The sequence below is a fragment of the Lutjanus erythropterus genome, chromosome 20 (genome assembly GCF_056507025.1).
Source record: "Lutjanus erythropterus isolate fLutEry1 chromosome 20, fLutEry1.hap2, whole genome shotgun sequence".
NCBI lineage: Eukaryota > Metazoa > Chordata > Actinopteri > Lutjaniformes > Lutjanidae > Lutjanus > Lutjanus erythropterus.
In genome coordinates, this window is record NC_139336.1 from 15,090,089 (window position 1) to 15,355,105 (window position 265,017).

Below are 265,017 nucleotides of genomic sequence, written 5' to 3' on the forward strand. Positions count from 1 at the left end.
AGAAATTTCAATGTGGGACACTGCAGATGTAACGTTGTCAGAGTGAGTATTTCAAGCTTTTCAAATGTTTCCTTGATCTGTGATGACATACTGTGGTCATTTAATGATTTATTTCAGTAAATAAATAGCAGATTTCGCATTTATACAACTGTTTTTTACAAGAGCAGTGGACAACATGTCTTGACCAAGACTGTCTACAGCCATAATAGTGGCTCTGTGAGGCTACACTTAGGTGCAGTAATGACAGCAGTGGTGCTAAATGCTAATGTCAAACACACTCACATTGACAATGCTCATATGCTAATGTCAAGCTGGTATGTTTACCAGGGCTGTCCCCTAATAGTCGACCACACCATTAGTCAAGGAGTAGAGTCTTAGTCGAACAAGTTTTCATTCATCCTTCAGTCGAGGAAAAACCAAAAAAACCCCATGACTTCTCAGTAGTCATTCCTACATTATTTCTATGTGTCATGACTGCATCTTGCATGAATGTAATGCTCTCACGTTAACAAAAACTGTCCACACACACAGGCCAACAGACAGAATGGAGCACCACAGTGATTTACAGCAGCTCTGAGCAGGACTCTGACCCTGGGAATGATGAAGATCCAGTGGGTTCAGGAACAGCAGAGGCATGAAGTGAGAGAGGAGCAAGTTTATAGTGAGTTAATTAGGAAGTATACATCATCCATCGTGTTAATAAGTCCACAAGTATTTGTTTCATGAAGCTGGATATTATTTATTCCTGTGTTTTGAACAACACTTGTGTGAGGTTATACTGTTAACATTACCATTAACAGACAGCTTGCTTCGTGCCCCTTGAGGGCCCCTCTGAGGATAATGAATGTCTGTACACAATTGCATTGCCATGCATCCGGTAATAGTGAGGTTTAGAGATATTTCAGTCTGTTGTTGGACCAACAGTTCAGCTGACAAGGCCACTACAGTAACATGGCTACAAATGGCACACTAGTCAGTGGAGAAAAGTGAGGTAACTTCCATTGTGATTTGGCACTATAATAAAAAAAGTGAAAAGGGCCTGACCACAGATGCATATTGTCGAAGTGAAATATTTACAAGGCTGCATGTGAACAAGACCATTTGTTGCAGGATATAACAATACAGATATGGTGAATTATTTCAATTAAAATAATAATAATAATTTTTAAAAATGCCAATAAGATACAAGACAAAAACTAATTACATTTAATCTGCTTTGTACCACTGTCATTTAATGTTCTATTAAGAATATACTATCACATTTCATAATGTCAAATTTAGCACATAAGCAGATAAATCCATAGTACACAGAGTGAAACAACTGAAAAAAAGGCAGTGAGAAGTAAAGTGTTGCCAGTGAAGGTAATTGCACGGGATGCTGAATAAACTGTCTGATTAAATCTTGCTCTTGTGTTCGTGTCAGTCTAAAGCAGGAAACCTGTTTCATCTTCCTCCCCCAAGAGCCTCTATTTACTATTCAGCAGGATGCTCCTCGTAATGAATGAGACTCTTAATTGCCCCGAGTCCTCCAGAGCCAAATGAATCATAAAATACATCCATATGTGATTGTGTCACCACTGTGCTGACTAAACAATAGGCTGGGTTGGCTGCTTTTATGTCAGGGTGACATGGTGAGTGGTTGCATAGTAACTTGTTAGCTAATGAGCTGACGATAGCTCCTCAGTACAGAGATGCTGGATATTTCTGGTGGGTGTTTATCCTGGTTGAAGTGGAAACAGGACATTTAAGCTAAGTATCAGCTGATATTTAGGTTACAAAAGCTTTGATCCATGAGCTCATATGTGCTAAGCGTTAGTTTCTTTTACTCTGAAAATAAAATACTTCAATAGATAATAATTTCTTTACTAATTAACCTGATATTAAAGGGATGTGCATAAGTCATTACATTACAGTCATGACCATGTCATGACACCTGGTATGAACTGTTTATTATGAATGTTGTCATTTATTGTCATTCAGTCATTTATGTAATTTTTAATGCAAAGCCGATATGTTTGAGATGTCTTTGTCATGAAAATGTCACACAATCAGACATTTAAAAAAGTTTAGCTTTATGTTATAACATTACATTAATGTTTCATATGTGGCTGGTTTTGACACTGGTCATCATATGACCATTATAAGTGTGTCATGAATATTTCCTTGACGTCAAATTAAGTGGTACATTTTGGACTTGTCATAAAGGTGTCATTAAGTTTTATTACACTGTCGAATGTAATAGCGTTATGAATAATTTCCTGGACTTAAACTAAAGTGGTACCATTGTCATTAAATGTTATAAGGCCTGCCTAATGACAGAGTACATTAGCAAGGTGATTTAGCATACAGAGGAACCCTAATATTGCTCTCATGATGGCCAGTGTCAAAACCACTCACATATGACAGTGTAATGTAACATTATAACATGAAGCTAGACCACTTCTTTACATTTGATAATGTCAAGTTGTCACAACAAATACACCTCAAACGATGTCAACTTTGCATTAAAAAATGTCTGAAAAGTGAATGACAGTTATTCATTAAGTCTTTAATATTCAGGACAGTTGTCATGATATGTTTATGACAGTCTAATTACAGTTTTATGCACCACCTTTCAAATAAAATGAAACCAAATCAGCTTAAATATAATATGAGCCTTTATCACTTAAATCTCCAATGAGGTAGGCTACTTCTTATTCTCAACTGTGACAAAACTAGCCTCCAAAAGCAACAGCCAATGCATATTTTTTGCAGATCAAGCATGACTGTATCAAAGTAATTTACACTGGTATCGGAGGAGATGAAAAACACACTTAAAATCTATTATTGCAATATCAAATCCCTGTTCACCCTCTTTTTCTTCATGCCAGAAGAAAAGAGATATATACTGTTTATGAAGGTAAACCTCGATGATTGTACATGGTCATTCGCTGAAGGATAGTGCACTCCTGGCGAATGTGATTAGCCTGGGGCTTTATTACCCTCTGTAAAACATTCCAGACTTTAATGTGCAATAGAGCTCTTCTTTCTTTATGCTGCTGCAGTGAGCCCTGTTCTTTTCTCATTACAAACATGCTGCTCCTGCAGTTGAACACCTCTCCAGCCTCTTCTTCGGTGCCCCCACCGCCTCCTTGAGTTTAAGCACTTTCATATGTCACTATGACATATACGGGGACTGGAGGGTAAACACTTTGGCAGGCCATTGCTTCCACCGTTAGACATTTCATCTGATGCTGTTTGATGTCGTGATTAGTGTGGTGGACGGCACGCCTTGAATCAACCTGTCTAGACAAACTGACAGAAACATGGCAACACTATTTTGCCCAATAACACGTCCTTTTGAGAGTATTTGTGGTGTCAGGACACCTTTTGTGTCTCAATGGGGGATGTGGCAGCACTGTTGCTGCAGCTGCATACTGACCTATCATTGAGGTTTGGAAGCTTACTTTAAAAATGTTTTCTGATGCAAATACTACCCTGCTAAAAAATGTAGTCAGTAACCAAATCCAAGTTGTAACTAGATAACATGTTTGTCTGGCATATGCTTGATTGCACACTTTGAATAACAGCTGCAATTATGTGCATTTAAATGTATTTTGTTAAAGGTATACTTAGGATTAATTGAAGTGCGGTTGTTTGAGGCGCCTGTTGATAGTCACTGTATTACTTACAGTAGATGAAGATCCACACACCTCCAGTTAGGAGAGGTGGAGAGTGGCACCAGCACAGAAGCTAAGAAATGTACTGCTCTGAACAGGGTCAGAAACAAAAGGTATTTTAGCCACTTAAAAAAGGTTCACCCTAAAAAAAATCTATATCAGTTTTAGTGTTAGCTAGAAGATTTTCACCACTTTACTTTGCTGTTAGACAGCTTTTTCTGATGAGAAACTGTCATTGTATAACCCAAATATAACTCTCTCTAAACGAACCAAACTCCACTGGTGAAGAAGTAGGTTTAGTTTGTAGAGTTGCTGGTTTACTGCTGCCTCCATCAATTAGTTTGTTTGTGTTATTGTGTGACTTTAGTGAATCCACACAAAAGTCACACAATGCCACAAACTAACAGCAGTAGACCAGCAACTCCTGTGTTCTGTGAGGTGAAATGACTGATTTTGCCTATTTAATTGTTTGGAGAGAGTGATATTTGGTTTATATAAGTGGGGCTTCCCATCAGAGAAGGCTGCCTGACAGCAAGGTAAAATAGTGAAAAAATTCTAAATATAGCACAAACTGATATTGTTTCTTTTTTTCCCCAGGTGAACCTTTTTTTAACATGGCTAAAATTAATTTTGATGCTGAGCTTGTCCAAAGCAGCGCATTTCTTAGCTTCCATCTACTGTAATACACTGACTGTCTGTAAGAGCCACATACAACCCCACATCAAATCCTCTCAAATATCTGTTTAAGTATGCTATTCACATTTCAAACTCAAACTAATGAAGTAGAAAACAGTTACCTTTTTTGTATCCTAATTAAGTAACTGTGTTACATGTAATCCATTATACCCCAAGCATGCCTGTGATAAATATGCAGACCTGGTTGTTCCCATGTTCCCAAGCATCTGTTATGAGAGTAAAAGTGATTTTATAGACCATTAGCATGCATCTCAGGTGACTGGAATGAAATCAGCATGTGACCACGTAATATAAACAGAGAATTTAAGTGCACACAAGACACAGATTGCAATCTGACTGCACAAACTACCAGATGGTCAGGAACACACTGAGACAACATTGATCATAAGTGTACGTGGAAGTTCACAAGCAGCAGCAACAAAAACACTTCACTGACCTTCTGCTCTGTTGCCTTCAGCATTTCATTTGACTCTGAGGGCCTCAGAGGGCTTCTAAACTAAGACAAAACTCGAATGCCCATTCACGGGGTTAATCAAAATCTAATGAAAGTTAGTCAGTTGTTTTGTAATGTCAGTAAAATTTGATCAAACTACACCCACACAGCTCCAGAGAAGTATATTATCTCAGTTCTGGTGTTAAACTTTTAATACTGCCTAAAGATGTAGCTTTTAAAACTTGACTGTTTATTTAGATGTGAATGTTATAGAGAAGTACTCAATATTTGTAGCCGAGTTTTCAGGGGCTTTAAGGGGATCAAATGACCTCACATCAATCTGATGTCTCTTACTTTTACTTATTACTCCTTTAAAAAGGATAACTAATGTTACCTTAAGCATTACTTGGTATCAAAAGTTATAAGTTGCATTATTTGTTGTTTAACTGTTAACACTCAGAAAGCTTTTGTTGTTAACTGTCCAAATGTTGGCTGTGGGGGAAAACAAAGTCTACATCTCTGAGTGTAGCCTTAGATTCCATCACCTCAAATTGTCCCTCAAGGAGGCAAACAAGTTCATTATAATGACAGGACTTTCACCTGTAGAAAGTCTGCCTTTCTCCCTCACCCTCATCCTCCCTCCTTCATTTAGCTTTGTGGCTAGCAGACCTGTTCTGACCTGCCACACATACACGTCACCAAAAGACAGCGTATCTAGGTCAAAAAGTAACTCAGAGTTACTCTCAGTAGTAACTGTAACATAATTATTATTTTGGAAATTGTACAGTACTCGTACAACAACAATATTGCAGTGATATATTTCTGAGTAATTACTGAGTAATAAAAGAGGCCCTATAATTCAAACTATGATGCTCCAAGATGATGATGATCCAAGGATGATCCAAGTAGTCCAGGTGGAGTTTCAAAATAAAGGCATGAAAACTACTTGGGTAAGTTCAAGGTATCAAAACTATTCCCGTAGGTTTAAAACAAAACTACTTGAATAGGTTTAGGAAAAGATCAAGCTTTGGGTGCAATGTAACATGTTACATATGTAAGTAGCCTATGTAAAGTATTATAATCATCACTTGAACATTCATAATGTTCATCCAAGTGAAGTTGATAGATAGTTTACAAACTAATTATTAACTATTAATACCATGTTACACCATATGCCTCCCCATGTAAAGGTTTCTTAAGGTTTGCAAATAATTTGGTAATCATCACATGCTTAATATTGTTTGTCAGCAGTGAAATAACTATTAACTAAAGTTTAATCAACTATCAAGTTACCATTTATTAGTGATCATTATTATAAAGTATTAATGATCATCTCTTCACGGAGGTAGGGCCCTGAGGAAACAGAAACACATCTAATTGTCCTCCCGAATTAATATATTTAGCCCTCCATGGATGCATACATTTTAATTCATGTCTGGCTCAGGAATCAAAGCGCCCCTCATGATATCATTGATAAGGATGACCAATTACCACTGGAGCTGAGAAGTAATTGAAAAGGTAACTGATTCAGTTTTTGGAAATGCATTCCTGATTTGCACTGGAGGTTACAGGCAAAGTGTGCTGCTGTTAGCCTTCTAAATAGCTGTGAGTGGATCACAAAGGCCTTTAGTACTGCAGGTAAATGGGCTGCAAGGCAATCTGTTGCTGTCTCTCCCACTTAGCCAGGGACTGCAATGGGGAGCTGATGTTTGGAGGTGCTGCAAAGGGTGGGATTACAGAGACACTAAAGGCGCTTTAGCCACCTGGGTGAGAACAGTGATATTCTCCATGCCATGAGGCTGTAACAGGAAATCTCTTGGCTGTGGGAGAAGTATCTCACCAGGTCTCTTGTTGATCTATTAACAGATATCTCAGCAGGTTTTTCTCCCATTTTCACATGCTGTGTGATCAGAAAACAATCAGATTTCCTTCCTGTGCAGAGAAAAGCACTTCCATGATACTGTCAGGTTGCTGAAATGTTATTAACACACATTCCAGGTAGCTGTCCAGCCCTTGCAGCTGCAGCAACATTGTCGGTATGCCTTGCATACAAATCAAACACAGATTATTATCTCCTCCTGTCTGACGTTATAAAATGTTAAGTTTCCTTTTATGACTCTGTGAATGACCTCATGACAATGATTCATCAAGCACTTTTTAATTGAAGCCGACTGTTAGTCTCCGTCTCAAGGTGTGTGGAATCAGTCTGGAGACGTAATTTAATGGCTGGACGATTATACATTCATTCAAAGGTGATGGGTACTTTGTGCCTAAAAATGATACCCTTGCTAGTCTGGTTAATTAATGCAGTTTTTCTTTAATTTCTTTAGACAAAGCTAGGTGCACCTCAGGTGAATATATATTAATTAAACTCAAATGTGGAGATTTTATTGCATAAGCCAAAAGCTTAGAAGTTGCTCTTTGTTATCGCTTCCCTGTATATTAGAGTTCTGCATGCATTTGTGAAAAGAAAACAGTTGTAATAGGTATCACACTTCTGTCAGATCTCACTCACTGTTATTACTGAAAAATAACCATTAATTTGCAATAATCAATCAAAAATAATAGGTAGGACTTTTAATAATCCTTTAATTCAGATATGCAGTGGTTTATGCAGTGCAAGAAGCGTCTAAATATTATGTTTAATGATTCATTCAGGCTCGACCAGCAGCTTCTTTCTATTTCTGTTGTGCTAATCAATGTGACAAAGAGTGTTGAACTGACCTTTTGATGCTCATTAACCAACAACAGAAATCAGATGTCTGCACCTTCTCTACAATTCTGTAAATAAGCATTCAGCCTCATGAAAAAAGCTGTTAAACCCAGTGGAAACTCAAATCCACAATAGCCTCCTGACTATGTAATTTAGGGTCTTATGTACTTATCAGTAAGCATCTAAAAGTTTTAGGAAGTTTTAATACAAATTTGAAATATTGTGAGTGTTTTTGTACACTTTCCTGATATTGGGTTAGAATTGGACTTGCTTAGAAATTTATTACATAAATTACGCAATTGATTCCGCAAACCAATCATAAAAATACACATCAGTTGTCCCATGAATCCAACATGCAGTATTATTAGCAAAGATAAAAAGGCCTCTTCGTAAAGAAAACATACAAAAACATCCACCTGTTCTCATCCCAAATGGTCAAATATCGGGTGTCTCTCACCGCCCCCCAGCATCTCTTACAGGCACACAGGGCCGTCCATTTACTCCAACATTAAAACCCATTTACAGTGTTATTAGGTGTTAGGAGCATTCAACACATTCTACTCCCAGCTTGTATTTACTGATGCTGCTTTGTCACGAACCCTGTGACATTGATTATTTTTTAACTTCACAAGCAAGAGACTGTGACATACCCTCCATATCAGAAACCACCGGCCATAGTACAGAGGTTGAGCCTAACGCAACTAACATTAGCCATGATACAACTGCTGCTGACTTAGCAGCTATGGTTAAGCTCAAAAAGACAGAAGACCCCAAAATATTCAATGCAGTATACATAGTAGCGGGTCTCTCTCCATGGCCTGAAAAATATGGAATAACCCTGGTCCAAACAGCAAGGTTTTCTAATAGTTATAAATATTTATTTTCACTGGATGCTTAATGAGACACTTGATATCATATATGATTTTTTACTATTTCAAGCCAAATTTCCAGAGGTCTCAACAACTGCAATTCTTCATGAACCTTATACCAGGAAGTGCAGCCTGAAGATTGCACCATCTTGCACAGTCGCATCAGAGTCATTGGGATTCCATGTGCAAAATTGTAACATAATTGGTTCTTGCCAATATGCATGGACAATCAGAGGAGGGAGTCCTGCATTGTCTCTGTGGTACTTTATATCTGATTGTGTAACAAGCAGTGCCATGCCACTGGACTCGTCATTACAAACTCATATCTTCCAGCCAAACATTGTTGAGACCCACAGCACTTTATCTGAAATCCTGATGTATATCCCAAAGTTACCAAACATACCCATGATGTCAGGCTGACTTTCTGGAGGAAAGGCGAAAAAATGCAGCACACATCTAGAATATTTCTGTTTCATGGTAAGGTACAGCTATTAAATCTTACATATTAAAAATTCATGCAGTATAAATATTTTGACATACTAAGATCAGCTTCAATTAAGAGCTGAAATTGAACTGCTTAGGGTGCTGTCAGACAGTGTGGTACAAGCTGATTTCAACAACCTTTAAGATGCTGAAATTGATTTTTTGAATATGCTTCTATGAGTGATGGGATCCAACATGAACACACAGTTTTCTGGCAGAGCTGAAAAATTGCTGGTTATTTCCCATGAGATATCTGTAGCGTATGTATTTTTGTGGGCAGGGCTTGGCTAGAAAAAGGCAATGTCATGTACCAACACACACCAACCATGCACCAACCAGGATTTAGCATTTAGGATTTTATATTTGAATAAAAAAAAAACTTGTGGCAAACAACGTAACATAAGAAATCAACCACTATTTGCATATCTTTCCAACCCACAGTCACTCAAATCTGATCAAACACCAGCCAAGCTGCCCCAATGAAGCAGATTAAAGTTTTTGACTGTTAAACTATTAATAAATAACAACTTTTTTTTTCTCAAATTCAACTTTATTACTTGATGAATATTTTATGTTATAGAGAAGAACTTCAACCACTTTTTCAGGGTCTTAAAAAGCTACTGTAATACTTTTGAAGTAGCCAAACATTGCACAGAAGATGTAAGCCTGCATTATTGATTTAATTATTTATCATGATTCCTGACTGTACACAAGTGGCTTTGCTTTATGTTTAGGAGACAAAAAGACTGGAATGGAATGTATCACCATTCCTGGAACAAAGGCAAATAATATTATACAACCTCTAACTGCAGTATGAGTTCTTCTCATATACTGCATGCTTTTATTTTACTCAAACACTTTATTTTAAAGGGTGTACATAAGACTGTCATTAAACTGTTATAACCAGGTCATGACTGTTGCAATTAGTGTCACTTGGTTAATAATGCTATTTTTAATGCAAAGTTGGCTTTCTCTGAGATGTCTTTGTTGTGACAACTTGACATTATCAAACCTAAAGAAACTGTTAAGGCTTTATGTTTTAACTTGACATTTAACTGTCATATGTGGTTGGTTTTGACACTGGGCGTCATAAGACCATCATAAGTGTGTCATGGAAAATTTCTTTGATTTCAAGTAAAGTGGTACCATTTGGAATTATCATAAAGTTGTCATTGTGGTAATGGTTATGATAGTGTAATGATAGTCTTATGTATACCCCTTCAAATAATGTGTTGCCCCAAAACCAACACATTCTCATACATATGACAGAATAGGTCAATGCCAGTTACGACATAGAGGGTATTGGCAGTGATAGGCTTACCAGACCTTAACATGTGGTTTACACTGTAAAACAGTTGCAACTTGGGTAGGTTTAGACATAAGATGATTTGGGTAGGATTAGAAAAAGAGATGTAAAGTGACACTCACACACTCACACAACTGACGTGACATTAAGAAAGTCCCATCCCTAACAAAATGTAAGTACTTTAAAACTTTATATAACTCCATGTTCACTTTTTATTTCACACAGGACTCAAGCCTCCTGGGTGAAATGTCCTGTGTTTGTTTGAGCCATCCTTCCACACACCTCCTCCACATGTGGACTTTTTTGCTCTTTATATTTCTCCTGTCGTACTTACTACACCCACTAGAGGTCGCAGCCTAACAATAAACAGACATATCAGTAGGAATAAGCTGCTCACTCATGCAACCAACATGCATGTTTTTCTGGTGAGGTCCAGCTGCCCAAAATACAGCTATACTACACATAATGAGCATGAGAGTATATAGTTCATTATAATCCTGAAATCCATTAGCTACACTGATGGACTGAACCACGCCGATAAAGTAAGGTTTTTACTTTTTATTCATGATGATAATGATCAGTCAATACTTTTCTCTTTCTGTTTTTTACAAGATACCATTACTTACGCGGGTGCACATTACATCTAATGGCTGTATCGCTGGTCATGAACTTTGCAAGTCGAGCCCGCCATATCAAATTGGCCGGTCACTCAGTATTACCATGCTCTACAGCGTATAATGGCAGCTGATGACAGCTCGGCCTTGATCCGAGCGCTCTCCCTGACTGCCTGTTGTTGGTAATGGCTGAGGGAGCGGAGCGGTGGGCAAGTAAAGACCATGGCAGGTTACACATCATTCTCCCCTTGTGGAGGAAAGGTCTCTCTTGGAGACTGATAAATGTTAATTACTCTACCTTGACATCAGCTGGAGAACGCGGCGGGTGCTACAAGAAGAGGGCCTCGTGATGGAGAAGGTATATTACTGGTGAGTATTCGCTCGTTTTTGCACTTGTGAATTTAGTTTGTATATTAATGTATATGTTTATGATTGTATTTCTTAGAACTGCTGGACTAGTGGATTAAATATTTTGCTTGTGTCTGGTCATCAGTCTGTTTTAGTGCTGACAGTTCTGGTATGGTTTTCTTTCTGTCAGTTTCCCCCTGTATTTTTTCTCTAAGTTGTGGTTTGTCATCCGTAATGTGTCCAATTAAAGGACTGATAATAAAACCCAGAAGACGGAGAAGGAAGAAGAAGAAGTGTCTGTGTCAAAGAGATATTCACTGCAAACCCTCAAACCTCAAAAGCTTTAAATATTAATTGAGGAAATGTGAACGACACAACAGGAGAAGTATTTATTTGGTGTAACAGCATATCCTCCATACATTTGTCCTCATTAATCAATATAGATCAGCTAACAGTCTCGCTCCCAGTCTGCCCAATGGCAGCGGCAAGGATGTAATACAGCAAATCAATACTTCAGTGATTTTGCCTGGAAGAGAACACATGCTCTGTGTGTGAACCAGCTGACGGATCCTGAAGAAATACTAATAAGAGAAGCGCTGGAATCACAAGAGGAGAGAGCTTCTCCTCAGAAGATCTCACAATCTGCATGTGTGTGTGAAGCAGAAAGAAACAATTAAAGGCAAACAAACAGACAGAGAGACAAAAAACATGAGACATCTTTGGATTGTTTATGAAAAAATCATGCTGGCTAATTGATGACAGCAATATTATGATTGATTGGTCTTGTCTTGTGATCCATTTCCATAAACTCTTCTAAACTAACCATGAAAGTGTCCTGAGTGGTGTAGGTGGAAAAATACAACAAAGCAAAATAGGTTTCTCTATGAACTCAGTTATTGATCAGTTTGTAGTCAATTCAACCTATGCTTATGTCAGTCACACAACATAACTCATAACATGGCACTCAGCAGAGGTACTGTTGCTATGGTTTCCTGTATGGTTTCCAACTTAATTTAAAATGAAAGTAAAGTAAAGTAAAGGTGACATTTTAAGTCACACAAAGAATGGTAAATCAATGCTCTGTTGGTGAAAGGATGTGTTATTTATTTGTTCAGAACTCAAAACTCAAAGTTTAGGACTTTAGACTTGATTCAGGACTTGTCAGTCTTGATTTGGGACTTACAAAATGATGATTTGATCCTACCTCTGGAATTATCAGTGCAAAAGTTAGAAATGTCTTGTTCTTTGATGAAAAAGTCAAAAACTGGTGTATGTAAAAACATAAACGTCAATGTCTCCCAAGCAACATTTTAGAGGGAAACATCAAATTATTTAAATTACTTAAAATTACTTACAATTATGATTTGTGAGACACGAATGCCAAACAAAAGCTAAGGGCTACACTTTGTATAAACCTGATGAGACTTTCCGTAGTTGAAATCACTCTAAATCAGTTCTGAGTCAGTTATGGATAAATTTGGCAACTGTGGTGTGGTGTTTTGTCCACAATTGCAATGAAGAAGAACTGTGACTTTGCTACAGCTCTAATTCCATGTCTGGCTGGTTTCTTCTCTGTAGTAATGGCAGGTGTGAAACGATTATTGTTGTGGTATTCAGAGCCATCCACCAAACCAAACTGACAGAAAACACGTCTCAAAAACATGCATGAAAAGGCTAAAATTACATAGTTATAGCATAAACCTTGTACACCAAATCCCTGTGTTTCTATAAAATCAGACAATGATACGTTTTATGCTTCATTCAATTTAACTTCTGTATTTATCTGTGACATAAATGGCTCATTCTAAGGTAACAAAAATACAATTATTCTTATTTACATGTGATTATACACTAATGAAAACATATGTATGGATATTCTATTCAATTTCTGCCATATTTTGCACATGAATGTCACTAAATCTTACACACTGGACTTTTTTAAAGAATTCAACTGGCAAAACATTAGGGTGGTAGTTTTAAATATTACACTGTGTAATGGAACAAGAAGGAATAGCAACGGTGAGCTGTTTGATGAAGAGCTGCAGGCGACAGGCTGCACACCCCCAGCTCCTTAGCGAGGTAACCAACTCTTTTTGCTGTTCCTGCTGTTGTGTGTAAAACTACTCATGCCATGCTCAATGTGAAATCAGGTTACGGTTGCTCATGGCGTGATGGAAAAAAGCCAGTTTTTTAAACCACAGAAGTTTGTTTGGCCTTGTTGCAAATGGATACACCAGTTGCTCTTCTGTTGTGTTTTCCAACAGTATATACACTGATCAGCACAACTCAAACCATACATCAAGGGGTGAGATATAATCGAAAGCAAGTGTACAGTCAGTTCTTCAAATTGATGTGTTGGATGCTGGGAAAGGGGTGGCTTAAGAATCTGAGCAAATTTAACAATGCAATGTTTTTTTGTTTTTTGGTTTTTTTTTTGCAATTTAAGGGTTCCATTAAGAACCATTTTCATCCCAAGAACCCTTTTAGAAGAAAGAGTTCCTCATGGATTGTTGTTCTTGGACTTGCTTGAGTGTGTTCTAGATAAAACCCTTGGAATATAAAAAGGTTCTCAGCAGAACCCCCTGGATGGGTTCTTGTTGACACTCTTGTTCTTGTTGACACAGAAGATTGAAATGTTCTGGACAGAACCTTCACAGAGGTTTCTGGGTAGAACTGTTACACCTTAGATGAGTTCTCTGTAGAACCTCTCATAGGGTGTTGTGGGTGGAACCTTTTACAGATGGTTCTAGGTATAACCCCTTATACTGGATCCTAGGTAGAACTCTCTGAAAGGGTTTCAGATAGAAGCTTCAGGAACCAAAAATGGTTGTTCTATGGGGAGAAGTGAAACAACCCTTTATGGTTTTAGTTATCACCTTTACTTCTAAGAATGTGGCACAAATTGATGAAAAAGTTAATGTTCCATGCAGCAATGGAAGACAGTGGAACACGTTCGATTGATGGAGGCCCCACCCTGCAACTTACAGGACTTAAACTCTTAGTGCCAGATACCACAGGACACGTTCAGGGGTCTTGTGGAGTCCATGCTTCGACAGGTCAGACATGTTTTGGCAGCTTAAGGGGGACCTGCACAATATTACAATATTAGGCAGGTGGCTTTAATATTTTACGACTGGACTGTTTGCTACCACACAATTCTGGAACCAACTGGAGAGTGCAAATCAACCTGAACTGACATCTTCAAGGATATTATTAAAAGAAAACTATGAAATGGAGAAAAATACATCTAAAGCAATGTCACCCACTTCACAACTCTATATCAATTGGTTTGTATTCACTTAGGTGTACTGCTCCACCATATGGTGCCCAGCCCATATGGGCTTACAAGATACGAAGCCAAAAACATCCAGGATGGTCACATGACAAATCAATAACAACAATTCCACGATTTAAAAAAAGGGAAGGTTTCAGAACATTCGATTTCCATGACAGAAACATATTATTACGTCGGATGCAATGTTCTCTGTCTTAATTGTCATGTACTTTCTATAAGTCTTGGAAAAACAAAAGTCTCCTCATTAAAGAGCCAAGGCAACATATCGCCATCAGACAACCAAAATAAATTAGGATTTTTTCAACCGTTCTTTTTCAAACAGATGGTTCCTCAAATCACTGTACTCAGGACAGTAGAGCAGAAAATGAAATTCATCCTCAAAAACACCAAGATCAGAACACATATATGTTGCTCTTCAGAGATGCCTTTATATCTGCCTACCTGAACTGCCAGTGGTAGGGTACCAGTTCTTAACTGGGCACATAGGGACCTCTGCCCTTTCTTTAAAGTAATAGTTATGTAAAGTTCTGTGAAGAAATCTTCTTTGATTTCAATGTAGTTTCTGAGCTTTGGTTTAGACCAAATCTCTTCTTTTCCCTTGCTCTTTATGGATCTTTAGTAGTTTTGGTTGTCTATATTTAGATTACACTGTAAATCGTTGCTGAAAATAAAATTTAAATCAGAAACAGAAAATATTACAGAAACCTCTTTTTCCCGAAGATGATTGCGAGCTCTATCCCAGCTAAAGATCGTTTTGTTCAGCCTTTCCCTCTGGCAATTGAACAAGGCAAAGCCAAACTATTTCACATCTCTGTTTCACAAGATATGACTCCCATCCCACGTCCCCTTCAACAGCCCCCTCAGCGGTACATTTGTAAACCCCAAGAAAGCATCTCATGGCTCAAATCTGAATAATATCACTGTCAAGGCTATCTATAACTTGTGAACTGACACAGAAAGGTTGTTAAATTGTTGTCCAGATCCATGTTTGAGATGTCATGTTGTGTTACATAATAATAGAAACCTTCCAGCCAGTCAGGAAAGGCCATTCTCTATGGAGGCAGTTGTTCTGGGGGGTTGCAAGTTGAAAAGGTTGAGAACCACTGCTGTAGGCTACCAGTGGAAAACTTTGTGAAAAGATAAATTTGCGCACTTGACAACATGTTTACTTCACTAATGCTTCTCTCCAACTGATCCCATTTCTCAGTGATTTTCAGCGACACTCTTGTCTCTGACCTCTTTGGTCCTTCATGCGCTTTGAGGAATATCTAAAAGGTACATCACATTGTCAAGGAAGATGTGTTTCACAGCAGCATCTGATCTTTTATTCATGACACATCGCTGTCATTGTGCATCTGCCTTTCTACTCTCATTCATCAGCACATTATGATATTGTTTTGTTTGTGTTGCTCCTGCTGTGAGAAGGGCATAAAACAATTTTCTTTTTAAATCTCTAATCAGGTCAGCCTCTGGTAATGACCCGTAATTAACATGTGTGCGTGTCTGTATGAGTGAGAGAGGAGAAGAAAAGATTTATTAATATGAGTGGTTCAACTACTGACTCATTCCTCTGCTGTCTCTTCTGCTCTTTATGTAGCTGAGTTCAATACATACTGCATTATGTAGAAAACTTTTAAACTGCAATTTTTTTGTTGTAAAAACTTAAAGGTGCAGCTGGGCCTACACCTGCAAAATTTAACATTTATAGAAAAAGACCAATGTGATTATCACTTCACTCTGCACTTTAATATTCGTTCCTGGACTCAAGGATGGGTTGGGTGCCCCCATAATTGGAAAAACACAAAAGTGCCCTTGTGGATTTGCTATGGTAGATAAAACATGATAAATGCCTTCTAGACTGGTCCAATGTCCGAGACAATATGATAAAGTGTCCTCTAGGGTGCCCTTCTTGGGGACAAAACATAATAAAATACCCTCTAGGGTGTTCTTCTAGTAGAGAAAATGTGACAAAATGTCCTCTGGGTGCCCCTCTCATAGACAAAATGTGACAAAGTGCCCTTTAGTGTCCTTCCAGGTGGCAAAAATGTGGTGAAGTGCCCTCTAGGATGCTTTCCTAGGGGACAAAATTTGATAAAATATCCTCTAGGGTGCCCTTTTAGTGGACAAAACATGATAAAAGTGTCCTCTAGGATGCCCTTCCAGTGGAGAAAATGGAGTAAAATGCCCTTTAAAGTGCCCTTCCAGTGGCAAAAGCGAAGTGAAGTGCCCTCTAGAGTGCTCTTCTTGCAAACAAAACATGATAAAGTGCCCTTGAGAGTCGCCCAGTGTCCGAGGCAACATTATAAAGTGTCCTTCAGGGTTCCCTTTCAGTGGACAAAAAAAGGTGCCCTTTTTATTTTTTTGCCGCTGACCCTCAAAGAATCTGAATCACTGGTGGAGATGATGCTTCTCCCACAGCTGCATAAGTGACCAGACAAGGTGAACTGACAAACCACTTACTGAACCTCAACCAAGGAAACATCACATTGTCTATTTACCAGTAGATCTCTGTGCACAAACTATTCAGTTGTAATGCCTGCAGTATGACAGCAAACAGATCGAAAATAGTGTGCGATCCAAGGCTGTCAAATACAGAGCTGCAAGCAAATGCTCATATTCTCCCTGCAACTTGAGGCTTGTTTGTTTAAGGGTGTCCATACCAGATGGAAGAGCTTGTAAAGCAGAGATGGAAGCAGACTGGAGGGTCACAGTTACCAGAACAAGCAAAATCCAAACCAGGAAGACAAATTATAAAAACTGTAGTCTATCATGTGATGTTTGAGTCTGGCTGCAGGTGATGGTATCTTGGGTGCTGAGCAGAGCTGAGCAAAGATTTAAACAAGTTTGACAGGCCAGTCTGTGCACACTGCTGATTAAAGCCCACTTTCTTTTGGTCTCAAACGTGTGAGAACTTGCCAAATTTGATTCTATTTGCACTTTCCTGGTCTTAGACAGTAATGAGGGAGAAAAAGGGGCAACACCAGGCAAAGCGCCCAGAGACTATCTGACCGTTTGATGACGTGATTTTTAGACTTTATCCACTGAAAACAGCTGCCAGCTTCAGTCAAAAACAATGACAAGAGAGCAGTAAATTGAACCAAGACAGAAAAATTGTGGGTCAGACCACCAAAACTATGACTTAGAAGGGGTGAAAGTCTTGGTAGAGCTGAGAGGAACAGCAGGGTCAGGTGATAATTCTCTGTTGGTTCGTCAAGACAAGCAAACCTCTTTCACGTTACACACAGACAGTTTTAGTTAGTGTAGTTTTAAATGCTTAGCATAGACTTAGACATCTCATTAAACCAGAGGTTCTTAAATTTTTCATGACTAAGTGTGTCACAGTTCAAGAATTACAGGTTTGGACCCAAATGCAGACAATGGAGACAGACGGGAGCTGTTCAGTGACATTTAATGAATAAAAACAAAACCATGGGGCGGCCATTTCACTCAGTTGGTAGAGCGTCCACCCCATGTATGGAGGCTGTCAGTCCTCTGCAGCAGCCACTGTTTCGAGTCCTGCCTGCGGCCCTTTGCTGCGTGTCATCCCCTTTCTCTTCACCCCCCTTTTCTGGCAGGCAAAGACAGGAAGTAAAACCAGCAAGGACACACAAGGGAAGACATGCCAAAATAAAAAACACGAATGCACTATGAAATCCCCAAACTGTTACAGAGAAGACAGCATATGATTGAGGGCTGCACAGAACAACCCATGAACTTGTCGTAGGATTTGTGCTTGGTCTCATAATGGTGTTATTAAATTTCTTAAGCACCAAATTCATTTGCAGATAAGACAGATCACTTAATCTGTTCCCCAAGGTCTAATAAATGCGAGTTGATCCATTTTTCCCGAAACCTCTTTTTCTTCTCAACCACACAGCATTTTTCCATGGTGGCTTTTCCATCTTACTTACACGTTAAACTTCAGAGTTGTCCATCAAAATACAGTACTAGCATTGATGACAGAACATAATTCCTGCAACACTTCCAAGGTGCCACTAGTTGCCATGCAACCCGTAGCTCTCTGCAAGTAGTCATTCTCACCTGACAGACACTTCTTTAGGGGGTGTAGTTTGATGTAACAGCAGATAAGTGTGTTAAATGTAAGTTATTGAAAGTCAAAGTACATAAACATACATACACAAACGTAATGCATACAAGTCCCTTTAGGGACTGCACAAAATATTTCTGACGGCCACCATTGGTTGGCATGCTGCATTGACAACCTTTGAGTCAAATGTAGAAATGGCAGTAGAAGTGGCTCAGTGAAGGGGCCTTATGAAAATATGATGTGCTGTGTTGTATAGGTTTCCTGCATAGATGAGAGTAGCCCATCTGGCTACTTTGTCATGCCCTCGTCTCTTTTTGGGTGAAAGCAGCCCCTCTGATTTGACTGACATTAAGTGCAAATTCTCAGGTCTTTGCCAATTTAATAGCACAAAATAAGAATACTGAATGGCTTTTTAGCTATAATTCCAAACCCTACGGCAGAGAAATAGCGGTTGATGAGTGTCCTTTCAGTTTACCTCTCTCCAAGTGGATGAATCTGACATATAAAAATACATTATTAAATCTCACTGTAATGTATCTGACTTTTTCTCATTAAAACATTTTATTTTGCTGTTTTAGTAATCTGTCCTTACTATAAACTAATTACATCTGAACTTCTGTCTCTGTTTAAATTGCCATTTGTGCTTAATAGAGTGATTTTTACTACAAGCCAAGAGAAGTAGAAAATATGTTGGTTTCAGCTCCACTTCTTACTATAATTTATGCTGTTTGCAAAGATCATTATTAGAAGGTAGGTCAATTCAATTTAACTGAATTAGTAATGTTAAAATACCCTCTGCTCATGGGGGTCTTTCAAAAGGACAGACTGTCAAAGCAAAGTTTATTATAAAAGGACGGGTTTTATGGTAGGGACAATTTTTCAACAATTAAAACTTTAGTTACACCATTGCTAAGACTCTGATTCACTTTGATCTACAGGCACAATCAGTACATGTCATATACTCAGTAACATCATTAACCAACCTGTTATGAAGTCTTTGCTACAGACATACACTGACAGCCTGGGTCCCATACTTTACCATTTTCATTCTCTCTATAGATAGCTTGACAATACGGATCTCTTCTTTTACCGTCATTCGCTCTGTAGGGAAGTAAAGAAAAGCATAAACTGGGCAGCAGCTTTTAGGCATTGTGCCATAGTTTTCTTCCAATTTGGCACTGGCACTTTAACAGGGCTTGTTTTCACCCAAAGATGGGTGTGGTTGCTCTCAAGACAGGGACATGATGTATGTCTGCTCTGATGTATGTCCATTTCAAATCCAAAACTGCAGTATACGAAAGAGAAAGAAGAAAACACAGGACTGTGACTGTACTGTACATAACGGTTTTGTCTCATTGCCACAATTACACATGTACGTAACTCTTGACTTGACCCTGGTCTCCACATGACTCTACTGTTGGGAAGTCAATTATGATGTTTCGTGGGCAATTTCTCTGTCCGTGACAAAAGCTCTTGCCTCTTGCGTGACACTGAACATCACAATCTAAAGGTCTGCACCTTATGTAATTCAGTGAAATGGAAGAATGAGAGATTTCTACAAAGTCAGCTCATTCTATAAACTTCTCACTATATTTTGCAAGCCGAGCGCCGGCTGCCAAGAAGCATGCAGCTGTAACAACCTGTCCCAGAGCGAAGGCAGGAGACGCTCAGAGCCAACAAGCGACATCCCTTGAGACTGTGCTCACCAGGAGGTAGACGCCAGTTAAGATTTCACAGCCGGGATGTGTGTCGGTGCGGGGTCACACCGAGCCTTTCCATTCCTCTGATACTGCCATCAGATAATCTGTTTTAAGTCTATTTTTGCCTCTTACATCAGTAGCTTATTAAACACTCACTGTGGGAACTATTAGGTAAAAAAAAAGGCTAAAGAATGACTTAATTCCTGTGAAATACACGGCTGCTTCTGTGTGTGTATAATACAGTTGTGTTTTACTGCGATACTATGTTATGTTTGATTCGGACAAACATTGTCTCAGAAATTATTTACATAGGTTAAAAAAAGGAAAAAAACACTGAGTAAAAGACACACTGTTACTCAAGACAGACCATTAAAAGGATAGTTAGGATTGTTTTATGTGGGGCTGTATGAGGTACTTATTGATGTTCAGTTTATTAATTACAGTAGATATTGGTTGGCACGTCCCACCAGCACAGAAATGAACTGCGGTAAACAGGGTCAGCAACAAAAGGTATTTTAGCCACTTAAAAAATAATATCAGTTTAAGTGCAAATTATATTTAGGATATTTTCTTTGCATTACTTTGCCATCAGGCAGCCTTTTCTGACTTGAATCCACCGTTACTTAGGTCAAAAATCGCTTTCTCCCAACCAACAAAACTCCATAGGCAAAATCAGTAATTTTACCTTGCAGAACACAGGAGTCGCAGGACTAACACTGTGAAACAATGAGTTCACAGGACTGACAAGTGAAGAGTTGAACACAATCAGACCAACAAGTCAATGCTTCAGTATGGCTGGTTTATTCATGCATCAAGGACAAAAGCATGGTACAGAAGACACAAGCTACCAACTTTCACGTTCATGGAGACACCTAGCCATCAGTCTGACTGGTGTCACCATCCTAAAAAAGTAACCTACAAAGGAATTGAACCATTGACCATATACTCAAAATGCTGAACCATGTGTTATTGTGTGACTTTGGTGAATCTGAACTATCCTTTTAAAACATTGAACACACATTTACACAAAGAAGCTACCATCAATGGTATGAGTTTGGTTGGTTTGGAAAGAGCATTATTTGTCTATTTCCCAACAGAAAAGGTTGTCTGACAGCAAGGTTGAGTGATGAAAATATTCTAAATATAGCATACACCTAAAATGATACTGATTTTTTTGGGGGGTGCACCTTTTCTAGTGGCTAAAATACGTTTTGTCACAACAGTTCATTTCTTACCTTCCATGCCAGTGCCCCTCTGCTTTGCCAGTACACTAATACACTGACTATGGATAAGTACCTCAGACAACCTCACATCAAAAATTCTGAACTATCCCTTTAACATTTTGTATTTTATGCATGCAGCTAATGCTCTCCCATCAGTGGAACTTATACTGAGTGCAATAAACTTAAGTTCTTAGATCACCAACATTACAAGGAGCCGGAGTGGATTGTAAAGGTCAGAGGCGCGGTGTCCTCAGAATATTTCTGCAACTGTGAAATGAACAAGTAAAAGAGCAGCTTTGTGAACAGAAAAATAAGTACAACTAAAAGGAGGAGAGGGGATTTTAAACTAATTAAAGTGGGCAGAGGCGGAGGTGATATCCTGATGAGAGGCTGATGTAAGAAACCATTTTAAAAAATGTGTTTTGAAGCTGATGACACTGTTTTGATTGTTGCTGTTTTAACATGAATATTGATAATCATCTTCTGTCACTAATAGCTCTGCAAAGCATTCACAGCATTATTTAGACATCATTTTTTAACATTAATAACATGTTGCAAGACACATACTGGGTTCCATAAATAACACGCAAGACACATAATAATTATATGCTTGGATTTTCAGCTTGATCCAGACGTGACAGGCCAAGATCCGGAAAGCAGCTGAAGTCTGAACTGTATATAAAACAGCAACATTAAAATGCACAATCCATATTTTATGTCAATTCCACGAGTGGGTTGTGTGTTATGGGAAGCCTCCTCGAGAGCCGTCATTTGAGACGGAAATTCAAAAAATGTTGTTTCTCCTTTGATATCTCATTCTGCTGGAATGGCACTGCTAGTGGAGCAGAGAGCAGGAAGAAGAGGAGACGATGAAGGAGGGAGCTCCTCTCTTCCAAACCTACAGGGTACCTCCACTTCTCTGCTGATGGCCTGTAATTGGTGTTTAGCACTGTTGTGGAAAGGCCTCAGCTGCAGGGTGGCTCCTCTGGCTGCCTTTCAACGTGTCGCTGGTTTGTGTGTCCCATTATGGCTTGTTCACTCTTCTCTTGAGGAATAGAGAGCATCTACACTGGCAGCTTGGGATCTTTTACCCAGCGGAGCGCAGAGGAGAGAAAACCACAGCAGCTTTGCTCCATCGTTCTTTAAATGCAGGAGGGATGGATGGATGGATGAAGCAACAGGGTTGTATTAATATGTTGATCATTTTCTCAGTTAATCATTTAGTTGTTTGGTCTATAAAATGTCAGAAAATGTTGATCACTCTTTCCCAAAGTCTGAGATGATACCCTCAAATGTCTTGTTTTGTCCACAACCCAAAAGTATTCTGATATAAGATACACTGCCATAGAGGACTAGCTTTAAGAAGCTGAAACTGGACAATCCGGACATTTTTTCCTAAAAACTGACTCAAAATGATAAGTCGATTATCAAAATAGTTGCACGTTAATTTAATAGTTTACACCTAATCACTTAATCATCAAATCTTTGTTTCCTAAACCTCATCAAGTAGTTTTACTGCACAACATAACCTAGGAGTTTTACTTCCTAAATGAGGGGTTCCAACAACTTTTCATGCCAAGGACTCCACCAATAGATGCATATCACATCACAGACCCCTAATTTGAGCTGATTTTGTCTTAAGAAATCCTCACTGGGTAACTTTTAAATTAGGTTTGACATCTTCATGGTCAATCAATGATCAAATTAGGATCACTATAAATTACACTAAATCAAAACACCCCAAACTTATTTCTTCCCTTGTTATTGCAACTTCTGAAAAAATAGCTAAAAGTTAAAATATTTTATTTAACTTTTTTTTTTTTTTCAATGACCCCTGTTGGTCCCTGGACCCAATTTGAAAACCACTGGCGTAAATCTAACCAAGTAGTTTAATGGTCTGAACATAACTAAGTAGTTTTGGAAGCTTAACCTAGCCAAGTAGTTATGTTGTCTCAACATAACCAAGTAGTTCTGTTGCCTAAGCTTAGCCATGTAGTTTGGCTACCTAAACATAATCAAGAAGTTATGTTGCTGAGGGTGATCAAGTAATTTTGGTGCCTAAACCTAACCACATAGTTTTGGTGCCTTGCCCTAACCAAGTACTTCTGTTGCCTGAACCTAATCAAGTAATATTGGTTCCTAAACCCAACCAAGTACTTTCATTGCTTAAACTTAACCTACCTAAAAGTAGTATTGTTACCAAAACCTAACCAAACTGCAAACTGTCAACAAGCTTCACATGGGAATCACACTCGTGATCACACCCATTCATCCACTACAGCCTACTCCTAGAGAGGACCTCAGATAAAGTAGTATAAAGAGGACTTTTTTGCTCTCCTGACTCCTAAAGCCTCTCTGTCAAACAGCTTTCCGGGCTTTCTGACAGCAATCTTTCTGCCAGAAAGACCTGAAGGCTTACTTCTCTAATGTGCCTCTCCCACCTTTATGTGAGTACCATGCCTTGCTCTTCTTGAGATTTTTTGGGTGGAATTTCTCCTAATTTTTGAGGATCATTTGAACTATATAAAGAAACTTGACAGAGACACTGTGACCTACTTTGTATTTACTTCACGTTTGAGATGTTCACTTTATTTAGTCTACCTCAGTATAATATACAGTAAATACAGAGTGTGGGCTGCAGCTCTGCAAACACTATTATTTTTATTGTGTCTTGATGCTACTTAAGAACCGACTGCTGCTTTATGCATATCATCGCGTTCAGCCTGCAGTTGTGCTGAGGAAAATATTTATGCAGCACCTCCTCATGTCTGAGTCATGAGTCACGGAGCTCGCTGAGGGCAGCAGCTTGCAGTCAGAGGTGCCCCGTTAGGGGGCACTGTTGGTTCTCATGAACGACCCATGGCACAACAGGTTGCACTGCTCGAGTCCTCTCCTCTCCTCTCCTCTCCTTACTGACTGGACACTAATGATCCATCCTGGTTATAGGAGTGGTGAAATAAAAAACCTATTGCGTGCTGTTTTGTGCCATTGTTAACCACTTTAACCCGAGTTTGGAGACATTTTCTCAAGAAAATCTGCGTTTCGTTTAGATTTCTGTTTTGTGTGATGCGGATTGCACTGGTATAGCCAAGATTCTCCTTGTGTTTATTTAATATATTAAAAATTATGCTGCTCCAATTCGTAGAGTAAATAATAATTTGCAGTGTTCGCTTTCTTCTGTTTAGATCGTGATTATCATCTGCCTGCAGAGTCCCAGTCTTCTCATTTCCACCATCCAACCGCAAAAAATCTAATTAAACATATTCATTCGTGAGGTGTGGAGCCCCTTTCTAATTTACCGTCAACTTTCTTGTTTTTTTCCACCGGTATGGGGACACACAAAAAGCGCAATCCCCATGTGATATGGGCCGGGAATTGGATGGCACAATACTTGCTGACGTGACGCCCGCAAACCCCTTTAATTTGCCAATCCAGCCCGGAGTGCGCGTCCTATTCCCCCCCTCAGTTTGTGCACCACCACCAGCAGCAGCAACACTCCTTTCTCCGGTCCACAGCCACAGGGTGCAGAGCAGAGCTCGTGATCCACTCCACTACAACCACCGCCGCTGAATCTGTCAAAGTTGGAGGACTATTTTGCTTCATATCGCATGTACTTGCACATGACTCGCTGCGTCCAGGTGCTTTGGAGCGCTGTGAACGCAGCACTCTATGAAAAAGAAGAAGAAGAACATAAAAAACTGCGTGTGTCATGAGATCTTTTTGGAAAACAGAGATTGTTGAGGACTTTTCTCGCTCTTGTCGTTGATGCAAATATTGCAGTCTGGTGCATTTTAATGTCACATGTTGGATGAGACCGCGGCGCCGTATCTTGTGCAATAAGAGAAATGGTAAGAAGCAAAGAAACAAACCAACACTGCACCATTTTCACACTTTTATTTCTATTTGACGCTGCTTGAAATGTTGCTTTTTGTAGCCGAAGTGTTTTACAAGTGTTTATTTTTCAAAGCCAAGCGTAAACAAGACGAATAGACTAATAAATAATTGATTCAGCACAAATTTGTAAAATATTGCGCTAAACACTCTGGGTTTTGTGTAGCCTGGTTGGTGACAGACGGTTTGTTTTCACACCTGTTTTAAATCCTCACAAATGAACAGCTAAATCAACATGTACCGCGAAGAAACGGCAACAAATTGGCAAGCAGGAAGTTAATTCATCACAGGTGTTTTATAAAATCACATTTTTGGGGTTTGAAAACGACAAATGCGGACTTCTTTTCCACCTTTTTAGGACCAAAATCTAGCTTCTAAGTGTTTGTGGGGGATGACACTGACCGTGCTTTCATGTCTGTGCTGGCAGGTGGTGTCGCACGGAATACAACTGTTCTGCTTTAAATGGAGAACCGCTCAGAGAGGATAAATTGCGTGCAAAGTTGCTTTCCTGCCTGCTAAAGGAGTTTAACCCCCTCCGAATAAACATGAGTCGACCACAGCGAGACGTGCGGCCGCAGCTCCGGTGCGTGGGACTCACCGTGCTGCTCCTGTGCACAGGTAAGAAATCTGACCAAATGTCAATGGGCACTTCTGTTCATATGCAGCCCCGAAGAAGAGGAATTATGGAAATGAAAGGTAACGGTCACATAAATGCATCAGCCTTTATAGAGTGTTTTTATTCTGCGTGGAACGCCTAATGAAATGCTAATTATTTCCTTTCAGCCTAGAGGACATATATGATTTATGAGACATATAATTAGCTGTAAGCTGCTGTGGCAGAATACAAAATGACTTGTAACATTAACATGAATGAACTGTGACAGTTGCCTAGAGAGTGTGTGGGTTTGGGTGTTGTAGCAGCAACTTAAATGGGATGCAGCCAGTGTGTGAGCATGGCACTGCAGAGCATCAGGAATAACACCAGGCTGCAGACACAGTCCTCCCCCCAAAAAAGAGAATGGCACGAAGTTTTGGGCAGTTTTGCATTTGGAAAAACTTGTGTGTTTTTTTTAATGGTGTGTGTGTGTGTGTGGTTATGTTTGGGGTGCCCAAGTATATTTGTATTTATGTTTGCATGTGAGAGTGTGGAGGATTTTTGGGTGTTGGGCGTGTTTTTGCAAGTTGTGTGGGCTGGTGCTGATCTGTGATTTCTTGAAAAAACTTAATTGTGTTTTTTGGCTTGCCAATCAAAAGCGTATGTCAAACACCCTTTCTCACTTGGCTGTGGCCCTTAGAAGACTGATATTTTCATGATGAGCATGATGTAGAAATAGTCCACCGTGTGTATTTATAGGAAATCGCATATTGTATTTCTTTACTTTTACCCATCTTTCTATTTGGTTATGACAGCAGGAACAAAACTTTTTTTTGTACTTCCCTATTTGCACAAAGGTGCATTTATTTATTGTAATGATATTTGATTATGAACAACATACACATGTTTGCTACCAAAACCATTCTTTTAAATTTTGGATAAATAAGTTGGACACAGTCAGACTGGAAACTGAATGTGAATTCTTACTTTTGGTCCTCTCTGTTGGGACAAAAGTAACAGTTGAACAAATTGACCACCAGTATTGAATATTTCTGGCATAAAATATTCATTAATACTTAACACTAATAATACATCTTAGTAGAAAATCAGACTGTCCATCACAGAAAACAGTTTGACAAGCTCTACCACACACATCTGGACTGATGAGTCCTCTGTTGGTTTTCCTCACCCTGTCCCTGGGCATTTCCCGAAAATGTAATGAGCAGAGAAATTTATCTGTAGTAATAGCAGGACAAAGGTACCATGCTGCTTTCGTACCTTCCCGTCTCCTTGAAACATAACCTGGCTACCACCAAAGATAGCTTTGCATGATAAATGAAACCTTCAATGATACTTTGCCTCTGGATAGGTTTAACAGATGATATACATTTATTATCTGCAACAAATAAACATTACCTTATAAACAGAAATCACTTCCATTTTGTATTTTTTACTTTACAAATGAATATTAGTTTTTTTTTTAGAGGAACTCTGGCAAACCTAATTGGATTGAGCAGATTTTTGTGCTGTGGCCTTGATGATGGAGTCGGCATCCTTTGGACCACAGGACATGTTCTGTGTTACAACCTTCCTCCCTATACTTTATTTCCTGCTCTCCTCTAACACACAAAACTGGGGTAGGTGATTCTGGAGAAAGATAGCTGATTGTTGAGTCAGATTCCCAGGCGGTCAGATACAGATGTTTTTGGATAGGAAGCTGGCTCTAATTGGTTGTTTTTGTTCAGGTGTGGTGGATTTGGTGGAGGTGGTTCATAATACCATACCCCACCAAGTATTTAAAAAAAAAAATCAATCAATAGAGTAGCCTATAATTCATTTCCCCTTTCCTCTAAAGTGGCCAGTTGATCCTCTTATTTTCTATAGTCCTGTTTTTTCCTCCGTACCTACATTTAAGTAGCAGAAGGAACTGTTAAGTATCTTTTTGATACCCAATTCATACAGCAAAATTACACTGTAACTCCCAGGCTGTATTATCAAGAGTTACCCATTTCATTTAAAAATGTCACCGCTGAGCTCTGGGAATGTTGCAGCTTTGAGTCCATTAGCAACAAGACCAGTCAGACTGTTTGACAGATTGAAAACAAATGGCCGGTTAAGCCATATTATCTAAAGCACTTATTTGAAGAGGTGGTGAGAGTAGCCAAAAACTGTGCTCAAGTAAAAGTACTATTTTTAAATTTCCAGTGTGTAAGATTTACAAGGATCTATTGGCAGAATATGGCAGAAATTGAATATAATGTTCATGAGTATGTTTTCATTCATGTACAGTCATCTAGGAATAAGAATTGTTGTGTTTTGTTAGCTTAGAATGAGCTGTTCTATATCTGTAGAGGACACAGTTCCTCTTCCACAGAGTCTGCCAACAATGGTCAAACTTTTCTGCTAGCCACTCTAGCTAGTTGCTGTAACTTCCTGGAAAACGTGCACTACATTGAATATGTCAGAGAGTGAGGAAGGAGGTTGGAGTGAATAAAACAAAAACGGATGCCATGATCCCAGGCTACTTCACAATGTCATTTGACTGTCTTTTGTTATCGTTTTAATATGAGAGAAACCCCTAGCAGCAGAATTAACATATTGTGTTTAAACTGTGGATTTTTTGTTAACAAATTGTCTCACTCCTCATTTTACATGGTCTAGTGTTATATCTCTAGTAAATTTCAGCAATTCAGAGGATGTGTAAATGCTATTATAACCAAATGGAAAAGTAGAGGGGAACATTAGGGAAAAAAAACTTGAATGTTCAGAATGTTTCTTGAAAATTGTAGTGAAAATATAAAAAATTGAGGCCAGTGGCTCTTTCAGCCAAGTGAAAGCCTCTCCACAAATATACAGGCAGGCCAAAGATTGATCTACATCTCACTGGATGTGGCCAGCCTCTTAATCTTTGCAGGTGAAAGTGGAGAGGAGCAAAAAAAAAAAGACAGATTCCATCCTGTCAGTCAACCCCCCTGGTGTGCAGCATCTCAGAGGATATTATAACTCTCCAGCCATCTGATTGCTTTCACCGAGAGGTTCGAGGTTGTCTCTATGAGACACATGCGCTGACAGGCACATACTGTACAGGATACCTACACACACTCACACACTGTCAGACTGGCCATCAGGACATTTTGGAAATACTCCATATAGCCTGGCTTGCTATAGGATGCGATAGAAGCAGTTTTTAAAAAAAAAAAAAAAGACAGATTGGAAGATTGTCGTGTCTTAGTCAGACAGAAAAAAGTTTCAGGGGTGAAAATTACCACTTCACAGTAAAACAAACTTCTAAAGTTACAGACGTTCTTACTTTATGACTGCATTAATACGGCTCCAGCCAAAGGGTTCCTTTGCTAAATTAAGTCCTGTTCAGTGGTAGGTAAATTCAAAAAGACATATATCTCTCTGTATATCTATATTTGTCCTTACTGCATACTGTATAATTTTCATCACTTGTTAAAAAAAGTACTTCAATGCCTGGTATAAAGGACACTGTGCTAAACAAGAGTGGGTGGATTCCCACTCGGAGTTTGCCTGCTCTTTTGTATCTGTGTGGGCCCGGCCAGAGTGGATTGGGATGAAAAGTTTAAAAGTTACAAAACTGAAACACATTTAGCCTTAATTTAATAATAGCTCTCTTGGTGTCTCTTTTTCTCTCTCTCACACACACCCAAACACACACAAGGCCATAACCAAAATCACAGTCGCCAGAGGCATTCAGGCTAACTGAGGGAGAACAAAATGGTTTTGTATGCAAGATAAAAGATAAATAAGATGAATATGATGTCAAAGAGACAAGTTTTAATTCCCCTACTCCAGTATGTTCCCCCATGCCTATTTCTTAAGGCTAAAGTTGATTTTAGAACCATGGAGCTAAAGAAAGATTGGATGGAAAGTGAATTAGGACACTGATCAAAATAAGCAATCATTTTTATTAGAGATGTACCGATTGGTCGGCATGACCCGGCCTTGACCGGTGACCAGCCGGTCAGCGTCATGATGGTCATGTGATGCATGCAGCGACACAAACAGTAATGTCACAACAACAACAGCAGTGGTCACAGCCACTCACGCATGCTTGCATGAAGTCAGCATTAGCGATAGATTTCAAGAAGAGGATAAAGGCAAGACAGACAGTCTACAACAAGATGGAGCAGCTGAGCAGCTGCCGGTGTTGTCGAACAATGGCAAACTTTCTAGCTCTTCAGGCTAATTAGCCAGCAGCAGACTGCTGTTCACAGGCTGACAGTTAAAATCTCATCTCTTGTTTGATGCATCAACTTGTTTTCTGTTGTTTTCTTGTTTCTAAAACATTTTCTCATTTAGACTTGTTTACCTTCTTCTGTTTTTCTCACTGCAAAACTTTATTGCAGCAAACTGCTGCACCGCATCCATCTCCATTTTGTTTACATCTGCTACCATGAGATCATGTGAAATCATGTTTCATATGAGATGTTGTGAGATCGTGCTCACCTCTGGTACATAATTTTAATATAATAATAGGTCTGGCTGTGATCAGGAGCTGAAGGATTTATTGATGGCTCAAAAGTTCAAATGATCCTATAGGGGAAATAGAATTACAGATAAATTATCAGTCTATACAGCTGAGATGATGGCAGCGGTTGTTGTGGGTAGAAGAAGTGATTGTGAGAAGAGGTTGGAGAAGCGAATGGGGATGTTGAAATGACCCTCTTGTACTGATGCAGGCATAATGGTTGACCTGCAGGTCGGGTGGGCCGGGTCATAAAAATCAACATTCTGATTAATAGTAGATGTGCTGCAGGTGGGTGAAATAGGCTGAAGTGTCTCCCTTTTGGGCACAACAGCATGACTGCAGTGACAATACTGCACGAAAATATTACTACATTAATGACTGAAAGCGGCCTCTCTAGTCATTAAAGTAAACATTAAAGAAAACACTCATACATCAATGCTAACACACAGTAAAGAAATCACAGGGAAAGCTTGCACTGGTTGACATGATTTATCATTTAATGATTAAAGAAGCTACTTTAAGTCATTTCAAACATTTCCATGCATGCAGTAATGTCACTGCAGCAAATATTGTTAATATTTAAGCAGCAAATCTAAAAGTTGTTAAAACCGTTTCACTGTATAAACCTCGACTTTTGTCTGTGTAGAAGAACACAGGACATTAATTACTGTCAGATCCTGACTGATCCTGTAGGATTAAGACAATCAGTGACGTTTCTCTGCCTTGTGCACAAATGTGCACAGTCAGTCTTCTTATTTCGCCCACCTGCAATCATCTGTTATCAACAAGAATGTTTTTTTTTTTTTTGTGGATTAATTGGAGTGCCCCTGAAGCACAGTGTGTGTGTGTCATGAACCAGCCTGTGTAAGTGACTCACACTATATGAATGTGTCCTTTAAATAACAAGAAAATACTGTGCCATTGACTTTAAAACAGGTTTTTGTTGGTCAATGCACCAACAATGTGCCTAACTACACCTCGACTAAGACACCCATGGGTGCATATATGGACACAAGTTCATTTGCTGTCTACACAACCTACACACTGGCCAATAACAAAATGACAAATGTGTGGGTCATAAGATGGCAATGAAAGCTGTACTGTGCTGTGCTTTGCTGTGCTGTGTGCCACTTTGCTCCGGGCGGAACATGGAGCCTCTCATGTTTGAAAATTTGTAATGTTTACGTAGAATTCGGCGGTTGGGAATAGACGCAGAATTTCGTGAGACACTTTCACATGTGGGATTAAAGCGCAATGAAATTGCAGACCAGAAAACTAAAAGATCACTAAATATGAGGCATATAATGGACATTCCACTTGGAAAATGGGAAGATAAAGCACTAATCAAAAAGAAGATCTAAGAATTTTAGCAGACAAAGTGGGAGTAGGACAGTAAAGGCACAACATAATATAAAGCACAGAAGACAGTTAGAGCACAGTTAAATGAAATCTCTACATAAAAGACACTCTACTGCCTGCATTACAACTGAATCTTAGCAAATCATCTAACATGAACGTAATTCCTAGGATACTGCGTTATTTCATGTTCGTCAAAGAAGAAACAGGCAGAGAAACTGGAGCAACATTACACTCCTGAATAGGCAGACTTCAATAATAACACATAAAATATGAAGAAAAGCAGAGAGAGAAGAGAATGTACTGTTTTACTAATGCACCTAGCAAATAGTACTTTCATTTTTATCTGTTAGGTTGTTTGGCCACGGGATTGTACCCCTGTAAGATCACCTGCCGAGAAAGGCAAAAAAACTGAATGCTATTCACTAGTATTATAAACAGTTGGAAGCTCAAATTTGGTGGGTGATTCTTGAATTAAAAAGACTTAATGAGCTCCATTAGCAAGTTCCACATGAGCCCCCAGAGGATCAGCCCCGCAATACTGTAGCTCAGTAAGCTTTGAAGCCATTTCCACAGTACCGTCCATCAAGATATTTACTCAATTCAGCTCAATTATCAGCTATCGTGATAGTGCTGTTAGAGGTTGCTATTTCAGTCCTGGCCCCTTTGCCCCTGACGCTAACAAACCAAGTAAATGAGTTGTTGCTGTTAACCTTTTCAGCTGCACTGTTTGTTATTTTGATGAACTTTCTTTCACCTGCCAGGCCAGGCTTTCACAGTGTTCACACCAACTTGTAAAGACCTCTCCTCTCCTGATTCAGTGTTTTCCATACGAGCTTCTCTTCATTTTTAAAAATTGCAACTAATAGACTCACACTGAAGTGAACTAAAAGCCCCAGACATGAAAAGGTTACCAATATTATGCTGCAACCAGCATTTCCACCCTTTCATGGCGCCTACAGGCCACACTGTGAGACATGGATCTAACAAACTAGGGTCCGACATAAGGTTTGATGTGCATAGACTGTATGATGGTCACACCTACTGGATCATAGGCTACGATGCAAGTCAGCATGCAAGAAAACATCATCAATCTGTGCCGCTTTAATTGTATACAATGAAGCTAAGCAAGAGTTGAGCCCTGTGATAGTGTTATATTGTGTTTCTAAACTTTCTAAAATCCAAAGGAGGAGAATGTGGACCTGCTCATGGTAAGGAAAAGGTGGCCAACTTGGAATGTCAGCTTTGCAGACAGAGCTTGAACTAGTGTTAAGGATTTTTTTTTTTGATAATATAGCATACAAAATACAAAATTGTATGCTGTACTGTGTGTAATGCGTGGTAGTGTCTACTGATATGATCTGTCTTTGTCCACCGACACACACTACATTCTTACTGGTTGGTTGGTTAGTTAGATGTAGGTCATAGTAGCAGTCACATTGTCAGATGGTTATCGTAAATTTTCTGACACTGGAAAAACAGGCTATCTTTGGTCGCAAGACTGTGAGAACAGCCATCTCTGAACCTCCCTCGCAGTGCGATGTAAAACCATAGAGCCACAGCCATAGGTGTTTCTTTGACGCTGGTCATCTTTTGTCTGGAACAGCCCCAAATCACATCATGTATACCCAGCTACAATGCACAAAAGTACATTTATGTATGTTCTTATGTATGCTATTTTAGCATGCTTAACATACTAAAATAGTTAACGGTACCTGAAGATCTCTTTGCGAAATTGGAATTCTTTTCCCTAGCGATTACTGGTTCCACATTCTCCTCCTCCCTTTTCTTTGGACTTTTTTTCATACACATTAATACCACTTTTGCAAGGGCTCGATACTTGCTTAGCTTGATTGTTTACCTCTGCATCTGGGCAGATGGATTACGTGCACTGATGAGGCATAATGAAGTTTTCTTGTATATTGACTACCGTCATAGCCTATGATTCAGCGAGTGTGATCATCGTACAGACTCCATACATCAAACTTTATGTCGTACACAAGTTGGACACAGCTTTCGCACAGTGGCTTGCAGTAAACTTAAGCTTGCTCAAGTCTCTCAGTCTGTAGGTGCCATTAGAGGCTGCAGTAGATTTCACAGGACTGAAGTCATTCTGTGGACTGTTATGGTTCAGTCGCCACAATGAGTGTTTAACAATTCTACTGCCAAAACAGGCGAAAACTGGAGACTTAAAACAGATTACCCCATGCCAATGTTAGGAGAGACGAAGAGCCCTGAGTGACCCTGCACACACATTAAGGCTGTGAAATTTAAACTGGCGTCTGCCTCCTGGAGAGCAAAGTCTCATGGGATATTACTTGTTGGCTCTGAGCATATTTTGGTTTAATGCTGGGAGGAGGTTGGCAGGCCTGTGTGCTTCTGGGTATAGTGATTTTGCTGAAAGAAAAAGAAGAAGCCGACAGAATAAGCTGACTTTGTAGAAAACTCTTACATTCCACTTTCCTCCTTTTTTCACTCTTGTTTTCTCCTTAAATGTTTTAAAAGGCATTTCTGTGAGCTGTAATGTTCATTAACATAAAACAAGCACTAGGATACTTGTTACTGGAGGCCTCGACCAAAACATTGAAGAACAAAGTGTTTGAGTTCCCAAAGGCAAAGTCAAAGTTTATCACCCTGAAAAAAACACAACATTTAGTCTGTAAAGCAGTAGCCCTCTAGACAAACACATTTAATAATAATTTGCCAAATGCAGTGCAAAAATGTGCTAAATTAAATGCTGCATGATAAGGTGATATATGACAGCTGGTTTGCCCTCCGTGACACTGTGTTATATACAAGGCTCCAGAGAGCAGCAGAAGGAAACGCTGCACCAGGGAGCCATATGTCACATTATATAGATCATAACACAGAGACACGTCATGAAGTGGACAGTCATATGTTGAGTAAAATCCAAAGTAAATGCAGTGCTCAAAACGCCAAAAGCTACTGCACTATTTACTGTCCTCTGGAATAAAGTAAACCTGAATTAGATTTAATTAAAAACTGAACTGAGCCACTAGTTATGCTAACAGATGCATATGAAAGTTTTGTTAACATGAACAAAGCTTGTACTGGCTGGTTTAATAATAGATTTGTAGTAAACTGTTGTACTTTGTTTTGTTGATGTATTACACTCAATCTAGTCAGTCAATCTATTTGACAATTTGACAAATAACAGTGTTGAGACTCCTGTAAAAAAAATCCCTGTGGCGACTCAATGAAGCATGATCTCAACACTGGTTAGCCAATTTTACTTGCATAAAGGAACAAGCTGTAAAAACAAAACTGAGACTTTGCAAACTTGTTATAAAGCTGTTTAATGGGCGTGTGAGCAAACAATTGCCTAACTACAGCAGATACAGAGCAACAATTTTGAGAGCAAATTTTGTCTTTTGTTTTTAACCAAAATGCTCTTTAGTTTTAGTTACATTTATAGTCAGTATTTTAGTTTTAGTCTAGTTTTAGTTTGCTAAATATCATCAGATTCTATTTTAGCCAGAGGCTGAACTAAACACAGACACACACCCTCGGGGCATTGGAGATTGGATCTCTTGCTCGTTCATTACCCCCTTACATTTTCATCTTTAATCGTTTACAAAAAAGTGTCAATAGATTTCATCATAGTTTTTGTCATCATAAATTACTCTATATTTAGTTATTGCCTCGTTTTCTCCAGCGACAGAATGTAGTTGATGAAAACTACGGCGGAAATTTTAGTCAGTGAAATTAACATTGCCTTTAGCTCTGTTTTGGCCTCCACCAGCCCTTGAGGGAAATATCTGTGCATATGACCTGCTAAATGTTCACTAGCTAGTTTTTTCAGAGCTTTTTTTGTCTCTTTTAAATAAAAACAGCTGCCTGCCATTGCTGCAGAATTTGAGATTTATGAGCACAAACATTGTGGACCAGAAGACCATAAAACTGAATGGTACTGCAGATTTGTGTGATAATTGTTTTCCACTGTGAGTGATACTTGTCACATGATATATGGTTACTTGATCCATTGTTAATATAAAGTGAAAAACTGAAAATAGAGACATGGAAGATTTTTATTAAGGAAGATGATGAAAATATACTAAGAGGAGAGAAATCCCAAGACATAGCTACTGATCAACAGCTACTATAATTAAACAATATCATTTTCCACTACCAGCTGTGATACAGCTATTAACCCACTGAACTTCTGTTTTTTTGAGACTTTCAGAATGGATTATTTTTTTTCTTGAGGACCACAAGTCTAGACTACTTGCACTGTGGCTTGTTGTCCCTGCAGCTGTTTTGGAGTCTTCAGACCATTAACCACCACAAGTTAGTGCTGCTGAATAAATACAACAGGATGCAGCAGATGGACCTGATGGTGAGAGATGATTGGTTACAGTAATGAGACAGCAGCAGCAGTCATTCTCGCCTTAGTTAAAATTGAGTTTTTGTGCATTTGTGTAGCACCAGTATCTACAGTAATTGTCTGCACTTCAGTTTTGTGTAATCTTTCACTTGATTCTCCTCAGTACTTGACTTTTGTATTTATTTTTTCTAATAGATGGTATGGTTGAACAATCTTGTCCCCAAGAAATTCTGTTTATGTAGCATTAATTTGTTTTGTCAAGTGCATTTTTTTAGGAAATGTAACTGTTTCCTGAATTATGTTTCACTGGCAACATTTTTTTCCAGTACAGGAAGTGATACATAGGCTATTTGTGCAAGTCACAGTGCCAGTGGTTGAATAAGGTACACACCGGCAGCGTTACCCCTTAATTGGCCAGGTCTGGCAGGCTGCCATGTTAACAGACACTCACACACTCTTTTTAAATGCCAAAAATGATCCCAAATATCAGTTCATTCAGAAATCAGTGCAGTGTTTCCCCTACAACTCCCCTCTGTGTTTCAGCAAAGGTGGGGCGCACAAAGTAGAGCAGAGGTGACGCAGATGACGTTACCTTGCTGAACTGATGTAGTCCCACACGGACAGCAATGCTGTTGCGCCCCTGCTACTGCCAGCCCTAACTTTCTACACTGAGCTCACAGAAGAGGTGTGAAGAGAGGAAAACCAGGAAGCAGTGTGATTTTTAACCCTTTTCCCAGAAAAAGAGAGCGCACCAGAAAAATACTGCCGTTTTTTTCATGTCTGTGACATATTCTGCAGATATAGACATTGAAACTGTAGTGAAACTTGTCATGTTGTTAAGATGTCAAGGGCTGTAAAAAGCTTACGATGGCAACTGTTGAACAACCGTTTTGCAGCTGATGAGGGAGAAAAAACTATTTAGTCTAATATGAGGAATATTCTCTGAGTTGTTTATTGCATCATCCTTTAATCTTTATGTTGGGGCAGACCTAAAGTAAAATATTAATAAGTTAAAGTCTGACACAGGCATATAGTGTATGAGTTATGCCTGGATGACCCAGATACGCAGCTCTTCTTGACACTAAACACCGTTTTGGCAATGAACAATTTTTAATTGATTCAGTGGATTTGAGGCAATTCTTGCCCCCTGCTGATAAACTCTTTACATCCACCTGGTGCACCTTATGTTTTTTGGAAGAAACGCTCTAAGCATCAGAAGTTCAAATAGAAGCAGGAACACGACTCACACCTCCGAGGCTTGTTCTTTTCCATCTAATTTGATACAAACAGAAGTGGGCCTCCTCTGCATTGTGTCTGTGGTAAAGACAGAGCATTTCCAGAAAGGTGGCTGTTTTATCAGCAGAGAATGTCATAAGCAGCATCAGACGAGGATAGATGTAACTGAAATAGATGGTGTTTTTTTTCCCCTTAGTTAGATAATGGCATTAGCTAATGGCATTAGCTGTGCAAGCCAAGTGACTGACAGGAACTGACTGTGATGTTGCACAGTTATTGTACTGCACAAGGATGGTTCAGCTCTTCTTTGTGCAGGAAATTCAAGCTATAGGAATAGTGCACCTTTGATTGCTCAGTCATTTGTCTTTTTTAATAACTTATACAGGATTCAGTGTTTGATGCTTTGTTTTTACTTGGGTCCATCTCCTTACCCAAATTCAATTTTCACTTTCGCTTGTACAAATAGTCTTTGTTGTTATGTGATTACCACCAGTAAACAAAACAATCCCAGTTTCTTGTTTTGTTAATCCAAAACCCCAAGATATTCAGTTTAATATGACAATAAATAGAGAATTACGTGAAATTTCTATAATACTTTTGAGGCTGATAATGGCATTTTCTGCCAGTTTTGCCTGACAAATTATTGTAATGATTAAAGATTATTAGAATAATTTAAAGGAGCCATATGTAACAACTGCGTGTCCAAAAATGAGTACTACAAATGTAAATTGTTGTGGGAAAATTATATGCAGAACTTTTTACTTTCTTCCTCATAGTTACTTCTCATGTTCTGTCAGGCACAGCTGTCCCTTGGGAATAACAATTTCTGATAACACAAGCACATCGTGACCCTCCTGATAAGCACTTCAGATCCATCCTGTCCCAAACTCTGTTTCTTTACCTTATAAAACAGGTGTACACTCTTGACTCATTATCAGTTCCTTTTACACTTTCTGGTGTGACTGTGTGCCAATTCTTTGCAAAACTCTGTGAAAATACCACAAAGACAATCTTGGTCTTGGTGTCTGTGTTTATTTTCAGATTTTCCACCACAAAGACTAAGCCCATTATCTTGGAAACAAAAGCACACTGCTCTGAAAATACACACTCTGGAGTTGGAGCTCAGTGACTGCCTGTCTCATTGCCTGCCAGACTCCTTAACATATTGTTCAGTTTAACTGTTATAAACACCTACTCCTTGCAAAAGATTTTTAATGACATCTTATGACTCATAAACAGACACTTACTCATCCTGTGAACATTAATCCGAACTCTCATTAACATAAAACAGGCACACAAAAATGGTCATTCAGGACTGGAATAGACATTTCAAGGATGACACTGTATCGTTGTCAGAGTAGCAAATATTTCAACTTAACATGTTTCCTTAATTTCTCATTTTATGAGTTATTACAGTAAAAATATTACAGTTTTCTCCTTTCAATAGTTCAGTTCTTCTTATCACTTGGCAACGTGGCATTTTACTTGCCCCGGGCAAGTGGGCAATCCTTATTGCTGTTATATAATAGCAATTATTGATGACAACTGAAAAAAGCCAAGCAGTTCTGGGGCTGCTCAACTCAAATGAAAATACTGAGGCATTCATTGAGTTAAACCTGAGAATTCAGAAAGGCGTAGGCTTTAGACAGCATGACAAATTAGGGGATTTTACTCCTTTAACTATTTCTTCAGTCATAGGACATGGTCATTTGCTTTCCCAGAAATCCATAGGATGTAATCCCACTGGGGGAAAAGAAATGCAAAAAGTGTCTTTCTTTTCCCACAGGTTTTGCTTTACTTTTTGCTTTAATAGGATCAAAGACGGAAAGGATGAAAAGGAGAATAATCAATATATGACGGCATTAAGATGAAACATTGCCCCGCTTTCCTTCTTCACTGCGAGTGTTTGGAGGATTGGGAATACAGCGTGCCTAACCGTGGCTGGCGCATGAAGATCCGTGCTGATGCACCCCGACACACATAATCACACACAAACGCACGTGCGCAGCATCACTAAAGCTTTTGTGACACATTGTGGCTGTGCACTGTAAACACACACACACACGGAGGCACACACGGACTCATCTGCTTGGGCAAACAACTTCACAGCCACCCAACTGGGAAGGGATCACACTCTGCGGGAGGTCTGGAGACAATTAGCATAACTAACAGAACACTCAGCGCACACCCAGCAAATCAGACGGCAATGAAAATAAACCTATGCAATCAGAGCAGAGGAGGAATGTTAACAGCATTTTTGTCACATCCTGTATGGAAGATTGACAGAGAGAGACCACACATTTCTCACGCATCACCAGCTTTGGTCCCGCAAGACAGTGGAGGTACAGTACATGTTCTCCTCCGTTGCTCGGGGCTTCAACCCCCTGCTAAGGTGGCTTCGCACCACATCGCTTTATGGAAGAGCAGAGCAGAGAAGTTTTCAGAGAGCCAATAACAGTTTTCTTTTCTTGTGTTTCTGAAGGGAGTTGTATCATTTTGTGTCAGTTTTTGTGCGAGAACGCTGCAGGTACTGAGGTAGAGATGATGACAGTGGTGATGGGAGCGCTTTCTGCTATTGCTGTTATCTGGTCAGGTCAGAGCAGGATGGTATTGCCTTTTTTTTTTTTTTTTTTTTTTTTGCTTTTTTTGTCCATACATGACTGATAACAGTGGAAACGGCCCCAACGGGCGGCACTGTCGGGAAGTCCTTTTCTGTTTATGTGGGTGTCCACAGCCACGGTCTCTCTGTCTCATTATTGTGAGGTTCATCGGGCTGCCTGACTCCGGTTTAGAGCCATTCCTCATTAGCTTAATGTACACCTTTTGCTGAATTTACAAGAAGGGCCAAATAATTGAGAATTTGTCATAGACAGTGTTTCACAAAGTATGTAAAGTTTCTCCTTACTCAACAACTCACAAAATGATGCATTTTGTAAGGGAGTCTGGGGATATTGCAGTTACAAGTGTGCTCATTTTGCATCACAGTAAAGCAAATGATGTACTTAGAGGATCAGATCATCCAGGAAGTCTGAACAAGGCTATACTGAAGTGAACTAAAAATACCAGACATGAACAGATCACCAAAAATATTTCATATTTCCTTTTTTTTTGTCCACATGATTTGATAACTGTAGAAACTGTCCTGATTGTGACGTCTTTGTCTGTCTCTGTGGGTGTCCACAGCCACAGTTTTTCTCTCGTTCTGTCTGTCTCTATCTGTTTTGTGATTGGCCTGTTCATCCAAGTGTCTGACTATCATTAAGAGACGTTCCTCACTGATTCATTAACAGCCTGGTTCAGATGTTATTGAGAAATTTGTCCCGAGTGTTCAAGTCAGTACTGCAGTCCAAATAGTGAATTGGAGCCACAAACAGAATAATAAATGGGTTGAATTCCCTTTAATACACAATATATGGTTGAAGAGGTTGTTTCCCCCTGACCCTTACTCCTTCTAAAAGATTACTGATAATTTCTTACGACTCATGAACAGACACTGTCTGCACACTTTTTGCATTAATTTTAACTCTATAAACGTGAAATGGGCAAACGGACCAGAATAGAAATTTCAAAGGACATACTGGTTGTAGTGTTGTAAGCCGGTATTTCAACTTGGTATCAGTCTTTACCATCTGATAATATATCACTGTGATTTTTTCATTTAGTATACTAAATATATGTCATATTTTTCGTTTAAGTGATGAGAAAATAGACACTCAGAAAAAATCAGCCTAGCACAACAACAGCAAAAGGGAAAAAAAACCCTCCACACACAGACAGGTGAATTTTAATTTCAAACTTGATAGGCACTTTGGAATTGAAAACTGGGGGAAACTATTCCACACCTTTAGGAATGTGGTTCCCAAACCAAGACTCAATTCCCTTACCAATTTTCAGCAACACTGCCTCAAGAGAGGTAAACATTGCTGAGAGCTCGAGCCAATAAAAAAAAAAAAGTATTAGCAATAGGACTTCCATCTTCGGAAACCTATATCCGTATAGGTGTTAATACTTTCATGCAGTAAGCCAAGTGAGGCTCAAAACACTTCAACCATACTGATAAATAGATTAGAATAGCTGCAGGACTTTTAAAAAAATAATTGTTTGGTTTAGATGGTCAGAAATGTGCAGCTGTGCATGTAACTGCTGACAGGTGATGCCAAATAAAGTGCTGACAGTTTGTATTCTATATGTTAATGTGCTAACTGTTGCTTAAAACAGTATATAACTTTGTGTAGGACCAGGCTATAGGGCCAGAGTGTGGATTGCTTTTCAGTGGCTGTATGTATGTATGGTTTACTTGACTGGGTGATACACTGGCCAGGAGAATGAGACACAGATATTGATCGATCTGTGGGCTTCAGGCCAGACCTGGGCCCAAAATTGTGAGCAGCCTTAATAAAATGTTATTGGTCAATTTCTAGTTAACGTTAAATGTGCTGATGACCAGTTGGTGGGCCCTATTAGGTCAGAAAATTGTAATCTGTGCAGCGGTGGAACAGATGTCATCACGGAATGAGAAAAATCTATTTTTGAGCATCAACAGTTGAGCGTGTGTGTGTGTGTGTGTGTGTGTGTGTGTGTGTGTGTGTGTGTGTGTGTGTGTGTGTGTTTATGTGGGGATTTGCGTGTGTGTATTAGCAGTTGTGACATACAAAATATCAGCTTCTCAATTTTGGCGTGGCCTGCCAAAAAAATGAATCCGATTCACCGTAATCAGAAATGTGAATCCTGACATATGGTCTTTGTCATCCTCTCTTGTTCTCCCCCTCTCATCCTCTTCATCTTTCCCCCTGCTTCTTCCATCTCTCCCCACCTACCATCCTCCCCCTCACCTTCACATCTTCATCATCTTTCTTGTCCGCCTCATATCTCCAAGGAAGGAGTCCCTCTTCATTCACAGTTTTGTCCCTTTTCCTCACATGTTCCAGTTTCGTCCATCAAAGAGAAAAACTGAATATACAAATGGAAAAATATCATGAGGAAAATTTAAGAGAGAAATTATTCGCAAGTTTTTCCTCAAAACAGAATAATATTCAGGAAGGCTGAAATATTACAAATGAAAAAGCTAAAACAAAACCTTAAAAAATATGATTCCCCACTCTCTACCCCCCTTTCATGTCCTCACTTCAGATTTCCTATCAATAAAGGTATAAAATCCCAAAAATAAATAAATAAATAAATTATTGGTTAAGATAAATGCACAAAATTTGCAACTCTTGTCCCTATGGTAAATATAAAGCAACCACCATCAGCGTTTAGCTTAGCTTAGTACAAGACTAGAAACAGGAGAAAACAGCAAGCCTGGCTTTGTCCAGTTGTAAAGAAATAGGACTAGCATGTGGAGCATATAGAGTGATGTCATCCACACAAGGTTGCGAGGTAACTAGCAGAGATGTGAGGGATGATTACATAAAAGACGTAGTAATTGATTCTGCAGACAGATGGTTGATTGTTGAATCAGAGTCAACAATCTATTATCTTTCCAACCTGACTGGCCAGAGTCTCCTGTCACAGGCTGGATTTTCTCAAGCTTGAAAACAGAGTCAAGACGAGGAGCAGAAGTCTACTTTTCTCTCAGACAGTAATTACACAACTTTTGTCTAGTGACACAAAAAATAAACTGCCCACCCCAGCTTTAATTAATAAGATAGTCAGTCAGATTTCTTTACCATCAGACAGAGACAGGCAACAGCCAACAGTTTCCCTGCTTCCAGTCTAGTTTATGCTAAGCTAAGCTAACAGACTGCTGGTTGAAACTCCATAATTAGCATGCAGGAATGAGAGTGGTATCTGTTGTTGTATCTATCGTCTCATCCAGCTATCAAACTATATATGTTATTTAAATACACTTAATGATCATTTGTTTAACTACTACCCGTGTATCTTGTGTTTGTTCTATGATTTACAGAGATATATTTTTAATAACTTAATAATTTTACATAATATCACTAGAAAATGCTAGCTGTGCAACACTGAAAAGCATCCATCCACTTGTAACTAATTGGTTTGAATTAACTGTAAAAGTTCCATCTATCAGCAGCCCTCTGCCTGCGCTGCAGTGACCAAATGTTTCATGCTCTTTTCCCATTACTGTTATAATTTGTCCAAACTATGCTGTAAATAGTTTCATATATTTTATCACCCACCAGTGCAGTTCAGTTCACTTGGCCTCTTTGAGCAGAATCTGCTGACCCGTACATCATGCTTTATGTCTGTAATCTATGGTGAGATCTTTTATCCACATTTCCAATTTGTACATTGCATCCACGGCTCTGTCTCCATGCACTCATTAGTTTTACTCTTCCGCCATCTGTGGCCTTTGCTTCTCTTTAGAATTTAATTACAGCACCACGAGTAACCACACCGACCAGCATACATTCTCACCAGAATCAATCTAGATAGAAGAGGAATGGCCAATCTGCTGCCTGCTCGGCCTGGCTGAACTGATTCAACCAGCAGACAAAGAGAAGAAAGCAAAGCTTGCTGCGCTGAGCTCTGATTTTTTCCATTTTTTTCCCCATGTGTGCTTTCAGTGAAGGGCTATGCATGTAAACACATAGCTCTCCGTATATACGTATATTCTACACTTTTAGAAATAATGGTTTCAAAATGGTTCTTCCTGAAGTGCTGAAGTTCTACCCAGAACCATTTGCTTCTGAAGAACCTTTTTTAGAAGACAGTTCTTCAAGGATTGTTGAATTAACTTGCTCAAGGGTTCTTTGTACTGTAATATAAAAGGGTTCTTGATTGAACCACCTGTGTGGGTTCTAGATAAAACCCTTGGAATATAAAAGGGTTCTCAGTATAATGCCCTGGGTGCCTTCTAGATGAAACACATTTATCAAAACATTCACAGTAGAACCCCCCATGGGTGGGTTCTGAATAAACACTTGGAATATAAAAAGGTTCTTGATGGGATCCCTGGGTGGGTTCTTGTTAGCACCCTTAGAAGATGAAGAAATTCTAGGTAGAACCCCCAGAGAGGGTTCTGAGTGGAAGTATCGCACCATAGAGGCGTTCTTCTTAAGAACCTCTCATCAGAGGTTCTGGGGGAAATCTTTCACAAATGGTTATAGGTATAACCCTTTATGTTGTGTTCTATGTGTAACTCTGAAAGATTTCCAGGTGGAATGTTTATAGAAGGTTCTACCAGGAACCAAAAAGGGTCCTCTTATGGAGACGAGCTAAAGAACCGTTAAAGGTTCTAGTTAACACCTTTACGTCAACAATCTAAGATATCTGCCTCAGTTTTTGAGGCTTTTCACTCATTTGGATGCTGTTCCAACATTTGTTGACACGCAGGAGATTTGAAGGCTTTGGGAAGCGGGTTGATCAGATTACCCTAAATATCTGATCATTTATAGGCCATAATGTGTATTTTCAGTGCTTTAATCTATGCTTGCCATGTGGCTGCACCCCATCCAAGGCAATAACAGTGACTTTACGATGTCTCTTATTTAGTCATCCTGTCCCTGTTTCCCACATGAGCAATATACCGTGCTGCTCTGAGCATGCCCAGGGCCAGATCTGGGCCCAGTGCCTCAGTAATAGAGGATAAATCAGTTCTTAAAAGGTCCATATAGGGGGGAGCCGAAATGTATCCAAAGCCAAAGGATTTAAACAGAGACATGAAATCCCCTTTGTTTCGCTGTGGGCATGAAGCTGAGTGAGTGAGCCTTGTGTGGGCTCTTGGTACCGGTCTGGGGCCTCATGGGTGCCAGCATTTTCCAGCGGGTAATTGGGCCTTTCTGAGCCAGTGTGTGTATGTGTGTGTATGCATGTGCGTGTGTGTAATCTCCATGAATACAGTGAGGATATAGGCCCCTCACTTTCCCAAGTGGGCGTGGAAGGACACATGTCACTTTTATTTAAGGTAACTGATGAGGTGGACAGCTGGACTGATGTGGTCCGCTCATGTCCTAACACTCACAGCCTGAGGTGCGATTTCTATCAGCACTTTCATTTTCTCATGGCTTCTCAGGCCTCCGCTTTGGTACCCATGCAGGTTCGCTTGATGGATTCCCAGGAGATTCAAGGACTGCTGTTGATTTTTGCTTTAAATAATTTCATGTAAGAGTAAGGTTGGAGATATATCATCATCTCTGCAGTCTCTGTGGAGCTACCTGCATGTTTGATAGAGGAGAATACAAAGCTCAAATTCACTTGACAACATGCCATCTCTCTAATTGCTCAGGGTGAGAGACTCTTCAGACCAACAGAATAGCCTCAGGAGCCAGAAAATATTGAGAAATACTGATGTGCAATAAACAAGAGCCGACAGCGCAGTATGCTACAAGTTTGTCCTTGTATTGCCTTACAATCTTTGTTCTACATCTCGCATGCAGGGTGCAGGATCAGATAGCTTTTCTCTATGCAGTGACTGCCTGTCCTACACAGTTATCTGCAGCAGCAGATGTGCTTTTGTTTAAGCCACAACAGAAGAGACAGATATCGCTGACTCAATGTCTGATACTAGGCTATACATACAGCACAGGGCGCATTGTAGAGGTTGTTAAAAGTGGCAGGGTTATTAGATGAAGTAGGTCTGTAGTGATTATTTTCATAACTGACTGATTTACAATGATCCAGACAGAAAAGTACAGCAAAAGCTATAAAATGTGATCTGAAAATGACATGAAGTCATCTAATGTTTGGTGTTTTGTGCTTCATAAATGACTTGTTTTCTGACTAGCTTTGTTCGGACTACAGGCAAATCAGATTTGTTTCTCAAATGAGATCTTTAAGACAAATTGTCCATGCTGCTTTTTGCAATTATCAGATTGGATTTGTATGTTCACACGTCACCAATCTGCATGGGTTGCTGTGGTAATCACGTTGGCGTCAGTATCTTCATACTCTGGTGAAACCTTCACACACAGTCAAGTTGGTACAGTCAGCGAGACATCACCACAACCCACTCGAAGGCTGATCTGGCGCACTTTTGCCACACTCCTGAGATAGCCCATCTGGGGCGCGACTTGGCACAACTTGGCACATTAACACTGGTCATGGAAATGCAAATCAGCATGACATGGTTTGACTTGGTGCAACCAAAAGTGCGATGGAAAAGCCCCATAGGTTTGATACTGTCATTGTGTTGTAACCACTTTGAAAGCTGATTTGAGTAGTTGGACTGCGACTTATATGTAGAAATCTGATCTGAAGTGACTTTTATCCAGTGATCAGAGGGTCAAGATTTTCACATCCAGCAAATACTCTTCACATCTACAAAATTTTGTGCAGATATTCATGGTTCCCAGATGATATATTGTAATCACGTTGGTGATCCCCGAATATTGACATTAGCATTATGTTCACAGCACCACTGCCTCACAGCCTCGCAGAGCTGCTATCATGATGGTAGACTTGTAGTCTACATATATTGATTTCCTGACTTATTAAATTTTCTGCTGATCGTGCTTGATGAATAGATCAAGCATTAATTTAAAGGGCATTTTTAAAAGCTCAGTATGTGTAAGTATGTGTGTAATGTACTTGCATTATGAATCACTGGTATAAAGTGTTTAAAAATCCAGCAGTACATTGAGGAAACATTTGCAAATCTTTGAAAGGTGAAGTCTGGATTGAAACTGGGGAACTGGGATGATTAGCTGTCATCTTACTGAAGAAACCTGCCATTCAAATAGTGTAACCTGGTACCTTAAAGCTTTTGTATCAAACATTTCATTTCTCTGTATAGTATCGTTTGTCTTCCCATCTTCAAAACCTGTTTGCCCTGTTCAATTTGTCCACAGCGTGCACACGTACACACTGCAAATATTCATCTTGCCATTCTTAGGTTGGATTTCCTCATAAACCGGGGATATACCTCCAATCTGTAAAGCTAATTACTACCACTTCCATCCCAGTGTTGTACAGCGCAGGGATTCTTTCATATGTAGATTTGATTAAATTATGGCATGGTGAGCTCATTAGATTGGATTTACATTTAGAGATGTTTTTGTGCTCCATCCCCCGTGAACCCCCTCTCAACGCGAGTACTGCAATCACAGGATTCTGATGACCTGACATTTCCTGGCCAGCTTTCCACCGCCGCAGCACTGCTCGCTCACAAAGTCGTGTCTGCTCATCAAAGCTAGGAAATGGCACCATGCTGCTTTTAAATTCAGGGTTCACTTTGCTATATTAAACACTCTCATGGTTTTGTAATGGGTCTAGCTGGTTAATTAAGTGGGTCAGAAAGCAGATCAAAGGCCTCTGGTAGATCCAGTCAGTAATTTGGACCACATCGGATGTGTGGTGTTACAGCACCAAATTTGTGTCAGTCAGTCAGGGATTGGACATGTTTTTTATTGACGAGTAACCAATGAATACATCTGTGATTCTGGTTTCTGTATCCTGAGGGATACAGTCATTTGACAGACTGTGGGAGGTAAACATGAGAACCACTGTAGGGCAGATGGGTCAAGTACGCAGGACTCAGGTCATGTATGGCAGCATATGTCAATGGCCATGATGTAATTGTTGATCTTTTGTTATGTTTAATATATATTTTTGGTTTGATTTTTGTTTACAGAATGTTTTGAAGGTTGATTTTATATGTTCTTTTTAATCCCTGAATAAATAATAAATCAGAAAATAAGCTTTTGTTTATGGTGGAGTGCTGATGATAAATTGAGGATACAGCAGTGGATACTTTTGTACCTCTTGTCAGATGGCAGCAGGGTTAGGGCTGCTGCTGGGTGGGTATTGTCTTTTTGTGTCCTCCTAGTTTAAACACTCTCACAGTTTTATTAAAGGTCTAGCTCAGGGACTCAAGCCAATTTGAGCTTGAGGCCACAGATGGTAGCGTCATCTCATTCGAGGGCCCCTTCAATGTTTAAGTACTACAAGAAAGTGCAAAATTACAGACCATTAGCTTTTCTTATTTCTCTCTTTATCTCCATTCCAAAACGACTAGCTGAGCATTTTCTGCATTTTTTGTCAAGGTCAGAACTGTTTTTTTTTTTCTTTTCAACTGTATTTTAGTTAAAACAAAATAGTATTCCGTGATGATTTCTATTATATTTTTGGCATCATTTTGCAGGCTGGAGAGGGGAGAAGCAGAGGCTGGAAATGGCTCCCAGGCTGGCAGTTTCATATGCTTTCTGACCTACTTAATTAACTAGCTAGATCAGGCATCCCAAAGGACTCTAGTAGATACAGTCAGTATTCTGGACCACGTCGGACATGTGGTGTCAAGACGCCAAATTAATCGGTCAGTCAGGAAAGTGACGCTTCACTCATCAGATTTTTCTCACTGATGAAAAATCAATTAATAAATCTGATTCTAAAATGTCGACATCAATGAGAAATCTTTACTTTTTCTCTTTTTTATATCACTGCACTATAATGTATATTTAAGTTGTTTGTCACTTTAGGGTTTGAGCCAGGCCTGTCTATGGATAAATGTGCAGGATGACTGACTGTTTTAGGTTAGCGTGTTTAAAGAAAGCAGTGAATCTAATCGTAAGGAAAAAAAAATTAGAGAGGTAGCCATCAATCATAAACCCCCGTTTTTCCTGCTGTCAAATTACCTCTGCGCCATCACACCGCCCCCGACTGCAATTTTATAGAAAAAGAACACTTTATCTTTCCAGCTGTCAGAGGAATGATCGGCTAGTTGATTATGACGTTAGCATTGCGGCATTGCCGGTTGAGTTCCACTGTTCAACATTTAGGGATGACTAAGCTGCTGCACACCCTGCAGTGCATACAGCATGCAAAACATGCAGGATAAGGTATGTGTATGAATATTAACAACCTAAATTGTTGCTGTATTTCCATTTGCTTGCAGCTTTTCTTTCATAATGATTTTTTTTCTATTTTTTTGCTGATGTGATATTACACAGGAGAATAATGGTGGTAGAATAAAAAGGGAGGATTGAGGGCTTATCTGGCTCTGCAGGTGTGGTATTACAGGCCTCTCAATGGGAATCAGACTTGTGGTGTGAAGTATAAGCTCCCGCACTGCGCAGAGCATTCTGCACATAATCCCAGTCCACTTTCCCATAACTGGGGAGCTGGGACACAGTGAAGGGCACACAGTCTGTTTGGCAGCGTGACACTGACAAGCGGCCACTGAGACGGGGGCACGAGTGCTTGTCGTGCTTTGTGCGGTTTTGCGATGCTGCTCTGGCTCAGCCCTGCCAGAGAGAAATATCCTCCAACCCAATGAAAAGGCGGTTTCTTTTTCTTCCTTTGCAGTGTTCAATAATACAAACAAAGGAGAAAGAATCACAAATGATGGTTTGATAATGTTATTAGAGGAGAAAAGGCTTAAGAAGGCCCATTTTACTGTACTGAGAAATGAGTTCAATGTGGACGAAACTATTATCCCACTGAATATAATGAAATTACCTCCAAACTAGCTCATTATATATTATTAGTGATGTAATACATTTAGATAGCACATCCTTCAAAGCAGTGCATCTATTTTCATTATGTATACTAATCTATTTTTGTCCTCCACAGCTAATCAAAAATCAGTCCCAAACTCGCATTATGTACTCATCTATTTTCATTCCACATTATGGTACAATGAGACAGTGGAGATCTGGACCACTGAATATTCAGCGAGTCTTTGTAGACTAATTATAATGTGTGTCTTCATAAACTTGGGGACTGCATGCGGTGACTGAATAAGGCAGAGCAGAAAATAAATTGATTTCTTGCTTTGATGCAGCTGTGTTGGGTGTGCGCAAGTGTCTGATGAGGGCCTGCGTGAAATAAAGAAATCTTTATTTCTTTTGTATGATAATTTAGGCCAGCCCCAGTACACATCGTGTTGTGCCGAATCCCTGCCTCAGCACAAGGATCGCAAGGAAAATCTATTCTGGGCGTTGTGATGAAATTAATGGCACATTTTATTGGTGCAGGTCATGTTTGTGGTGTTGCAGCATTGTAATGAAGAAGAATGTTGAGGAATGTGGAGGAGGTGGAACATTAAAATGCCCTCCGGCAGGTTCTGCTTGCTATTGAATGGGAAATAAGTCCATCACGGGGGAAAGCGGACTCAAAACAAGTAATGATTAATGTGAGTTTGGATGTATTTGCTCACATGTTTGCTGATTGAGTGTGTGCAGCATGTGCATGCAGACATCAGGGTATATGCATACAAATACACTCATATGAACATATGCACCATCTTATATAGTTATTCAAGCATTCAGGCACCTCGCCCACATTTATGCACACACACTTACACAAAGAGATAAAGGCCAGTCACAATAATAAGCACCAAGATGGTACACTTTGCATGGAAAAATGAGTCTGTGCACACTTTGCTCCTATGTATTGAATTGGTATGTTAAATACCTCACTTGTTTAAATTGAACTTTATTTCTGCTCACGCTCAAGACAACAAGCATTCTAATGGGTAGAGAGATACTAGAAACTGCCCGTGTGTCCATCGACATCAGTGGGTGCGAATTGAAACTTTAAATAGAGCTCAAAACTTTAAAACTGCTGCATTTAGCAATTTCACATCAGTAAAGCATTCACACATTCACTTTGAGACATCAGTGTAATTAATGCAAACAAATGAGACCATTAGATCTCAGCCACCATTCGCTTCTGTTTTGCATTTTAAAATGTGAGTGAAAAACACTGAAGAGGCCGGTTGAATTTTGTGCTATAGCAGATGGCAGAACAAATGAAACTTACTTACATAAAAATAAATCTCAAGCTGGGAGGATCAGCAAGCTGGAGGCTAGCGAGCAAAGTAGGGCAAAGTGAAATGATCAGCTGTAATTGGATCATATGAATAAACACCTGATGAAAACAGGATCCTGGGATAAAACGCACGCAATGGCAACAAATAACACTGAACCTTCTGCTATCATGTGTTGCTTTCTCTGCAGCAAAACAGAGTCAGAGAATCAGTGATACAGCCAGCTGCATTCAAGCATCTATTCCTTAGTGAGCCCTGACGCTGTTTTAGTCACAGTGCCTGCACAAAGTAACCACACTGTCTGTGCCGCCAAACACATTGCTCCAGAAATACTCTGTGATGAGACTTCTGGGAAAACTGATGCAAAGTTGAAGTTACAGGACCACTCACACACAGCTACTCCGTACATGTGTGACAAGGCCTAGGATGTGTTGTTTCAACTTGTAAAGCAAGGACTGTTTCTAGGTTTTATTTAGCCCTCCTGTCTTCCTACAGAGGATATGCACAGACACCACACACACACACACACACACACACACACACACACACACACACACACACACACACACACACCGCTCTCTCTGCTTTTCTTTGTGGCAAACAGGAATTTTTTGATCAAGAGAGCACACAGTGTATGGAAACATTATTGCTGCTGAAATGTTTGTTGAAGACGCCATAATTACAAAGAAAATATAAAATAGTCTAAACAGTGGTATGACTTGCACTTAAGGTCTGAGTTTACTGAAACACAGAGATTTGAAGTTGAGTCGTGTGACTTGCACTCAAGTCAGTCTTGAGTCGAGAGAAAGAGGAGAAGCAGACAGAGCTGGCAGCTGTGGGTTCACAAGCTGGGTGGAGGGCATTCACCTAGCCAGTGCAAATCAGCTGCAGAGACAACAATGAAACATCCACCGCTGCTCCACCACCTCGAGATGTTCAGGGATTAAAGGAGTGAAATACATCAGTGAGAGGTTGCTCCAGCTGGCGCAATGCCAGCATTGGAGGTGCATCAGGCAAAAACACCCAGCAGGTAAACCCCCCTGTGCTTACATCTAGACTAGAGCCCTTTAACTTAAATTAATGCCTTCCCCTAAGCCAAAAGATCAAAATATTTAAAAAAGTGTGCCATGAATCCATCAATTTGCCTTCTTTTCCTGAATCAACAGATGTTAATGGTATTCATTCTCAGCAAGTTGACACTTAATTCCCCAGATCCACTTTCTTTGGACCAATCCAAAAGCATCCAATCATGTGCCAGTTGCCATCAAGCTGAAAGAACCATTAAGAACTTCTGTTGAGTTACTGAACTCCAGTTGGACGACATGATACCAAAGTAATTTTGTTTGCATACAAAGATTATGCGATCATCAACAAAAAGGAATTGCAGTATGGAAAAAGTGCAGGATGAAAATTACAGACAGGTGCAGCAAAGAGTTGCACAAAGAACTAGGGATGTCATAATTCTCCAAATACATATATTTGACTTTCAATTTTAAGGTTAAGATTCAGGCCAAATTAAACATAAAAAAAGCACTGATGGCTGTTGTTATTGAGTCAATTTGCAAAGATCAACAGATCATTGGTTCCATGACAACCATAATTTTTATTTTCAAATTCAAATCTTCATTAAAAAGAAAGGGTCTATATGGTATCAGCTGGGATATAATGGCCAGCAGGCTACACTGTGTCACTTTTGAAGTATTTGTTTTCCTCCTGACACCCGATGGACATCATAGGCTGCCTCTGGTTTAACTTATAGAAACTGAAAGCTCATTTTGATGGATATTCAATTTTAATATTGCAATTATGTCAGACCTACAAAGAACTTTAAGTTGAGGTTCTGTTGTTAAAATGGAATAACATTTGGTGAAGAGCCCATTATGACTTGAGTGCAAAGACTTGAGATGTACTTGTGACTTGCAAAACAACGATTTGGTCCCACCTCTGCTGAAAAGTATGTTGAGGACACTGAAGTATTCAATTTCTGTCTCAAATTCAAAGAAAACTGAATCATTCTAACATCATAAAAGAAAACAGAACTATATTTTCAGTATTTCACAGTGTTGTTTTCTTTGTGAGCTCCTGAGTCAAAGGTTACGATCCTGGCCAGAGTTGGAGAAAAGTCATCATTGATTTCAAATCTTGCCAGTGAAGTTTGCAGGCATCTCTTGGACCTCTGCCCTGTCTTTACTACTCAGCTATAGTACATCAGCAAGAGCAAAAAGCCACAAAGAACACATTTCAAAGTGCTACATATAGCACATTTACTTAAAGTCTGTGGAGAGAAATCTACTCATCAGCTATTTCATTATGTGAAGAAACAATAATTTTGTTACATCACTATTTTAAGGATTTAACTGCCTTTATCTGTAGAGTAGAGTAACTGAAGGCAGAGTGATGGGGCATCACAGTGCTCTGCTGTTGCTGAGTCAGGTCAGTCTGGATCGCCAGAGGGCATCCAGTCAGGATATGGAGGATGTTCTTGCCTTAATGAAGGGATTGTCCACCACATCTTGTTAGAGCGCTTTGAGTTTCCATCAATGCCAGCATAATCCAACTTCAACTCAGCACAATACAACTGCTGTAACTTGAACTACTCTAACAGTTGCTTTATACAGTATTTGAGGGTGAAATGACTGTGTTTTCAAGGATTTGCTTCTAACTCTGTGACTTACACCAGGGCTAAACTGGGTAAGTGTACCTGTGTGTGACGGCTAATCTGTTGAACTGCTATGCCTGTGGTGACCACACAGACAGTGTTGTTGCTGCAGTAATGCTGCTGCCAGCAGTGTGATTTTTTTTTTCTTCTTGTTAAGGGAGACAATGAGAAAGAGAGAGAACAATGGAGTGTACTGTAAAAACTGCCCTTCGCTCACTTTTTTCATGTCTGTGATATATCCTACGGATATAGACATTGAAATTATAGTGACTGGCATCATGTTGCTGGTATAATGTTGATATGACAATTAACAGATCATTTTCATTGTCTATTTTTGCTGAGAACCACATGTCAATACTGAGCTGTATTGTAGCTGAACAACCCTTTTTCCAACACCAATTTTATCAAATCAATTTTAACAAAATGAAAATTACATTGCACATTGCAGTTTTATTTTTCAGCTCCTGTTTACACACCCAAAGCAGTTTCATACTGGTCAAAATTATGTTTCAGCACCACAACTTGTGGATCTATTCCTAAGGTACTGAAATTTGGTATCAATACCCGATAGTATTAACGCAATCGGGTCAGTGCCATAAAAGCACTGAAGTTCAGCCCTACACACTGCTATGCAAACTGTGTGGCTGCTCTAACCTGTAAATATGTACAACAAAATGAAAAGCCAGAGGTTCTGGTGCACATGTAGCCATTGTGGCCTGTGTGTTATACAGTACATGTAGGTGAGAAACGAGCCTCCTTAGGGTTGCTAAGGAGTTAAGACATAATTTAGGCTGATGCACGTGGTGGCACGGTCACAAACCATTTGGATGAGCAAATGCATCCATGATCTTGTGACATTTGATGAGCTTAATATATATATCTGTTCATGGTTAGTGTTTAGTACTTAGGGTTGGACATCAAGTACCGATTCCAAATCGATTGCTTATCAATTCCTACAAAAATTTTACACCATTCTAGTTTCAAATCAAACTGCACTGCAAACACTCATTTATATCAGCCTGGCTCTCCACCTGTGCTTATAGATATGCAAGATGAATGCATACACATCTTCCTGTCTTCTAATATATTTGTCATATCAATCAGACACTGCTGAGTTGACTAGTAGGTGAACAGCAATAGTGGCTTGTAACAATGACCTTAATTAAACAAATGCTATGGTACAAAACACTTTACAAGGACAGCATATTCCTCTATCGTGACAGTAAAGTAGCCTCAGTTAATCCCAAAATACTGAAGAAACCAGAAAGGAGACCATTGTTGTTGTTATGTTTAATTAGCCCACTTTAGCTTAGCTCAATTACTTATCCATGATAATTAACTCTGCTCTGAAGAATCAAGATTGAGAATTATTAAGAACTGAAAAGGATAAGCGGAATCAGAAACAGAATTGTTAAAATCCACATGGTAATTAGTAGTGTAAGCAGCCAGTTCAGTACTGTCAGGGAAAATCCAGGCAGTGTACTTGGACAAATGCAGCAAACGGTTTAGAGCTGGGCATTACAGAGTGCAATTGGCAGCAAGTTATGGACAGTTTAAGGATACTAAGAGAAGGAATGATAGCCTTTTTTATGCCGCTGGCAATTGTGAACTTTAGAGTGATGGTTTGAATTTGACAGGTGGTGTGAGTTACAGACCAGTATTGATGCATGGACAAAATCCGAGGCCAACATCACCCTTGGCTTGCCAGACAAAAACAAACAGCAGTAAACAAGGCTGCGCTAACAGAAACATTTCAATCCACAATGCAACACACACAGAAAAAAATAAAATTGAAACCATCCACAACAGACACAAGACGCCTTTTGTGTTCTCCCAACAATTGATTCTGCTCTCAAACCTCACTGTAGGCTGTCTGGGAGGATGGAGCGGAGCCTATCTATTTCACACACTACTATTCATGTAGTAACTTATACGCTAGGAGCTAATGCTGCTGCCTACTAATCACTTTTATCACAGGTCACTGCTGTCACCAGCTGGGGAGTAAATAAGTAGCACTTGGCTGCTCGTTTTGCTCATTCAGTATGAAAATTAACATCCTAACCCACGGTGTAAGACAACAAAAACAAGAGCTGACCCTGCATGCTCTCACACACACACACACTAAAATTCATAATGGAGCATCCTCTTGCTGACTGATCGTGTGACGGGGTGGTCCCAGCTGCTGATAATTGAGAGGATGCGTAAATACCATCTGCGTGTCAGGTGAGAAAATTTCACCTTTACAGGAGGAGTGTGTGTTGCAGGTATAAAAGACCAGCATGCTTCTAACAGACAACAGACTAATGCCCAGGAGCTGCTCAGTGACCCACGAAAACATATAACAGTGTCATAACAGCCATCTGGTCTGCTTCTATTGGTTCTATTAATAAATCTCCTGACTAAGCAGAGGAGGAGACGAGCAGGGCATGCAGAATAGTTGCATGTCAAGAGCTCCTCTCTCCTTTTACTTTTTCTCCCTCTGTCCTCACACTTGCTCCTCCGCCAGCTGTCATGTGTGCATTCTGAGGCGATACGAAAATTGTCCACAGAGGCACTGATGACTCAGGGCCCCTAGCTGAGGATGGCTTCCCCAAAATAAAATGCCTTCTGTGTTCTTTTGCTGAATATTTCAAACTTTTGTCTTGCACCACTTTGATTTTGAGGACTTGTTTAAGTGCAAAGAAGCAAAACTTTCCTAAAACTTTTAGAAAAAAAGACATGAGGCTGTTGTTATTTGAGATGTGATGAAACAAGTGGGACAAACTTGAGCAGAGTTCCTCCTCTCTTCCTACTTTGTCAATATAGACTTTTTCTATTCATTAATAAATTGGTCACAAATGTATGCTATATTTCAAAATTTCTTACTGCTTTACCTTAGTGTCAAAGAGCCTTTTCCAGTGGGACACCACCATTATGTAAGCCAGTAAAGACAGATTCCTTTGGCAAAAACACTAATTTTACCTCGCAGAACTCAGGAGTTGCTGGTCTACTGCTCCCTGCATCTTTTGTTCTGTGTCATTGTGTGACTGGTGAATCCAAACTAACCTTTAAGAACACCCAAGTCACCCAATACCACAAAAAAACTAACCAATCAAGGCAGCGGTAGAACAACAATTCCCATGATTTGGAGCGTAGTTGAGCATGAGAGAGCAATGTTTGGCTTATACACTATAAAAAAAAGTTGAGTAAACTCATAATTTCAAATTTTCAACTGCCTTCACTAGATTTTAGAGTTTTGGATCAAACCCAAACTCTTGAAAAAAAAGAAGCATAGTTGTGCCAACCTACAATCTTTTGTTGAGATTTTTTTTCTTTAGCCTTGATAAATATGATGGGTTTTTTTTTATATATAAGCCTAAATATTGTATTTCAGAAATAGTTCACAGTGAGCTGTGAACCAGATTTGCCATTATTTAGGTCTAATTATTATTATTATTCATGCTTTCACTTGAAATACAAGTTTTGCAAAGTTCCTAAAACTCAGATTCAAGTTTTTCTATAGAAAAAAAGTAAATTATCACAACACATCAATTTTTGGTAAAACTTTTTCAGAACTTAGGAGTTTGAGTTGGGCTAAAAACTCAACAATCTGTAAATTGCCTAATTTTCCACAGGAAAAGTTTGTCTGACAACTGGGTAAAGTGGTGAAACATTCTAAATATAGAATATATTTAAATTGGTACTGATTTTTTTTTTTAGATGCGCATTTTTTTAAGTGTCTAAAATACATTTTGCTGTGGACCCTGTATATAACAGCGCATTGCTTAGGTCACCTGCTGGTGCCACACTCTGGTTCAAACTGAAGGTGTGTTGACCAACATCTATTGTAGGTAATACATGTATTATGGATAAGTACCTCTTACAACTGCACTTCAAATAATCCAAACTAACTTTCGAAATTGTGGTTGAGGAGAGAAAGGAGGGAAATGTTGGGAGTCACCTTAGGAGAGTCAGGTACAGTTCCAGGGTTCTGTACTCAACCTAATGCAAACAGACATCCAATAGCTTCATTATTTTGCTTACAGTCAAACTTTTATCTTCATCCATTTGCTCATGGGCCTGTCACTGGAGATTGATTTCAGCGAGAAAAAACAGGAGGGAGTGAAAAGGGGATTGTAACAGGAACCAAAACAGAACTGTGTTTTTTGGCACACCATAATTATATTTCAATCATGCAAATGAGCTTGGTTTTGGTAGTTAGAGGGCTGTTGGAGTGTGTAATTGAAAATGCAAAAGATTGTCTCGCATCAAAATGTCGAGGAATGCTCTGGCTGGCTGCTAATCAGAATGGCCCCCACGTGCCGCGCACACTGAATCGCTGCCTCGATCTCTCTAGAATTGAATCGTTTTATCTTAATTAACTGTGCAGAATCCATCCAGGTTTGTGAGAGTGCCAATTTCTTTCACCAACCCTTTTTCCTTTTTTTTTTTTCCAGTGTGCACATAGCAAAAAAAAAACCTCTTTTCCCCCCACTCTAATAAATATTTCTGGGGCTGACTGTGATATCGACTAGGAGCAGTGATCGAAGGATGGGATGCTGTCAGTTTACTGTAGCTGCACACAGACTGTATCTTAAACAGATTGCCTGCTCGCTGCTGTCAGTGGAGCCGCAGTAATTTTGCTTGGTAGCGTGTGGCGCCACACCTCCTCTCCGTTCATCTTTTCCTTCGCTCACATGTGTGTTTGTGAGTGTATTTATGTTCTCCACTGGAAATACCCAATATTTCACATGGGGTGATGAAAATTCTAGCCTTGAAGCTGAAAAAACACAAAAGAATACTTTCCCTGAATTACATCAATGGGAGATTTTTTACAACATGGAAGCATCATTAATTTCTGGCTGTCCATTTTATGAGTACACTTTGTGTTCTCCTAATTTTCTTTTTCACTAACAACAGCTTTCCATTCACATCACCCCCATCAGTGTGATTTTCTAGCTGTGGGAGTGTGTGAGATTTGTGTTTTCATTAGTGTGGTCACATCTCTTCGTGAGCGCCAATCTCCTGCTGCGGACTTGAGGAACTTTTACACCAAGGCAGGCAATTAGAATAAAATCATATCAGAGGAAAAATAAGGGGAATCTAACATAAATTTAAAAAAAACAAAAAAGTTGGTTTGCTCTACGATTCTTTCCTTTTTGCACATCTTTACTGATTGAGAATCCCAAGATGCTGCAAATAATCTTGTCAATAATGAGCAATTAAATTAAATCATGTTCCCAGTCTGATTCCATTGCTGATCCCAACACATGTAATTTTGCAGCTTTAATTGCTCGCAGCAATTAAGTAGCCAGTGCTAATTGCTCCATTATGGCCACATTGAACATGAATAACGAGGACTTTATTTTAATTCTGGTTTTGCCTTGCCCATAAGATAAATTCAGAGTGTTCATACTGTTAGACCAAATTGGTCCTAAAGGCAAGCTGGCCCCCCTTCAAGTTCGCCCGTCTCTCACCTTAATTAGAAAAATCTGAATTTGAGATGTAAAAGTAAAAACATTTGGGCTTTGGAATGGATAAAGAGAGATAAGAGAGAAAAGACCTGGAAAAAACTGGAGAAGGAGACTTCACTGCAGCCGCTGCAATCGCAGCATGATTATTACACAGCAGCACCCTCCCATTTGTGCTCAGAGTCAAGGTCACATCAGACGATTTTAACAGTAATTCTACACCTGACTTGACCAAACCCGGCATCCTGGGCAGATCATCCCGTGGTGTGAACAGGCTCAGGACTGCAGAGTGCGGCTCTGCGGGCTGACAAGATGCTTTCAAACATGTCTGATTTTATCTGGTTCACGTAGTGTGAAGTGGTACAAGACTCAGAGACGCTGAAATCTGAGAGCAGCGTCGACAACAGATAATCAGAATTTAGACACAGGGACAGGAGAGGAAAAAAAGAATGAACTCGAGGTTTAACAACAGCAGCGCTCACTCAAGCAGATAATTTATAGCACCAAGACGCCGAACTCTACGTTTTAGACATGAGAAGCGGCACATTTGTCGAAAACAACACCCTACAATCTTTGTTTGCCCCTTATTTTCAATCTTTAAATATATAAAATGAAATAAAAATAAATAAATGATTAAATAAGGCTTAAAATAAACTTGGTGGTGGGGTGCAGAGGCCACAGCTTCAGGATAGAAGCTGCTCTGTAGTCCGATGATAGGGCAGCAGATACTTATGTGCCTCTTGCCAGATGGCACTAGGGTGAATGCGCTATGGACGTGGTGTCTTTTAGTATCGTCCTGCTTCCTCCTTTTTTCAAGGCTGAGGCAGCTTCACTTCATTTTTATTGCTACTGTCTTCCTGAATCTTTTCCACATCATTTCAGTAAGATCATGGAATTCTCAAAGTTAGTGGGGAGGCCTGAGCCACTCATTAATTAAGCCTTCTGATGCCATTTTAGCATATGGATTTTACAGAGAATTAATGTAAGTAGCAAAAAGTAAAAAACAAAAAAAAAACTTTCTTAATGGTATGTTTATGAGGCATTTTTATGGGGCCTTTGGTAGCTTGGGGCCAGAGGCCCACACTGAAAATGGTGAAGAGACTCTAAGAACCCACACAGAAATAAAGGGAAATTACAACATCAACATTAATGCAAAATCTGCAATAATGTCACATTCAGACAGACTTTTAATGAAAATCTAAGCCATAGTTTCTGTGCACAATACACAACAGTGGCAGGTTTGGAAGTCCAGATCAGAACTGATGTCATTATTCTTTTTTCCAATGATTCATACATTTTTTTCAGCTACAGTTGAAGCAATTGTAGCAATTTACAGTCTTTCTCAAACACACTTTGACATGCGGACAGAGGGAGACAAAGATCAAACCACGACCTTGCAATTAATGGATAATGAACAGTAACTCTTTAGATGCAGCTGACACAAAATTCATAAATTTCAAAAAGATTATATCAATGATTTAGTATGCCGTTGTCCACTGAAGACAGTGTATACTTCATTAATACTGCTAACAGCTTTTCATGAGTTTGTCTTAAGTTTTTAGATGAATTTCTTCACTTAGGCAGTAGAATTAGTGGATGGAGCCACCATGACATCACCCATTGGTTTGTGAACTACAGTTTTGAAGCCTTGAGTTTGGCGTTATTGAGCTTGCCGTCTTGTGTTTTTTTTGCAACTAGCACATGCGCAGTACAGATGAGAGCATGAAGCTGGTGGGTGACGTCCTGCAGCTTTGGCAGTGCAGTAAATTGGACCATAATTTCCAAAATGAACATCATGCTATATTGAAGAAAACTTGAAACTAGAGACTGAGACCAAACACTCCATAAGAAACTGTTTGCTGAGGTTATAAATTAAGTGAGAAATAGGGTCCCTTTATTATAAAACTTCATGAAATCTGACTTCTTTCTGCAGTCAGTGGAGTTGCCCCCTGCTGGCCATTAGAAAGAATGCAGATTTAAGGCACTTTCGTATTGGCTTCACTTTTCAGACCCGGAAGCTCCAGCCACGGTTTTTACTGTCCGCCCCCATGTGTTGATTCAACCCGTTCTCATCCCAAACACAGGTTTAGGTACAAAAACTACTTGGTTAGATTGAGGAAAAGATCGTGATCATCATGATCATGATCCCCTCTGATGGGTCTGGCGGTGGTCCACTGCTACAACTTCACACCATGCCTACATCCTATGCCCCAATTTATTTTTCTCTCTCACGCACGCTTCCAAAAATAACAACCCCCCAAAGAAATGTCAAAATCCACTGATCATTATACTTCCAGGCTGGACCCAGCCTTCCTGCCCCCTGCTGTCACACCCGACCCTGCACCATGGTCCCCACTGCCACCCTCTCACGACATGCTGGCCAGGGGCCTTATGTGGTCAATTTACAACCGCACAATAATCGACCCCTCCTCCACTCTGATCATCATCATCAGAATTTGTCATCACACATCATTTATTATTCTCTCTCCCTCTTTTCTTTGTCATTATTCATTCGCCATCTCGCTACAAATATACCTCACCTAATCTTACATATGTTGTCACAAGCACTAGCCAAACTCAACAACCCAGTTCAAGTACACTGCCACTAAAGTGTACCTCACATGTCTTTGAGTTACAGAGGGGCCTGACAAAACGTTGGTATTTGACAATTTAGGAATGAGAATGAGGATTAGACTTTATGCGGGGGGCACTCAAGTAGATTTGGTGACCTACTTAGCATTTTTATTTTTTTTATCCACTGAGAGAAAAACGCCATCCACAACTGAGTAACTTGGTCTAGTAAACGATCTCTGCATGTTCTGCCGCGCTCTCCCCCTCCCTCACCTGTTGGCTCTGCTGCTGCAGTGTGTGTGACAGTCACACTCTGCTCTGAACAATAACAAACACACACATGGGGAGTCTCCTGCTTAATGTATATGTCTACTCACACTATGTTGGTTTCGATTGTTTTAATAGGCTCCATCATTGACAACAAGCCTCCTCCATGCAGCTCAGCCTCTGCTGTAACAAAAAAAAAGAAAAGAGAATTGCTGGTGAAAAAAAATAGAGAGAGGGAGGCGGGCAGGACGAGCCCCAGCATATGCATGTACAGTAAGAGCAACCAGGGGTGAAGGTGTATGAGTACGGAGAAGAGTAAAGAAAAGGAGAAAACATCCACATTTACTTGAAAACCCTTTTCAAACAAAGTTCTGGTTCTTGATCCAGTTCCATTCAAGAGTCTTGGAACCTTAATGCTCTCTAGTTCCGGTTTCCACCAGTTTTTAGTGGACCCATTGGAATTAAAGATGCATCATCAATGGAGGGTGTTGCACAGTGCACAATGACCTGCAGAATATGACACGCCCAGGTTATCACCACGGGTAATGCACCAATTAAGTGCACAAACCAGAACGGAGCTGGTTTCAATGTTGGTGAAAAAGGCAGATGTATGGTCCTGTCTTCCCACTAGTATCAACCATTATAGTAATAATCTAATAAACCCTATGCAAGCCCATCACCAAACGACAAACAAGGTCAGCAATCACATCCAGGAATTAAGAAGTCAAGCAGCTGAAGAGCAAGATATTTTTCTCAGGAACTGGTGGCAACCAAAAGAGACCTAAAAGTAGAGTAAACTATTGAACTTAGTTTTATTAAATGACTGTGGATGCTGCTTTGTGATGGATGTGTAAGTAGGTCATTGTTTGCTAACATGTTCGCTTTACCAGTTACATACTATATGTTTGTATGCTTTTAGTTGTTATGCCTCCAAGTGGCTAAAAAAATCCAATCAGTTTTGGTTTTCAGAGGTAAATCTTGACACCTTTAGTTTTCATCAAACGTACCCTTGAATGATTACTTGGAAAAAAGTGTTTGAATCTGATATCTCTGGCTTGAACTTGACTTGAAAGTAGACTGTTAAAAAACCTCACTAAGCTGTTAATTTGCCAGAACACAAACAATGATCACACCAGTACATTGTGGCAAGGATAATGTGGATTTTAAAGCTTAATTGTACTATTAAAACAGAAATTTAAACATCTTAACAAACTGAAAAAACAACAGACTGAGAACCCCTGTACCAACTTTTCTTCACAGCTTCAGATCTGAAGGAAAAAAAAAAAGAAAAAGCACAACAGTTTTATTTGTTTTTGGCACAAGCCTTGACTGAAACCAAAAATGAAGGATGCTGCTTGCTTCCGTTTGATGCCTTTCCCACACTTCAAGCTTGGCTAAATGAAAGACAAATGTGTCTAATTAGCCAGGCAGCAGGTGCAGTAAAATGGTTGGTTTTGGCGGCGGGGCGCATCTCCTCTGGCGGGCTGTAAATATTGACTGTTGTAGATTGGATGTAGTGAGCAGAGCGCTGCAGGAAAGGCAGCTGACCGTGACAGTAGCTGTGACAGTCGCTGTACACTTCCTCTCGGCTTGCTATACAGAGACAGTGTCGCCTGTGTTCAGGGACGGATCCACTGTTCCTCAGTGTTTGTACATGCATGAGTGTGTGTTTGCCTTCATCTGTCTCTGTTTGTGGTTGTGTGTGTGTATATATAAAAGGTTTCATGATCACGCCTGTGGTGTTTCCTTTTAAGTGCAGGTTTGTATAAATTTGCCCCATGCACTTTATTTTTGTTTCCACTATACATGCAATACATATATGTACATAAATGAGTCTACATGTTATTTTTTGTGTCTTTGCGTGTGTGACTGACAGGATGTCAGGCTGTACTTTAGAGGGGTGTCACTGCAAAGTCTCTGTGATGTGGTTCTGACGGGGACCTGAGGGAGTTGAGTTTCTGTTTCTCCAGGGTTTAGCTGCAGGCTGAGGTGGAGAGAAGAAGAAGAGGAAGGAGGAGAAGAAGTAGACAGATGGAGGAGGAAAGGTTGAAAAATATAAATTGAATTCATAGGGAGGGAGGAAAGGAAGACAGAAGAGACACATAAAACAAGAAAAAGCTGTTTTGATCAAAAGTGCTCCTATTTACTCTGCATGAACTCCCCAAATGAACTTCATTTCAAGATGACTTAAAGATAATGCACTTTGTGAAATGAATTGAAATGGATTTAATTATGTGTCAGCTGTAAAACCAGCAGAGTGCAAAGATTTATACATTTGTTTAAAAGAGCAATGCTGCTCTGGTCCATTCCCTGCTGTAAATATAGGAGGCCTATCTAAATCTGTCTGCAAAATTGAATATTTTTTCATACAAAACACCCATATTCAAGTTGTCCATGTCTTATTTATATATCCAAACTCCATTCGAATATTAGCTCTTTCAATTCATTCAGGCACCTGAAAGGCAGAGGGAAAATGTGTGTGTGTGACTCACTAGCTGTCATTCACTTTCAGCTGCCAGTGCACTGCCATAATCAATCATACTAAAGACTTGAATAGGCTAAATCTGATCTCCTGTTATATCTCCATTAAGCCTTTGCATTTGATGCTGAATAGTGAAGGCTCTCTTCAATCTCTCCTCAATGTCAGCAAACACCGTAGTTCTGAATGTTTGCAATCAAGTATTACCATCAATCAAAAAAGTTTGTTAGGATTTTATCGATACCACTGCTTATCGATCAGGGACTTTAATGGTACTCTTATCCGTACTTTTTCATAACTAAGAACTTGCATTTTATATTATATATTACTAAAAGACATTTAATACATATTTATATTTTATATCTCAATGAAAACAAATTTAAAATTGTTTGTAACAAATAAAATACATCATATTAAGAAAAGAAGATGGTTGTTCTGTGTACTCATAAAAATAAATAATATTATTGACATCAAAATACTGAGTGAAGTTTATAAGGCATGAAGAACACTGACTCAGTGGGTATCTTCAACCTGTCCTCTCCTCCCCCACTGCCTGCTACTGTAAGTTTACAACAGTCTGACAATCTTTAAGATTCATGGCAAACTACACAACATACAGCCAGCTTTTGTTTTAGCTTGTCTGTAACAGTTTGCTATTAGAGCTATCGTGCTGTGCTTGTGTAAAACAGCAGATGGATGAGAGACAGCGCATTCACAAATTTGGTCACAATCTAATTTAGTACTGAAGAGTCACGGCCTGTTGTGCATCAGCCCCGCCTTATAAAGTTTGCTAACCAATTACAGACAAACTGCAACAAATGTGAAAAATCAAACTAATAAGTTTAGAGAAAAAAGAAAATAGTGAAGAGAGCTAGGTTTGTGTGATTGCTGCAGCATTTTTGGAGTTTTATCAAATCAACATTGCACCAGAAAGGCTGGGGTCATCAGGGTTCCTTCTATTGTTTTCTACACATGCACTAGTTGGAAAAAAAAATCCTGAGCAGAAGGCAGTAAATGATGTATGAAAGGAATAGAAATGAAATTTGAAGTTGAACTAGAGAGAAAGTGAATAATAGAGGAGGGGAGAGAGGTTTGGGCATCTTTTGGGTGATATCCTGCGATCCCTACGTGGAGACTGCATGTGCGAGTGAGCGTGGAAACCCCAGAGATGCCCACTGTTAATTTCGTCTCACCAGTATGATCAAGAGAGGCACTGTGGCCACTGGGACAGTGTGTGTGCGTGTGTGTGTGTGTGTGTGTGTGTCAGACCCCCCTTGAGCTGCCCGATATTCTTTTTTATATCCAAGCCACTGAACACTGTGTGCTGTCAGCTCAGCAGCAGTGTGTACTGGTAGGAACAGGCACTCCTCTACATGCCCCACTGATCTCTACAGGGGGCTGAGCACAGATCTGGAACATACACACACTGACGCGACACTGCTCGCACACACGCACACACACACACACAGAAATATTATAAACCTGGCCTATCTTATGTTTTGAGGTATTCATTATGCCCACATTTACACTAACTGCACTACAAAGATGTAACCTGTGTATATTTCCACACATACATATAGAGGCCCACACACACACACAATCTCCATTCCCGAGCGCAGCAGACCCCTCATACAGAAAACAGTGTGACCTTTGAAGCCATCTCATCTCTGACTGAATGAGGAGCGTGAAACATCCTGTGTGGCTGAGAAATGAGTTCACAGTGATGCCAAGTTGAGAATGAGAGCCCTGGAGAGCTTGCCCAGCTATGAACAGCGTCCTTGTGGAGATTCTGAGGCCAAGAGTTCTGTAGCCCCTGACGGGCTGTAATATGTTGTCATAGATGGGTCGTTCGGAAGATATGCACGGTTTATAACCACTGCCATTGTTGTTCAAAATCTAAAAATCTTGTATTGTCCCTTTATTTAATAGTTTTGCATTTTTTTGTCATAAATTAATTTGCTGAATTAATTGTTCAATTAGTTGACAATAAACAAACCACATTTTTTATAAAACATTATTCATTTATCAAGGAAAAATACCAAACAGTTGCTGGTTGTAGCTTCTTAAATGTGGGAATTAGATGTTTTCACACTGTTTTATGTCACTGTAAATTAGAGATGTTTTAACACCATTATTTCCTTCCCGATACCAATTCTGATACCTCAACATTGCATATTGCAGCAGAAGGTATAATTTTGGCTTAGTGGTAAAAGTACTGTAAGGTTTCCTAAAAGTAATAATGTTTTAGTATGCATCTACAGCATAAATATTTAATTTTTCCCTTCAGTGGTCATTCAAATTGTTTATGCATTGTAGTTTATCATATCTCATTAAGAGACACCATAAAATGCCTAATCATCCCATTAACAGGCTGACTCCTACATTTTATTTGCCTGAATCTGTGTCACTGAATTTGAGTCCTGCTAAGGGACTAGTTTCGTCTCCAGTGCTAGATCAGTACATCTAGCTGTTAAAATTTCATGACTGTTGTCTCTATGTGACAAAGAGCAACTGTGCTTTTATCTTTGATGGCTCTTGCTGCTGAAGTGAGAATATAAAAACAACAAGAGCTTGCTGGTGGCCAGGGGGAGCTACGCCAAGCTGCCAAGAGTTGCAAGGCATGATGCCCAATATGATGCTCATGAAGCGCTCAGCTGGGTTGTTAAAACACAACTAGCCATTGAATGTGAGCCTTAAGTAAAGACACTGCTGCTAAATCAGCTGCGGTTACTGATGAAAAAATAATACCTGCTTTGTTTTTTTTTTCCTCAGTGGACCTCCTGTCTTGCTTGGCTGGCCATCCGCTCTAGTTTATATTTCATCCTGGGAGCTGTGATCAAAGTCAGGCGGAGTCTTTGTTTTAACAGGGCCTGTGTGAATACAATGAATTTGTCCAGGATCACACACACTCGGTGTCAGATCAATGCAAACTAACATAAACAAGCGAGTTCTCCTGTGCTGGTGTTTAGGAAAGGTCATTAACTTTGAATGGAGATTCATTTTGGGTTCTCGGTTTGGTCGGAGATGATAATAGGTGGCTTAGATATTGATCTGCTCTCATCAACGGAGTGCTTTTCTCTAAGAGCCCGATCTGCTTTCTGGACAACCAAATATGTGATATGAATATCAATGCACGTAAGCACAAATGCGCTCATGCACATGCTAATAGAGAAAATCAAGAGCAGTTGTAAGTGCTCTCATTAGAGTTCTTACTGAACCACACAGGAACCACAGGCCATTATACCTATCTGATGCTCTCCTTACTGCACTTTCTGCTAATTTTCAAACCAGCCATGTTCTTAACAAAAGAGGTAACCTCTTTGACCCATCTAATAAATGGCTTAATGCTAATACTGGGAACTGAGGAGAGGCCAAGTGATCTCCAGATTGTGAGCGCGATGGCATCTGGATGATCAAGAGAAGAAGCCAAAAGGGAACAGAAAAGGTAGTTTCTAAGTGCTTTGACTGATTTCCAAGGACCCAGCTTGATGAGGAAGTGCCTGACCGTGACATAAATGTTATTATGGCTACATGTTGCTATATGTTGTGAAAGCATATACACAAAGCAGAGGAAGCGGAGGCAGTGGAGAGCATGAATGTATGGCAGCAGAGCTCAAAATAGAGGTGAGAGAAAAGCAGACAAACGCTTTTAAAGGTTATGCCCCCTATACCAACGGCAGCCACTCGTCTGTATGTTCAGACCCCAACAACAACACTGCATATCAGTAACTCAAATTAATGAGCACATTGGAGGTTTCTAGCTAGGATTATGACTCAAGCAAATACACTCCAAAACATTCCACCAAGACATAATAAGAAATAAGAAATTATCCATTGAAGCTATGTATGAAAAAAGAGAAACTAAAGCCTCATTCACAGTAGTGGTATTACCTGGGGACATCGGTCTGTATTTTAGTCGCTTTTACTGAAATTATCCTCCGGATATGATGTCAAGGCTCTGTTGTCTGATGTCATGCCTGTTGAAAGATAGAAAAATGTACCTTACATCGCCCACGTTCTGCCATGCCTGTCATCATCCCATCATCTTTCAAGACTTGATGGATTTGAACTCGCTCTTCCTGTGAATGGATCTGTGCTGTGTAGTGACATGACCCTTCTGAACTTACACCCAAAATACTGTTAAATCTTTTATAATTTCCGTCCCAGCTTCCGTTGGTCACGACTAATGAAACTAAACTCTTTTTTTTTATTATTTTCTTGTTCTTGACTTGGAAAGAGGCAGAAAAAAAGATGCAGAGAAAACAAAAAAAATCTTGCGAAACCACCTTCCACCTCCCCACCCCCCAAAAGTGACCCCAAATCACTAATTTGCACAGGAGTAATATATTAACACATGACTTTTTTTTTGTTTGGTGAAATATGATAGGTAATTTGTGGTGGAATTTTATGTTATGATAATAATATACTTGTATCTCAATTTTAACAACTGTATGATGTGTGATCAAAAGAATTCTAAAAAGTCTAATAATTTTGCCATTTCAGTTAACTCTGTACTAAAACCTTGTTTGTGACCTCAGAGCAACTAGTCACATGAGCACCATTGCTCACACAATCACGTCACACTGATCAAGCAGCTGGTAAAGCAGTGCGTAGATCAGGGGCTTTTGTTTTGAAGGGTAAGAACAAAAAGAGTGATTGTGTAATGTGCCATAATTGACTGCATGTGTAGCAATACACAGTTGCCATCCTGTTCAGACAATGGAGCCTCCATATAACATGGTGCACATGGCATAGTTAAACTGGTCTGCAGCCATGCTATTGGTTCTATGAGGCTACAGTGGCGCTTTGAGCCAACTGCAAATATCCACAAAATTACATGTTCATAATGACAATGTTAACATTCTGATGTTTGGCAAGTATAATGCTTACTATGCTCACCGTTAGGTTAAAAAAGTCAAATCAAAAAAGTCAAATAAGCCACAATAGACAAACTAAAACTTTGACCTGATGATTGTACTAAATGAAAAGTTAATACAATCCATCTTGAAGGGGACATCTGTACCAAATTTCACAACAGTCCATCTAATAAATGTTAAAAGTCATAAGGATACATCATCTGCCAACCATGAATGCTTGGTGAAAAATAATGTACCAAACCATTCAGAAGATATAGAGATAGTTCACTGCTGCTGGTGACGCTAGATTAAAATCAAAGTTGATTGGATTCACCCTCTGGGGATCAGGAATGTCTGTATCAAATCAATCAATGCAATCAATCCGATAGCTGTTGTGATATTTCAGTCTGGCTCACAGCGGCGGACCGACTGAGCGACTGTCATTTGCCAACCCTGGACCCACGGCACTTGTGCGGCAAAAAGAAATTGGCATCTTTTGAACAGAGTTGGAGACATTCAAGATCAGCAGCTATTTGTTGTGCTTCTTGCTTGAAGCACTTTCAAATTGGATTCAGCCTTCAGCCGTGATGGCCGCACTGACCTTTACAAGGTGGTCTTGTTGGTGTCATATCGTGTCACTGCAGTGTAGTTCAAATACTGGATATGTGCTTTGGTCCCACTCTCATCAAGAGAGAAAAAAGTTACAACTTCACCTTAAACGAAAGTCTTACTTTGTAAATATTGTCAGTGCTTAGCAGGTATCTGTTAATGAGTTCATGACCATTTTGGATACAGCAGGTGATACAAAATGTTTTTGTCTTTGCTAAAGTAAAATGTCATTGCAAAAGTTTGCCAGAATAATAGCATGGATATTACCTGGATGGGGTCTATCATTACAGCTCAATTTTGGTCATCCACAGGGATATTTGCAGTGCTGTTTAACCGCATCTTATATTGCTTTGTTCTGGTAACATTTATGTGGGTGATTAATTTAGCCTGCAGTTCAGGTTTGATGTCAAAGTGATTTCAAAGATACCTTTTATACTGAAAATACTAACCCTGCTCTCTTTATTTTTCAAAGCCAGTATGATCTAATGTGAGAAATGAGCGAAGTTTTCTGAAAGACATTTCCTTTCCTTAATGAATGAAAGTCAAAATGTTATTATAGATTCTCTTTTCAGTACGTCTTAGCAGTGCAGCAAAATTGTCAGTTTTATTGCAATCCTGAATCAACACACACAGACGCACATACACATACGCACACACACAGACACACATCAGTTTTAGATTTAAACAACCTCCATTAAACAATATCGCCTCCATTAGAGGGAAAAACAACTCTCCAGTCGATACTTGTAAACTCCACTGAAAAAAGACCACAAGAAACAACCCTGTAAAGCTTGTTATGTTGTTAACACCTTAAAGATGGTCTTAAAAAGTATATGTTTGTTATATCTGGCTCTCAAAGCTGCAGTGATTGTTTAAGATCTAGGTAGTTTAGTGCTTTAATATCCCGAGGCTGTCATGCATGATCATGTGACCTTGTTTCATGGCAGCCAGTCTATGTATACCATCCAAGCAGCTGGTTATCAAAGCTCATTTAGCACCTTTAGCACCCGAGTTTTTATTTTTCAATCTCAAAATAGCATCCTCATGTGAGGAAATGCTTTCTTTTCTAATCCCTTTTCATCCCTAATTTGACTGCTTGAGCTGTATGTCTTCATGTATTGGTAGGAAATCATTTATCAACAACAAACTAATGACTAATGTCCATTTTGGGTTTTGAATGCTCGGAAAAGATGAAGACATTAAACACATGTAACACACTGCATCAGTAATGATAACCATAATCTGTGTAAGCAGTATCCCGGCTGCTCCTCTCACAGTTTTTAGCCTAATTATTCATTAAGCAACCAATTTTATCGACTTACTTGGTAAAAAAAAATATTTTGGTAACACTATTTTTAATTTGTGCATAAGACTGAAGGATGAATGTCTCTGACCTTTGTCATTAAGTGTCATTTGATCAATTGTTTAATTATGAATGTAAAGCTGATGTTATTTGAGATGTCTTTGTTATCACAACTTGACATTAATCAAGCCAATAACGTCTTTGTTATGACAACTTGACATTAACCAAGACAAAAATGGGGCACCTCTGTAGCTCATTTTGTAGAGCGTGGTGTGCCCCATGTACTAAGGCTGTTAGTCCTCTGCAGCAGCCGCTGGTTCAACTCCCGCCTGCAGCCCATTTGCTGCATGTCATTCCCTCTCTCTCTCTCTCTCTCTCTCTCGCTACCCCCTTTCCTGTCCTATCTCCAGCTGTCACTATCAAATAAAGGCAAAAGTGCCCAAAAAATAATCTTAAAAAAGTCAAAAATGTCTTTATGACAACTTGACAAGATCAAACTTAAAGAAACTGTTTAGCTTTATGTTTTTTTAACATTACATTATACTGACGTGGTTAGTTTTGTCACTGGTCTTCATGAGACATTATAAGTGTGTCATGAATATTTTTCTTGATCTCAAGTAAAGCGGCACCATTTGAACATGTCATAAAGATGCTATTAAATGTTATAAGGTTTGACAACCAAGGTGATTTAGCTCATAGAGTTAGCTGATGGACAGATAGGAACTAGCTAGTGTATGTGTGCTGTCTTCTTTTATCTATAGCCTGCATTAGTTGCTAGCTGATTAACAGTGGAGCTGGCCACCTAATTAGCTAACTCCGCCTCGGGTTTCCAGGAGCCAAACCCAACAAGAAAACCACTTCGGTACTTTATTCTCTGTCAAAATGGCCACTGTTGTAGCAAAGACATTTTCGTCTTGGTTAATATCACAATGTCAACTTTGCATTAAAAATGACAACAATCAAAGACTCCATCATGTTCGTGACATGTGTCCTAACATGTTATGATAGTGTAATGAGAGTCTTATGCACATCCTTTCAAACAAAGTGTTACCAAATGTTAGAAAAGCAGTAAGGCATTTGGATTGATTTTTTCTTTGCAATTGTTAAAATGAGTTTTTCTTCTTTGCAGGGAACGTCTCAGCATCCATTGGTTAGACATACAGTAGTGTACAAGTGTCCATTCCCTTTTGTTAGACACCATCATTGAAAAAGCCTGAGAAAATGGGGTTAAAAGGTATCTTAAAAGTTTTTTTTTTTTTTTTTAACTCAGTCAGGAGTCTTTGTTTGTGGAGTTATGGGTGTAATGATAGTCTAAATGTCTCAAATCTGTCATTTCTTGAGGTGAGATTTAAGAAGAGTTTTGGAACCTTATTTCAGATCAAGAATTCAACTCTCACGCACATTCTCACATTCATTCATTTACTCAGTCAGAGGACACAGTGAGAGCGCAGCCACTCATCTTCTCTGCACACCACTGCTGCTGCACTACAGGGTGCTCCACACTTCTACATCCTTATTCTACAAGGTAATTTACTTTTGTCAGCCTCACTGTACCATCAGACTTCTCATCCTTGTTCAAGGAAATTCAGACTCAGCTCAAGAGTGTTTCTCTACCTGAAGATTTTCTTGCCTTAACAGCCTTTTCTCTCCTATGATTTCCACAACCTGTTATTACGGAGGGCCCGTAGAGTCGTCCTTTTTGTGTGTGTGAAACGGGGACAAGGGGGGGAAGAGAGATGACTCTCTCCTAAGTTGTAACATCTAGAAAAAGATGAAATAACAGATTGTCAATCTCTTACTTAGATTTATTCACGATTTATTCTACTTGCCTACGGGATGGGTAACCTTGGGCCCTCTGTATCACACATATTTCAGCCATGACTGATGTACCAAAGAGAGACAGCTTTCCACAGTGATGTAAAGACACTTTATGACGCGCGGCATCTTATTTTATGACCGGCCATAAAAAATGAAGAAACTCTCTGAAAAGCTTTTTCTCAGCAAAAACCCAAGGCGATCGGGAGGTAATTATCTGACTAAACCTTTCACAGCTTCTGTTAGTCACAAAATCTGGCAAGAGAAAGATGAGGCTGACAAATAAAACTAGGTCTGAGCATTGAGTGAAAATGATAGACAGCCTTTCTCTTGGCATCTTTATTTCCATTTCCCGCATATTCCCCTAACCACTAAGCTCACTCAAAGACTCAAAATTCTCTGTGGCACTTTTGGGGGAGGATATGGATAAAGAAATGCATGCCATGAGCGTTGCTTGCTGCAGGGAGAGACCTCTGAGTTCATCTCATTTCAGAGTTTCTGAGCAGCAGCGAAATGACTGTCTGTTCTCTCCCTCTGCTCCTGCTGGAGCGTGCAGTGGACTTCCTCAGGGCCACGGAGACCAGGCTCCTCTCTTCCATGCTGTTTACCACCTCGCTGCTGTCAGACGCGCGCAACTTTCCTCCAGTGCTACCGATCAACACAGGCCACTGTATCTGTGCCAGAGGCGTCTCGCTATACACAAAAAAAAATGCATTAGGGCTATTCTTACAGATATTACAGTTAGACTTTTAGAGGCTAAACTTTTGATCATCGGTGGTTTGACCAGTGGAGTGTTGGATGGCTCAAAATCAGAATTTCTATTGATGGAGTTTGCCCGAGGCTGCCTGACAGTCGTCTCCGAGGAGTTCCAAGTGTGTTCGTGCTCAGACAGTCGCACACATGCATAAATGTGCACTCAGACACACAACAATGCATAATAAAGCAGCAAAGATCCCACATCCACATACATTTTCAGCAGAGGCATGCACATTATCCTATGTGTCGACAAACAGTCACACACGACCCACACACACACGCAGTATGATCCATATCTCCTCTCTCCTGGACTCCTTTTTACGTTGCATGTCTGTATGGTACGGTGTGATCACTGGATTTTCTTCTCCCAACCACATAAACCTCAACACGTATGCTGTCACACATACAGCACAGCATTCATTATACTGTAGCACACAACCCCTAACACCACCCGGACTCCTGTTTAAATCCCCCCTCCACCAGGGAGCAGATACAGATCCTTGAGCTGCAAAAAATGACTTCTGCAGGAGCTTTGTGCAATTACAGACATCTGCAGACCGCGTCGCTAACATCTCAGATGACTTTTACTACGACTGTGTTGTGAAATGTCATTGTTTTCCATTACCGTTCCCCAGGATTGCCACGCAGTTCTGTGTTCTGAGTTTTGTTTTTTCACCCTCACTGCACAGTCCGTCATTCTTCTCATCCTTACGCACAGACATTTAAACTCAAGAGCGTGTCTCTAACTGAAGACGCATCCACTTACCTTGACGGCCTCCTTTTACTCTGATTTATACAACCTGTAATTATGGAGGGCTCAACAGAGCCGTCCCTCTGTCTGTGCGATATGAGGACAAGAAAAAAAAATATCACTTTTATCAAGGAAGAAGAAATAACAGGCTGTCATTCTCTACTATTCTACCTGTCTATAAGCCAAATAAACACAGGCTTCAGTAGTTTTTACAGTACTGTGGTGTCCTTCTGTTATCTTTGTATCTTACATTTGATCGCCTGTGGTTTTATTTGTCAATCTCACAATAATATCTTTGATTGAGGAAATGCTGTGTGAACATTTATCTGGCACAGCTCTCCTACAGTCTCTTTTCTAATCCTTTTTTATCCCTTATTTGACTGCTTATGCAGCATGTCTTCAGTTGTTGGTAGGAAATCATTTATCCATAACAAACTAATGACTAATGTCCTTTACAACGATTTATCATTCGTGAATTTTTAGGTGCTTGTTTGGTAACACTTTATTTGACGAGGTGTGCGATTTGAGACTTTCATTACAGTCTTTATGACTGTTTATGACTGTTATCATTAAGTGTCATTAGGTCAGTTATGTTATTTTTAATGGAAAGTTGACATTGTTGGAGATTTCTTTGTTATGACAACTTCCAAGACGACAAACTGTCAAGATTGTGCCACTTCATTAGTCATTATTCAAATTCATTATTATTCAAAACACTGTCACAAAAACATTTGACAATCTAAAAAAAAATGTAATGACATCTTTGCAAGTCCAGACTGTACCACTTTTTTATGTTTGACAAGTTGTCATAACAAAGACATCTGAAACAATGTCAGCATTGCATTAAAAATGACATAATTAATCAAATGACACTTTTTAACATCAGTCAATGACAGGGGTCATGACATGGTTATGACAATGTAATGATGGTCTTATGCACACCCCTTCAAATAAAGTTTTAACAAATGTTTAACTAATAAGAAATGAGATTTTGTGAGAGATATGTACAACTTGTGAAACAAAGCTCATTATTTCTCCATATTTCTCCACGTTTGTATGTAAAGACAGTAAGCGATTGCATTGAATTCCTGCCCACCCCTTCCTCTGAGCATAATTAATATTGTGGTTTGCATTATTTGACTTCCTGGAGCAGCTGCAGTGCCTGATGTCCAAGGCCCATTGACTCTCTTACAATGTAACCTTGCTGGAAATGCCAGAACATTAGTCACCCTGTTCCTTTTTGCCAACTCACTGCATTATTCTTACCCACTTAACCGCATCTGATTTCATATATTTGCACAAAAAAATACCCAACCCCAATGTATATTATTCGGTATACCTGAAATGGATTCACTTGGATATGATTACCATGTGCCCAGAGTCGTTGTTATTTATGACACAGGTCTCTCTCCGTCTGAGTACACCGCTGCTTCATCTGTCACTGTCACTACTTTTATTTGACTCACTTTCAAAGTGCGTTTACTTCACTGAGCGAGAGCGAGAGCTGGTCACATTCATAATCTCACCGAGGCAATCTGTGGTCTTAAATGACAACAGCAGAGCCCACATAGTTAAAGTTGAAGCCTTCGATTACCCCTGTGGGCGCCCTCGTAGGAAGGCTAACTGCTGCTCTGCTCCGCTCAGCACATTTGGCCCCGTTCCTTCAAGAGCACTCGTCTCCTAGTTCATCTCGTCTAAACAACCACCGGCTCCTTAGCGGCTCCCTGCACCGCCATTCACCTCCTCCCTTCCTGACACTGTACAATGCACAACACTGGGCCCACGGGCAATGGACAGAATTGAAGTGTCATAAAAAGCCCATTCATGTCCCAAATGTGTCTTCAAGGCAGAAAGCTTTGAGGTTGTTTTCCTCTCTGCACAACTGGCGAATTGCTGTTCATTGCTGTTGCTCGCTCCCCCCACCAGGGAGACGTGACGCTTTGCAGACTGAGCCGGGAAAAAAATGTTTTTTATGCACACAAAGAAATGCCTGGAAACCGCTGGAAGTTTTCCCAAGTCGGGCATAACTAATGCCCAAACGGGAGGTTTATCTTTTTTATTTCCATTAGTGTTTCTTTAAGATTCCTGTAACACTGAAATACATTATTTCCGCGCGATCAGATATGGAGGATGGATTTCAAATGTCAGTCTTAGCAGCAGTTACCTTTTGGATCTAATTGAGGTAGCTTGTGGTGCAACACTCTGACTATTTAAGGAATGGCAGCTTACAAACAGCTCATTTTCAACATTGTTTAGACCATGTAATATGTAATTACTCTGCATCTCCATTTCGGCAGAGACAAGGAGGGCATTTTAGCTTTCTTTTTGCTGTGTCCTTGATGATAATGTTTAACTTTTCGATTTGCTGTATCATAGAGCACAATGACAGTTTTCAAACTTTGAGGCGGCATTCATCTTGACAGCAAATGTTTTAGTTTCGGTCGTAGTCTTCTGATCAAAACACCATTTAGTTTTAGTCATATTTTAGTCATCTGAATTGCTTCAGTTTTATTCTGGTTTTAAAAGAATAAATCTACAGTAGATTAAGTTGACTAAAATCTAAAGGGATATATTATTTAAATGTTTAAATGTTTGTCTAGAATCTAGAATTGAAACTCACATTTGACATCTATTAACCTATTATTAAAGGAGAAATATGTAATTTATTTACCGTGAGATGTCATAGAGATTGAGGAAGCATGGTAAACTGAAAAACTGTTCCAGCTGTTTTTGGTTTTTTATATGCCTTTTTCATGTCTATTACAGTTAAAATGAACGCTGAATGTTTGCCAAATAAGTGTCTGTTTATGAGTCATAATAAATCAGAAATAATCTTTTCTAAGAAGTGGATTTTTACAGCGATTAAATTGAGTAACATGTAAAGGAGTCTGGCAGGCAGTCATGAACTCCAAATCCAGAGTATATTTTGGGAGCAGTGTTTTCGGTATGACAGGCCTAGTTTTATAATGACAGACAACTGACAGCTCGAAACAGCTGATCAACTTACAGTGTAGGACTTGTCGTTGCACGTCAGCGTCAAAATATAATGCTGTGCTTGCCTTGCTGTCCTGTTCAGCATCCCTGCAGCCTGTAGGCACCATGCCTGAGTGTCAAGTCTTGGGAAGGGGGGCCGAGAGAAACAACTCACTTTAACCAAAGATGGTGTATTAAATAGCGATTCAACCAGTTTAATATACCATCTATGGCTCCATCTCACTATTTGAACAGCAGTACACTAAAACATTTCTCCTTCAACATTAACATTAAGTATATTACATATCTGCTCCTCTCTTTCATAATAAAATTACACTTAGGCCAACTACACAATTAATAAAAGGTCCTGTTTTCCTTGACATCAAAAGTGAAATTTATCCATGTCTGTTCTTCGCCTCTTTTTCTCCTAAACATTGACATTTCTTTATAGTTTATGAGACATGCAGTAAGTGTATGCTAGTTCACTTCCTGGGTAGATCAGTAGTGTCCAATTGTGGATTGGATCTCTTCCCAACTCCTCTGTCTTTAACATTTTCATCTTAAGGTTAGATTATTAGTTGATCAAAATGATTTTGTCATAGTTTTAATCATAAAGTACTCTTTATTTAGTTATTGTCTCATTTTCATCAGTGAAAAAAATGTCTTTGAGGGGAACTGTAATGAAAATTATGAATGCAATTATCACTGCTTTGAGGTCCATGACTTACAATGGTCACCTATTCTAGACCCACTATATAGCAAAAGGACAAAGAAGCAGCCATATAATCTGAAATTGTTTTAATTCTCTTTTCTGGCCTATTCATTTATTTGACTTAATTAGCTATTAAAGGATGGCCTAGGCGGCACATGTTAATTATTTCAAATATATTAACATATTTGCCATAAAGAGGGATTCATCACAAAGGCTTCATTTGTCTTTGTGCCTTGGCAGTATTTAACATTACCCCTACTGAACCCATAATCTCAGGACATGCTAAAACATCTATTTTTAATATGCAAATGAATAATTGAACATTTCTGATGATTCTCTCGTCATTGTTAAGTGATGTGCATTTGCTTCCAATGGCTTCATTTATAAGATTATGGCTGCCCATATGAGAGTGAGGAATGTCTTTCTTTCTCCTCATGCAGACCGTCAGTCCCACAGGATTATGTGGCACTTGCTAATATATCTGTATTGATGTGATTGTATGTGTGTGCGTTGCGTGCTGGAAGGTGAGATGAGAGGCAGGTGCTCGAGAGAGACAGATGATTACTTATCTTTAGTCTAAGGGAATTTATTTACAGAAATGACCCAAAGGCCATTTTGGAGCTAAAGAGGCTATGGGATTTGTCAGAGATGAAAACAACTGAAGTTTTGAAGAAACATGAGGCTCAGACTTATTGCTGATATATAAGGCACGGAGCGTGGCCCCATCCATCTTGGTTGGGTCACAATACTTCATTTTCCCTCATTTCTCTGAAAGGGGAAAATATGATTCCACCTATCGATTGCTGCATAAATGTGTTGCCTAGTGATGAAAGATGAGGTGTGCTTTGCTTTTATGTGATCTGATTAACCTCCAGCTGGGAGTGGGCTCTCTGCTCTGCCCTGGTTCTCCTGCAGTGTCAGAGTGCAGGTGATGGGCACTTAGAGCGATTAGAGTTCCTCTGTGTTTTGTTTGTGTTGAGATACCACCCAGGACACTTCACTAACCAGGAGATTATATTGCTAGCCAGCGAAGACGGTTTTACATCTAGTAGGCTGCACTGAACTTAAAGGGGTGGTTCAGTTTTTTTAAGTAGGTTCAGCCTTTACTTTAGCTTTACTTACAAGCCAAATATCTCTCTCCAAAGTAACCGGACTACTTTGACAAAACAGTAATTTTACCTTGAAGAACACAGGAGTTGCTGGTCTACTGCTGCCTGATTGGTGACTTTGGTGTTTTAAAAGGTTAGTAAGGATTCACTTAATAACACAAACAACTAACTGATCAAAGCAGTGACAACCAGCAACTCCTGTGTTCTGCAAGGTGAAATTTACCAACCAGTGGCATGAAGTAATTACGACGGGCCCTAGTGCACCTTAGTCACTAGTTATGAAGCAGCTTGCTATCCTAATGTTACCTGCTGCATGGCTGTTGACACACAACAGATGGCAGCGTCGATACTAGTGCTAGCCGAACTGCTGTGTTGCTGCCATGAAGGGGGTTGTCTGTGTGCTCAGCTTGTCCATCTTGACAGATTTTGCACCTAAACTATCTAAAGTTTATGTATCAGGACTTGACAGTGGACAACATCAACATGCATATAACCCAGCAACCATCTTTACATATCCGTATATGACAAAAATACCAAAGACAATAAGAAATTCTTCCACATAAACTATAAAATGTATAAAAGCTATTCAGTGAAATTAATAAGCATGCTGTTATAGATTGCTGATGACCATCTTACCACGAAGGCATATATAGCAAATAGCACCATTTGTAATTTAATGTGAGTTCTTCTTGTGAATCATTCGCAAGGGCCATTTCTCTTTCCCACACATTGTTTGAAGGCCCACTCTCACACCATGGGCCCCAGTGCATCACACTGCCTGCACTGTCTATACTTACGCCCCTGTTACCGACTTGAGAGAGAGAGATATGTGTCTTACATAATGGTGGTTTCCTGTTGGAAAAGGTTGTTTGACAGGAAGGTAGAGTGATGAACATATTTTAAATATAATGTACACTTTAACTGATGTTGATTTCTTTTTGGGTGGCCCTAAAGTGGCTAAAATACCTTGTGCTGCTAACCCCATTAGCTTAGCTTCCATGCTTGTACTCCACTCTGCTTCCACACTAGAAGAGTGACTGTCATCTCCTGTAGGTAATACACTAACTCATACAACCTGACCTCATATGATTCAAACTATCCCCGTAAGAAGGCTCTAAGTGTCCATTTGAGATTGTAAATGGATGAGCCTAAGGATAATGCATATTTGTGAATTGGACTTCTTATAAATTAGGCATTTGTTTTGTTTTGTATGCCCTCCGGCCTCTCAGTATTCCGCTACTATAATGCTTGATTAAATTTCTTCAAGCCAGTCCTCAGTCAATACAGCAATTTAAATAGTTTGGGGGGTTTTCAATAGCTTTGCTAATTGTCGTGCTGCTCGGTGTCTTTGGACATACTCAGCCTCCTCTCCCCCTTGTGTGCACACAAGTCTTTATCAGAAATAGTCTTTGATAAGGTTTTTAAACTTCTTGACTTTGCCAATGGCATTTTCTCCACCTGAGCAGCAGCTGACATTTATATCTGGCCTTCCAAGAGCCCAAAATACCCTTTTCATCCCATTGTTCTGCATCTGAAAACGACAAAGTTACCTCTCATACTGACCGACAGCAGGTCCATTGATGGTGACTTTGAGGTCCCCTAAGCAGCTCCTCTACAGAACAAGCTCCCACATAGAGCAAATGTTTAACAAAAGGAAATGCCACGTTAAAGATCACGTCTTAATGTTTTACCTTGTGGACTTATGAAAATTTGGAATTTCAAAAGCTTTTTAAATGTCAGTATTAGAAGACGCAAAACAAGATGTGCCTTCCTCTTTAAAACACATAATCAGTAAAGTAAAAAGCTGAGGCGCTTCCAGACATGAAAGTGGGAGCAGAGTAGAACAAATAACAGCAACAAAGAGCATGAAAATGGCATGTAATGGGTAGTTTAACACGTGTATTGAGGTAATTTTTCTAAATAAGGATCCTCCATTTTATTTTTTACAATAACTGTATATAGTTGATTAGGCCTGTCTGTTCTTTTGTTGAGACCTAGAGACGATTGAAAAGATGACGAAAAGATGATTCATCCAACTGTTTTGTTTGAAAGTTGAAAAAAGGTTGAAGGAGTCACTGAGGCAAGAACAAACAGTAGACAACTTTTCACAAAGTCAACCTTAAAATTGTGTAAACTTAAAAAACAAATCCAAGCCTAGCCAACAGGTTCATAAAATATAAAGTAGGGATGCACGACAAATATAGAGGCTGATAATTATTAGCTGATAATGGGAACTTTATATTGCTCTTCATCACTGCAATAATGAAATTAAATAACATTGGCTATAATAAGATCTCATTTAAAGCTTTTGTCAAGGCATTTAATTTGGAACACAAAAAGTATTTAAAGTAACTTTAAAGCTATTTGATGTACTTTAATAGAAAAAAAAAATGAAATTTGAAGAGTCAGAACTGGTCTTGGTTTTGTTGTAATAATGATTTCAGTAAATTTTGGTTTGGTGAGAGCTATGCAATATTAAGTCCTTCATCTTTGTTCACTACATCTTAGTCTTCCTTACCCTCAGGTGTGTGTAAGATACAGATTATATGAACATTAAAATACAAAAATGTGAAACTATTGGTAATCTCATCAGTATTGGCCATAAGACACAAATAGCCTAATTATCAATTATCATATTGGCTGAAAAAAAAATGCCATCCATCCCCAACATTAAAAAAATTAGCTACAATCATTTAAGGCCTATTTAGATTTGTAGCATGAGTCTACAACCAGGCTTTCCACGATAAAAGGCTTTATGTAGGTACAGTGGTGCTTTGAGTTAAATGCTCATGGCTTGCATGGTCAAATGCCCAGGCAGTTATTGCTAACATCTGATGTTTAGCAGTTTTAATATTCATCATGTTCACCGTCTCAGTTTAGTATATCAGTGTGCTAACACTTGCCAATTAGCATTAAATAAAGTACAGCTGAGGCTAATGCAGATGTCAGCATTTTTGCAAGAATATGGTCATAAACAAGTGTTAACTTCTGGGAGTGAAAAATGAAGCCAACACAGCCATACGAGAGTCAATCCCTGAAGACCTAAATATTAAAACGCCCAACTTTACAGCAGAAATAAACATGTTTACAGCTTAGAACAAACAAAAACGGTTTTGTTCTCTGTAGCTAATTTCCTTAATATAGCTCACTTGTCTAAATTACCTGATGGAAAAAAAAACAAAACAGAACAATGATCCCTGTGTCCTAGTGTTTTTCCTGCAGTCAGTCATCAGCATTAGATCTTGGTCCAAACATGCTGCATGATGCTGGTGAGATTTCCTCCTTAGGTATTGAAATCGGGTATCGAATGACACCAGCTTTTTTGATGCTCTCTAGTATTGAAGATATTTTGACAGTGACATTAGTTTGGTACGTAGCTCTACTTATTATACAGTCCATGGTCATAAACCAAACTGACCTGATGATTGTACTAGGTGAAAATCACCAAGGTTATATGGTAAAATTCATCCTTCATAAATGTCTGAACCTAATTTCATGACAAATAAACTAGCTGTTCACTTCAAACAACAAATCTTGGTACAAATCACTGATGTGTGAAAGGTAAAGGAGTTTGCTAAAAGCATGTAGCAAATGTTACTCAAACAGATATAGTGCATTTATTGAGGACTATTTTCAGCTATGGATTAATCTCATTTGGGCAGGACTGTCTGTGGGAGGCTAAATAAACTACAGTGCCTGTGTTGGTGGTAATGAGGTAACATGTCACCCTGTGCAACTGTGTGGCTCATTGATGTGTTTTTAATAGTTTTTCGACAAAAATTGAGCTCTGTGGCACAGAGGAAAAACAGGCTTTGCTTGTTAGCAAGACAAATTCATCGCTGGTTTTGGTGTTTTCATAGGATTTCTTGACAGTAAGAAACATGTAGTATATATTGCCTTTTTGACACCTTCTTTGAGGCTTTCATGGACCAAAACAGAACTGCATAGGGTAAATAATGGATGGACAGACAGATGGACCGGATTTAGATTCAAATACCAGCCTTGTCAATAACCACTTGTGGCTGTTTTTTTTTTTTTTTCAGTGATAGACGAGACGGCAAGAGTTGCATCAGCAGGTTGGAAAACGGTGAACCCCTGTACAGGTGCTTCTAAAGCAGCGATGTTCCGCCGTCTTTCGTGATGGCTGTACAAGAAAAGCAAGTCTAATTTTAAACTGAATCACACAATGAAGGAGGCATGTGGGCCATGCACATCATCTCTCGCTGTGCTGTAATCTTTGACTTCTCCTGAACACTCACAAGAAGACAATCATCACCACCTCCCACTCCCTCGCCCCTCCTCTCGCTGCTTTTCTTCCCACCTCTTACCTCGATGACTTCTCTCTATAGATTTCATATAAGGAAATCTGTTTGATTAATGAATTACTGAAGTCAGGCCAACTTAATATGTTTGATGAGGGAGTGGTTGCAAGATGCACACATGGTGGAGGATAAAGATAGGATGAGAGGAGGAGGAGGAGTAGGAGGAGGGAGGCAAGATGAAGGGATTATATTTCTTGGGTGAAGTTCTACTTAGGTCGCCAGGGATCTGAGAACAGGTGATTATAAGAAACGGTTTGATTTGAAGCCACACATGGCTGTCTCAGGGACATGAAAGCTTTAATGCCATTTTGAGAGTTTATTTTAGAAGTTGGTTGCTGCGTGTTTTAGGAATTCCACGTTAGGTGCATTTTAATTCAGAGTCCCATGCTCCTGTGGGCCTCCTGGCTGCATGAATATAACATCAAGACATTTAATCCTGAATTGAACATGTGTCGAATGATGAGGCCAGTCCGGTTCAGCTGCGCGTTTGATATGTGATCAGACTCCTCAGCCCGTGTCCTGAGGGCTCGGCGGTGCCCAGAAATCCTCCGCAAGAGTTTACAGCCAGGATTTACCACAGGGGTTAAGTTATCTGCACAAATCATTCCCTTTTTCATTTGCAGAAACAACCCTGCAGACATGATTTACAAGTACAGTAGCCGCAGACATGAAATCCAAGGGCAGCTCAGGGCTACAAATCACGCCGGCTTTGCCTCTCTGTTTACGACGACCTATCGGTGTCATAGAACGGGACATATTCTAAATCCAAAGTTACAAATTACAACGTTTTTCGGCCGTAATGAGTTATTTAGTTTTGTCTGTGTCATGGTAGGTGGAAACTAGGACAGTGTGTCACGTCCCCCAGAGAAACGGAGAGAGACAGAAGAATCCTCTCTCTGTGCTGAAGGCATGATCCAGCACCAACCAAGCACCTGCTCCCCTCTTGACACGGCTCTGTTTTGTCATTTTTCCGGGTAAACATCAGTCCCTCAGTCAAACTGTGCAGCAGTAGTCGATCGTGGTAAACTGTCTCAGTGGAGGCCTTTACATGCTTTAGTGTTTCCTTCCCATCAGGGAGGCAGCGGTGTATAAAAATGCAGTTTAACTCAGGAGTCCGAGCAGTTTGAAGGAGCGCAACATGAATACCAACAAAAAAGCAGCTGCTTACAGAATAGTGCAACTAATTTATATTTATGATTCGTTTTTATTATTTCCATGGCTTTTCTGTTACCCGTATCAGTGTCAGACTTTCTGCTATTAATGCATATGATTATACAGAATAGAGGTCTTTAATTAGGTTCAGCTGTGTGGCTGTTTTTCATTTGGACAGCCAACACAATTTTCATAGCTGTGATACAGACAAAGGCCAGATTTTAAACATTTTCGTATTTATAAGGGGATGAAATGGATGCCATGTAGAGGATCTTTGATTTCCTGTCATTGAAGTTTCAATCCATGATCAGACCTGTTGTATCATACAAAAATAGACCATTTTTACACCAAAATTATTGTGTAAATGCATTTTTTTAACACAACTAAACCCAAAATAGGTGATTAATCCTTTTGACTTTGCCAGTGGATGTTTTTTTATTTGCTGATCTGCACCAGAAAGCTAAGACTCAGCTCACACAGGATGCAGTGTCTGTGTTAAACTCTCACTACATTTGTAGCTTCTAATTGAATCTGTGTGGTTGGAAGTTTCTAGTTTTTCTCCTGGCTGTTTCCTGTATGTTTCAGGTATCTGCTTTATTTTACTGTTTGCTGTTAGCTTTCAGTTGGATAGTTGCTAACTTTCTGCTGATTAAAACCCAACATTTCCAGATTTTTTTTGCTTCATAATAAAACTTTTAAATAACAAAATAAAGGGGGTGACATGTTTCCATCGCTGCCAGTCGGAGCTGGAGCCAATAAATACCTGTGACTGTTGCAGTCATTTGACCTGGGAGTGAATACTGATTGTACCCTTTCCCACTGAAGACAAAAGACAATTGTTAGTGTGTTACGGTTTTCCAGTGTAAAAGGGGCTATAGATGTAGCTGCTCCAGTTTACCTTATAGCAGTATAAGTTATAACAGAAGAAGAAGGATTGGTTATTGACTCTCTGATTGATTCATTAGATTTCCCATTAGGCTGGGTTGCAGCCAAAGACAGCACCTTTTGATAAAAGACATCTCTGAAAGACATACAAATGAAAGGTAGATAATGAAAATGTCAGTTCAGCACCTGTAGCTGTCCATATTGAGATCTATGACTGTAAATAGCTCAATGCATGGCATGCACCGGACACGAGAGACCCTTTTCATGACTCTTTTTGATAGGTATTGATTGTTAAGTGGATATATAAGGTCATTTTCATCAGGGTACATGAGCCTTAGGTATATATATTGTTAAATGTACAGTAAGCTTTTGTTAGGCTATGTTATGTCCTTATAACCAAGTGAACTTTGTGTCCTTAACATTAAGTGTAACAGGGTTTTGTTTTCTCCTCTGTGTCAGAGCTGGGATGGCCCTCTCTGAAGTGCTGCTCTTGTGCCTGATGCCGGTTCTGTCCAACTGGCCAGCCGGTCATCGTTCTGTTGCCACGAATTTTCACAAATCACTGCCACGCCACGTCTCCAACAGCACAGAGGGATCGAGACAGAAAATCAATGGGCTCTCATGGGCAACTCCATCAGTCCAAATATTGGAGCTTGATGGCGAAGAGAAACGGGGTGGGGAGGATTTGCAGGATGGAGAGAGGGAGGGATGGAAACAGATTTTAGGGCCATGTAAGGTCTGGAAGGAAAGAAAGACAGAGGGAGGCTCAGAGATCAGTGCCAATATGATAGCGGAGAACAGATATATTTTTCAATACTTTAGCAAAGAGCCACTGTCAGGCAGAGCTCCCAAGGTGGGCACAGGGGAGTTGCAGGAGAGGCTGGGAGAGATGTGAGGCAAAGATAGTGCATGAGGTGCAATGGTGGATTCAGTATGTCTGACGGGCAAAGGTGAAAAAAGTAAGAAGGGCTCAGGTGCATGTGGGGAGGAACCGTCATGCAGAAAGTCATGTTGCATTTATGATGAAACGCATCCAGACCCTGGTTAAGATTTAAATAGTTTCATTATGTGACTCAGTGATTTGTGTCAAAAATTATACTCGTTTTCAGTCCTGACTCAGTCTAAATCTAAACATACAGACATGATACACATATCGTGTGTCTGGATTAAGTGTGACGCACAACATTATGATCCCCCTAGAATTTTAAGGCCTTGTGGTATGCACTGCTGGTTTTGGTCAGATATCACAGCTGAAGGTCTGTAATTTATATTTGCGTTCAAACTTTTGTTCACTCTGTATATTCAATACTTTGAACAAAGTGAGTATGGCTTAATAAGCTGCATTCATAGCATAGAAATGCACTGTGTAACCTATGAAAGCTGCAAAACATTAGCAGATCATGAACCCAGTGTGAATGAAAGAGATCAAATACACATCATTGCTTTCCGAATGAAAGGATATTTGGCAGTATTTAATAAAAATAACGCCATGGTGGGGGTTCCATGGTCTGGTGGCCCACAAGGCGTGTATGTAAATGCAGAGAAGTGTTCATTCCCTGCCAAGGCAAACAACTTCGCCATTGGGTGAAGCTGTGACTTTGCCCCCTTAAAGTTCACTCAAGGCAAAGAAAGAATGCAAATACGTGGCCACCTCCCTTATTTCGCGCATGTATCACTGCGGCCTTAGACGGGAAAAACTGTCATTACTGTATGTCCACTGCAAATAAACGTTAATTGGTCTGCTTAAAAATTAGTGAAAAAACACACTCCTTGTAGCTTCAGAACTTGCCTGAGAATTATCTATTATCTTTTTAAGTTTAATTCAGGATCAGAGCAATCCAGTGATAGTTGTCTGTACATCCATGAGTGCATTTCAAAGAAGTACTGCTAACTTAGCTAAATAGCTAACTCGGCATACTTTTAATGGTGTAAATTTGCAAATGGAAACAAGTAGGTTAAAAACAGGCCCACAAGCTAACTAAACAACTCCAGGGCAATGTTAGATGGGTGTGACAGTTGTCTCAGTTTTGAAAGGGCTGCAAACACTGTCAGACCTTTAAAACCCCTGCCTGAGCATGAGGAATATAAACAGGTTTTTCTGAAAACAACTTTTTGTTTTTGTTAAAACAAAACATCAAGTGCTCACGCTATCTTAAATGTGTGTGTAAATCAGCAAACATAACCTGATTTAGATCAAGAAATATGTGCTCAAAAGTTCAGTGAAGAAAAATACTTTTCCCCCAACTCTACACTTTGTACTAATATTCTTAGCATACCACTTTTGCAGCAGTAACATTTTCTACTAACAGGAAATTATGCATTACTTGCACACAGCAGACATCAGTCAAGATGCAGAGATGAAATGCCACTGCCAATTAAACTTCACCAAGAAGAACCAAGATGTTTTATCAAAGATCTAATATTGTTTTTTTTTCCAAAATATTTCTTGAGCTGTCTCACCAGCATCCACAATTTGTTTGAATGTTTTACAGCTGTGAAGAGCTCCTCCTTCTTTAATGTATTGCACTGTGGGACAATAGTGCACATCAACAGCACACTGGAATATCTTTGTACACTAATAAGACTCTTTTGAGTATGTAATTCTGTCAGTTTTCCAGCACCATACTCATTACTTGCTCAGAATTACTAATGCAGTATGGGATTGGGACACATCTTAAGAATCTGATGCCAACTTTCCTTACTTGACAGTAGTAAAGCATAGGAGGAAGTTGGACTGACAGAGGGAAGGATGCAGGAAGGAGACAGATGATCAAGTCGGATGAGAAAAAAATGAAAAAGAATTGGAGGAGAGAGAAAAACAGATCGAGTTAGTGCATCATAATGAAAGGATCGAGAGCAGGAGGGAACGTGGACAAGCCTGATAAGCGAGCAACTCAGGAAGACGCGAGTGTTTTGAATTGAGTCTAACAAATCCTTTTAAATAAGAGCAGTGGCTCATGAAAGCGATATCATATGGAAATGTCTCCAACAAACCATTAAACATTCACCACTAGAACTGACTGGAGATATGATTGCCTCTGGTTGGAGGCAATGCATGCAAATGTTATGTTAAATGTGTGTCGTGAGTTATTTCCTCCAATATTTCTCATTCTGCTCCTTGATTTCACACCTGGCTCAGGTTTTGTTGATAGGGTTTAGACAATAAATCTTCCTCACACAGCTGCAAGTACCATGATGCATGACCAGAAGTAGTTTTTAGCTTGTCTGGTGAATTTAAGGTGAACATGTAGATAACTTCTTTGGTGGGAAGTAACTAAGTTGAGTTTTCAGGTATCTGTACTTTACTTGAGTATTTTTTTTCTGACAGTATTTTTACTTTTACTCCTTCCATTTTTACGCAAATATCTGTACTTTCTATTCTTCTACCATTTTCAAAACAGACTTGTTACTTTAATTCAAATAGATTTAAGGGGAATCATTGGTTATTTTTGTTTTGCATCATTGCACACCACTTTCCCAACATCAGGAGTGATTTCAGCTTAAATGGATGGGACATTAACACAAAGAAAAGAGAATTCCTTGATGCATCCATCAGTGCATATCATACACGACAGACATAAGAAGAAAATGACACAGAAGAGATAACATGATGATGACAGAAGACAAACAGTGTATTAAGACATGACAAACATGATGTAAACAACAACAAGAAGTAACAAGACAAAAACAATGTAGAATAAGTAACAAGATGTAATAAGACTAAAATGGTCTTAAAGAGGGGCGCCCCTATAGCTCAGATGGTAGGGCATGTGCACCATGTGTTGAGGCTATCAGCCCTCTGCAGCGGCTGCCAGTTTGATTCTCACCTGTGGCACATTTGCTGCGTGTCATCCCTTCTCTCTCGCCCCCTTTCCTGTCATATCTTCAGCTGTCCTATCTGAATAAAGGCAAAAAAAAGCCCAAAAAATAACCTTAAAAAACCATGGTCTAAAAGAGACAAAAACTATGTAAAAGACAAAAACGGCATAAAAGACATGACAAGATGAAAATGATGTAAAAGACATAAGACAAAAACTGTAAAGGATGCAACACGGTGAAAACTATATTAAAGACTTAAGACAGAAACGAGGTAAAAAGTGTAACAAAATGAAAACGGGGTAAAAGATGTAACAACACAAAAAATACAGACAGGGAGACTCGACCATGGAGGTGAGCTTCATGTAGCTTTGCACAGAAACACTGTAGAAATGTTCCTCTGGAGGCAACTTTATATTTTAATACTTTCAGTACGATCAGAGTCTGTACTTTTTCACTTTTACTTATTTAAAGATGTTGAACCAGTACAGTTTTTTACACGAGTGTATATACTTCTACTTGAGCAAACAGTGTGTGTACTTTTGCTACTTCTGGATAACATCTCCTTCTTTGTCTTTTTCTGTCTTTGTTTCAGTGGTGGACTGCAAGGTGATCCTGGAGGGCCTGCAGAGATACGGCCCTACACCAATCTATCTGCCAGTCAGCTACCGGATCCTCAACGCTGAGTCAGCATTCTTCCTACAAGAGGCCAATCAGGACTTAATGAGGAACTCCAGCCTGCAGGCTCGCACCGAGTCCTTCTTCATCCACCAGGCCCGGCAGATGCCCTTCATCAACGCCAGCTACGGGCCACTGTCCGTCCAGCAGCCTGTCCCTCTAGAGCTACTGCAGACTCTGCCCGGGCCATTTAACACACCCTCCTTCACCTCATCATCAGCCCCAACATCGGCTTCTTCGTCGCCTCTCTTCACATTCAACTGGAAGGTTCACACCTACATCATCAGCGAGAGGATTCACCCCAGCTGGCCAAAGGTTCAAGTGTTGTTCTACATTGCAGGGAGGGACTGGGATGATTACAGCGCCATCCACAAGCTGCCCTGCGTCAGGATGTTTGCCTTCCATGAGACTCAAGAGGTGCGTGGGACATGCAGGCTAAAAGGTGAGCTGGGGATATGTGTTGCCGAGCTGGAGCCCCTGGCCAGCTGGTTCAGCCCGCCCACTGTCAGGCCGGGCAGGCAGAGGGTCTCTGAGCAGGCCCAGGGCACTCCTGTGGAGCTCTACTACATGGTCCAAACTACAGACAGCGGAGACTGCAGCTCCGAGGATTCAAGAAAGGGCAGCTCCGTCCGCACAGACCAGCAGAGGCCGATGGGCTATTTTGCAGGGCATACACCTATGCAGCGCATTGGGAGCGTCAGGCTGTTTCAGCCGTTGTCTGAGCTGAAGTTGGACAATAACTTTGTGGTGATGGCGCCCTCCAAACCCATCCGGCAGAGAGAAACAGTCTCTACTTTTCTGGCTCTGTCCACACTTTCTTCAGTACAAATTTTCACCCTCAGGTGAGTCACCCTCAGTTTGCCCTGCTGCTCTGCTTAATGTCTGTCATTTTCTAGACTTATTAAAACAGACATCATTGGATGTATACTCAACAGAAATATAAACTTTTGTTTTTGTTCTCAAGACTTTTTCTGTGCACACAAGAAGTTCTCACAAATCTTTGTTCACAATATTGTAAAAATTTGCCAAGATAATCCATTCACCTGAGAAATGTGGCATATTGATATGCTAATTTAACAGCTTTATTATTGTACAGGTGTACCTTGGACTGGTCACAGTAACAGGCCTCTCTAAAATGTGCAGTTTGATCTCGAAAAAGACTTTTATTAGGTACTGAACTATGGATATTTCACATAGGGCTAGGCTATGCTGTTTTTCCCAGAAGTGCAAATTCATGACCTGCCCTACTCTGTCTCTGACTGGCTAGTACTCGTAGCTTTTGTTGGTTGGGTTGTATATAGTGTATATATAGTATAGTATATAGTAACTGTTAACAGTTTAAAGTACGCCTAAATGTATAAATTACATTTTCAGAGCAAACTCGCATAATAAATAAAACTTAACGCAACCATTTTTCCCTGGAGGGCAAAGTCAGATATTCTTACCCTAAAACTAACCAATCACTTCTCATGCCTAAACTTATCCAACCCAGCCAATTAGGCAATGAGTTCTAGCCAGTCAGAAGCAGAGTAGGGTCATGACTTTTCCCTCCTGAGGAAAAAAAATCAATTGTTGTCTGTAACCTTATTTGTAATAGCTAGGGGTGTAACGATTCAGTCATGCGCCCAATGCATCTGACTTGAATGTGTAAGATACGAGTGAATCGGTTCGGACGGCCCTGCATCGGTAAAAAGCTGCACATGAATCGGAAACAAATCGATGCAGCACTAGCGTATTGATACATCTCATTGGGATGCACATACGTTTAATTTTGGCATCAGGGAGCTACCACTGTTAACTTTCCTCCGTCTTCTCTCTCCTGCTGTCTCTGCCTAAACCGCTCTCGCTGGACGCCCGTTGCCACGTTCACAAAACAAGCGCTCCCTCCTCCCTCTCCTGTGTCTCCTCTTCATTTTCTCATAACAGACGGCACTGAAAACAGTGACAGAAATGACATTGTACCATGTCGCACCATCAAACTTTCATACGCTTAAGTGTAGGCTAAGTTTGGGTTTCATAAGAAAGACGAGAAACGCTGCTGCAGGTCATTTATGCAAAACGTGTCGGACAGCAGAGTACAGAGACACGAGTCTGACCCACAGAGACGTCATGTCACTGTGAGAGCATCACTGTTCCTCCACACTAATCCAAACCACAGCACTCTTCATATGAAACAGAGCAGCAGATCATCTTATTGCAGAAATACTGATATTTTAAATAGTTTGAAATTTTCTCATTTTTCTTATCTCATTTACACATGAGACTCATAATAAGATGTTAACATCACTGTAATGTTTCCTTCTCTCTGTCTCTACTGTTACTATATTTAGTAAAATTATCAGGATTTTTTGGCAACTAACAGCACTCTACAAATGTAGCATTACTTGAATCAAAATGTAAAGACTGACACATTGTATCGTATCGTGACAGAGCTGAATCGTATTGAACCGAATCGTTGGCCACTTAAAGATTTATAAGATGTATCATATCGTTGAACATGTATCGAGATATGTATCGAATCATCTCAGTCAGTGAGATACACACCCCTAGTAATAGCCATATGAGAAGTGCTCACTAGCATGGATGTTAACAAAAATCTAAACAAAATTTAAGAGAAGTACACCTTTTGTGTGAATGGGAGAAGTGTCTGATTTTTTGCACCTCAACTTGTGAAAAATGGGAGCAAAAAGAAAAGTGTGGTGCTTGTAAAAGAAGTTAAAAAGACGGCATTTGTAGACTTTTAGAGAAAGCAGCAGATACAAAACACACTCCACAACCACATATCTGACGATACGCAGCAACATTTACAGTGTACCCATCTGTCACTTAGCGTCTCACTTTAGTCACTGACTACAGTTGTGCTGTGGCGTATAGCAGGAAGAGATTTCTCAAGCAATCCTTAGTCATTGTTTGTCTGAGTCATATACTGAAATGAATCATGCAGGGGATAACTAATCTAGAACAATGCCTCTTTGTTTCTGAAACACTGTACTGCATGCAGCGGTGTTATGCAAACGTGTCAGATCTGCCTTCTTGTTCACAGTTTGTAGGCAACACAGTTATAATACAGTCCGACAGTGTACTGTACTGTATTTACTATAGGCCTACTATACTGTGGGGGTTTGCACACATTACTTATAACAGCTTGTTTAATCAAAATAATCTGCAGTTGGCAATATCAGGGATTATTCTCTGGCATTGGAGATTAGAAAATGTGTGTATGATAAGCTTTTGATCTGCCACACCATACTGCAGCCCACAGACAACGTTGCCATGACACTGCTAGTCTACTGCCCAGCATCAGTTAGGTTATTTAGCTTCTCTATTTAGGTCATTTTGTCTACTAATCAGGAAAACATAATAGCACAAATGAAAAGAATTGTAAACAATATGGTTGTATCCAAGAGCGACCTCATTGCACTCAATTACCTGGTCTTATTATATAAAACAACACAGACCAAATAACACTCTCAAATCCCTTCCTGCTTTGTTTTAGCAGAGCAAATGTTCATTTCATCTGGCAGACATTCTTGTGAAATAACATTTTTTCATTGACAAACACAGAGCTTGCCACACAGCAAATCTTGGCCCTGGACCAAACTCGAAACCTCTTGATACTTGTTTCAAAGTTGTCTTTAAGTGGAAGCACGAGCTACTTCAGAGATGCTCAACTTGCGAAAAAATTAGAAAAATCTGAAAATTGAGAGCACAGTTTGAAGGTTCAATTGTGGCCTTGTTTATGGTTTGTTATCTCATTTACAGAATATACACTGTTCTGAATATACACTATGCACACAAAAGGTTTATTTCTCTCAAATTTTGTTTGTAACTTTGTTAAAATCCGTTTTAGTAATCAATTCTCCTTTGAAAAGATAATCCATTCACCTGGTCACAATAAAAGGTCACTCTAAAATGTGCAGTTTGATCTTGAAGAAGGACATTTATTAGGCGCTCTGATTGGCTAGTACTTGTTGCCTTCGTTGGTTGAGTTAGGCATGAATGTGGGCAAAGCTAATCGCATAGCAGCACAAGTCCCACAGCTGGGGAACACACAGGAGCTCCACTTTGGTCTTGAGTAGATGTAGCCTTTATTTACTTAGAAAGTCAAACCTAAACTGTAAAGTCACAGCACCGTCACTGGCATATTCTGCCAAAATGACGATTTCACTGCTCACCTTTCCCTCTGCTCAGCATGCATTCACCATCACTCTGTCACTGTAGGCAATAATTAGTCTCACAATGAAACACTACTCTGACCAGACAGCAGCTTGTTTATTCTCTTACCTACATCATCTCTACTGAATTCAAACTAATCTGAACGGAGGAAGAGACATTTTCCTGTCCTGTAACTTTATCCCCAAGACACCATGTTTTTTCTTCTTATGAAAGCTTTGTCTGTTCAGCTGTGCTGCCGCGCAGAGACTGACCCCTGGTGGTATAAGATGCACATTACAATACAGCATCTCCCCATCAGTTTAATAGAAAGAGGAGCATATGTATTTATGACAGTAAAGAAAATCACACTGGATTTCTTAATACTCTGAACGAGGATAATGATGCCTTTATACTGCCCAAGCCTAGACGCAACAGTGTGCCTCTCTTTAAGCTCCACAAACTTGGTTTATCACAGCAGTACAAAAGTTGTGCGTGAGAGTTTGACGTGAAAACTGTCAAGTGCTGTGTCAAGACAGTAGGAGCAGCAGCAGCGAGACAGCACTGTCCCTGTTTAGTGTTCATCAGCACCCAAGCATCATATACAAGGATTATCAACACATGAAAGATGTTGCTATAAGTAATCACTTGTTTCTTTATCAGCTTCATGTTAAATATAATGTCTGCACTGTCGCTTTTTACATTTCGTAATGCGTCACCTAACAGCCATTTGTACTTTCTGTTTACTTTAACGGCCACGTGTGAGTGAGAAAATTGCTTCAACTAATGTTACAGACTGTTGTTGCTCTCTGCGACTGTTGCTACAGTCTGAAAATAATTTCAGTTATTTTTTGTCTCACACTGATGCAAAAATGTATTGCCAGTGATTACCTTACCTGGATATTACTCCACCAATGAAATAAATCCATGTCACGACCAGTTTAAGTTAGTAAAAGTACTGATTGTCCAGTTCAGGGAAAGGGTTGACACAGGAATTAAATTAATACCCGTCATAGCAATCCTTTTTAATTTCAGGTCTAGTAATTTTCTGATCAGGCATCTGGCACATGAAAATTAGACTAATTTTAGAATATGCCAACATTATCATTATTCTAATGTGCTTTGTGTGTTTATTTTTCAGGCTTATGATTGAATAAAACATTGAAATATCAATGAGACAAGGTTTTGATATTTATTTTGGCTAAAGTAATTGTTATGTTAATCAAAATCAATCAATCAAAATAAACTACATAAAAAAAGTTCTAGATCTTTTACTTCAACTCGTGAAAAATGGGAGCAAAAACAAAAGCCTTGTGTTTATATTTTTGTTGAGTGTATATTTTTCCCCTAGATCTTGCTTACATGATAAGATCTAATCTTCAGTACAACCCCTTAAAAACAAGCAGTTTAACCACATTTAGCTTGGCTTCTCTTGAGAAGAGATTCAGTGGCTGCTTTAAATGAAATATTTTTTTATGGACTGTAATGGGTAAAGTGCTTTACAGACAAGGTTTGTGTTTATTGTAACCTTCCAAGTCATTTTGGAGAGAAATTAGAGAGATGCTGTAGTGCTTAAAACCTTCCAAACTACATCTTTGGCAGTCTGGAGGGGATTGTTTTGACTGAATAACACCTAAATTACGCCTTTGTGCTGTTTATGAAGATTGTTTTCATGTACTCACCTTCAAAATTGCCTGTCTGAGGGAAATTTTTATCTGAGGTAATTTCACACAACAACAATAAAGTAGTTATTGATTCATTGAGCTTTGTCTTATACAAATTACCATTCAAAGTGACTGTAATTGCTCCATGTTGTGTGATGCAAATTAAGGTGTAAGGACTATGCATTTCCACCAGGCGACTTTTATGCCTGAGATCTAAATCATGGCAGATGAAACAGTTAGCAGCCTTAAAGTGGAGCTGTGACAGAGAGCCTTGGCAATTTGTCAACCCTGGGTGAGCAGGAAATCTGCCAAAAAGCCTCATTGCTTTTTCTCCCGCTCCAGTGATGATGAACTCCCATGAAGTATTAGCGCTCGCAGTGTGTGTTTATCACATTTGTCAGCATGTGTGTAAATGGGAACTTTAAAGGCGGTATTTTTCCTTTAGTGCCTTTTTGCACCAGTATTGCACCCCGATCGTTCAGAAGTTCATCTTTTTTATGTTTTCCGCTGGGATGGCGCAGACTTAAAATTCAACCAAAATACCTCATTAGCAACCAAAAGATTAAACCTCAAAGTGTTTGAAAATCACAGGCTACTTTACAGTACTTGACTGCCAGCTTACCAAACCCTGTAAGTGAATATCCGAATGCTGATGATTAGTCTTGCGTCAGCTTTGTTGTGCGCTGCTTTTATCCTACAGGGTTAAACCTGCGGTGCCATTCAATGCCTTTTTCTCTCAGTTGTTGGATTTCCCGATAATGAAAAACTTTACTTTAAAATACCCTTTAAGCACTTGATATCCCCAAGATAATGGTGCAATTCACCTTCTGATCATTGGCGCGTGTGTGTGTGTGTGTGCGTGTGTGTGTGTGAGTGTGTGGATCCTTGTTCAGGACTGCTGTTTTGACTTGGTATGTTAAAGGGAAAGTTCAGATTATTAGAAGTGGGGCTGTATGGGTACGTATTCACAGTGCATTCGCTACAGCCAGTGTCAGTCAGCACAACCCCAGTTGGAGAAGCAGCAGGAGTACTGGTACAGGAAGCTGAGCAACGTACTGCTGTGGATGGGGTCAAAAGGTATTTTAGCCCAGTGGTTTTCAAACTGGGGTGTGGGAACCAACTGGGGTCCTTAAGTGTATTATAGTGGGACTCCAGCAAAAAGATAAATAAAATATTTTAACTTTGATGACATTTTTTGGAAGTTGGAACATGCAGGGGACAACAAGCACTGGAATAGCAGTGGGTCGTTTTGATTGATTTTAATTTGTAGTGATATGAATTTTATTATTGATTAATTAGCACCGGAGGATCACCTCTTTTAGCCACTTACAAATGGTCCACCTGAAAAGTCATTATCAGTTATATTTATAATATTTTCACTTCTTTACTTTGCCATCAGACAACAGGACACTACCATTAAATGAGCCAAACATCACTTTCTCCAAACCAACCAAACTCTATTGTCAAAATCAGTAATTCAGCCTGGTAGAATATGGGAGTCGTTGGTCTGCCTCTGCTGTGATTTGCTAGTTTGTTTGGTTATTGTGTGACTTGTATGTTTTAAAAGGTTAGTTTGGATTCACTAAAGTTACATAATAACAGAAACAAACAGTGGAAGACTCCCGTGTTCTGTGAGGTCAAATCACTGATGCACCCATGAAGTTTGGTTGGTTTGAAGAGATTGATATTGGGCTCTCTTAACGACAATTTCCCATCAGAGAAGGTTGTTTGACAGCATAGTAAAGTGGTGAACATCTAAGTCTAAATATAGCATACGCTGTTCTTTGGTGGACCTTCTGTAAGTGACAGAAATGTCTCTGGCTCTGTCCTCTACTGTAGTTAATACACTGACTATTGATTAGTTCCTCACACAGCCCCACTTCAAATAATCTGAATTATCCTTTTAAACAGTTCGGTCTCTCGCTGTATGTGTTTGCATACTGCAGGCCAGTGTTTGCCTATGCACTGATGTGGGTGTATTTATGGGCAACTTACTTTACAAGTCGCTCTGGTGTGTTTCTCCCAGCGGCTGAGGCACCATTAACTATTTATGTTCTCTGGAGTTACTCCCTTCTCCTCCCCATTATCTTTTCTCGCCCTCTCCTCCACTGTCTGCTGTAACTTGTGACAAAAGAACACTGAAAATCTCTCTGGACAGCCTTTATTCCTACATGTGCTGCTGTCAGAGGGAATCAGTAGATATTTTTTTTCACTCTTTACTCCTTTTACTCTTGTCTGCACTTTTTGATATGCCTGTAAAAGTCTTTAGGACTTAACATGGTGCATAATCCTCTTAATGCATTGTTTACAAACTGATTAACTGACGTAGGATTACTTGTATTAGCCTGGATGAAGCACCTTGAATTTTTCCAGCTGATGATACACTTTCTCAGCAAAACCTAAAGAGAGACATGACGTGCCTCAGAATGTCTGTACACTCATGTTTTTGCTATTAATTTGACTGCCTTGCTTTTGCCAAGTGGCAAGGAAAACCTAAAAAACTATTGCTGCTTCTGTTGTGTGACAACACAGTAAGACGACTGACTGATTATGTAAAGCAAATTTTCAAGGGCTAATAAATCTTCATAATTCAAAACGAAGATGCATCAGTGTATATAATAATTTTATAAGGTGGCTTTGTTTGCTTGTTTTAGTACTATTCATACAATCAGCAGGTTACAATGCTTTTGGGTGACAGTGGTTATAATATAGACCTCAGTCTCATATCTCAGTGTTTAAATCCTGTGCAAAGAGGTTACAGCGCTCTGAATGCAAAGCAGTTATTTTATACTCAGACCAGAGCACCAAGGCTATTGATGGTGAATAACACGAGCGCAATATCCAAATCACAGAAGCTGCAGTTTTAGATAAGTGAAAAACGTGACAAACCAGCATTAGAATGAAGTAATGTAGTGCTGCAGGGATGCTCTTGCCTACGAATGTTGTTCTCCAGATGTGAGAAAACATGTTTGTTTGGTAAAGACCCCAACATGTTTTTCCAGTAAAAATGAAAATTGTGATGCAAAACTGATTCCCTCTAATCATGAATCATTTCTCTATTGCAGTCAGAGTAATTGCAATATGATTTTTTCTTACCATATTTTACAGCCCTACTGTAACATAAATATAATCATTGATACCAAAAACAAATAATAACAATTTCCTCAGTTTTTTCCTGATTCTAATGTTGAAACACTAAAAAAGAAATTTTCAGTCAGCTGCCACATGTCACTTTAGGACATTAACCTGGTGATCAAACTAAGCATGCAAAGTCAACTTTTTGAAGAAATCGAGTTATTGGAAACTACATAAACACTTTCAGCTTTCAAAATTAGAAATGAGCCGCATGTCTACATACTGACTGCCACTGTTAATGTCAGGCAGGTTTACCAAATAGAGAAGAATCCTGCAAGCATATAAATGTGTTTCCTAAAGCACCGGGACTGTAGAGTACCTTTCCTCAGTTATTTCTCTGTGTGTGTGGTTTGCTGTTTTCTTTTGGGTCATTCATAACTTTGAGTTGAAAGCCACATAGATCAAATAAATCTGTTCAAAGTCATCATATTTGTCTTCAGATTTTAGGGCTTCACTCAGTGCTGCAAAATATTCTTGACTTACTCTGGATTAGTGATGGGGATTGGGGATATGGCCAAAATCTTCTGTCATGGTCATTTCACTTTAATATCACTCTAATAGTATAAATCATGATACAGTAATTGCTCTGTAAATTCCATTAAGAAATTGTTTAAAATAACCATGCTGTATTGTACTTCATCACATCTGATTATTTTCTCTCCTTTAGTGTGGAATTTGCAGCCAACTAAAAATAACCCTATTTTGTAACAAGTTCTTCTCCCACATCTTGAGTTTGTTAAGATGCCTCTTGCACTGAATTTACAATTTTACTCTTCTCCTCCATGTTTTCTTGTCGCTCTCTTCGGCTGCAGTTAACAAACCAGCTTACACCACCCATGCCTTCATTATTTTAAAAGCTTTTATTTTGAAGCTGCAAAATCAGGAAATACTGGGGGTTTCCTCAGCAGCAACCCCTAACCAACTCCTAACACAACTCCTAACCAGCTGAAAGTGAACATGAATACAGTAAAACAAAGCAGGTACCTGACAGTACAAATGGTGACGCAAGAGAGAAACTAAACTTCAAACCACAGAGATTCAGTTAGAAGCTACAAAAGTAATGAAACTTGAACACACAGACACTTTTTTAAAAAACACCTTGCACAAATGAGGAAAGTCTTAGCTTTGCAGCTCACATCAGAAAAAAACAGAAAGGTAGAGTCATCTACTGGTAATGGGAAAAGGGTCAGTCAGTGATTTTTAATGGATTAAGCCATGTTTAAAAAAACAAAAACAGCATATACGTGTTAGATTTGGTGTAAAAATGGTATGAGGGATAGGCTCCCACGGAGGAAACAGTATTGGACACATTTCTCTGGACCTTCTTAGGAATTATACCAGACATTATATTACTTCCTACTCTCTACTATAAGTCGCAATATTTAATTAATAATTAGGGTTCCTCATGTAGTGGAACATGAATGATGACTTAAGTTATCATACATACCAGATGTCTAGCCTGCTTCAGAACCTTGGTTGCAGAGAAAAATCAGCATATTTAACCGAAGGGCTGCTTCACTGGCCATTTTTCTCTCTGCCATGTAATTGTGTAATTGGCTGTATTTGATCTAATCTAATCTAATCTAATGTAATTATTTAAAATTTAATTGCAGGCTTTTAATCGCGGGCAGGCACTGATGAAAACAGTCAGACCTTTATGCACACATACAATCATGAATATGCACATAAACACTCATGCTTGCAGACACATACCGACACTCACACACATACATGCATGGGCGTCCTCTGTTCCAACTGTTAAGTCATGGTGTGTTTGTCATGCTAAGGGCTCCCAGTGGAATCGGTAATTCCCTGCTCCCTGCCTCATTAGCCATGGAAAGAGTGGTGGACAGGTTGGAAAAGGGTTCTCTAGCTGCTCCTTATTCAACATGCAAATGAAAACACCATTTCCTCCTGAACAAATTAACAAGCTTTTCAAAAGATAAATTGCCCCAGCTGTATTGTAATTTTGACTAAACAATCCGACATATTTCCACAGATCCCCCCGGGGGCAGTGGTTGCTGATGAATGCAAATGAATTTCTAATATCTGAGAGTGTGAAGGTATAAGTGTGAGATTCTTCATGCTGCGCCAGCCCAAACAGTTGCTTTATTATTCAGAGTTTTAGCAGGTGAAAGAGGTAGGTTCAGTGTTGGGCTATGAATAAAGAAGAGGATTACTGGATTGAAGCTACAGCCACTTTACTATCTTTTTTTATTTTAAAACCAGCATTTTAAAACAGTTTCAGGAATAATCTCCATCCCTACTAAAATGTGCATATCATATGACTGTTCACAGACACCGAGCATGCACATGCCAGTGTAAAGAGGAAGCAGTGAGACAACAGGACAAAAATGAGGTTAGGAAATGTGACTGCTCTCCAGTTGATCCCATTGAATAATACTATTTTTATTTTAAAAAATTGTCAGTGGCATTGTGTATTTTGCCTTTCTTTTCCATTGCTCTATTTTCAATGTCTGTTTGAAAAGTCAACAGCTGAACTCACTAACAGCAGGCTAACCAAAGCTAGCAGCTAACTTATATCAGCAAACTTTCAAAATGAATGCATTATTTACACACACATGCGCACACACACACACATTTATGACAACTTGTCAATATAGTCCAGCTGCATTAGCCATCTTCTGTACTCTTCCCTCGTCATTCAGTTAATACCAGATGTTTTACAATAGGGGCTGAGTATCAGTACTCAATATCTTTTAGGGTATCATATGAAGTAACCAAGTACCAAGTAGTATCGAAACTTCTCCAGTCAAATAATACTTGGATTTGAAGCTTTTGGTACACAGACCTAGAAAAATAAGACTGGATTAATACAGGTTTGTTTATAGCCAATCACAGTGTTCTTCATAAAGAAGAGTCTTGGAAAAACAGGTATACTCCATTGGTATTGGTATCACTGTAAGGGTACAGGTACTGGCACTGGTATCATAAGATTTTGAATGAAACCCAGCCCTAATTATAATAAACGAGATACACTGCACAAACATGGCACCCATTCAGTCCAGTGACAGTTGCTTGCCTGGCACATAATTCAAAACTTACTACCTATCTACCTACCTAGTAAAATGGCACACTGAAGGTGTGTAGTAGTGTTTCCATCCTTGCCCCCACCCACAAGTTCCCACATGGCCCATAGACTTAAACTTTTCAGCTCTAGTTAAGTCAGACAGATATAAAACTTCCATGGATAAAAAAACAAACAAAAAAAGAATCATATAAAGTGTCATAACCGACCTTATTTGCAGTCTTGTCAACAGTTTTAGAGACATCTCTTTTATAGTGGTCGCTTATAGGGTAAAATGTTTTTTGGGCAGGTGGAGAATTTTTCACTGCAATACTGCCAATGGCCACTGGGAAAACTGGTTGCAAGACTGAGCAGCAGTGCATCTGGATTCAGATAGTACACCTATGGGTAATACAACAAGCATGCTGAAGTTGTAAATAGCCATTAACAAGCTCTGTTTGGGGTCCACATGGCATCTGTCTGTGGCTCAAAACTGCCAAAACCCAGTAAGTCCAAAAGTAATGCCAAACTGTAAATCAATTGTTGGGCACCACAGAAGAGATGAATGTCTCTTTTCTTAGTAAAACACCAGCTAGAGTAACGTTATAGATAATGCTCACCACCTGCCGTGGCTGTTGACTCAGCTGACAGGATGGTCAAATATGGGTTAATTGAGGCACAGATTAAAAGGCAGATGAAGATCAGTCATGAACTAGAGATCCAGAGAAATTCATTTTTAAACAAGCAGGGGGGCATCCAGAGATGACACGTCATGACTGCTAAGACCCAGTTAATTTTAAAATTATTTTCAAGATCTACCATGATGCACAACCTGCCTACCAATCAGACGGTGATAAATGTGCAAGTAGCCATTGACCTGTAACCCCAGCTAGCATCACTGGAGATTAGCAGTGTATAACAAATACAACAATGCATGCCTGCAGCTAATGCTAGAACACTTTATCTGCTAGTTTAGCGAAAAGAAACACAGCTTGCACTGATGACCAGCCAGACACGAGGCCTACAACAGCTGAGGAGGATGTTTCTCCATCATCCTCCCCCTCAACAAGTGTGACTCTTTTGGCACTGGCACAGAGACAGAAATGAGAAATGAGAATTCTGCGGGTCTCTTGGCAGTAGACTAGATGCCAGCCCAAATTGCGTACTGTCCCAGTCACCCAAACAGTTGGTGAAAAAAGCAGGAATTTTTCAGCTAAAAATCCAGCAGCAGAGCAATTATGCTCACAGGAAGACTAAATAGCCCACCAAGACGTGGGTTTTAAAGTGAAGTTAGAGAGACTTTGGAATTTAATTAAATAATTGAATCATTTATGGCCAAGCCACACCATTTAAGCCTTTAAGCTGTCAGCTTCACTTCTTATCTGTTCTATTGTAGGTTGTTTTTGTTTTATTTGATAGGCCACAAGAATGATTATTTTAAACATCACAGTGTGATCAAAGAATGGACTGTACTATATAATGACTAATGCCAATGTTATAGTATAAGTGTAGATGATGAGGAATCAGTGGTTATATTTTTGTGCATATTTTTGTACTGAAAATTAGATGTGGTACACCAAATTTTTCTGATGCACACCCACAGTCCTATTTCTGGCTATGTTAGTGATTCAGACATGATGCAGTGCTTCATGTCAGCTGATTCCGATCCTTAACACAGTTCAGGTTTACAGGTCGTGTGCCTTTGCTGTTTGTTATTGGTCATTGTTTGCTGAAATATCAGCAGGAGAAAAGGTTGGAATAAAGATGTTCTCCTCAGTGTATTAGCCTTATCTTGACTGCACTCCTCTGTGATTCAGTTCTCGGTAAAGGTCACCCGAGATAGGTATGTCTGTTTCCCATTTCCATTTCTGTACTTATCTGTACTTTTTCTTGTATTTTATCTGCCGCTCTGTCTCGGTTTCTCTCCCCTCCGTGTGTTGTTTAACCTTTCTCTCTGTGTCTGTACTCGCGCTCTCCTTTTCTGTCATACTCTTGCCTTCCCCGAGCATGACATGTTCCTCCTCCTTTGTGCTGAAACACTGGCAAAAAACCCTCCTTTTTTTTTTTTATTTAAATGAACCCTTGCCTCAGATTAAAAGTCAATTCTGTCTCGATGTACAGTTCAAAGTCTCTTCACCCTCTTCTGCCCTTCTTTACCCATCTCCCTTTTTCTCTTTGCTCAGCTGGCCTCCTCACTAGTGTTTACTTTGAAAGCGCAGACTTTCCTCATCTACTCATTAATAAGTAATTAGTAATTTGCAGCCTAGGGAGACTTTACTATTTAGATCCTACTCTCTTTAGGGCCCTGCCACCACAAAGCAATCACCAGTTGCCCGCAGCAAGTAATTTGAATCCTTGTATTTTCTACTATAATGATTTTCCATCACATTTCTCCTCTTGAATTTGTGTCTAAACTGATGAATTTATTGGACATCGGAAGACCAGAATGCATTGCTCTGCCACTTCCCTGCCGCCTGTCTTCATTTTTTTTCCCTTTGCTCTTGCTCTGTCCATCTGCCTTTGGAAAGGCTGCATGTCCCCGAGGGAGTTTTGTGATCCCACGGCTTGGCAGAGGGTCGTACGATCGCTGCGTACCACTCAGAGTGACACATGCCTCCAAGACTTTCTGCATCGACAGGGTCAGGGGTTGCTTTGGTTTTTCTCTCTGGGTGCTTTGAACTTGTGAAAGTCTTGCGGGCGTTTTATAAGGGCAGCAGAGAGAATAAAAGGAGCTGGAGTGGGGTCTTCCCAAGAGAGTGGTGCTCCATATCTGATCCAGCGTTATGATTGCTTAAGTATGTGCAGTAGGCGGGGAAGTGTGTCTGTCCATTTCAGATGTATCAACTTGTATCATGATACATAGTAATAATAATCTGATGTAAAAACAATCACCTTTGTAATGACATGATCAACGCTTAATGTTAAACACAACAAGGTTCAGATCTGGTTTTTAATTGATATAGTCATATTTTCGGCTTTTGTATCAGTTTTTGAATATATATAGTTTGGGCTTTACAACCCTAACAATAGGTTGTGCAGTTATTATTACTACCTCTACTGTGATTGTACAGTTTGATATATTTAAAATAGCAATATGTAGCCATTGTACATGCAAAAATGAGTGCAGCGATCCAAATAGTAAGTTGGAACCACAGACAATATATTAAATAGGTTGTGATCCTGTTTAATAAACAATCTATGATTGAAGTGAGTCATTTCCCACAACAGAGACAGGCAGACTGCAGGAGTTCTGCAGCAGCGCAGGATGTGCAGAACCTCGCAAATTAACAATAACAAGCAGCCGCGAGTCCACCAGTCTAAGTTGATCAGCTGTTTATACCTGTCAGTGGTCTGTCAACGTTAAGCCTGTCATCCTGAAAACAAAACCCCACTTCTTTGAAATAACACGCCCCGGATGATGAGTTAAGTAGCTGCCACTGACAGTCAAACTCCATTAACATTTTGTTCAGTTTAAGAGTTATGAACATCTACGCCTTCTACTTCTAATTATTAATGACTGCTTATGACTCAAACAGACACTTACTCATTCTGCAAAAAAATCAGCATTAATTTGAACTTTAATTAATTAACATAAAATGGAGATACAAAACAGTTATTCCAGTATGGAAATTACAAAGGCGGACCCCTGCAGCTGTAGCGTTCATCTCAAGTGAAGTGAGTCTTTCAACTTAAGATATTTCCTTGATCTATGATTACTCGTCACGGTTTATAGTTTAATAAAGTAAATATATGAAATCTTTCTCCTTTAAGGTTACAAATAATTGAAAAAACAAATAAAATTCAGCCATTGTTATCTTTTTCTGCCACCTGAAATAAAAACTATTCTGAGGTTTGAGGACAAAAGACTATGGGGGGTATTTACTGAGCCTGAGGCAGATCACCCTGTAGGGAGCGTGTTGCTCATGTCTGGAAAGTAATGCAAAAGTGCAAAAGTGATTTCTGCTGCTGAAGTTCGAATGTAAATTGAAGTCTGAGGGCAAGCAGTAGTTTCAATTTACTGCCATGGTGACAGACAAAGCACTGTATTTATATATTTATATATTTAGACTTTCATGCACCGAGTTTCAAAATGCATGAAACATAATTTCTATGCAACTTGACAGTTATATGAATCAATTAAAAAATAATCACAGTCTCATACTGTGAGCACAATTTAACAGTTAATTTCACTAAAATAAGCTATCTAGATTGGTAATTTGTTCATGTTTTCTCATTATAGATTATATCAAGTGTGAAGTGTCAATGTAACTACATTTGTATCTTTGAACCTATTTTGTATGATTTCCTCACTGGATAATATCAATGTGGACATGCTGTATTGCTTTTTCTTCTGGCACAGGCTACTTTATTTCATACTGGCTGTCCCAGAAATTAGGAAGAGAGCCGTCAGTGCATTAATGCTTATTGATACGCTGAAGGAAAAAAAAACACAACCTACTGGCTACTCAAAAGAGAAGCCAATGGATCAAGCCTCAGTGAGCCTCCGGTCAGTGCCTTCTACCTTTAATTCAACGAAAATTAAAAAAAAAAACCTAGACCTTTTTTTGCCACCTTCTAACAGCGTGATGCTTGATATATGTTTGCATTTTAGATAACAGCTCTGATTCTCGTGAAAACTTTATGTTTAAGCATAGCTATAAGCTAGCAGTAATATTCAGACAAGTTTTGAGTGGATTGTAGGGGGGTTTACACAATGCAATTCAACTACAACTTCAATTTCACCCAATTTTCAATCAAATAATGTTGTGTGAAAGTTTTGCTATGTAAATCCGTAAGGAGTCAGGATGGTAGCCTACTACTATGACAGATGTTTAACATGCTGTTAGCCTAAGCACAACACCTTTAGCGTTTAACCATCGCAAATGTTGTGAAACATATCTGACTACACAGCAACACCACCTCAAACAAAAGTACTGGTACGGCGTATTTCAGCATAAGAATACAAGGACTACGGTTTGGATACATTGTTAATGTAGAATTCACATGAATTGAAACTCACTCACGCTCTGTGTATGTTGGCTCCTTTCGTCTGAAAGGTTTGATGGCACTGTTTGCTCACTGGGTTTGTGAATTTATTATTAATCCCTGATGATCTACTTTGAATGCAAAGTACTTCCAGACACAACTCTGTTTAATATTTGCCTTTTTGATGAGTCAAGGTGGAGCTGTCACCGAAGCTATCGCTATCTCGCAACGTGCCGTCGTTGTTCTTCCGTCCCGGTAGATTTTTTTCTTCGTTTGGCATTTAAAGACAGACTAAAACACTTGTGGGTGTATATGTGCTGTCCCTGTCAGTTCTGGAAGAATTGCAAGTCTGGAACCTGCTGTACTGTAAAAATATGAGTACATTACATTTACATTTTTCATTCTGGTATCAACTTGGTACATATCAGTTCTCATTACATGTCTATTTAGAAGTGTAAAGTATTGATTTGAAATCAAGATGAGCTGTTTACTCCAAGTATAATAATCTGATTTGTGTAAGAAAACTGTCGGTATGTTTGGCATCCTGAAATGTTATGTCTCTCTATAACCTCATGTTACTAATTCAACAAGGTGGAGGACCCAAATGCAGACGACACAAGGGAACCAGCTCAAAAAAGGTTTAATGAAATTAAACAAAAGAAACAAAGGCTTACTCAGATGCAGGGAGGGAAAAATCTAAAGTTCAACGAAACAGAAACCATAAAAGACAAACTCAAAAAACAGTCCAGGGGAAAAAATAACGTGGTAGAAACACAGGAGGGAGACACATGAGAAACAGTCTGACTGACATGAGGAACAAGCACGAACTGACACCGACACAGAGAAACAGTGGGACTAAACAGACAAAACTAACGAGAGACAGGTGGACAAACAGCTGAAACTAATGACAATCAAAAAGAAACAAGAACAAGAAACACGAGGGAGGACCGGAACTATCAAAATAAAATGGGAAATAACCAACAAAAAAACCAAAACCATGACACCTCACTTGCAAAACAAAGCTGTTCAAGAACAAAGTAGTTATGGCAAATTACATATTGAGACAACCTGTGTAATCTAAATTCTATTAAAACCAATTTCCATGATATGACTGTCTCAAGAACTAACCAATAAAGATAAACATACTTTAATAGTCATGAAAAAAAACAAATACATTGCTGATACATCCAGTAGGCTATGAACATTTTGCAATGTGGCAAAGTCGCACATTTCTTCACCACATTTTTGTTGTAGCATATGAATGCAATATCTAGGAGACAAATCTTCTTCATTCATATTATTTCACACTGTCAAAATAAGAGACCCAAGACCCAACTAATTACTTACACAGTAAAAAGCAGGGAGGCGCTCTGATAAAACCACAATCAGTCAATTGTATCTCTAATCTTCACCTTGAGATAGAGATGTCCTAGAAAACCCAATAAGACAGTTTAAAATCTGTTCCTTTCTTTACTGTACTCTTCTGTGTTTTGTCCACCTCAGCCAGCTAGTGTTGCAGCACTGCTCCACAGCAATCTGCCTCATCAGCAAGTGCTAATTAGTGTGTGAATGTGAAAAATTATTTGGGCGCAGCAATGAGTGACTCAGTTTTGACAGCGAGGTTGGCAAAATGCACAGATATGCTAATCTTAGATACTTCTTATTAGCAAGGAGCATTGTACAAAACACTCAGGTAGCAGCTGACTGTTGAAATGGTGGCAGGTTATATCAGCTGTCGCTGTAACCTACTCTGCAACACCAGTGTGCAAGTGGACAAGAGTATTTTTATAGTTCTTTCTCTGGCAGATTGTGCCACATCAGTTTCAGGAGTTGCATTCTCCAGGTCATCTTTTTATTATTAAATTTATTATTACATCAATAATTTAAGCTTATTAACTTAATATTTTTGAATCAGGAGCTCCAGTATTCAGATCAAGCTCATGAAAAATAAGGTGTGTAAGATTAAGTTGCTGTATTTAATCTACATTTAAGCAAATATACGTTAAGTATCGGTTAAAATTCATTATTGGCAAATATCCAACATTAAAGGACTCTGATTAAGATCAGGGCCAACAAAACTTGATCAGGACAGCCATACTTTGAATCTTATCTTCTGAACTGTCAATGCAAAAAGACATGAAGTATATACTTGAGGCAGATCTTTTAAAGCTTAAATAAAATGCATTATAATGAACACAGTTCACATTCAGGTGGAAACCAATTGAAGGATGTTGAATTTGGAGGTTAGGTTTGCTGTATTTCAGGTCTCATTAAATCTTCTGCATTTTGAATCAGCTGCAGATGAGGAAAAGTTGGTGTTTCTTAGAAGCCAGACTGAAAAACTTTTTTTTTTTTCATTTGATTCACACTGTACAAAACCCAGAATAAAATATCTAAAAATTTCACAAATCTCTTTCATATTAGTTGTGAGATCCTCACAGTTTTCATAAAGTTTCTACATTACTTTTGGAAGCCCCAGTGCAGTCTCTGGCACCATTAGATAATTGCACATGATGGTACATGATTAGTCAAATTTAGCCTCTTTATCATTTAACCAAAACAAAATAATTATTTTGCTGCCTAAATTACAGTACAGCTCGAGTTTGGATCGCACACACATGGCTACGAGTCATGGAAGTTGCTGTTCTTGAATTCTAATGTATCATCATCTTAGAAATAATGAGGCGCCACATACTGTCCATTACAGCAGACACCCACTTATCGTAGGATGTGTACAGAGAAGCCAAGAATCATGTCTGAGCTGTACTGTAAGAACAATTAAACAAACTTATATGGGAAAGCACGTTGACAACCAAATACAAGAGGAGATGTGGTGAACCTGGAATATTTGATTTCTTTATTTATTTATGGACAGTCAGAGATAATTAATTGATGAATCGAGATGCTGCGAATGTGCTCAACTATCAAATAAGGAGACTTCCATGAATAATAAATGGTTGCTCTTAAACTTGTTCTCAGACCTCTACCATTACCAACAGAGGGAGGTGTACACTGTAAAAATAAACTATTTCAATCAGGAGAGACTTTGCTCTGAGTGGGCACTGGATTAGAAGAACTGTGCAAAAATGACAGCTGAAAGCGGCAAAGAGAAGAACAGATTTAAAGTTTAGACACGACGACATGATTGGCTGATGGGGATTGTGGCGAACGCCCATGGATAGCTGATTGAGAATAAATGGGTAAAGAGAGAGGGGGAGAGAAAGACAGGTAGGGATGAATTAGGCATAAAGATAGTCTTCCTGACTGAACTCATGCTGAGCTTAATTTGTTTTAAGTTAAAAAAAAAAAAAAAAAAAAAAGTAAAAAAATGTTAGTGTCTGGGTTGCCTTCAAATTTGAAGTTGACTGAATTTGAAAAGACAAATTATTTTGTAATGATTCAAAACAAGTTAAAAAAAAAAAAAAAAAACTTTTCTAGACAAATAAACTTTATATTAATTAAGTCCTACTGGAGTAAATATGTTGAATAAGCTTAAGATACTAAGAATCAACAACTCTTCAGTCATACTGACAAACACCACGAACAGATTTGATTTACACTTACATTTTCTGTTTGAAAAGTCAGTTCTTCATTTCACACAAAGAATGTACAGACAATATGGGAAACTGCTCCCAGTGAATTTATTCAATTTTAGGTGTCAGTCATCCTTCATCACGGTTCAGTGTTTTCATTATTGTGAAAACAAGCAACCATGACTTATCTTACATTGTATTAGAGACACATTGCAAGTTATCATATATTTTCTTCAAACTATAAAAAAAAGAACTGTCTCAGGAGAATTTAACTCTCAAACAATGCATTCTGGGAACAATGCTGCAAAAGAACTACTGGAGATTGAAGCTGGAGTTTTTATTTATTTTGCTGTTATTAGTACTGCAGCTGTTATAAAGTGTCAAGTTATTGTTGTTCAGTAAGGTTTTATTTATTATGGGAATTGTGTGAAGTGTGTTGTATTTATTTAGCCTATATACAGTATTTCAGTATACTATAAACTTAACAGTTTCAATTTCAATTTCACGTTCAAATTTGACTTAAAGTGGTTTATGTTTGAAAACTGGTCACCATTCACTTAAACTGTCTGGGAGATTCTGCAACACTGTTTTCCTGTGAAACCTGACGTTGAGTTTGCATGAGGATGAGTAGATAATGACAGAATTTTCATTTTGGGGTGAACTATCCCTTTAATAATGGGGGGAAAAAACCTTAATGTCATCAACCGTCATTTTCTGCGTCTTTTTAAAAAAGTATGGTTCAGACACCATTTTGGCACTGGTACCAGTTAAAAAGTATAATTTTATCACTGGTAAAACCCAGATGATACACAACCTTATTGAACTCTGCACAGTATATTCATTCAACACATCATTTCAAGTCAAGAGCCTTAAAGCTAGAAGATCTCATGATTATCAGGTCTGAAGTGGACTGAAAATAAATACGAATACTACAAATGTTTAGTTTGATTACCTTGAATTACTAAAACTGGAATATTTGCGTTAAGTTAATCAAAAAAATATTAGTTGATTCCACTAAATTCTACAGTATGGTGTATGCTGTACAGATTGTAAATCACTCCCAGAGTCTGGGACAAATGTACGAGTTTGGCCGATAAAAATAAACTTTACTTGATGACCATTACAGCCATTATGTTCTGAATGTAGTGTGCAGCTTATGATGAGTGTTGACATCTTAAACACTGACTCAAATTATCTGGAAATGACATTTGATCATTCTACTGGAGCTCCACAGTGCTGTTGTGAGGGATGTTTTTTTTTTTTTTTTTTTTCTGCAGCTGCTGCAGTTCCTTTACTTATCACGCTGTTGTTAACATCTTGAGGCAACACTTCTACTCCAACTTCTGCAACACTGTTAACTCCAGCTCCTGCAATCTGAGTTGACGATGATATATGTAGGGCTAGAGGGGTTGACAAACAGGGTGGGATTAGGTAGTGAAGCAGTCCTGGCAGAATAAGCTCTGCTGGCTAACTGTGGGTTGGTGTCTCTCCCTGTCTTCCTCTCCCAGACAATCATAAGCTTGGCCTTCTAATCACTTGTTTATCCTTGATGTTTCTCATAAGGATTTACTTTGATTAGTTTGATCTCACGGACTTGACAGCTGTAACACAAACTCAAAGTCATGCATATTTTAATGTGGACTTGAGGCAAAGAAATGAAGAGAGAGAGAAATGATGAAATGCTGTGGTTGTCATACATTGGGAGCCTGTTTTAGAAACTGACAGTCAGCCACAGAAACAGACAAAATGCACTAACTCGACTCTGCTATGTAAGAAATTGCCTCACCCACAGAGGGGTTAGAGAGATGCACAAAGATTGAAACAATCCGTCAAGCAAACAATAAACAAGGAGTCGGAGAGTGAGGGAAGACAAAAAGGGAAAGGGAAGCAACCAGCATGATTTTCCTACTAGTTAACTCAAAGTATGTTTTTTGCCCTACGGTAACAAAATGTGCGTGAGTAATGACTTACCCCATGTGAACTGTGCCTTTTGTTGCCGTCATTCACAAAATAGCAAATTTGTATGATAAAAATTAATCTTTGTTGAAGCCAAGGTATCATTTGAGTGACTAGTCATTTAAAGGCAAGCAGCGTCCTGGATGACTGCAGAAACACTCCAGTTAAACTACAATTGATGCTGTGCTTTGGTTAAAACAAAAAAAAAAATCAAAGGAACCGTGTAAATTAGCAAGGATCTGTTTGTGCAGTTGGCCTGGTCTTATCTGTGCAAGCCTGTTACCTCTGTGTCTGTTGACTGAGGGGTTTTTTCCCCTGGTGCTTTTTCTGCTGCGGCTCTTTGTACACTTTTTCAATTTAACTTTCTTCCCTTGTCTCTCTCTCAAAATAGTCAGGCACTGTCTTTTAGAAGCAAATAACTTCAAAAAAGCAATTACTTATGCAAACTTACAGACATAATGATAGAACACGACTAAGAATATACAATCACACTAGCATTTCTGTGAAGCTGTAAATAGGCACAGTGGTGTTTCAGCATCATGGTTACACTGCTATGTGTAAAAAGTATCATCTTTCACATCTTAGAGCGTTAGCATATTAAAAATTGTGAATTAGCAAGACATAAGGTTAAACTTAGTCATCAACCAAACTATCAGAAAATATGTCTTTTGTCTCCTAAATTAGTCAGGCAATGTCTTTCAAGGACAAAACCCTTAAAACACAGTTACCATGCAAACTTACAGATCAAGAACAAGACCATGGATCTACAGTCACACTAGAAGCTCTGTGAGGCTGGAAATTAGGCACAACAGTATGTATACCGTCTTAATTTAGAGTGTTAGCATGCTAACACTTGCCTAAATATAAGGTTGATCTTGGTCATGAACTAAAGTATTGGACAAATTGAACAATAGATGTTGAGATATTTCAAGCACAAATGTGAACTTCATGATGCCACTAGAGGAAAAGATTTTATTAGGCTATCGCCGCTACTAATATTGCAAAGGGAAATTTTAAAACTTAAACTCACCAGAAATGTTTGCCTGTTTCCACATGACTAACTTGTCATTATGTGGAAGAATAGCTATGTGAGGGTGTTTCCTACATTTATTCTACTCTGCAATCTATTTTTGTGGCTGACATAAAGGGTAAACCTGCTTCACTAAGGTGTGTGATTGGGAAGGGCAGTAAAGTCTTCACTGCATGCTGATGGTACTCAGCTATAATGCAGAACAGTAATGATGAGAGAGAGGCTCCTGAACTGAATGTGCTGGCAGGAGGTGCTCTGCAGTCCAGTGCACTACATGAACCGGTTGTTGAGAATCACTGATCTGACACCAAATCCATGCACAGTAATTATGCATAGGCATTAAGGGTGTAACGGCACACAGAAGTCATGTTTTGGTTTATAGCCCAGTTTAAGAGTCAATGGTTGGGGCTGAATTTGGAACAGTGGGTTAAAAATGCAGAAGGATACATTTCTGTGCATCTTGGTGATGCTGTTGAAATTGCTTTAGCTTTAGTTTGATGAGTTTCCATTCACATACCCAACAATGGTGGAGCAGCGCCAACACTCTCGTTGTCTTATCCACAACTCTGCCTCCTCTGCTGTTGTAGCTGACTGGGAACCCAAATTATTCCCAAATAATTGATTTAAAGTATGCAGGCGTGTCTACCAGACACCGACTGACTCTCATGCCAATCAGCTAGTTGTGCTAATCTCAGCACATGTTGCTGGTTTGTGGGCTGAACTCACACTTTTGAACTTCAGTTAGACTTGATTTTACTTCCGAAAATATGCGCTACACACATAAAATGTGTACTATTGTTCAACTTACTTGTGTGTAAATAAACACCAGTATTTTTTTGGACGCACTGCTCAGCACATATCACATCACTTCCTGCGAGCCTCTTTGCCAGTTTAAAATGTGGAACCGTGGTAACTTGTGCCAATGATTAACTTATTTAAAAAAATTATTAAACCCTAGCAAAGTGAAACCTTCTTTACATTTAAATTGAAGTATTGTTGCTGTCACACTTTGTTATGTTGTTGTTGCCACCACTGCATTGCATTGTGGGATGTTTAAATGCCAGCATTGTGTCCAGTGCTTGCATACTGTAATATTTCCCTGGACACAGTCCTTGGTATGAAACCAATGTAAGGTGCCTACTAACATTTCAAACATACAAGAAAATCTTACCTACTGTTTTAGCATATGAAATTGCATGTTGGTATGGGATTTTTGACACAGCCTTTGGTTACTCATTACATCCATCAATCCTACACATAGTCTGTGTGCGGGTGCATGCACTGGACCGTGACAGATAGGCATAAATACACAAACTGTTACAGACCTATTAGGCATACAAAAGAACATGGAAACAGCCCATGAGCCATGCTAGATTAAAAATGCTGGATCAATCATGTAGCAGCCATTATTGGCAGAAAATAAAAGGCAGCCACACTGACCAGGGGGACTCGCACACCAATGGCAGAAAATTAGATTTTGATTTGATTCGATGTATTTAACGCATTATTTATTTAGTATTATTGATTGTAGCGTTAGAATCTCCATGAAATGGGACATTTAACCTGAAATGGGACATGAGGGATATCAAACTCCTGCTAATTTTAAGCATTAATTTGCTGATTAGCCAATTAGCTCTTTGTTCAGTGGCTTCAGTGGCCATATAGCAGAAACATCATTCCAGCAGCACAGCAGTAGCAGCTGCAGTCCTCCATTCTGCCACAATACTGCTGTTCATTAGACCTGTTTTGGCAGAACTCACAACCCAATAAAAATCGTTACGCAAGTAAGTAGACTCCTGCCACCTTTTTAATTTTATAGAAATAAAGATGTCTACCCAAACTTTGAAAGTGTCTCAAAGTGACGCAGTGTGTGAATCCTTTAAGCTTGTACTGACGCACTATTAACGACAACAACCTCCTGCATTTTTATTTAGTTTGGTTAGTCTGCATTTTCAAAGAATCAAATGTATTTTCGCTCATGCCATATGTGATCACATCTGGGTGTTTTATTTCTACTCTGTTTTATGAAGTCAGTCACATGTTGAAACTTTTTACGCAGTCAGTGCTTAGTTGACCAAAGGCAATGCTTTTGGCTATGGAGTTTTAAGACATCTTGATGTGTGAAGGAAACCCTACATAGTTCCTAACAGTGGCAGTATCACTTCTGGTTTCATACATTTCAAAGCACTTTCTTGGCTTTGGAAATGATAGTTATGTTACAGAATGTTAAAATTCACCTTCTACTCCTCCAAAAATATTACTCTTTTATGTGTTTTGCTTTCATTCCCCGAGCAGGTCGCCTACCCTTCATAGACACAGGCAGAAATACAGAGTTTGAGGCAGTGACAACAAAAAAAGAGACAGTGACAAAGACCTAGAGAGAGCAACAGAGGAAAAAAACGAACTGACGAGCTGACAGAGTCTGGGCTTCTGGGGAGAATCATTAGACTGATATAATATTCAGCATGCAGCTTGGAGCAGTGCCTTTGGCTGAGCTTTAAGCTGTGTAGTGTTGGTCAGTCTGGCCATAGCTGGTTGGGAGGTTGGCCATTGATCTGCAGATATAAGCTGGTACTTTGGATCCAAGCCTTCATCATCCTGCGGGGCTACCACCACTGTGGGTGGATAAGCCTTGATCTGCTCAGGGGTTTGCATGTGTGTGTGTCTGTGTGTTTCAGTGTGTGTGCTGGGCAAGAAAAAGATGCAAGGGACTGTTGGTGTGTGTGTCCGCATATGTCTACAGATGTGGCTGTGTGTGATGCATGTGATGTGTATGAATCTTTTTTTGTCAGTCGCAGGCCTGCAGGGTGAAGTCGAGAGAAAGAAAAGGACTGAGAAGATAAAAGAATGACAGGTCAATGAAAGAGGTTTGTGTTAATGACCAACAGTAGGCAGCACCCACTGGTTAACACTGTGTTTCTGAGGACGAATGTTATTATTAGCTTAGAAATGGTTAATTATTATAACATCTAAATGACAACTGGAGCACCATGAGAATAAACCTCACAGGATAAAAAACATAATATTTGAATTAAATATTCAAACTGAGAGATTATGATTACTTGACATGGTTGCCTTCTATTTCTGATGGAGAACTGACACTAAATAGTCTGAAATCTGGGATCTTTAAACTTAAGGTTTTTGGTCCTCTTTTGAGCAATATTAATTTCTGGTGTCTTAATAATGATATCTTGTGTGTCCTGTTCACTACCATTCAACACAGTAGCTACCTCTTTGAATGTGCTGGCGCCACTTTAAAAACGACTGTCCTTTTCATCATCATTCTCAATCCATATCAAATTTAAACGCCTCATAATAAATACAGGCTTTTTCCTTCCATTATTGCGACAGAGTAGAGGGCAGCACTGGCTGAAATGCTCATTAATAATACACAGCGTGTTATACAACTTTACCTTATACTAAAAGATCAAAGGTAAAGGTACTGTACCTGATGGAGTAAACATACAGTTTTGTTTACATTGAGATTTTTCCTCAAAATGAATTGTGTTTATCATTGGGACCCAAAGCAAATCCTGTTGAAAGTCAGGTGACCCTTCCTAAGTCCTGCTCCTTTTTGCCCTGTGCACCGACAACAGTTGTACCTGACACATTTTCTTTTCCCAGGATTGCTAAAGCACATCCCACCCTACCCTGCCTCTGATTGGCTTCTTGCTCTAACCTTACCCAGTCACACTCTTCATGCCTAAAACTACCCAATACCTAACCAACCCAAACAACTCAAACCAAGTAAGGTACTTAGGATATGTGCTAGGCACATATGAGAGGAGTTAGTCCCCAGGGCTTTCTGCCAGAAATCTTACTATTTTACTACAAATGCCCCCCAGTAAGCCCTCACAAAAATGTCCTCCTGACCGAAAGCCTTGAAAGCTTTATATATATACATATATATATATATATATATATATATATATATATATTCACCAGTTAGCTAATGCTCACAAAACTCAACAACTAAGCTAGATTAGATAGATAGCATCTTGCTTACATTAACAAACTTAAGATGTGACTATACTGTATATATATCACAGGTCCCCTGGCAACATGTTTTAACCATCCTCAAAGTTTGGTTTTATTTTGAACACAGAGGAGCAACATATAGCTTAGATAGCTAAGTACCAAGCACATAGCTAAGTACAGGACGATGAAAGAAAAAAGTTGACAGGTTGCTTGCTCAACTGTCATTGAAGCACAGAGTGAAAAGGTTCAGGACTTAGAGAGGGTTAATTTTTGAATATTTTTCATAGTTTACATCCATGTTTGCCAGGTATAGCAGTCTACTTCTTACTCTTTTTTCCTGCACATTGCCATGTTTCCTGATGTGTTTCAGCTGTAATTGTAAGAAACCATCAGCAGGTATGTATGTGTCATCATGCTTTTATATGTGCGATGCTCTGCTCAGATACAAAAAGGACACGCTCATTAAAACATTGAGAATGCTTCTAGTGGTCAAAAGCTCGACTGAGTGCTTTAAATATGAAATGTAACTGCAAGAATTGATGAATTTGAAAAATGTGTCAAATGTGCAAGTACTAAATCTGAGGAAAAAGATATGAGAAAAAATAAAATAATCTGTGTCAGATAACAGTAAATGTTTGAACTTTAAAAGATACTTTGGATGAACTAAAGCACTGTTTTTTGATTTGCTCCATTTAAAGCAGACAGGATGAGTTTTATTAGTCAGGACTCAGAAGGCTCTTTTCCTTCCAATTTCCATTATAGTTTAGTTACAGAGAATAATTTCTTCTAGACTGAAATACTCATTAACAGTGCACTGAAGGTGATGCAACTACCCCTTGTGCTAAAAGATTAAAAATCTTGCATAAGATCAAGTTGGGAACTAATTTAACAACTTTTGGATTTCTTAGAATCACTCTGGTTTCCTGTGAATTGGGAATAATCACCGCTGTGTATGCCAGTGGTTTGATAAATGAAGGATACGCTTCATTTGCTGCAGATGAACTGATCTCATTATGTTGTGCTGCTGAATTTCTCATCACTGTATCGAGAACTTCCCTTTCAGTAGGTGGATCAAATCTCATTAAAGATAGCTTTTTGTTCATACAATATCAAAGGGCTGTCAGTATCATTAATCTTCATACAAACAGATAAGACTGCAAACAAACAAAAAATAAATAAGAAAATCTTCTGCTTTCATAATTTAATTTGTTTAGTTACCTATACTTTCAACTGAAAATATTTTTTAAACAATTCTTTCACTTTACTTCTTTTAAAGAGAGGCTCTACTGAAGGATCAGTATGTAGAATTTGGTAAGGTCTAGTGGTGAGGTTGTAGATTGCAACCAACTGAATACCGTTTGCCTTTCCTTCCAAGTGTATAGGAGAAGCTATGGTGGTGGTCGCCACCGTCTGATCCATGATTTTGGCTGGAACTGATTAGGGATGTTCCTGGCGACTAATTTCCCTGTTGATTAAATAGAAAATTTAATTTTGGCTAGTCGACTAGTCTAACACTAAGAAAACACTCAGAAAGCAGTTAACATTTAGCAGAATTTATTAATTTATAATGTTAAACACTGTCCGAAAAAAATATTGGGTGCTGAACTTCAGTTTAGTGGTGTAAAGTTCTGTCAGTTGATGCTGATGGAGTGTGTTTGTGTTCACATCCAGTCAGTTGTCATCATGTGGAAAGCTTGTTTAGTTTGTGTAATGTAGCTTCTGTAATGGCATCCTGCAACCATTGGTGGGGCGTTGTACAGTTGCAGCTTGTGACATTCACATGTACCACAGATAGTGCCACGAGGTGGCCCTCATTTCCCACGAGGTGGCCCTCATTTCCCACGATGCACTGCAGACAGTTTATGTTTGCTATTTTTTGTTCCAAAATTCAAAGGTTACTTTTTGTTAGTGTTTGTAATAACATGGTGGTTTATGGTGCCTTATGTTGGTTGCTGTCTTTTTGGTGTTGCTGATTAATTGTACCACGAGTGAGGTGGCTAGTACACTTCTTCACTTCTGCTGTATTTTCAAATGAGAACTTGGAACTCATTTCCTCTGTATTATATTCTAATGCAGAGTAGACATAAAAAGCACTATTAATCTTGCAGTTTGCACTGCTTAGCATAGTGTTTATAAATAGATCAAATTTGGGGCTGTAGAATTTAGATTGGAACGGGGGTCAGTGATGTGAGTCCAATATCCGATTAATGACTGATCTGGATTGGCTCAGTCCCATATCTATAACTAATACAGACAAGACATGAGTGTGATGCTGCCTGCTACAAAAAATAATTAAAAAAAGTATTGTGCACAGTGTTTTCCGCTTTTATGTCGATGATGTTAAAGTTTATCCAGAAGAAAATACTTTCTGAGTACGTCTACTTTATTAATGACAAAATTTTTAGGTTTCCTCATTTTCAAGTGTAATATAACAGAAGATGGCGCCTTCACTCAGTAGTGACACTCCCGTTTTGTTTTGCACTGCAGTCCTTGAGCCTTCACTGTCGTCTATGTTGAGTAATTTGAGGTTCAAATGCTGCTGGAGTAGACATCAGTCTAGAGTGCAGATGTGCATTTTCTATCTGGTCTTCTATTGTTTTACTGCGTGTGTCAGCCCAAATCCGCCCTTCTCTGGCCTACAATATGGGTGACTGGAGGAGATCTGGCGGTGTCACTCCACTTTTCTCAGTGCAGACGAGCTGTTATGGCCCAGAGGACTCACTCTGATTCTCTTTGTCTCATTTTCCTGACACAAAACTGCACACTCACACAAACACATCAAATCTCTTTCCCTACTATTTTGAGTTACTTAGTGGCTACATAGTGTATTCATGAGAATCATGAAGTGCGCTCTAGTCCATTTACAAGCCATCTCCCAGCACAGGGTCACACAGGGTCCATGTCCACACTGCCATGATCACTCATGTGGCTCGCCCAGATAGCTCTGTGAGAAACTCATTCACTGGAAACTCAACAGCAGTTGGTCTGTGTGTGTGTGTGTTAAGGCTGGGATGCTTCGATTTATCAGCCAACTATAGTTGTGATTTGGAGGTCACAACTGACCACACCAAGTTTTGTTCCAGCCTGGCTTATTTGGTTCTGACAGTCTGGATAAAATGATACAATCTGTGGTGTTAAATGATTTTAATCATGTGCTTTCTGATCTAGTTGCTGCTCATCATTCTCATTGCAGCCTCTGGAAATTTAGCTTGGAATAGTACATATGCATATATGATATCAAAGCCGAGTGTCTCATTAAGCATCCACATAAAACCTGAGTGAAAATAAACTTTCATAACTTTTAGAAAACCTAATTAAGCTCATGTTGCTGTTCAGACCATTTCTCAAGGCTGTGCAGTCATGACAGACTACATTTTGATTGATGTCTCCCTCAGGAAAACAAGCATGGAAGCTAAGCAATGTACTCCTGTTGACAGGGTTAGCAGTTAAGTGTATTATTAAGGGTTCAGTAATGTACACATTTTCAAACTGGTTTGATATTAAGCATAATACCAGACCCGATCAGTAATTCCACATTTTACCGCTATGCATCGCATGTGACTCAGCTGCTCCCAAATGGAACATAATGACAGGCCATGAAATAGAGTGGAGTTTCAAGTTTACTACAGTACATTCCTGTAAATGTTTAATGATAACAGACTTGTTAAGAAATGAAGAGGTTATGTTCACTGAAATGCCAGATGACCTTTAGTTTGAAATGGACACAGGAAGTTTTGAGTTTGTATTAACAGTGCAATGCAGTTTTAACAGGCTTTGTTCTGACTAAAATGACAAACTAGCTGGCTATCTGCCTCACTAGCAGTCAGGGACAGGGTTATATTAGCGTTGAGTCATTGTTTATTAACTTTCCAGTAATGTATTTCACAAGCTAGTTAGCAACTTAGCTCTGCGAGGTAAAATTATTGTTTCTGTCACAAGAGTCTGTAGAGATATAACAGCTTCAGTTCTCCATTCCCTGAGTTGGTTCAGAGAAGGCAGATTAAGCGGGAGTGATAAATGTCTGAGTAAAATCACACCTGATTCAAAAGCAATATCAGGAGAGTCTACAGAAACCTTAAAGAATATAGTTTGAATTTGGATTTAAACTCATTTCTAATGATTTTTAGATACTTATAATTATGTACATAAGACCATAAATTACATAGTTAGAGGGCTTTTTCAATTATTGCAAGCATGTTTAATTTTTAGAAGTACAACAATAGTAATTCTGGCCAAAAAGCCAAAAACAGTGAAATAGTGCTTTGTGTTATGAGTGAGTATTACTTTATAATTCAGTACACTCACCTTCAGCTGTCTCTGCAGAGTTTACATCCTCTGGTTGCCCCCCATCTCCTCACCCAGCATCTAATCCAAATTTAGCAAATTTTCCCATCATGTCATTTTCCCCAAAACCTGCAGCATAAATTAGCGAGAACTGGGCTGGGAAAGGTTGTCATGTTTGAGGTGTTAAAGGGGTTTCAATAATCGTGATAGCTATTCCCAGCTGTAATGACTAAGTGGAAAGAAATCAAGGTGAAAGTTGCGGCTGTGTGTGACTGTATGTGGATTCACACACCTACACAATGTGTCATAAAACTATAAGAAATGAAAGTACATTTGTTTGTGTGATGATGTATCTGTTCGCCTGAGTGCCCGGCTAATTAATGTGCCTGCAACGAAAATTACAACCTTGTGTCAGCCATTTCCTGCTGGTTAATGTCGAGGCCTGAAAGAGACGTGGAGTGAAATGAGCAACAGGAAGCAGAAAGGACTAAATGCAGAATTACTGACAGAGTGGCCGGCCGAGGTTTTAATGTGCTGCTTGTGTTTCTGTCTTTTGCTGGGTGACTAATGAAGCACTTTCCAAACATATTCTTTGCAAAAAATCTGAATGTTCTGCATTTTATATTGACTGCTCAGTGCTTAGCTAAGTGCTACTGAATGCTACTTAACAAACTCAAGAGCACATGTTAGTGTGTATGAGAGAAAATACTACACTCAAAATTTGACAATATGTTGAGCGCAGCCTTGTGGATGATGCTAAAAGATGACCTCAAATTATTGCTGATTCCCTTTTGACACAATTTTCTTTTTTAAATGTCATTTAGATGTTGTTCCTTTTTAATATCTTTGGTAAATAGTTTTCTATAAAAAACAGTAATTACATGAGGTACATTCTCTGCTTTCCTAGTTCTAACAGGAGTTGTGAAACCAACAAAAATACATGTGGATACAGCCATAGTGTTTACAGCTTTAGATTTGTGATGTAGGTTTTTTTTTTTTTTTTTTTTTTCTGCTAAAGTAAATCCTGGTACAAAAGTACCTGAGGGTTGTGATTTTGCAGTTCGACCTACCAGGGTTAATCTGTGCTTTGTCGTTATGATTCTTTAGCTGGCTTTAACACTTGAACTTGAACTCGTTCAGCTCCTCTGGATCAAATAAAAACAGCGATATATTGTTGCCTTTTTGTCCTGGTCCATTGTGTGTTCACACTGCCCTATAACTAATTCACTGGGAAGTTTTGTGACTGTCATCCCACATCATCAGTGCAACATGGACCCAAGGGGGTAAACAAAACACATTTTATTACAGGGACTGAAAGCAAGTCATGCTGCACTTTATTGTGTCTTATATGTTGTTTTTTTTTTTAAAAAAGGAAAACTTTTCTGTTGTTATTATTTTCTGTTATTATTATTTTTTTTTCCATTTTTTAAAGATCTTTTTAGACCTCTTATGCCTTTATTTGACAGAACAGCTGAAGATATGACAGGGAATGGGGAGAGTAGGGGGATGACATGCAACAAAGGGCCACACACTGGAATCCTACCAGGGCGCCCCAACTATAGTGTAACTACAGGCTTTATACCCACACCATAGGCTATACTGTGGCTGATATGTGCCTCCTCAAAACTGTAACCACACTTTCTGTAGTCTCTGTGGCCACTGGCCACCGTCGGTCTGGGAGGCTGTTCTCCATGTGGTATCTCTACAGAGACACCACATGGAGAACTCAAGATGGAAGACTGGGTTTGGGCTGCTTGCTTTTTCTCCTACAAGTTTCCAAAGTTAAATTGGCCCTTTGTATTTGGGTGATGATCTGCAGAAGTTGTGTGTCTACTAGGGAGGAGAATGGGGGAACAGCATTGTTTCTAGTAAGGCATGTCTTTAAAAAAAAATGTAAGAGGTGTAGGTTTGTTCATGGGTGTACTCCCTGCCGTTCAAGCAACTACCTTGCATTTAGAAATCCCAGATGACTGGTAGGAGGTAATATCTCTGATTATTTGTTATTGCAAGATTATTTAAGGTGGGGCTCTGGGTAATCCCTTTGGCCAAACTGTAAATCTATTTATGAGCTCACAAAATATAGATCACTTTTAGATCATCCTAAGAACACATTTCAACTATCACACGGTTTTGAGGTTGGTCTGATTTACATGAAAAGTCCACTTAAAATTGAACCAAGATGCACCGAGTGCTCTCCATCCAGTTGTTTGGTGCCAACCAGAGTTGGAGTGACAGCCTTCAGATTAACAGGGCAGAACAGAATGGGCAGTGCATAAGAGTTTAATTGAAATTTATCAAAAAGCATCATTTTAAATGCAGCCACAGTGATTTGCTGTGAGAATTCATGTATGTAATCATAGACGACGATCATAGCTCTATTTCAACGCACCATCTGAGTCCTGGTGTTGGAAGCGTTCATTTAAAAACCTGCAGACCAGCTTCATAATATCTAAATTGAAAAAATCTCATATACTGTATATTGCGTGACTCATATGTGTGCAAGTAGGTATTACATTTTATCCTTTTTGCTCACAACAAGGTGGTTGAGGCTTGAATGACCACTTGTCCCTGTTCACTCTTTCATGGCTCGTCCCCTGGCACGCAGTGTTTGACTGTGGTCTGAAGGAACAGACCTGGCATTGTCACTCCACAAGGCTCAATGCAGACAAGCTGTGTTGTGGCCCAAGGGAGTTGTGCACACACACACACACACACACACACACACACACACACACACACACACACAAAACACACAAGCAGAGAGAGCAGCCCAAGGGAATCCTCTATGAAGGGATCAGTGTAAACATCCAGTGGCAGTTGAGGTGTTGGTGGCCCTGTGAAGTGGAAGCGGTGCTCAGGGCATGGTGCTGGCTGATAAGCACTGCTAACATCAGGAGAGAAGTGAGTTGGTCATCCCTGTTAAAACACCGGCAGCCACCCATTCCCCCAGTGCCACATTACTGCTGCAACACACTGAGGGGAGGCTTAGACTCCTGCAGGGGAAGTAAAAAGAGGAGTGAGGGCATGAGGGCACCTGCACTTATGGTGAGTGTGCATTTTTATGTCTGCAAGTCAGTCACTGTATTATAAACGTCTCTGTGTATTAGGGGCAGTGCAATTAGTGGACAGAGCCACGGTGATGTCACCCATTGGTCTATAATAGGGGCTGCCATCTTGTTTTTTTGCAACAAGAGCATGCACAGCACCAAAGAGAGCGTGGAGCTCGTGGGTGACGTACTGCGACTTAGGCTGTGCTTGGTTTTGGCTCATCAGTTCAGCTGGAAATAATGGAACCCTGCCCAGTCACGATCTTGACTAAAACAAGGCAGTACACAAGCTTATGTTTCTAAAAACATTTTGAGTGAGAAATACCCCCACCCTAAAGCATACCCATTATGGATTATGGAGGTCATAAATCAAGTGAGAAGTAGAAACATTTTCATAACTTAATACGATTGTTTAAGGCTTCACTTGTCAGACTCAGAAGCTTGGTTATGGTTAGAGGATGGTGGGTCGATTAAAATGAGTCTTCACCAGCAATACAAACGGAGATCTCTTTATTTGACAAGGGACCTTTTGTGGTGGTACAAGCCGAGTGCCATGTAGTTCAGTCATATTGGAGAGAGGGCAGACATCTCTACAGCTGATATCTCTAAAACACAGTAACTCACATCAAACAATCTCGATGGACAGATAGCACTACATGTAAGAGGAAAATATTTATTTTTTAATTTGGGGTTATGATGCAGTGGTTTGGGATGACCAGGCTAGTGCCTGGCATGGTGTGTGTGAATGGGTGAATGAAAAGCAAATTGTAAAGTGCTTTGTCGGCAAAGGTCGAAAAACACTGTGAGTGTAGTCCATTGGTTGCAGACAGTTTTTGTTATTTCTCATTCACTGGAGAGGGTGAAGACCCTCTGGCAGTGTGAAATGCCCACTTTCATTTATTTTCTATAGAAAGCAGAGTGAATCTCCTTTTAAGGCGTTGTGGGATAGCAGGCAGCACAGGGCTGACCTGCAGCTTGAGAAAATGGACGGGATGAAAGTTGAAAATTTTGGTAACGACGGGGTGTGAATAAAACTCATTACACTGCCATAAGCATGTCATGACACCTGCCATGGACATGAAGCAGTCTTTATGAATGTTTATGATTGTTGTCATTTTTAGTGCAAAGTTGACATTGTTTGAGATGTCTTTATCATAACAATCTGACATTAACAAAGTGTTTAGAAAATATCTTAATATTACATTATACTGTCATATGCGTGTGTGTGATTTAGACACTGGTTGTCATGAGGCCATTATAAGTGTGTCATGAATATTTTCATAACAATGTTATTAATTTTTATTACAATGTCAAATACTTCTGTAATAAATAAATAATTTCCTGGACGTCAACTGAAGTAGTGACATTCAGACTTGTCATAAAGATGTCATTAAATGTTATAAGCCCAGTTGGATGACAGAGTACAGCACAAAGCTGATTTATCTTACAGAGTCACCTGATGGTTAGCCATGGATCTAGCCACCTAATTAGCTGACTCGGCCTTGGCATGTCAGGAGTCAAACCCACCAAGAAAACCACCTCAGTATTGTATTCCCTGTCGTCAAACTGGCCACCGTCAGTCGGGGAGGCTGTCCGCTGGCTGTGTTCCAGTCCATCTAGAGTCAGCTTGCTAGTTTTATGGTGGGGCCTGGGCAAAAGTGCTGAACAATTGGTACTGTGCATGTGCAACTCTCAACAGACATGAGAAGGAAGCAACATATGTTGCCTGTACTCCTGTCATCAGCTTCAAAAAAAGACAATAACAGTCTTATGCACACCTCTTCAAATAAAGTGTTACCAAATTTTTAGTGTTATGCAAATGAAAAATCAGAATAAAACTTTCCAAGAAAGCACCAAAGTAATTTACTAAAAACTGAAAGGAATCCAGGAAATGCCTCAACCAGCTGTGGAAAAATCTCTTAGAAAATAATGTAATTAAAAGATTATTTCGTTCAGCTGTTGTCTCCAAGATAATCAGGGCAAACAAAAATGAAAAGCTGCTTGGCACAAAGGTCTTGTTTCTCTAAATAGTTAGAGAAGTATTGGGATGATTATTTGCACAAAGCAAGAATTTGTGATATACTTGTAAGCGCTGATATGACAGCAGTAACAAGTGGCAGTCGTAGTATGAGCAAATATTTCTTATCTAGGATTGAAAAATACTAATAAAGCTGTATTTATGTTTTGATGGAAAAAGAAAGACACCATGTTTTCTCAGCAGAGAAAGTGATGGTGTGAGCTTCTCTGTTAGTATGAGACTGCCCTTAAGTCCACGGTGAGCTTGCATAAAAGCCCTAAATTTCACCCTGCCTTTGCCTTTGGTGATGTAAGCAGCATGCACTCCTCAGCGAGTGCAAAATAAGCCACTGTGGCTTCTCTGAAATGCACACCATTAACAGTGCATGATGAAACCATTTTGTAAGGATAAAGTTGTCTTGAAAGGTTGTTAAGAAGACGTTATTGAGTTTACTTTACAGCAGAGTTTATGCAGCGGGGTTAGATTGTTTGTCCAGACAGTTTTAATGTTCAGTTGATTTAAAATATTTGTTTTTGGTGAAGGCAACCTTTTATGCTGGTAATTTTTATCTCCACAGTATGTTAGATTTATAAATCAGGCATCGCTCTTACTCCAAGACATCTGACTTGCTCCAAGCTACATGCAAAACCTGTGCAGTTTGACTTAGCTTTGCTCCTGAGGAAAAACATCCACATTATTTACTTTTACACAGACACATAGTGATGAGATGAGGAGGGTTTGTTTTTCTTTATAGATCTACTGAGTCTCAGATCTCTGATCGGGGCCCTGAGAGGGAAACTGGGAGAAAAATAACAAGTTAGAGAGGAAGGGACGAGGAGGGAAAGACAGTGTGGGAGAGGGAGATTTTCGGAAAGTCTATTGTTCTTGATGCTACTGATAACAAAGCTCCATTTTGCAAAATACTCAGAAAAATCAAACAAAAATATCTGTATCTGTAAATCCCCAAATGATTTTCAAGATTTTTTTTGCTTGTGAGGGGAGTGGTAGGGTAGCACATTACTCAAAAACAAACACTCAAACAAATGTTCTTTTTGTTCCTTTTTTAAAAAGCACAGCAGCCAGCAGAGATTCTGTTGTTTTTCTGTCCAGGCCGTCATCAAAGTAAATAATTCAATCCCTAAATCATCCTATCTTCTCTTCGATTACTTCCCTTTTTCTCTGTCACCATAACATCCCTCACAGTCCTCATTTTCTTTTACAGATGCACACATGTTCACTTTTCAAACCCTGCCAGACGACTATAGACACTTGGGTCCTTTCCATGTCTCCTGTCTCCTGTATGTAGAGGAGTCTGCTCATGGTGACTTCTCAGCGGTGCCCACTGGTGCACATAATGAAGTGCAAATGGGGCTAATGTACTGGTTGACATGCCAGGTTTTACAGATCAGACCTGAATTGATTTACCGGGAATTGCAGCTCTGCTTTTTCCAATAATCTGCACACTGCAGAGTGCAGGGGAGGGCATGCAGACGTTTCAGACGGACGCTTTATGTTATCCCTGGAGGATGGCTGAGATTGTATGTGACCATAACTTTGAAACTGTGAATGAAACCGAGCTAGAAATTATGGTAACACTTTATTTGAAGGGGTGCTCATAAGACTATCATGACACTGTCATAACTATGTCATGCTACCTGCTATGAACATAAAGAAATCTTAATGAATGTTTATGACTGGTATCATTAATTATCATTCTGTCAGTTATGGAATTTTTAATGCAAAGCTGACATTGTTTGAGATGTTGTTGAGACAACTTGACACTCATCAAGCAGTCCACCATGTCTCATTAAATTGGGCTTAAAACATTTAATAACATCTTGAAGACAATTCCAAATGGTACCACTTTAGTTGAAGTCCAGGAAATTATTCATGATGCTGTTATAAAAGCATTTGACAGTGTAATAAAACTTGCTTGCTGAAGCTTCCTTAAATTTTTTCTCAATTATACCAAAACAGTGTTGCCTTTCGGAGCTTTAATGACATCTTTATGACAGGTCAAAACTTTATATTAAAATGACATGATTGACAGAATGACACACAAACATTAATAAGGACACCTTCATGTTCATTACAGGTGTCATGTAATGGTAATAACAGTCTTATGCACATCCCTTCAAGTGATGCATTACCAAAATCTTTATATTCCTGGATTTTATGTTTCCTCTGTGATAACAAGGTCCGTCACACTTTGCAAACACTTTGTGACACTATTGTGACAGTTTTTCCATGGACACTGTCTGAAATGTTGGGTTAGCATGGTGGCTGTCATTTTTCTTGTCACATCACCACTCCAGCACTTACTGTACTGCCTTCCCACGGCTCCGCACAAATGTCACAACACTGACAAATACAACAACACATGACATTTAGACCAAGAATGTGTCTACAGTTACCAGGGCTCACTCCCAGCAGGAAGCATTTAATCAATTACATCAAGAATATTGATACCGTACTCCCCGATGACAGGACAGCTGAATGACATAGTGTAACATTTGACCCCTGATCCTGATCACCTGCATCACCTGACTGCACAGCTGCAGGCTCAAGCCCCCAAGTCAGCCAGTCAATAAATCACTCATAGATGAAGTCAGGAGAGAGCAGGCATTTAGTCCCTGCTCAGCAACCCTGGCTCCCAGTGCCATTAATGCTGCACACTTCATCAGTCCTAGCTGGCTTTTGTGTTTGTCCCCAGTGTGTCACATCCTTCAAAACCTCCCACAACAGTGTATTCATACAATTTATGATCTAATTAGAGGGCATAATGAATAGTCAACCATTTGTAACGATCGTGATTAAAATGTTTTAGTGATTGCCAAAGATTAATTGTTTCAGTAATGGCTTCAGATTGATGTAATTTGCATACATATGGCAATTATGAATTTTTTGTTCTTCCTCTCCTTGATGTGCAAGCTGCAAAAGCTGTTTTCTGACAGTACTGTATATTCTCTGTCTGGAAGTCATTTTCTACCAAAACTTATAGTAGAAATGAGCTAAACTACCAACAGAAAGTTCAAAATACTTAAAACATTCACAGTGTCACTGATAATGGACACATAGTGTGAGATCAGCAGTCATTATGCAACTGTAATAAAATGCTTATATGCCTGTATTGGCACTCATGTGTTTATGTTTACAATTGTATATTTGCATGTGTGACAGAACTAAGCCTACAGCCATGCTAGCAGCTCTGTAAGGCTGTAATTAGGCACAGCACTGCTTTGAGCTAACTGCTAAGAAAACAGAGTTTACCCTGTTCACCGTCTTAGTTTAGCATGTTAGAATGCTGTGAGCCACTAATGTCTAGATTTTACCACTCCATCTGTTGAGATATTTCATTGCAGAGGTGGTCCTGACCTCCATGGAGCCATAAGAAAAATTCTGGTAAGGGGTCCATGTTTGTCACGCAGTCACACCTTACAACCCAGTGCTCCCACTACAATCCTCCCTCCATTAATCTATCTATATAGAATAAAATCACATCCAAAAAACAATATTTATTGAATAGATTATTCTGTGTAGAATCTTTAGAATACAGTAGTAGTAGTAGTTGTTGTATAGAAAATGTAGAAAATACTAAACATAACACTGAGTTTTGGGTCTGATGCCTGGTAATTAGTCAGCTAATTGGTTTTAAATTAAAAGTTTAATCCTGTTTACTTTTTTTCTTTTTTCCTGGCCACCTTTGAGGAGTAACATCATGTCCATTTATTGTCTGGACAGACAGGCTGGTCTCCACAGAGGCTGCTGCAGGAAAGTGAGCACACGCATATTAACGCATTTTTCTGAGCTACAGATTATAAACATCGCTGCACGTTGGTACTCAACAAACATGATAAATACTTGTATTTCACTCTCACTTCTGTCAGACACAAAGTCACAGATCAGCCCTGGATGTGTCTGTAAGCAGGACACAGAGTGAAAACTTCACGTTATTGTGAACAAAAGCTATCAAATTTGGAGAAGAGGAAACACAAGTTTACCTGACTACTGTTCATTCCATTCATTCTCTGGATGTTATTTTGTCTTTAGCTCTCCTTCATCCTTTCATCAAAGTTGTAAACACTGACACCTGCTTTGACACGCAGGGGAGGCGGGGCCCTTGCATACAATGTGGAGCCCTATGCAACTTGTGTAGTGTGCGTATAGGGCGCACTAAATAAGTGAAAACTTTGGTGATCTCAATTTTCCTTTAAAGCTGCTGGCAACAAAGTCATACACTTCCACAACCTTGAATGTCTGAAGCAAATTTTATGGCAATCAATCCAGTAATCATCAAGACATTTGACTCTGAACCTCAGGTGCCAACTACATTGTGATTCTAAAGATTAAATAGTCCAGTGTGTAAAATTTGCAGTGGTTCAATGGCAAAATATGGCAGAAACTGAATATAAAATTTATAAGTATGTTTTCATTAGTCCATAATCACCTGAAAGTAAGAACAGTGTTTTCATTTTCACCATAAGCCACCATTATAGAAGAGACATCTGTAAAGTTGTTGAAACGACACCGCAAACTAAATAATTTAAAAAAGCCCTTTTGTCATCACAATCGAAAGCCGATGGGCCAAGTGGGAACTTGCAGGATGAGGCAGGGGGAGTAACATTACTGCGCTTATTCAGTGCCAAGTGAGCAATTCTCATTGAAGTGATTGTGCCCCATCTTAGCATCCGGCATCCACTTCATGATAATAGATCCATGGGTGAGATGAGGTGATTGCAGTCATCAAGCTCACCACTAGATAGCACTAAATCTTACACACTGGTCCTTTAAGTCAGAGCATCACCAAAGCCATTGAGATTCATCCATTGGTGGATTGACCAGTCAGTTGGTCGACCAACAGACCATCCCTAGAGGGTTGGCATGGCTAAAAGTGTGAGTGGGCTGATGAGTTTAGCACTCAAAGTTTTGCAATCTCAGCCATTAAAGTATTTGCCTGATCTGTCACAAATTGATTTGAAAGCACCACCATCAAAACCATCCCTCATCTGTTTCTCTTCCTGAGTTTTCTTCCTTCTCTTTGTTTGAGTGTTTCCTTATCCAAACTGCAGGTCTAAGAATAGAGGGTGTTGTTTGCTGTACAGATAGTAATTTTGGCCTACATAAATAAAACTGACTACTCGCTGTAGGACTACTTTATGATGAGGCAGAGCAGGGATTTCTGGCACAGTTCTATTTCCAAGATGCGTGGAGAAGGTAAAAAGAGGTCAAAATTCCAGCAACATTTGAAGTATTAAGAACTTTATAGTCAGAGCAATGCATTTCGACTTGTGGTCAGAATGACCCCATGCTACAGTACGTGTCCAGTCGCTGCATGAACTGACAGCATCAGTGTTAAGCTGTGTAACTCTTTATACATTAGGTTTACCAACTTGCCATAATCTGTCCCACTACATCCTGAGATTACACTGCTTGGCCCCCTTCTGCGTCCATCCAAATATTGGATCAGTCCTGGATCATCCCTGCAGCCCTACAAATCCAATGCAAAGTCTAATTTTTATCCCCTGGATGCAACCTTATGTCAAATAGGTTTTACTGGAAGCAGTGTCTGCATGCCCTATCCCCTATTTAACTGGCTAGGCTTCCATTGAAATGGCAGCCACAGGGATCAAGCTTGTGTCTGCTACAACATGACCTCATTTCTTCAGCTAATCTACAGCAGCAGTAGTCGTGAGTTCCTGAAATCCAGCATTAAAGCAAAATGAAAAATTGGAAGTTTTGAGTGCACTGCTTGGCAGACATTTCTGCAATTATGCAAAAATAAAAAAAGGCAAACCATTGTGACACATATTTGAAATTTGTGTTAATCTGAAATCCCATGCAAGTCCTGTGACGCAAATGGTGGTCGAAACACACCACATGTAGGGCACCAGACTGGTGGTGTTCTTGAATTTTATGTTTGGGATTTTGTATCGTGAGGAGAGCGGGTTTGCTGATTTACTGGAGGTGACTTGCTTTTGGCCACAGTGGGTGTTGCGCTGTCACACCCCTCAGTGTCATCATCCCGTTGGCCCGCTTTCAAGTACACAGTCGCTGCACACACAGGGAGCTCTTTGTCATTACAGTCAATACCCACCCACATCCAGCCTGTTTCTTCATTCAGAATATCATGTATTATTTGTTGCTGCTTCTGTGACCATTTTTATACTTAGTTTGGGAAATAAGCTTGAATATAATGCGACATATAGAGATAATGATAGCTTGTTGGCAGATTGAGGAAATCAAAGTTATTAACTGCTCTAGAAGCGTTGATAAATTTAGCTTTTTATGAGCTGCAATTTTGTTTCTTTTCTCATTCTCTTCCTCTGCTTCCCATGTTTAAGTAAATAATGCCTTAATTACATCTTACACACCCTCTATGATAGCTTATGTATGGGTTGCATTCTGGCATCCAAAACAGCAGCTATGCATTATGCAGAAATGAGCTCCACATTAGTGCTATCTCATCTTATTATTATTATCACAGCACTCTTGAGGCCTTTGCTTACAAAATGATGCTTTAAGGATTCCATTAGCCTTATTTGTTCAGTGTTCGATAATATGTGACTGAAGTAAGGATAATTTGTTTCTTTTTAATGTGAAACCCTTCATATACCATGACACTTATCTAACACCCACTACTGAGGTAGTAATTTGCTTTTCAGCCATTACAACAATGACCGTTTTTCACCCTCGTTTCTTTACAGTCTTATATACTATCCATTTTGTTCATTTTTCAGCTGATGCACAAAATCTCTCATTTGATGAGTGAAGAACATCCATGAGGCTGGTCATTTTGACTGTAGATTATACTGACGCCATGGCTCAAAACACCAGGGATCCAAATCATATGTTTTTTTAACTTATTGAAATAAAAATAATGTTTTTCCCACCACTAAGATGTATGTAGAATGTACTGTATGTATGAAACCTTGCCCAGGTTTTCAAATGAAATGTTCCTTTCCTCAGCCAAACCCAGGGGCCTCTCTGAATTCAATTCATTTTCTCAGTGCTCCTGCCCATATGATTGCTCTTGATCTGTCATGGATTCGTTCATGTCATGAGGCTACGGCCAGCTCACATTTTGAACCTCTGCTCATTTGAAGTCAGCTGCACTCCTCTGACAGTTATTTCTTCTCTCTTTTTTTTTTTTTTTTTTTTTTTTTAAGGTGGGAGTTTGTTCCCAGACCTCAGGTTCAAGCTCCACATGTCAGTCATCTGGCTGCTTTTCCCTTTAATTAAAAAAAAAAAAAAAAATACAGCAAAAGTGATGTTAGGTTGGGCATCATCATGCTTGGTGTGTTTTTCAGACATCCAGATATGGATGAAGGGAGAATTTGGCTGAAGGCAGTCAACACCTCTCCTCTGTGAGTGAAAAGCAAATAGTCTGTGCTTTTCTTGGACAGTACTGTTGTATAGCCACCTGATTGTAAACATCTCTAGTGTTTGGTGACAGTCAGCATCTCCTCAATTAAGTAGCACTCAATACAATCCACTGGAGGATAAAGCACTTATAGCACTTTCAGAAGTGCTCCCTTTGATCATCTTCATCCCTTGATAGATGGGTAGGCTTTAACCCTTTGCAGCTCTGATACACTCACAACTCATCCATCCACTGTCTGGTTTGGATCACACAGATACCATCTGTAAACAATGGTGAGATGAGGAGCAGGTCAATAGCAGCAAAAACTTAAACTGACATTTCATAAGGGCAAAATGAAGGACGGGATGAACTTCACAGCTTTTTTTCCAGTAACATCCAGAGAAAATTAGAGGTTGTGGATAGAGGTTAGGTGATGATATCCTGTCTGAATATAACATTCTTTCCAAACATTCCTTCAATCATTCCAGTGTTTTCTAAGTAAAGAAGTTTCAACTCTCATTCATTTTTGAACAAGTTGAGCACCAGACTGTATCAGTTTGGAGACAAGGTAGTATTTGTTGCAAGGTTATTGGATTGGATACCGTGTCAATGGTGCGGCCATCCCCTGTATTTTCAGCTCGGTCTGAAGGTTAAAAGTCCATGGATTAGTTTATTGATTAATTTTTAAGCACACACAGTAGTGGGGATTAGAAAGGGCAGACAGAAAGAAAGTGGAACTTTCTTTAAAGTAAGTAAGACTAAAAGTCTGAATTGAACAAATTGAAAATTTGTCAATGTCAACCTGCTGGTGGTGCTACAAGAATATTCATAGGATCAGCAAAGTCAGTTGGTTTCACCCTCTTGGGCCCATGTGAGTGAGTTTCATGAGCCCTGTGTGTTGCACTGGACGGGCTCACTGAGAATGACTTGTCAGTTGTATGGTAGCCATGCCCTCAAGCATAACCTGCTATATCATCCATTTTACTCGACATGGGACTATACTTTCCCAAATGAACATCATGCTCTTTAGAAGAAGGCTTGAAACTGGCGCCTGATACCTTAAACTCTTTAGACAACTGTTTACTGAGGTCATAAATGAAGTCAGAGTTAAGGTCATTTTTCCAGAAGCTTAAATACATTAAGACTTCTCTTTGCAACCATTGGAGTTGTCCCCTGCTGACCATTAGAAAGAACGCAGGTTTTAAAGCACTTTCACATTGGCTTCACTTTTCAGACCTGGAAGCTCCAACCACTGTTTAATATACGGCTTATGACCTTGCTGCTAAAGTGGCTAAAAACTTTCAACAGAGTTCTTGTACACCATAAAGTCTTAATAACAGGTGTGTTGAGCCAAAAACTGTAAACTGAGAGGGATCCAGAATTTTTGCACACTGCCAGTCTATAGACCTTCAAATTACCTGATGAAGGCTTACCAACCGAAATGAGGTAATTAAATAAAGTGAATTGGAGTGACCAACAGTGTGGAGGATGTCTGGTTCCTTTAACAAATTAAAAAAATTGGAGTGCAGGGCACTAAAGCTAGACAAGGGTGGGGGTGGACTCCTGTGAAAGAGGATAGGGAGTAATGTGAGGAAGGCTCGGGTGTGTAGATACAGTGAGGGAGGCAGGCTGTTTCAGAGGAAACAGACAGAGAGGGAGATGGGAAAACAGATGTGAAAGTGAGACAAAAGGGTAAGATAGAGAGAAAACGCGGCAGAATGCATGGGTGGAGATGAGCTTTGTCTGGCGAGCGCTCTTTATCTGATTGTGTTAATCTTGTCCTCCCGTTTGCAGCATCGCCACGCACCAGCACTTTTAACTAGCTCTGATAATGGGGAGAACAGTATCAAACTCATTAATTGAATTAGCTCCCTCTTTATCTCCGCATCTGCCTGTGTCCGCTCACCCCTACAAACACTGCGACGACAACCATTCCTCAGCTAATTGACTCCGAGCATCTCCAGCACAGCCCTCCTTCACCTTACTAATTTATTGAACCAGCTCCCAGCCTGGTTCACCTGTCATTGGCTACTACCTAATTGAATTTTACCCCGAGGTGATGGAGATTATTTTGTTTCTGAGCAAGAGAGATAGAGAGAGAGGGAACATAAAGAAAGCCAGCTTTTAATGCCCAACAGCTTGTGTGTTTATTTCATAACTGGATTTAGCTGCAGGTGTTTGAGAATTAAGGGACACGGGCCAACTAAACTAGCTCAATGCGATTTGGCCAATTTCGCCGGCTGTCAGTAATTGAATTACGCTAAACTCCCTTTTTAAAATTCATTTGGAAAATAGGCTCAACTGTGAGTTATTGTGCGATTTAGATTTGTCTAACTAACCACCAGAGCAGTTTTTCATTTATGGGGCTTTCAGTGATTTTTTTTCAGACATTTCAATGTGGTTAGTTAATGATTCCTCAGAACCTGGTTGCTTGCAGGTTTGTGCTGCGGCTCATCTGTGTTACAGCTTCCCTCCATCTGCCTCTCCCTTTGCAGGAGCCTTTCTGTGATGTAGGAACTAAAGGTGGCTTCTTTGTGGTGTGAAACTGATATCAGAGCAATTGTTCTCACTTTCATTTATCTCCACTAAAGGTTAGCTTTGTCCACCTGCCCACTCTCTGCCAATGTGTTAACATTATATCAGATATAGACACCAACTAAGGTGTGTGTGCAGCCTATGTATGTGTGGTATGTGTGTGTGTGTGTGTGTGTGTGTGTGTGTGTGTGTGTGTGTGTGTGTGTGAAGTTATTGGGTTTTCTCAGTTGTGTGTCTCCATCTTCGCCAGAGTAATGATCTGTTATCACCTGGGAGCCATTTTCCTCCCGTTTCTTCTCATTTCTATTACCATTATTTTAACTTTGAGTTCAGCAGGTGAAATAACCTTGCAAATGGCCTGTTGAGAATGGCATTGACATATATCTCTCACCCATTGTTGGAAATATAAGTCCAGTGCAGACAGCAAATGCCAGCACTGATGACAAGTTGTTAAAGCCTCTTTACAAATAAAGCCCTCTCTTCAGCTATTCTCCTCCCCTGAATATTTTCCTTCCATCCTCTTGTCCTTTTTCATCCACTCCGATACAACACCTGTCTTTTCTAATCCTCCTGGCTGCTCTCTGTAAACCACCTCTTTCTGCTCAAACCCTTAACACCAAGCTATCCTTCCATTCTCGTGCTCACCACAAACACACACTCTGTTGTTTTTTCTTCTTTAATCCTAATGTGAGGCATTTTGCTTCAAACGTTCATTTATTGTCAAGGAAACCAGGAGACCTCATCTGAGGAACATGTTTTTGAATGACAGCATGTAATCATTCCTGTAATTTTTCCCTTGGATGCAATCCAGTCATTATTATCCACAAGTCTACTGAATTTGGGTGCTATTGCTTCAAAGGTATTCTGATCCTCACTGACTAGTCTAAAATCTGCCGGTTTTCATTAATTTTTAAATTCAGTGTACTGTCCCACCCCAATTTTGCATGTACTGTATTGCAGTTATACAATATTTATTTTTTCAAGGGTCACTCATCCATCATTTTATCATTAAAAAAACGAAAAACTGTTATATATGCCATTTTTACGCCTTCTTTAAGGTCCTGTAACTCTCTGTGACTCTTTATGTCCTTATGTGGTCTCGAGGACAGGATTAGGACTGTGTCCGAAACTTTGAACTTTACTTGGGTTTAATACCCTTTTCTGAATACCCTAAGAACAACAAAAATGCTGCTTATACATTATGCATCAGTGACAGTTCTCCAATAATATTTGTAAAAAATGTAACACGGATTACTCTATGCTTTAAGGCAGCTATAATAAATCTTCTTTATAATATTAATGTATGAAATGAGCCTATAGAGAATTATCACCTGAATCTGCAGTCCCCCTGTTTTCAGTTCACTCTCACAGCTTTCAAAAGGCTGTTTCTGGCTGCAGCAGGCAGCTGTTTTCAGCGATAAAACTCTAAAAGTCCATTGTACCTGGATCTACCTGGTAAGCACTAAACAGTAGAAAGACAAAGTTAGAGACTAGCTGGTGCACATATTGGAGCATTTAGCAGCTGGCGAGCCAAATGTTTTTCTCAGGGGTTGGTAGAGACTAAAAACAGAACTAGAGTGAATATTGGACTTAGCTTAGCAAGGTGGCCAGAAATAAGACTGGGTGTTGAAGTGCTGTATATATTTATATGCAATTAGAACATGTCAACTTAAAAGGTGATTATATGTCAATGCTGTGTTCATAACTTGTTGTAAATTGATGGGGGCATTTTTATACTGTGTTATTGCTACTTTTACTTAAAGCTGCAGTAGGTAGAAAGCCTAATAACACTTAATTGTTGAGTCTCATCTGAGTTAGGTTTCTTTTTCTTTGTCCTCGGCCCCTCCTACCGGAAGAACAGCACACGCTTCATGCTTGCAGGCAGCGGTGTGTAATAAAGCTGATACCTGAGAGTACAAACAGCGACAGAGAAAAGAAACATTTTAAAACATATCAATTCAGTAAGAAACTATAGAAGCACTGAGAGCTGAACATATGTCCCGCACACACATGAGTTCAATATCAAAGCACTTGTTTGTTCAAGGGTGAGGAAAGGAGGCTCATCACGGTTTGGTCAGCGAGACACAACTGCAGCTCACTCGGAGGCAAGTTGGACTCGCTTTGGTCAGTAATGGAAATGCAAATCAACGCAACACAGTTTGACTCAGCGCAGCCAAAAATGCCAATCCAAAAGCACCATGTGTGTATTTGTGTGTCCGTACAAACAGTATTCACCAGTCAAGGAAGTTGATTCTTTCCTTAAATCCAACATCTTAATTCTCACTCCATGACTTTCAAATAGATTTCTCCTCCGGTCAGCCGTCAACATGGACAGAGTGACTAATTATCTTACTTGTAAACACCGCGATCATCTCCTCCATGGTTGCTGCTGTGCCCAGGTTTACAAACAAACTGAAGATAAATCCACTTTTTAATCCCAAGAGTTTAAGCACAAACGCTGAGCTCTTATCTGGTCACACTGTGTTAAATGTGTAGAACTTAGGTTTCATTTTATTGATAAGGCATTGTACATCTTGATATATAGACAGTCTAAATGGACTTCCCCCATTAAAATTAAAGAGATGACTGCCGTTTTCACTTGATTCTATGTGAATGTGTTGTTTTGCGAGCAAGACTCATGGCCTTACACCGTCTTTCAATTTATTCAGAATCGTTTATATTCTATTTAATTTCCTGCTGTGTGTAGTGCATCAATATTAATGCACATGGGTATTTCATTCAGCATGTGAGAGGTATGTATGTAAGGTGTGTTGACATGTTATTGGGGCAGTGGCTGTCCTGACATGTCATTCCTGGGCATCCATCTGGGAGAGGTGGAAACTGTCTTTCCTGACAAGCTCATCTCATCTGTAAATACTCATCCCACTGATGCAGGTTTTCATGGAATTAATGAGGCAGCTTCATGTGCTGATGCATGTGAAAGGGGGTCTCCATTCAAATTGCTTTCCTTTATTGCCTCCGTTATCTCCCCCTCCTTCCCCCCTCACCAGAAATCATATTAGCCAAACCAATCTCATTTACAACATGCCATTTGTTAATTTATCCCCGTAAATGAATGCATGTGTGAGAGAAATAGATGCAAGTATAATGCAGGAGGTGGGAACAGAAAATGAGAGAAAATGGTGAGACAGCTGAGAAACAGGGGAAGAAAAAAGAAAGAGAGAAAGAAAAAGAGACAGAATGAATGAGAGAAAGAGAAAGAAAGAGAGAGAAAAGACATGAAGGGTGTGTGTTTATATAGCATTTCTTCCTTAAAACAACAGACGTTGACTACACAGCTAACACAGACATGCACCCTGTCAGAAAAAAAACTAATTTCAAGGCAACTGTCTTCATAATTCTTTTTTTTTTTTATTTTGAATAAACTAAAAAAAAAAAGTTACCCACCTATAATCTTGTTTAAATGATTGTCTTTTCTTCTTTTAAAAAACCTGAATCTTCGAGTTTTAGAAACAGAAACATGCCTTGTGAGTGAAAGCAAATTATGGTTAATAATTAAATATTTTCTATTGCAGTCATTTAATTTCTAAGCACTCAAATAACGACAAATCAGAAAAACTGCATGCTGTCGCAGACGCTCCCTTAGTGGCAACAACAGAAAAAAAAGACACTGGTGCTCATTGAAATAAATAACATGATATGGATTCTCAGGCTGACACTTTCTGGTCGGCTGGTCGATTGGTTTGTCCTTATGCTCTTGTCTGACCAAATTCTCACTTTTAATAAGGAGCAAACCACTTCTTAATCTATTATTGTCAGGGGCGGGACATATGCAGACCTGGTGTATTTTATGTTTGAGTGACAGGCTATTTACTGAACATTTACTCTCCTCCAAACTAATTGACACCACGTCAGAGAAGCAGCACAAATCGCCACATCAGCCCCAGCCTCAGAGGACAGAAGAGCTGAGTGGATAAAAAGTTTATTTTTGATGACAACATGTGAGGATTTTAGTCCGCCGGACTGCTTTATCAACAAGGGCCAGTACCAGTTTAAGTTAATGACAGAGTGATATCACCTGCCTGTGACTTCAATCTTAAAATCTATTGTTGATGCTGTTTTACTGTTTATTTTCTGGGTTATCCTGTTAAATTTGATCTTAGCATGATACTAATGTGGCTACTCCCACAGGTTGAACTGATGCTGGACTAATGTAGTCTTTGGTTGACTACAGCCATAATGGACACAAACCCTAAAACTGCAGAGTGTCAGGACTCTGGACAGCACACAGACACTGTAGTTCAGGATTTTGTCATTGTGCATCAGTCAGTGAAATAAGTAGCTGGTTGATGGATTGATCTATACTAACTGATTAGTCACTGACTCAATGAAATGCCAGACATAGTGACAAAACACCACAATTGCTCACTTAGTCTGACCAACAGCCAAAACTCCCCACAAAATTAAATTTGATGCAAAACAGACTAAACAGCAAATTTTCTCATTAGTTAATCAATTATTTTTTTGACTTACAGGCAATTTATTTTTATTCGAACTCGGAGTCCACTGTCAGTGCTGAATCTGCTTGTGAGTTTGTAGTAATTACCGCGCCGTGGTGAAGGTGACGACTGGGAAACAGGAGGGCAGACGGCAATCTGTCTTCTCCTCCTAGTTATTGTCTGTCTTCCACACCGGCCGCCTTTATCTTTGCTCGTCAGGAGCAGAGACCAACACAAGGCCAGTTATTACCGCCTCAGCGGCCTGGATAAGATCAAAGAAGACCGGTTGAACACTGAAGATGTAATGACTGGGCTCTTCTAAGGACTGCTGCATGGTTTGTCATGTCATTATCCCCCAGTTAACGCTCAGCGTTTTTTCTTCATCCTTTACAAGTCTTCTGCGCACTTCCAGAACGAGGATAGCCGGTTTCCAATTATTTTGACGCGAGGAAAAATTACCCAGCGTTCATATTTCACTGAATAGAAATGTTTCTTCCTCACCTTTTTCATGCTGTTGGTGTTTTACTTTAGATCTGCCCTTTTTCTTGCCGTCTCTTCCTTTTTTCTCCCTCCCTCACATAAAATATTCTGCCCCATTCATGCCAGTGGTTTGAACAAGAGCAATTTGTCACGTCGGGAAAGGAAGCGCTGAAAGCCACTCATGTACTTCATGGTAATTTCATGTGACAGAGGAGGAGGAGGAGAGCAACAGCGTGTCAGAACACTGGAAGTGGAGGAGGTCATGGTTCTTCTGCACCTGTATAGCCTCCCACAGACTGTGACCACGAGTAATGGAAGAGATGGAGGGACAAAAAGGTTGGGGCAGAGGAGGCAGAGATCAGGGTCCTTTTTGTTTGAAGTGGAGCTTGCCACTTGCATATTGCTCCTGGGAGAGTCCTGATGTCGGGATATTACAAGGCATAAAACAGGACTTACCATGCACGGCTACTCCTTATTTCAATATGTACTCTCATGGTGGTTAATGACACTTTTACAGAGGTTAATTTGATGCTACCCCTGACTCTTGATTATTTCTATTCAGCCATCTGTTGTCCTAATGCTACGTTTCATCACTGCTAATGATATAATTTGGCTTGTACCTGTCAGATTCACTTTCCTACAGCAATATTCATCCCGAGTGAAATATGAAAATGAAGTTTGAAAGCATTTTTGTTTCCAGTGTAAAAACTAAATTATTTGTTTGGACTTAAAAGGTTAGTGCCTTAAAATTTTAACTTGGCTGAACTTGAAAAGACAAGTTGACAAGTGATTTTGTCATGATTCAAAACAAACTTTTCTAGTCAAACAGACTATAGATTATTTATCTATTATTCATTATTTATTATTTGACTCATAATATTTATTCAGACGTACTCAGTTGAAAACACGTTTTATAAGCTTAAGACATTAAGTTGAACCAAAACCTCCTTAGTCACACTAACGAACATGACAAACAAATTTGATTTTGCCTGTTTGAAAAGTCAGTAGTGTATTTCACAATCAGAACTTAGAGTTGCAGCTGCTTCTGCTGAAATTTTCAACTGGGAACTCAGAAATTACAACTTTTCAGTTCAAATGGAACACATCATAAGTTGAACGTCAAACGATGTATGCTCGGAAGTCTACGAATATGATGATCATATTTCTTTTGAAAATAAATTTTATCTTCAATTAACTTGAATAAATAAAACCTGTACATTTTTATCAAAGGGACAGTTCCCCTGAAATCAAACATGCATGTTTCCTCAGGCCTGCAGTGCTATTGATCCATCTAGATCGTTTTGGTGTGAGCTGCTGAGTTTTGCAGATATCTGCTGTAGAGATGTTTGCCTTCTCTCCAGTATATAATCAGAACTTTCATTCTTTGATGGAATCCACTGGAACTACGTTCTTCCTACTAGAAAGAAGTTCCTACATGAAGCTGCTTAAAACATTAGTTCCACTTCTAGTTCCATTATACTGGAGAGAAGGCAGACATCTCTCCAGCTGATATTTCCAAAACTCTGCAATTCACACTACAACAATGATGATACGAATATGGATAAATAGCACTTCAGGTAAGAGGAAAAGGGAGGGAAAGTGTCCTTTAAGTTAATGAGCAAAGAGTAGTCAATGCCACTAAATTCCTGTGTGATTTTTTTTTTTTTACAGTGTATGAATCCAAGAAGGATAAGGTTCAAAACCAGAAAGAATTCCTTTATGAATCAGATTTAGTAAGAAAACTGTTTTTTCTTCTTTTTTAGCTCAGGTTGAATGCTTTTATATTAGTAAATCTATTGTCCAATAATCTTTTGTTCTGTAGCTAGTTAGATGTCCTTGTGTATAAGAGAGAGTCTGAAGAATTTCTTTAGTGACCTCTGTCATACAATTAAAGCACCAACTCATTTCATTTCTTTCTTTTGACATGTTTGTGTGTCAGAGACACTAACACAGAACATAACAGAGCAAAAGAGGCCATGTGTGTTTCTGAAAGCTTCCAAACTTAATTTGTGAGTTGTTCTGGTGATCGTTCCAGTATCATCTAATTGCATTTTTCTTCTTTTTTTGTGTGTTTCTGTCGCAGGGTTAAGCTGAAGGACGGCGTGGCATTTCTAGGAGCTAGAGCCAGTAACCCCGTTGTGTGGACGGTGAGTCAGGATGTCAGAAGTGAAGGTCACAGGATCGTCACCCTCCACTGTCGGAGGAAGGAGAACAGCTTCAGTCAAAGGTACGCCCGCCTTTCTCTTTCTACAGAATCAATCAATGCGTGAATGAAATATGAAGTGAACACCTTGCTGAACAACCAGAAAGCAGCAGCACACTTGTTCATTTCTCGGACAGCTGTCAGTAGAGAGCGATTGCAAAGAGTGAGGATGAAAGAGGACATGACTCAGCACCTGAAGCATTCACACTTTGGCACTGCCATACACACAGGTCCACAGCCAGGTCTAAGTGCAGTCAATAAAATGTATTTTTCAAGGCAGACAGTGAGGTGGTCTGGATATAGTCTACATTTTTCAGACTGTCGGTATATCCCATCAAAAGATCAAAACCAACGGACTGATTCTGTACTGCCTGTGAAGCCGAAGCCTGTTCGTTCCTTTGTGTCCCCGATGGCCACAGTTGTCCATAACACATTTAAATACACAAAACTGAGTCACACCATTTCGCTGGGTTGACATGTTCCTTTATTTTGAGCACTGCAGTCATTTAGTCAACCCCATATACTGCGTACACTCAGTACTGCGCTGAATCTGCATCTAAAAATAGTCCCCAACAAATGGAACCTTTACTCATTTGAATAGATGACTCAACGCCCACCTCAAACTGTTTTGGGAAATTTAGTCTCTATTAAAAATGACTGTACATATTCGTAGCAAATTTCCCACCTGCCACATGATTGTTAATTTTACTTCATTTCAGTCGACTATAAAAAGTGAATTGCTGTTATGATGTGGTTTTATGTTGCATTCAAACATGCATCGATTTGTAAGCACTTGAATGTGTTACACGAGTGAGCTTGCTTGTCAAAAATAAGTTGATATGATGGATGTTGTGAAAAGATGACTATAAAGCTGGTTGCTTTTTGCATGAAAGAGGCTGCTATTAAATAACTGACATTTGAAACTCAAACTCGAGTCCTTGAATGGACTGACAGTAGTCTGAAGAGAGTCCTTGCTTGTAACTCCATAAATGCAACTCTGACTTAAAAACTTGAGATGAAGAAATATTTACTACGAAGGACTAAATATCTCAGGAGGTTGTTCTTCATACTGCACACAAATTAAACTGAATACAAAATGCTGATTAAAAACGGGTGGCAGTAATGTGAGATACAGTAAATTGAGTTTAGTGGCTAAATTCTACAAAACCACTTGTGTAATTCTATGACTAGTCTATGATTGAGAAAGGAAAAACATGTTGTACAAGTCTAAGAAACTTACTTAAAGCTATTATATGTAAATGACAATTTGTAAGAAGCTGAATGACAATCTGATAAAAGCAATTTATAGAGCATGAGAAAAGATTTGTAACTCTAATAACGACAAAAGGACAAAACTGTGTGTGTGCTCATGTGTGGGTGACTGCTGCTTACAGTACATGATGGCGTTTCCATTAGCGAATAATAACTACTTGTCTCTTTTTGAGCGTGTGTCTGCCTGTGTGCGTCTCTGTACAGTATTTGACATTCAACTCAACAGCTAAATGGTTTTAGGCAAAGACAAAGTAGCTGCACACAGGAAGTGACACGCCCTGGCTGGGCCGTTATTTCCTCCCGGGTGTCAAGGTGACGACAGTGATGAATGACAAGCCATCTATCATTTCCATGCATCTCTTTCACAGCCCCGCTGAGGAGAACAGACATTGAATTATACAGGACTGCTCAAATCAAGGTCATACATGTTGTATCTGATATTATGCCCTGTAATTCTGCGCTCGACAAAAGACTACCTTGAAGTATTGAAATGATAATGCAACACCTGCTGTGACCCTGTGCTTTTAGGTTTCTTTAGCTTACATATCAAATGGATTCACTGAGGCACATCAGAGAATAAAAGGTCTTTGCAAAGTGTGAAGTTTATTAAAACATTTTCATTTAATTTTGAAGATTTCTTGGAGGCTTAACAGTTGTAGGTTGGTAACAGTTGTAGAGAGAGAATAAATCATGTTTTTTTGCAAAGGGAAGTACAAACAATTTGTTGCTGTGCTTAGGTATATTTTTCAGGTATCTGTATGTTACTTGAGTATTTATAACATTTACTTTTACTCCCTACATTTTAACACAAATATCTGCCATTCCTACTCCTTACATTTTTAAAACAGCTTTGTTACTTTAGTTTAAATGCGTTTGAGGGGAACTATCCATTGTTATTGTTATTTTGCATCATTGCATACTGCCTTTGCAACATCAAGACTGATTTCAACCTGAATGGAAGGGACAATAACAAAAAGACTATTGCTTAGTGTATCCATCAGTGGATATTGTGCACTACAGGCGTAACGATAAAAATGACACTTACAATGACACTTACAAGATGAAAATAACATGACAAAAAAATATTACAAGGTGAAGATGAAAACAATGTGATAAGTCAAAACAATGTAAAAGATGTAACAAGATTAAAATTATGTAAATCACCTAAGACCAAAAAACATAAAGGACCTAACGATGAAATCGATATAAAAGACAAGAATGATATAAAAGGCATAACGAGACGAGAACGCCAAAAAACATTACATAAAAGGTAAAAATCTGAAAAATCTACATAACAAGATGAAAAAAGTCTTAAAAGCCATAATAAGAATAAAAAACATCACAAAAAGACATGAAAGACATAACAAAATGAAACAGACAGAGAGGGAGACTCGACTGCAAACAAAAGATGAGGTTCGGTTTGCTTTGCACAGGAACAGCCAGTAGAAATGTCCTTCACAGTGCACCTTTTCACTTTTACTTATCTTTAAGTACATTTCAGAGCCTGTATTTTTCCACTTGACTAAAGAACTTGAGTCAGTAGTACAGTACTTACTTTTACTTTTTTTTATACAAGACTGTGTATTTCTACTTGTGTAAAGAATTGTGTATTTTTGCCACCTCTGTCAGAGGAAGAAGTGTCCGTGTCATCCCCCTGACCAGCAGCGAAGACAGCTCTCAAATTCTGCTTCACTTTTGTGGCGAGGCATCAACATGAACCCTCCACGCACCCAGACAAACACGCTGTTTCATGGACTTTTATTGGTCTTCTGCTTTTGATTTCCAGACGGGAACAAAATGACTGTCTGGTGGCATGGACATCGTCTACTGAAATCACTTTTTGAATTACATTTTGAAAGAAGCAGGGCTTGCAGCTACAGAATCCTGCTTAATTTATGAGCCCAAAAACAAGGTTTAAGAGTCGAGGTGCACAGTCGCATCATCCGTTTTAGCTCTCTGATTGGTCAGCTGGTGGGCTCTGTTGACTCTCTGTAAATGTTTTCCAGATTACCGTAGGAAAAGAAACATCTTGGAAGGTGTAGGCTGGCTTAAGGCTAGAGCGGAGTAAGATTTGTTGAATTATGTCTGAAAGCCTTGAAAGTAATTTTTCAAAATTAATTTAATTTAGCTCCCTGGTACCTGCATGGATTTGCTTTTTGCCATACTTTCTCCTGCTCACCAGTAATAAGTCCATTCTCAGGGAGTGATTTTATTCCACTGCTGTGCTGTGGGTAGATAGCCCATCAGTCAGTTTAAGTGCAAAAAGATCTTCATTAGCCAGAATCTGAATGGGGCTAATGGAAATATGTGGAGATTGAAGCCAAGAAGTTTGAAAAGACGAGTGCCCTAAAACATTAAACTTCTCCTAATGTCAATTGAAGCTCACTTTGCCGATCATTAAAACAGCATCACTGCCAGAGACGTGAACATAAACAACAGGAGCAGGACGCGTCTTCTCTGGCTCATAGGAGAAAGTCTGACATTAAAGCCAATATTGTGACCCCCAGGTTCAGTCTGACTTTGATAGATTGGATGACTTAAAGCTACTACAAGGACTTTTTTATTGGTTATGAAATGGTCTCAATTCATTACTGATCCCTCTTTATAACCTACGTATGTTAACAAGAGCATTTGCAAGATGCTTTCTGGATCATTGTTCTTAATTCTTGCCACCTGGTTGGATTCTCTGTGAAATCAGATGAAATGATCCTGTGTTTGTTTCTCCAGGCAGAGTTTCAGTGTATCATTCTGTATGTTGGTTAGTTAGAAAGATGAAAGAGGATATTTTTATTTTTTATGTTATATTTTGTGCTTATTATTGGTGGAAACATTATGACTTTAGTCTACAGGGGCCTCCAATTTCTTGTTGTAGCTTTACAATAATCTTTACTCTACAGCCAGCGTTAACTGCTGTCAAATGCTCTTTGTTAAACAGAGAATGGGGGTGTGGTTAATATTCTAATGTAATCCATTGCCATAACAACCAGATTGGTCAACATCATTAGCATGGAGAGCGACAGCATGGATATTAAACAAGAAACCCAACAAAACAGGAGTCTGCCGACAGTGACCCTCCCCCCCTGAGGTGCATTCAGGGAAGGCAGTGTCCAGTGTCCGTTCTTCCCTCGGCTGTTTATGTCCTGCTGAAGTCAACGCCGCCCTCGCTTGCTGCACTTGCAGAGCGACCCGTGATGCCCACCGTCTACGCTAAGCGAGCTAGGGCAGCGTCGACTTCAGCAGGATATAAGCAGCTGACTATCAGGTACTGAGCTGGATGCTCAGCGGCTGACAAGCAACATTCCCTGCCAACTAAGAGGGCTGTCAGAAGTATCAAAGTCCTACAGTTAGTGCTCATTCACAGACTCTGTTCAGTTTAGTCTTTGTTGTCCTGCCTGAAATTTGGCTTGCAGCAGTCAGCCAGTGATCCGTGACTTTTTCTGCATCAGCATTGTGTGCAGGTTGTTGTGCCTTGTATCAAAGTTTATATTTACTTTGTTCTGGCCGAAGTGTGGCGCACACTGAAGTCAAGTCTAATTTTATTTTTATAACTTTAGCCCACATCATACAACATAACCAGATGCTTAAGCGCCTAAAGGGTCAAAAGTGACAAAGAGGCATGACAGCGCTCCTGTGCAGGCTTGGAGGATGACATATGACTTCAGCTTCTACTACAGTCATACATCATAGTTATTTGTCAAAAAATATTTGGCAAACAGTGGGGTTAATCAATATCATCAGAAAACGACTCAGAAAAATATGAACTATCATAGAAATGCCACGGTACACTGGAGTGGGGCTTTAACTCCCAACAGCTCAGGAGAGATGAGTGTCAACTGTGAACATGCAGCCTTAGAGAGACAGTCTCATTAGATGGGAATGTTCACAGACACAAACTACATTCAAACACACAGATATTCTACATTATGACCATGTGTCTGTTTCAGAACGGTAGTCCAGTTACCTTGGCAGCCATATGTCCACTGTACTGATCTCCTGTGCTCTACAGAGATGAAGACAGCTGAGAGATGAGGTGTGAAAAGTTCAATTACAGTGTGTGAAACATTAGTATATGCTAAATGCTAGACAATAAAATCCACAACTATTTACGTGAATTTCTGTTCTTGCTTTATGCAAAAGAAGAAAAGAAACTGAGAGAAACTGCAGCAGACAGAGCTGCAGATTAGTTTTTTTTAATTGAATCCGTAAAGGTTTCAGAGTAACATGAGGAAACCGTCATAACTGTGATATTGTATTTATTCTCATACAATATTTAATTTGACTTTCCAACAAACATATAGAAAAAAAATACATGGCTGACTTTATATACATGTATGTTCATCATGTGAAATATTTTCTCTGCCTGTCTAGCAACATAGCAGTTTCTCTATGCCATAGAATCCACACTCATTATTTTGACAAATGCTGACTTAGCTATAGTACAGAAGCCTGCATGGGAATGGCTTACATGTTGAACTGTTTCGGTTTCAGTACCACACTTAAAATGAATTGTCTTTATAACAGCAAAAACAGCTTGCCTGCCTGCCTGGTGGCAAGACTTGTATTCCCTTCAGAGATAAAGTGAACCCGACATGAAAATTTACACCTATCATAAGGACTCAAAATCTTTTGGATTTCATGTGTGCCCAGAGAACTACTTTAGAAACCAATCTAGCAGTTTTTTTTTTGTTTGTTTTTTTTTATAAATGCTGATCTGAGTCGCAAAATGCTGTGGTCAGCATTTTGTAGTTGAGGGCATCTGTATGCAGACAGCAGGGATTGCAGAGTGGGTAGTGCACAAGATAAGAAAATCCTGTAGTGAGCTGGACCTGATCCTAAATGTACTGAATAGCCGCCCATGGTGGTCTACCACTGCCTCAGTTCTGGTTTTTAAAAAGGTTAGTTCTAATTCTCCGAAGTCACACAATAACACGAATAAACGAACAGACCGAGGCAGCAGTAGACCTGCAGCTCCTGTGTTCTGCAAGTTAAAATGACTCACTTTCCCTATGGAGTTTGGTTGATTTGGAGAGAGTGATATTTGACTTACATAACAGCAGTTTCCTGTCAGAAAAGGTTGTCTGATGGCAAAGTAAAGCAGCAAATTGTTTTGTTTTTTTTTTCTGTGAACCTTTTTAAGTGGCTACAGTACATTTTGCTGCTGATTCTGTCCACAACAACAGTTCATTGCATAGCTTCTGTGCTGGAATTCCTCTCTACCTCGCCAAACAGGAAGCATGCCGTCAGTGTATGTAATGCTAGGCATGTAAGGCACCATGTTTTGTGCACTAAGCAGTCATGACACATCTAAGCCGTTCTCACAGCATATCAAAACGTGTTACAAACTGACCTCAGAATACCTAAAAAAAAAAAAAAGCAATCCAGTGTCTGTGCCCCTTTCTTAACACAAGAGAGTCCATGTTGAGCAGATTTAGCAACAAACAGGCTACTATATACATGATTGTGCAAGTCTCCAGGCTGTAATAAAGCTGACTGATGCCAGACCCAAGTGGCACAATGGTCGTCAGACGATACTGCCTGCTCTGTTATGAAGATGTATTAGGACACTTAAATGTTAAGAGCTGTCCTTCACCAGCCAGTCCTCTGCTTCTGTGTCCTCAATCCTCTCCGTTACCATGGAATGAGCGCCTGCTTCTCCCTACCATCAAGCTTATTCATCTTCTTTTTGCTTGCAAGTACTATTGAAGGCAAAATCCCCATCAGCTGTTGGCATAAATAAGCATGGGAATACACTCACACTTGGGGGAATCTTATACACATTACGTCTGTGCATATGTTGATGTGAGTGGGGAAGTCCACATAAACAGAGCTGACAGTGATCCTCCTATAGGATAATCACATTTCAAAATCAAGAAAGAGAGCTATCAGCCATGCATGTCAGGTACTCCGGCTTCTTCTGGCTCCATTATTTCTTTTTAATGAAAGCTAACACAATTTGGGCTTCCTGTTTGATTGAGGGGAAGAGTTGAGGAAAGGAAACAAATGAAGTTTTTGTTAGCGCAGTAGCAGTTCTGTGGCCCAATACTCAGCGTGTCAATCAGTAACTTTTGCAAGCTGCGGTGGGAGTTCGATTTGTAATTGCAGGAGGTGAGGCGTGGCCTCTAACAACTAATTAAAGTAAACCGAATCTAATGGCCAACATTTCTCAATCTGCTCACTCCCTCAAATTAACACATGCACAGAGGGACGTGCTGACTTCAAGAGCAGCAGAGCTTTTGACAAACATGAGCTTTTTTTTTTCTGAAGCTATTTGTTAGACTAAAATTATATATTTTGGGCTGACAGGACTATTATGGATGGAGCTGCAATGCTTGTGCAATATTTGGTACAGAAAAAGAAGCAGTGGAACTGAAGGAGAAGAGCAATGAGTGTAAATATGAGGATGTGAAGGAAGACAGGCTGCATCAGTTATGGATTTCAAAACTGATTTGTATATGAAGTATCTTCATTTTCACAAATGATTAATCTGCTCATTACCTTCTCAATCAATCAGTTAAGCATTTTGTCATTATAATTTCCAAGGTGTCATCTTAAAATTCCTTAATATTACTTATTTTATTCTATATTTATCTGTATTTTCCAACCATCTGTCCAATACCCAAAATGATTCAGTTTACAATATGACAAAGACAAGCTGAAAATCCTCACATTTGAGAAGCTGAAACTCAGTGATGTCTGGCATTTTCCACTTGAAAAATGACCGAATTGATTACAGTTTTTTTTTTATGTTACAGATTAATTTTCTTCCAATTAAACTAATCGATTAATTGACTAAATATTTCAGCTCTAATTTGACATCTTAATTAGTATGAGAGATACTTCTCCCTACTTTTCACTTCAGTTTCACCATTTATTAGATAGGCAGCAGATCTCAATATTTTATATTCTGAAAGCAGCCAAGCGTTGTAAAAAATGACAAGACATTAGGTTATGACTCTCATTTATATCCTCCTTGCTCGCATGCTGATTTTTAGCAGGATGATCATAATGTAAGCCGTTGTCACTGATGAAAGCTGAAGATTCAGTGAAGGAGGCTGACAGTCTGATGAAGGTCTCACAACACAAGGTAAAAAAGAAATCAGTGAAAACATCTTATTAACTGATCTGTCATGAGACTAATCTCCATAGCAACTTAATTGTAAGATGGGGATGGTACTGTTAGAGAAACCAGCAAGAATAAGCTAAATCTTGACCATATCAGATACTCAAGCTACCAAGTTAGGAAATTCTGGTTGCACTTTTTCTGCCAATCTTGCGCAACCAGCTCACTGTAGCTGTAGCAATATATCTGCCAGTGACTAACATTGTGGAAGACTTTGGCCATGAGTGTACAGAGAGAGTGTGCAGGGTAGTGATGCACGGATGGGCTCTGAGTTCGCATGTACATATAAATCATTTACCCACCACCTACCCAAACATATTATTTTCTCCGCAAGCTTTCTGGGTGATTTCTTTATTGTGTGTTGTATAGATGTTGAGTGTTTTCTTTAAAGATTTACTTCAATGACCACAGAGGCTGCTTTCAGTTTCATTTCTACACAAGCAGCGATAGTGCTGCAGCAAATATTGTGGGTCTCTGAGGCAGAAAAACAAAAATCTGTGGTAAGAGGAAACAGAATTAAATACTCAGTGAAGTCGTGCTGCTGTGTCTTGTGTGTAAATGCACACTCTCTGGGGAGACACTCCGTATTTCCAACCTTCTATTAATTAAATGTTGATTTATACGACACAACACAGCTGATCAGTGCTGCAGTGCCCGTGCTAATCATGCTCAATGAAATAATTGGATGGTCTAATTACAGGCCTTTGGTGGCCACAAATACCAGATTTTTGTCAGAGTACTTGATTTATTGGTTGCTTTTGCTGGATGTAAATACTTTACCCACCCTAGCTTTAAGTGACACACTTATTGTAGCACTGAAGGCAGAACCACATTTATTATCCCTCTTTGTTAATTTAACCTTGTGTTACTGTAACCATTCTGTTAAAGAGATGGCATTCATCTCAGACTTCTTGAAATTGTAGTAAAAATGTTTCTACTGGGGCTGCAATTATTCTGACACATATTGTAATTGCATATGATTCACAATTAGTTGAAACAATATTTTTTCCATTAGAATTGTCGATTTCACCAAAACAATATTATAATCATGATGATGTGACATTTTTTGGGGTCTGTACTAAACATTTTCTTACATCTGGAGAACGAGATTTGTAGGCCGGGGCATCTCTGCAGCGCTACTGTACTTCAGTATAATGCTGTTTTGTCATATATTTTTTACTTTTATCAAAAAACCCAGCTTTTGTGATTTGGATATCGCACTTGGCCTTATTATGATGATATTTCTATTAATTGTGCAGACCAGGTTTCTACTATTTCCTTTGTGACTTAAACATAAAAGTAATTCAGTTATTTATTCAGACGTGATAAACATTTATTCATGTAATCCACTGAAACAGGCTGCATACTGTGAAGCATAATACTCAATTGTGTTTTCCTTACTGTAAATATTAACTCTCGAGTCGCGTCAATGTGTGTACACAAAGGCACGTGTGCACTCATGCGCAAACAAACAAACAAGTGAACAAATAGAACCCTCCAGCATCTTTTCACCTTCAAAGTCTACAGGATCATGAAACATGCCACCACATTCAATTTGTCTGCTGTTGCTAGAGAGGACTCCCGCTGCGAGCGAGTGGGAGTAAGGCTTACTCTAAAAGACTGACAAGACAGCCTAACAACACCTACACAATGATGCAAGCCGGTAAACCAAAGTTCTTAGGGCTGCTATCTCAAACAACACCATAGTCTTATGTCTGAGTGACAATGCGACAAGACACCAGGATAAATGGAATCATATTTTAACCAACAATGTATGCTTTAGTGTGAGTTTCATCATGTTTGCACTTATTGCAGCTGTAGTGAAAAGTAATTTTGAGGTCAGCATTTGGGGAAAAAAATCTTGCAGGCAAGTTGCATGAAAAGTCACAGAGTTCTGCTGAGCCTTTGATGAGGAAAGTCTGCTCAGTGTGCGAGCTCCGGTGTGAAAATAGGTTAAAGATTCAAATTGTTTTCCAACAGTTGGTGAAATCATGTTTTAAGCATCAGTGAAATCGAGGCTTGTCATTCTGTGTTTGCCCCAGCCATCTGCTGAGGGAGGTGACATGAGCCTCTGAGGGTCTTTCTGTGAAACAGAGGAAGCGAGCATCAATGGGGGAGGAATGGAAACCCCAAGCTAGTTTTAGACTGAAATGATTAGCATACGCTGCAGTGTGCCAGGGAAAGAAGGAAGCCACAATTCCCATATAAATACTCCGTAAAGAATATAGTGAGATAAGTCTGCCTCTACTAAGCATTGTTATATCTCCATGCAAGAGTTCTTTCTAGTACACCATATAACCTTTTCCATTGTTACGTGAGATTACCTGCCAAGATGTATAGATAGCAGTGCCCTTTAGAGGGGCAATAAATCAACAATATCAGTTAGGAATGGATGGATTGCCATTAAAGGGATAGTTAGGATTATTGGGCGTAGGGTTGTTTTGGGGTACTTCTCGAAAGTCAGTGTATCTACAGTAGATACCGGACGGTGACAAACAAGAAGCAGAGAGGTGTACCAGCACAGAAGCTAAGTAATGTACTGTTGTTGATGGAGTCACCAATAAAATGTACTTAACCCACTTAAAAAAAAAGTCAGTTTAAGTGTATGCTATAATATTGCTTTCTCTAAAACAGCCAGATTCCATAGGCAACATCGATAATTTTACCTCACATAACATGGGAGTTTCTGGTCTATCACTGCCTTGATTTGTTAGTTTGTGTGTGTTATTGTGTGACTTCGGTGTTTTCAAAGGATGATTATGATTTAATGAAGTCATGCAATGACACAAATAAGCTAACAGATTTAGGCAGCATAAGACCAGCAGCTCCTTAGTTCTGCAAGATAAAATTACTGATTTTGCCTATGGAGTTTGGTTGGTATGGAGAGAATGATATTTGGCTCCTATAACAATTGCTTCTTGTCATAAAAGGCAGTCTGATGGCAACGTAAAGCAGTGAAAATATTATAAATATAGCGTATACTTAAACTGATGTCGATTTTGTTTTTGTTTTTTTTACATGGACCTTTTTTTAGTGTCTAAAACATCTTTAATTGCTGACTGAGTTTAATGTTAATCCAGCGGTATTGAGCACATTAGCATGCTCATGGAACTAACATGGTGAACATGTTGATGATGATGATGCTAAACCTTAGTAAGTTAATATTGAAATTGTGAGCATGTTAGCATACTTTTTTTTTTTTAGCCTAAAACATCACTGTACAAAAGTAGAGTCTGACACAGCCAATAGCATAGACTCTTAAACTGTGGCCCTAATTAAAGGTGTACACTAATTGCAACAGGTCCAGAGTGTGTTGAGCAATGTTTACCAAACTGGCATATGACAATGTCCACAATTAAATATTGCCATGGACAATGATAACATCTGGCTGGGTCTAAAAGGGTCTTCATCTCTGCACCACATGTCTGTAACTTTGCTGTGTTTAAAAATAATATATAGACACGACATGGATGTGGAGTGCCATGAACAGCAGCAATAACTTCTTTTTATTTTCTCTCCCACATGTCAAAAATGGAGCAATTCTATGGCAATTCAGAGGGAACACACTAACTCAAATACAGAGGACTTTTGAATCAGTGTTCCAATGGTACAGTGCTCTCTGGTCCATGACTGTCAGCCATCCTCTATCAGCCCTACCCTAGTATGTAGTGTGTTGTCACTAGAAAAGTGACAAAATGTAGCACTCACAACAACAAATGTACTCACAACAGTCAGTATAGGAGAAGTATGCAGTTGACGGAAACAATGCTACCACAATGAATTACAGGCACAGGAGGAGCTGATTTAAACTACTATTTGTGGATGGTGTCAGCAGTTTCAGGAACTCAGGAACAGAAAATAAACTATAAACTCTGGAAAAAGATTTTGTTGTCTCCTTGTTACACAATTAGAAGTCGCATCGTAAAGTATAATCTTCTGTCAGTGTAAAATTGTTGGGTTTATTTCTTGGATGCTAGCTGCAAAAACAGTATGCTATAAAGATTCTAATATAGAAATTACTGTTCACAGTATTAACTGTAAACAAAAATAGGGACTAAATCATTTTTATAACACAAAAAAAACAAAGTTGGTACTATCTTTTTTTGGCCTTGAGTAATGTCTGCAGCCTCTAGTAAGGTATGTTGCCTGAGAAACAAATCCCAGGGCAAAAAAAGTCAGGTAGGCACTCACTTTCCAACCACTCACTGTTGCACGTAAAGCTCAAAGCAATATTGCTTTGAGCACAAGGTAATAACTGGAGGTGACTCAGTTGAGTGTATCAACATTTTTATCAGCTCAGATCTTCTCTCATCTGGACTATGGTGGCTGGACAGGAAGAGGACAATGTTCAGAGAGACTTTATTCAGAAAATCAACCTGAAACAATAAACACGAAGGGGACAAATATAGTACTTTGGAAAGTTAGAAGGGCATGCAAAAAGTACTCGACTGGAGTGATGATAATGCTCTTGAGATTAACAAAAGAAAATCTGAAGTGATTCTTTTTGGCTCACCATCTGATGATAAGAAGTCCCCATGTGTTATCCATAATGGAAAAAATAATTAAGCAGGTATTTTCATACAAATACTCTGATGTAATGATTGACCATCTGTTATCCTGGAAAGACCACAATTTGTCTACAAAAACCCAAAACAAAGAATTTCTTTTCCCTGCCATTTTAGGTCTTTTGGGATGAATAAACAAATTCTTGTTTTGTTGTTTTCACTTCTGTGATCATGAGTGTTTGACAGGGCTGTAATACTAAATGGTACAAGTGTTTGTCCACAACTTTGAAGTCAGAGCTACTCCACCAAATGAAAAGCTCAAAAATTGCCAAAAGAATCGCCCTACTGTAATAAGATATTAAAGCCTGCCAACAACATTGTTACTGACCCCAACCATGTCCTGAACAGTGAATATTGTTACCATCATATCATTTTCAGAGATGGTTATCGTACCATGAAAATCACACAAGGTTGCAACCCTAGTTTACCATGCGCACAATCGGAAGTTCTCAATGAAGATATTCCATTGTCAACCCAGGCAGCCCCGCATGTTCCTGCAGAGAGCTGAGACACGTGTGTGGATAATGCTGCTCGTGCTTATGATGAAGCACTTCTTAATCTATTATTGTTGGGGGGCGGGACATATGCAGACCTAATGTGTATTATTTCTGAGTGACAGGTTATTTACTGAACATTGACTCTGCTTCAAACTAACTGACGCCATGTCAAAGTAGCACCACAAATTGCCACATCAGCCCACATCAGAGCTGAGTTTATTTTTAATGAAAACGTGGATTTTTCTCTGTTGGACTGTTTTATCAATGTGACTGTTCAAGTTCAATAATAGATCAATGGCTGTCCTGACTGCAGACTTGAAAGCTGTAAGTTCTGCCATGTTTTATGTTGTTTTAGTGTTCATTTTGTAGATTATCCTGTTAAATTTGGTGCTAGCATGTTGTTAATGTGGGCTGACGTTGGACTTGTAGTATTGAGGGACAGCAAAGAGAAACTGTGTGATATAAATATAATAGCTAATATATAAAAATATAAAGCTAATTGTTTTCAACATCTATTTAATTTAACATATATTTGTCACATTGCAAAATATGTCCATTTCAGAAAATAGTAATATGGTGATCATTTTGAGTATGGCCCAGCACTGGAACAAGAGGGGAAATAGTAAAGAAAGACCATATTTTTATTGAACCAGTTGAGGTTTGCAGCCAACCAGAACATGAACACGGATCAACAAATAGATGGAGGGGTGTCGGCCCCTCGATTTCATGCTGTGTTCAATCACACGTAGGTTACCTGGGGGCCTCAGGAGTGTGAACAGCCCACTCTGTGCCACATATGAAAGCCACGCTGTATTCGTGATCTCATTATGCATGTCTAAGTGGCCCTGAAACAGCATGTACACTTTAACCCAATTTGAGTGATTGTTCTCGTGATATGGTAATAATAGCCTGAGGCCTTGTATGGGGTGCAATCTTCCGCTGCTCTCATCACTTCTTCGCCCCGTCTCAATGACAGGTTCCCTCACTTTCTCCACCCTTCATATGAAATGCAAGACAGTTATTATGTGGCTCCCCTTATGGAAATCCTGTCATTAGAAAATAGTAGAAATCCGTCATTCACATATGCATTTGTTTTAATGAGCAATAATGTCATCCTTCAGTGGATCTGGTTATTATATTCTATACGTCAGCTGGTCGTGTAATTTGTGAATTTTTGTATGTAAAATTAGGCCGTAGAGCTACAGTTTAGGCATAAATACATACATAAGAGCTTATTTAAATAAAAAATGGTTTGTTCATTCATTGCTGACATTTAACTACACCCCATGAACTGCGAGCCCATGCAAATGTAGATTGTTTGGTTTAGTGAATATGTGTCTATAAGGCAGCTTTACTCCATGCTGGGGAGTCGTTAGGAGCCACAGTAATTGACAGAACAATAGTGGATGAAGATTGAATGAGAAGGGAGTTCGATATTCAGACCACTTCAGATCAGGCAGAGAGGTCAGAGGGCCTCGTGCTGTTCTCTCTGATTGCACCGAGCTTAACTCACACGGCGAACTAACACATACAATCAATGGCCAGACCAAGCAAGACCAGTGGGACCGCATTTACAACGTGAGTTAAATCAAAGGTCCCTTCAGCGCAATCTGAATCCGATGGAGGAACTCTCCATGCATCAGCGAGACGCATGGACGTTAATGACCTGCCCGCTGAGGGTGTCTGCGTGTGCGCGTGCATGTGCACCTATTTGTGCGTATTTGATTAGGTGGGAAATTAAAGTATATAATAGCATTAGTGTGGATCTTGAAGAGCGTGGCGGTTTTGATTAGTTCTGTGTTGTAATCTGTTTAATTAATACTGGTTAAAAAGCACACAGGCAGCAGACCAAATGGAGAGATGTACACCATGTGTGGAAAAAGATGAAATATGCAATAACAGAAAGTAAGAAAGAGATAAGGTGCATTTATGTGTGTAGGTGTGTGTGTGTGTGTGTGTGATTGTGCATATATTTCCCTGCATGCCCTTGAATGTGTGAATGTTTTTTTTTTTGAAAGTACGATGTTGCTGATGATGGATAGGGGAGGCGAAGCAATTACCCTCCCAGGTGGTCTAATTTGTATGTTTGTGAACTGCTGTTTCCTTCAATTGGCTTATCACAGGTACAGGTAGCATACAATTTGGTATGAAAAATATTTCAACGTGTACTGTAATCCTTTTAAGTAATCATCCAGACATCTTATTTTCCTGTGTTTGCCAGTGGAGCCACTAATGCATCAGTGAAACGCTTCTCAATGCCGCCGTATATTAAAAAAGATTACTACGGCTGTCTAAGGCAGGCAACTATGTGATCGTTAGATGGATCTGCTGTATCGATTGTATGTAATTTAATTTGTATGAGTGGCGTGTGCGTTGCTGTGCCTTCTCCTGCATTATGCAATCATAAAGGCTCCACTGAGAAAACGGTCCCCTGGGTCCAACAAAATAAAAACACAAGTCTTATTTATCCCCTCGAACCTGTCGTCATTAATGGAAATCAAAATGGACGTGATGCCACTAATGAGCTATAATTAATTTAATCTCGGGGGGAATGATTTACACCACATCCTCCCACTCAGAGATACGCTCTGCCTACTCCTCCATCCAGCCTTCTCCCTGAACAGCTCGAGACATGAATTAGATATTTACTGTGGATTCTATCATATCCTTGACCTGCATGTTATCAGTGAACGAGTGTACGCCTGTGAAGTGAGGCATCCTTGATTGAGCCCTCTGGGACTGAATCTGGCCTTGGCTCTGTGGCTAATCCAGGTAAAGCAGCCAAAGACGAGGATCCATGAAATCAGCTGGAAAGCAACATAAGGTTAACTTCTTTGGTTATCTGCTCCGTTAGTCTCTTGTGTGTATTTTTTGTTGATTTGTTCAGGGATCATGTTTATAACATGGTCTTTCCATGTTGCAATCATTGTCAATGGTCGAGTAACAGGTTAAACAGAAACCAAGGACGATTCAAGTCAGTTTTATTTATACAGTACCAAATCATAACAGAGGTTATCTCAGGACTCTTTTCATCCCCTTTTCCACCTTCTGGCTTGGTTTAACTCAGTGTGTCAGCCCAGCTTAGCAGAGATTTGCATCTCCATTAGAACGGGGCTACCTGCTTAAAGGCATGTCTTTAAATGATCCGTACTTGTCTTGAGTCAAGTGGCTGTAATGCAGCGAACAAACATGTTTCATATCATTTCTTCATGATAAAATACCCATGTCATTTTGATATTGAAACATTTTTAACCAACTCCTTAATGTTGATGCAGAGTTGCAGACAAGAGTCTTAAAAAAATATTACCATTACTATAGTGGTGACTGTAAAGACATGCAGCTATATCTGAGCAAAAACACATTTTAAAATTAATTTAACCCTTCTTTTAAGTTTAAAACTGTGATAAGATCTGAACAGTGACTTTTGTGATCCATTGCACTTTTTGTGGGTGGCCGTGTTGTGGTTGAGAAAGAGGGAGAACCCACTATCAGATAGGGAAGCCCTGCCGTAATCTGTATGCATCTGGGCAGTCCAAACTCTTCCCATTGGTTAAAATTAAATGAACTGCAGAATTACACACTGATGTTTTTATGAAGTATATATCTAGGAATTGAACATATTAATAATTTTAAAGTAAGCAACGTCTCCTTCTAAAGCTCTGCAGTTCCTCAATCTGACTTTTATCAGCAACCAAAGCCAGTGCTGATGGGGAGTTGCCCACAGACAACTTGGAGATTGGCCATGGAGCCTGGTGGTGTTTGATAAGGCAGGCCTGTTGGCCTTGGGACCCTAGGCTCAGACCCTCTGATCCACTTCATCTTCTAATAAATCATCTACTGAATCCTTGGCCCCCGCTAATGCTTTAGAGCTCTCTTTGAGGTGTACTTTATACCTGAGGTACTGCAAGAACTTGTCAAGGGATTTCCAGCACACAGACATTCGCCAACAATTTAATCATACTGTTTAGTGGGTAGAGAAGCTCCAATTAGATGTGATTCGTTGGTTAGTTTATAAGTTTTTTCAAAAATTGTGAATCACAGAGCCTCTTCAGTATACAGTCATAAATGTGCAGCAAAAAAAATTGGCCGATCAGTCCAGCAGTTTGCGAGATTAGCTGCGGACAAGCTCCAGATGTGTTTGTCACACACACACACGTACAAGTGCAAGTGATTGTATCATCTTATGCCTGGGGAAGATAAGTAATAGTTGTGACCTTAATAGAATGAGGTTCAAATTAGTGGAGTGGAAGCAAGATACCAAAAACACAACAAAGGCTTATGTTTTATCATAAAGTCTAGATGTAGCTTGGCTTAGATATGTATATTTAGCAAAGTGTAAGTGTGTGTGTCTGTGTGTGTGTGTAGGTGAGAAGTGAAGACAAATCACCAGACTAACGCCTCAGGAAGTTGTTTGCTCAACTGTTGTGTTTAACACCAGATGGAGAGAAATGTAAGGGATGGCAAAATAAGGGCCTGTGTGCTTCTCCCTCTCTCTCATCAAATCCCTCTCTCATTCAGTGGGTGAGGAGGAGGAGAGGGTTGTGTTTACTTGACAGATTAATGAGGCGAGGGAGCAGAAGTAAGGGTTCAGGCCAGCAAGGGGTCATGGTGGGGTCAGCATTCTTATTAACCCTGTCCAGATATACCAATCTAATAAACTGAACCAGGGAGCAGTTTGTTTGTTTGTTTAGGTTTGTGTTGGGGCGTGCACATGCATGCAGGTTTCTTGCCTGTTTTTATATTCATTTCTGCCTCCGAGTGTGTGAGAGAAAGACGGAGTGTGGAGATTTGTGGCCAGAAGTCATGTAGGTGTCACTGATTAATCTGGATCTGTTCAAGGTAACATACCTTTGTAAAGCCTGCATATAAAAGCATGCACAGCATAAATGAAACATGTAAAATCCTGAAAATAAAAACAAGAACTTTTTAAAGACACAGCAATCCAAACCAAGCTGCCAAATATGCAGCCCACTCATTAATGGTATTTTTGAAAAAAAACTGTATTGGTCTAATTCATTGGTTAGTTGTTCAAAAATTAATAGTGCATTCAATAGGGTGCACATTTCCAGGCAGAGAATATTTGGATGTCATACCTCTGTAAAAACTATTGACATGTAACTAGTTACATGTAAGTAATTACTTTCCAGCACTGCTGTCATAATAACTGTCATAATTAGCATATGAAGTCTTAAGTCAAAAATGTGTTTTGCGGGTCACAGTGACCTTTGACATCTAAAATCTAACCAGTTCATTCTTGACCCCAAGTGGACATTTGTGCCAAGTTTGAAGAAATTTCCTCAGGGTTCTTCAGATATCATGTTTACAAAAATAGGATAACCCAAAAACATCATACCTGAGGCCACAGCTATCACCGACATGTAGGCATAAAATAAAGGCTTTTCAAGTTTTTTCAAAGACTGTGACCTCAGAGGTCCTTCAGAATACAGTCATGAATGTCCACAAAAATATTAGGCTAATGAGCCCAGTAGTATACAAGATTAGCTGCGGATACAGTAAGAAATATCCATGGGGGGTGAATAATTTATATAGGCACTGTAAGTGTCAGGTCTGTTAGTCAATCACACACGCATGCACATATGCAAGCCAGTGTATGATCCCTTCTATTTTGATTAATCATTGATTGCAAATATGTCAAACATTTGCTGGGTTCATCTTCTGAAGTGAAAGGATTCCCTACTATCCAAGACAGCTGCCAAATATGCAGCCCACCAATTAATGATATTTTAGAAAAAAACATTTAAAGTTTGAACTTGTTTTTTAAAGTTTGTTTCAAAGACACACAAAAGACATAAAAGAACAGGACTGCAAAATCTTCCACCAAAGGAAATTAGTGCCACTGTCACATTGATTAACACTGCCTAAAATGGTGAAAGGAGTAAACAAAAGTCTAATGATAATCCATCAGCATCATAAAACAACCCACAACACAGTGATACAAGTACTGACAAGAGAAGAGAAATGGAGACCTCATTAGACCTTGAGTGGCAAAGAGGTGCTGGACAAACAGAAGAGGGAAGCTGAAAACAATCCGAGTACTACAGCAAGGGCTGTGAGACACTACACTCTGTAATGGAAACATAGCAAATCAGATTTCTCCTGAAAAACATTTCAATGTATTTTACTGAATTCTCAAAAACAAGAGACCTTTTCAACCATAACTTTCCTGTGGCATCACAAGATGGTTAACAGCTTTTTCACAATGTTTCACAAACCAAAATGGGCCACCAAAACACTTCTACTGGTTTGCCAGTTGGAAGAGTAAAATCCACACAGTTTTTCCTCAAAGCTTACATTACCTTTATTTACCTTGGTATCTTTTATTTACCTCAAATACAGAAGGTAACAGGCTTTTGAAGCAGACCTATATTTTAAGTAGGTATTTATTTGTAATTCCCTTTGTTTGTTAAATGTAATTAGTCATATAGTAGTAGTGCAGAATGAGAGACAGAAGAACTCTAGAATGAAACAACAAAATACAGCTGAAATATACCACCTTAGCAATTAAGGTAAGCAAGTATAGATGTTATAGCAACCCATGCTGTATTTTGTATTTTTTTGGTCCTAAGAGAAACCAACTTTTCTTTTAATTTCCTTTTGGGTCTGAAAAAGTAAGGGGACCCTAGGTAAAAAAAAAAATATATATACTAATTTTTTTTTTAAAAATCTAGAGGAGTTCAATTTTTTAACTCCCTCTACATTCAAAATATTTTACGTGCAGCCACATTTTACAGTAAACAAGATCGTCTTGTAGTGAAGACAGCTGAGAATATGTTTCTGGCAACAGAAAAGACAGACTGGTTATGCATTTAATTTACATCAGTGCAGATAAATGCATGAATGCGTTATTGTTTCAACATTTGTTTACCCAGAGTGTATTTTCTTAGCAGTGATGCTCTTTTAATGCTCTCAGGAACTGAGCAGTATAAAATTCTTCCCATGAAATTGAATTAAAATTTCCATCTTACATCTTTTTAGATTGTTGCAAGGCAGGTTTACACTGCTGGGTACAATCAGCCACAAAGCCATGCATTTACGTCAAAATAGTTAGTTGTATACACATTTATCCATTGTATTTAGCTTAAGAAACACAACAGTATCTTATGTCACATAGCCTTAGCTAGCTTATGCCTCATAGTAAGAAAACAGCCACTTGCATTAATGAAAATAAGAGTTCCTCAGAGCACAGCTGCCCACAGCCACTTCATTTACATGATCGCCAGAGGGCTTATTACATTACCATGTAACTAGCATTGATTTATTAACATTCATCATTGTTGTCATATTCCCCACCATACTCGTTCAAAAGATCCTCCCACATTGTGCACTCCAGTGTGGCAGAACTGTGATTGTGCGTGTTGAACACGTGTGTCTGTACTTGGACTGAAGGAGAACATGGACACTGTGTTTATGACACTGTCCATGTGTTTCAGGAGGCACATGGTCACCACATCTTGGCAATTTCAAGCAGGCTAGCCATTAGGAATTATGGACAGGGGAATGATATTTTCCAAATTGTGCCCCTCATCTACACCCTCTCTGGCACAGGCAGGTTGCACCATAATAGCTTTACAAAGGCAGGAGAGCAGGATTTTTTTTTTTTTTTTTTTTTAAGATGTAATTAAGTCAATGCGGCTAGGTAAAGTTTTGTTTGCTAGTCTAACTCCTCACCTTTGACAAATTCAGCCTCACCTGCTTCTTCACATTTTTTTTTTGGGCCAGAAATGTGGCCATTGCCTCTGAGGTCCTTTCAGTTTCTTGTTCTCTCTGTATTCTGGCTTTTTATTTTGAGCCTTGACTTTAGTTTCCTTTACAGCAGTGCCACACGTGTGTTCTGAACATCTTACTGGCCAAGTGTTTGGACCACACTTAGGTTGTCAAAACTGTCATTTTTTTCCAAAGCCATGTGTTTTACAACGATACAAAACTAAAAGTTTGCCGTATTGAAAATACTAAAGCTATAAAATAATAATAAAATAATAAATAAAAATCTAAGTGCTCATTCAAGGCCTCAGTTCAGTTCAGTCTGTATTTTCCTGCCTGAATTTTGGTTTGCAGCACAGCAAAACCAGATGCTTTTCCTATACCAGAGCTGTGTGCAGGGTGTTTATTTTAAAAATACCCTATTTTGTGTGCCTCTAGACTGCATCATTTTCACAATAAAAGGGTATCAGATGACAAGTTGAAATGTCTTTATTTTCTGTAGGGTCGGTGCATGCCAGACGAGGTTTGGGAACCACTGGTCTTATGGGATCTTCAGTTTGTACCCCTATGTGCCGATCTGATATATTACTGTACAGATAGACATGCAATTATTGCTTTGTACTTTATTTTAGAATATTATCCACGCCCCAAAACACAGTCGACCAAGGGAAAACACTGCACAGACCTGCATTGCCAGTGCAGAATTATGATTTGGCATTGCATAAATAAAATTGATTTGACAGAACAAAAGCAAGAGTGGCAAGACCCTGCAAAAGCAAACACTGAAGTCTCTAATTTGGAATGATCCATAGAGCTTTTCAAAGTCAGACCTTATATTGACTTTCTAGACTATCAAAATGGAAAAGAAGGTGCAAGAGTCTCACAGGAATGCATCAGTCAGAACACTTCATGCTTCTTGTGGCAGAGCACTTAGTTGAAGTTGACACCAGCTTTGTGCTAGATTTCCATCCAGTAATAAAATGAAAGTTGTTCAGTCTCTTAGGCTGTGCCTGAAGGAGGTCCACTGAATGTATTCAAAACACAGACCAAAAGATGAACACTGTATTGTCGTACTCAAAATCAAGAACATAAGAGGTACAGTATGAGCAGGGGTAAAACTTTGTTTTTTTTCCAGACAGGTAAATCCTTTGTTTGGCCTTTCTGTGTAGATGTTACAACCAAATATTGAAGTCCCTTGGAGAGCAGAACTGGAAAGACAAGTGAAACAGGGAGGGCAGGGGTGATTACATGGCAAATTTCCTCCGTTCCCACAACACTGCAGCACATTGAGAGAGAGACTGACTCAAAGAAAAAAATAAATAAATAAAAAAGAAGGGGAAATGAATGAAATGAGGGGAGTGGTAAGCCAAAAGCAAAAAAATACAGATGAAAAGATAGAAATATGAAAGAAAACTCCAAGCAAGTGTGATCAAAGAGATACCTCTCTGGCCACAACATAAAAGCCTAAATCATGAGATCCAACAGCAACTGAGAGGCAAATTGTGAAAAAGGCAACTTAATCTAATCCCTTGTCATCTGTGTGTATATGTGTGAGTAACAAGGAAAAGAGGAAGTGTCATTTCTGGTGGAGAGTTTAATCTCCACGGGGAAGATTAGCCAGTCACACTGAGTTGATCTTATTGTCCAGGATAAGAGGATGAGCACCATAGCCCTCTGGAGAATCTTACTAACACTCCTACAGCTCTCAGAAATCAATAAGGGGATAGAAGACGGTGTTTATACAGTGACTTATAGTGTTGCATTGTAGTCGCTGTCTTAAGCATAGCTTGTAACTACCTGCCGGTCACTGAGAGCGTTTTAGTGTCCAACGGTTAAAGGGGTCATGGTGGTACTGGGTGACTCTCAACCTGATGCATTCTTTCAACGCCATGTCTGTCAACAAATTCACTCATTTGATGAACTTTATATCCAGAGAGATGGGAAGAAAAACATTTCTCAAAATCGAATTTTGCGAGGACTTCACTCACCCCCACAAATTCTTTAATCTCATACTACAGTGTAGCTGACTCACAGGTAAATAAGTAAACACTTATGTTCAAAGGCTTTATAGGAGCTGCATTTATTTCTGTTTTCAGAGGTTAAAAGGCTTTTTTTTTCTGCTACAAATACAAACTAACTGTGATATTCTGTTTGCAATTTATGGGTATACATACATTTGCATTATCCAAATGTATGTATACCTTTATAGCATATTAAAGTACCCAGGCAGAATATTCATCCTTTACATTATAAGTACATGTGAAAGGTCGCTACATATAGAAGACCAAGATGAAAATGGGAGGAAAATTGAGGTTGCAAAAAGTGGCAGAAGTCTGTGAAATCATGAACAGAAAATGAACATAAAAGAAACACCACTGCTACCATGGTAACTGAACATCTCATTTACCTACCTGGCCAAGTTTAATAAGACTATAATAAATGTGACATGAAAATGCCATTATTGCCATTATTGCAATGAAAAGCAGAACCAGTTCGATGGCATCGGCTCGACCCTACAAGGAATACATTAACTTATGAAACAGTAAACATATTGTGAATATCCCTGTCTGGTACAAAGTCTGTGCATATACTGCTTTGGTCTATACATTTCAGAGGAATGGTAACTGCCAACTGGATTATGTTCACTGGCAACATTTTTTATCCAAATCCAGGAAGTGTGGAGTATTACTGTAGATCTAAACCCAGAGGAGTACATGTTAGGCATAGAAAACAAAATTGCATATTGTAATACTGCAATATTGATTATCCCATTGTCAAGTAGACTTTTCAGAAAATTCACCCTCTACCATCTTTCACCACAAGACTGCCATCGTCTCTCTGAGGTTGTACATAGGTACAGCTTTAACGATAAATGAATAGTGGACTAATTGAAATTTTGACCCGATGATGACAACAGAGGAAATGCTACTGGGCAACCAAAGACATCATTCTGAGGGGGGACATGAATGTCTGTCCCAGAGTCTTCTGTCTATCCATCTTGTAGATTTTTAGATATTTTATAGGACAAGTGAAAATTCTGACCTGCTGACCTGCTACATGAAAAATCAGGAGATCACCAGTCAGTAGAATTCATCATCTGGGCACCACAAATATCAGTAGAAAATGTTATAGAAATCGACTCAGTAGTTGTTGAGGTATTTTAGGGTGGATGAAAGTGACCAACCAACTGACCAAAAGACAAACCAACATTTTGATGTATAGAGACACACTGGTAATGTGCTCTATGTTACTCAGGCCGACGTTATCAGGCGCAGGGAATATAAATGTCATAATATTATAGTGACAATAAATTAAATATGTTGACCGTGAACAGCTTGCAGACGCATTCAGTGTTAACATTTCACAGTAGCTGTGAACAGATACATTCAATAGGAATTCCATTATGTTGATAAATGTACAATGTGAAGCATTTATGTTTCATTGCATATAAACAGAATATTTACAGGATTGAAATGCAACTTTGTTTGATGGGTACAGTTTTTGCCACTTCTGTTTGAGGTTTACATTTTGACGAGACAGATGAAACATTCCCTTGATATGTTGTTTTTTTTCTAAGATCAATTTACATACATTTTAAGGCACCCTGTTGCTATGTGATAAGCAGGGCATTTCAGAAACAGCATGTTGAAAGAAATGGCCACTTTTTTCATACGTCTTTACAGAAACCTGCTGAGACTGTGTGAGGAATCTAAAAGACTACTATTTTAAATACTAATTTACATTTAATACATTATACAAGCTTAAACTGATTATGTTAGTTTTATGGTGAAAACAAAAACGTTCACTCTGCTTTGACATCGCCTTTCTGGTTTATCTAACTGAGATTCAACTTTTAAAAGATGAGCTCACTGTACAGTTTCTGCACCATGTTAACATGTCCAATTTTCCGGGAGATGTCTGTGTTTTCTCGGCTGCATTTTAGACTTGGCTACGATCTGATGCAGAGTGGCGACACTGCCTTTTGATTGGTCGGTGCGTGGAGCCACATCTGTTTCATGCAGGAAGCCCGAATCCTCTCATTTCACACACCGTTTGAGAGGAATATAAGAAAAATGTGGCACAGAGAAAGAAAGAAGAAAATAGACCAGGAGGCAGCTGAGAGAGGCAAGACGCAGCAGCAACAAAACAAAAAAAAACAGAAGGGGGGTTATTTCAGAAAATATTGAAGAAGGAGCAAAAAGGCAATTTGGGAGAAGAAGTGCAATGTTTTCCTTTATCCTCTCCCCATATCCACCCGTTTTGCACTCCGCAGGACTACTGTTAACGCAAAGTAATCTGTACTGACAGGGACAGGGCTGACGTCGCAGGTCTGATAGATCCTGGGGGAAATCTCCAGCATACATAAATTGGTTATTTTACGTTTCATCTGCCGCTTGACATGGATTCATTTTATGATATCTTTCATTATCTGTCTGTCATGTGCCAATGTTTATCGCTCCATAAACACATCCATTCCACACAGATGAAACAGGCATCACAGGATGGAAAAGCCACCAGTACCCCAAACAGCACAAGGTTAGGACTACGGTGGGATGTTGCATTTATTACTAACATCTGTGACGTGGCTCACTGGGCTGTCTTTGGGGAGTAATTTTAGCATTTCACAATGAATAAAATGAATAAATCACAATCACTCACACGGTTCAAGCTATTTTTGCACTTATTAACGTGACCAGAGGCAGTGGGGTTTCGAGTCGTCCCAATCTTGTCAACATGATATCTCAAGAACACTTTGAGGTCATTTCTTCAGACTTGGCCCAAATGACCATTTGGCCTCATGGATGAACTGATTAGATTTTCGTGGTCAAAGGTCACTGTCACCTCCTATCCATCCCATTCTCGTAAAAGCGATATATCAGGAATGCTTAGATGAAATTTCTCCAAACTTGGTACGAGCATGCACTTGGGCTCAAGGATGAACTAATCAGATTTTTGTGGTCAAAGGTCACATTGATCTTTCTAAACCCATGTTTGGCCATAAGTTAAGAATTCATAAGGCAGTTAAGACAATTACACACAACTAGCTAATAAGATAAAAGGAGGTAATGACATTTATATCCAAAAGATATTAAAAAAAACAAAAGTTACAGGTCAATATAGTGGTAAGTTACACATTAGATTCTTTCAACATCTTCACTTTACATTACATGAGTCCGACATGGATGTAAAATGCAACTTGATTGTTTGGTGGAGACATTTTTTATGACCATTGACAGCTGACTTCTCATTCTTCTTAACTGGCCACTAGGGGCCATAAATGATCAACAACTGCTTCAGTTTGACATCTTGTTTCAGCTGGGGACATCGTATGAGGGGGGTCATGCTAATGTTGGTGGAACTTTGCAAATCTCCGCTGGTTGCATCTGGCAGTTGTGGTGGCATTGCAGTAGGTTCTTCACCATCTGCTGCCTGGCAGGGATTTGCACTCTACTAAGTGCACTCTTCTAGTATTATTCAGTGACCTTTTTTACAGCATCTGTTTCTTTCTCCGTCACCCTTTTTCCTGTTCATCAGACCTCCTAAGCCCCACAGGGCTCCCCGATGGCCCTGCTGGCTGAATAACTTTAACAACCATCTCCAAACTATCATGTTTAGTTGCATCTCAGGTCGGCTGTTCACCGGTGCGGTACAGGAGGAGTGTTGGGGGCGAGTTCTGCTTGTTTCAATAGGATCTCATTAGCATCATCGGGGAGACGAGACAGATATTAGACCTGAGATAGTGAAACTCATTAGAGAGGAGCCTGAGCTCTCCAGGGATGCACGCACGCACACACACACACACACACACACACACACAGACACACAGACACACAGACACACACAGACAGACACACACACACACACACACACACACACACACACACACACACACACACACACACACACACACACACACACACACACACACAAAATAGGGTTTCTGCTACACCAGATCCTAATTTATTAATCATATATTCTAATGACCCCCACCTACACCCAGCTAAATGACCTCATTACACACACACTTGGGTTAGCTTCTGCTGAACTACAGTAGTCTGAAGTAGTCTCCACTATTAATGTGCAGTGACCTTTCCAACTACACTCTAGTGAGCAGCAGATGGAGCTCCTGTTGACACCAGGTTTCATTCATCGGGGATATCATCCGATTTCCCTTGAGGCCTTGGAACCAATTACAATCAAAACGTATTTCTGTTTGGAGAGACATCAAGACTCCAAGTACAGAAAACTCTCAGCCACACAGCTGGAGAGTAAGTGAACTACAAATAATTAAAACAGCTGCAAAAGCAAGTCATCCATGTCGCCACATACGGGGCACTGAGGGAGCAAGAAAGAGGAGTAAATCCATCACACTCAAGCATCTTCCCTGCACAGTGAGAATTCAATTAACCGTTGAGTCAGTAACTTTTATAAAAATAACTTGGTCATATTTGCTGAAAATGTCACTATGACATTGGTACATGAGACAGATAATCTGTGCAAAAATCAGGTTCCTGTCCTCAGGTGCTCCTAATGGCGTAACATCCAACCAATCAGGGCCAGGAGCCGTCTCCAGTGCAGATGATTAAGACTGAGCTTCCAACCCAAAGCGATGGTCTTTGATGACCTGGGAAATAGATTCAGCAAAACAACTTTGTTATCCAGAATTGCCAATCCTAGCTTTAAAGGAATAGCTCAACAAATTTTGGGAGTAAGGTTAGTTGGTTTTGTGCTGAGCATAAGATAAGAGCCAGTCTCTGTACATATGGAGCTAAAACTGGGAGCAGCTAGTCTGGCTCTGTCCAAAGTTCAAAAATACGAAAGCACAATAAAGAAGTCCTTATATCGTAATTTTTTAATTCAGGGATTCCCAGAGTGTGGGCCATGAAGGCCCTGCAGGTGGGCCTTGACAGATAAGTCTTTAAGTTTCAATCCTATAAAATATTAATGATTTTTCTTTTAAGCATAACTAATAACTAATCAATGAGCACATAAAACAAAGCCACAGGATTTAAATTATGAGTTATTCCTCATTTATCTGACCTATTTTAATCGTATTCTGTGATTTGTCACATTAACACCGGAACGTATCTTGTATCTCGTCACTGACACAGTTAGTCTCATGTGTTGATCAGAGTTTTGATTAAAGGTTTGGGCGGGCCGCAGAATATTTTCAGATTGTCAAATTGGGCCATGGCATTCATAAGTTTGGGGATATCTGGTTTAATCCATGCAGAAACAGAAAGACAAAAACAAGCTGCAGTTTTACAGGAAGTCTCATGTTGGCTCTCCTGTGACTTCCTGGAGTCTTGTCCTCATCATGAGGTTGCCGGGGAACCAGCAGAGACTCCAGGAAATCACTACACCCCCTGCCAAGAAATACATCCAAAATTCCACACGACTATGCCCAAAACCTTAGTAAGAAACCAAAAGTACACAAGGTGCATATTATTTCTGGGGAAATATTACAGTATGTAAGCACTGGACATATATGTCCCCATAAATATCCCATAATGCAATGCAGTGGTGGTGACAACAACAAGACAAAGGTAGACAGTCACTGAGGCAGCTGAAGCCTGAATTTAAACATAAGTAAGGTTTCACTTTGCCAGCCCTAATATGTTTACTAAATTAGTTCATCGTTTGCACAGGTTACTGCAGTTGCACATCTCCAACTAGCATGGAGGCTATCAAGAAGTGATATGACGTTTCGGAACAGTACATCTGAAAAGATGCAGAGGACCTCCTTGTAAAACGTTCCTGTTTGCGTAAGCACATTTCCCAAAGACTTCCTTTAACGTTTCTCTTTATGAAACCTGCCTTCTTTACCAGGATGGAGATGTGTGATGTCCATGACAAGTTCTCTGTGATGTGAATTCCCAGGAACCTCAAACTGGACCTAAAAGTATCATTCAGTTCTCTGAGATTCCCATGTGTAGACCCTTCAGTAAAGTGAATGCACACCACAAAGTCCTAACGACAGGTGCAAAGGACAAAGCATTCCCTGAAATTCCCTGGAATCTTACCAGGCGAAGGTCTGCCAAGCATTGTTACTAAATAGAGTGAGTGACTGACGGTGTGCAGGACTTCTGGTTTCTTTCACCATGTTTAGATCTTCAAATACTCACTAATTAAGATTTAACACTTTTTTTTCAAATTGAAAAAGGAAGATTTGGCCAGCACATACAGGAGGGATCAAAGCAGGAGACAGATCTTTATGTGCAGACAGATGGCCAGCAGGAGTTGCTCATCCCGCCCACTGTCACACCTACTTTGTTGAATTACTGTTGGTCTCACATGTCAGGATTCAATTATGGCGAAGGCAACTGTGCATACTGTTGTCCATACAATTTCTCCATCTGTTTATACTTTGCTGTTGCCAGCAGGACTGCACCAAAAAAGTCCACTTTCTAATAGAAATAACTAGTGCTGAAACACTTAATTAATGGAAAATGAAACTGTTTGGATAATCAGTGAATGTTTGAAGTTGTTTGAGCTTAAATACACAGATGCAAGCCTTTTAAATGTGAGGAATTGCTGCTTTTCTGTTTTACATCATTGTAAATCAAATATATATGGAGGTTTAACACTTCAAAATGTCACACTGGGTTCAATGTAACGGTGGCCACTTTTCAGTATTTTCTAACACTTTATAAATAAGTGATCAGCATAAAATTTTATAAAAATGATATTGTTTTTTTTAAATTTTCAGATGTAAAACCATCTTGCTGATAAGTCATAATAAAAACAAACATACTGATACTGCCAACAGCAGAAACATAACAGGCGGCAGCAAAGATTCCAGATTAACAGCAACAAAGAGTGAGTTACATAAAATATAGAAAAAAAATGTCTGGTATGCTTCTGAACACACGTTTCTTGGAATGCAATTTCACGCAGATGTCTTCTTCTCTTGTTCGTCTGACCCAGTCAACACGCACACAGAAAACAGTATGTGCAGGGTCACAAACATCCGATCCACGGTACATCATATAAACAAATTCTCACTGGCAGGAAGATCCACCACAGAAATCTGACCACACAAGAAGAGCAGTCATGGCCAACCTTTTTCAGGCAGAAAGTTTATTTACAGCATATCCTCACACTGGCTGAGAAAATGAGTTGGACAGTGAAGTAAATCCCATAGTCGTCTGGCTTCTGTAAAGGACAAAAATCTATCCTTTCTTACCTGAATGGAGCCATTTGATGTATCATAGAGCACACAAACCAAAGAGAGCAAAAAACACACATTCTGTACTCAAGCAGAAGTACCAACACACACATCTTTTAAGTTGTTTTTTTCTTGTTACGTCTTTTACATAATTTTTGTCTTGTTAAGCCTGTGTCATATGTCATCTTATGTCTTAATACATCTTTTACTTATCTACTGCCATTTCTGACTTGTCACATCTGCCATGCATGATATGCACATGTGGATATCCCAAGGAATCATCTCGTCTGTGTGTTACTGTCTCATCTATATAAGTTGAAATCGGTCTTGATGTTGGAAGGTAGCATGAAATGATGCAAAATACAAATAGTAAATACATTAAAACTAAAGCAATGGGTCTGTTTTAAAAACTTAAGGAGTAGCAAGTGCAGATTAGGCTTGGGTTGTATCTATTTTTTTATACCCTCATACTCTCCTGATATTTTACTAGGCTATACCGTATTTGTGTAAAAATTGATTAAAACGGCTCAACTCGACTGCAGTCCACTGTACTGTAGTACTGTCTTAACGCAGGCAGAGCGACACTGTTCCTACAGCTGAGAAACAACACAAACACACACACAGGAGCTCTGCTTTGGTCTTTAGAAGCTGCACCTTTTATTCACTGACAAACTCAAACCTACACTGTACATTTACAGCGCTGTCACTGTGCGTCAACTTCACTGCTCACCTTTTCCTCCACTCAGGACAAATTCACCATCATTCCCTGTCGCCTTTAACTGTAATTAGTCTGCCACTCAGCCTCTCTTATGCTAATTTAACACACTCCCCACATTATGCTACTCAGGCCCACTATGCCTAGTCTGCAGTGTTTGCTGACTTACCTTTAGCATCAGGACAAAACCCAAAATACTCCCAGGGCAGATGCATTGATCTTTTTTACTAGTTAGTCCTGTAACTTTATCCCACAGACAGCATGTTTGTCTAAGATGCGCTGCAGCACAGAGACTGAACCCTGCTGGCAGAGGCTCCCCACTACAACACAGCATCTCCCCATCGACTAAATAGTAAGAGGAGTGTCTGTATTTAGGACGGTATTGAAAATCATACTGTTGGGACTTCTTAATACCCCAGTATACAGTAAAACATTTATACTGCCCAAGCTTAGTGCAGATATTTGTTAACTATAGGGGGTAACAGCTAAAAAAGATATGAGAAAAATAAAATTAAAATAAAGTACAGATGCCTGATAACAAAGTATTTGTACTTCATTACTTCCCATCTCTGATCCAATCACATACTTTACAGACACACACAAACTGTCTCCTCCTATTGTTGGACTTGCTGTCGATTCACCGTGTTGAAATAGATTCAAGTCTTTGATGTATCATTGTTGTCAGTGCTAACCAAATCACTGCTGTGCATGAAAGGAACCCCCTCGGGTCTCCAAAAGAGACAGCAGACTTTTCTTTTCACTACCTTTCTCGGAGCCAGATATCCACAGAAGTGTTAAGAGTGAAAAGAGGAAAACATGGCTGCATGTTTAACAGGGCTTTTGTGTACCTTACCTCCGCTTTTATTCTCCTGTTTTCCAACAAAAGGAATTTCTTTGTCATTTTTTTGCTGTTACACCACTCCTTTTCCTGCTCAGAGCCCCTTTGTTACTACAAGGGTGCGTTTGAAATGTATCTTACAGAATTTAAAGTGTGTGCGTATTTTCCTGTGAGTGGATTCTTTTACCTTGTTCTGTTCGTACTTTCACGCCCTAACAATAGGACTGACAAATGGAGATACCTCAAAAGCCTCTTCAAAATGACATGACCGATTTTCCACCTCATTTCACCACAACAAACTGCGCTACCGGGGCATTGTGGCATTGTCGCTTTGCAATTTTTGAGTGGCACAGTCAGTCCTGTGATCCCAGCAGACATTTTGCTTTTATTGTAGCCCTTTTAACCCCTGTTTCCGCTCTGTTTTGTCCCCGTCACTGTGTCCACAAGTCAGGGCGGGAGAAGTGATAGTTGGCAGTGAGTGTATTGAATTGTATGGTAATCGTGCTGAGAAAAGGGCATGCGGTGCGGTTATGATTCTAATGAGACATGGAGGAAGCAGGCTGACCTCTCCAAGCGGCGGGCTGCAGACATTCATCATCCCAAACACACGCTGGCTGAAAGGGGTGAGGGTGAGAGGGAACTGCCCTCTATTGGGAGCAGCGAAACACTGCAGGTGAGCCAGAGGATTAAGCGAAAGAGAGGGGAGGAGAGGATGAAAAAGACGAGAAGAAAAAGACACAGTAATAAAGACGACATAGAAAGAGACAGATTGAATAAGGAGTGAAGGGGAGTTGTATTGTAGTGTTCAGCACTAAAGCCCTGATTGTTTGCAGCTTCATTGTAAAGCACGACTGTCTGTTGCAGATAATTGATTTGGCTGTAATTGTACACCATAAGCGTAAACCACATAATCACTGCAGTCACTACCCCCTGAGCCCAGCATGTTGTCGGGGAGTGGAGGATATCCCACTGCGGCTCTGGAGCACTTTTCTGTCTGAGAACGAAATTGAAAAGGAAAAGAGAGTGATGGATGGACTTGAGCTCCAGCAAGTGACTCATACTCTACTCACAGTCCACAGCCACACACCTAAAAGTAGGGATTTCCAGCAAGTCAGTTAATGTGGGTAAACATCTAGAACTAGAACCTGCAGTATGGGTTGTGTGTGAGATGTTTGCTCTCAGCAGTTCCCCCATTTTGCTTTTGGTGCTTAACTCTGATGAAAAGAAAATGAGTTTCAAAGAGCAAAAACAAGCCTAGAAATTTTTAAACGGCGCCCTGCATGAAAGCATGGTTGACGAAATGCAAACATAGTGTTTTTAATGTAACAGCTATGTAGTTTTTTTGTAGTTATGTCATCACAACTCATTTTGGAGGAATGCTTTTGATTTCAAATGTTTTTTTTTATGAATCCATTCGCAGCTTTTGGACTTTTAGGTCCAAAAAGACTTTAAGATATCAAATGTTTTTTTCAGGAGGGCAAAGTCTGAATCTGCCCTGCTGTGCTTCTAACTGGCTAGTGCTTGTTTCCTTTGTCGGCTAGGTTGGTTAGGTCTAACCTTGAGGTGTGTTTGGCTAGATGTGGGTAATAATATCAGGGTAAACTAATCCAAGGCAGAGTAGGGCGGGTCACGACTTTACCCTTCTGGGAAGTAAAAGTTATAGCTCTATGTGAAAAAGCCATAGTTCTGTGCCTAATAAATGTATTTTTTTCAAAATAAAATGGCATGTTTTAGAGTTCATGCTGTTTAATCAGCACCTCTGTATGCCACACCCGTCAGGTGGATGGATTCTCTTGGCAAAGAAGTGCTCACTAACACAGATTTTTGTGTCCATAGAAAAAGTCAGAGATTTTTTTTTTTTATTTCAACTCATGAAAAATGAGAACAAAAGCAAGTGTCTATTTTTGTTGTATTTGCCACCAGAAACAGAATTTAAATTACATTATTTAACTAGAATAATTGTGCTGAAAAACTGAATGAGAAAAACAAAGCGTGAAACTGAATTTAATATTATGAAATGAAATTTAATTCATTTGCTCTGAAACTATATTTGATCCCTACAGAAAACTGACTCACTTCTCACAATAGACCTTTTTGACAGCAGCTATATTGATATGAAATAGCAGGTAAACACAGGTGTCGCCAATGATACTAATTAATGTCCTGTTCCAGTCAGTGTCACAGAGCTCTTCCACTCCAGTCAACATTCACAATAGCAGCACCCTGAGTCTGTTTGACCTTAATTAGTATCATTCGTAACACCTGTGTTTACTCCACTATTTCATGTCGAAATGGCTGTGGTGAAAAAAAAAAGGTCTATTCAAATTCAGTTTCTTGCAATTCAATTTTCTACTGAACTATTCTTTAAAAACATGTCACAAATACAAAGTTTCTTTTTTTAAAGGCTCAGTAATTTTCTTAAATGGCAGTGCTCTGAAGTTTTTTTGTTTTTTTTTTTAGGAAACATTGTTCAAACAAGAGTAAATATTGCTTTTTTGGACTATTTTCAGACCGGGGTTACTACACATTTGGTGCTCTACTGATTATTCAAGGCAGCAGGAGTGGGCATTTCTAACAGACTGGCCCTGTTTTCAAACCTAACACCAACTCCACCTGTAAGTTAACATAAAAAGCGTGAGATTAAACCGTACCATACTAGAATCAAGAATGACATACACTATAATCACTACACGCGTGGACGTACGCCGACAAGGATTTAATACAATCTGAAAGCAGTAAGAGTGCTAGATGCTACAACCTGATACGGTCCACTAAACGCACAATCAGCAGAAATACATAGGCTCTAGTAAGACACAGTATATAATAATACAACAGCTCCACCAGAATGTGCACAGCCACAATAAATAATCATAAATAAATGTGCCAGTTCCAGATGGCCAATCTGTCACTGGTCACAGTGCAGCTCTATGGAACAGAGGATTAAAGGGACAGTTCCAAAATCAAAAATATATATTTTCCCTGGCCTGTGGTGCTATTTAGACATCTTGATTTTTTTGGCATGTGTTACAGATATCAACCAAAGAGCCGATACAATAGGGCTAAATGGCACTCAGCTCATCATGCAACACGCACAAAAAAAAAAAAAAAAAAGACAAATTCAAAACCAGTGTCTCCTTCAAAAAATCATGACCTGGTCGCTCAAGATAACACTCAGACCTAAGAACTCATTTCTTCCTGCTGTGAAACTGGAACTACTGGAACTACTTTCTGTGCCTCCACGAAACTGCTCGCAACAAGGTGTGTGAATTATCTTCAGTAAACAGGCCATGATTTTTGGAAAGAGACACTGGTTTTGAATTTTGCAAAGGTATTTTTTAGTATTTTGAGCAACCAAAGCCAAGTTCCATTTATTCCCATTGTATAAGAGGGAAGGCAGATATTTCTACAGCCGATTATCTCCAAAACTCTGCAACTCACCAAAAAAATAATCTAGATGTGTAAATAGCTCTACAATTGTGCAATTTGTTGACTATAACAACTTTCAGTTTTATCCACTTTCACCACCTTTTTCATTTAGTCTAAGTTGAAAAATACAAAAAAATGTTTCCATTCGTAATTTATGGTGGGAAAGAAGTGTTTGCATCTGTTTTGGGTAAAAAAAAAAGGGGGGGAGAGAAAGTCACTCGAGGATTTTCCACAGTGTGACAGCATCACAAAGAAGCACCACCCACTGTGCTGCACAACACCTCAGTATACCTGCATAATTCCTCTGTGCTCAAACAGAATTGTGTCATACTGTGTAGCCAGATTCACACCAATATTCACCTATAAATCCCTGCGAGCCAAAAGCTCCTCACTGGTATTTGGAAACATATTAAGTATAATTCATGAACATTACCATCAGCTTTTCCCGCCTGAACCAGAATTGCTATTCAAGCTGTTTTCATCCGCACTGATTTTCGGCTTCCAAAAATGTTTCTCCCTTATAGTTTCCTACCAGAGTGGATCCTTAAATCTGCACTTTGAAGTGAGGCTAGCGTCTGAAGTGCGAACACATAAAGGGGGGTAAGTTGGGGGGGTGGTTTTTAAATACAGGCTTGGCCAAAATATGTTCAAGGGAAACCTTGGATCTTACCCTCCAACGCCCCCCTCCTCATGCTCAGTTTGGGCTCTCTCCAGCCTTGTTTTAATTGTGTGACAACCAAACAACAAACATACTGCTCAGGACAGAAATAAAAGGAGTACATTAAAAAAGGCAAGATGCATGCGTCTATTGCCTCTTTGAATTGCCTTTAACTTTTTTTTTTTTGTTTTGTTTTAGCTTTTTATGGGCCACTTCTAGATCCCCAGGTGTGAATTGTATTTTTCACGACAGCATGTACATCTGTGGTTGCTGGAAAAGGTGTTGCATCGAGTTTTGACTGTGACAGAGAACACCTGAAGGAGAGGCAGCAGCTTGATCAAACCTAGCGTTCGGCAAATCAAATAAGTTTGGAGGATTTTACTTTGCATTCATTGTTTTTTCTGCTTTGTTTGCATCTCCATCAGCTGAGAGAAAATTATTTGCTCAGCCCTGGCAATCTCTGCAAGAGAAGCTCCATATTGCAAGGAGGAAAAAATAAATTGCTTTTTTTTTGGCCAACATCATGCCTCTGCGCGGATGTGAGAATGAATTTCAATAGTGCCGCGATTAGTTTCATATCAGATTGCGAGATGAGGGATACGTTGCTTACATTTTAGAGGAAAAAAATAACATAGCCTTATGCAACATCTGCATGTGATACAGAAGAACCATCCTCTACTCGTGAAATATTTGTGTTGTATATTTTCTTTACACCTGATTAAAATGTGCAATTAATTCTCAGTCGTTGTTTATCAGTTCTTTTCTTCCCCCAACAGCATACGCTCCTGTTAATGGATGATAAAGAACAATTTCCTTTCTGTTTTCCCTCTGTTTCTGTCTCCACACCTTCTTTACACCAATTTTCTTTCCTGTTTCGGCTCTATTTTTTCCTCATCCCCTTTCCACCTTCTCTTTTTGTTCACTTTTGTTCACATGCTTTCATCCCTACATTCATACTATCACTGTATCTTTGTCTTTTTCCTTCCTTTACCTCATTTATTTCCCTGCTACTCCCTCATCCCTTTTGACTCTCACCTTATTCCTGTCTTGTTATCCTTTCTGATTGCCACCTATCTTTCTGCGCTCCCATTTCCTGCCCCTCCTCTTTTATCTAAATCCACTCCTGACTTACACAACTTCTCCCTCTCTCTCCTCGCAGAGTGGATGCAGCGGGCTACCAGCGAGTGCTGCAGGTGGACCTGGAGGTGAACGGGCTGATGGTGATTCAGGGGGGAAGGGAGGTGACGTGGCAGGTTGAGTATCCGCTCACCCGCACCCTGACCAGTGAAGTGCCGACCCTCATCCGCCTGGCGCCGCAGGACCTGGGTGGCATCGTGCCATTAGCCATGGTGAGGAGAGGGGGTAGAGCTACGGAAGTGGGGAGCTTATCTGTATACAGACATTTGTGTATCTCTCAACACTGGGCTGCACCAACAGGTTAGATCTAAACAGAGCAAAACTAGGTTCAAGATGAGTAAATCCAGATTTAAAATTAAACAGCTCTGTTGCAGAATTCAGAACTCTCTGTTTAGAAAAATTAAAATAAAAGTCACACCATGATTTAATTGGGGTTAAAAAGGAATGTGTTGAAATAGTCACTTTGGTGCTGCAAAATCTATATTAATGCAGGTTAACACTCCACTATGTCCAGAGAGAATACTTGATTCTTATTGGTGGAATAGTGTGTGTTGTTTTCAAAATACCTGGCAGCTCTAAAATATCATCCACATAACTCTTCAAAATTAACATGCAGAAGCAATATTGCACCAGTGGTCCATCTGTTCAAATTTAAGTTCAGCAACATGCATTTTAACATAAACTTGGACCTTTTCAGGTGCACCAGAGACCAATTAGAAATGGAGGAATGGAAAACCTGCCTGAACCATACAAGCAGAAATTCATTTTCTTATAAAAAATAAAAAAGAGAGATGATCCGAAAAGGACCCAGGGACAGTCAAACTCGGTCCAGATAGAACTGAGCATAATTAGACTCGATCCGAAACAGAGACAGAATACAAACAAAGCGGAAAAAAGTCAAATTACAATACCTGTCCTTTTTTCCAAGTCTGCTGATGATGCTTTGACGTTGACAAGTATTCAAATCATGCCTTAATTCTGTAAAAATACTACATTAAAATCATGCATTGAAACTTTTACTTGAGTAAATATACGTTATCATAGTTAGGTGCTGCATATCAAGAATAATTGTGTACTTAAAGCATTAAAAAGTAAAAGAAAAAAAATGGACACTGTGACTAAACTATCAGATTATTATTACACATGCATTAATGTGCAAGCAGCATTTTACTGATTTACTTTGTTGTGATGGAGCTCATTTTCAACTGCAACTATTGATTATTTTCCAAATGGATAAATTTCCTGATTATATTCTCGTTTAATTTGTAGTCACAGTCAGTTACCCAGAGCCCAAACAACTAACCTGATTAGACTAAATATAATTTGGGTCTTGGTAACGATGAACCAACTGCACCTGTGAAACCCTCCAAGGGCAAAAAACATCCAGTGCAGCCGCTGAGTATTTTGTGTTTTCCATGCCTTTGGCTACATTTAAGCACATTAGTTGAGAAATGCAAAAATGACAGATTAAGTGCTGAGTTTCAGTTTACAGAGCCTTTGAGGGCCCTTACTGTGTGAACTGTGTAGCAGCATTTTTTAAGTGCACCAGGACAATGATCCTGAACAAACAGACAAAGCAGCCAGGGATTTTTTATGGCCAAACACTGAAAAGCACTTGACTGGCTGAGTTAGTCAGCTGTCCTAAATCCAACTGAGCATATTTTTCGCTTGTTGAAGACGAGACTGATGGTGAAAAGCAGAGCATCACCAGAGAAGGCACCAGTGTCCTCTGATGTCTAGCAGTCATGGACTTAATAACTCAAATTGAATCTGAGACTCCACATCATAGTCATTGTTTCATGTCCGAGTCAGTGTGCTGGAGAACAGAGCCAACATAATAAGAAACATCTCCTAACACTTTATAAATTCCTAACTGTGGAAGCATTAGAAAGCAGAGAAAAAAGGATAGAGAAGGAAAAAGAATTAAACCTCAGATTAGAATAAAAGTTAAACACCCACATTACATCCTGCTTTTCCAAGGATGATCGTTTTGGCCGTTACTTGGCAACCGGTTCTTCCACTTGTTGAGTGCAAACACTATCACATTAATCCAAAGAGTAAAAAAGATGGTGAACAAACACAATGTTTCTATTTAAAGACTGTATTTTCCCATTAAATGAACAAAGAGTTATTATACTGCATATTTGCATATTGTTCATGCAAGAAAGACCTCCTCAGTGACTAACAACGGATATCACTTTGTCTAAGAATCATCCTCTGCTTTTTGCAGATGACTTCTTCTACATCGCAGGTTATGTATCATCTTTTGTTGTCTGATTGTGCCAAATGCAACAAAGTGTGTACAGTCTTCATTATTAGTGATTTTAAAAAATGTGATAAATTATTATTATCCATTGGTCCCTTAAAAAGTGATGCCCAAGTATTTTTAACACAAAGCTTGTCCTTGTTAATTGTCAGTAATCTGGTTAATACTGCTCTCAGAGCTTGCTGACGGAGAAGTTAATTGAGTTTGGATTTAGACAGTCCAAACATGGATGAATTGGCAAGTGGCTTCAGATTGCTAATTGTATTATGATAATGACTATGCAAATTGTTTTCCCAAAATGAAAGGAAAACCATTCGGTATGCTGCATAGAGATAAGAATAGTTTTAATTTTCCTCGTCGATAGCGGCCACGTAAAAATCAAATGCCTTGGAGCAGTCCATAAACTTTCATTAAGGCAATTTGGTGAGGCAGCAGTTCACCGCTGATTTATGGTTTCTGGCCAGGAGAGTAGCCTCGAGAGTTTGACTATATTTCTTAACTTTTAATGTCTTTTTAAAAGTGAACAGCTTTCTTTGTCAATGTTGGAATTGCTTTTTTTGCTTAATAAATAGACAATGCAATTGTTACGTAATGCACACCTGGTAGACAAGTGTGTACAGGAGCGAAATGCAATGAAGAAGGTGTTGATTTAGAAATGCAACATTGCATTTGAATAAACTTGTCAACTTCATTTAATAAATATAAAAAACAGGAGGGTGCTACCTAAATGTTAAAGGCACAGATTGCAGGATTTTCACAAACAATGTATAGACTCAGAAAATAATCCCTGTCAGTCATCACTCATGACCCACCACACATGGTGTCTGTATCTGCAGAGACATTGCTCTCTGCCTGTGTTTTCTTATTTTCTCATTATTTTGCTGTGCTAGGGACATTTCTGGGCATCAGCCTTTGGGCAGTGGTTTGTTTCCCCCAGCCAACAGTGCACAGGTTTTGAGGTATAAAAACATCATCATCATGTCTCTTTCCTCTGCTCTCTGTCTGTGAGAGCTGCAGAGAGCGACACACACACACACACACACACACACACACACACACACACACACACACACACACACACACACACACACACACACACACACACACACACACACACACACACACACACACACACACAGTGTCAGGATGAAGGATCACTTCTGCTATATTCACACAAAATGAGGAGGTGTAGGTGTGTTTAGTTTTTCTTTAGAATGGAATAGAAGAGATAACAAACAACACGAATACACGTTTTTCTGATTCACTGCTTTGTAAAGCTACTCAGTCACTTCATTCACTCTGTACTTCTCATTACCACCACAACTTTGAGACTCATTACAACTGACAAATTGTGCATATTCCCGCTTTAATAATGATAACGATGTCCATCTATATGTTTTTAAAATGATAGTCACACTTGAGATATATCTAAAAGGACAAGCAACAAAAATTATAACATAAGACAAAATACTGGGCAATAACAACACTTAGTCCAAACTGAGATGGATAAAACCATCAAGATAAAATCAATAAAATGTGTCTTGGGACCAAATTAGATTCTCTGACAGTTGAGGCCCAATTATATTTAGCCTTTTAAGGATTTGAACATCTATTTCAACATTAAATAAGCAACTTTATTGCTGAAATCTGGCACCATGACGAGGTAAGTGACTCAGATCGGATTTATAAAGGCTTACTCAGAGTGTGGAGTAGGCTAAAGTGGTCAGTTTGTAGAATATATTGATATATATACTGAACATAAACCAGTAAAATGTTTATCTGTTACATCAGGAACAGGAACAACAGGAGCAAAGAACAGCAACGCTACTCGACTGCAAACAAAGCTTCAGTAAACATGGCAGACAATTGTATTTGCTTACTGTCACCCAGACAAACAGCTGTGAACTTGCACTGATGATTATTGACCAACTCGTAATCACCAAAGAGGAGAAGGGACTGGGTCACTTCTATAAGATTGACAAAATGATAGTGGAAATGGATAAGAACATCAGTGGAGCGCGCGCGCGCACACACACACACACACACACACACACACACACACACACACACACACACACACACACACACTTTATCACTATCCATTAAGTGTAATTGCTTTTATGTACACTTTTGCACATTTATAGTTAGAGACTGTAGCTCCACCTCCCTACACTCATTTGTTTTTGCATGTAATTCATTTGCCAAGAAAAAGAGGCCAAATGCACAATAAATAAAGTTAAAGATGAATTTGACTGACAGCACTTTTTTTTTTTTTTTTTTTTTTTTAATTTTCTATAATATTGTTATTTATGATATTGTGACTGCCCTCCCTTCAAGTTTATCCAGCTTTTTTGTTAAGTTACTCTAGAGTTAGAGTAACTTATAATTTTATGTTGCTCCAACTGATTTTGAATTTTGTGACTTCTGGCTAAAAAAAATGTTTGAAAACCCAAAAACGGCATTTGTTGTGATTGGCTCTTAGTATTTTGTTATTGAGGTTGATGGTTTATAACAGATTAAGATGACATTTTCACCATGTTTCACCATGCCATGTTTCTCAGCTCAGCTGTGCTTCCTTGTCCATCAGTGGAGAGACTGACGTCTTGTGGCACATGCTGTGCACTACAATACATCTCCTCACTGCAGCATCTCAGTATCATATTGATAAAAAAAAGAGGGGTATGGGGTATCTGTATTTTTCACAGCAACTGGAAATCATACTGTCACTATTTCCTATTACACTGGTATACCGTATTACCTTGATACCACCCAGGACTATGTTTTAACGGTAGATAAGTCTACAAATAGTTTGATTAAACTGGATGTTAGTGTTTGACATCAATCTCAACCTTTGCAGCAGAACTTGTAGGTATACACCGAACACTTGCTGACACTCAGCGGTGCTCGTCTGTGTACAGAATGCCCGACACCTCCGTTCAATAAAACTCTCAGCTCACTCTGATGGCTTCTGGCCTACACTCCCACGGAGAAGCACACGCATGCACACACTCATATAGTCTGCCAAACATAACATACAGGAGGATTTTGTGCTGTCTTGGTTTGACAGCTGCAACTGTCTTTAAACTTTAGGATGACTGAGTGAAACTGTGACAAGTATGTTAATTTCACCTAGGGCTGCCCTTGATACAAGACGGTTCGAATCATTAGTCGGAGCCCACCTAGTCGACTGAGATTCTTCCAGTCGAGCATTCGATTTTATTTTTCCTTTGTTAGGCAGTGTGCGTAACAGTTACAGGATAAAACACAAGCTTACAAAAATGCACAGGGAAAACATTTCAATGACGAATTAAAGGCAATCATAAATATAATTTTATATTAGCAGGAGCACTTATTAAAAAATATCCTCCGGACCATATGCGCTGCAGGTTGACTGATGAAAAAAGGTGACAGGAGAAGGTGGCCGTAAGCAAAATTTCAGTTCTTGATTTTTTATCTGCATCACTGCACACAGAGCAATGTAACAGCATGACAGGCTGTAATCTTAACAGAGTCTCAAAATCACCACAAACCACAAAACTAACTGTGATGGAAGAGGAGAAGAGCGACAGAAGCCTGACGTGCTGTCATCCGCCTCATCCAGGCGCACCTGCTGGGTGTGCAGAGCAGGTGATGTTTGTTTGCTTGTTGTTTGTGCTCGTTTTTGGCACTGAAAGGCTGAGATTGTTATTGTTAGTGTCTGACAACACTATGGACAGGATCATGACAGTGAGAGACAGTCACCAACTCTGGTTTGGTTGGAATAAATCCTTAGTTCATGGCACGGAGGAGTGTGGAGTGTGCAGCGAAGGTGATGCTGGACAGCAGCTGCAGCCTCTTAGTCAGGGACAGCCCAAATTGTAACCATGGAGAAAGGTTCAAGGTAATTAGGTAACATGATATTAAAATGTTCAAAGAGAGTAGGAAAGAAATGGGGGAGTGTAAGAAAACCAAGTAAGGGAGACAGCAGCTTTAGACAGAAAGAAAATGGTGGCCACTCAAGGAACAACTTGGCAATTAAGTTGTTACCAAAGGTTTATTTCTTAAACTCAGACATCCAGCCTCCTGGTGGCTGCAATCATGGCATAAAAGCAAGAAAGCTAAGAACTAGATATTATCCAGCAGCTGCGGACAAAGCCCATCATTTCACAACAGGTCCTTTTCCAGGATAATAAAACAGAGCAATTTGTACTGTAGTCCAATCGATGACTCACAATATTCTGTCTTTTGTGGCTCTACTGGACATTTTAGAACGCTACATCAATGCCGAAGGCACAGCAGAAAACATTTGTCTTAAGTAATTTAACAGTCAGTTTTAAAATTTAATTTTTTCAGAAGATGGGAGAAAAATTCTGGCATTAGAATGAGATAATTACACTCGTTCTCACAGCAGTTTTCCTTCTTTCAGGAATATTTGATGCCTCATTTTCTTCAAACAGGGCAGAATAAGAAAGATTGATTCACTAATGTAAGTTATTTTAGAAAATTCCTAGGAAGTTAAGTTGATTTGTATCGGAAACAGGCTGAAATGCCAATTGATTTAAGAACAGTACATTTTGTGGACTCAATAACAGAATCCATGGTGTGTTCAGATGAAAAATTCTTGTACTGCAGTGCATCTTATAGAGACTCTGTTACCCCCAGTGGTTCTCTAGTTCAGGATATGAAATACTCTCTGAAAATTTTGAATCAATAGATTTTTAAAAGCCCCAAAACTCTCAAAAGTGTATAGTGTGTAGTGTCATGTTTTTTGCATTTTTGCGTATGTTGTTAAATAGGTGCACAGTATCACTGAGGATGTGATCTAAAAGGGTTAAAAAGGCATTTTTAATTTCAGCTCAACTTTATGAAATAAATCTGGCACCCTTAGTATTGTACATTACTGTGATATTATGAACTCCCTGAACTCAGGGATGGCTCACTGTCCCAAAGACAAATGCCTGTATATTATTTGAACTTGCCTAATATGATGTTTCTCATTCAGATTCTAAAAAAGGAGAATCAGAGAGAGAAAACTGCGCAACCCAGAGCTTATCAAGGTAGACGATGGGAAGTGAGACAGTGAAAGCGTTTCATTAACAGGCTTGAAAGGCAGAACATGCGGAGAACATGCCAGCTGAGAGTGCGCTACTTTTTACTGCATCCTCCAATGAATTTTTGATCTTTCTCTTGCTGCGCTCTGCCTCTCTGTTCGCTCATTAGAAGAGACAGCCAGTGTGGCCCCCATAGCTCTTTACAGTACATCCCAAATGCTATCATTAGCATTTTATTCATAGCCTCTGAAACTCAACTCCATTTCAAACTCAATAACATTAGCTTTGTTCTCATAGTCCCATAGCATTATAATCAGGGCCATTAGCGGGAAACTCAACATTAGCTTGTTTTTTGGTCACGGGTGAGCGCCTTTGTTGGGAATAATTAGGATTTGGCCAAATGCAACTTCCTCCATATTGACTCCGTACCAGCATTTGACAGATAGTGACAGACTGGGGCAGTGAGGACAACAGACTTAGTGAGACGTTGCATCCTCTGCGGGGAGGGGAAACGGATAAGTCAAAGAAAAAGCGGCCCTCATATCTGTAATTTACACACAGCGCTATCGCAGCATCAGGAGCAGCCAGCGGTATTCAAGCAGGCTGCCATCAGTCACACTGTCACGCTGTCAGGAACTGTATTTGGAAATGGCCTGGCAGAGCTCTATTAGGCTGTGCAGTGAGGCTATCCACCGGCATGCTAAGTGTCCTCAAGGCAGCATTAGCCATCTGCATGTGGCCATAATGCCCCTTATAGCTTAATTAAGTCCTCTTGTGTATATATGGGCCTCTAATTCACTGTGCTATCTTTCTCATGTGCATTTTGACAACATTAATTCTCTCTGCCTCACTCTTAACCCTGGTGGATTCAGTCGCATGCTCCAGGCTTATTTCTTGTCCCTGGTCCTGATTATATTATACTGCAAATATGAGAGAAAAAGAGAGAAAGACAGCGAGTGAGAGAAATCAAAATAAGGAAATACTGTTCCAACAACAGTTTTAGGGTTATTTATTTTACTCTAGAAGGTTATGTCTTTCTTCTTTTCCCCTCTTTTTTGGTCTTTATGTCTCAGTTGCCTACATTAAAGCCAGAGGTTTCAGGCTGATACCACCAATATTTGTTTAATGTAAACAAAAAAAGGCGATGACAACACTATTTCCACCACAAGTATATCACTTGGCTTCCTATACTGCTTTTCTTACCATCGTTTTCATTTTCAAGCAACATATTCCCCTATGTTGATATTAAAGCTGCTACTAACAATAATTTTCATTGTTGATTATTTCATTTATTAACCAACGAATTGTTTTGTTTATTAAATGTGAAAAATCCAACTTCCTACAGCCAAAGGTGACCTGTACAAAAGAGCGACAAAACCTCATGTTAGATAAACTGGAAAAGCAGATAAAAATTTACTCAAGCGATTAATGGATCATCAAAAGTTAATTTTCTGTTGACTTACTAATCAATAAATTAATAAAGTGGTATAAGGAATTAGCAATGTGTTTGTAAAATCCTATTAAAGATTATCTGAGGCAGTAACTGTGGTTAGCTGAGTATAATTAAAACTCAATTTACTAATTTTTTCATCCAGTTTGGAGCAAATGGAAACAGCCATGAAGAAAACATTGACATATTAGTCGTTTGTTAGGTTGAAATGGTGACAGTTTTGCATTTGTATGTCCAGCAAATATGGATTACAATCATAATTTCATGTCAAGTTTCTGAATGTAAGCTTATTAGTCACTCTTCTGTAATTTTTCCATATTAAGGTCTTAGAAGTTATTAACAATACTGTTTTTAATAAGCCTATAAAAGTTTTAATCATAGCATCATAACATGTTTATTGTTAGGTTATAGAACATTTAAAAGCACTTATAAGAAACTTATCGAGAGTTAATAAATGCTAAATGTAATACCATTATAAAAAGCATTGTAGGTTTGATTGTTTATAATGGTATTACAAACACATTTTTGACATGAACTAACTTGTCTATTATGTCAAGGCTAAATCTTTACTAAGATTTGTTTGTTGCTTTATCAATATTGAAACATACTTTCTGATGCCTTTATTAGTAGTTAACGATGCACTTATTAATCATTAACTATGCATTTTGCAGCTACTGGAGCTAAAGCAAGACGGTGCTTTGTTAGGGTAAAAGAATCCTTTATTATGCATTTATTAACAGTTAACTAGGCTTTTTGCAGCTGTCCGGATCTAAAGGAAGAGCAATCAGGGTAGATTTAAAATCAAGGCTTGTCTTATAATTGGGTCAGTAGAAGAGATGAAATCAGGGTTGTCTAGTATTCGGGCCAATGGGATAGATACATAATCCTGGCTGATGGCTAACATTTGGGTCAACAGGGTAGATTTATAATAAAACAAAGTCAAATATCAGGTCAGTAGGGTAGATGTATAATCAAGGGTTATCTATGGTCAGTGTAGTTTAATGATCAGAGTTGTCTAATATTATGGTTAGTAGGGTAGCTAAGTATTAGTTAATAGATAATAAAGGCCCTCCTCACAGAGGATTTAAGAGTGGTATTACCTATTAACTATCACATATTACAAGGACCTCAATATAGGGCTTTGTCCACTCTTATTTTAGTTCTATTTTTGGCCTCTACCATCTCCTGAGGGAATTCTCTGGCTCTTTAGCTGCTAAATGCTCTGCTGTTTTCATCAGGTAGTTGCTAACTTTGTTGAACCAAAATAGTTACCTGAAAGAAGCTGTATAACTCCACAGAACTAACAGAAACTGTAGAGTAAGGTAATAATTCACTACAAGTGAATTTCTTCACATTAAATAAAGTCATTTGATCCATTGTTATCATGAACATATTGTTTACAGCTGCTTGAATGTGTGCCAGAAGCAAGGAAATCTATCCTGCTTTATCTTATCTAAAAGTGCATCATAAGTAGGTCATTAATTGAGGAGCATGTCAGCATGCAGCATTCTTGTGACTCCAGCTTACATATCTTAATTATTAATAATAATGATTATTAATTAAGAGATTAAGAGTAATTATTATTAATAATTGTAGAAAAACACAATCCGATGCATTAGTTAGACTCCAGCCTGCATTAGAAAAGAGAATCTTTCCCCACTTGCATGAAAACTTAGGTCAAGCTGCCTTTAAGCAATTTAGATAACCCTCATTTGCTTCACTGCAGCTGCTCTGTGGCTTGAGTAGGAGTCATGGCATATTCTAAGTGTGACGGTATGTAACTGAGGCAGTGTTGCAGAGAAAGAGCAAGACTCTGTGGGTAAATAACACACGTACTGTATGCATGCCCTCTGTACTGTAGACACACGCACCCAAACTTTATTGAACTCCTGCCACCCAGCATCTCTCTCTTCCCTCTCCCAGGGAACTTCTATGTATGTCAGTCAGGCTTTACTTTGATGCTAAGCCTGTCCATTCTGTAATTTGTTGATGTGCGGTTGTTTGTTTTTTTGCTGGCTTGTCTTCCCTCACCCTGTCCCCACTCTGTCAGTGTAGCTTGGGCGTCTTTTATTCAGCCAGCTAAGGCCGGGGTCCAGCGCAGTGCAGCTCGACTGGCTTATTCTAATCAAACGGCCTCCAGAAGCAAGAGAGGGGTCCTCCAAATATGGACAGGCTTTATCAGGGGCAGCCGATTTACCACTGCTGACTCTGGAATTTCCTCGCCCAATGTTAAAAAGTGAGAAAGTACAAGGAGGGAGAAAAAACAACAGCAGCTTAATATTTAATCTTGCTAAAAGTATTCCAAGCTCACAGTTCACAACAACAAAATCCAGCAGATTGTCAGGCCAACAGGTTATGTAATAAATCAATATCTAATTAATGAGGAGAGTATAAATCACTGCAAGTCTTGAGTTAATAATCAATAATGGTATTTCTTACTCCTGGTCATGGCAGAATGCCCCCAAACTGCCCCCAACTCTTTATTTGCTAATACTGCAATTATAGCTGCTTTGCCAATTGTGTTAAATCAGTTGAGACACAGGAGTTGATTATTCAGCTTATTTTATCCAAAGAAAAAACTAAAATTCAACTAACAAGGCTTTTTTTTTCTAGTATGCGTAGGTGTAAAAGAGGCAACATGCTCTTATACCGTTTTGACACCCAAATTAGCACCTATATGCAGGAGAAATCTTAAATATATTTATTGTAATAAATCACAAAATGGCCGCGATATACACGGCCTGGCCAAAAAAGGTCACCACCTGGATTTAACTAAGCAACTAGGTAAGAGCCTTCCATTGGATAATTACTGCAGTGATTAATATGTGTCAGAAAGCAACAACTTATTTAACCCTAACTGATAGCTTCTCATTTGATTAACATCTCAAAAAATTGTTACTCTGCTTGATGCAGGCCAATAATTTGACCCTTCTGAAACAAAGAAAACAACTCAACTACTAAACTTGGGTTAAGAACTGTCCAAAAACCTGGAAGGATGGTGGTGAACCATCATCTTCCAGGAAGAAATGTGGTCGAAAAAAAAATCTTGAATGATCGTGATCGGAGATCAAACGTTTGATGAAATCAAATCGTAAAAAAAAATCAGACAGTAGAACTTAGGGCTATGCTTAATAGTGAAAGTAAGAGCATTTCCACACACACAATGTGAAGAGAACTCAAAGGATTGGGACTTAAAAAAAAACACTTATCAGTGAGGCTAATCAGAAAAAAGGCTTTGATTTGCTAGGGAGCGTAAAGATTGGACTGTGGAGCAATGGAAAAAGGTCATGTGGTCTGACGAGTCCAGATTTACCCTGTTCCAAAGTGATGGGTGCATCAGGGTAAGAAGAGAGGCGGATGAAGTGATGCACCCATCATGCCTAGTGCTTACTGTACAAGCCTGTGCGGGCAGTGTTATGATCTGGGGTTGCTACAGTTGCGCAGGTCGAGGTTCAGTGACGTTATGTGCCCAAAAAATTTGGTCAGCTCACAACCTGAATGTACTGAATGAGCAGGTTTTTCCATCAATGTTTTTTTTTCCTGCCCTGATAGTATGGGCATATTCCAAAATGGCAGTGCCAGGATTCATTGGGCTCAAATTGTGAAAGAGTGGTTCAGGGAGCATGAGACATCATTTTCACACATGGTTTGGCCACCACAGAGTCCAAAAATAGGTGATTGACCCTTTCCCATTGCCAGTGGATGAGTTGCCTTTCTGTTTTTTTTGTTTTTTGTTTTTTTTTTCCGATGTGTGGCTGGAAGGCTGAGACTCAACTAATGTGGGTGCAGCCGAGCAGAGAAAAAGGCATTTTTAAAAGTCCCCATGTTCAGCTCTCAGTACTTTTGTTGCTTCTCACTGAATCTCTGTGGTCTGAAGTTCAGTTTCCCTCCTGTGTCGCTGTTTGTACTTGCAGGTATCTGCTTTATTCTATTGTTTCATGCTTGTTTTCAGCTGTATAGGAGTTGTGTAAGTTAATGCCAACAACAAACAACACAACATTTCCTGATTTTGCTGCTTCATAATAAAATTTCTTAGATAACACAATAACGGGAGACTTTTATTGTGAAGAATTTATAGGAAAGAAAATGTTTATCCACCGTTCAGATGCTTGACTAAAGACGGGTGCTTCATCATTAAATAAACACTTTCAAGTGGGTGAAAACTCTGTCCTGCACTAATGCACTGAATCAAACCAGGCAACACATGAGCAGATATTACAGAGGGAGTCAGTGAGCCTTTGAAAACAAAAACTAGAGTTCGTGGGCGTCTGTGTTTTTTTGTTTTTTTTTATCCAGTTTGTAAGGGGCTTTAGAAAGTGATTCTGTAAACAAGGTACAGGGTTTTGTTCACCTCTCTGAATTAAAATTTATCTAAAATCTAGTGATTAAAAAAGTTTCCACAGCTACACCTGAAACGACTGACATCTTCCTCGCTTGTGGACAAAAAGAAAAAAAGTAATTTTCCATCTTTTTGCCTGTTCTATCAAATCCCTCGTCATTTCAGTTATCAGCACCTCTCTCTGACTTGAACATCTCGGTGCAGAATAACTTGGTTCCTGTACCTTTTTCCTGAGCTATAACCATAAAAAGATTACATTCTATGAACACCACTCTACCCTGCTGTTGTATCACCATTTCTTTAAAAAAAAAAAAAAAAAAAGTGTTGATTCTTCCCGCCCTTGCTTTCATTTCATCTCCTGCTATAAGCTGTGAGATGTTCGGATGTTTGTGAGTGGCACAGGGAGACTGTAGAGGTCCTGGAGCGAATAGACGTTTTATTGATAATTGATATGAACTGAATAGCTGAGAGTGCTGCAGTGGCAATATTAAATCGTACTCACGAGCGCTGTAGGCCAACACAGCACAGGACCCTGGAGCTCACTGTCAATCTCAGCTGGTTGGTGAATAGCTGAGCTGTGGTTCTCCGCGAGTCAGAGGCATCTGTTCAGTCAATGAATAATAAATTGCTGGCCAGTGTTAAGCAGTGTTGAGGGCCCTGATCTAAGCTAAACGTATCTCACATGTCTCCTTCTCCTCATCCTCTTTTCCCTTTGAATAAGTAGTCATTAGTCTTCTCTTAGCTTACAGCATACCTTCTCTGGTACAGGTTGTACTGTAGCAGTGCAGGGCACTTCACATGCATAAGATGGTTATGTGATTTTGTAGTTAATTACTGCACATTGCTTCATTCTCTCTCTCTCTCTCTCTCTCTCTGTGTGTGTGTGTGTGTGTGTGTGTGTGTGTGTAGCAACAATAATAACAGCTTGGATGTAGGTCCATATTTTTTTTAGGGAAAGCCACAATTTCTTCTTGATTATTTTTAAAGGTGATTTGCAGCTAGAGCAGGTTTCTAGACAATTGTTCACTGAAAGATTGTTGCCCGGTGGTGCAGTGGCTGGCACTGTCACCCCAGCAAGGAGATAATGGTCAGGCCAGGGCCTTCTTTTGAGAAGTTTGTATATTCTGCCCATGTGCAGGTGCTTCATTTCCTCCAACAGCCCAAAGTAAAGTAGGATCAGGTGAACGGGTGACTTGTGCTTTGTCTGACAGTCTCGACTCAGTTGTTTAGTCTGCTCGAAGTTTGATTGACAGCTTTCAAGCCAGCCCAAACGAACTGCACCAAGTGTCAAAACTCCTGACAAAGCGACATATGGTAATAATGGTCAAACATAATTAACTGCGAGTTGAAGCCGACAGTCAGTGAATCTGTGGCCGCCCAGTCAGTTCTCAGGAATACTGCGCTCAGACTTTTGTCCCTTTGAATCTCCAACATCAGTGTCTGTCCTTGAGCTCGCAGACACTCCCATACAGTAACTATTCTCTAAACAGCGGTTGTGTAGGTTGTCTTCTACCTTACACACATCATTCATCCACAACCATATCAGCCCCCACACACTCCACCCTCATACCCTGGCTGCACAGAAGCGTAATGGCCTTTTATCGATTCTTTCTTCTCTTTTCTTGCACTCTCCTCTGCACTGCAATGAGAGGGTTGTTAAGATAAGCTGTTGCGTGAGGCGAGAGCCATGCCTCTCTCTCTTTTTTTTTTTTTTTTTTTTTGAACAAGACAACAAGGGTGTGTTTGTGGTTGTGTGTATACAAAATGTAGAATATGTGTGTGGGCTAATAATGCAGCCATTTAGAGACATGAGTGTTTATCTGCTGTTGTGTACAAATAGGCCCCTTGAAGAGGACATGTATTTCAGCCCCTCACAACCCCAGGAGGGCATTAGGCAGCCGGGCAATGCTCGGGGAGAGGTAGGGGGATTTCATGGAAACAGATACCATCTTTTGTACCTCATGCGTCACTCCAGCAGTCTTGCTAAATTAATCAATTAATTCAAGTCAAGAGAACATGTGTTTACGATCGTGCATGTTATATGTGAGCTCACTCAATATTCAACTCTTTGTGGCACAAACAGTCTTCATAATACGCGCTGAAGCTCATTAAGTCCTCTCTTTTCACAGTGTTGTTCCACTGTTAATGGCTCATTGAGTAAAAATGGACACATCATCATATGTAAGCACAGACTACACATGGAACACTCCTCACAGGTGCTTGTTTGTCAGCAGAGACTGTGCATTCTGTATTATGATATAATCATGATCAAAGATGTTCGTTGTTCAGCGATGAACGGGCAAGAGAATTGATGTAAAGGTTTCAGATGCTGACTGTTGGCTTTATAGCACCTAGTGCATACAAATGTAATTTCTAGTTACCTCAAACACAGCAGTATATGTCACTATCATTCTGATACCAGCATTTGAGCTTCCCTCCCTGAGCATAATGTCAGACGAAACCAGCCGCCATTACGGTCTGTGAATGGGGTCAGCATCAGAAGGTATTTTAGCCACTTAAAAAAGGTCTACCTAAAAAAAAAAAAAAATCAATATCACTTTAAGAGTTTTGAATATTTTCACAGCTTTGCTTTGTTGTCAGACAGTGTTTTCTGACAGGAAACTGCTGTTATAGAAGCTAAATGTCACACACTCCAAACCAAACCAATCAAACGCTATTGGCAAAACCAGCAATTTTACCTCATAACACACAGAAATTGCCTTCTACCACTGCCTTGATCTATTAGTTTGTTCATGTTTTTATGTGACTTATATAAATGCAAACTATCCTTTCAAAACACCAAAGTCACACAATAACACAAACAAACTAACTGACAGAGGGAATGATGGACAAGCAACTCCTGTGTTCTGGTAAATGACTGATTTCTATACAGTTTGGTTTGTTTGAGCAGAGTGGTATTTGGTGGTTATCTGTCAGAAAAGGCTGTCTGACATCAAAGTAAAGAAATATATTCTAAATATAGTGTATAGTTAAAGTTGATTGTTTGAAGTGGACTTTTTATGAAGTAGCTAAATATCTAATAATCTAATATCTTTTGTTGCCAGCCCTGTCCACAACAGTATTTAGCTGAGCTTCCATGTTGGTACTCCTGTCTGCTTCTCCAAACTATGGGCGTGCCGACCACCATCTACTGTGGCTAATACACTGACTATCTATAAGTACCTCATATAACCCCACTTCAAATAATCTTAACTATTCCTTTAACTTGAACACATCGAGCATCCACCCGCCTGTTCATATGAACATGACACCTAAAAGGCATCAGAAGCCTGATGATTTTGCACCAGATATGTACAGAATAGCACTCAACAGCTCAGTTTTACCACAACACCATAATAGCTCATTTCTCCCCCACCTCCTCCTGATTTCCAGGAACAGATTTTGTGTCCCTTGTGGCAGGCAAAACAAATTCACAGATGCTGTGAGAAAGATTTGTGATAAGCTGTGACAGTTATTCACACATTTAAAATGTGTGAATATAGAAGAAAAGCTTTGGATCACCTGTGCAAGGAGGTTTAAAAAGCAGAAGTTCAAGGTGAAATAACTAGAAATTTCTGTGAAAAGCTGCGATCGGATGTTTATTGTTCATTTTAAAAGACCCTGAATAGCTGGTGGACAGCACTAACACTGCCATGTGAGAGCACAGTTCAGGTTTGTTTGAGTCATCTGAGAATGTGCAATGAGTACAAATGGGGAAAGTCCTACTCAATTTCACTGTTTTTTTTTCTAACCCTTTCACAGTAATGGTTTGGAGAGTGTTCAGTCAACTAAGTTTAAGGACATAACATTTAAGAATCAACAACAGCACCCGCTCATATTTTCAGTCGTCATTTCAATGCATGGGCAATGAAAAGAGAGTTTAGACCCGTGTGCTTTTATTTTATTAGGACTTTTTCTGTAACATTAGCTTGTCGTGAGACTGCTGTTGCCTTCACCTTCAGTTGGGTCGGATAAATAAAATAATAATCTTCTTCAAAGAGGATTCAAGAGTATAGTATTGACAATCTGGATAAAATAACTTTCAAACACATGTCAGAGAGAGCTATCACAAAACAGAAATATGATGTACAAGAGAGCAAAAAACAAGGCAGAGGAGACCTCTTTTCATAGTCTTGGAGTTCCTTAATCTACTGTTGAGCTTTAAGCTTTTTGTCTCAAAAGGAGCATGAGGGTGAAGAAACAAAGTAAACAGAGAGACTCCAGTTTTGATGAACAAAGAGCTGTCTGGAGAGACCAGGTTTCCTTTGCCTTTCAAAGGTTTAGGCCTCTTAGTAGTCCTTTATTGAAACTAAGCTGTGATGAACAGGATTCACTGTTATAGCACATCCTTGGTACAACCAACACGCTGAGAGCTCAAGGATTACCAGACGTTGTCTTAATTGATCTCATTATCTTCTTCCTGCTCCTCTATAAGGCCTTCCATTCTCAAGTGTATCGTGTGATATCTCTTCGACGCTTGCAATTTGACAAAGTATTATTGTCTACACTCTTTTTTTTCTGCTCGAGATGAGTTCCGAGGGAATAGCTGTAACACACTCAAATGACTGTAGTGTGGCACTACCTCGCTATAAACCATTCGTTGAAGGAGAACTCCATCATTTTACTCATCAAAGTCCTCATTTCTGCATTAACTGCTACTGGCGTAACACACTTGGATCTACGTCTGAACTGTCAGTGGTCACGTTGCATTGTGGGTAACGTAGGCCCCAGGTTTTGACAAAGAAGAAGACTGCATGGGATGCAAAGGATATTTCTAGTTCTGTTGCATTGATCTTTATCCTTTTTTGTCCATTGTGAGTCTGACAATGTTATGGAGATGATACTTTTAACAAGACGTCAGGCAGTCTCTTTCAAAACAATTCAAATACATTAATTGTCACAACAAAAAATGCAGCTGATGCAGCCCTCATTTTCCATCATGGATTCTGAACTGAGTAGTATAAGTCTGCTATTTTGTGTTACAAATGCAAATGTTACTTTTTGTTGATTTCTGTTTGTTCAGATCATTGTGGTTTATGCTGGTAATTTTGTGCTTGTTATTTTTTTAACCATTAGTGAGGGGGGGCAGCAGTATTTTGCAAATTTTTGAGTGCTGGTCCTTCACACTGAATGTCTTTAAGGTCACTGAGACTCTCATTCTGTGCTGCTGGCCACAGTGTGTTATGTTACTCTCCATAACCATCTGGCAACCTCCAGAAATTATCTTGCAACTCCCCTAGGGGTCTTGCCAACAATGTATAACTATTATAAATCCTGAAGATTAATTTGTTGACTTTGTTTTTTCAAAAGTTGACATGTAAAAACATTCCAGGCATTTTCATTTCTTTATATAACCCAAAACATTAAAAAACATTAACTTTGAATGTATTCTATTCACAATGCAAAACATTTGCAGTTTCCAGAGGACTTGTCACTTTTCCTGGCCTCATTACATAAATTGTAACAAACTACAAAACTTTTGATTGGCATTTTTCATATTTTTATTAACTATTTGATAGCAAAAACAATTGCCGAATAAAAATAATTGTTAGTGTCAATTTGAGACATTCTTAAGAGCTCGATCACGTCACGTCTGTGTGCTTTAAATAATCCCTGTGGCAGTAAACATCACTGCTTATGGCTGCTCATCATTGTTTGGCTACTTAGACACGTTTTAAGGGAACACGTGATGTGAAGACTCTCAGAGCAGGCAACTATGGTCAACGATTTCAGAGGATCTGGCCTGTCGAGTAAATGGTATATGAATTCAGCTTGTGAACACACACCTGCAGCAAGGCTTCTGATCAATAGTAAACATGGAGATCATTTTATTTTTACATATCTTGCTGTACATATACTGATAGAGATACAGTATTCCTTCTTTATTTCTGAACTTAAGTTTCATATATTGGATCAACACTTCTCAGATCTGCTGACGAACGCTGTTGGCGGCTCGAAGGTCAAGGATTTGTTTTAGGTCCAACACTATTGAACAGCCTCCCCCTCAGCTGAGTCAGTGCTGCTTTAAAAAACTTCTAAAAGCTTGTCTGCACCTATTGGCCTTTTCTAATTTGTTGCTCTGCCCCCATCACCTATGACAGTTTGTTACTTTGTTTTATTTGCTGTTACTTTGTTTTATTTGCTGTTATTGTGCACTTGTAGAGTGATTAATTCAAGTCAGTTGTAATGTGAATGGTGTATTTTACCCCTGCTGTGCAATAGTTGTGCTTTCTTTTATCAAAGTCATTATTTTATGTTGTTTATATGAATCACTTTGTAACTAGTGCTCTGAAAGATGCTATAATGAGTAAATATTTTTCCGTTTTATGGTAGAACACACAAAGTGTCTTACCACTCCATTTAAACTCAATCACTCAATCATTACACTTGATATGACTATTTCAGTTAGAGACACTAAGCATGACAAAAGAATAAACCAAAAGGTGATGCAATTAAATTAAATGGAAATTGTGAAGGTGTTTTTCAAGTGAGCTCTAAAGTGGAAAGAGAGATTTTGCTTGAAGAATGTACATGGAGGAACTAATCTCACACTAAAAACATCCGAACATACATGAAGGAGGAGGTGGATGGTGGAGCAGCAAAATGTCTTTGACATGAAGGTATCAGCAGTGCAATAATAAGAACTGTTATAAAAGCCTGCTGGCTTTATCTGTATTAATAAATGATTGGATGTTACTAATCAGCTGGTAGCCAAGCAGTTGATGGTGAAGCATGAATGAAAAGTACCTTGAGATGACTTCTGTTTCATTCGGTGCTATATTAATGAAACTGACTTAACTTGAATCTGGCCACCATTGGAGTTATGACTCGTGTCTATCGGGAGGATAGAAGGAACTTTGGTCATGTTATCATAGAGATGCAAATTATGCATTTTGAGAATGACTTTGATCATCAGTTTCTTGTGACCATGACCACAATCTTTGCCAAACCTTAGTGACTAGTAGATCTTATTGTAACCATGACAATGAAGGTCCCCTAGCCTGAACAAAGAAGTCATTTCAACACCAACAATGATCTTTCCCTAACTCTAACGAAGTTGTCTTTTTTTCTAAACACATCCGAGCCTAAACCATTGTCCATTTGTAAAACTGTTATTTTTTCAACAGTAATTTGTAACAGTTTTGGAAGTCTCAGACAAATGATGTTGCCCTGAAAATTCAAGCATCAGTTACAAACAACATATTTGAACCTTTCATTTCGAGGACTTGTTGCTTTATTATCTAGTTTGTCCAGCAGACAGCACTGACCTGATCTTGGTCACAATTATTTAGGGACTAAATGCCAGGGATCCTTATGAAAAATGACTCTGCATGTTAAAGGTTTATGTTAAAAAAACATAAAGAACATTGACCAAAACGAATGAATCAGTCCTGCTCTAGTTGATAGCACTAACACTGATCCATCTTTCTGTTCCGCCTTGCAGGACACGGAGATCCTCAACACAGCTGTCCTCACTGGGCGAACAGTCGCAGTGCCAGTAAAGGTCGTCACTGTAGGAACAGACGGAGCGGTCTCTGATGTAACAGAGTCAGTGGAGTGCAAGTCAACAGATGAACAGGTTATCAAGGTTAGTGGGCATGTGTTTTGAGCAGCTGCCTTTTGTTTTACCTTTTTCCAATTTGTCTTTATTGTTGTCCGCTTCATGGTCAGCTTTTTAGTGGTACGTGGGTGTGTGAGCAGAATGAACAAAAGGTAGTTGTGTTGTAGATGTGGTTTGTGCTCATTAGTACAGGAAGCAGGTGCTAAATTCCCTCGAGCATTTTGTTAAATGGTATGCCAGGAATCGAGAGCTTCTCCTCAGGTCATCGATATCTCAGAAATTCAGGGAAATCCTGCCTTCATCGAACATGCTGCTGAAAGAAAGCATTTTTCCTTGCAGTTGTGCTTCAAACTGCTGTTTTTAGATGCATCATATTTGCATTAAGGATACCAAGTGGAACTTTATTGAAACATAAAAGCCACGATACCATAAAGTGACAGAAAATGCCATTTTTGTAGTTAAAAATACTGTCTTTGAGGAAATCTTACAGGTGAAGTTGTTCTCGTATAAATTGCAATTTTATTGTGAAGAGTGAAAGACTGAAAATACGAGCAGTGTTTCTAGAGAGCACAGGCAGAATATGAAAAAGTTAGAACAGTAAAAGAATGTTTTAAAAAGACTCTCTACTAGTCTTGCTTGTTTTGATCATCCTGTAGCCTGACATCTATTCTTCCTCATCTGACACGGAGAAGCCAAAATTCAAGAAGACAGCAGCTCAGATTCATATTAGACAAAAAGTTACTGTTTATTCTTTTGTTGCATGAAGGGCATATGAGGCCAGTCCAACTATAATTTCTCTGCTCGTTTTACTTTCCTCCAGATAATGTTAGAATATTATTATTGCAGTGCATATATGGGCAGCACTGTTCATAACCATGCCATGACACCTGACATGAACATGAAAGAATCTATCTGAATGAATTATGTCGTTTTTAATCGAGACAAAAATGTCTTCATTATGACAACTTCACATTATCAAACTTAAATAAACTGTTTTATTTATGCTTCAACATTGCATTATACTGTTATATGTGGTTGGTGTTAATGCTGGCTGTCATAAGACCATTATAAATGTGTCATGAATAGCTGACTTCAAGTAAAGTGGTACATCTTGGACTTGTCATAAAGACATCATTAAGTTTTATTACACTGTCACATGTTTGTAATGGTGTCATGAATAATTTCCTGGATTTCAGCTGAAGTGGTACCATCTGGACTTGTCATAAACATGTTATGAGGCCAGTTTGACAACAGGGAGTACGTTACCATGGTGGTTTTCTTGTAGGGTTTGGCTCCTGGCACCACAGGGCTGAGTCAGCTAATTAGGTGGCCAGTTGACCAAGCTAACTAGCTAACACTAGCTACAGATAACATGATATAGTGGTTATCCAACTTTAGCACAAGTAAACTAACCAACCTCTATCTGAACATAAGCTAACTCTGTAAGCCAAATCACCATTGGTACTGTATTCTGTCGTCAAAGTGGCCTTATAACATTTAATGACATCTTCATGACAAGTCCAAAATGTACCACTTAACTTAAGGTCAAGGAACATATTCATAACAGACTTATAATGGTCTCAGGACAGCCAATGTCAAAACCAACCGCATGTGACAGCATAATGTAATGTTATAACAAAAAGCTAAACAGTTTCTTTAAGTTTAATAATGTCAAACAAAGATAATGTTGTCTTGGTTAATGTCAAGTGGTCATAAAAAAAGACATTATTGGCTTGATAAAAATGACAGTTGACTAAGTGACACTTAATGACATAAGTAGTATACATTTATTAAGTCTCCATCATGTCATGACATGGTTATGACAGTCTTATGCCTTCAAATAAAGTGTTCCCTAATAATGTTATTGGAGTGTATAAATGCAGTATGTTATGAAAAGCATAGTAAGAATTTGGTCATTTCCTGCATTGAAAGGTTGTTTGTTTGAAAGCTGAGTGTACGCACTAACAAGAAGAGTTTTCTCAGCAGCCGCTGTTTGCAATTTCATTACCACTTGCCAATAACATAACTTTGACAAACCATAAAGGTGACAAAGTGTTCAATGTGATTGGTTTCCTATCTTAAGTAAGTTTCAAATCTCTGTAAGTTGATTTTCATCGGCTCTCTGAAAGCTTGGGTAATTAATCTTTGGCTTATTGACTGCTTTCGGAAATATTACACAGGATTTGTTGTTAATCAAATATATGCAAAACCACTAGTATAATGCAGTAAGGGTGTTAGGTAAAGATTGAGCTTTTGACTGTGACAACATTTGATTTAATGTGTCCTTCAACATGTCCTCATCCTATTATGTGAAAGGAGAAGTGAGAAAAAAAAAGGAAGTGAGAGAAATGAGAAAAAATAAACTGTTTGTTCTTAATTGTCAGTATGTGCGAGAGGAAAAGCGTGTCTGTGTTATATTGAGGAGCTGATTTTGTGCATTTCTGTGTACCGTACATGCATATCAGAGAAAAGAGAAGAGGCAGATCTCTCAAAGGGTTTAATTATCCGCTGAAGTTGTACCACACATTGTGACGCTGACCTCGGTAGCGCACTCCCATGCCCACCCATCTAGTTTGGGGAACAGTAAGCGGTACCCCTCCTCTCTCCACCCTATTTTCAAAGGAAACTGAAAATAAAACACTTTTTGATCAGAAGGCATCTCCATCCTTCCTCACTGGTTCACTGGAACTTTGAGGGTTAAGTTCTTGTTGCGGCACGGGTCATGGTGATGTTAAAATCATTACAAACCTAAACATATTGTTGCTTTTCTTCATTTTACCCCACCATTATGAATTGAACTGAAAATGTTGTATTTATGTGTGAATTTTTATGTTGACTGTAGAACTAAAACATTTGATTAATTAATAGATTAGTCAATCCACACACTATTTTGAAAATTGCTTGTTTCTTTGTCTTTTATGATAGCAAATGAAATATTCAGAGTTTTGGACTGCTGTTCAGACAAAGCAAGAAATTCAAAGACACTGCCTAGGAAACAGATAACGCCTCTCAGACAGCCTGGTTAAATACAGAAAGAAAGAAAAAAAGAATTGATTGGTGAACCAGTTCTTGTTTTCCTCCTGAGGAGCAGGTGGGGAGTTATCACACCTGTAGTCCGGTTCAGTTGGTCAAGACCATAATACCACAATACAACCTTACACCTGAATTCAAGTTTCTCTCTTTTACTGAAGTAAGATGACCTTAATTGGCTCGTTAACTCCTTGAAAAACACACTTCATTTAAACTCAACAGAAAAACAAGTAAAACTCATCAAATCCATCTTTGTTACTCTGTCCACTCTTGCAACAAGCACCAATGTTGGTTTGGTCAAAATAAATCCCCACTTTACCTCAGTCTCACCCAGCTCAGTGCACTCATGGTCGGCTGAGTGGGTGTGAACTGCACCACTAGATGAGAGCGCGGTGCAGAGCAGAGGCTGTCATTCTGCAGACTATTACATTAGCAAAATAAAATGACAAATATTGCCCTAAAAATCAGCCAATCGGTGATGGATTCAGCCCATCGTCAATAGACAATATAGTCGTCCAATCGCCCAACCCTAATAACTACTATGATAAAATCCTGTTATGGTGTACAGTGTTTCCTCTAGGATTTTTTCAGCAGCGGGGGCAGGCGTTCCGTTTCTCTTCTTAGAGAAATATTTCAATAAACTCATCTGAAAAATGCAGTCAGTTGTTACATAATGGTGTGTAGATATTAACGTTAGCCTAATACTATCAATTAGTTTACTCGCGTTAGCGACACTGAGTTGGCACCGGGCCAAATTAACTTAAACTACCGATAAGTTACGTAATGTTAGCTGGTCATCAACATATTGTGAACATCTGTTTAACTTGTAAAATCTATGTCGAGTTATCTCAAGCTAATAACTTACGTCTACCTCTTCTCCGGCCGGTAATTCGCTGCTTTATTGTTTATTTGTAATTCGGGAATTATCCCCAAACAACGCTAGCATCATGCAAATGAGCACGCACAAGTATATTTCCATACTGAGCAAGATAGTTATCTGCAGTTTACCTTAGTGCTCGCAAGTACCCGACAGGAGTCTGTTTTGAAGGTGGAGAGATGCGGCGGTGGTGTATTTGCGTCAACAATAAAAAATAAAAAATAAAAAAAAAAGAAATTTGAAGGAGTGGCGGCTAGGATTTAGGAGTGGCGGGCCGCGACTCCTAAATGAATGTAGAGGAAACACTGGTGTATGTGTGAAAGCCCCTCAGTGCTAAGTTCCAGTCTAGTTATAATATACTACATATCTGGGGAAACATTCTGCAGATACTACAGAAAGGAGACGTTTTAAATGATACATGTTTTGCTCATCACTCCTTTCAAAAGGCCGAGCCCTCTGCCAGGCTGTGGTGGTTGAAGCTGTGGCTGTATGCTTATAGGTTAGACTATGGCTGCATCTATAGTGCTATAGATAGGGCCACAGTAGACACACTGTCGCTGCTTTTTAAGACAACTACATTAGCCAAAAAAGGCCAGCATTTGAATCCTTCACTAGCATGCTCAGTCAACACAACCATGTCAATTTCCTGCATCTTCACCCCTTGCATGTTGTCATGCACCCATTAAAAGCAAATGTGCCACAGCGATAATCACATAAATGCACATCCAAAGATATATCATCCCCACAACCAGACCATCTGTAATATATAAGATTGTATCATAATACAGCTCAGCCTTTGTCTAGCAGGGACTCCCCTTTCAAGTTAGCTCTGACATCACATACTGTACTAACAGTCAAGAGCTACGCTAGTGGAGGATCAAACATTCCAAAATGAATAAATAAATAATCAAATACTAAAGGATAAGAATAAAATGGTCATATCTCTCGGTTTAAAGGCCCTATCAGTACCTAATATACATGACAGTGGATTTACCAGCCTCCACTAGGCATGTTGTATTGCGGTGGTGCAAGGACCTACACACACCTGTGTCCTCTGATGATCCATGCTGATGAGCCCAGTAAAGCAGCCGATGCCAGTCGCCTACTCTCCCTGTTATCATAAGGCATACAGTACTGTACAGTAACAACCGAGGCCAGGAATTAGCAGGGCTCAGTGGGCCCTTTCTGCTTTTGATTGGCTTCCAAGTCATATCCATGCTTTGTGACTGGGCTAAACAAGCATTGTTAGAATATGCTCTAATAAAATCACAAGTGGAAAAAGGTGAAAAATGTACAGCAAGGGAACGCACTTATGTTTATGAATTCTAAAAACTACCTTGAAAGCCAGGGATTACAAGAAATCCTCCCCCAGGTCTTTATCTCTAAAAGGCAGATTGATTTTAATATAAATTGAGACAAATAGTAAGATGAAGCTCAACGAACAGAATCAAAATAAGCAAGTGTTTTGATCTTCTGTTTTAACGAGTTGTACTTGATATTTCTCTTTTTATCACAATTATGTAGAGCCCTAAGGTGTGTGCAATAAACCACTGAACCTCACACCATATACTTTACAGTTTCAGTGAGTCTTTATAGTTTAGAATGATGGAAATAGCAAATACTTGCTGAAAAATCACTTATGCTCGGTGCCCTAAATTTCAGTTAAGTAAGACAATTATTTTTCACTGAATTGAAGAATCCTTTATAAAGCGTCTGCAGCAGAAATGTCCCAGTACAATATAGTGTGCGTCTCAGACACTCATCCATGTGTGCCACACTCTGAATCAGATTCTGCGGTGTCCTTATCTGTGTTTGTGCACGTCACTCTGGATAAATTTCAAGCCTGTATGATTAGCAACACAATGTATCATTGCCATTGAGAACTGACATTGATTTGTGCATACTTTCATGACACATTACTGGTGACAACAGCAGCTAGAGAGATATGTCAAGTTCATCCCTGAGTCCAAGTGGTCATTTGTGCCAAGTTTGAAGAGATTCCCTCGAGGCGTTCTTGAGATATCACATTCATAAGGATTGGATGACCTGAAAACTTAATGCCTCTTGACATAGCTGTCAACAGCATGCAGCCATTAAAAAAAGGCTTTCAAAGTTTTTCAAAAACTGTGAATCAGAGGTCCTGAATGTACACAAGAAATTAGTCTGATCAGTCCAGTAGGATTAACTAAGCTTCAGGTCTGTTGATCACTCACTCACGCATGCACACACGTGTAAACAGGCATGATAATAATTAGCAGAATAATTAAGACTACAACACTGAATTTCAGACAGACAGTTTATTTTTTAGTGAACTGAGAGTACCATGTGTCTGTCATACACATACACATCCACGTGTGCCACACACTGAACTGGATTCTGCAGTGTCCTTATCTGTATTTGTGCGCGTCACTCTGGATAAATTTCAAGCCTGCATGATTAGCAACACAATGGATCGTTTCCATGGAGAAGCGACATTGATTTGTGCGTGGTTTCATGACACATTAATGGCGATAACAGCGGCTAGAGAGATCAGTCAAGTGCTTAAATTTTCCCGAATAATGTCACCTCACAGAGATCTCAATTAAATCTTTATGGTTATCATCTCTGATACCTTTCATGAGGAAAGATAAAGACGGATGTAGAATGTAGAAACAAAGTGGAACAAAACTAGAGATTGAAAGGTAGAGATGGGTTGACATAAATTGATTCCAGCAGAGATCAGGCAGCGAGAGAGAGAGAGAGAGAGAGAGAGAGAGAGAGAGAGAGAGAGAGGGAGAGAGAGAGAGAGAGAGAAAATGAACACAGCAAAAAATAGAGGTGAGGCTGAAGAGACTCAATGAGGAGTGAAGTGGATTCTTTCAGCTCACTCTCTGGATGGTTGCCTTTAGAAACCCTGCAAATTAGTGCATGTCGTGTATGTGTGTGTTCCAGTGACTTTTCTGTGTGCACACACCCCTAAACAGACTAATTTACATACAGTATATAAACCATGTTCATCAACTCACATTAATTGTTCATCACAGATGAGGGCAGACAGCTCTCTCAGCAATCTAGTACTATGTTATTTCTCTTCTCTCCAGTGACCGTATCAGACCATCTTATAAGACAAGTTTTCTAGGCTCCAACTTACAATTATTTTGTCATTGTTCATTACCCTGACAATTATTTTCACAATTAATTATTTGCTTAAAAATAATGAAAAATGTCATAAGAATTTCTCATAGCTCGAGGTGGTGTCTTTGTCTTTTCACCGGCCCCTTCTGATTTGATTTATGACCTCTGTAAACAGTTTCCTAACGCATTTAAGGTCTCAACTACTAGTCTGAAGTTTTCCTCTATAAAGTATGATGTTCATTTTGTAAATGATGGCCCTATTTAGACTAAAACAGATCACAAAGCAGGATATGCTTTAGGGTGGGGCTTTTCAGTGAGTGCCTCTTGTGTAACACACAAATCAAATTGTTAAACTAGACAGTACTGATGATATGAATCAAATAGGAATCAAGATTCTGTTACTACATTGCCTATTTCTGTCTTAAACATTTTTAGAAACACAATTTATTGTACCATTTAGTTGTAATATGAGAAAGATCCTTAATACATCCTTGGAAAGATTGTGACCAGGAAACTGCCACTGTGTTTCAGGTTTTCAACAGAGCCTCCCAAAACTTAGATCAAGCTGTAAACTAGGCTGAGTTGCTCAAATATGGATCAAGATTCTGTTCCTGCATTGCATATTTTTCACTTAAAATGTTCTCATGAACATATTTTAGTGTCCTGTTTAGTTATAATATGAGAAAAATCATGACTCCACCCAAGTCACAGTACATTATCCATCAGTTCCACGCTCTCATCGGTACTGTGTATGATCTGGTTGCAAAAAACCAAGATGGCTTCAAAACGGTAGTCCCCAGACCGATGGGTGACGTCACGGTGTATCTGTACTCTAAATATTCTGTGTATGACTTAAAGTGATGACTGCTGATCATCAAATGACACCACACTACATAATTTTGATATCTGATGTTAAACACTTAAACATGACAGATGCATTGGGTGGAAAATGTTTTCTCATCATAAGCAACATTTCACAGATGGTTCGCTTACAGACCTTCATTTGATTCATGCAAATGATCATTTCAACAAAAACCAAGGTGAGATCTTAAACCCTCTTTGATTTCTGCCTAAAGAATTGTCCTTTGTGAAGCACAAACCTGCTCTCATTATAAAAAGACTGAACGTGTAGGAGGTACAGCAATACTGTAGTAGACTGAGGGTGAGAGCGAAAGAGTGGGAGAGAGAGAGAAAGAGGAAATGAATGGGAGGAGGAGAGAACTGACAGATACCAAGCTGTCAGTTTTGTTGTTCAGAGATAGGGGCTGGTCTGACATCGTTTGAGAGTAAAGCTGCCAAGTTATATGCAAAGACGTGGAGACAGATGACAGTCTTCTTGTGACTGGTTGGTTAAAAGGAAGCAACTGTCAGTACTGTGGACTTCTGCTGAAATTACCAGTTGTGCCAATCAAGCTTATGATGGTATTTCAGATTGAAATGAATTGAAATGCAAGTGATTACAAACAACATTTAATGACAGATCGTAAAATAGATTTGGTCCTCAGAGGGAAGAAACGTTTGATGAGGAGATTGTGCTGCTTTGAATATAACGACAGACACATCTGATGTTCTTGCTATATCGTTTCTCTATGTTGGAGATGCATCTGAGAAACCTAAATAACTGATTGGAGCTGTATTTTATCCAGCCAGTCATAATTCAGTTTGAGTGATTTTTTTTCCCCCTACGGTTGGATGAAGCAGGTCCTGTATCTTTTCTCAGCGCCATCTGTTAAGTTGGACCAAAGTCACATTACTTGCACACATATTATCCTGCGCGCACGGGCATTTAAGTTGCATCTGCAAACATTCAAACACACACACACACATGCAGAAGAAACTGAGCAGACCTGACACTTGAGGTTTCACTGAAGCAATGCCAAGTCTTTCCGCCCTCCAGCATGTTAGAGAGGCTGTTGACTGAAAATCTTCAACTGGACAAAAAGAACAGAAGATAATCTTCCTCAGAGTGGTCCAGACAACAAAATTTCACTTCTACATGTACTATAGCCATCATTTAGAAACATTACATTTGAATAACAGGTAGTTAGTGTCTGTTTAAGTTGTATGAAATCCTTAATAAACTTATAGAAGGAGTAGACATTAATAACTGTTAAAATGAGTAATATGTTAATGAAGACTGACAGGCAGAAAGATGGGCAGTCGATAAACTCCAGCTCCAGAGTATGTATTTTCACATAATGAGCTTGACACTGATAGACAACTGAAAATTATAAACAGACGATCAATTTACAGTGTACGACTCTTCATCAGTTGTTAATGTCAAATTTATAATATTGCTCATTGCTCACAAGTTCTACACTGTGAGCTGATCAGCTGTTATCCTGAAAACAAAATCCTGCTGCTCTGAAAATACTCCCTCCTGGTCACCCTGCCAGACTTCATTAACATATTGCTCAATTTAACCATTTAAAGCATCTACTAAAAGAATATTAATGAATTCTCATGGCTCATAAAAAGTCACTTACTCATTCAGTGAACACTCAGCATAAATTTTTAACTCTAATAAACATGAATCAGGAAAACAAAAACAGATACTCTGGACCAGAATGGAAATTTCAAATGAGTACATGCTGGCTGGCTCTTGTCATCATTTGTTTTCAGTCTCAAATTGATTAGTCGTTCTTTATCTCTTTGTGTCCTCCTCGCATTGTGCCACCTCTCTTATTTTTCCCTTTTTCCTCCAGGTGTCGGAGCGCTGTGACTATGTGTACGTCAATGGAAAGGAGACAAGGGGAAAGAGCAAGGTGATGCTCAACTTCACCTACAGTTTTCTTAGCGCCCAGCTCGAGATGAGCGTATGGATGCCCCGTCTGCCCTTGCTTATTGACGTGGCCGACCCTGAGCTCAGTCAGATAAAAGGCTGGCGGGTCCCCGTCAGTACGGGTAACAGAAGGTGAGGCTTGATTGTCTATTGCATCTATACTGTTGTATTTTGTACTGTCGATTATTCTTACATTTATTTTGAATGGAACTCTCCTGCAATATACCAGCAGCTATTGCCAGCAAAACAAACTCAGTCTTTGCCTAACACTAAACTCTTGAACGAACTAAACCATCGGTCAACATGCAAAATAGATGTTTGGCTTCATCCACTGAGATCATTTTAAAACAGTCCCAGGACATGTCTAAATTAACCGGAGAGGTTTTTTAACAATCCTTGCATGAGAATCCAAATTCTTTACATACATTCTTTACTTAGTAAAAGAAATGGAGGTTACAATAAATTGGTTTGGTGGTGTTGCTTGAGACATATGAGGCATAAAATGCAGGTGCAGCTGCAGAGATGGTATAATGAGTGTCTAATAATTCATTCTCCCAAAAGTACTTATGCTGAATAAGAAATGAGTAATAATTTCAAGCATTACAGAGCGTGGACAAAATTCCTGAGGCTGAAAACTGACACAGTACGCAATGATCTGTGTGGCGCATCGTGAGTTGTACAAGGCGGTTGTAATAAAAATATTTAAATTAGTGATTTCTCTTCAAATGATTAAAAAAGAAATAACCCTATTTAAATTAAAACAATCACTGAGCACTGGCTAATTTACATTCAATAATAGCCTATTATTATTTATTGTGGTCATACAGACAGTAACTATGGTGAAGACATGAAGCACTGAAACACTAGTGTCTTTATAATGTAAAAAGGAATGAAATTCTTCCACGTGCCCCCTCATCAGACCCAGGATATTATATTCATGTGCAATTTATGTGATGAAATGAAAACAATAATTAATGTAATGACATGTACGTCCTCTTTAGTGTTGGCGATTTAATTAAATGAATAACAAATGAGAACATCAAGTCACAATTTGAACTGGATATACTATAAATGGAAACATGGCTGACATTTTAAGCTCAAGGTGAATGTGCAAAGTCCGACTGAGCAAATTAAGCTCCAATTAGCAGAAACAGTGAATGTTTTAAACATTGCCTAGATAATAACTTTTGATTGAGAGAAATCAACTAACCTTTTCTCATTATCCTAACAGTTTTATTTTGCTCAAGCAGAAGCAGCTGTAGCTGTGAATTCTGTGTGTGAAATAAACAGCTGACTTTTCAAACCGAGAAAATGTAAAAGGAAATCAAATTTGTTTGTAATGTTCGCCAGTGGTTCAACTTACTATCTTTATCTTACTGAACATGTTTTCTTGAGTACAATTAAATTAATATCAAGTTTATCTGACTGAAAACATTGTTAAAAAAAATGTTTTGAATTATTACAAAATTGCTTCATCTTGTCTTTTCAAATTCAGTCAACTTAGAATCTGGGCTGCTTTAAAATTTTAACTGTTTAAAGTTAAAACACTTTACTTTTACAGTGATGGGTAAGTTTAGTAAATGATTGTGATTAGGGTCAAAATAAATATGTTACACACGTACATACTGTGTAACACATAAGTTATGGACGTAGGTATGTAAGGTATTATAATCATTGGTTCAACTTTATAATAGCGGCCAAATAATGTTTATAGACTGTTTACAAACAATTAATTATTTATAATCAAGAAAGTATCTTAAATAAATACTTAATACTTATTATATTATATAAAAAGTTAAATGTGTGAAACAATCAACTGTTAGTTTAATAATTGAATAATTCTCTAATCTCTTATGAGCTGATACAATAAAAATATTTTATAAACCTATTTTACATTAAACAAACTTATGAGAAAATAACACATTCTAGCATTACTCATAGCATAATTATCATTTCAGTGTTTGTTAATGAAAAACATACAAATAAAATAATCTAATGATGTACTATTGAGTGACTGGTGAATGTTCTGCTGTATTTGAAGAGATATTTTTTTTTTTTTATGTTTCTAAAACTTTACAATGGCTTAATATGTCGTCTATGAAGCATATATGAACATTATTTAATTTTTATAACAGTCAAATAACTGTTTATTTAAGTTTAATTAACTGTTAATTTACCATTTGCTAGTAATGATTATTATAAAACATCTTAATAAAGTACATTCCTGCCACAAAGTCACTGTGTTGTCGTTTCCCATTGGCCTTCACCCCACAGGGGGGCACTCTAACACAAATACCCCTGTTATCCTGGTCTGATCACACCAGTCATGTCTCTGAAGCGCATCACTACATGAAGAGTTTGTGTACATATTTGTAAGACAGAAAGCTAAATGAAGATAAGAAAATTTCTTGGTGTAGGTTGATCTTTGTACGCCACGCGCCAACTTTGTGTGGGCTCATTCACATTCACATAAGCGCGTAAGACACCTCATTACACTCCCGACACCTTAGCTGACCCGTCACTCAGTGCTACAAACATGACCTGACCTCATGTTTCTGTTGCCAGCCACAAATGTCACCTTGGTTTAGTCCCTTCACTGATGTGGAATAAGGAAAGGGGAGGGGATAGTGAAGGGAGGTTAGGAACTAAGCCAAGCCGTTGGGCCACAGCATGTTAACCTGTCAGCCCATTTTTCTGCCTGACCGGCCATGCCTCATTAAACCTAATGGAAACTGTCACTGTCACTCCCCCTGGCCACCTGACTGTTCCGAGAGAGAGAAAGAGAGAGAGATGCAGGCAGAGCTCAAAAGAGTTGGAGAATAAAGGTGAGAGTGGAGGGAGAGAAAGACAGAGTGAGTTAAAAAATAGATTATAGGAAAGTCGAGTTAGAAATTGATGTGAAATATAGAGTGAGAGTCAGGCATGCAGTGTGAGAGGGAGATGACAATGACAATTCACGAGACAGAAAAAAACAGACCTATATCCATGATAAAGAGTGATGGAAGATGAAGAGTGGATGGATAAGAGTGATGTAGATGCATAATAGCCATGGCAATGTTTCTCTTCATCGTCAACGTGCTCAACTCTTTCGAGCGGATCTGTGTCCCAAGGCCACATTTCACCCGTCATTGCAGCTCCCACAGCTCAGCCCGGAGACCAAAAAATACAGTATGTTGTTGTTTAATGTGATGTATTATAGCAGCCGAGGGAGCAGTTTGTGTCTACAAGCGGTTTGAATGTATTTTTTTTTTTTTTTTTTATAGAGTTGGGACCTATAACTTTTGGGAGGTACAGTAAATTCCAGTTAATCATAAAGTGAGACAAACTGCTTAGAAAATACAAAACGGCAGAGCATAATAGAATCAAATGAAAACTAAAATTGTATTTCAGATGTTTATTGACTTAATGTTATTAAGTGCAGTAAAACTTGTATCAAACATCTTAGTGCCATATAAATCTTGCCCAGTAATGGCTTTGAGACGAGGTTGCACTTTATTTTATGGTACACTAATGAGACATAACAAGCTCAACTTTGTCTCATATTAAAAAAAAAAATTACTACAAATAATTAGACAGTATTAGACCCTGTATTAGATCCTTATCAGACTTTCTTAGAGGGTAGTTAGGGACACATTGCAACAGAACTGTCCTGTAAACTAAATCACTTATCTGCCACTTCTCATCGCATCTACTTTTCACGTCCTAAGATGTATAATGTGACAAGAAGGAAAACTCTTTTTCTTTTACAAGGCCAAATACAGCTTGTTACATCTTATTAGTCTACTGTAAACTTAAGTGCGACCTGAGACTATTGTATCTTTTTAAATTCTACTTCACTGTCTGTTTGTATCGATGTATCAGTGTCTTATTAGGTCCACAGTGGAACGTATTTTCCTTCTTTTCTTTTCAAGATAGCTCCAGTTTCTCCCATTAAAGGGCCATTTTCCACTCCCTTTCTTTGCTACCTTCTCCAGTACGGTGTGGGTCTCTTAATGTGATAAAGGGCCACATAAACTTGACTTAAACAGGAGGAAAAGAATAGAACAGATGTGTCACAAAATTCCCCTACTGGGTTTGCGATGCATTTGCAACAAAACATATCTTCTGAGATGGCTATATCTGCAAAGTGTTTGCCGTGGGCCAAATAAATGGCAGACATACAGCAAAATATCAGTTGCCCTTTTAAAGAAAATGAGAACGCAAGCACAGCAGCCGTTTGTCTCTGCAAGCTGTTTTTAATGGATTTTTGAAAACACTGGAAGCCTACGATTTTTGGGAGGTCGAGAAAACCTGCAGCACAACAGACAGCAGACACTTTAACTGCAGTAAATACATCAGAGGGTTTAGACTTTATGGGCATTAATGGTGATAAGAAAAAAATGAATTACATTGAATTGTGATAGGAAAAGGCAGAATTATACTGGTGATAACCTTCAAAGTATGTTTTTCTCCTGAGGACTTCTCTCAATACAAAGAGCTTTCAGTTATTTTTACCCCAGAAACAACCTGAAGCATTGTGATGTTATCTGCCTCTATAGTCCCCACTTTTATAAGTAATTGATCCGTGATTTATTCCCATTGATCATCTGACTTGTTTTCACATTCCTGTAGGTATGAGAGGGTCACTGACGACAAGGATGAAGATGGTGCAGCTGATGAGAGGACTGAGAACAGCTGTGTGCCCCAGTATCAGAGCACCACCCTGCGCGTCCTCACACACTTTGTGGCAGATAACGAAGAAGTTAGAGGAGCCTCAGAAGAGGACGGACTGGGCCAGCAAAACTTCCTACTGGGTAGTGACTGGCAGGTGGAGGTGACACAACTGGTCAAGGATTCTCTGAAGGTGGCGGACCCAAAGGTCGCGCAACTGTTGGAAGGCCAAATCCTAACAGGACTGAGCGCTGGAGCCACCAAACTGCAGGTTGTATGTGTGTGTTTTTGTGTTGTGTGTGTGTCTTGATAACATGGCCTCATTTATAGAAAATACTTAGGATCAATTTTTCGTGACATGTCAGCCAGCATTAAGGAAACAGGCTAAAAGGAGTGGATGTTTATAATGGTTAATTTAAGCAATATGTTAATGGAGTCTGGCTGGGAGTAAGGCAGGCAGTCACTAAACTTCAACTCCAGGGTGTATATTTTTTATTGCAGTTTGTGCCCAAGCCTGCAGTGAACTTTGGCACTACCTTTATGAATAATGTAATAGGGATTATCAATTAATGGTGTGAGGAATTAATTACGCTTTGTTTTTCAACCCACAATATGTTCCACAGAATAATACATGCTGCCTAAGACTAGTTCAAGTATGAATTTGAGAACATTTTTATAAATGAGGCTCCTAATAACTGCATTGTCATTTTGTTTCACCCTATTATTCAGTCTGACATCATGCTCTTGTTCATGTTGGACATTTTCTATTTGGGGTTGACGGGGATATTCGGTGTACTCTCCTGATACCAGACAATCTGAGATTTTCTGGGGATTTCTAAATGCAAGGTAATTGCTACAAGCTTAGGCCCCTTACCTTTTTCCAAGGACAGTCCTTTCCTGAAACGATGCTCTGCCTCCATTCTCCCCAGTAGTCAGCACACAATGTCTCCCCCAATGTGAAGAGCCATCCTAAAGACTCTGGATGGCCTTGACAATGGAGTCGTTTTTATTTATTTACTTATATTTCTTTTCAATAGTTTTGCTAGGCTTGGAGAGAATTAAGGTAAATTCCAACGGTATAAATGAAAATACAGACAAACTTTTTTTTGTATTACACTGATACAGAGATGCTGAATTTAGATGATGTATTGTAGTGTGAAGCATAAGGGGTCAGTCTTTCCAACAGTGGACAAGACAGCTAAGCTGAGAAAGATGGCAGCTGAGGAACAAAGTTACAGGACTAGTAAAGAATGCCTCTGCCCCTGTTCGGGAGTATTTTGGGTTTAGTCCCGATGATAAATCTGACTGATAAGAGTAGCATAGTGTAGAGTGTGTAACTTTAGTTGACTGAGCTGCAAAGAGCGAGTGGCAGAAGGTGACAGCAGTGAAGTTGTTGCTGTGGCAGTAAATGTTACAGTGTAGGTTTCAATTTGTCATGGAATAAAGGCTTCAGCGTCACAAGACTAAAGCAGAGCTTCTAGGTGTGTGTTGTTTCACAGCTGCAAGAACAGCGTTGTTATGACAATCAACCTACAATGAAGGGATACTAACTGAAGTAAAGTCTACCAAAAAGAAGCAGAGTCAAGTTGAATCCATTTACACAAATATTGTCTTAACACTGTATACCACCGTGAAATGTCAAGAAGTTATGAAGGTGGAAGTCTGTCCTCAGTCTCTGGGGAAGTGTTTAGAGACTGACTTGTGAGTCTATTAGGGATGTACCAATCGACCGGCCAGTTTTTTCAGCGTGGCTGGCCCTGACCGGTGACCAGACGATCATATCTGATTCCATGATCTTGTGAGATCTCATTCCCCCTATTCATAATCTTAATATAAAAATATAATAAGGCCTGGTTGTAACCTGGAGGAGTTTGGAGAAAATGTAAAATAGTATTTAATGAATATTTAATTGTCAGTGTTTTATTATGGACATCCAATTTAATTTTTACAAGAAAAGCTGCAAAAATGTTTGTGAATGCTGTCAATTACAGTTCTTAGAAAGACGGAAAATCAGAATCGGCAGGTCAGACCCTTAAAAAAGTCAGAATCTGCCACGAAATGCACGAAATCGGTGCATATCTAGAGTTTGGAGTTACCGTTGTTTTTTTTCACACTGACACAGGACACTGATGTCCACATTCTTAAGCTTGCCTAGAAAGATCTAACTGGCTCTGTTGGTTTTGGGTTTGGAGCGAAAACATAGATATTTTCATACGGTTGGTTTACAGGGAAACGTCTGAAATGTCTAAAAGAAAAGTGAATATTGGGGTTACATTCATCAGATAGCTGAGAACATGACTCTGAATGAATGCTAATATTGCCCTGTGCATAATGCATAAAATAAGCCATTCTTTGCAAACACATAAGCCCATACTACATTAAGACTCTTCTGCTCCCAAGAGGCCAGAGAAAAGAACGGATGTAGCTTTTAATAAGATGTTTGCGCGATTGCACCATAAAAGCAGAAAAAAATCAAGTAAAGAGATTGAACTTGAGCTACACATATAGAGAATGTGGAGTAAGACAGAACAGGCTCTGCAGTGGAAAGGTAAACGCTTTGAGTGCATCACGGCACAAATACTTAAGCCTATCATGAGCTGACAGAGGAACATGCCTCTGTGGCACGTCCAATAAAAGTCTGCACTCCACCGTCTCTTCTTCTCTCACTCTCTCTCTCTCCTTCACACACACACAAACACTCAGAATCCTATTTATCTAATACTACAACCAGGTCCTTGCTTGGGACAGCACGTGTGCCCGCTTGCAGTGTAAATCAACATCAATCTGGCATTTACAAGATAGCACGAAACAGAACAACACATTGTCGAAGCAGTGGAGTGGAATCATAATCTCCTTCTCTTTATTTATCAACTGAAGAGCTGTGTGCCCTGCAGGAGTGATTGTATGTGTGTGTGAGGCAGGCTGCTGTTTTACTGCTGGCCATGAAATGTTTTAAACGGAAGAAAAAAGTACTGGAAAGATATGTAAGATTACCTTGTGTTGAGTTTGATACTGATGAAATGAAAAAGAGAAACTTTGTTCCATTCGTTATCATTTATTTTACTGTAAAATTATCACCTGGCAGAATTACATCTTACTGAGCTGTGCAGATGTTATGTGGTGGTATGAAGGTTGGCTGTTTAACAAGCTTCAACACTGGATACAGCCCTGATTTTGACACGACTCAGGCCAGTGCACTACTATATGGTGTGCATGAGTACACTAGTAGACAGATCGGAGACTTACAATGTAATGCAGCACAAAAGAGCAGCCCCACAACAATATACAGTCGCTCCAGGATTTCTCAGGCCTTTTTGGTGATTTCAAGTGAGCTTTTCTAAAAAAAAAAAAAAAAAAAAAAAAAAAAAAAAAAGCTTGTATTCATTTATTTGTTTATATTTATTTTTTATATTATTTTTTGTACAATTCATTACAAATTAGAGGGCCAATTGTTTCTGAGAGAATAAAATGCACTCTGGTCTAAGTAACCTTACCCAAAGGCTTAGGGCTGCAAAAATTCAACAAAATATGATTTATTTTATTTGATTTACATATTTATGTTTCGCTATTAGATTTTGATCCATTCAAATTATTATTATTTAGACAGTCTAGAAGAACAGCATCATTATCTTTATTCAAGTTAACAGAAGCTACACTGGAAGTCAAGGGCTCAGCTTGACAGGAGTCTCTGCTGCGCTTGTTTTTTTAGGCTGCATGATGCAGAAGCACATGCGGAAGCTATGGCACGGAAGTTGGTTTCATGAGCCACTGAGCAACTGATTATAGGAATGAAGAGGGCCACCTCCAATGCTGTATCCAGTTCTTTCTAATACATCTATATGAATACACATATCAGACTTGAATAACAGTCATAGATGAAAACAGTGAACCAAGCAGGGGGGTCTGTAGCCCACAGCACATCCTCCACCCCAAAGCAGTCAACCCAGAGTGAAACATTGAAAATCTCATGCATTTTTTGGGCAGAAAAGTAAGTTTATTTTTAGGCTAGAGTTGGTTTGTGGTGGTATTTGACACATAGCCATGTTGGTCACACCTTTGTACCTTTGAACAGTTGTGGCGATGGTGACTGATTAGCAGTGTTGATTTTTCTTGCTGGCAGATTTTGGCCATAATGGCAGTGACTGCTTGGTTTGCAGTGTTTCATCTCAGTCTGCTTTAAGGGAGTGGATGGGTTGCATTTTAGTTTCAGAAAAAAAGAAAATTATACATAGATTATACTGTTCTGTCAATGCTCATTTACATAACATTAAAGAGTTATAAAATTATCCTACTCCACATAAACAAATATAAAGCAGATGATATAATGGCATAACAATTATACTTTTAAGGACTTTTCACACTGCACTTAGCCCCAGGCTGAAAGAGCAGTCAACCACAGGCCAAGAACTCTCTTAGCCCGGAGCTAAGAGAGCTTTCGCACTAGCACAATCCCGGCCCGTTCTGAAGTGGGTTAACCCCAACTTCAGCAAGGCTGGCTGGCCCTGCTCTAGAGGAGGGTTAACCCTGAGTTTCTGGGGTTATCCCCTGAAAATCGACTAAACCCTGGACTAAAAAGTGCCAGTAGTAGTCATGTTACATTTTAAAATGTTCACATCAGTTGTTGTATCAACAGACATGTGACCCAGGGCTAGTAGATGTTTGACTCTTTGCCCAGGCAAAGGATGGCCCTGGGTTAAGAATATCCAGTGAGAAAAGCCCTTTAGATTGGAACAGTATCCAAAAAAGAGATCGAGAGGAAAAAAAAGAGGAGAAATTTTTAAAGGCAAAGAATTACATTAAATAAAAAATGACATGGATAAATAGATATGTCTATAACAAATAAGGAAACATATAAATCTGCATTTTAAAGTAGGAACATTCCAGTAGCTTCAGTTTCTTACCTTTATCTACCCTGTTAGTCTCCCTCATTTTTCTAAGCCTCTATTGTTTCCCTGTCCCCTACCTTTGTCTCACTCAATTACTTATATAAAAAGAAACAGTGTGTAGGCATAACTCAGAAAATTCTGTGTGTAATGTGTGAAATAAGAGGTTGCCAAATTGTATTGTATTGTGGGAGTCTGCCTTTATGGAGAATACTCTTAATGAATTGAAGAAATGCATTTATACAGTGAATATAGCCAAGTGAAAAATATGTAAAAATCTTTTTTTTGTCTTCATATTACTGTAAAATATATTCCTGCACTCGCTCACTTCATCACTTTCTTGATTTTAAACACAATCAATCAAGTGGACTCAAGCGTATTGACAGTTGTGTTAAGGAGACTGACATTTGTTTAATTCAGATCAATTTTAGGTCCCAGCTCAAACACAAGTGCTTTCCAATTGTTGACGCTGAGATCCAAGTGTAATCATTGCAGTAACAGAGGAAGGTTTGCAAACATACATAGGATTTCAACCCATAATATGTATGTTTTGGTGTGTCTCTAAAGCACTGAAGGAATAATTTCAGATATGCTTTTGGTTCCTGTTCTCATTTCTGAAGCGAATTATAATTGCTGGTACCTATAATAAGTAAGCAGATCCCTTGAAATGCAAATTATATAACTGAACATAAAGGTTAATTGTACTGTTGAATGCAGACATAATTTGATAGTTAATGCCTCCACTAATTAATCAACATTTTGTGATAGTTATGTGTTCAGTCTCGTCTTTGGTATGCGGCTCAGGTGGTCTGAGTAAAGGTTAAATCACTCTGAATGAAAACATGCTCTTTATTTAGGACAAAGCTTTTGGGCTTAATCCAGAGGAATTGTGTAAACACTTACTAAACTAGAGGAACAAAGCAAAGCATGAAATCAGCTCAATGAACTACTGGGGTTACGTATTTGAACGGCTTTCCTAATTTTCCTAAAAACAACACAACCCATTTCAATATCACTGTTCCCTGTGGCCTTTATTTCAGATTTAAGATTAACAGTGGTTGGGATGCTCCAGGGTCTAACTATGATAATCAGAAAATCACAGTTGATGTGGAAAAAGTACAAATACTTGTTTTACATTTTGAGTATTTGGTTGTTCGATTTTTTTGTTTATTTTTTCCAAACATTTTTTTATTTCATTTCATTTTGATTTGTTCTCCTTGTGTAATGCCCATGTTAAGAAAACAATATGTTCACAGTCACTACACAAATCCATTTATACTTCTCATAAATAAAAAGGAGCAGGGAAAAGATAAATCTTTTTTTGCTTGCCCCTTACTCAAAACATAAATAAACAGCCAAAATATTCCAATCTATTTATTATAGGATAACTAGAGTTTTCAGGATAAAAATCCAAAATAAAAAAAATAAATAAATAAATAAATAAATTCTCAATACCTCGCTTGATACCACTGCTAAAAGAAAAAAGTACTAAGCCCACAAGTTAGGATAATATGTAAATATGGTTTTATTCAGACATTATGTAAGAAGAAATATGGAAAGTATTTTATTTCTTTTTACAACCCAGAAAGATTTTAAAGACTTTAAAAGACAAAGCTGGGGATTTCTTTAGAGCCAGGTCAAAACATCTGTCAGCCCGACATTTCCTAACACAGCTGTACATACATTAGTTGAATTTCCTACCTTCCAAGTAGCCAGTGGCTCCCAGTCATTTAGGTACATTCTTGATAATAATACTACTGTGATATGCCTTTTTTATCTGTTTCATTGTTGCCTTGCGCTTGTGTGCTATTGCAGTTAAAAGTGTGGACTGATTTCAACAATACACTGCTATCCTATTCTGTGTTCATGTGCTGGTTGAAGGCTCCAAAAGTCTGAGCTGTGAGTTGGGTGCCAAACAGCACTGCCTTCATGAGCTATGCTGTCAGAAAGTCAAACCCAGAAGACACAAAGTAAGCAAATATATGGACATTGTGAAAAGGATTATGTGAACTTGAGAACTCCTTCATTAAAAAAAATGGAAAGAGCCCTGCCTCAATCATCCAAGAAACATTGTGCTAATACATTTTTATATGCCCCAATTTCTTACGGCTTTGAATACATAAGGCATTAGGATTTTTATTTTGATCAAACTATTCAGAATTACAATGAAGGACTTGAAATTGACAATCAAATGACAGCCAAGGATTTCAAAAGGCCACTGAGGTATTAGAAGATTCCATACTGGCCATAGAATTGGTAATTTCATCATTAATATACTGGGCCGTGAGTTCACTGGTGTATCAGGAGACATGAATGAATCCTTTTAAGCACTGTCTGTCTGACGTGTTATAGATAGACTGCTGGCATGCAAAACACATTTTGCTATTAACCTTTGAAAAAGTGTCAGAATGATGAGTCAGAGTGACATTGCTCTGGGCAACACTGGATTGTATGTAATATTGTTGGTTTCGCCAAACTAGATCCAGGTGCAAATGGGATTTCGTGGGGTCAGATAGCGAAAGCCCTCTGAGATCTGGACAGAAATCATAGTAGACAAGACTCTGACAGCTCTGAACGGAAAGAGGGAAGCCTGGAAGGGGTCTTTAATTGCTCTCTGGAGGTGGGCTGAAGCAACCTGTAAACTCTGGAACTGTGAGGAAGGGGCTCGACACGTCTGGTGGGGGGACTCTTGCCACTATGGATGCAGGCCAAAGGCTGGAGCAGCAATCTTTCAAATGTGGTGGAGAGACACGACATGTCTGAAAATTGGACAAAAGATTCTGATGAAGTGGAGGAGAAGGAATCTGACTTCCACGGAAACAAGGACAGGAGCCTTGACATCTCTGAAAGGAGAGCAGCAGAAAGACTGGACCTTCTTTAGAATGTAGTCAGGGTTAGGTTGACAGGATTGCTTAGAAGTTTGAGGGATGCAAAAAATGCTCCTGACATCTTGTGGAGAGTTGTGTAGGGAGTTTATAGATTATACACCCTTGCATCTTTAGAGGAGAGAGAGACATAATTTTTTTTTTATGGTTGGAAGTTAAGTAGATTCTATTGCTAAGAGAAGGTGATGCATGACTTCATGAACTTTACACTTAGATACACTTTCAGTAACTCAGTGATCTATTTGCTAAAGCATAGCATGCAGTGTGAATGTAGTCCGATTTAATTTTAATACTAGAGGAGTGCGCTCAGTACAGATCTCCACCGATCAGCAGATGGTGAAGCATCTACTGCAATGTCATCACAACTGCCAGATTTTCTGCCAAAAATGTTTTATATAGTGTAAGTTTTCTTAATAGATGACTGCAAAGTTTTTAAACATTTTTTTTGTGTAGTCTAGTCACGTCTTTGAGATGCATTGAATGGGTTAATGGTATTATAACCAACTGTCCTGGGTTCATCTAACTGGAACAACTGGAACATTAAGTCCAAACTCTTCAATTTCCTCAACATTATTTATTTATTTTGTTATTTATTTAAAACATCACAAGCAACAGGGTGCCTTCACAACAATATAATAGATATAGAAATCCAATTTTTGGAGAATCTCACAAGATTTGAAACAATTTACACTTGATGCCTGTTCATAGGTTGGAGCCTGCATGTTCCAGTGGAAGTTGATTTAATTCCACAATCATGTTCAATTTCTCATTTTTATAAAAAAAAAAAAAAACAAATTTCATGAAAATGAGTGCAGAATGAAGCCAGTTATTGTTGATTCTGTAGTGAAGTCTGCATCTTTCATTTACATATAGCGGCAAAAACGTATAGCGGCAACATAAAGCAGGGATTTATTCATCTAGTATTGTGCCCATGTTTAGTGGATCATAACATATTGAGTATGAAATCAATCTCCAGATACTCCAATGTAAGATGAAACTAACCTTTTATATATGGATGTTGACTCAACAGTCAATATAAAACAGTCAACAAAATAGGCTTTTCAGAGTTTATCAAAAATTGACTCACCATGCACGAGAGGTCCCTGAGCATACAGTCATAAATGTGCACAAAAAATAATAGGCTGATGGGCCCAGTAGTATGCAAGATTATGCACACTTGGCATAAGTTACTCAGTAATAAACAAATAAATAAATAAAAGCATCAGAAGATGGAGGCAAAACACGTATGAAGCTAGTCTTAGAAAACCCTTTGGCTACCAGAAGTGCAACTGCCAACTTTACGAATGCAGTCAGACAGCATACTAATTTTCCAGATTAACATTTTGAGTCATTGGTTATTTGGCTTTCCTTTTTTCATTAAAAAAGCCACTTCACTTCAGCCACTTCAGACTTCAAAAATCGTTAGTGGGAAAAATCACCACGAGGCCGCCTCTTTAACCTTTGCCCTCATCTCAGAGATAAGGTTAAACTATAATTCCCGTTTTGAGAAACTACACTGATTTTATCTGTGTTTAACATTCAAGGATGTCAGTGTCACTGTGTCGGAGGCAAAAGGGAAAATGAAATGAGATAAACCGAAAGGGAAGAAAACAGGAAAAAGGGTCTGTACAAATGAGGCAGTGATCGGTGCTGACAGTTCATTATGGCTGGTAAATGCGGCCATGCGGGGGCGGCTGGAGGAGAGACTGGAGCCCTAATTGGAGCGGATGGGAGGGATTCTCATCTCATAACAATATCACAACTATTTACATGCTTACCCCTCTGGTATCTCAGGGAGGTAGAGAATGTATTAGAGGGGTGTAGATTATATGTTTGCATGCGAGTTTAGGAGTGTTTTTATGTTAGTATGTATTAAATATAATCACAATAATTCTTTATGTGTGCAGAGTTCTTGGACATGTAGTCTCCATTACATAAGAGTTTTGAATACAGAACAAGTGTATTTCTTGTTCTGTACATTTTTATTGACCCAGTACACAAAGAAATATAGGTAGACTGTGCTCCCAGGAAAAAGCAACATATGTTCACATTTAAGGGGCAAAGCCCACTGGAAAAGATCATAATTATGAGTCTTGGCCAAAAGAGGAAGGAATGTTCTCAGCATCATATGAACATCTTGGTTTCTTTCTTTTTTTAAGATTATTTTTTTGGATTTTACCTTTATTTTGATAGTAACAGCTGAAGATATGACAGGAAAGAGAGGAGAGAGAGAGAGAGAGAGAGAGAGAGAGAGAGAGAGAGAGAGAGAGAGAGAGAGAGATGCAGCAAACCGGCAGCGGGCGGGAGCCGAACCAGCGGCCGCTGCAGAGGACCAACAGCCTCAGTACATGGGACGCATGCTGTAATGGCCACACTATAGGGCGTGCCTACCTTGGTTTCTTTTAACCATGACCCCAATCATTCAAGTAACCATAACCAAGCCCTGACAATGAAACTATGATCTTCCCCGAATGAAGTTGTTCTAGTGCAAAAAAATAACCAAACCTCAATAAAATAGTTAAACCAAGTTATTCCTCTAGCCGTGCTTTATAAAAGTTTTGGAAGACACTGATAAATGTCTTGTTGAAAGAGAAGTCAGATCAGAAAAGGCATTTATGTGTCATTCTGGAGGGCAGCATACAAACAACAACCTTTATCATTCAATTTGGAGGACTTTTTTAACATTGGTATAGACTGATATTTCCCATTTTTTGAAGAGAGGTTGTGTGAGGAACTTATGAATAGTGTATTAGCTACAGTACATGCCAGGCGGCACACCCCCAGTTTGTAGAAGCAGAAAGGGGCAACGGGACAGGAACAGGTTCAGCAAGAAAAGGAATTTTAGCCACTTAAAAAAGGTCCATAAAAATATCTATATCACAAGGGAAAGGATAGTTCAGATTCACTGAAGTATAATGATCCAAATAAATATTAATCCAAATCAACCCTTTCAGACACAACTTTATAGCAATGAACTTCAAAGTGACATACATCTAAGATGTATGCAAATATGTGTATACATTTTTCAATATAAATATAGTTTATTGTAATTTTTGTACCACTGGAACCCAGAAAGTATAACCAAATTCAAAGAAAGGACTACAAAGCCATTTTTGACCAAAGAATTGCAATGAAAACATGAAACAAGGTCAGCACACTGCAACTTAATGGTACATCCACAAACGATGTTTTGAGCTTATGCTCTTCTTTAGACTTGGCAGACTTTATTAGCTCAAAACTCCTTATTTCATGTTTTCATTGCTGTCTTCTGTTGGTCCAGCACCTTCCTTAAATGGTATTTGCATGTCTGTGACTACTACACATTGTTCGTCATTTCTTGACAAAACTCCATTTAGAGCGTAGGCTTCAGCTTGTAGGGCACTATAGCATTGGAAATCTTATCGTCTACAGTGAAAACATTGTCAACAATGCTGTCCACTAGCAGAAAGGCTCTTCCTCTTCATTCATAGCAACGTCACCTCAGATCTTAACGGACAATCATGACTAGTGGGTGTTTGCATGTGTTACAGGTGCTGTCCCCTCTGACATCGGCAGTCCTGGGTGAGAGGAGCATCAGGGTGCTCGATGATAAAGTCAGTGTGACAGAGCTGGGGGTGCAGTTGGTATCTGGACTCTCTCTGTCCCTGCAGCTCAGCCCAGGGAGCAACAGGGCCATCGTTGCCACTGCAACCACACAGGAAGTCATTGAATCACTGGCACAGGTATGTATCAAAGACATCCAAATATCTTGCAGCAGTTTAGTTTAATCTTTACTGTATTAGCATTGTACAGTGTATTGAACTTGGCTCTTCTAGTTGAGGGCTGGATCAGGGTTATTAAAGAGTCTATGATGAGAATTGCAGTTTTCCCTTTATAATTAATACGCTCTTGATATAGAGAAGCCATCGCTTTGATTTGCATATCCAACCACTGAACAGCTCTGTTATTCCTATAATTATAATTTCAAATGGAAAAAAGGCTACTGTCTCTTCCCTTGGAGAGAAAAGAATATTTGGCTTTCAGAAGAACAGTTTCATATCCACTCTATTGTTTCCATGAGCCTTTCTGCTGTAATTAAGGCTCACTTTGGCTTCCAACATGCTCCCTTATTTTATTTTCCTGTCATTCTTATGCATTAGCTGGAAATTAGCAGATTACTGTTTTTGGAGTTATTTTCGGGGTTATTTGGGTTACTGCTGTTGCACTGACACCAATTTATGTTTGTATGTGTATCTTCTTAGGAGTCCCTCATCAGTGCTTGGCTCCAGTTCAGTGATGGATCCATGACTCCTCTAGACAACTACAACCATGCCCATTTCACCCTGGCAGCCACCTCTTTGGATGAAAAGGTAGTGGTGGTGCAGCGCAGTGCGGCATGGAAGTGGCCCATAATTGTCGCCAAGGGCGAAGGTCAGGGTTTGCTTGTGCGTGTTGAAATGAGCCCAGCAGAGGTGTGCCAGAAGGGAAAACGACGTACTATTTTAGCCACTGGAATGGCAAACATACAGATCAGGCTTGGTCAGTCAGAGGAGCAATACAGACAACCAGGAGACCGGCGAACACGTCCTGATCCTCCGTATTATGGCGGATCTATCTCTGACATGGAAACTGGGTTAATCAACCGTGGAGCTACTACCATCAGGGGCCAAGTCCCAGTGAGACCCAACGGGGGACGTCTGTCAGCCGACAGCGGGGCAAGGGTCCCAAATGACTTCTCTGAATTTCCAGACAAAGCAGAGCTGCCTCGTAGCCGGAGCACTGATGACGACTTGTTGCCATCCCGTCGAGGTCTGACAGACCTTGAGATTGGTATGTACGCCCTGCTGGGTGTCTTCTGCTTGGCCATCCTGGTTTTCCTGATTAACTGCATCTCTTATGCATATAAGTACCGTAGCAAGCAGCTGTCCCTGGAGGCCCCGGAGGCGATGCCCCACGCCCACGACTGGGTCTGGCTGGGCCAAGAGGAGGGGTTGTGTCTCCAGCAACAGCAACAGGACGAGCTGAGCGGTACACTCGAGGAAGGTAGCCAACTATTAAATGGTGGCGTCCAGCGTGGTAATAATGGCGTGGGTGGCTGTAGTTCGAGTGCAAGGGATAACAGGAATGAATCGCTTAACTCACCCACCACCAAGAGAAAGAGGGTGAAGTTCACCACCTTTTCCAATGTCAAGTCCAGTAATGGATGTCCTGTGCTCAGCCCATTAGCACTAGTGCAGACCAGTGAGATAAAATGGGTATGTCCGGACATCGAGCTTGGGGACTCGAAGGATCTTAGGAACTACATGGAAAAGCTTAATGAGAATGCAATTAAGAACATTGCATAGGGGGTACTGGGTGTTTTCAATGAACTAAAGAGAAACTCACCTGAATGCCTTCAGAATGAGGAGGGAATGAGGGAGAAAGGAAAGAGGAAAAGAATAAGGGGTGCAGAAAACAGACTGGGGCTGCTGTTAAACTGTACCTCACCATAACAACAGGATAGTGCGCTCAGCCTCTGTTGTTTCCATGACAGTACTCCGAAAGGGTAAAGCAATGGACTACAAAGAGACATGATTTGCCACGACACTACAGCATAGTTATAAAGGGGAAAATGTGAACTTGATATTGTTGCTTAACTTAAATGTACGTTGTTTGTCTTTAATTGAGGTTTAGTTTTCTTTTCTACGCGCCATGTACTTTGTTTTATGTCTTCTTTTTTAAATCATCATGTTTTAATGTTGTATTTGTTGTACTTTTTTGCGCTTTGTTGCTTTTTTTAAAGAGTTGCTGTATGCTCTGTACCACAATCAGCAATTATAGATTCTAGGAGAGAAGAGTTAAAAGCAATTTTGTATTGTAAATAAAAGCAGAGTTTGATTTAAAGGTATTATATGTACAGTAACATTTTGTAAAGTGCTGTTTGGTTTGGTTTGGTTTATGTTTTGTAGTTTAGTTTTCATTTTGTTTCGTCTCCAGAAACCAGATCCATGCATGATGTTATTAAAGAGGAGGCATGTGTGTCTGATCTGGTACCTGAAATTAAAGTGTGTAGATAACTTGTACCAGTACCACTGGAGACAAGTCAGTTTAGTAAAACTCCATTCATTCATCATGGAGCTGAGTTTTGGGTTGGTTTTTCAATATGTTGATGTTGATTTATAAAGTTTTGTTAGCCCGTACATTTTCCCTTCTTATGTTAATGTTATTATTTATGTGACCCCTTTCATTCAGCTGCATACTTCAGATAAAGTAAACATTTTACACTACTTTAAATCCTGATTTGGCCTGATATTCCAATTGGAACTTAGTTATTCGGTAGAAGAACACTAATCACCCTCAAGAGAATCAATGGACAATCACAAAAATAATGTATGGATCAATCTCCTCAATTATAATGTTCCATAAAAAACAGTCCAGTTTACAGTTTGTGTGTCCTGAATTAGATTGAGAGCATAAACACATTTAATTTCTTAAACTGTACTGTATATGACATTTTGGATCCCTGACAACGAGTCATGACAGTGAATGAACAACAGATCACAAACTGTGAAGTGGAAGCCCAAAGTCTGACCTCTTCTTCCTTTCCTGCCATCATTTTCTATCTCTGTTTTAAAATTGGCTGCTGGACTAATTAAAGCTGAAGGTGACTCTTCTCCATCATGCTGCTGTGTGATTCATTTTTCTGGCTGCTGTATTCTTCTCGCGGTCTGTCTTGTTTTGCTCATCTGACTGGTTTATGTGAGCACACAGACAGTGGCTTCATCAAATATCAAAATGAAGTGCCTGTTGTTGTTGACAGTCCGTGCAGCTGCCAGCTGAAGCAGGAGAGATAAGTTATCTCGCACCTATCATCTCACCACTCTAAACAACCAGTATATTCAGATATTCATGTATTTTCTCTCGTCAGTATATGAGTGATGGGTACTGTCTGTGAAAGACAACCTGGTCGGGTAAAAGATATTTTTTCCATTATTTGTTTTTTAAACTATAATGTTTTAAAATAATGGTCGATACCAGTAATAACTTACAGTGTTGTTGCACCCAACACTTAGAATTAGATAAATAGAATTACCGCCTCACTGTTACGTGCCTCTGCTAACTCGTCAGTTTACATCTATGTCTGTTCAGACTAATATGTGAAGTACTTCAATACTTTGAAGGATTTTAAAAAATATATATTAAGTGTATGTTTTGTGAGGTCACAGTGACCTTGGCCGTTGACCCTCAATGTTTAATAGATTCATCTTTGAGTCTAAGTGGTTGTTTTTGTCAAATTTGAAGAAATTCAGGTGTTCCTGAGATGTCGCATTCACTAGAATGGGTAGGACATGAGGTCACAGTGACCCCGACCTTTGATCGCCAAATTCTAATCAGGTCATCCTCAAGTCCTAGAGAATGTTTGTGTCAAATTTGAAGCAAGGCTCTCTTAAGATATCACATTCACAAGAACTGGATGGACAGACAATCTGAAAACACAACGCCTCCAGCCACTGACTGTCACTGGCAGACATGCAGGCATACATAGTAAAAAACAAAAGACAGAAGAAAATGTCTTATGCATTTTATACAAAAATTCACTCGAGTGTGCACTTAATTAAGAAAGGCTTCTGGTAGGGGCCGGATGTTACTGTGCCAACAGAAGTACTATAAAAAGCACAAAAAAACCTTCAAGTTGTCATTACAGATACTAAATGATAATTCATGAGCACCGTCAGTGGGGGAAAAGAGGCAGTGAGTTGGAAAAAGACAACTACCCAAGTATAAGAAGTCGAAAAAGTAATGCCATTGAGGAGAGGCAGGAATAAAGTTAAGCATAATGAAAATTTTTATCATCTGCATTAAGCACCATGTAATAATACCTGTGAGTATCATTGTGTATCATAATAAGCTGTTAAAAAAGGTTCGAGGCCAAGTGCACCAGAGCTCTGAAAAGCTTCTTAACCTTTTTTCCACGGGATCACAGATATGTTCCCTCTTCTAAAAGGGCAACCTAATTAGAGATTACTTAGTTCAGTCTTATTACATGTTAATGTGGCATTTCCTATGCAATTTGTCATGCCCACTTACTGTACCTAAGAATCTACTCCGATATAATTTGCAACCTAATTAAAACAAACCCAAGGACCTATGCACTGAGGATGTTCCCATGTGACCAGGAAAGTCTTGTGCTGTAAACATTTTATTTAAAAGAAGCAGCATTGTGATAGTGATGCTGTTTAACAAACCTGCCTTGGGACAATGGTATATTTTCAGGTTAAGTCGATAAGTCTCAGTAGCTGTATAAAATAAAAGCCTGTGCAACATCCAAATGAGCATTGTGCATCTCTGCAAGGTCTTGGTGGATCATGGGACAGTCAACACAATAAAACAAACATATTTCAATGCTATCTATGATTAAAAACAGAGAAGGTGCCAACATAGTGCATAGTACAGATCTTTTAACTGCAGGGCTTATAAAGTGGTTCCTTGTTTCAACTAAATCATTTGGAGGAATTTTGTCTGAGGTTGAACGTTTATTGGGAGGGTAATTTATGACTCAAACTCTGAATCGCAATTGTCACTCTCAGCTGCCCTCAGTTCCCAAACAGCAACTGACAGAAGTGCTGCAGACAACACTCTGTGCTCGGCATTGATGAAGTGCACAGGCTACCATGAATTACAACAGAATATTGCGATACTTTAAACTAGGATATTTGCACTGGAGATGACTTGTGATCTACATGACACACTTGCAATGACTTTGAATGGTGAGTTAGTTCATAAGAATACAATTTAAATAGCTAACTTTCTCACGACTTATTGAAATATAAATTGTTAAGTCATGTCCTGTAACTGAGAATTCTTCCTGGAGGGATAATCTGGGTGCAAAACCTACGGCTAAGAGCAAGACTGAACTCCCACTAAGGGCAACATTTCTAGCTTCAGCTCAGTCAACTTCAACCCCAAACAGATTTGAACCTCTAATAAACCTTGATTAGAAAGAAGCAGAGATGAGAGAGAGACAGAGAGCTGCAAAACACAAATTATGCAATGAATGTATATTAAAAAAAATCTCACATCAATATAACTAAATGAATGAAATTTCTTCAAATAAACAAACTCTTGTCAGCAGGGATTGTCCTTTTAACAGTTTCTGTGCTCAGGCAGTGTTGCCAGGTGACATGTTGCATCATGTTGGTTGTGCTATTTGTGTAGGTCATCACCCTCTTGTAATATTTGCACACAGCCTTAATCTTGTCTGTGATCTTCTCGCCCTCTTCATTTTTGAACACTTACTCTTACGCTGATCAAAAGCACAAGTGGAAAGTGCGAGGCGCAACTGATTTAATTTATTCAAGGTGTGTCCAAATCCACTTTTGCCGTCTTGCGCCAGGGGCACAGGGGTATCCTGCCCTGTCCTGTCCTCTGCACCACCAGCGCACAGTGGGATACACCCATCAGGTGTGTCCAAGTGCCCTCATTAATTCACCAGCAAGTTTAGGCCGAACATGGAATAAGCTGACCAAAAAGTCAGCTATCATCACCTTTAGGAAGCAGGTGTGCCAGGGGCACAAGTGATAGCAGCATGACAGCAGATTTACCAGGAGGAAACACAGAGAAAAGATGTGCAAAGCGGGGAGACACATCTCCTGGTTTGAGGAGTGAAAGCACGAGAGCACACAATATATCATATTCTTCCCATCCTCACTCCTCCATCCCGCTAACACTACTGTGGGTGTAGGAAACAGAATTTGAAAGTGTTTCTTTAGTTTGAAGTGCGCAGAATTACGCACGGTATATCCAACACTGTCATAAGCACACATACCTTTTTCTGTCCAGGTTGGGGCGGTCTCACGCAGTCTTATGCACTCTCCTCTTTAAAAATGGTATTGCGATTCATTTTCCATCTCAACAGATTTGATTTGTCACACATTTGTATCGATTTTTAACTGTCTCACAATGCATCGTTACATCCCTAATGGTCTAAAGTGTATGGCTTAAGTGTATGAAGGATGTGTCCATCTCCCCCTTTGCCAGTTACAGCAAATAATTTGGGCATAAAGTAAGGCACAATGTGCAAAAAGACTGTATTTAATCTCTTAATTAATCATAGCTGTGTTTTGGATGTAACATGATTTAAACCAATCAGAGTGTCATCATCCATTCCATTTAAAAGCCAGGTGCACTTGCACCTGGCACATTGCTATTTACATGGAACCTGAGAACCGAAAGGTTTTCTGCTGAGAAAACAGATCTGCTCATGTGCAAACTCAGGGGATGCTGGAATTATCCACTTGCAAAGAAATACACTGCAGCAGCAGCTTAAACAGCAATGGAGAGTGCATATGGACAGCTGGTATTTGTCTCCAGATCATCTGGCAGGAGATTACAGATGTTTTTTACAACCTGACGGGATAAGTTTACAGCAGCATTCATCTTCTCTGAGGGACAGGTATGTGGTCCTCGGCCAGTGTACCCTCTGCCATTTCCCAATACTCTGTCCCATCAACAGCTCCATTTGACTGTATATAAACAAATGCACCAATATGTGCTGCTGCATGTCCCTGTGCGTGTTATGGTGAGTGTAAGCACATTGTGAACCTTCTTATGTAGGCAGATAGCTTTTTATCTGAAGAGTGCACCCTTTAAATAGCAGGAAAATACTGCACAATTGACTTTAGATTTAGGTTTGTATTGGTCAAAGGCACAATCACTTTCTGCTGCCTCAAGATAGCAATGCACCAACAAAGTGGTTGACTATACCTCATTTTGAGACCAACACACCCATGGGCAGACAGATGAAGTCTATTTAGACAACATGTGTCCTGGGCATACAAATGACAACTTAGGTTGGAAACTAACAATGACAGTTGCACTGAGCTGTGTGCTGCTTTGCAACAGGTGTGGAATAGAGCCCATAAAGAAAAATCCCTTAACCGATATCTTAGAACTCCAAAATTAATTAAATTATTCTACATGTGGGGCCCCCAATGATGTTTGTGATAAAGCAGAATTTTATTGAACTGTTCAATGCCCAGTTCTTCATTTGTGGACCTCTGCCAGGGGTCAACAGAGTGATCAACAGGTTCAGCGGACTTTGATCATTGACAACATGGTCAGCAAATCCTGTGGTCTGAAAGGGATCAACTGCATTGATAACTTATAATCTGTTCTGCGGATGCAGTCATGTGGAGCATTTCTGGTGTAGACCGCAACACCCAGTGATCAGGCTTAACATGATACACCCTGCCACACAGCAGCCCCTCAATATCACAGCCTCAATGTCAGCATGCGGACAACAAGTTCACCTGTACACATGAAAACGAAACGAAAACGAAACACCACAGCTTTTATGTCAATATGCTAATAGCCAGTTTACGGAGCAGTGTTCCAATTCCTCCTGCCTTCACGCTCCCCTCTCTCCTGGCTCACCCAAGAAAATATGCCTGGGATCAACACAGACATGAAATATGCATGGGCCCTACAGTTCAGGGTCCCTGCCCCACCTCTGCTCCTTCAATATCCATTGTCTTTTCTGTATTGAGCATGGACCTATTACATGGGTGCCTCCTTTACTCCCAGGGAGCACGCTCGACAACTCTACTCTTCTATATCTATTCTGGTTTTGATAAGTAATAGAATGAACAAGATGCACCAGACTCACACTGCAAGTTTATCAAATTTTCATCAGCCAGCAGGCTGCAGACTGTTCCCAAAATTCAAACTAACTATGAAGAAGCAGCATTTAGTTACTCTGCACCACACACCTGGAACAAACTTCCAGAGGTTATTGGACTTCCAGCAAAATGAAATCCAGGTAAAAAACTTTTACTGTGTTTGGAACCGCCTTTGACTGACCCATAAATACTCATCAGGAACCATCTTGTTATCCTATCCTGTGTTTATGTGTCTGTTCCTCTTTTCATTTCCTTGAAAAAGGTCCCACAGCTTTACTTGCCTCCAGCAAGGTGAACACTTACCCTTCCGACCATTCTCAAACCCATCTTACTCCTCCAGGCCACCACTAACTGTCTCTCCTATTTTCTGTCAACTTTTGTCAACTCCTCCCACACATTAGGCTGCAAGCTATCCATCTGTCATCATTCACTTACCCATCTTCACAAGAGATCAAACCTTATTATGCATATAATGTCTAAAAACTACAGTTTGTGTTGCTTCTTTTATTCCTTTCCAAAAATCTTAACCTTTTACCAACATCTCAGGGGACATTCTTATCGCACTAGACCACAAACAACCCACTCTGCTCCACTGAGATTTTTCACTCTGAGGCACTCCTGACTGCCTTTCACTTTAACCCTCTTAGACTTGTGCCTGTGTCCTCAGCACTGAATTGCCAGGTATTCCTCTTGCTGACATAGGGGTCTGTGGGTCTGCACTCACACTCACTAACTAACTGACAGCTGCTGTCAGGCATAACAGCGCAGACCCCTGTCAGCATTAAGAACCATCTCCACTGACATTCACTATGCCGATACATCACTAGTCATCCCATTTCACAAATTTTCCAACCGTTGCCATGCCAACAATCCTCAACACGACCTTCTCTCTTTACCTCCTCGTTTCCATCTCTTGCCTTTGACATGCAGACTGGGGCGAGGATCACCAATTGCAATGCTGATGTCACCTATCAACCCACCACCCTCAAGCCCATCTCTCTGTCACTGCAGACAAACTGCCATGACTCACAAACTGATATAAAATGGCAAAATATCTGGAGTGATTCCAGACAGCTGCCCTTAGGGTTTCCACTGCACTCATTACCCTATCCTGCACTGGCACTACAAAAATGATTCTCATATAGAAGGGGTCTAGGGAACCTCCAGCAAGGTGTCCACAGAAAAACTGGGAAAAGGTAAATTGCAGTTCAATAATGGACACACATTTGCCAATAGACAAGAATACCTATTCCAAAAATAGATTTTACTGTAACTACAATTTCTTCATATTCAGACTGTAAGCAGTTACACAGCTGAAAACTGTTTTGGTACATGGTTTTACTGTATAAAACTGAGGGTCTGTGGTCTTATGATGGTCTATTCAAAGAAAGAAAGAAAATGTTCAAGGACACTGACGTTACAGTGGGGTTGTGATTAATTATTTTAATTATTTATAGATTTCTTTAAAAAAGTGGGTGCAATCTTTCAAAACGTGAAACTGCATTTTTTACATCTATAATTGGCATATGTTCTTTGTCACTGAATTTCATTACCTAAAATTGACTAGACCCTGACGAACAACACCTTTTAAAAAGTAAGTGACTCACAAAATGAAGTAATCAATCATCAAAATTGCTACAGATTGATTGACTTCATACTTAATTGACTAATAATTTAATTCCTAGTTTTCAATATAGTTAATGACCAAATAACTACATTAACTGAAGTAGTGAAACAAAAAGTGATTAAGGTTAAAGGCGGGGGAATGGTGGTCTACATCTCAAGTTTTGTGCTTTTATTCTTTATCTAAAAGCTTTATGTTAAACAAAAAAAGATCATATTTAAAAATCTCAAACCTTCATAAATTCACAGATTTATCCATTGTCTGTTGTACCCATGTGCATCCTTCACACATCTCCTGTATTCAAGTGTGTTTGCACACATACGATAGATCATAATGAAGTATTGTTGTTCTGTTCATTAATTTAAGCCAAATTTATTTTGGAAACAATCTGGGTCCAGTCCAGGTACAAGAGGAATAAGGGTTTGCAAGGCCTCTTATTATTGTTCACATGTGTGCACACACTGGCCCGTGCATATTCCCGCTGGCATTCTGCACACTTGTTTGTCATCGGGTGGGTGCAGATAAACTGAGAAGAATTATCCTGCGTGTGTGTTTGTGCATGTGTGTGCATCAATGTGATTTATGGGTTAGACCAGTGCAATTAAAACAGGTTTGAATGTGGTATTGTTTTCTTTATTCTGCTGACATTGAAACACAGCGCTTGGTGGGGATGAAGACGACAGCAAATGAAATCCAATTTTTTTTAAACAGACGCCTTTGACCCGACTCTGTCTACAATTGTAAACAATTCAGTGAGATGGATCAGGCCTTAGAGAATGTCATGATGAGAGATTTGATACAGCCCTGAAAAACAACAAATAGTTCATTAAGGGAAAAGAATCACAGCATTTTTAGGTATGTGCAGTGAAAATCCCTCTGGTGATGGCCTTATTGAGCTCCAAGTAGAGACAGGGCTGCAGCTGTTAATACACCCTCTTCCACTACACATAACCCAACACTTCTGCTCTCATCTGAAATTTATTTTTCGCTTATTTTATCTCTGATGGTATTTTTGTTTTTAGGTCTGTTTTTCCCAGCGTCCTAGGGGGAATGTGCATTCAGGGTCCCTGAAGTGATAATGATGGCTTGCTCACTGGTTGCTTTGTTCTGCAGCACAATGCCACACTGACAGACCAGGCTAAGAGAATGGCTGTTGGAAATAGTTTTGTAGAGAGGGAAAGTTCAGGAAGCAAGAAAGCAGACAAGCAGCTGCCGCTTGCTTAAGAGCATACTTGACTGGAGACCATTGTTGTGTTCGTTAGCTAGTGAAGCTTTCTTTTAGCTTCCACTGAAAGAAAACAAAAAAAAAGCATGTTCTTTGGGTTGAAATAAGAAGAATCATAAACAAGCTTGTGCAACATAATGCAAGCATTCCAAAGACAATCCATCAAGTCCTCAGAGGCCTGTGTCTTTAAGATGCACATATACAGTGCATCACTTTGGCTGTGACACTCACCTGCTATAGAGCAGGGGTCCTCAAAGTGTGGCCCACTGACCAAGGGCAGCCCTCAGACATTTTGTGCAGGCTCTAAACATGACACGAATGCATTACGTTTAAATACTTTCACTTTCAATAGCCAAGATTTAATATAACATTCAGCCACTGTGTAAACAGCACCTCGCTGACAAGCATCTGCCAGGTTAGGAAGGACAACTTATAAAAACCTACTGGTTGCATGGCAACGAGTGGTACCTTGCAAATGTCGCAGGAATTACATTCTGAAATTACAAAGCCACCACGGAAAGAAAGCTATGGTTGAGGAGAAAAGGAAGTTTCAGAAGAAATGGGTTAACTCTTACTTTGTCTGACTTTGGGGGACAGATAAAGTGATCTGTCTTATCTGCAAACAGTTGAATTCTGTGCTCAAGGAAGTAAATATTACATGTCAATGACCAATCACAAATCCAATGACAAGTTCTTGGGTTCTCCTGTGTGGCCCTCAATCATGTGCCGGCTCCCTGAATTGGCATGCAAGTAACCACAGAGGAACACAGCATAAATTGGTTGATGATTGACAGCCTCTCAGTGACGAGTGTAAAGAATTTTGATTTCAGAGCAGCCAGAACTTTTTTTGTGAGTTGAGGGCCTATGAAGGATTATATTTTCCTCCATTTTTGAAGATTAATCTTTAAAGATTGATTTGTCCTATAACAGACTGATGATTCAAGTGTTTAGTAACAGAAAATATTTGAAAAATGTCCTTATGATGCATAAAATATCTTTAATTTAAGGTTACATGCAAATGATAACTAGACCCTGCAGCTGGTAACATATGGTTAATCACGGGTCAGTGGCTCTGACCCATGGAAAGTAAGTGTAGGACCAGCTCCACAGAGAAGTCTGATCAAGGCTTTTGGATAAAATACAAAGCCTAATCCTATAATTGCTATTACTTAAAGGTCTCTGACTGAAGAATGCAACTCTTCAATCCGTATAACAGAAGACCAATCACTCTGCTGGATTTGCTGGAACTACAGATTTGTGGCTGAGCACAGTTGTCACCTTGCACAGAGCACAAGTTTTTGTCATGTTATGAATATTCTCACAGAATTAACATTAGTTAGCATCAGCTGATAAGACCTGCTGGTGGCAACATTTGTCTTTTTAAAGCTGAAAGTAACAGCACTGGAAGCACTGGCTAAAATGAGAAACTGCTACCTGAATCTTTAGTACCTGTTCTTTGCTAATGATAAACAGTGTTGCAGTTAACACAGAGGAGTACAGGCAAGAAAGGATTTGATTTTGATCGGCTTTAAACTGATCTATTGAAATATGCTTGGAAGCTCAGACACTGATCCTCAGAATAGTTCTCTGGGTATCTCTGTGCAATTGCCTGTGACATCCCCTAGTGCAGATTTATGTGCAAGAGTCCAAGTGAGATTTTAACTTTCCTGGCCTGGTTTCAAACCCCAGTTGGCCTGCCTTTGCACAAGCAACACAATCACCTGCAGATGCAACACGGTGAAATGAGGCATTCTGCTACTAGAAGCCATAGAGAAAGATTGAATAGACTGCCGAAGAGCTCGAGCACTTGCACTTGATGTGATGAGCAAGGAGAGCTTTAAGCTCATCTTGAGCTTCATCACTGATACCCTTGGCAGGATGCTGGAGCACTGGCATTTGGATCAGTTTATCCTTCTAACATTTTGGAGAATTGCTCTGCAAATGGCTACAGAGCTAACCTGTCATATAATTTTACAACGATATACTGTAGTCAGACACAAAAATATATTGTTTGCATTGACACAGAAGTGTTAAAAATGTAATGTAAAAAAATCTATAAATATGATCAACTGAGTAAATTATTGATGCATTTTTTGAGAGCACCCCACTGCCCCACTCACAGATTTTTTTTGTCTGTGTTTGCTGCCGAAAAGTTACAGGAGAAGAGTCTTTGGTTTTCTGTGTTTCTAGGTTCCATCTGTCTGTTTGTGGAGCTGTGGAGAGACTTGCTTAAGGCCATCCACTGCAACAATGAGAGCTAACCCAGGTGTACCAAGTATCCAGGCACTACTAGTTGTTCTGAATGCCAAGAGCTGGTGACTTTACCACGATGGAGGTTCCACACTGCAGAAACATCTATGTTTTCTGGAAATCTGCGTCTCTGTCATGTGCTGGTGTGAATAAAATGCACATTTCCCCTTGTTCTATTTGTTTCAAGTGTTTTAGGAAAATCAGTTCAGGATTTATTTACATAAATATACTGACAGAGGAGATAAGAGAGATATTTTGCAGAACAACTTGGCCTCCCTTCAGTCCTATAAAAAATGAAGTCACCAGAGAGGCTGCGCTGGCGTGCCAATCCAGCATTTAACAGACAGCAGACAAATCATTTAGATTAGATTTTTTATGTAGGTTTGGCCTCAAACCTGTCTGTTTCCTGCATTTCTGCTGTCTGTCACGTTCCTCTCCCCCTCTCTCTAACACCATTGCCAGTAATTTTTACAGTGAGGACTCTCAAAGAGTTTCATGGTAATTTATCATACGTTGTGAATTCTTTGTTTTTATTTATAACTTGCAAAATGGACTTACAGATAACAGTATTTCAGCCCTTGTACTTGCAGTGTCATCGCGCTTGGCACCTGATGCCAAATGTTATTAGTGCTGCTCTTCCCCTGCCTCTCATTAGTATTTGTCAGCCTAATTTGAAAGAAGGGCTACTTTTCACTACCTGTCATCTGTTAATTAAAAACAAAAAAAATCAGTTGAGGTGTCAGTCAGATGCTGAGAAGGTTTGTGTCCTCTGTTGGGTTTTGTCAGCATGAAATGGATGTGTTATTCATGCACAACAGCACCCAGGGTAAAAAATAAAAAACGGATTCACTACCTCACAGATAAGCTGTGTAGCCATGTATGATTCCAGAGCAGTAAGAAACATGCGGCCTTCACTCAGAGACCATCATGATGTCAAGGTGAAGTTGACCTTTGACCTTCTGGATGTAGAATGCCATCACGTCAAATATGAGGAAATTCTGTCAAAGCTGGGGATGGATATTAGGTCAGAGTGACCTTGACTTGTGACCACTAAAATTTAATTAGTTCATCTCTGAGTCCAGGTGGAGGGTTGTACCAAATCTGAAGACATTCCCTCAAGGCATTCATGAGATATGACATTGACAAAAATGGGACGGACGGACGTGGCAATGGCTGTTGCTGGCATGAAGACATTAAAAAAAAAAAACTGAAAACCCCTGGAACATAGACTGCATTTGTTTACCATTTAAATGTGGACACAAATATCTCTAAATCTGCCACTAATTTAACTGCAATACATAAGCCATACACAGAGCATTTGCAGTCAGTTTTCCCTGCATAAATTAAGGTTACAACAATTCAATAAAATCGCCAGGAGGTACCCAGAATATAATAAGACAAAGCTGCTTCCACCAAATGTGTGCTCTGTCTGTGTGTGTGTGTGTGTGTGTGTGTGTGTGTCTGCTATTGTTCATGTGTTAAGTAGGCACCCTTGTACATGTGTGTGTGTGTTTGCTTTTGTGTAGGGATAGAGAAATATTGGCCAGCGCTCTACCAGTAAAAGATCTACAGAATAAACAATGGCAGCAGGAGAAAGCACACACACAGAAATACACACACACACAGACACACACAGTTTGGTATCAACACTCTTGGGAAGAGCATATGTTAAAGCTTTGTTTCTAACAAGAGGCTTTAGTGGCAAACAAATGTCTTTTCGACTGCAGCATGTGAATTGGAAAATATTTATGTGCTGTCTTCAGATGTAAACATTTTAGTTCAGTGTTTTTGTCAGTTTACTCAGAATTGACCACATAGCTCGCTTCTGTTGTCTTACAGTTTACTATTTGGGCTCCATGCACTGATCGATTGTAGCAACAGTATTGCCCCACAGTGTGAGAGCATCCCTAACAAGGATGTATCACAAACAACATGTTATGTTGAAGATTATATTTAAAAATTAACACAGTATCACAGAAAGTACCTTCAGTCAGGACTTACATTTTGTTCCGTTCTCACACATTACCTGTAACGAGTCCTGATTCTGCAAGGACACACATTTTCATTTACTACATGCCTACATGTTTACACTTTGGTAGTTTGGAAAGAGTAAGCAGCAGCAGTTATTGTAGATACAGAGGAGATTCAACCCAGATTGTGACCACCGCAGTGGCTGAGATTGCATTGTGCAAATTGTACGACTGGCACTTCTTTAAAGTGAACGATATCGCGTTGTGAAAATACATCAAGCTCCTCAGATATTACTGTTGTGTACAGAAGAAAAAACACCCCATGGTCCCTACTGTAGTGTGCTGACAATGACAAAGATAGTGCAGGTAGACACAATTGTTACTGGAAAACCTGTAAAATATAATGCAATCTGATGCAATAGCTTTGCAGCACTGCTACTTTTTTTTTAAAGCTTTTGAAGTTTCTTTTTTCCTCGCAGGACTGTCAGAGAGGCGTTGATTCACACTATGGTCAATTTTGAGGTTTCAGTTTGTGTGCTGTTGTAGTATTTTATTATAATGTGCATTTTATTTGGGCTGCCACTATCAATTACATTCATTTTAAAAATGATGCAAAAACAGAGAAAAACAAGACAACCTCATGTTTGAGACTGTGGAAACAGAATGCCTCTGCTTTTACTTGACAAGTGACTTCAGTGATTAATTATTAAAACTGTTATTGATGAACTTTCTGTTGAGTGGCTTGAACTGATTAACCAACTAATCTTTTAAGCATGGTGTTTTATATTGGGGTATATAGGGGAAATGATATGGGTATAAGACAATACAAATTCGTCAGTCATTTTCAGTGTTTGATTTTGGTCCAGACTAAATATTTCAACCATTGGACGGACTGCAGTGAAGTTATTATGTGATTATTTTGCTGAAAGTGTGATTAAGATGTGCGATACAATTAGTGGGAATTATTGTTTCTGCATTACAATTTTCATTTTTACAGAAAAAAATAATTGCAATGATGTGACATTTGTTTGGTCTGTACCAAACAAACAGTTTCTCCTTTATCTGGAGAAAAAGATGCAACACCACAGCACTTCATTATAATGTTGTTTTCTCACATATTTTTCCTTTTTCAAAAACGGTGCTTCCAGTGGTAACTGTTACTTTCACCTTCATTCTGTATTTATAACTAAACAATCTTGGAAGACAGTGGTTATTTTCTGACGATGATTTAGCCAACAGCCAGTGTTTCAGGGTTTATGGTATAGCTAACCCAGTTTAATAATGCACATATTTTTTTTTCCTCCCATTTGCAGAAAACATGAAGTCTCTCCTGTAGTGGATTTAACATAACATAATGCCTACAATTATTGTGATGGCCCACTGCCAGATACACAGATAAAATACAAAGCTTTTCAAAATGTACATGTTCACTGGGCAAAATAAGGAAACTACTACTGACAGGTTTTGTTATTTTTTGTTTTGTTTGGTTTTTTGCTGCTTACTTTTCTTTGTTCTTCAAAAAATTCATGGTAATGATCAGGATTATGGCTCTTAACGAGAATTACATTTGTAGGTTTGAAGGAATGTTATTTGGCTCGTCCTCGCATGACTGACCCTGAGCAGTCACTGCAAAACACCAACTTTGCTTCTTTGTCATCTTGGCAGAAATGTTTATTTCAGACCGATACTGATATTGCATTTTAAATTCTTTATTAGCTGACACTGATAATGTGCTGATATTATCATGCATCAATAAATATCACAATATTGAATTACAAGTACTGTGATCTCGCATTTTATCAATATCACTCACTCCTAATTGTAAACACATTCAATTTTGTTGTTACCTGGGTCGCCCTCCTGCACACACACAGGGCAGGCTGTAATACAGAAGGGAAACTGTGATGATCCAGACTCCTAATCAAAGGTGGCAGATCACTGTTCTGAATTGTTTAAGACCAATTTAACCTGTGCCTACGGCCTGAGCTTTTCCAACCATTCTGTTGTGACAACCACAGCCTGTTGCTTTTTAATCCCACTCTCTTCCTGGCAACACAAATCACAAGTATGTCTCTCAACATGAAGCCATGGAAGAAAGGGGCTCTATATTTAATGTGCTGTAAAAAGGGATCGGATGATCGGTGTCAGACCATGGGAGGCCCCTGCACTGTCGAGCCTATTCTCACTTCATCTCAGCCCAGCGATTTATCAAATTACAGCCTGTTTCAAAGAGCTGACAGGGGAGATTACCACTACATGGAGAAGGAGAGGTGGTTTTTCAGTGAAGCCCTATGCCTCTAATCAATGAAGCATCCTCTACTGAAACATATCCAATCTTACATGCGCTCTCTTTGCTGTCTTACTCTCAGGCTTCCATCTCTTAAAGAGCTCAATACAAATCTTGAGAGCGTATGTGACACGCCTGTATGCGCGTGTTTGTGTACAGCAGCATGTCTGCATGTGCAAGTGAATGTGTTTTCTGTGATCGTGTTTTGGTGAGGTGAGATGTAATATGGGAGAGCCTCTGGCAGCTCCATTATCTGGGTGGTGTCAGCTTGTCTGCCTGTTCGCGCTCCCTTTCTTTGGGCCCACTCTCGCATTCAAACATTTATTTGCTGCCCTGACATACCCTGTCAAGCCCCTTCTGCCTCCCTGTCAGTGAGCCAGGCTTACTGTACTGCTAACGCTGCACCGTCAAGGCTGCCTGCACTATTATGTGACCCCTTTTTTAATAGCATTTTAAAACATTTCTGAACCTTGACTTCCACACAACATGGCAAGTTTAATATTAAAGTGATGAAATTTGTTTCAGTCAGAATCACCTAATCTTTATAAAGAGATAAATGTATGTATACAGATATTTTTGTAAATGAATAAATAGAAAAAGGTAAATCATTGTCAGATGAAAGCAGATGGGTTTCGAGATCAGCCAGTGCGTTTGACCTCTTTTGCTCTCCACATGAACTGTTTACCTGCATGCAACCCACTTAAACATGAATTGTTAATACTACTCGACCGACTACAAGCAGAAATCAGAACACTTCTGACACCAAAATCTTGTACCTTGCCTACAGATTCTGTATTCATACGTAGATATCTGTTTATAGAAATTAATGAATGAAACTAATGACATACCCGTCAGCCACAGTTACACAGTACCTTGTTTTGGGTGGAAATTAGCAAATGTTACCACGCTTACCGGTGTCAGCCTGTCAGCCCGTAAGCGCTCCCTTTCTTTGGGCCCACTCTCCCATTCAGACATTTATCTGCTGCCCTGACATACCCTGTCAAGACCCTTCTGCCTCTCTGTCAGTGAGCTGGGCTTACTGTTCTGCTAACTCTGCACCTTCAAGGCTGCCTGCACTATTATGTGACCCCTTTACAGCATTTTACAACATTTCTGAACTTTGACTGCCACACAACATTACACATTTAATATCAAAGTAATAAAATTTGTAGAGCTCTACCTGACTAAAAAAAGTTTTTTAGACGCCGCTTAATGCACCACACTAAGGCCAAGATTTCCTCTTCCATGCACCGGTCACTGGCTACAGTTTGGCTAATCACTATAAACAGACATATGCACATACGCAGATACAGTTTAAAATAAATAAATATAAAAAGTTATACAAATATTCATTGATTCTTTTGATTTTTCATGAGTATGCTTTACCAGTAAGACTTTCTTCAGGTTTTATTTTTACTTTAGTTCATAATTCCTGTACATGTGGGTAAGATTACATGAAGTGCAGCTAATTTAGGTATTTTGATATACTGTATATGCATGCAATAAGTGCTAGCTCTCTGTCTGAGTGCTAGCTGACTTCCACAGTGACTCAGCATTTGATTAAGTCAGTAATTGAGGGCAAAGTGTAAATAGATTACTGATTCAATTAACCCTATTACATTAGGCAGTTCAGATCACAGCCAGACGTTTAGCCTTTCCAGTGAAAGCCTCACAAACCTGCAGACAGCTTTGGAATATAGATGGATGACCAAAATGGAGCTTTTGCAGACGACCAGAGAAACACTTTCTGGAGCACATGGCAGCTCAATTAAAAGTGTTAAATGTGGAAATAATTCTGGGTGCCATTTTACCAACCGCCTGGGAGGAAGCCGCAGCAGAGAAATGTCATTTTACTTATGCAGCAAATGAGAGCACGATTAACTGACTCTGGAGGCCGAAACAACCTGCTGCTTAGCTTGCAGAATAAATCAGGAGCCCAGGAGTGGCCAGTTGTGGCTTTCAGATAAGGCACTATTTCAACTTGGCAACAGTTAGCACCCTTCACATGAAAGTAGTATTATTGATGACCAGTAAGGTCTGGATATTAATGCAAGGAAAGGTTAGGGTCTTGAGGCAATTACTGTACTTTCTCCTGAAAAGTGATAGAGGTCACTGTGTTTCAGGGTACTCAAGAGTTTTATCATAACATCCAACAGGGCCATCACAGAAGCTACCCTGCAAGTGTTGCTAAAAAAATTAAAACGGGTAGAAGTCGACGCTAATGCGTCGATTCTGATGCCTCCGCCTGCAAAAGTTTCATACAACTGTGACTTTTTGTGTTCCCTACACCTGATTGAAACCATTGATTCATTATAAATCCTATTTGCAAGTGTCCCAGGAGTTTGAGAATTATGGCTCTATTGATACAGTATACAGTTAATGAGAAAAGATTGCAAGGAAAGAGCTATTACCTTTATTACCTAATAGTATCCAACATAGTTATTCAAAAATATATCAAAGTCAAATATAAAAAAGTTATCACGCAAACAAAAAGTCAGCCATCTTGAAAGTGTTGGCCTCCAAAATTTAATCAGTTCATGTACCTATTATATAGTCTTAGCACACAAGATTTGGTGCAAATCCGTCCACCCATTCAAAAGTTATCGTACAAACAAAAATCTGTGACTGACGGACGGAAGGACGGACACACGGACTCACGTACGGCCGGACAACCAGAGAACAATATGCCTCCGACCCGGCACCTTCAGCAGGCGGAGGCATAAAAAAAGAAAGAAAGAAAGAAAACATTGTTGGAATTTGGGAAGATTCAAAATTTTCCATATAAATGTTCTGTCTTGCAATACAGTTTTATCATTATATATACAGTCAGATAAGCAATCTAGTACCGTTGGTCAGTCGGTCAGTACAACACAACCAGACAGAAATATGTCTGTAAATATTGGATGGTCATGATATTCATGAGGAATAAATGAGGAATTTTAAAATAAAATTCTCTATCACATATAACATTCTTTTGTGAGCTCCATTGTTTGGAGCAATGTTGTTTGAATTGCTGTTTGATATGCTACATGCCCACCCAACACCTCTACCTCCCCACCTTTACTTTAAGCCTCCCTAAATAAAGTCCACACAAATTTCTGTTTGTGCGCTGTCACTGAAAAGAGACCTTGGTGTGAGGTGTTACCAGTGGTACAAATGAGGGTTCCTTTCTTTTTAGGTCAGACAGAGTCAGGGTGCTGCTACTGTGCATGGTGGTTCACTGGAGAGGCTCTGCTGCACTAAATGCAAAGCAATCTTAATTAGTATCATTGGTAATACCTGTGTTTACCCGTCTATTTCATACCAATATGGCTCCTGTGAAAAAGTTCTATTGTCTGATGTGAATGCAATTCTCAGGGATTCCAGTCTTAATAGTAAGAATGATAATAAACTCTTTGTCAATTATTAAAAAGTCTCCCATATCCAATAATTCAAGTGAGGCTCTTATCAAAAAGACATCAGATTTTCCACGGTTTTAAATCAGAGTATTCTACCCTGAGCTCTGGATTCAAAGAATAATCTCTTCACTTTCCTCTATTTCTCTCCCACTGCCCTCCCACTTTTTTCATTCATCTCCTGCTACCTCCCAGCATCTCCCTCCTGGCTCCAAAAGAAATCTGCTTCAAACCATCTGTCTCCAAGCGCAACACATGCCTCCTCTAGTCACTAGAGAGAAGGAAAAGAGCATGTGGGGACACAATAGACCCATTATAGGAGCAAATTGTCTCCCTTCTTCCTCTGCCTCTCCTTCTCCCTTCATCCATCCAGATGCCGGAGCTCCACAAGTCGGGTACTGTCAGGGCAAGTGGGATAAAGAGAACCAGCTGGTGGCTACGGAGCAGACGTAATGGAATTGGTACACAAGGAAATTAAATAGTATGGCATCAGTAAGAAACATGAGCATCGGAAATGTAATGTAAAATTCACTGTGAATTGTCAAATATGATACTTGAGCTATATGATCAAAGTTACTATGAACTAACTTTGAGTGCAGAATACCAGTTTTCACTAGAAATGTTCCAATACCATGTTTTCCCTGATACTTATTCCGATACCTTAACTTTGCACAGCCAGTAAAGAGTATTGATTTGAGTGTATTTTAAAAAATGTCAGAATTTAATTCACTCTGTAAAGAGTCCATTTTGTTTTCTCCACAACCCCAGAATTATTAAGTCTAATCTGGTTCACAATCACAATAAAAAGAATGCTCCGATTTGCCACAGGTCCCCACAAAACTCAACAGGAAATAAAGATTTAAGTAACAGGTCGATATCATAGACCGAATATTAAAAAATGTACAGCGCTTCTGGGTTTGAAAAGTAAAGGTGTTGCAAAAAGAAGTCCGATTGTATGCACCCTTTTGGCAAATTGAACCTTGTCACTTGATTTATGACCTCAGTAAACCATGTCCTAATGGGTTTAGAATCACAATCTCTCGTTCAAGTCTTCTTCAACACAACATAAAGTTAATTTTGTAAATTATGGTCCCATTTAGTGTAAAATGGATGATAAAGCAGGTTGTGCTTTAGGGCAGTGCTACCACGTCGCTGACATCCTGTGCAACACGCAGGACTTACAAAACTCAGATCAAACTGTCAAACTAGAAAGTGCTGTTACTGCCATAATTTCCTGATGAACTGAAAATTTTCAGTATTTCACCAACCAGCTTCACGCTCTCATTCATACTGCGCCTGCCTGGATTATAAAATATCAAGGCCGAAAAAACCTTTAATTTCAGTATCAAAGCTTTAGAATGGTAGTTCACAAACCAGTGGGTGATGGTACGGTTAGTTCACACTTAGTCTGTATTCATACTTTAAAAACAGACGATATTATGTACAATATATTGAGAGTCTGTAGTATATACAGTCTGTATACTGGAACAGTCAGTAACTAAGTCCTGTTTGCAACACCAGCCCTTGACTGGCAACTCAATGATAACTATGATAAAATCATTGTGTGTTATAGCCAATATCAGGATATTATTTATCAGGTTTTATACATAATATCAAGATATTATTTATAAGTCATATCACCAAGTCCTAATGAAAAGGTAGTATTTGTTTTTGAATTTTGTATCTGAAGTTGGAAGTAATTATCATCATCATCACTTTTGCTATTATAAATATATAGTTAAATAATTAAATTAATATCCTAAATGTGAGATGACTAGTCGAGTATTGGCTTTAACCAATGACTACTAGTCAACTAGAAAAATCTTAAGTCAGTACTGGTATGGCTATCAGAAAGACACTGGTTTTCACTTTTACACCAAAACTCCTCACGTCTCCTGTAGCACTAATGTTTATGTATACAGTAAGTGAGTATGAGTGTGGTCCTTCATTTCTTATTTCGGCAGTGTCTGCTTTCTCACCAGGGCTCCTCTGAATTCAGAGCCCTAGACAAGCTGGTCGGAGATCTCAGCAGGACATTTGGAGGCTGCGATGGAGGATGAAGCCCGCATGATACGGACCATGGGGCCTGCATGCACAAATACAGACTCCACAGACAGACGGGGTGTGCATACGTGTTTGTTTCAACTTCGTGATTGTTCTTGGGTAGGGGGTCCCAATGTTTTCCATATAAAACTTGTAATACTCTGGGGGCTCCAATCGCCCCGCTGAGCGTCTGAGTATATCCCAGCAGAGGTCACTTTTAGAGCTCTTCTTTATTCTTTTATCAGTTGTGATAAAAGAAAAATATGTATGAATGAGTGATATACACTTGGTGGGTGCCTCATCTGTGTTGATGTACATATGCACAAATAATTCATACTGAGCTGAACAGTTTTCAGTGTCATTGTCCTAAATCCAAACAACAGGACTGCACCAGTTGTACTTTTGCTACACATCGTGTCAATATGCAACAACAATAACAGTCTTCCTTGTTGTCCTTGAATATCACTCAGAGGATGCACAGATGCCACAGACTGGTAATCTTGCTGCACTACAGCAAAAGACTGACTACAATCTAAAAGATGGGCATCAGTGCTGAATCACTCATTCAGAAATGTGAAGGCATTATGCAAATTGTGATGATATGAAACTTCTCTGACCAAAGCCATTAAGAAACATGTTAAATTGAGTTTTTTTTTAAAACCATTTCCTACAGTTACATCAAGGCTATTTCACCATGTTCATGTTCAGCATGACAGCAACAAAACTGACAGTGGTCAACAGAAGAAAAGCTTCAGCAAGTCACTGTAAAATGCCGACTAGTGAATGGAAGTTTGAAACTTGACTGGAGTTTCTTGATGTATACGAAGGGTCACGATGACGCACATATTCTCATGTCATCAAATAATAAAACAATAATAATGGCTGCACTCTTTTCATACATGTTCCAGAAACATCAGTTGGCTTTCAAAACTTTGCTGCATATCTGTGACTTGCAGCATTAATTAAATGCATTTAAAGAGAGTTAAATGAGCGCGGCTCGGCATACTGTGTGAATAATTAATATGTGACTAAACAGCTGTTGTAGTGACCACGTTTCACTGTGTGTTCACAGGAATACAGGAAAAGCTAGCTGGGCTAACCCGTTAGCTTATCACTTTAAGGCTAATATGAAATGAGTCTTACTCACATTGCAGTGGCACAATAAATACAGTTAACATCTACAAATAGGGATGGGTATTGAGGACTGGCACTAAATTGGTACCTGACTGTTCTGTACCCAAGTATTGATAAGCTCCTGGACAAATGGTGCCGCTGTATTTATGTAATGTTAATTCGCTCCAAAGGCCACTTTCAGACAGAATGAGGCGTTGCAGCAATCAGCCACAGGGTTGTGCGTGGGTGTGAGGGGTGTTTATTTGTGCTTAGAACATAACCACCGTGAAACAATCAGAAAATAATGTTTTGTTTCTCAGATTCAGTGGACTTTCTCCCCATTCAGTGTGTACCCTGCACACTGCCTGCTCTCTCTCCCCCTCCGTCCCCCTCTCAAACACATTGACACAAACAAAACGAAGCTTCATGTGTCACTATTTTGCAGCATAAACTGCAGCCAAACGCAGACGTCAAAGCTGGGTACACAAAATGATCCAAGTGAGGACACAGCTGGGAGTGCTGTGTTTCTCCAAAAGTTGACACTAGTTCAACTTTTCCTCTGCTTATTTTTCTTTCAGCATCCTCTCCTGATGACGTAGCCATGCAAGTGGATAATCAACTGAGAGCGAAGAATTCACCAAATGAAATGAATAAACTATTATTTGGGGGGGCGGCGGTGCCATTGGGGGTGCAGACACATTTTCGCCACCACTCTCTGCCAATCATAGACAGTATTTAGTCTGCAACTCACTTTCTCTCACGCTTGCTAAAGCTACACATTACATTACAATACGCCACTTTGACCAACCTTTATCATGGGGTATGATAGAATGATAGAAACTCGCCATGTTTCTCAGCTCAGCTGTGCTGCTTCACATTGTAATTTACAGTTTATAAAATTATATGATTTTATCTCGCTTTGTGAAAGTGAATGTCCATTATTATTGCTGCTTATTGCACATCATTAACATACACAGTAATTAAGGTCAGTATATGATGAAAGTGTGGCCTGAGAATGTGCCAGAGACCACCAAATATGAGCTTTAGAGACACAGTTTGTCTCTGGGCAGACTCGCCCCTGCTCACCCTAGCTGGCTACTATTTCCCACTGGCTGGCTGCTCCATATCCTTGTGGAAAACCAGTCAGTAGTTGCACCTGGGCTTTTCCTGCATAAACTGTCTTTTAAAAAAAAGGCCTATTGTTAGGACTCGGCACTCACCAAGGTTCTGACCTCGCCGCTGTCACCAGCAAGGGAGCTGTCCAAGGTACCAACTCCTGTCTGCTCCAGCAGTTACGGTTACAACAAGGACCGATGTGTTTAGTGCGGGTCAGACGTGTCCTATTACAGCTAACATAAGTTTAATGTCTTTCCTGCAAAACTCACATTTTAATGTCTGCTCTCAGCTTCTATCACCCCCTCTGTTTTCGTCACAGTTTTGTACTAAAGTAATTTAAAAACAAGACTGGTTGTTAAAAGTTTACAGCCTGCCATTCTGTTCTCCTGGGTTACATTGTGTACAATCACGCAGCTAATAAACAAAAAGGGCAGTGATTTAAAAGTGAGGAAAATTACTGTCATAAAAACAACTGAATTGACATATTGGTATTAAGATGCTGGGAGACTAATTGTAAGTAACTCAGAATAGAAGAGCTTTGTCTGGAGAAGTGCTAGACTTCTCCTGCGTACGTGTATCTGTCTAAAAGAGGACATCAATAATTAAGGGAAACTGCATGACTGTTGTTGATAAAGAGGGACAGAAACCTGAATAAGTCCATTGACATTTTGGAAAGGAGAAAACAATGAATGCTTTCTCAGAAGTTTATCCATCCCACCAAAAGGTCATGCTTCATGTTATGTGATGACATGATGGTGTAAGATGTAAACTAAAATGTATAAATGCTGACGAGAGATTGCCCCTCATGAGTCATATTGTTGTACTGCTGATAATGGCTCTTTTTTTTTTCAAGCCATAAAAGCTGACTAAATGGCTGAAATATTGTGCTGGTGCGATGGATGAATTGGATACCCTGATCCACTGAGACTGATTTTCAGTTTCCAAGAAACGAAACGACTCCAATGATGATTCAAATTGTCAGTGTTTAGTCTGCAGTCCTATTGCTTTTCCACATCTCCTCCAAGTCTCCTCTCTTTATCTGCACTTGGGTTTTTATCTTACTACTGTTGACAGAAATAAATCCATAATGTGTACCAAGCTGTTTTCAATAAAAAGTAGCAATACTTTAACTTGCTACATTGAAAATATTGTTGAAGCTTATAAAAAAATAAAGTCTACAACTGAGCACTGGATAGAACCACAAACACTGTGAATAAAGCATATCATCACATAAAAACCTACGGCATCATAAAGTCCTGCAGCTGACAGAACCAGCCTGTGGATTATGCCCCTATTAATTTTAACGATGCCCACTTTGATTAATTTATGAACTAATTAAGAAAAAAAAAACATAATTAACTATATTTCCTCTCCAAACTTGCACCCACTTATTGCTTGAAGTTCAATCCCATTTGTCCAACTGTACCATGTGCAGCCAAAGGAAAAGCTGTTCAATGTACTGTACAGTCTGTTTTGACAGTTGAGGAAACATCCTGTCGCTGCTGTTACACTGGTGGCTACCTAGCAACAAAACCGCTGCCAAAATGTCTCTTTTGACTTTCAAAACTAAGAAGAAAGCTGCTAATGAAAATAGACTGTTTCATAGTGAGCAGAGAGATAAATAAATGGTTGTGCCAACTGGTAAAAACCACGTCTTCACTGTGCAGTGTCAGTGTTTCCGTGAGAAATAATTGCACAAATCAATTAGATCTCTTTTATGCTTCGTGCTGTGGCTGCAGCTGAAATATGACGGCACGATGCAGATTTTTACAGGTCAAGTCACGCAATTTTCTACACATCTCTGTTTATGCCATACACCAAATATCTCAGTTATGTTATTAGTGACACATTCCCAGTGTTATGGGGACAGTTTGTTTTATTACCTACAGTAGATGCCGGTCAGCACGCCCCGAGTTTGGAGAGGAGAGAAAAGAAAAAGAAGGAGAGAGAAATGAACTGCTGTGGACAAGATCAGCAATGAAACAGGATTTTAACGACTTAAAGGTCCACCTAAAACAAGCACTTTCAGTTTAAGTGTATGCTATATTTAGAATATTATCACTGATTTACCGCGCCCGTCAGACAGCCTTTTACAATGGGAAACCACTGATAAACAAGCCAAATAGCAGCCTCTTCTTACCAACCACACTCCATAGGTGAAATGATGTAATTTTACCTTGCAGAATGCAGGAAATGCTGGTCTATCACGGCCTTTATCTATTTGTTTGTTTATGTTACCGTGTGACTTCAGAGTTTTAAAGGGTTACTTTGGATTTGCACGATAACAGAAACAAAGTAATTGATCAAGGCAGTGGCAGACCAGTAACTCTTGTGCTCTGTGTGGTAAATTGACTGTTTTGTCTATGGAGTTTCACACGTACTTCACCTCCACTTTAAATTATATCCTAGAAATTTCAACAAGACTTGGACTTGAAAAGCATGATAGTAGCAGACAACGTTTTTTGTTACTGCCAGCAGGATGACTTTACCACCCCGTTTACCACTGCCTACAATAAAATACACACAAATGGGCTTAATTCAGCTACTCCTGGTTGCAGAATCGTCGAGCCTGGAATGGTTACGCGTACTTCAGAACGAGGTTTTGTTTTTATGAAAACACAGCACACTAATCTTACTCATGTTTATAATATGGGCCTTTTAAAGCTCTGCACACCCACACAGGTGTATTCAGTCACCAAACTCCAACGTAGCAGTTGAAATTGGAAATGTCACAGGTGCAACAGGAGGGTGAGAGAGATGTCAATCAAACAGAGCATGTACGAGCCCACACACTCCTGAGAAGAGATCTAATTAGGCAAAATAATTGAGAACACCTGTGTGGGTGTTCCACTGCTGTGTAGGGACTTTAATCGCAGCATAACACTGCTTGATAGGAGAATAAAGAGACAGCTAATTTGTGAAATAGCGGATAAACATGGTGTTTACAATATGTCAGCTGTTGGTTAAACTTTGGAATCACAATGCCCTTCTCGTTGTGTAGGAATACGTGTGTTAGACTGTGTACGGTACAGAAAGCATCCAAATATGCTCTGATTTTTCTCAGGGAACTCCAGACAACAGGGTGTTATGGACAATTAGATCCAAATGAGACCAAGAGGACAGCGTAAATAAAGCCATGTGGTGCAGGCTGCTATGGCAATACGCATACAAGGCATTGTTATAGTAAAAGAGAAACGATGCAGCCATAAACTGTATGTTTGACCAGGATGAGTCCCAAACCAGAACTGAAAATACAGCAGAGCAGCTGCCCCACGTCCAACCTGACTAAAACTATATGGAAATTTTGTCTGAGCTCAACTTTGACAGATTATCCTGATCAAACAATTTTATGGTAGGAATTCAATCAAATATAAAAGTGATAATTCTTGCAGTGTTCAATAGCCCAGTTCATAGAAGTCAGAGTCACCTCCTGTCAACAGTTATTAGACTAATTCCATGTCCCTTATAGACTCTTTTCCATATGATGAAATGCTGCCAAACCATATAAAAGACCAGCATCTGAACTAGGAAATAGAGACAATAAAATTAATGTAAATAAACAACAAAGGAGCAATTAACAGCCTTTGATGGCAGCAAATCATCAATCCAGACGTCAGCCATGTTGGCAGTGCTGACCATACACTGCGCATCTGAACTCCCCACCGTTCCTCATTGTTTGCTGCCTTCAATGGGATTGTGTTTTCTGAATGTACCATATAGCAGATGACCATATTGTCATATTAGAGAAGAAGTGTTTCCACTGATCGCTGCTGAGGGGCAATTACTTTACTTCAGTGAGCTGTAAAGTGTGTAGATCAGCTCAGATGGCGGTATAACAGTTACTGAAAGGCTGTCACAGAAAAAAAAAAAAAAATCCATCTCATGTAACATCACTGTCTGTGAAAAACTAAATTAGCTACTTAACATCTGTGAGAAATTGTATTTTTTATCACCATGACAAAAAAAAAATCACATAAGAAAACGCTATTGATCAATATTAATAATTAAAGATTCTTTTAAGTGTCTTTAGGCTGACTCATACCGGTTCAGCCAGTATAACACAAGTGCTGTGGGTGTGTAATTCAAGTCCACTACTTCAGCAAAAGTATGAACACCCCATGTTGAAAATACTCCAATACAATAAAGGTATGTCAGTATTATTGCAATATTTACTGAAAGTGTCAAAAGTAATGGTCTTCATTGTGCAGTAAAATGATTCCTGTCTGTGATTTACTATTATATCTGATGTTTTTGGATTGATATTACTGCTGCATTAAAGGGATACTTCCTCTTTTTAGCAACTCTGTTTTACTGTGAAACTCAGCAGTGTTTTGTGGACTAAAAAACTAAACCTGACCTTCAATTACCGTGACGGTGAGTAGATAATGGCTGAATTTTCACTTCTGGGTGAACTATCCCTATAATGTTTAGCTTTATATGCAAGTTGGGTCATTTAATTTACAGCAATGCATCATGTTCTGTAAGATTATATGTTTGCACTATTTAAGAATTCACAAAATGTTATTTTAGAGGAAGTGTATATCAAGATATATATTTATTGTGGATTAGCCTGAAAATACCCAGATATTAAGCCATATCAAACAGCCCAAGGTTTCCACATTTTCCTGAGAGATGTGGTTGGTGTATAAAGAAAAAAGATATGAGCAATGCTGTCCTCAACATGTCATATCACAGCCTAAGCTACAGATTCACAATTGTGAGTTTCCGGTTTCTTTTAAAGAGCTAATCGCAGTTTCCCAGAGCCTCCTTCGTGTTATGTGCATCATAACTTGTACCTACCTGTACAGGAGGTCTGAACCACTCATAAGCTGTCCCATAGTTGCAGTATAGTTCACATCTAGGCAACTTCATGAAAATGAATTATGAAAACAATGTTTCTGTTTAGAGTGTATCATGAGAATGTTGTCATTTAATCTGTCTATTTTTTATCATGATGGTAGCCTATAATATAGATTAGTCCAGATTAGTTCAGACCGTGTTTATTGCTGTAAACTAAAAGTGAAACGAAAACTGAAGTAAACAGTGAAGAAAAGGTTGTAAACTAAAATTTAAAAAAAAAACTATGCCCTTTAAGAAAAACTAAACTGAAAGAATTTTGTCTGGTTACAAAACAAGCAGTATAAATGATCATAAATTCATTTTAGCTCTCAGTTTCACTGATAAGGTATCAAGGTTCCTTTATTGTCACTTTCACTAAAACTAAACCAAAATGAAATCTAAAAGTCAAAACAAAAACTGAAAATGAAAGACTATTATAACCTTGGTTCAAACCACAGAAATGCAAATTTCCCTCTCACTTTTTCTCTTCATACTATGAGAGAAGCCATACTTCTCGTCCCTAGTCTTGAGAACAAACACGCCCCCATCTGGGTGAAAAAAGGTGCTGTATAAGTGTCAGTACCAAATTAGGGAAAAAAAAAAAAAAACAACAACAGTGGCACCATGCCTAAAAGTTGCTGCACCACATTTTGCTTGTCAAACACTAAAACAACCCAGTTTTAGTTTGGCTTAACAGTCTTTTCAGTGGACAGACCGTCAGAAGCAGAGGTTATTTTGACATTATTAAGTCCCATACATTGAGCTAACCTTCTAGTAATGAACTTTGTAAACAGCATAAAATAGCAAAGGAAAAAACACCTTTTTTTTTTTTTTTTGGCTCATAGTAAATGGTTGCTGTATGAAGCATAGAAGGCAATAAAAAAAGAGACAGCTTTACCACTTACAGTAGAGGCAGACAAATATGGAATTTTTTAGATTGATTCCGATTTTAGAAAATTCACTGATTACTAATATTGTGGCCACAACAGTGAATTTTTGAGGTGGAATGAAAAGAAGATATTTTCTATTTGAATTGTGCACTGTTAGTATGATGCAAAGATACCCTGAAGGGTGTTTTCTTGAACAAATAACTTTACTAAAGAATATTTGAGTTAAATATTCTTTATTGTGTTAAAATGTTGAACCACTGTTGAACCACTGAGAAAATAATGAATAAGTCAATAGCTAAACAGACATCAGAACTGTCTGGTATCAGTCAATTGCTGATTTTTAGAGCTCCTCTTTACCTCCTAAATGTCCCCCGCTGTGCTAAATCTAAATCACTTCAAGCAGTGTTTTCTGCATCATGTTCTTAGGCATCTACACTGCTATGACATCGCCTATCAGCCCATAATTGGGTCCATATCAGGCCCTAGTTTACAGTAAGGATCAGATCACCAAAACAGCAACATAAAATTTCATATTGACAGAAAAAGTAGCAGATGTCAGAAACACATTCCCTAGAGATTCAATTAGGTAGCTGCATATGTCAAGTTCATCCACTTCATCAACCCCTAATTCTTTTTTTTTTTCAACATAACTATACTGATCATTGATCGACATAAAATAATTGTAATTATGGTATTCTTATTTTATGCTATTAAATCAACAAAGACCTCTGAATCTGCACTCACTGCCAGTCAAATTAGAGGCGCTGCTTTCACTCAAATGACATAAGGGAAAAGTACTGCTCTCTGCTGGGCTGCTCAAACTATCTGCAGCTTAGGTGCATGGTGTGTACCTTAACTTGCTGTAATTCCAAGATGCCAGAACAAAGATTTATCACAGCAGGAAGTGATTCACCGCATATGCATCATTTGACAGAGAGACCATGGAAATTGCAAACAAATATGAGTCTTTTCAGGAGGTTACTTTCAAACAACTGTGTGTCCTCACACAAATAAGCACTACCACCCACTCTGATGTCACACACCGAGAAAAGTGGACATGTGTACAGAATTTTACCAATCCGGAGGCACACATGTACGTTTTAGGAATTTTTGGCTGACATTTTGATCCACAGTGAATATGGTGGACAAACCTGGCTAGTGCCAGTTTCCACTGAAAGCTCAGTGTGAAATCAAGACCACTGCTGGTGTGACATGAAGCCCACCTCATCCTTTGAAATCTGCAGCCAATGTACGTTCAGCTTGGCTCAATTATCATAGAGATATGGTGAATTAGAGGGAATCTTTGCAGCCGAGAAACGCCGCAAAGACTATGAAGAAGAGCAGCAATTAAAAGCCGGCATTTTCTGTGGTCTCCACTGTTTGATCTTGATATGTTAACCTCCTATTTTCAGCGAGAGGAAAGACACGGCAATGCCCACTGAAACAGTCAGAGCAGTTACATGACTAAAGTCAGCATGATGTTTTTGACACCCATCACAAAGACAAGCTGCTCCCACTTGTCATGTTTCATTATGAATCCCAGAGGATTAAAGAGCATACTGACACACACTGTATCATGTAAGCCTGTTAACTTCCAGACTGTTTCATAGAAAAAGGCTTGTATATCCTGGATGCAATTATAATAATACAACAAGGTCTACAGCTACATACCTTGTGTCTGTTCTCCTGAACAGAGGGAAGCTGAAGTTCAAATACAGTATCATAAACTCTTGTAGTAATTATGCAGTTCCTCCCCCTCTTTTTCGATAATTATACAATAAAAGACTAACTTTTTACTTTGTGTGTTTCCAGCAAACACAACATATGCAGATTCAGTGGTAAACACATTTTTATCATGACTGAGTTTGTTAATTATAGGCTAAAAGATTCAAATAAGTAATTCCTGGGAAAAACAAACTGTTTAAGCCATTAGACGTCAGACTGTGTTTTAAGTCGGGAAATTTCAAAAGATGTCCATGGTTGGTTTTCTACCAAGTCAATTAGCTGAACAAACTGAGCTCTTTGTGATTAGACATGAGCAGATGGGGAAAGTCAAAAGTAGTCATGAATGAATTTACAAATAATAAGACCTGCCAAGAATTCATTCACTTCTGATCAGCAAACACAACTGTAAGTGCTTACAGACCTATCTGTTTACTATTCTACTTTTAGAAAATTGTCTTTCACAAGACATTTAAAGCGACAACTGATGTTGCAGGGAAGCAAATGTAATTTATTCAAATATAAATTACAAAAGTTCAACTACAATTTTTTTTTTTATGATTAAAACACAGGGCTGTTAATCTAATATCACTTCATGCACTACGCCACACAGATGGTAAGATTCAAAGTAGATTCCTGTATTAATGGCAATCCAGATGTGACCATCTTTTTCTACCTCTGCACTCTCTGAGGACGTTAACCATTTTAAGGTCCAGCTGAAATCAGTTTTATTCATCCTGTTTAGAGTCAAAAATAATTTCAACATGTTCTGTTACTCTGTTGTTAACCGTTTATATTATTAAAAGGAAGAGAAAAAAGTCTTTAGGGATATATCAAACATGCACATGCTTTTGTTTTCGACTCGGGCACTGGAGGGGCAGGTTGGTTCTCTGTTTGACTGACAGCAGCTGGCAGACAGAGCTCTGGTGGGGGAATAATCCACAAAATAAACAAACTTGCACTGGACAAATAGTGTGTTGTTATTACTGGCATTTCAGAGCAAGAACCACACCAGTATTTAAACAGACTGAAGTGACATTTTCAGATAGGTTTATATGCTGTTTAATGTGCTGGGGCTGAGCTGCCAATAGGGATGAAACAGCAATCATTTCCACGATAAACTCATTCCTGACTTTAATATTACTGTTTCAATTTTCAATTATGCCGATAACAGTGTTTGGTTATTGCTCTTTGAATAACTCAGTAAATGCTGTCCAGCATCAAACGCAGTGTCCCAGACACAGACGCAGCAGCTACATGGGTTTGTTTCACATCAATGAAAAGACTGATGGTGCTAGAGGATGCGGACATGATGCCATTTCAAACTGCGGAGAGGTTTTTAATATAAAAGATGGCGAAATGATTTCAGCGTGTATCAGTACTTTTTGAACATTTTCGTTTCAACAGTGATAACAATCCCGCGAAACTAATTTTAACTGTGATCATTTTGGTCAATTTAATCGTGATTTTCATACTGTGCAGGAGAGGATGTGTGTTCCTGTTGTTTGATGAGACAGAGGCTTTAGCATAAAAGCGTTGCTGTGCTGTGTGGCCGTCTGCCTGTGATGGAGCAGTGACATTACTGATTCATGTAAAGATGGTTTAAAGGTAGAGTCAATTTAGAGGCAACTTCCTGCAACCATAGGTCTTATATTAAATAGGATTTTGACCAGTTTAATATACAGTCCATGACTCCAACTCGCTATGTGGACTGCAGTACTCATTTCTGGATACACAATTGTTAGATATTGACTTTTATTTTGACACCTAAGCTACCCTGGCATTGAACATTTACTACACACAGTATGATACTGTACACTACTGCCCTTGACTTAAAGGCTATCCTTGTTGAACGTTATCCTCCTTTCATCTCTTCTTCACATTTTAAAAAAAGACCAAATAATGAACCTCAAGTACCTACAGACATAAAACGTGTTTTGGATTAGCTTTTTGTACACATCTGTGATAGACATCAAGATCAGTGCTGGAAAGAGTACTGAAAATTTGTACTCAAGTATAAGCACTGTTACATCGCTAAAATATTACTCAATTACAAGTAAAAGTACCGGTGTTAGAAATATACTTCAGTAAAAGTACAAGGTATTTGAGAGTAACTAAGAAGATTACATGGTGAAATGAATACCTAAGTACAAGCAAAAGTAAAGACTTGAAAATCTACTCATAAAAATACAAGTACCCCAAAAAAACTACTTAATTACAGTAATTTGAGTATTTGTAATTAGTTACTTCCCCCCCAGTGGTACTATTCATAGTACCACTGCTTTGCTCGCCGTTTGATTGATCAGATCAGTAGCAGACATCTGACTATGTGGTATCAGTCTATCCCGTTCTATTTCATGCTGTACTTGACAAGCTCTCAAATGAGACTTGTAAGATATCAGACAGACTTCCAAATTCTCACAAGACCATCTTTGTAGACTTGTGTGAGTGTGTGTTTGTGTATATGAGAAAAGAACAGGTGGTCATTGATTCAACCTTTGGTGGAAGAGCAACAAGACACAAGGGACAGTAAAAGAGAGAACAAATGTGACAATTTCTGCAACCAAATAAAAACCTGAAACAATGGTGGATCAAAGAAATTATTCAGGAGCAATTTAACCATTATAGAGGCCCGAGGCAAGCAATACAAACAACTTAGCCAGCCAGTAAGCATTAGAGATGTAGACTCATGAATAAATGATCCTTAGATCTCCAATTTGACATCACAAAGATACACACTGGGCCCACCATCAAAGGCCCTCCATCTCTGCCAGTGAGTTGTCACTGCAGAGGTAATAACTTTCTATTTCTCTCCCTACCTCCCTCCTTCCCTCTCTGTCTCTCTCGGTTCATTTTTCATGCAACACAATGTAATTACATCTCTCCGCCGCTGAATCCAGGGTAGCAACGTTTGATACTGACACACCCGGCCCCCAGACGTCTTGTGGGTGTCAAGACATCAGACGGCTGTGGAAGTCAACCACCTGCTGGGTGCACCCCCGCACGTCGCCGCTTGATCGGCAAAACCAATCCTGCACGATTTCAGATATGTGTTAATACTGACAATCAAAGTCCCACGTTTGGAAATGACGCTGCATTCCTCGTGATCTCAAAGCTGTCGCGGACAGAGCACACATCAGTTCTGGTGACAAGTGTACTGATGCAGATACTGCCAGATGGAAGACTGAGGCGAACATGTGGGCTTCTAAATAAACTCCTCTTCTAAAGATTTTTTTCCTTTGTTTTACCACAAAGATTGGATTTTACAACTTTGTTGTGCATCAAGTGACTGGCATTAATGAATGTATGAAAAAAATTACATAGAAGTTAAAATTTAAAAGGTTTTCATGACATCATGTTCAAGAGATTAACCATCAAGGCTACACGTCAGTCAATAGGATAAACATAAAATATGTAAGTTCTGACACTGAGGGTCTCTCTTACATTAAAACAACTATAAAAGACATAGTTTGATGACATCTGAAGTAATGTGGGGAAGCTGTACCACATTTAGAACAAACACCCGGCTGCCATGTCCAAGTTTGTATGTTTGCTTTTTTAATTAACTATTTAGCTAGCGGTTGGATGGATGTTGGACTATAAAAAGCAAAATGAACACAACCTGACATGACAAGTTTATGTGATTTACACTGACAAGTGCTAAAGTGTCAATTACTATACTTAAAGCTAAATGTCTATTCCATACATAATATTTAATTGCATTGTAAGACTCACCAGTGAACAAGTCCAAAGGACATACCTGTCAAAGTTACATTGGCTTAGTTCAGGAATTTATGTGCTGATATTAAGATATTTTGAGGCATTGTTTTTCAGTCCACCACAAAACCAACTGAGCTTTATCATCACGTCTTGTTACAACGGCGAAAAAAAAAGACATTATTTTGCTTGATTTCTGGTGCGAAGAAATGTATTATACATGAACCAATATCTGTACTGTTTGAACAGCTGATACCATTTTATTTTCTCTGTAAGATGGTGCAAAGTTGGCGATTTCCATCTGTGCAATCCGTTATAATCTCCCATTTTATTATAATATTTTTGGCATTTTACTGATTTTAAAGAGGACATATTTTGATGGCCAAAAATGTTACCAAACATGATGCTCATTGGGTCCTGTGAAAAAAAGGAAATTATTTTACATTTCTTCTGATTAGACCTATCTTTGCTGCTAAATTGTCAGCCTATATTGGCCTATCACAGCATATCAGTCTAAATCAGTATCGACATATATGAGCTGATAAATATTGGCTCTTATAAAATCTGATTTGGCAGAAATTAATTTGAATTCTTAGGCAAAATGTTGTTTAAAAACCAAAGTATGGTTAATGCATTTTTTGAAGAAAGGACCAAGAGAGGACCAATCTTTCATCTTCATCAATGTTTCATTGTTCACAAAACATCTAAAAAAAAATTATTAATTACCAAAGATTTGTATCCGTTTTTGGATCCGATTATAATGCATGTCATCTTGTAAACATTCACTTCTGTAAAATCTATTTTTTACATCACATCATCATATAATGTGCAAATAAACTAAACTAAACTGAGTCTGAACTGTTCTTTGTTTTTGTTGTAATAGTGATGTCAGTTACATTTGTTTTGGTCAGAGCCATAAAATATTAAATCATCCATCTTTGCTCACTATATCTTAGCCTTTCTTACATTTAGGTGTGCAGAAACTGCAGGTTATATAAAATTATTTATAAATACAAACATGTGATCAATATTGGCCATGAGACAGGTAATTATTGGTTATCAGTTACACTTACTGTTACTGTATAAGTACAAACATTGTTATTTGGTAGCTAAAATGATATGAAAGCAATCCCTTTAAAAACAAAAGCAAAACTTACATTTTGATGAGAACCCTTTAAAGTTAGTTATTAAAGAATGTGACCATGATATGAGATAA

The 265,017-nt window shown here is 39.2% G+C and overlaps 1 protein-coding gene across 1 annotated transcript; it reads left to right on the forward strand.

Moving 5' to 3' along the window:
• The first annotated feature begins 24,634 nt into the window (after positions 1-24,634).
• Positions 24,635-230,259, forward strand: LOC146308258 (transmembrane protein 132C). The gene is made up of 10 exons (XM_084746052.1): positions 24,635-25,235; positions 25,706-25,896; positions 90,058-90,982; positions 143,869-144,012; positions 181,130-181,319; positions 201,637-201,780; positions 211,480-211,688; positions 216,168-216,477; positions 227,505-227,696; positions 228,216-230,259. Exons 2-10 carry the CDS (start codon positions 25,824-25,826, stop codon positions 229,296-229,298), a joined length of 3,270 nt encoding a protein of 1,089 aa, XP_084602178.1. The 5' UTR covers positions 24,635-25,235; positions 25,706-25,823; the 3' UTR covers positions 229,299-230,259.
• The last annotated feature ends 34,758 nt before the right edge of the window (positions 230,260-265,017 follow it).

What these genes read in the sequence shown, in the direction of transcription:
- LOC146308258 (XM_084746052.1), top strand. Translation starts at nt 25,824, where the DNA reads ATGAGTCGACCACAGCGAGACGTGCGGCCGCAGCTCCGGTGCGTGGGA. An exon ending in CAGATGAACAGGTTATCAAG is followed by an intron (nt 201,781 to 211,479) that starts GTTAGTGGGCAT and finishes TTTTTCCTCCAG; the next exon opens with GTGTCGGAGCGCTGTGACTA. An exon ending in GTCAGTACGGGTAACAGAAG is followed by an intron (nt 211,689 to 216,167) that starts GTGAGGCTTGAT and finishes ACATTCCTGTAG; the next exon opens with GTATGAGAGGGTCACTGACG.